This window comes from Melitaea cinxia, chromosome 2 (assembly GCF_905220565.1).
Source record: "Melitaea cinxia chromosome 2, ilMelCinx1.1, whole genome shotgun sequence".
In the NCBI taxonomy this organism is placed as follows: domain Eukaryota; kingdom Metazoa; phylum Arthropoda; class Insecta; order Lepidoptera; family Nymphalidae; genus Melitaea; species Melitaea cinxia.
The window spans coordinates 9557526-9845883 of NC_059395.1; the positions used below are offsets into that span (position 1 = coordinate 9557526).

Consider the following 288358-nt stretch of genomic DNA (forward strand, 5'->3'; position numbering starts at 1 on the left):
ACAAATTATAATTATATCAGACATTCATAAATTGTATTATTTACAAGATTAACCATTATATCTGATTAAAAACCAGTTGTAAGCTTATGAACAAAATGAAGAATTTTTATTCAAGAACGTAACGATAACGATGTGACTACATTACTAAGATCATTATATATAACTACTAGCTGACCAAGCAAACGTTGCCTTACCGCTAAACGCTATTAAGAAATAGGGTTGGTGGTAGAAGGTGAAAATTTAGAGTAATATCATTATATGTATTTATAACGCCAAATCACAACAAAATAAAAAGTAAATAATTTATTTAAAAATTAAAAAAAATAGGGGTGGACTACCCTTAACATTTAGGGGATGAAAAATAGACGTTGTTCGATTCTCAGACCTACCCAATATGCACATAAAATTTCATGAGAATTGGTCAAGCCGTTTCGGAGGAGTTTAACTACAAACACCGCGACACGAGAATTTTATATATTAGATATACACGCTGGTGCTACAGTAGTGATTACAAGTGGATTTTGAGTACTGGTACTAACTTTCGTGGTTTCAATCCCCGCTCGTAGGTAACATGTTTATATAGACCGTACAGATGTTTATTCTATTCTAGAAGGAAATCTGTAAATAAAATTTAAATTTCATTTCATGAGCCGTGAACAGTAGTAATACAGCCGAGCTAAATCCAAGCGGTGGAGTAACTCAGACTTCATTTTACAAAGAACTAGACGAACCGCTTCCTAATCCTCTCTATCATGCGCGTGTTGAATATGATTCGTCTGAATTTCTTCCACTTCTTGCTCTCAAATTTCCACCGCACCCCGCTGCCAGCTGGCTTATTCTCCGCAGCGTGAAATCAAGCTAATTTAAAGTAAATTGGTTCACGAAAATAAAGTTACTCGACGAAGTACGAAAAATAATATGATGTTCATTTAACGAAGAAATTAGGGTGCGAAATCTCTTTTTAAAGGCATCTATCATGAAATAATTAACATATAATTTGTACTAACTTATTACGTGTAGGTATGTAAATATACGATTATGATGACAATATATGACGTAGTTCACTAATGGATCCTGTTTAAAAAATGTTAGAACGGAAAAAATCTTTTTTTTTTGCAGTAAAACAAAACATACCCTATGTCTTTTGTAAATAAAGTATGAAATATAAGTGGATATTTTTAGGTTGCAGATAATATTTTACGTTAATTCCTGCCTAAACACGTCGGGGACCGAATTAAACAGGCTCCCTAACGTAATGACGTAGGGTGACCCTTATATTATTACGATTACTGCACACATAATTATAGCCATCTATCATGTGCAAAGGGACATTAATTAATAGGCGGTTTTGAATTTTTTTTTCGAAATCTATTCAGTTTTTACCTCATTTCATGTACCTAATCAAGTAATCTATGACAATATATCAAGAATTTTAAGCTTTGAGATTAGCTCATATCAGTTTAAGTAGAGTATTCTATTAAAGTCATATGTATAAATGTCCAATAATAATAATGTGTAATATGTAAAATATAAAACATTTTTGTGATATTAGGCATAAAATAAAAGGAAAAAGTGTCTTCGTTGTTACCATGAAACACGAAGTTTCGGCAAGTGGGCTCTTTTATGGCAGACTGTTGACAGGGACGAGTTTTATGCGAGTGAGTAACATCGCGTCTAGGGGAAAATTCAATGATGGAAAAAATGTTTTCGCTTGCCAAAGTCTAATGAAACCTCTGGTCATCCCGAGCGTCCCGAACGAGCTTACAGTTAATTGGATTTATATGGAAAACTCATTTAAAACTTTTTTCTTCGATGTTAAAAATATTCATTTATTTATCAATCTCATTGGTCCACACCATTTAGACTATCACTTGATTTTCGTTTATATGGAATGTTTGAAGTAAATTAAAATTTAACTCGCTTATTTTCGCCGCTTACTATTTTTAAAAGTGCACGGCTCGACACCGGCAAATTGAAGTGTCAATATGAACGAGTTGGTTTTTGATTATTTTAATCATTTATTTTTGCGGTTATTACGTTGACGTTTTGTGTAAATTTTGTAAATACTTTCTAAGAGGAATTTATTTCAAGTGAAAAAATAAATAATATGAATTTTAAAAATGTATTTTCTTCAATATTTATGTGTAAATACTTACTTACAAATAAATATTATCAAAAGAAAATATGTAGGAAATGAATCTTATCGATCTTTTTAACTATTATTTTAAAAGTTATCGCAAATTCATTGCAGACAACATCGTGATGCTTAAAATGGATACCCTTCTTTTACTTTATCGCGAATGAACATTCCATTGCCAATGATGACGGCAGAACGTAAATTACAAAAAGGAGTAGCGATTAATTTCCTACATCTTCTTTGAGCTTTTAGAAACAAAAATTTAAGAGAAATAAATAACTATCTTAAAATATATTTACTACCTCGTTTACCAAATATAAAAATCATATTATTGTAGATCCAAATGTAAAACTTTTTATATATCAGCTTACTTTATTTAATCTGAAACTTAACCAAATGTAGGGTACAGTATTTGTAGTTTATACAACTTTATATAAGCCTTAAAGCAAAATTCTAAAACTGCTGTTTAAATTCGCAGTTCGAAACCCAGGAATCACCTCAAAGTAGACGAACTACAACAAAAAAGCCCGACTAGTTTCACTTCTATTTTTAGACTTGCAGTTTTAGCGCTGTAGGTTGAATGCTCACGTAACGTCCGCCATTGTTGATGTACATATACATATATTATGTCTATAGTCTGCGTACCTTTTCTATTTAAAAAATAAAAGACATTTTATACTTATAGGTATTTTATACTTATAAGTCTGCAATATTATCTTTGATATTAAAATATTATAATAGGTATATATTATATACCTATATATTATTTATTAATTGATAATATTTATCTATTATATAATATATTATATAATAAATAAATATTATCTACAAGCATACAAGCGACGTTATAATAAAGAATAAAACTGTTTCTCCCTTACTATCAATCTAAGATTGCATTCAGAGCTTACTTGAAAAATAGGAGGGCATAGCCTTTGGGCTGTATGCCAAGGAAGTAATCTATCAAAGAGAGTTATGAAAATACTGCCCAATCCGTACATGAACTTATGCGCAACATTTCATATTATGACTGTAAATTAGAACACAGAGTTAAAAGTATAATATTTATTGCCTGGTTAGTAACATTGTTTTTTTTAAAGATTATTAAAGAGATAGATAAGTATTAGAAATACGTTTTTATAAAATCCCAAATTAATTATTTATTGCATTATTTATTATGCTTACAGACAAATAGGTATATAATAAAATACAAGTGTAAAGGTCCTCTTATTCCTAGAGGTGGTTTTTTTTTAATACAAACGGTGAAGATTACTTATGGACATTATAAAACATAGATTTATAGTTGTAAAAAAGAGCTTTAAAGTTCAATTCTTTTTAGAAATAATAATTGTGTTTGCTCGCAAACGAAAAAAAAACCGACTTCAATTACATCGACGAGTAATACAACGTAGATCGACGAAAAAATAGTCAAGTAACTACGCGTTATCAAAGATTACTCAAAAAGTAGTTAACAGATCTAAATAAAATTTATATGTGACCACATGACAAACACCAGCTTTCGATTAAATTAAAAATTATTAAAATCGGTACACCCAGTAAAAAGTTATTGCGGATTTTCAAGAAGTTCTCTCGATTTCTCTAGGATCTCATCATCAGATCCTAGTTTCCTTATCATGGTACTAAACTAGGGACATCTTCTTTCCAACAAAAAAAGAATTATCAAAATCGGTACATCCAGTAGAAAGTTATGCGGTATAATACAACGTAGGTCGACGAAAAAAGCGTCAAGTAAAAACGCATTATTAGATATAGCTCGAAAAGCAGTTGTTAGATCTCAAATAAATTTAAATGGGACCAATTGACACACACAACCTTTCGATTAAAAGAAAATTTGTCGAAATCGCTCCACCCAGTCAAAAGTTCTGATGTAACATACATAAAAAAAAAAAAAAAGTCGAATTGAGAACCTCCTCCTTTTTTGGAAGTCGGTTAAAAATTAAAAGTAGGAGGTACGGAATATGTTACTTTTATTAACGGATTTCATCTGATCAACGGATGAGAAAAATGTTAGCTTAACTATACTTTACCCATTAACTATGTAAAATATTGGCATCTGCTGCATCCATAACAAAGTGAATCTGTTTTCTTTTTTTTTGTTGTTTTTCGAGATTAACGCTAAACCCTAATTCTTTGAGAGTATTTTTATATCATTGTAACTTATATTTTCCAAACTGAATTGATTGATTGATGTCTAAAAATAGAGTCATAAAGAAAATTGTCGTTTTGAATCGTTGACGACGCTGACAAAATATTGAGCCCATCAAAAAATGAGAGTAAAATTTCTTGAAGTGAAATAGAATTGACTAATGCTGTTAGTTTTGGATTTTATATTATATTATTTTTATGTTATATACCTACTCGATGGTGAGATTTAAATTAGATTTTCACTTCTTATTATATGATATTAAAACAAAGGTTAAAATTCATTCTTATTATATACTTACGCTTATCGTATATAATTTAAAAATAAAATATTTATAGGATACCGTTGTTTTCTACCACATTAAATCCTGGAATACATACGTCATTGTGACGCAGGCTTCCCTAACCAGAGTTGGCAAGAGCCACATCAGTTTATCAAGTTTCCTTGGAACGGCAAAAAGTATTTACATAAGAAAATACAAAGCTAAACTAATGTTTTATCCATCCTGTATGCCAGGAAAACCCTCAGTGCGACTTGTATAATTTTGTGCCTTTTTAATAATATTACCGTATTTCGTGTATTACGTTTATAATTCGGATACTACACGTGAGTTTTTGTTTTTGTAATCTGTTCATAAATATTAATGTCACGCATTCGTATTCAGACGCGGTCTATACACACAATCTGTTTCAAATCCACTTGATTTAAATTTATATTTAAAAAAATAAAAATCCACTCACATTACGGCATAATTTTATTACAACGAAAAATTCGTAACAACCAAATATGGCCAATAAATCGTGTTATTTTTTTTAATGTCATAGATTTTCATTACAAAAAAAAGTTGAAATAAATTAATTTTAAAAATAAATTTTGTTTCGTTTTTACGATAGTAAACATTAAGCAAAAAACGGGAATACGTTCTTGTGTAAGCGTACTCGTATGCATCATTAGTGTGGAAGTCCAGACGCAAGTGGGCATGGACAAATTGACAAGATTTAGATAGCGGTCAGCCGAATCACGGCATGCGGCTAATGGAGGTTCATATCAAATTGCCGGATAGACACCATTCGCAAACAATAAACACTCAATGCTTTACATCAAACAAAGTCAATCAATATCTATTGAAGTCCGAGTCCATTATGAATTTGGTTACTGTTCTTTCAATTAAAGTTAAAGATAATAAAATTTCGATTTAAGTTATAAAATCAAATGTTGATTATTCGTCTTCAGTAACTGTGTCAACCAATGCTCTTGACTAGTGATTAACTATATATATAAAAATGAATGTTTGTCTGTATGTCCTCTATAGAATAAAACTAAACTTAATTCGGAATCTTTATTTGAAATTTGGAATTTATAAAATACTAAAAAAATACAATATTTTGCTAAGAGCTCTTGTTATTAGTAGTAAAATGATAACATTTACAAATGCTACGAGGCACGTTGGCTTGATCCCGGTATAGCCCTAGACCATTATCTATAAATAAAAACACTCAGAGTAGTTTTCGAACCTATGGTTGTTTCTGATAAAAGATTATTTGTCCCATGACACCAAAAATGGTCGTTAGGCACGTGATTTCTAGTCATATAAGGAATTTGGCTCTTGCTGATAAAACATTATTTATTTGGTAGATTATGGGTTGGTAGAGAGACGTTTTAAGTTTATGGTCTTTTGCACTAAAATACCGAACATTGTTGATGATTATTTCGTACCAGTATGGTCAACGTAAACACAAATTCAATTCAATGACGATATGCGTTCAATTTACCGCATCTCATAATGAGAGGTCAACAAGAGAACATTTTTCTAGAGTCAGAGTAAATATTTATATTTATATTTAATACACGGACTACTAATTCAATTATTTCATTTATTTTTTTAATTCATTGCTTACAAATAAGTAATTTTTAATAAAGTAATGTAAGTAATGTAAGTAAATAAGTAATTTCATCACTTCAGCCCATCGCAGTTCACTGCTGGACATAGGCCTCCACAAGTTTACGCTAGAAATGGCCTGAACTCATGTGTTTTGCCCACGCTGGGCAGGCGGGTTGGTGACCGCAGGGCTGGCTTTGTCGCACCGAAGACGCTGCTGCCCGTTTTTGGTCTGTGTATTTCAAAGCCAGCAGTTGGATCACCGCCATCGGTCGGCTTTTTAAGTTCCAAGGTGGTAGTGGAACTGTATTATCCCTTAGACGCCTCTTACGACACCCACGGGAAGAAAGGGGGTGGCTATATTCTTTAATGCCGTAACCACTAAGTCAATTTGTAATTTGCAACTGTTTAATTATTTGATTGGTTGCATTTACAAGGTTTGTATTATGCTACCATAAATGTCCCACTGCTTAAAGGCCACCCCTTCTATGGAGAAGGAAGGTTAGAACATAATCGTTATCAGGTGTTTATGATAACAATTGAGACCGATATTTTCGCGCAGTGGGGTGTAGGGAGATTCTAAAGGAAAAACTCCAGTAAATTTATTTTATGAAACAGGTTAGATAAAAATAAATCACAAAGTAACGGAAAAAATAAATATTATTTTGCTATCAAATTCGAGCACAAGCTCTACTGGCATTTACATGTTAGAGTGCGCACAAAATGTATATATATTTTTTATCTGGCCAAAACTAACTAGTATTTAGCAAACATGCACCTAAATAATTGTTGTTTATATACTCATAGGTACTTGTGAAGTAGTACTTTTGACGATATGTTTCAAAAAGCGCTCGGTTGCATTTTATTTTATATATTTGTTTTTGAAAACGGTAAAAAGTGAAAAAAATTATAGTATGATGTAACCCATTGGAAAAGAAAGAGAATACAATGAAAATGAAAGGTAAAATAAATTACGGGTGATCTGAAGTCGGGAAGTTGTAGGGAGGGGGAGTTTAAAGGTAAAAAATGGTTTATCTCGATTTCCAGCTAAACTACAAGTCCTGAGGAAAAAATTTAATGGCAAAGTTGTAGGTGCTAAAAAGAGCAGTTATAGTAGAGTTGTGTTCTCCTCGGACGGGATCTCTCAGTGCCGAGCGTCGTAAAAGCCATGTTCGACAATGAGATATCCTGGCAGGCGACGGTCTCCTTCTGCGAAGAGGTAATGACTTAGAAGGAGGCCACGGAGCGGGCCAGGGAGAGTGACGTCTCCGCTGACCCGCTCCGGCGCAGACGTACGGGGGCAAGGAGGAGGCGGTTTGCCCACCTTTTCTCCCCCTCATAATGGTGGGGTCACTGGTCGAAAGTCGGGGGACTTCGGCTGGCAACACGACCCCACACGTCTGCGGGGTGGCCTTGTTGTGAGCGAGGCCACCCCAACTTTGTACCGGGGCGCTGACGATTTGCCATCCGGGCCCTACCGCCGGGGCGAGGTGGCGAATGCTAGCGCAACCCCATCTCGCCCCACTCAGGCGGAGGTCTCATCACACGTGATGGTTTTTAGTCAGTAAGAGTCTGACACACTCTTCGGTGCCCCCGGGCCGTAGGGTGTCCATAAGGATTTTCCCCACGTTACAAAAAAGAGTTGTATTCTCGTTTCATCCTGCATAATTATTTTTTTGGTTTCAAAAGCTAAAAGCAATGGTCTATACTGACTGATATTTAAAAATTATAAATAGTTACAATGCACTTTGAATAAAGTATCATATTATGATCACCATAAGTTGTTAATTTTTCGTACCTTTTGGTTTATCTTTGTTTCTTTTTATTCATTGTGCTGTAAGTACCAAGCTCAAACATTTGTCGAATCTCCGCAATATCACTACTAAAACTATCATCAGCACACGGTCCGATATCACACATCTTTACTGAGCATGGGGAATTGCCAACCATTTCGACACAACCTGGGCATCATCACTCAATAGGACCCTGGAAGTAAAATTCTAAAAAAAATTAATATGCTCTTCAAACTATTTTTTTTAATAAAATACGTAAGCGTTTTTGTTATATACTAGCTTATGATTTATTTATTTTTTAAACGAAGGTTGCTAACAGAACATACAATAAATAATTATCCAATATAGATTCAAATTTTTACTAAATAAAATAAAATTAATTAAACTTAAAACGTGTAGTGTGTACATTTACATATTTCATCCGCTGGTTAGTATCATCGTCTATAGTTATAATCGTTAAATTGCGGTTACGAAAATATATCTTATCAAAGTTTATCTAGACCTATTACTCTAAAGAGGCACATCTGCGTGCACAAATTAGATGTAAAGCTTCAAAAAGGAGTAAATAAAGGATTCAGTGATGATTGAATGAACCCATATCAATGTAGCATTATAAATAATAATAAAAGAAATCAATATGTATATATAAGACAATGGAAACGTGATTAATTTTTTAGTTATCGTAATAATTTGTGATTTATAAACAACCCATTTTCATTTATAGAGATCGCAGCTGAATATGGAAACATATATTTCTAAAGTAGGTTGTAGTCGTTATATTAATAAAATAATGCTCAAGAAGCGAAATATTATTGGACGGGTCACAAAAACTTTTCAAGTTGAATCCAGCGGAGCGCTTATTTTTAATTGCACGACTCGATGTTTTATCACAACTTACAGTTCCTCGCCTACAAACATCAAGTTTTAAATTTTTCACTAGTAACACTAATTGATTAAAATTAATCTGTTGACCTGCAAAGAGTTGTTTGCTATTAATAGAAAATTCAAATACAAGTTATAAAATTTGTTACATTTTTGTCTTCTTGTTGGTTTGACAGCTATCTTGTTTATAGAGTTTGATTATTACTATGTTATTTTTATTATGTCTAGGGGGTTAAGCAAGTACACAGTTGGAATATTGTGAGATCAAACATATTTATATTAACATTGTCAATATCTATTAAGGTAAATAGCAAAAGCTTAAACTTATTTTATTTTATTGAACCCTTGTTCAGACATATTTTTAAGTACAAAAATGTGCGAAATAATACATTCAAATGTGAAAAGAATTCACTACGCACTTGACAATCAAATGTAGGTTTAAAACGGTTTATACTGCTTCATGTCTCTACTAATCAATTTAGACACGACAGAAGCTCGCACATTATATACACCCTGTTAAATTATGTCAGAGTAAAATATTTGCAAGATCTATTTCGTTTTTGGCAATTTACTGTTGATATACGAATTCAAGAATTTGAGAAGGAACTATGACTATTTTTCATTGCGAAAATATATAATGTTTGCTAACATAATGTAATTTTTTGGTTTAAAATACTTTTTTTCTTTAAATAAGGAAAATGAAAAATAATGAGACATCATCTTATCATATAAAATCTTGTATATATTATATGTAAAAAAAAACTTAAAGTTTATAGTTGATTTATTACAACATTAACGACGCGTTGGCCCAGCGGTCACAGCTCAGTACTGTCAGTAAAGCTGGCGGTCGCGGCTTTGAAACCCGTTTACCGTAAACATTTGTATTGGCCATAGATGTGTGATGTTCTGGACATTTATTCGTGGGTATTGTGTTTTAATCCGGACCTCCGATATGTTACGATTTGGTTATTGCGTACACAACACAAAATTTCATATTATATTCGGCGAGATATAACACAAAATGTAAGCGATAGTTACTTTATTGGTACGTGAAAATATACGCATTTTTCAATTCCCACACGTCGTTAGTCATCCCTATTTTTATTTTACATGAGAGAAAAATACGGCAACCGTCAAGTAAATATGACAACACAATAAAGTTTTCATATTGATGTAGATGCTTATTAAAACTTAGGAAAGTATTAAAATAACCATTTTTCTTTACAATATACTGTCGCGCGTTAAAAAAAATAAGTAATAAATATATTTAAATGTAATTAAATTAAAAGAGCACAGAATAAGAAAAAATAATTCTTTCTTAACGCGACGAACTAAATCACAGAGAGGTAAATATATATTTAAAAAAAAGTTAGCAATCAGATTGGGTTGGAGAACAAAATTAAATTGGACTAATGTAGAAAGTAATTTAATACAAGGAAACACAATTTTAAGCTTAATACAAATTTGAATGAACAAACAACTTTATCTTCCTTTTATGGATTAAACGAACGAGTTAAACACTACTCGAAATTATTTTAAATTTACACTATAGACCGAAATACATTTTTGATTAATCCAATATTAATTTAAACTACACTGAGGGTTCGAATTACGGACCTTCTAATACACGGGCTTTCTAATACATATTTTGTTTTGATAAATGATACATTTTATGAAGAAAAAAAAAAAACTATTTACACTTTATTATCTGGTAGGTCTGGCTTTAGTCTATTCAAAAGGGGAAAAAGTATGATTGGGAACTTTTATTGTATCATTTAGCTGATCTACAATATAATTATTAAACATAGCGTTCAGTCATTCGAGTAACGAATATTTAGGTGTTTATTGAAACGGCGCTAATAAAAGTATAAATGTGTACAATTTTTAAACCAGTAAGGTCTCGTTGCTTGATCAGAATATCTATTTGACTGAGAAAGTTCTTTCTTGTTTATTCTCATTCTTAATTAATCTAAAACTATTAAACGAGCAATTCTTGTATATACTCTATAGAATCTGAATCCCGGAAACGGCTCCAATGATTTTCATGAAATTTAGTATGCGGGGAATTTTGGGAGAGATAAATAAATCCAGCTAGAATTCATTTTTAGAAAATGTCGTTTTATCCCAGTTTTTAGACACTGAAAAAATGGCTACAATATCGTTAGATACATACAGTTACACAGATACAGTTGTTACGTGTTAGGGTTCGAAGGATTTGGAGAGAAAGACCTGCTGACTCTTTTCAAGACTTTATTCACTAGCACTAGGTCTAACACAAAGCACTAGGTTCAAACACTAAGCACTAACAATGTCCTAAGTCGTAGCCAATGTCGTAGGTTTCGCTGGTACCACTCTTGATCACTAGTTTTCACTCTTGAAGTCGCCTCGAAGATCGCTCAAACTGAACTGAACTCGCTCGCCTACCTGCGGCTATTTATATCGGCCGACACGAGGCCCAGACCATTCTGGAAAGTTCGCGCATGTACCCGGCTTTCGAGACTATACTTCTATATAGTTCCACAGTAGTACCTCTAACGCCATCCAGTATTGAGTAGAGAGTTTCATGCGGTCTCTGTCTTTGCGTGGTTTCAATGGTTGCCGCTAGATGGCGCTAGTTTCTTTGTGTGTCCTTAACAATACGAAGGTAAATTTTGCACCTGTTGATGAAGTTGTAATAGCTCAGGTGGGAAATCGATCGGTCGCGACCGACCGTAAAGACCGCGGTTCAAAATCTCAAATTTTCAGATCGATTATTTTTTCTTTTTTTTTTTCTAATTGCACTCGTTATTTTTTATTTGAATAGCCAGTCTTTATTTTTTATTATTATATCGGTACAATCGAAAAATATTTTTCATATTTTATCTTTATTATTTTTAATTATTTTTATATTTGTTTATATTTTTTTATTCCATCGCTTCAACCTGTAATATCCCACAACTGGGCATAGGCCTCTTTCCCCATGTAGGAGAAGGATCAGAGCTTAATCCACCACGCTGCTCCAATGCGGGTTGGCGCATATATTCCCTACTATGAGTAACGATCGCTATCAGGTGTACATGATAACAACCGGGACCGACGGCTTAACGTGCTCTCCGAGGCACGGTGGGGGCATCTACTAGGACTGCACAAACACCCAGACCACGGCAAACACCTGTATGGCCAATACAAATGTTTGTCATGTGCGGGGACTGAACACGCAACCGCCAGCGCAACAGGTACGATCCATGGCCGTGACCGCTGCGTCAACGCGGCGTCACGAATATTTTTTTAATATTGTCGGTAAAAAAATAGTACTCATATTTTTTAAATATGTAATTTGTATATATGTATATGATTTTTAAACACGATTTACTTAAAATACCAAGCTAAGCTCTTTCTCCCAGGTAGGTTAAGTTGGACTTTATAATGAATAAGTTAAAAGTGAAGAAAAAGTGTACGTGTTTCTACTTTTGTAATTGATTTAAAACATACGAATGTAGTTAATCAAGGTATAAGTAATTGCAAGCAAGTCAGAGTTCATTAGAGTCCACGTAGATATAATTTATTGACCGGCAGTGCCAAGTCCTGCTTCTTGATTAATTACGGTTTGCAGAAACCGTTTTTTGCCATTACATAACAAAGGAGATTCATTAAATAGATAATTAATCAATAACATGGATACAACTTCACAAAAAGGAATAGATTCTGACTGATGATAATATGTGATTTCAATGAAGATATTTTTTTTTTTTTTTTTTAATATATATATGAAGATATTAATACATATTTCATGGTTTATACGAAACTCACAATGTGAATAAAAATAACATTAATTTCTTAATTTTTGTCGATCTGTTATCGATTATCAAAATATCGAAATGCTAGAAATATCGGTTATAATCGATTATAGGTACAGGTTAAAAAAATACCAATGTAGTCATAAACTGAATTATATCACAATCCATATACGGATTATTGAGTGAAATTGCGCGTGTTTGTGAATACAATAAGTTTTTTTTTTATTTGTACTGATTTCATTTTAATTTTCCCCATATAAGAAGTTTATGAAAGAAATAAAAAGCAATTTTAGTCTACAATACCAGAGTTGTATTTTAATGACTTTTTGAAAACAATTATCTATAAAATATTAACAGAAGGTGTCTCTGCCGTTCTCTCGGGAAATTGTTTATAGGCTTGCCGCACAAACTTCGGTCCGTTTACAGACTTAAGCTAAATTATTAAGAGTTTGTTCTTGGAATTTTTCCGGCAGAGAAATAAAGAAAATGGATTACATCGACCGAATATTCTACGAAAGCGCATTTGTCTACAACTGTTTTGGTAAATAAGATTTATTATTATAACGCAAAATTTTCAATTTAAGTTTATTTTTGATGAGCTTAAAATACTTATAAATTATTTAAATGCAAAATTTATATATGAAATGAGATGAGAGATGAGTCATTGTAATAAGTAATAACGGTATTTATTATATTAGGGCATATTAACGCAATAGAATGCTTTACGAGCAACTAAACTCAAAACAATTTTTTGATATAATAATAAAGCCATCTTGTTTGTATGATTGTACGAGTATAGTAACAAGATGTTTGCTAAGATAATGAAGACTTGAAGAAATTTACTGTCTTCCAAAAAGTTTGGCATTTCGCGGTGTCCCGGTGGACAGGGCGGATAGATTTAAGTTTTGTTAATATGGAAAGGTTTTCAGTGATTTTCTTTTGATTTCCCGCGAGAAACAAATAAACACTTTCACTACAATAAAACACACAGGTAATGTTTTCGATTATAGAAACACATTTATCAATAACAAGCCCGCTACTTCGTTCCCATAGAAATTTTATATTATTATGTTACGATGTCAAAAGGAATAAATTTTCCTGGTTTTTCGGATGCGATTTACGCTCGGGATGAATATTTGTAGTTGTACAAATATTTCTTCCCGGTTTGAATGGTTGTCCTTATGGTTCTCTCCCCTGTGCTTCGGTGAGCACACTGACGTGTTACAGGTTGAATCGTGAATTTTGCTATAAAATATTTTTAAGTTGTTGTTGATTTAAAAAAAAAAATTAACCAGCAGTATAAAATTGATTTTATTCGTCTTGAATTCTGAGTTATGATCAAGAAATGTGAGGTATTTATTATTAACTAGCTGTGCCCGCGACTTCATCCGCGTGAAATTTAATAAAAAAAGTTATTGTTCAGCTTTTAGAGTTATAAAATAAAGAAATTCGTAAAATAAATGTAGCCTAAGTTACTCCTTACTACATCAGCTATCTGCCAGTGAAATTCCCGTCAAAATCGGTCCAGCCATTTCAGAGATTAGCCGGAACAAACAGACAGACAGACAGACAAAAATTGTAAAAAGGTTATTTTGGTATATGTACCGTGTAAACATCCATATGCATTTAGCAAAAAGCGATTATTTTAATAATAAGTACAAACAGACACTCTAATTTTATTTATTTGTATCGATTTGTTTTTTATTATACCTATAAATAAACTATATTAAATCATATTAATATCTTATAACATACACACGGTCGCCTGTTCCTAAGGTGAGCAAGTTAGTGCTTGTGTTATAGGTAGCAGCCGACTGTTATATCTATTTTGTGTAAAAAACCTAATTTTTAGAGTTACAAGTTCTACATGAAAAAGGAGCAGCGATCGTTATCATTTATATAATATAACTAAGCTAGCAAAAGCTTCTTTAATTCAAACTTTAAATTTATCTGTTTGCACCTGTAAAATATTTTGCAGGATTTTATACAGCGTCTACGTCGCCTCAGAAGCGAAACGTTAACATTACGAACTCGAAAACTTTTCATTCTAACTTTATCTTACTTTCTCGTAAAAATGTATTTTTCTATAGTCTCTCTTTCTTCCAGAATCTATATAAATAAAATTCATTCGCTGAAATTCATGGGCATAACATCCGAACAACTGCAAATTCAAATTGTTTAATAATATTTTTTTTTGTGTTCGTTATTGGTGGATAAGGTTTGTATAATAAGAAATTAAAACAAACGATATAATCTCTAAACTAAAACTGAAATATGTCTTGGCTTAGACACTATAATATAAATGACATCAAAATATTTATATTATGCATCTATGTTTCTCTTGTACCATACAAAGAAAACATTTGCTTTTCGAAGAGAGAAATTTGGGAGTTATAATTTTCCTATTCCTTTTTCTGTTTATACAAAACTCGTTACCATTTTTGTTAAAATAATCAATGTTAAGATTGCACATTTTTTGGTATGTAAGTTATGTTTATAACGTTCGAAATATTGTCTCGAGTTCTAAAATTTGAAATATCACGAGTGGCTCTATTTTGTAGGAAGTATACGCCACTGTTACGATACTGTAGTGTTAAGCCGTAACACATAAATTTATAATAATAATAATAATAACAAATTCTTTATTTCAGCCAAACATTTTACACTCCAACTTACAGATATCAGAAACATATACATCACAGTTATCATTATACGTATCAGATATAGGCAAATCGATTAGAATACATTTATTACATTGACATAACTTATAGGAACATAGCAATAATCAATAACAAACAAACTTTATAAAAACTAAATAAATAATATATACAACAATTTGTGAACAGAGAGTAATCGCATCACCGTCATCGTAAACAATTTTTGTAAATTGCGGGTTTGTGACTATACGGTCGCAGCCCTATGACAAAACCTCAAGTATACAATAATTATATAATATAATCAGGGCGCATTAAAGTTGATTACTTGAATTTCTTTTCAATCCGTATTCATGTTGTAGTACAGAGTCTTCCTCTTCTGCTAAGGAATGATAAATAGGAATTTTACTGAAGTTTCGAATCTAAGAAAACTGAAGTGTCGCTTAACATAAGATTATTATTACGAGTTATATTATAGCGTTAAATGATTTACGACTATACGTCAAAAGTTTTTGTTTAACAAAACAATGACGTATTAATAACATTAGTTAGATGTGAATTCATCGACCTCACAATAATAATAATAATTATTAAAGTGAGTTTAAATTTAGATAAAAATTAAGTTTGTGATCTTAATTTTGTTTTGGTTTTTTTTTTGCAATTGCTTGTTCAAATTTTTGACGTATATTTTTTTATAACAGAAGCTGATTAAGTTTATCATAAATAATGATAAAAAAACTAAATGACCAGACTTTTTAAAAATCTTTAATATTAATGCAACTGATAAGAACACTGATAAAAGCCTCTTTTAGATTTTAGAACTACGAAAAATGTGTGATAAATTACCTTATTTTCTGTTAATAAATTTAACTTACTTCTGTTAATGACACAGTTAGCGGGTGCTTTAGAAGGTCTCAGATAATCTGTGCAAACGGTGCCATTACCTATAAGATTGCGTATCAGCTCGTTCTAACGAGCGGCTTACCAACCCCTCCCGTGATCATTGAACAATCTGAATAATACATGAAACACTTATCAAATGTCAGACTTGTCTAGAAAACAAGCAACAATTGAATGTAATCACAGTACGTAATTATGACTCAAAATTTATTAGACAAGTTTGAGTCGTGTATATAGTTATAATTTTTGGATTAATTAACTATTAAATACGTTTGTTCTAACTGAAATATATAAAACTGAATATTGAACCGGATATTTTTACATTTTTAAGCCTGAAGATTATATTTATTATAACATTAGTATTCTCTGAGAGAAAGTCTTGTCAAAATCAATCTGGCTATTGCGAACATAATATGTAGAAACAAATGACAAACAAAAATAAAAGAGTTTAAAAACATTTACGCATTTCGTAAAAAGTTTTATTTGGACACAAAAACGGACACTTTAATTTAATTTCTTCGTATTAGTATCGTTATGTCACAAGACCGCTGTAATATTGCAATTAAAACACAAATGAGAAACAAACCGGTTGTTACAGTCCACTCAGCATTTAAAAAGTTATTTCTATTAAAGTTTGAAAATAAGGATGTTGTCAGGCTGCGGTCGGTAGCGTCGCCGGCCACTTCGATGTAATTTGTGCAACGGTAATACTATTTGTACTAAAGCCATTAGGTACTTTTGCTAAACATTGAATTTCCTTCCTGTGCTAAAATGAAATGCAATCTGGAAACTTATGGCATAGTGCCATTATTATTGTATAAACGGTTTTCTGGTCCACAAGACTCTCACTAGTAACGTTGTAGAAATCAGCAGTACATACTGCTGACTACGACCTGGGTAGTGTACTTCGTACTTAAAGTCACTGACAGGTACTCTTTGAAAGTGATACAGATATATGCGCCAACCTCGTCACACTGTGACGATGAAGTCAAAGTTTTGTACGAGGATATACAAAAGCTATACATGGCACTACTTCGACCTTCTATAACGTGGCTTTGAGAGATTACAACGCTAAAGTAGGTACAAGACCGCGAAGAATCGAAAGTCGAATCACAGGGAACAGATTGCTTGTCAACTTCCTCGAGTCGGAGGGACTCTTTTTAATAAATTCCTTTTTCGAGAAGCAGCACTAAAAGCAGTGGACATGGCAGAGTCCTGGTACGGTAAAGAGGAAGAAGATAGATTTCGTCACAGCGGATAAAAGGCATATATTCAGAGATATCTCAGAGGTTAAGAGGCTTAACACCGGCAGTGACCGACAGTGAGATGTATGTACGACGCGGCGACAATGGCTGTCCGTGTCCAGACCTATTTTCTTTCTTTGCGGGGTAAATAATACAGCGGGATGTAATATCACCGAAACTGTTTACCACTGCGCTGGAGGATATCTTTAAGACCATGGATTTAATGTGTTCTCCCGACGAGTCAGTCTTGGTATTAATTGGGAGAAAATGAAAACTATGTTTAACATCGTAGTCATACCGAGACCGCTATCGGTCCATGGTACCCTTCTCGAAGTTATTCAGGATTTTGCCCATCTAGGCTCATTCAACTAGGCCAGTAGGATTAGTTAGTAGGAAATGAGACTATCCGCGAGAAGACGAAAGTAACTAACATAGCCTGCAGAATTAGCAAGTTGAAGTGGCAATGGGCTGGTTACTTGTTTCGTACGACCGATGGTCGTTGGAGCAGACATGTCCTAGAGTGGACTCCGCGTGTTGGTAAACGCTGTGTGGGATGTCCTTCGGGTCGCTGGACCGACGATCTACGTAAGATTGCCGGTGTAGGCTGAAGAATGAGGATTGCGAAAAACCGGGATGTTTGGCGTGATCTTGGGAAGGCCTATGCCAGCCAGCAATGGGCTGCGATATTGTGAACTGAGTGACTAACTGAGAACGTATCAAATTTAACTACTACGGATTTTAACAATGGTTTAGTTTCAAGTTATTCCTATTAAATCGTGAATATATTTATCTAGAAGCTTTGTGTTGTGGTCGGTGACACTGTCACCGACATAGACGATGCAATTTGTTACCATGTACTGGGACTGTATAGAAATTTGTTAAGCACTGAATTTATATTCAGTGTAATATTGATTTCGTTGTGGATTTATTATTTCCTTACGCTGTATTCTCCTCATTAAAAAGAATGTAAAACTTGAGAGGTACAAGAGTTTTTAGAATACGTTTAAAATGTGTCTCATTATATTTAATATGGAATATTTTTTTCAGAGCGTCCACTAAATTGGATTGAATAAAATTATATTATGACGGTTTCCCGCACCGACAACGCCTTCGAGTTTATGTTATAGAAATGTAAAAATATTTGTACTATAGAACATCTATAGCAATATTTAAGTAAAGACGACTTTTAAATATAAAGGTCACCAAGCCCTTGCAATACTTTTGGGATCTACATAATGCGCTACCTAAGAGCTACAAATATTTTTTCCTGAACAAATATTTTCGGTCCCTCTTAATCGACTTCCGAATTCAATTTCGAAATATTCTCTCAAAGTGGAACATTTTAATATTTTATACAAAGATGTCGCGTTAGATCTAAAACATGTCTCGATAACGAAAGTTTTAAATTTTAATCGACGATAATAATCTCTCTGACTTTAGTTTTTTTTAAAATTCATATTGTGCTCATAAGTAAAACAAATAAAAATGGCGCGTTTCATCACGTAGAAATGACGTTTAATTTTAGTTGGAAATTTTAATTGGAAGGTTTATGTGTGTATAGAATAATATATTCATGATATAGTAGAGAAACACTAATAATTTTAGAGGTTTCTTATGTAATGTCGTAAATAAACACATTTTTTTGAGTTTACATTGCAAACGCCGACTGAACCGTACGAAATAGATAAAAATAATGTACGACAGTATTTTACAGTCCGCAATGGTATAATTCTATCTGTTAGGGATAACCCACAATAACAATTTTTATCCTTTACTTTTTATAAGAAATAATTCCTTATTTACCAAAAGATTTTAAGCAATACAGCATTAATCCTTATCCAATTAAGTGCCTTTAATACATTGTGCATTTAATATAGATCAATATGGCTTTTTACAGCATGTAATTTAAATGAATATTTTCGAAGATATTACAGATTTAAAATGCAGGGACATAATGGTTGTTGCGGTACCGGCCGGGGGTCCGACGTGACAATTTTTTAAATTATATGTTCGTACTTTAGTCGGTATTAATTTTCAAACCGCATTTACAGTAAGTACATTAGGTTGGATAGGATTAGATTAAAACGATAATTTATCAATTCAAGAGTAGCCTCTAAAGAAACCATTATGTTTGTATTGTCTAATGACAAAAAACCTGTGAACGTTGTATATAAAGACGTTCTGCAGTATATTTAGTATCAGCATTTCAAATAAAGTTAAAAACAAAAGATTTGCGCCTGCATCTGTAATATAGAAAAAATGGTAAAAACTCTAAGTTAATGTGATTGTCAAAATCATTGTATACACGTGTTTTTGGTTTTGTCGAAACGATAAATGACCTACATATATATTGTGACTTTCTTAGCTACATTTTGAATATCACGGAAGTGAGTGAGGTCACTAAAATAACTAACATATTTTACAAATTATTACACTACTTATATATATCAAAGCGGTAAAAGGAAAACGGTCGGTAAAAATACAAACCGTTTATTATTATTTTTATATAAATATTATTTTCCTTTTACGTAGACATAGGTAAAAAAGCAATAGAAAAAAAGAAATAGCAAAACGTATATGTTTTAACATCATGTCAGTCCATGTATTTGCATAGTAAAATGGAGCATATTATAGAAATTGTTTCATGATCATGCACTAGCCAGACTTAAGCCTCTTGTTACAACAGTAATTCCCTCCTACGTATACACGTAATGGCATCGTTGCTAGTATTGTCTGACGGCTCTTTACGCGTTTGAAAACTACTTTACCGATGTACCGACTTCTTAGATAACAAACTTTGTAATTATGGATGTATACCATACCTTAATAATGTTGTTATTTCTATTTTTAATCACCGTAAGGTAAGTTAAAAATATAAATGTTGTGTATTTGATACAATATTCCCCCGTTACGTCTGTAACTAAAAGAAGTTAACAAAAACTATCCTTCCTATAATAGAATACTTTCATGATAGATAGGCTAGCGTCTGACGTACCTTCAACGAGACCACGCTTTATTCATATCTATCGTACTGGCATTGTTTAGAAGAAATTATTCTATTTCATGAATAAAAAAAATTATTAGAGAATATGTAACTGGTAAATTATTGTTTATTATTTAAAAAAAAAAAAAACTACTGCACATATAATAGTATTATACTAGTAATTTTGCTATAAAGGGTTAACTGATCAATTTTAATAGATGCGTATGTGTGCTCAATATATCTCAGTTAATATTTCTTTTCATTATAATCAAATGAATACCATTGTTGAAGTTCGTTCAAGCCTTGTTGTTATTGTTTAGGCCCTACGCACAAATACAATAAGATTCCCTGGAGCCTCGGGTGTGCTAGGAATATTATTCATGACTTATCTGATAAGCAATAATTCTCCAACATATTTAAAACAGTATGAAATACCTATATATTAATACGTGAAGCAAAAACTTTGTACCCCTTTTTACCGAAATTGCGCTGACGGAGGAGTATGAAATTTCGTTCACTTATAGTTTATATAGAGAAGGAGTGCAGAATGCTAATATATATTTTTTAAATTATGCATAAAAATATATTAAGTCAATAAAAAAACATTACACCACTACCATGTATTTGAACACACACGCATATTATACTCTTTTGTTAATTGTTATAGTCTTTAGTCAAATTAAATGAATAAATAAATATCTACAACATACATACACGGTCGTCTGTTCCTAAAGTAAGCAACTTAATGCTTGTGTTATGTATCAGCCGACTGGTATAGCTACATTTTTTTCGATAAACATACATATAAATACTACATATATAAATAAATATATGTATATATTACACCCAGACTCGGGGTTGGAATCAAACCCACAACCCCCGGAGCAAAAGGCAGAGTCACTACAAACTGCGCCAACGGGCTAGTAAAAAAATGATTTTTTATTGATTTAATTGGATATACAATATACAATTTAAATTTTTAGTTATGGTCGAATTTGGACTTCTGGGCGACCACTAGTTTTAATTATTATTTAATTTACATGAATACATAATAAATTGGGTGATTACTTCCAGTACAATTTGTGTCAATTTAAATAAAATAAAAAAAATGTTTATTTGCTATATCTTTACGCTTTACACTTTATATATGCAGTGTGGTTACTTATTAAAGAATATAGCCACTCCCTCTTTTACCGTGAGTGTCGTAAGAGGCGACTAAGGGATAACACAGTCCCACTACCACCTTGGAACTTAAAAAGCCGACCGATGGCGGTACAAACATTCAACTGCTGGTTTTGAAATACACAGGCCGAAGGCGGGCAGCAGCGTCTTCGGTGCGACAAAGGCAGCCCTGCGGTCACCAACCCGCCTGCCAAGCGTGGTGACTATGCCATTTTTGGCGCGAACTTGTGGAGGCCTATGTCTAGCAGTGAACTGCAATAGGCTGAAATGATGGATCTTTACACTTTATAGTAGGAATCACTAAATAATATTAAACTCGCTTAAAGTAGTATATTGTTTAATATTTTATGGACTGTACGATTTATAAGTTTGTTTTGTGATTGATAATAATTAATGAAATCTTTTTGACATTAACACTGTCTAATTATAGTCTTTTGTATTTGTCAAAATTTTTTTAAGAAATAGTCTCGTTATGATATATAATTATTATTTTTAAATAGGTTGCAGTATATAAAAGTGATGATATAAAAATCTCGCTTCAATGCGATGCGTGATTGCGTTTCTAAATCCGCTATTAACCTCGTTGCTAACACTTGTAGAAAATCAACGAATCACTTTTATTAAATTTATAAGAACACATTTTTAATATTATTTTTATAGTTTTATAAAAGTAATGTGAGTACTGGCAAGTATAATTCACCAGCCTATCTTTATTTGTCATACCTAGATGTAATATCTAATACAACAATTAAATATATATGATGATAGTATAGTATATTAAGAAATAGTACCTGGCTGACCGAGCTTGGCTCGCTATTTTTAGTAGATCGTGTTTTTTGGAAATCATATTTAAATACGAATTACACCTTTTTAATTAAAAATTATTTTCTACTTTTTAGTTCGATTAGCAACAAAAGCATGGTTTTTTTTTAGTTTTTTTAAACTATAATTTATTATTCATATAAAATAGATCACTGACATTATTATAACTTTTTCACAGTAGATTGCTTCATGACAAAAATCTATGATTTAATTTAAATATGATATTAGTAATTGTGAAAATAATTTTAATTACCAAAAATTTGATTTGTAAATATTTTATTGCGAATAATGTTATACAATAATTGCGTATGCTCGCAAACGAAAAAAAAAACCGACTTCAATTACATCGACGAGTAATAATACAACGTATATCGACGAAAAAATAGTCAAGTAACTACGCGTTATCAAAGATTACTCAAAAAGTAGTTATAGAAATTCCGATTACTTTCTGTATTCTCTTCCTGCAGACATCTGTCGCGCCGCTTGGTGTAGCACCTCGTTATTTATGTAATTCTATTTTTATTTTTATTTTACACGGAAGGTTCGTCAGTACGCAAATCTTTGACATCTCGCTGAAATTTTAAATGCAATAACGGTTATTTTAGTAAAATTTTATTACGTGTCATGTCATAAAATATGGCTATATTTCAAAGCTTTGAATTTTATTGCTAGTGAATAAAAATTCAATTACTATTTTAACATTAATTTTGAGTAACTAGTATTTTTAGGGTTCTAATGTTGAAGGTCCTTACTAAAAAGGTAGAGACGACTAATTCATATGAAATACACAACACACACTTCAGGGTGGTATTTGTCAATGAAATAAACTAAAATATAATTGAGTTTAATAGAGAGACAGCGAAGATTCCATTATGGAACCCTCAACATGATATTCACAGACGTGAGTACACGTCCAACAGGCGTGAGTGCATTGACAGCAGCTTTTGAATATCCTTAAAATTTATGTAAGAGGCACATGTAGAGCAGTGTAGAAACAAAAGCACCCAAACTTTCTCCTTAATAGACGAGTTACCTTTGCGCTAGCGAGGCTGAGGTTACAGTATCAGATTGTTAGAGCTTGTAGCAATCATTTGTGCAGTACACATAAAATATTTACAAATATGTACAAAAAAAAATGCAAGTTTATTTTCTGTTAACCACTAACTCTGAAATATAGCTCCGAATTAAGACCAATATAACTTAGAAAACTATCTACAACACTCTCTCGTTACAAACAGAAGTTTAATAAATCACACTAATACAAGCTGTGGAAAATGGACCAAGAATGTAAACGTGAGTGAAACTGGAGAGACTTGATTATAATATGTTACATTGACGAAAGATTACTACTTTTTCATTTATACCGTATTTCTAAAATTGTACAACATAATATTGGCTTCTGCTGCAATGGATAAGCTGTTATTGTAAGCTGTTGTTGTAATGTCGTTTAATATGCAGTGAAATTAGTGACGCACAGGATGAGGCATGATATCTGTAACAAGTGCATAAGCAGTATTGACTGCATTTGACATTGTTAATCTCTTGAAATAAACCTAAACCTAAAGCCAATTACGTATCTAACGATCACAATGGAATAATTAAAAAATTTGTCATAGCCATTGTTTAAAAAAAAATCTGTTTTACAATATTACGTAAGTACTACACGTTACATTGAAATTATCTAATTTTTAATTGTATTTTATTTTTATTGTTGTTTTTAAAAAGAAATATTCAATTTTTTATTCAGTTAGTTTTTTTTTAAATATTAGCTGACGCAACAGACGTTATCTTCCTAGCGAACTATCAAAAAGGTAAAGTTTTAGTAATTACTAAATTTTCTAAAATATTCTGATGCTTTGAGCAATTTTCTTAGTTATCATTTCATTAAGAAATTTCCAAAACGTAATATTTTTTATTATTATTTATGTAGGGATTGATTTTTATTTGTACATATTAAACCCTGATTTGGACCCCCGACTACAGTTGTGTTTATGCATTCTGATTTTAATCTCCCAAGTAAACCGTACTGAACAAAAATTATTAGAATCTTAGTTCGTAGTGAGTATATGTATTATACCAATTTTCATAAAAATTAATTTAGAAGTTTTGGTATAAACGAGATTCAGAAAGAGAAATTAAATAGTGAAATATACAAAAAATATATTTTTTTTTATTTCTAGAACGTTAGAAATTAGTCATCCTTTTATTGTGAGTATAAAACTAATACCGTTTGAGATTTTTTATTTACTCACAGGAATTTACAATGCACATATGGAGTAACTCGTACTAAGACATTTGTAAAAAATAAGTATGTGGTACTTGTGAAATCATTTCACAGAGTTTTTAGTCTGTACAATTGTTCACGCATAACTCGAGAATGGCTTGACCAATTCGGCTAATTTATTTTTTTGTATGTTCCTATAAGTCCACGGAAGGTTTTTATAACAAAAAATAAAATAAAATAAATAAAATAAAATAAAGTTCTCACTCGGAAAACGTTACATTTATTTTACCACTAGCTGTGCCCGCGACTTCGTCCGCGTGGAATTTAACAAAAGTTATTGTTCAGTTCGCAGAGTAATAAAATAAATAAATGTCTAAAATAAAATTAGCCTAAGCTACTTCTTATTACATCAGCTTTCTGCCAGTGGAAGTCTCGTCAAAATCCGTCCATCCGTTTCTGAGATTAACCGGAACAAACAGACAGACAGACAGACAGACATAAATTGTAAAAAGTGCTATTTTGGTATATATACCGTGTACTTTTACATTACAAACAGATACTCCAATTTTATTTATTTGCATAGATTAACTATTAACAGAACGAAGTCTGTCCGGGCAGTTAGTTGGTAAATACTCTTTTGATTTACAGATGTAGTTTAATATTGGCAAACCTGCGGTAGAGTTGCTAAATCTAAGCCACTAAAACTCTGTTGTTCTCGTTAGAGACCGCGGATGATTAATAGCTGGCAAGAGCTCTTTCCCTTGATTAATTACACCATACAGAACTATTTTACTCGAGCTTCAGTTTTATTAGATTATCGAATGGACAAAAATTGCTGAATCTATTTGACAAAAAATACATTAAACTTTAAGAAAACCTACCAACCATTGTGATTTCATTTGTAATCACAATGGTTGGTGGCACGTTACTTCTGGATTTTGGTAAAATGAATGAAGACAGAATAAACTCTATTTTTTTTTACTTTATACAATACCAACATATACCTTTATTCCTAAGTATTTTGGCTAAATACCTAGGGCCCCATTATAATGAAGCATTCTAGATCCTTCCAGATAAATATCCCATAAACCAAATCGCCGCGTGTGTAAAGGTATATTTCGGCATATACAACGGTAATTACTGTCGGTAATAATATTCATAAAGGCACCACTATGTTAGAGAGCCTTGGGCTCCTATTATTCAAAATACTCGATGATTAGCAAAGGGGGTCCCTAATTCCAAACAAACTTCTTATGGTAATAGCATAGATATAGATAACTGTCTATTTTTTCTAATCGCTACTAAGGTTAAAAAGACCAACTTTAAAAATATCTAAAAAGAAATAAAAAGGCCCATTTTGTACTAAACCGTTCTACGTCTCTTTTGATCCCGTGTAAAAAGTTTGGCAGATCGATGCAGACGTTTGACAGTTTTATTAAAACACTAAAAGAAAATCGTATATCAAAAAACAGCTTGCTAGGATTTAGTTCTAATCCAGAGTGTAATATAATTGCTCTGGTAAAATTATTTAGTAAATATTTTGATAAATATTGCATTAGGAATAAATTAAATACTTTTTAGGGATCTAGTTAGGATACTGTTTAGTCTGGTCTTAATAGCGAGCTATAATAATATGTTTTGCATAATAATATCTTTTGGTAGTTACTTAAAACACTTTTATTTTCATTTCCTTTGATTAAAGCGTTCACATCATCATCATCATCATCACATCAGCCTTTCGGAGTCCACTACTGGACATAGGCCTCCACGAGTTCACGCTAAAGATGGCGTGAACTCACGTGTGTTGCCCATACTCACCACGCTGGGGGGTGGCTTTGTCGCACCGAAGACGCCCGTCTTCGGCCTGTGTATTTCAAAGCCAGCAGATGATGGATGGTTATCCCACCATCGATCAGCTTTTTAAGTTCCAAAGTAGTAGTGGAACTGTGTTATCCCTTAGTCGCATCTTATGACGCCCACGGGAAGAGAGGGGGTGGCTATATTCTTTAATACTGTAACCACACAGCATTTAAAGCGTTATCAATTACTAAGTAATTCTTACTAGTCTGTTATACTGCAGATTTTTCCCAAAATTACTTATTACCAAATGTACCTTGTTTTATGTCAGTCCTGAAACCTTTTCTGTTAGGTAAATTTTTCTTGGATCATTCTTGGCAAATGCCCAATGTGCTACTGCCAATGTGCCAATGTGCTCTTAAAGTCTTACTTTGTATCCATCTTGGAAAGTTACTTAAAAACGCATAAGCTTTCGAAGAGCATAAATTTGCTAGTTCCCAAAGTTTTATTGAAACACTGCTTTTTTTAGATGTTACCATTAAGGTATATTGTTTTGTGGAAAATATCTTAACACTAAAATTAGTTTGATCTTTTTATTTGTCCGAAATATTGGTAAATCTCATTTTTTTATCCCTTAGTTACCGGGATCAACGGACGCAACCGTGACAGTACTGGTTTGTACTCGTAGCTGTTGCGATGGCGGTTGCGGGTTCGATCCCCACACATAACAAACATTTGTATTGGCTATACAGATGTTTGCCGTAGTTTGGCTGTTTGTGCAGTCTCTGTGGTTCTCCCCAACGTGCCTCAGGGAGCACGTTAAAATGTCGGTTCCGGTTATTATCATGTATACCTGATAGCGATCATTACTCATAGTAGGGAATATATTCGCCAACCCGCATTGGAGCAGCGTGATGGATTAAGCTCAGATCCCTATCCTACGTAGCAGTGGGACATTACAGGCTGAAAAATGGTTAAGAGAGAATAATTTTGTTTTTATATACGATAAGAAGTCAACAATATGGCGCAGTACCTATAGCTCAACGGAAGAATCAGTGGGTAAAACCAAAGCAATAGCTCGGCGCTAGTTAGACTTCGGTCTGGATGATTTATAGCCAGCGGTGCTCGCAACAACTCCTGCTTCTTGATTAATTACGTCGTTGGTGAGAATCTATCGCTTCGTCTTAGCCTTTTCATTTGTACGTTAATCGAACAAATATTTATCTTTTTCTAATATTATATTGCTAACCTGATTATTGTCAGCTGTGTTGTAACGACTTTTAAAGCATCTATTTTTTAAGAAAATGTGTAATATACTTTTTAAAATAAAAAAAAAGTTATTTTAAATGGAGGTATGATTTTTGCTATTCTATTTTATAATCAGGCGTCGAAGTGGCATTTAATTTTTTATTGCTTAATCGCGACACATCGCTGTAAAAGATAAATTTATTTCTATATCGAGGTTCGTCAAAACGTTCACAATAAAAAAGTCTTAGTCCACCTAAATGCTAGCATTATTACCTTAATGGTACTTACAAAGCAAATTATTCATATATTATAAAATAATTGCCTCAATTATGAAAATTGTCAGCACACGCTTTTCAAATGCATTAATCAATTCAATTATATATATTTAATTAGTACATTTTATATTAGATATATAAATCAAATATTGTTGAAAGGAAAACAGTTCGTCGTAAAATTAACTATTCTTAAAATTATAGCACAGTAATCGTACTCGACTATGAATTCACGGCGCTGATAATTTCGTGAGTTATCACCTCAGGTGTAATGTTTTGATATTTTGTAACAGTATTACTTTTTAAGCAATATTTGCACATATGAGATCAAAATGAGAACAATTTATTGATCAATAGTGGGTTTTTAAATACATTATAAAAATTGCAATGATAACATATATATAAACATACAGTAATAATAATAAACTATATTCCACACTAAACCAAAGAATAAATTTAAAAAAATACGAGAAATTATGATTATAGGTACTTCAACTACGCGATTTTATTGCAAAAAAGCAATTTTTTTTTCAGACGAGAATTTCTTAACCTAAAGGTGAAAATAATATTGCTTTAAAGACTGGCATCTTTAAAAAATAAAATAAAAATAAATAATGTTACCGCTGATAAGTGGTTATGTTGTAGTGCGTGAAAATCCATTTACATACATATAATTGCTTAGTGTAGTAAAATAGTTGGAAGTATGTACTTAGAACTTTTCATGATTCAAAGGATCATAGAAAATATGAAAATTGGTTTTAATAAATAAAATGACAAAAACTTGTTACAAACAATTTTGATATTTTAATTTTTTTTTTTCATAGTATGTTAATCTGTGTGTATTTGAAATGTTTTGATATGATATTTTTTTTCGTCGGCATTTACGATATTTTATTAGGTGTCTTATTTACAGTATGAATTGTATTGTATGAATTTACAGAATGTAGCTTAATCCAATATTTACAATTACATTTCTTTATTTTACATCATGACATCTAAACTAGGCATAGCCTATATCTTAGATGTCAGTCTCATTCGTTACATATTTATAGCTAAGGATCAAATAATATACACGTAAAATAAGCGAGACATTTTGTTGACAGTCTGTTATAACAATATTTTCTAAACTACCAATTAAATAAAGAAAAATTTAAGAAATAATTATATACTGAACAATAATGTATCTACATATACGCGCATAAAAGGAAATTGTAATACGTCATTCCATAGAGTACTATAAAATTAAGTACAAAGCGAAAACGTGATAGTTATTAAAAGTAGATGCAATATTTTTAAAATAGATATAATATAAATCAATACATATAATAAAAATGTAACGCATCGCTGTCTGTACATGAAAGATATATGAGAAAAATTATTATTGAGACCTTTATCAACGCAAATAGCACACATTGCAATGATTATTACAATTTTTGTGTTTGTCTGTGCATTTGTGCACTCCAATCTCAGAAATAGCTTATCCGATTGATATGTAGTTTTCAGTAATCTGTTTTGGTAATCTTCACTTAACATTTAGTATTTTTTTTATGTCAATCGGTTCATAAATAAAAAAGTTACGACAATTTAAAGAATCACGTCGAACATGTTAATACCCAAAACGCTGACGAAGTTGCGGGCACAGCTAGTATAAAATATGTATATTAGTGTCAAGAATAGTAACTTATCGCTATCGTTTAGCTTTACCACGTGCCTTGAAAAAACACTAAAAAGAGATCTCTACCAAAATTTTATAGTTTTCCTCTATGGTGACATGGAAGAGATCGCTGTTTTAATGATTTTTCTTTTTGTCGTCAATTTATTTCGGTATGCAACAAAGAGTATTCAAATAAATAAATATAAAAAGAAAAACGTGTAATTGACGCATAATTTAAAATGTTTTACGAATCTTAAATTTAGTATCAAAAATATCATATCATTAAACAGTTTCAAGTTATCCTAAAATAGATAAGTATACATATATAAATATGTATCCATATTTAAATTATTTGCATATTGGAGAGTTAACGTACTGTATATTGTTAATTTAGAAGTTACGTACATTACTATCTGAAACGAGCGACAAATAATTTAAAATGTTTCGAGGTTAATCAATAATAGCAAATATTCATTCTTACTAGCAATACTTTAGATTTAGCATTATTTTGTTACATAAAGCTACATTTATCTTATGTTAAATATCAATTGCACAGTACTCTCACATAATACACACCCGACGATATTTACGGAGTAAAAAGGGATATAAATGTACCTGTATTTAAATACTTATTAAATGTATTTTGATTATGGTTTTTGACAACGGTAATAGAAACTTAGTAAAGGTAGAAACCTTTAGTATGATAAGAATAATCGTTAAAATAATCCTGAAAATAGTAATAGCCCAACCATGATATTGTTTTGAAGGCTATTGGTGAAGTCCTTTATATTTTATTCAAGTATTTATTTTATCATATCACATTCTAGTGACTACGTCTATTCCAAACTCTTGGAAAAAGTTGCTAATAAGGAAGAATACAATCTAACACCTCTTGTAATAATGCTAAGTTCCTTTTTGAAAGATTCAGGAAGGAGCTATTATACTTGTAACTCCACTAATCTTGTAATGGAACTCGATTAGGTAAGTATCAATTCTTCGATTCTATTGAGTGTTAATATGGAAAGGAAATGAGTGAACTTTATGTCGAAACTGTATAAAATAAAATAACCAAAACATATTTACATACACATAACAGAATACCTATAAATACAAACAATACACTTTGATACCTACACATTTAAACAATCAATCAAAATATAACTGAGGTAGGGCACAGCAGAAGCTGTAAGGCTTCGGTAATCGCTTACTACCAGGTGAGTCGTATGCTCGTTTTCGACCTAGTTGTATAAAGAAAAATTATAATCATATATATTAAATTCTCGTGTCGCCGGGTTTGTAGTTAAACTTCTCCGAAACGGCTTGACCGCTTCTCATGAAATTTTGTGTGTAGATTGGGTAGGTCTGAGAATCGAACAACATCTATTTTTTATACCTCTAAGTTATAAGGGTGGTAGGGGGAAGATTAAGGGGCTTTATAACATATATGGCAAAACAACGTTTGCGGGGTCAGCTAGTCTAATATATAAAATTCTCGTGCCGCGGTGTTTGTATTTAAACTCCTCCGAAATGGCTTGACCGATTCTCATGAAATTTTGTATATATTTTTTTTATTTGGTAGGTCTGAGAATCGTACAAATCTATTTTTCATTTCCCTAAATATTAAGGGTAGTCCACCCCTAAATTTTTTATTTTTATTTTTAGATAATTTATCTATTTTTTATTTTATTATGATTTGGCGTTGAAAAATACATACAACCCTAAATTTTCACCCTTCTACCACCAACCCCTATTTTTAAATAGCGTTTAGCGGCAAGACAACGTTTGCCGACTCAGCTAGTACTAAACAGAATAAATACTATTACTGGTATGTTCTCTTTTAGTAAGTAAAGATCTACTTAAACTATTACTACTTTTTATATAGGTACACAGTAATTTCGTAGTGTGTTACATCAAACCGATGAAATGAAATGAGTAGGATATTATAAATTTCCCTATTGATGGAATGATTAGATCCGTGAAATATTTGGGTCGGCTGATTGCAAATGTGTATCTATTTTGTATTCCAAATTATTTCGTACCTATATTACAGTATTACTAATTCATAACAAGGCCAAATTGGTGTATTCTTTGAATATTTTCGTAGAAACGAGCTTTGAAATGCTTGAAAAGGTGAAAATGTAAATATTGTTTTTTAATTTGATCTAAATTTATTAGGATTTCATTTTTGCATTAATTATATTATCGACTAATCCGTAATCCGTAACAAATACTTACAAATACAAATCTCTGATTTTTTATCCAAATTTTTTATACAGATACTCGCATCTGCATCATACATTTGATTTTTAATCAATGCCCAAGCTCTTATAAAAATTTGATAAAAGTAAGTTATTTGGTGCTTCATAGAAATACCAGAATTCTGGATTTTGTAGGTAATTAGCCTTACTGTTCTCTTTCTTTCTTCTCTTATCTGTAGATACACAGGGCATAGAGCCAAAATCGCATATTCAAAGTTTTGCTACACCGCGTAATTTTAAAATAATAGAGGTGCGGCTACTACACATTTATTTTTTACGATTTTTTTTAATAGAAATAAGTTAAAAGTTTATCATCATCACCATCATCATTCCAGCCTATTGCAGTCCACTGTTGGACATAGGCCTCCACAATTTCGCGCCAAAAATGCGTGAACTCATGTGTGTTGCCCATAGTCACCACGCTGGGCAGGCGGGTTGGTGACCGCAGGGCTGGCTTTGTCGCACCTAACACGCTGCTGCCCGTCTTCGGCCTGTGTGTTTCAAAGCTAGCGGTTAGATAGTTATCCCGCCATCGGTCAGCTTCTTAAGTTCCAAGGTGGTAGTGGAACCTTGTTATCCCTTAGTCGCCTCTTACGACACCCACGGGAAGAGAGGGGGTGGCTATATTCTTTGGTGCCGTAGCCACACGGCACAAAAGTTTATAAGGTGTTCAAATGTTGTTTTGTCCATTGTATCATCTGTGGTCTGTAATAATTCATTTACAATCCTTTGGTGAAAATATTAAGGTAGATTGAATAATATCCTTTATTGTACACAATTTTATGAAGATATACATTAATTATAGTTCAAATAAGAAAACAGTAATGTACTAAGTCGGTCTTATCGCTAAGTAACGATCCCTTCCAGAAAAGCTTTAGAAAAAGGAAAACTACTTTTATAATTTATATATCAAAAAAAAATGAAAAAAAAGAAATATTAAGAAACAAATTCTTAAGGAGATCTTAACAAAATCTCGTCGTATTTAATATGAGAGTGTTTACGATTTTCAATTCTAATTTATATTTGGCATACAAGTGTAAAAGATTATTAAAGTTCAGCCTTCAGCCCACTTCAGCCTATCGCAGTCCCCTGCTAGACATAGGCCTCCACAAGTTCGCGCCAAAAATGGCGTGAACTCATGTGTGTTGCCCATAGTGACCACCCTGGGCAGGCAGGTTGGTGACCGCAGAGCTGGTTTTGTCGCATCGAAGACGCTGCTATACGTCTTCGGCCTGTGTATTTCAAAGCCAGCAGTTGGATGGTTATCCCGCCATCGGTCGCCTTTTTAAGTTCCAAGGTGGTAGCGGAACAGTGTTATCCCTTAGTCGCCTCTTATGACAACCACGGGAAAAGAGGGGGTGGCTATATTCTTTACTGCCGTAACCACACAGCTTATTCATCGTATTTTATTGAAATAAAGCTTATCTATTTAGTTTTTACTTACTTTACTAAAGCAAACGAACAAATTGTTAAACGAATCAGGAGAAAAAATTGGATGTCAAAACTTATTGTGTATGTGTGTGTGTGTGTGTGTGTGTTTTAAACAGCATTGTAACTTAATCCCTTAGATATATACTTAATTATTTATTATTTTAATGTTATTTATTTCAACTGTTTAAGGTATTTTGAAACGTTATATCAATAAAATTTCACGTGTACTGAAGAGTATTATCTAGTTTGATTTGTATTATTTTTATTTTTATTTTCTAATGTACAGGCTCTTCAGTAAATTGGTAAGCTCCGCAGCTAGGACTGGTTGAAATCTTGACGGATCACACAGTACAAAGACCGAACAATAATGTCATTGGTTGGGGTTGAAATATTATAAAGTAAAATAGCAAAGGACAATATTTGTTTACATTCATAACAATTAGAATATGACATAAATTTTGTTCCAAGTTGAATCAATCGATAAAATGTAATGACAATAAAAAATATTTTTTGATGTTTGATTTCGATCTTTCAGTGTTAGTCGGTATTGCCTGTGGGGATTTAGCGGTTGTTGAATTTCCCCAGGGTTGTATAGGGAGACAATAGGGTAGGTTTAATTAATCTCAATATTTAGATAGCCTACGCTCAGAATCAATACAATATTGAAATACCAACATTACAATTTTAGGTTGGTATGTGATTTGCGATCAAACAACAGGAAAATAATTACTTAAATATTATGTATGTATGTATTTATTTAACTATCCTATAATGTTGCTGTTAGGAAAGAATACTGTTATCTTTTCTGTCCTTGTAACACCACCAGATGGGTGGTAGGAGACGGGTAATTAGAATAGTAGCTCGTGTTAGACTATACGGACTAGACATTCCTGTTAAGTTATGGTGTATCTCTTAGTGAGGTCGAATCAGTGCTTGGAATATCGTTGGGATGGAGAAAAGTATTACTTACGTGGAATTCGTAATAACGCAATATCCAGTGATATACAGCGAGACATGCCCAGCCCTAATAGTCTTTCTCCGCTATTACTTATACTGACATGATATTTTCTTATCATTCTGCTGAAACCTAAGATCATGGGAACGAAAAAGGGAAATTGGGGACTTTTGTTGTATAGAGAAATTGATCACCTTTAAAAGTTAACTCAGTACAAACTTTTTTATGGTAATCAAATGTGTTCTCTCTACGCGTGTAAGGCGTCCGAATTGTGCAATAACGGCTTAAAAATATTATAGTACAGTTTTTCCCTAAAATGCTGGTGAAATCGCGGGGTACAGCTAGTAATTTTCATAAAACAATATATACTTACCCACCATTTTTAATTCGAACGTTTGCAAATTATAAATTTCACTTTTTTGTAAATAGATACATCTATTTCATATTCCTTCAACCATACACTGATGGATCACAACGATAGAAAAGATATACAACGACGACTTGAGGAATAACCATTAATCGCGTTATATATAGTGCTAAAACAAATCCAACTCCACTTTGTCCTTGTCTGTCACACCCCTAGGAAGTTTTGTTATAGTTAGAAGGCACAGAGAGGAATCTCCGTCTGGATACTTGCGTTTTCTTCCACTACGGTAAATATTATGTTCATCGTATAATTGGGAATGTCTGAAGTGTGTAATTTCTGAAGTAATTAACTAAGGATATTGAAATAATTACGGGACCACTTTAAAAGTACCACTATCGAATAAAAATCTTTAGTGAAATCGGACTAGCCGTTAATGAGTAATGAATAAGCAAGTATTTGGCATGGTTTGTGACTAAAATATAGACAAAAATGAAAAAAATATAAGTATGTATCTATGGCCTAATGTGTATCCCTTCAGTAACGATTATAGTCATTTAAATTTATAGAAATATTTTTCCATAATAATATAGAATTAAATAAATTTCTGTAGGTTTGCATTTTATGAAAAATCTGGACATTAACACCCATTTTTTCAATAATTTAAGGTCGTTGGATCTCTTGGTGCTACGAGCTGTCTCACTGATCCCTTCAAAATCAAATTTCCCGAAATTATCTTCTAAAGATAATTTGATACACTTGACGTGATTCTTTGTATTATAATAGTGATTTATTTAAAACATCATTTTACAAAACAATGTCTCTATTCGTGTATGTTGTAATTTTAACTTGTCGATTAATACATAGTTGCAAAGTGTTGGATATTTTCTCTAAACATTATACGCGTGTTAATAAACTATGTTAATCATGTCAAGTTATTTAAAAGCAATATTACGCTACCTTTGAAAGTACAGAAAATATTTCAGAATAGTTTTCTGTTCATAGATTCATCTTCGTGGAATAGGTACATGGTTTTGTTTGTTCCGTTTTTTATCGTTAAAATATAGCCCGTGTCCTCCAGGTGAAAGATTTTTTAAAATTGGTCGAGTAGTCCTTTTTGAAGTTTTTCCTACAAAAAAAAAAAAAAAAATCAAAGAAACAGGAAATAAAATCAAAAGAATTGCTATTGATATAGATATTTATAGTGCATTGCGATTTCACTAGACAAGCTCTTATCTTGTTGAATTTTGCGCATTAAAAATATCTTTTGTAGCTACATAGGAAGATTAATTTTGAACGATTGGGTAGTTTTTGTGTGGCAGAGTAGCTTTTAACAAGATATTTATGTTATTTCATTTAAAAAAATTAAAATAAGGTTATTAATAAAATAAAAATGATATATCCACGTGTTTTTTTTTTATAAATAGAACTATTTTTTTGCTTCATTTGTCACTGGTATACCTCTGAAAGGGTTACGAAGGTCAGGCTATCAATCTCTATAAAAACTCACGTACACCTTCAAATTATTCATAAGAATCAGATGTCATCTCTAAATATCGAATAAAATAATAATATTTAAACAAATTAAGATGAAGTCCTGAATTGTGTTAAGTAATTTTTTTTGTATTAATAGTAAAATTAATTACAACGTTAAAGACAAAAATTGGTGTTTATAACATGTACAATTTTATTTTTGTGTTACCCACACATTAGGAATTCTAAACATTTTTGAATATCATATCAAAAATTGACCGCTCCAGCGGGATTCGAACCCGCGTCTCCGACGTTTAAAGTTTTCAAGAACACGGTTCGCTTAAACCGAAAATAAAAATCATCATGTCAAAGATTTCGCTCTAGCGGGTACATCGTTCCATAGCTTAATTGGCTAGAGCGCCGACACGGTCAGTCGGAGACGCGGGTTCGAATCCCGCTGGAGCGGTCAATTTTTGATATGATATTCAAAAATGTTTAGAATTCCCAATGTGTGGGTAACACAAAAATAAAATTGTACATATTAAAAATAGCATGGTGTCGTCTCCTGTCAAAGATTTTCATTGTAATATGAAACTTTGAATAGTTACGGGTCTCTGTAAAGAACTCACTATAGACGGCGCCACGGTTCGCTTAAACCGAAAATAAAAATCATCATATCAAAGATTTCGCTCTAGCGGGTACATCGTTCCATAGCTTAATTGGCTAGAGCGCCGACACGGTCAGTCGGAGACGCGGGTTCGAATCCCGCTGGAGCGGTCAATTTTTGATATGATATTCAAAAATGTTTGGTGTTTAAAAATTTTTATATAACGCTCACAAACGGTCGTCTGTCTGTTCTTCAAAAATCAGGCGACAATCGAACCCACAGCCCACGGAGCATTAAGCGGGGCCACTACAAACTGCGCCAACGGGATACTCAATGTCTTTCTTATTACGTAAAGTAAGTATGTCAAAGAAAAATCACGGAAGAGTAGGCTAGAAAAAATACTGGCTAGGTTTTATTAGATTTTGCAACAGTCATTCAAACTGCTTTAACTTGGCCAGGAATTCTTAGTCAAGTCTTTCGAGATTATTTTGCTAATATACTAAAATAAATATAAAATTATTTTCATCCCTTAAACAGATGGATTAATTTCGTCGTAGAGTATTAATAAATTGTTTAAGTAAATTTATAAATAAATTAAATTAACCATAATTTGCCCATTTATGTATATATATATATACTAGCCATAACCAAGCAAATGAAAAACAATAATTAGATAATATGCTAAAAAGAATCGTAAATATAAATAAGTTTTATTTCATAAAACAACAAAATAATTAACGAGCTCGGTGTTTTATTCCATCAACGCAATTCTATATACTTCAAAAAGTTTCGTATGTACCTATACGTCAAAAGGCGCCATTAGGAGGTTGCGTATCAGCTCGCCGTCCTAACGAGAGGATTACCTCCGCCCGTGATCATCGAACAATCTGAATAATACATGAAACACTTACCCTCGTCTGCAACAAAGGAGACAGAACATTTGTTAAGAGGAAATAAGCATACTGCTTCTGTAATAAAAAGCTTTTATAATAGGCAAAAAATGCATAATGTATGTTATCACAATGGATTTTCAGGATTCCGTCAGTAACAATATTTAAATACAAAAAAAAATGTACGAGTATGTTCATCCCGAAAAGAAACTGTATAAGGTGTAGTTTTTTTACGCTTCAGCATGTAATATTCCACTGCCTTCCTCTTTCCACATGTAGGAAAAGGATCAGCGCTTAATCCACCACGCTGCTCCTATGCGGGTTGGCGGATATATTCCCTATTATGAGTAACGATCGCTATCAGGTGTACATGGTAATAACCGGGATCGACGGCCTAACGTGTTCTCTGAGGGACGGTGGGGAGACCCACAAGGACTGCATAAAAACCCAGACCACGGCAAACATCTATATAGCCAATACAGATGTTTGTAATGTGCCGGAATTGAACCCGCGACCGCCAGCGCAACAGCCACTAACCAGTGCTGTGTGTTGCGATAACGCATCGGTAGTAGTAGTTTGTTAGATACGTATGAAATAAGATGGCAATAACAGAAAACTAATTAAAGACTTGCTATTAAGTTATGTATTTGATCTACAAAAGAAAAATTTTAAAATATGTATAACTTTCATATATTTTTATATCCAATGCTTTAAAACTATTTTATTGCAACTATTTTTACACCAAAAAGTAAATTATTGTCATTAAGGCTACGTAAGCTTGTAATCAGTTGCCAATTAAATACAATAATAATTTTCAAGTTTACGATCTAGTTAATCTAAGGTATAGATATGTGCATATTATTACTTTATGAATGAATAAGCTTACAAATTAAGTGGCGAAGATGTGCCACATTTTCTCCCGTGTAAAGTAATTAATCAAGTGACATCGAGTTGTAGCCGGCTAGCGGCTGGCTATAAATCATCCGAGGTAGACTATAACGAGCAGTACGGTGCTATTCAGCCTTGGATTACTCGTTTTATGTGGATATTGAGAACATATTTCATTTACAGTACCGATTATAATTAGTTTAAAATATATTTTTAAAATGTCCTTCCCCTTGTTTATACTTTAGAAGTTCGGATTCTAACGATTTTTGTATTAAAAAGAAGAAAAATACAATGAAAAAAATATTAATAAATTCACTTGAGAAATAGTAATGAAACTTTTTGAATTGCTCGAAATTTGACGCGTGTATGACAAATACATGGTAAACTAAATGGTTTACTAATGGTCTTAGCTACTTATGTTTAAAATATTTGGCAAAAGTAAAATTCAATTGTATTATTTATTTTATTCAAACAGGGTGAAAAATAAAAAATTTGTGGATACAAAAACACACACTGATTACTCGTTATTTTAGTTGATTATATACTACACTAGCTGTGCTCGCGACTTCGTCCGCGTGGAATTTAATAAAAACTTATTGTTCAGTTTGCAGAATTGTAAAATAAATAAACTTCTAAAATATCTTAAATCATCATCAAAATATCTTCTTATTACATCAGCTATCTGCCAGTGAAAGTCCCGTCAAAATTGGTCCAGTCGTTTCAGAGATTAGCCGGGACAAACAAACAGACGACAGACATTATTATTTTGGTATAAGTATCGTGTATACATCCATATGCATTTAGTAAAAAGCGGTTATTTTAATATTGCAAACAGACACTACAGTTTTATTTATTTGTATAGATGTATACTACAGTTATAAATATAACACTAATACTCAAACATTTAATTAACTTCAGAATAACAAAATAAAATAATAATTAACAGTGTCGTATAGTATGTACCTACATTATTGAAATTTTTTGACATATGATAAAATGTACTTTTACATAGTAAAGGTAGGTTACAGTAGCGTAATTATCAATATTACTTATAAATTAAAACATTAATAGATCCTTAAAATATAAATTATAATAAAATAAATACATAAATACACATTAAATATGTATTTGTATGTACATAATATAGATATGTATAAATGTAGAAGTCGTAACAAGATGATAAAAGTTAAACAAATCACAGTTGACAATATTTAAGAAGAAAGAGAGAGGAGGAATTTAGAAGGTGATAAATAAGATAGTGGTAATATAAGATTACCTAACCATGGTGAGGTAGTGTTTTTTGACACGATCTTTAAAATATACAAGTATGAGCAGTAAGGTGCTCCACAGTCATACTGCTTGTACAGTTAAAGACGGTACATTTTATTTGGATTGAGAAAAAGACAAAAATATATATTTTTTTATTACTTTTTGTTGTACCTAATAGCACATACAATGTCACGTAAAATGAAAAAAAAAACCGAAAGAGATTGATGTTTTGTCGAGGTTGAAATAGCAGTTTCAATTAGTTTTTGTTCATCCAATTAGTAAGAAATGCAATGTTAGAATTTAACCTAGAACATTACAAACTTACAACATAAAAATAATAAAAATACCACCTGCTTTGAAAAGTATATTTAAGTGTCTATGCTGAAAAATAGTCAGACTAATTTACTATCTTATTAATAATTAAATAAATATAAGCAAAATAAAAATAAAATAAGATTATTTTATAAAATTATAATCATCTGTGCTAAGTTTAACTAAGTTTGTTACTTTTTAAGTTAAATTTTATGCTGAAATATATAGACAAACTTAATTGATGCTATTCGTATGGTAACACTTTATTTTTTTACCACTTTATACTAAACTTTATAAGTAAGTTGGCAGTTTTTAAAGTTTAAGGTGAAGTACAAAAACCCAACTTCAACATAAACCCTAAAGCCGAAACACTTGTTTTAAGCTGGCTTCTGATCGGTAGATCATGAGATAAGCACGTTCTAACGAATAAACAAACAAACCCTTACTTTTTTAATTATACTCTAGATTCTATTCAATTTATATCTACTTATTTCGTTCAGAAATAAAAGACGAGTCGTGACGATTTTGGAAATGCTTTGCAAATTTGCCCTTTAAGATAAAACTTCATTAAGAAGGGTCACAGACTTCAAAAAGATTCAATTTACTTAGTTCTTAGGGCAGGTCTTAATATATTGGTTACAGGTCTCCTTATATTCATTAAGGCCTGTTTTAGTTGTAAAAGTAAGAACCTTTACATTACGTAAATTAAAAGATGACGAATTTACGACCAAATAACGTTTAATAACAATAATTGCGTTATGAATATTATTATTAAAATAGGGCACAGCAAGAAATATCTAGAATCTGGAGCAACCCGACTTAGTAAGTACCTAGGAGCTCCCAAGGAGTATTGTGTTCCAGTAGTTAGTGAGGTAAGGTAGAATTCCTGGTATTTCTGCTGTTGCGAACTTTACGTTTGTTTGTACCCTTGTGTTTGACAAAAAACGTTAAGCTTTTGTTTTTCGAAAACAAATGAAAAGTCTTAGTTAATAACGAATTATACTTATTGAATCCATTAGTTTTATAAAATATTGTTATAAAATAAACAGATTTTTAAAATAAAAGTAGCCTAAGTTACTCCTTACTACATCAGCTATCTGCCAATGAAAGTGCTGTCAAAATCGGTCAAGCTGTTTCAAAGATTAGCCGGAAGAAACAGACAGACAGACAGACTGACAGAATGACAAATTTTTTAAAAAAATGTCATTTTGGTGTATGTACCGTGTATACATCCATATGCATTTAGTAAAAAGTGGTTTTTTTAATATTACAAACAGACACTCCAATTTTATTTATTTGTATAGATAGTACTAATGGTCATCCATCATCTGCAAATAAAACACATTTACGTTTGGTGCAATTAGGGAGGTCATTAATACATATTTTTTATATATTAAATTATTTTACTTATTTTGTTTTACCTACAAATAAAAAAAAATGTTATTTTTAATGATAAAGTTTTATAGAGTTTTCTTAAATAAAAGGGGGTTTGTATTATGACATAAAGGGATGTCATTAAAGGTCCGTGTAAATAGTTAGAAGTCGTGTTTAGCAGCTAACATGAACATAATTTTTATAAGAAAGTATCTAAAAATACTATCTATCGATATGTCTAAAAATAATATAAACAGACACTGGATCAGTTACAAATCCCATTCCTAATAAAATACATTTGTAAAGTGACAGAGGATGTGAACGTGACAGGAACACATCTTTCAATAGATTTAGTCGAGATACTGGTATTTACTTTTATCATTTTCACATCTTAAAGACGTAAACATTTAGAATAGTCATTCGTGTCTATTTTTATATATTTGTTTCAGAATTACCAACAGATGATAAAAAATACACAAAAACATTCGCTCGCCGTGCTCGTCGAGTTAGAAACAACTACAGTTAGCATATTGTCACTACTACATGAAAAGTTGTATCATTGGATTAATAAATGTTCTTTTTTTACATAACTTCTAAATAAATTAAATTCCGGAATATAATGATTAGAATAATCGAAGCCCATTACTCAATTTGAATTACGTCTACGATACGACATTTCTGAGATGTTATAAAGTATAAGATAAATCTATACAAATACTGCAACTTAAGTACCTGAATGTGCGGAAAATGGTTTAAAAATTGCTATGACAGCAATGAAAAGTGTATCAATAAGTAAGGCAGTAAATGGCGCAGCAGGGAAACGCGCCCACTACCGTCGCCGCTTTGTATCCCGGATAAGCCGTCAAGGTATTTTAAACTCCTCTGTACAGGTTGCTGCACTTTGTGTTCGTTCGATAAAATTCTAAGAATTTAAGAAGTTGTAACTTGTTAAATTCTTTTAGCTGCATTAAACCGAATTCTTACATGTTTTATGTTTGATTTTCTTATTTATAGCTGTGATATTTATAATTTATACAAATACGTAGATTCTGTTTTACCAATAAATTATACGGTCAAACTTACTGCCTTTAATACTATTGTGACGTCGTAATTTTAGTCGTAGAAAAGAGAATATTCTGTAGCTAATTTTCTATTATGAGTGGTGAATTAGTTGCCAATTTGTACCCAATTTCTTTCTAATCTTCTTGAATTTTAGTAACCAACGTATAAGTAGATTTTATGTAACCAACGTGTGAAGTTTTAGTTTACCTATAGGAACTTTAGAACCCACACATAGCTTATAAAACATTGTAACAATTTCATTATAGAAAATTACGAACTAAATATGTTCACTTTCTTTATGATGACTTTGATGAACATAAAAGAAAACGCCAAAACGCCACGAACAATATGACAACTTCAAGAGAAATTCCAATTTTTTTAGATATTTTTAAAAATAGTGCATATAAAGCAAGTTTCATGTTTCGACTTCAGAGATATTTAAAGGAAAAATATATTTTTCCTCCATAAACTTGGAAATTTCCTCTCCAGCTAAATTTGATTAAAATTGTTTTGACAGTAAAAAGAATTTCTTAAAAATTGATTTAAAAAAATTAAAACAGCCAATTACATCATTGTTTTTTAACCGACTTCAAAAAAAGGAGGAGGTTACTCAATTCGACCTATATATATATTTATGTATGTTCGGGGATAACTTCGTCGTTTATGAACTGATTTTGATGATTCTTTTTTTGTTGGAAAGGAGATATTCTTGGTTTGGTACTGTGATAAGGAAACCAGGATCTGATTCAGGGTGTACCGATTTTGATAGTTTTTAATTTAATCGAAAGCCGATGTTTATCATGTTGTCACATTTAAATTTCATTGAGATCTGATTACAAATTTTGGAGTATTCTTTGATAATGCGTATTTACTTGACTAATTTTTCATCTACTACGTTGTATTACTTGTCGATATAATTGAAGTCTGTTTCTGTTCGTTTGCCTGCAAACACAATTATGTTATTTATATACAAACTACTTCGAAGTTGAATCGATTACGCTCCTCTAATAGTGTAAACACATCCAATTATTGAATAATATTTTTTAAAACTACCGATACCAGCAATTAGAAGGTTAAGGAACTTATATCTGTTTGTGGTTTACATATTTGAATTTTTTTTAATTAATTACCCGCGAGAAGATTAAAATGTACTCTTCCATAAATTTTACCAAAATCAATAACAAGTAAAAAGTACATTTAAATTTGAACTTAAGTTCTCGTGTTAACAAGGTACAAATTCGATAATAAAAGCTTTATCAACTAATGCCTAACAATAAGTTTAATGATGTTTTGTAGGGAATGACTAAACTCCTTGGATCCTCTATTTACTACTATAACAATGTTTAATAGTGAAGAGGTCAATTTTGTAGAATTCATCATAAGATATATATATATATATATATATAACTAACAATGTACTTTATTATTTTTACAAAATATACTCAGTTTTCTCTCAGAAGGAATGTCTGAAATTTACCATTTTAATGAGTCAAAATTACGCTAAAAAATACATACACATCGGTTAAAAAAGAAAAAAAAAAAACTTTTATTCTCTTAATATCTCTTATTACTTAATTTTGTTGTGCTTTCGTGTTTTTTTATTTGGTTATTGGAAATAATTCGTGAATGAATAAACAACACTCTCACTGTAAAGAAGATTTCCCATCGCGGCGATAAATCTGTAAGTTGTAAAAGTAATTTATTTTTCTGTCTTTTTTTCTGAATTTCGTTGAGTTTTGCGTTCGAACATTCATATTTGCCAACAAGTGTCCTTGTTTTTTGAAAGTCTTATGTTATTAATTGTGTAATTTCTTAAACCAGGAGCGACGCAATCACCCAGAGCTGGGTGCTTACAAGGTTCCTTACGTACAAGCGCGAAAAATTAAAATATACATTATATTTTTTGTATCCATTTACTTACTTATTATCAACTTGATTAATTCGTAGAAAATGCATGTAACACTATATATTTAGCACGTGGTTCAATAAGTCCCGAGACTAAGTACTAAAAAAAGGTCTTTTTTATAAAATTAATTTTTATTCATCAACATAGTCTCCTCCAAGAGCGATACAGTCCCTCCAACGCTTTTCTAACTTTTCTATCCCATGTGTGTAGAACGATTTGTCTTTGGCTTCAAAATAAGCCTCCGTTGCTGCGATAACTTCACTATTTGAGACAAATTTCTTACCCTGAAGCATTTTTTTGAGGTCTGCAAACAGCCAGTAATCGCTGGGGGCCAAGTCTGGCGAATAAGGGGGATGAGGAAGCAATTCGAAGCCCAATTCGTTAATTTTGGCCATCGTTCTCACGGACTTGTGACAAGGCGCGTTGTCCTGGTGAAACACCACTTTCTTTTTGTTCATGTGAGGCCGTTTATCCGCAATTTCGTACTTCAATCGCTCCAATAAGCACATGTAATAGTCACTATTTATATTTTGTCCCTTTTCAAGGTAGTCGATGAAAAGTATTCCATGCGCATCCCAAAATATAGACGCCATAACCTTACCGGCCGATTTCTGAGTCTTTGGACGCTTCGGGCGGCTTTCACCAGCCGCTCTCCACTCCGCTGCCTGCCGATTGGATTCCGGAGTGAAATGGTATATCCAGGTTTCATCCATTGTTACATACCGACGTAAAAAATCCTTTTTATTATGATTCATCAGCGCCAAACATCGCTCTGAATCATTGATACGTTGTTCCTTTTGATTAGTTGTAAGCAAACGCGGCAGCCACTTAGAAAAAAGCTTTTTCATGGCCAAATTTTTATGTAAAATAGTGAAAACACTACCAGCTGAAATCTTCACTATCTCGGCTATCTCTTGCACTTTTACTTTCCGATCTTCCAATACGATTTTGAGGACTTGGTTAATATTTTGTTGAGTCACTGCTTCATTTGGACGACCTGAGCGTTTCCCATCATTGGTGTCCATGCGACCGCGTTTGAAGTTGGCATACCACCGACAAATGGTTGCTTTAGAGGGAGCTGATCCTGCATAATATTTTATAAGCCATTGCTGTGCTTCAACGGTATTTTTTCCCATTAAAAAACAATGTTTTATCAACACGCGAAACTCGTTTTTTTCCATTGTATCGAAATTACAACCGTAGCGTCACTTAAATGTTTCAAAATCAATAATTTTATTGTTCCATTTTTAAAAATTTGACACATATTCTTGTATTGATAGCCAGTACTTTTTAAAAATCAAAAGAGTTTTTAATATATGCGCCATTTCCAGGTTAGTCTCGGGACTTATTGAACGATCTAGTAAAATTTTAGAGTTTTGGTAGACTTAACCATATTGCCTGGTCAGAGCAATTTGTTATTGTGTTGCGGACCCTAACCCCGATCATCCCCAGGAGCTCTGGCAACCTTACTTACTATATGAACACAACACAACTTGGGAGCACTGTCATTTGACTGTGATCTTCTCTAAGGTTGAAATGCTGTGCCCTACCATAAAACACGAACATACTCTGAGAGCGAACAAAGATATGGTCAAGCTGGTGGTTCAAATTAGATGTGTGTGTATAAACTTAGATATTATAGAATTTTCTGTAATCTGAAGGAACAAGGATAGCTTTAATTATAATTCTTTGATCAGAATTTAAATCATTATGTGTGTTAATTTGAAAATATCACAACATCAAAAAACGTGTGAACTCCGACACGCGACTGGGGTTTACTCCTTAAAAACAATTACCGTGATGTTATAAATATATTGATCTTTGTTGCAAGGGACGTTGCGCGGTAAAAACCAACTCTAAGATTAGGCCTCAGCGTCACAGGCGATCGTCACTGTTTTGCACAATTTTTGAATTAAAACTTCTTCACGCACGCTTGACTTTGGGAGTAAGCTGGTAAATGCGTGACGAAAGCGTTACGAAGATTGTGATCGGGAGAGGCGAACGTTGTAAGAGAGAGATGTACGAGCACACAATATCTTTTTCTCTTTCTCTCATAGCCAGTTACGTTTCGTATATCTCAGACACAGTGCAGGCCTATTGTGCAGGCCTATTGCTAAAGAAATGTTACTTCATTTGTTTGGTCTAACGCACATTCATTCTTTATATATTAATTTTTTTGACTATATTTACTAATTACGCACTTACATTAAATTTTTATAAGTACTTTCTTCAAAGGACTAGGCCGAGTAAAAACTTCACTGCCCGAGGCTTCGCAATGAGGTTGTCATAACAACATAATATCACAAAAACACGAATTTTAATTGTGTAGATCTGTTCTAAAAAAAATATTTTGACTTTAATGTTATAATTGATTTGTACTTAATTGAATATGATATTCATTATCCTAAGTATTATTTAACTTACTTACTAAACTTAAAGCAAATTGCCACGCCGCGCAACTGCAAGCAATACACGACAGGCGCTAAAGGGATACCCCTTTGAGCGTCACAAACTAATTAAGTGTTTGAACAACTGGTTCAATTTACTGAGATACAAAATTTAAAAAGGTATTTTCTAAATCCTTTTTTAATCTTGTTAATCTTCTGAAATAAAAAGAAAATATAAATTTTCAGAAAAAATGACATAATTATTTAGTTAAACATTTCAACATCTTACAATTCACGTCGTCGGATAAGTACTTAAATATTTCTATCTATTTATCCTTGATGCACAAATCACACCACGCATGAAGGAAAATTAAAACATTTATATACTTAGTTAAATACTTATAATAAAATTATGGAAGGAAAAAAATCTTTTCCGTAAACATCACAAGTAAAATTTTAATTTCACATTTTAAAATATTTAAGCATTAAAATAATTTAAAACGTAGCATTAAAGTCAATTCAGTTAAATGTTGGAAACGCAAGCATTCTTCAAAAGCTTACCATTTTTAATTTTATTCTTTTTATCTGAACGCGAGTAAAAGAGATAAATGAAAAATTTAATATTAAAATAAAGTCATAATATTGTTCTTATCCACTTTAAGTCATTGAAGAACTGTTTTCGTAAGCCTGCAGTAGTTAGTAGTAAGTACGAGCTAGTCAGACGTCGATCTTATACAAAATCCATTACCTCGAACGACTTTGCGATTTTCGCATATCAAAGTAGCGATGGCTCTTAATTTTAAAATAATTATAAATCCATTAAGAAGACTAAAATATCATTTTCAGACAAATTACAAACAATTAACAATTCACTTTACGGAGAAGTAGGTTCTAAGAAAACTCAAACTTTTTATACAGTAAAAAATAGTAACTGAATAAAATAAACTTGTTATCATAATAGAAAAGATATCTAAGGGATAATACAATACCTTTATCTTTTTCGAGCCATTTTCATCCAAAAACATTTTATAGCCAACAGCCTTCGTCAAATACAAACATTTTAGACCCTTCCTACAACAATTTTAGATAATCGTAGAACATAATGGCAATGAAGAGATTAACGCGTTCAGACAAACACTCGAACTGTATAAAATTAATCATAACTCATCATCACTTCAGCCTATTGCGTTCCAGTGTTGACACCTCCACAAGTTCGCGCCAAAAATGGCATGAACTAATGTGTGTTGTCCGTAGTCACCACGCTGGGCAGGCGGGTTGGTGACCGCAGTACTGATGAAAGATCCATCATTTCAGCCTATTGCAGTTCACTGCTAGACATAGGCCTCCACAAGTTCGCGCCAAAAATGGTATAGTCACCAGGCTGGGCTGGGTTGGTGACGGCAGGGCTGGCTTTGTCGCACCGAAGACGCTGCTGTCCGTCTTCAGCCTGTGTACTTCAAAGCCAGCAGTTGGATGGCTATCCCGCCATCGGCCGGCTTTTTAAGTCCCAAGGTGGTAGTGGAACTGTGTTATCCCTTAATCGCCTCTTAATTTAATTTAATTTAATTTAATTTAATTTAATTAAATTAATCGCCTCTTACGACACCTACGGGAAGAGAGAGGGTGGCTATATTCTTTATTGCCGTAGCCACAAAGCTTAAAATAAAATTAATATATAGATATATAGTTATAGATTACTTTTAAATGATAAATAAGTAAATAACACACTGAGTTCATCTATATATTATTATATTATAAATGCGTGAAGCAAAAACTATTTACCACTCTTTTCGGAAATTGCGCGGACGGAGGAGTACGAAATTTCGCACACTTATAGTTTATATAGAGAAGGAGTGCAGAATGCTAATATTTTTTTTAAAGTTATATATAAAATATACATTAAATTAATTTAAAAAAAAAAAAAAAACATTACACACTACCATGTATTTGACACACATACGCGTATATTCTCTTTTGTTTATTGTTAACAAATTGAGAATTGATTATTCATTAATATTGTTTGTCTATACTAAATGTCAAACATAAGCATAGTAAATTCATCAAAACCTTAATAGCGTCCAAACTTATAATTTAAATTAATTATGGCCGAATTTCGGCCAAAAGGCGACTTCTAGTTTAAATGAAAAAGTAATCCATAAGCTCATTACGCCTTGGCATTTGTAAATATATACCTGTCTGGTATAATCTATATAGGCTATCGTATAGTATCTTACGCCGAGTTGCACGAAAAGAAATTAAAATTTAAGTAGTGATTAAACTAATTTAATCGCAAGAATTGTATGAAATTCTTATGATTAAATTAGTTTAATCTCTACTTAAATTTTAATTTTGTTTCGTGCAACTCGGCGTTACTGACTTAGACTTTGCCGAAGTGGTGCACCAGTTCCTCTTTGGTGGTTTTACATGTGGTATTGGTTACAATTTATACAAGTAGGTCGGCAAGCAACTTACAACATTTACCGTACATATACAAACATTACCATAGCTTATTAGACGCCTGCAACACCAGAAGCATCGCATGCGCGTTCCCAACTCTAACCTCACCAGGAGCTCTGGTCACATTATTTACCACAGAAACACAACACTGCAAGAAAGCAATATTACTTAGCTGTTATCTTCTGTTAGTTCGAGGTACTTTCCCAGTCAGGCTGAATCAGATTTTTGAGCAGGACATTTCCTTCAGTACCCTCCTCAGTTATTACTTGATACGTTTGTTTAATTTTGTAAATGTGTACCTATGTATAATGTTTGTATTTGTAGGTATTCTATACATATTTGTATGTAAATATGTGTTGATGTATTTTATATAACATACAATTTCGGCCTAAAGTTCACTTCTTTCCTTTTCGAATTAAAACTCAACAAAATTGACACTTACCAAATCGAGTTCCATTACAACATTAGTGCAGTTACAAATGTAATAGCTCCTTCCCGAATCTCTTCTTCTGTGTGGTAGGCCTCAGATTCCCGATATCACTTTATTGTTGTCTTTCTATTGCTGAACACATCGTTCGTGATTAATAATTTAAGATACTTTATCTTTCACCTTGAGTATTATGTAAATCGGTACTAGTTTTGTACACTTGGCTAATACAATTAATGGTTTCTATAAAACGATTTTTTTATAATTTAAATATATGTTAATCATGTCATGGATATGAAGTCGTTACGCGGTTGCAATTTCTTGGTTTTTTCTTCTCGTATCTGGATGGAATCAGGGATGCTTTCTTGAAAAATCTATCTTCCGTGGAATGCAGCCACTAGAACTCTATATACCTCCCCTTTTCCGGAATTTTAGTTTCTTTGATAACAGAATTATTATTTTTTTAACTTATTTTTGTTCTTGTAAATTATAAAATAGTTTTTTGAACGAAACTTCATTTCGATCTATGGCTATGGAGTTCATTCGTAAAACACGACGAGCTTAATAATAATCAGTGGGTGTGTGTAACTTTGCTGTTTCTTCCTTAAGACTCAAATTTTATTTCTTTACACTTGTAATTTCATTCTTTAATTTAAAATCTTTGATTTTAGAATTCTATGGACATTTCGAAATCTAGTTAACATGATTTTTACGCGGAAGTCTTATAAGAGCTTTGACTTAACTATCGTCAAATTCGAAGCGAATTTTAATTTCTAATGAGCAAACAATTCGGGTATACTAAAAGGTATCTAAGGTACCACAAGCTGAACTCTGTAACCCATCATTGATGATTCGAAAAAACGTGAACAACGAAGCTTTAGCTACAACAGACTAAATATTCTTCGGAAAACGTTTTCTTATTCCCTCTGGAGTGTATCGTATTTTCCTTTATTAACTGGGGAGCCCTTTCCCTATACTACGAAAAGCAAAATAAAGTGACACCCAACAAATCCTTTGCAAGTTCGTGCAAGGGTTCGATAAGAGTACAATTTTTTTTATTCGTGTATATTTTAGTCACAAATTCTAGCGAAAGGGATTGACTGATTGAATTATAAATTATTAGATAGGTATCTGTCATTTTAATGTATAATTTTACACTGTGGTGATTTGTGTTTGATAGTAACAAATACTAATAACGTTAAATTATCACGGAATTAGAGTTTCGTTGACAATGTTCGATAAATATAACAAAAACAAAAATTTTAGAAAACGTACAAATCAATACCCACCTTGTTTGTGTTTACGGAATAAGTTTTCAACAAAACTCTTAAATATCGGACTTTTAGAGCCTGTTATAAGATCATGAACAATAATTTCAAAAGCGCACCGGAGCGTCAAGTTTTCTTTAGTGCTGTCTAATGACCAGAGCTTATGCCATTTAGTACTGAACCATAAAAATGGTAATGCCGAGCCAAGTAATGGGGAGAAACGAAAACATGAATGCTTTCTCGGTAGCGTCATTTTGACTTGTTTTGAAATGATTAAACTTTTGATATTCATTGTTTCTCGATTTAAACCAGAAATAAAATATTTTAATTAAATGCAGCAATTTTTATATATATTTCTAATATTTAGTTTCATAATATTAACTTTTAATAATAAAATTCTAGATTCAAATTTGAGTAACCAAGTATAAATAATATAAAGATAACTAATAACTTACTTTTTGTTGCACGTGTATCTAATAATATCAGAAAATAGATTAAGACTATTTTGCTTAAATACTCCTGTATATACCATGTACATATATTCAGTTGTATAAGACATGAATACTTCTTCTTACGAAATTTTTTAACAGAAAATTTGTATGCATAAAAGGATTTAAAGGTATTCAAATATAATACATACATAAAAAGATAAGCGTAAAAAAATCAAAACGATTCCTTAAAGCGAATCCTTATCCATCACAATTATATAAGGGAACGTACAAAGTTTGATGAAAGTCATAAATTCGATCAGAGCTCTTTGAATTTTGTACTTATAATGCTATTTAGATACTAACATTTATAACTCGAGCTCTAGGGTGTCAAAACAAATCAATAGAAGTACTACCTACACTTTAAAGGCGATTCAATGTATTTTTCCATAACGACAATGGTCTCCCCATCATTATAGTTTACGAAACGGTTCTTTAAGCGAATCACGTATCTTCAAGTGGACGACAACGTGTCCGTAGAATGTCTAAGAAGTCAAAGAAAAGAGTCCTTGCTACGTGAGCCACTCGTAAAGAAACGTAATCGAAGAGAACTCTAACGATAAGTAAATGCAAGGTACGGTATTTTCGCGAAATATGTACTTTTAATAATACAATATGTCTTAATCTATGTAAATAAAAATATCTCGGTAAACGTGTTTCTAAGCTCTAAACTCGAACGACTGCACCAATTCTAGCCTGGTTTTTTAATTCTCTAACTTTGTTGAAGATTCTTATCAATTGAGAAATTAAGAAAATAGCGCTGACAATTATAAAATGTCAAAAATAATTACAATCATTTCATCTTGACGCGTTTGATAGTTCGCAGAACATGACAAATTCTGCCAGATCAGGTAGTTTAAAATAAACTAGTGGCCGCCGAGGTTGAAATTCGACCATAATTAAAAATTTACATTAAAGAAAACCAATAAATAATGAAAATAAAGAACATTTTTTTTTAATTTTTAATTTGAATACAGACTTAGACAATCAACAAAAGAGTGTAGAATATGCGTGTGTGTGTCAAATACATGGTAGTGTGTGTAAGGTTTTTTTTATTGATTTAATATTATTTTATGCATAATTTAAAAAAATCATTCATGCATTCTGCACTCTTCTTCTATATAAACTATAAGTGTACGAAATTTCATACTCCTCCGTCCGCGCAATTTTCGTAAAAAGTGGTACAAAGTTTTTGCTTCACGTATTAATATACTAGCTGTGCCCGCAATTTCGTCCGCGTGCAATTTAACAAAAAAGTTATTGTTCAGTTTGCAGAGTTATAAAATAAACAAATTTCTAAAATAAAAGTAGCCTAAGTTACTCCTATTACATCAGCTATCTATCAGTGCAAGTACCGTCAAAATCGGTCCAGCCGTTTCAGAGTTTAGCCGGAACAAACAGATAGATAGACAAAAATTTTTAAAAATGTCCTCTGGTATATGTACCGGTATACATCCATATGCATTTAGTAAAAAGCGGTTATTTTAATATTACAAACAGACACTCCGATTTTATTTATTTGTATAGATAGATTATCTACTACGTCTTCTATGTGAATCGTATACATAATATAAAGACACTTAGCTTACAATTAAACATGAGTTTTTAAGGTCGCTATAAATCAAGCTTATTTAAAATTTATAAAGGGCTTGTGACGGCTCCGGCTCTGCTTATCGTATAAATTATGAAAAACAACGAGAAAGCTATAAATTGCAATTCAGTCACCCGACACGGGTGTAGTAATGAGTCGCCTACGTTTGTCCGTAAGCAAATTATCTTTTTATATTTTAACAACAAGATTTCGAAACGTTTTCAAAGTAATATACAGCACTAAAACGTTTTTATTAATGATAAAAACATTCAAAAGCGAAATTTTAATGAAAAATAAAGTTTTAAAATAAATATTCCATTCATATAGCTGAGAGCATGATGACCTAATAAATAAATAATAATTTTGAGTGGACTTATATGTACATCGCTGAAATAAATTACTCTTTATAGAATATACCAGAACGGTATAAAAACTGCAGAGGCGTTGTTCATTTTTAAACATAACAGTTGGTACGACCGGCAGACCATTCGTTGGTTTGGACGTTCCCAATGTAGCATTGTTAGCTTTAACATGATATGAAATAAAATAAAAAAAATACGTTTAAAGCATAGTTTATTAAAGAAAAAAGATTTTTTTTTTTTGTAAACTACTTAAAATTCATTTATTTACGTTATTTTTTTAATGAGTTCTTGTCCAATAATATTATAATAATATTTTTATTAAGTAGAACCTCATTATAAAATTTTCTAACGTATAAAATAATTATCAAAATATAATTAAACATGTATAATATTTACAAATAAAATTTCTTCAATATAAATATATTAAAAAAATAAATAAATATAGTTTTACAAATCGAAAGACAAACTCTGTGAAATACAATAGCAGTGTAAAACTAAAACTAAAAAAAACGAGTGTGCTTTAGACCACACGACTGAAGAAAAACTTCTTTTTTTCCTATAGTAATATAACGTAAACGTAACTCAACTTCCGTTCGTCTCTCCCAATCATACTTTTCATAACGCGTCACACATTCACCAGCTTATTCGTAAGAAGCTTTACTTCAATTAGATAATGCAATTTGTGCGCAAGTGAAGCTCATTAGAAAATATTGTATAGAAATAGAATACACAGCATAAAACCTACATAATTGTGTTTGGTCGCAAACGAAAAAAAAAACCGACTTCAATTACATCGACAAGTAATACAACGTAGATCGACGAAAAAATAGTCAAGCAACTACGCGTTATCAAACATTACTCAACAAAATGTAGTTATCAGATCTCAATAAAATTTATATGTGACCACATGACAAACATCAGCTTTCGATTAAATTAAAAATTATTAAAATCGGTACACCCAGTAAAAAGTTATTGCGGATTTTCGAGAGTTTCCCTCGATTTCTCTGGGATCCCATCATCAGATCCTGGTTTCCTTATCACGGTACCAAACTAAGGATATCCCCTTTCTAACAAAAAAACAATTATCAAAATTGGTACATCCAGTAGAAAGTTATGCGGTATAATACAACGTAGGTCGACGAAAAAAGCGTCAAGTAAAAACGCATTATTAGATATAACTCGAAAAGTAGTTGTTAGATCTCAAATAAATTTAAATGGGACCAATTGGCACACACCACCTTTCGATTAAAACAAAATTTGTCGAAATCGGTCTACCCGGTCAAAAGTTCTGATGTAACATACATTAAAAAAAAAAAAAAAATACAGTCGAATTGAGAACCTCCTCCTTTTTTGGAAGTCGGTTAAAAATTAGATCGTGTGTCTATATATACAGATTGAATGGATCTCATAACTATGATTCCGGATTCCTAATGATTTATTTCAATGGTTTATTTTTTTTACTATTTAATTTTTTTTTCCCGGGGGAGCCTTTAACCCCTATGGGAACGCGTCCCCAAGGTGGCGGATAGGGGAGTGCTCGTCTGGTGCTGCGTGAGCAGTACCAGAAGGGTAGGAGCGAAATAAAATAGCTCCCGCGGACCAAAAGGCCGCAGAAGGACACTGCGATTTTAAACCCCTGTTGCGAGCTTCTCCGACATTTTCGGAGCAAAGGCCGTAGCAGTGCTGTGAGTCTGGGCTAGGGTTCACAGAAGAGATGGCGGCGGAAGAACCCCTCGGGGCCAACGGCGGCGCTCACACTCCGCAGCGGGTGATAGTCTTGGCGTCAGGTGGCAACCGGCCGTAAAAACAAAGCCAATCATTACAACTCCAATCATGAAAGGCACAGATAAGAAAAGGGCAATCAATGCTAGGGCGTCCCCCTCAAGCGACTAATGTCAATTGAGCTTGCCCTGGACGATCAACCGGGCATGAACATCATAAGCGCATACGCTCCCCAGTCCGGAACCCCAAGCTGGGAAAAGGAAGCTTTCTGGGACGAAATTGGCAATCTACTTCAGTCTTTACCGAACTGTGAACCGAAGTTCATTGGCGGCGACTTGAATGGTCACGTTGGTGAGAAAACTACCACTTACCAGAGAATACATGGCAACTTCGGTTATGGCAAAATCAACCAAGAAGGTGAAAGCATCCTTCAAATGGCACTGGCACACGACCTTGCGATTGTTAACACTTTCTTCACTAAACCTGCAGAACATCTGATAACCTATAAAAGTGGCGGAGTATGCACTCAGATAGACTACATTCTAACTGATAGAAAAAAACTAAAGACTTGCAAAGACTGCAAAGTCATACCCGGGGAACCTCTTACTACGCAGCATAGAATACTAGTAGCAGAGTTTAAAATACCAAAACCACATAGGGTGAAGAAGGTGAAAATCATAAGAACGCGGTAGCATAAACTGGAGGGTGAAGAAGGTTTCAGACTATGTGAAGACATCGCACAACATCTTCAGGAGCAGAAGGATGGTACAGCTGACGCAATGTGGAGAGATTTTCAATCATACTGCAATGAAAAAGCTAAACAATATTTAGGAGTATCTAAAGGTGCCAACAATAATAACAAGGATACTAGCTGGTGGAATGATGAAATAAGAGAAAAATTAGAGACTAAGAAAACACTCTTCAAATTATGGCAACAGACAACAGACGTTGCTGATCACCAGGCTTATAAAATTGCTAAGAAAATCGCAAAACGAGCTGTCGCACAGGCCAAGGCAACCACCAGGGATGATTTCTACGCCAAACTTGAAACTGCCTTAAATGATAAAGAAATTTTTAAGTTGGCAAAACGCAAACACCAAAGTAGTAGGGATATTACCACAAACAGATTTATCAAAAATAAACAAGGTAAACTACTAACATCAAATAAAGACATCAGAGACCGCTGGACAGAATACTACACGGAGTTGCTAAATGAGGTATCCCCCAGCGAGGCACCACAAGATATTCCTGCTACAGAAGGCCCTATCCCTTGTATAAAGCCGGAAGAGATAACTCTGGCAATCAAACGAATGACAAATAATAAAGCCTGTGGTCCTGACGATATCCCTGTTGAATTCTGGAAGCGAATGGGAGATACTGGCGTACTGTTTCTGACTAAACTTTTCAACAAGTTCCTAGCTGGTGAAATTCCCGACGAATGGCGGAAAAGCTTTCTCATCCCTTTTTATAAACATAAAGGTGATATAAGACTCTGCGACAACTACAGAGCTATAAAGCTGATCTCACATTCCTTCAAAATATGGGAAAGAGTCATCAATCAAAGGCTACTTGAAATAACTAGCGTCACTGAAAACCAATGCGGATTCGCTCCCGGTAAGTCCACAATTGATGCTATACACTCGGTCAGAACCCTGATGGAAAAGTACAGAGACAACAAAACGGACTTGCACATGATATTCATCGACCTAGAAAAAGCTTTCGATCGGGTACCGAGAGAACTAATTTGGCGTGCTTTAAGGGCTCAGAGTGTGCCCGAGCATTACATAATGCTTATCAAAGATATGTACCACCAAGTATCAGCCAAAGTGCGAACTCCAGCGGGAACAGGCGATGAGTTTGGTGTGAGGGTTGGTGTGCATCAGGGTTCCGCACTCAGCCCTCTGCTATTTAATATTATAATGGACCATCTCACCTCACATCTGCAACGAGCGCCACCATGGGACATTCTGTATGCGGACGACGTTGTCCTCATCAGTGAAAATGCAAATAGCCTGCAGCAGATTTTGGAAAAGTGGAGGGAAGCTCTGAAAACATCAGGCCTGCGAATAAGCAGAGAGAAGACCGAGTACATGCATTGTAACTTTAGCGGCGTCAACAGCAAACACACCATCTTTCTTCAGAATACCCAGCTAAAAGAAGTGGACCATTTCAAGTACCTAGGATCAATCATCAGTAGGGATGGGTCAATAGACACCGATGTCACCCACCGTATAAATACTGGGTGGATGAAATGGAGAGAACTGTCCGGCGTGCTATGTGACAGCCGAATGCCCGTTCGCATAAAGGGACGAGTATACAAAACAGCCGTCAGACCAGCCATGACATACGGAGCTGAATGCTGGCCTCTCAAAAAGCAGCACGAAAACCAACTGCACTGCGCGGAGATGAAGATGCTCAGGTGGGCAGGCGGTGTGACTAGGCTGGACCATGTCAGAAACACACATATACGAGGAACCTTCAAAGTAAGACCTATCCCAGAAAAACTACAGGAGAGCCGCCTGCGGTGGTACGGACACATTATGAGGCGACCATCTGACCACATGACCAGAAAAGTGCTGGATATTAAAACTAAGCCCCGAGGACGAGGAAGACCCCGAATCACATGGATCGCTATAGTAAATAAGAACCTCAAACAAGCCCAAGTCACCAAAGAGAAGACCCAGGATCGTGTTGTCTGGAGGCACATGATACGGAGGGCCGACCCCAAATGAAATGGGAAAGAGTCAGGCAAAGAAGAAGACTATTTAATTTCTTTTAAGTTTTAAGTTCAAAAATCAAAATCTAATTTTTATTTTATTGTAAAATATTTAATTTCAAAATATTTAAATTTTAAATTACTTTATTCGGGCTTCCCAACCACGGTAATCGTTCTTAACGAATAAACTTCAGTTGCGTTCCGATGGGACACAAACACTTTATTCAAATAGACATTTATATGTCACCCCTACTTCTATTACGGCTACACTGGCGTATTTAATTAAACAAGTAAATTATGTCTTTGTTATGTAAAAATATATCATGTGGTATAATTAAATGTTATATAACGCGCCGGTCATTTGAATAATGTAACTTGTTTGCAGTCTCCATTCTTTATCGAAATGCGTCGACGATCAATCGACTTAAATGATTTGTCGCTTGTTACATCACTGGTAAATAAACAGCATAGGCTTATTTTAAACAGATTGATGATTAATTTTACTAATTGACATATTTTACTAATTGACAATAATTCTCAGTATGTATTTATTTTATCGGAGCGGATTAATTTTACTTTTTCGAAAGATAAATAAATTGTTAATTAAACAGAAAAATTCGTATTTTGAAAAAAGATTGTAAAATATTTACATACATATATATCTATACTTATATATACATTTTAAAAACATCTAAACTACATTACTTTATTCTAAAAAGATTGCTCCTTAAAAGACTTAGCCTTAGGCATTCAATAGGTTATAGATAGCGATCGTTACTCATAGTAGGGAATATATCCGCCAACTAAAATTGGAGCAGCGCGAGCGTGGTGGATAAAGCTCGATTCTTCTCCTACACGGGGAAAGAGGCCTATGCCAGCAGTTGGATATTAGAGGCTGAAGCGAAGCGAAGGTATTACTTTTGTGTTAAAGTATAATTTATCAGTAAACATAAACAGTATGCGACGTGATGCCAGAGTCGATATTTCCAACTGGAAAGACTTACATTAAAGTACGCTAACTTCATTTATCTGTCGTGCAACGATTCCATTTTTCGTATAGGTATTGAAAATTTTATTTCAAATGTCTCACCTGCGCCCTCTAAGATGGAAATCTAATTTCATATGAAACTTTTCTATATTCTGCATTTCAAACTGAAAGCTAACTTTTGCCAATTTCTACCGGAATTCCTGTTTTGGGTTTCTTAAAAAAAGTTTTCATAAATAAACAACTATTTGCCAAATTGAATGTTTCGAAATCAAACAATCTTATAGATAGGAAATTTCAAAAAATTTACAGATTAAAATTGTAACAAAAACAGCAAAAAATTAACCCCATTGATTATTCACATTTTTATTAAATCTCCTCTTCTTAATCTCTTAATACTATATATATAGTAACTACATATATATATATATATATATATATATATATATATATATATATATATATATATATATATATATAAAATTAGTTCTATGGAACATGATAGAGTCATATATATCTAAAATTCACAAAAAGAAAATCACAGTATCAATAAAACAGGATCCATTTCAGAGTGCTACTTGAAAATTACTCGAAATTTCCCGGAAAGCTTCATTTTTTATAGCTACGGACAACCAGCACCTGTGTCCGTAGGCCAAATGTCATCGTGGTCTGCTCAACCATTCAAATTTATTCACGAGTTAGGGCACTCTCACAATTCTCTGCACCCGGCCGTTGTGTCGCTTGACTTGAATCACTTTAACCCATATGAAATATCAAAGCGGAAGATTAAGTCGAAACACAAAGCTGAATTTACGACACGGATGTCCGTAAGAGATTTAAATAAATTATATGTAGTATTTATAGAATGAAAATATAAAGTAATATCTTAAGATTCGTCTATTAAAGCAGTGTTGCTTGAAACTAGCGCAGTAATTGGTTATAAAACAATTGTACAGTTTTGAACGATTGTTCTTATTTTACGTTTTTTAGCAACCTTTATTGTAATAAATAAATAAAAGTAACAACAAATATTTTCATAGGTAATGCTGTCATAGAATCCTTATACCAAGACTCCGCTCTCAGTACGTCATCACCTTTGGAACGTTATAAGTAGGTACACACTTAAAAAAATTCATAGAAAATGTATGATTGTTATATATATTAATATTATTATTTATATTATTTTGTATTATTGTAATTTTTTTTTTGCGTTTTTGTGGATATTTTAAGGAGACAGAAATATATTAGCTTGGTTTTGTAATTATATTTTTAATAATTTAGCCTTGTTAAATATCGTAACCAGTGATAAATTAATGTCACATACATGCATTTTGAGATGTACCCAAGTATTATCATAAATATATGGTGAAATGTAATTTAATCGGAATTTTGTTTAAGCATTTAATAAATAACTGTCTCTATATTCTCACCTTCTTAGTATCACAGGACTAAATACTTATCAAATAAAGCCTTAGGCGACCTTTGAATACAATTTAACTTTTCCATAAATAGCAGAACACATTTGCGAAGGGTTGTATTATTAATTAATGACGACGTTAATTACGAATACATTTGCCTGTTTTTAAATCTGTCCAAACTAAATAATAAAATTGTTTGTCAAACAAAAAAAAATCCAACAAGGGAGCAGAGATTATTTAAGCTTTAGTTCAATAAGTGTAATTATTTTAATTTTCGTAATTATGATGTAAAATTATAACAAGTATATATAATTTCTTATTTTTATTAAAATTAAAATCGTACTTAATGTTGTATTCTCTGATTATTTATTATTTATATATGTATATATAAAGGCGATGATTAGAGTTAGCGTCACTGCAGGAAGCCTTGCAACGAGCCCATCTAGCGTCATTATCCCACACCTTGAAGCAATTTACCACCATTACAGATTCCCATTGAAAAACGTAATCGCACCGAATGCAAGACACCATATGGCCGCTGTGGCCGTCAACCATATCCAAAGACTTAAATGGGCACGTTGTCGTCACAGATGGAATGCCATTGCGTTGGGGCAGCCTTGTCAGTGCGGTGGGGGGACCTTCCGCCGCAACCTGCGCCTCCGTCACTCCTCAGATAGTGCCTCGCCTGCGCATACCGTGCGATCGTACGCGCATAGCTCTACGGACTGTTTATAAAATATCGATTCAAAGTTATTTGTATGTTATAACAGTGACACTACGATGAAGTGATTGAAATGACTGTTGTGATATTTCTATTAGAATAAGGTAAACAGTGCTATTATTTAATTTAAACATTTAACACGAGTATATAATTTACAAGGGCATTTACGAGTCAGTCCGTGCAACAGTCATAACAGTTATAATAGTTATGTGTGTATTATTTTTAACAAAATAACGAAGAATAATAGTGTGGTTTATTTAATGATTATGAATGGACAGGATAGTAAGTATGGACGACCGGTTGCGAGCATTCCTTCGCTTGCATAACGAAACAAAAATAGAGCAGTGTGTCAATAGTCTTTGTAGTGTTGAAAGCCTTTTCGAGTAATAAGGGTGACAAAGATTGTACAGTGTAGAGTTAATGACATCACCTGTGATATGTTCGCACTCCGCCTACAGTACACGTGTCTAAGGTTGCGAGAATTGTTTAAACTTTATAAATTTAAAGCTATACGTAGAATTATTGTAATCATAAAAACCACTATTTATCTCAATAGTTATTTTATTATGGCTTTTAGTAATTATTAAACACACTTTTATTTTCTTTGTAGATAAATTAACAAACTAAAATGAAATAATAGTGTTTATGGTCAAAAGCAATCTACCTAATACAATTACCCATTTTATTTAATAATATATAATTTTTTTCGCATTGTTTCGAAATTTATCATACATATTTATACTCCATAAATTAAAAACTACTTATTTATAGATAAAAAATTAAAAAAAACAAATCATAATAATAATAATAAAACATATTTTATGACCAAAGTAATTAAATATTGATAATTATCCAATATTAATATACGTATGTACATACTCGTATGTATGTCTAATAAAATAAATAACAAATCTTGGAAGTTTACATACTTTGTATTAAACTAACAAAACGATGGTCTCATTGACCATACAAAACGATTTAAACTAGGTACGAAATATTTTCAAACTTTTAAAAATTGTTTGGCAACGCATGGGTTATATGTATGTGTATTGGGGTCTTTGTTGACACTCAAATTGTTTAAATATTCACTAAGATCTGAAATCTGAAAATAAACCAAAGAGTCACTACTCCCGTGTGTGCGTGCGTGCGTGCGTACATCCGAGCGTGCGTATGTGTGTGTGTGTGTGTGTGTTTTTCACACCATTCTGTGTTGGATTAAGTTGGCGACTTAATCTCTTCTCCTTGGATTAGTTTAATGGTACCTCTAAATCTTATCTTTTCCCTTAAAGTGAGGAAGAGATTTCAGTTAGCAATTGGAAAACTTACAGTTTGTTAAAATTCAGTACCCTTCAACATCATTTCAGCCTATCGCAGTCCACTGGTGAACATAGACATAGAAAAATGGTACCAACCCTTCAACATATGTCTATTTGTTACCTACGTTTTGTACGGTTTTTACACGTAAATTGGAATTCACCCGCTCCTAATTCCTTTATAAAACCCTCGCGAGAAAACGGTGTTTCTAAAACGATTCCGTAAAAAAAATCAAGTTACGAAAATCTTTTCGACTAAGTTTTAGATGATTTGTTGATTATTTATTTCACAAAATCTCTCATTAATGTAAATAAATAAAATAAAAAATAAAAATAAAAATAAAAATAAAAATAAAAAAGCCTTTTATTTCTTCCAGAAAATGTTAGTTTACAAGTTAAGTTGGTTTGTTAGTATCGAGTATTTTTTTAAAATAATTATATTATAAATAAAACACTTTTTTCTTTATATTGGATATATCAACTGATCGTGATCGTGGTCGATTTAAATACTTACTATATCAATATAAGGCTATGTTGTCACTGACTTACATAGGCTATATTTTAACGAGAGTTATTCACGCAGACGAGCCCACGGACAGAAAGTTAGTATGTTAAGTATGGCGAGGATTACATAACACTTTAAGAAGTATTTATTTGACATATAATTTGTTGTCGAATTCGACCTACAATTCTACAACTGTGTAAAAAATTGTTTACGTTGCTCGTTTTCGTTTCTTATTATTATATGAATAAAATTGACATATAAAAGCAAATAAGATGATTTCATTTATATCACGTGGAATGAAGAAGACACGAAAGAGATTGTTCGGTATAGTTGAGATTATAATGTATTTTAAAATTAACCCTTAGACAACCCTAAAACAACAAAAGTATTTAAAATACCATACCCAAACATACCTCAATATTGTTAGTAAACTATTTACCTACTAAGTTATAAGGTAGCTAAATTAAGCTTTCGTTCTGAATACCTTTTGTTCTTGTTTTACCTTTTATTTAAACGACAAGTTTGAAAATGTCGAAGCGTTGGACGAAAATAAAAGGCTATCAAAACGTTAATTGGGATTAGGTGTTAAATACATCAATATTATCGCGATGCTTTTAGACATCCAACTATTTATTGATTGGTCACATGCCTGTAACGTTTAACATACTATGAATTTAATGTAAGATTTTCCTTTTAAGAGGATTTTAAATTTGTCTTAAAACTTTAATTCAAAATCCGAACTATTATAACCCTTCTAATTATAACGTCTAAATGAAATCGAACAAATTGAATAAATAATTGCTTAAAAACTTTATTTATATAAGAATTATAAATTCAACAAAAATATGTTGGCCAAATCGTTTGAGCAGTACTTTCGTAATATATTCACACAGATTAATCGTTCATATAATTATTATCATCTTCGTAGGTTTTTATTAATGTAAAAATTCCTAGAGTATTGATTTCACTGATTTGCAAGAGTATAAGTTTTCTTTTATTTTATTGTTTAACTGGGATTACATCTATTCTATGCTTAAAAATAATGTTTAAAAAAAAAGTTGAAAATAGATGATCGTTCAACGATCTTACAATAGGTAAGCCTCTTTTTTACGAGAGTTTAAAATTTATAAATCCTTCTTCAAAAGGTTCCTTTAAGTATTTTTTATAAATAAACATATTATAATCTTCATTTTCGACCAAAAAGAAAGCATTCGAAAACACAATTCGTAATTTCCTAATAGTTGAAATAAGATCGCTTAGTAACAGATCGGTATTTATCACGCGTAGATAAAAATCTTTTACTTAGGGGTAACATTGTGACTCAAACGTGTGAAATTTTTGAATATTTCTTAAAATATTTTCAAAGGCACTTTAATATTGCCTACAATATGTTTCAAATAGACTGGTATCGGAGTCCTAGTTGTAAATATGGCATTGAATGGCCCTAAAATTTTTTGAGATTTAATACTTCGTGACGATTCAAAAATTTAAATTTGCACTACTATGAATGAATGAACTAAGAAATCCCTCCACTTTATCGTATTAGTGTAGATGATATTAGCTGTGTAGTGGCTGTGTGCGAATAAAAAATATTGTTATTAATAAATTAATATAAAAACTAATAAGGCTTCTGCGTTACTATAATTTTTTGTTCGTTGTATTGTCTGAAGTAACGCTCGAACGCTTATGTATAGTCAAGTTACAAATTAGTGTTTTAATCGTAATAACGTCGTATCTAAAAAATAATAACTTGATGAATCATTGAGATATGCCATTAGCTTCGCTTTACACATGTAGGCAATAATAATACGCAGTAGTTCATATATACATACATGCTATTAATTAGACATAATTTAATCTATATCTATAGTTCTATACTAAAATTGTAAGGAGGAAAGACTTGATTTTCTGTTTGATTGTGATAGATAAATTTAACAACTGCTGGATCAATTTTAAAACTTATTTCAATACAAGAATTCCACTTTATCACTGAGTGACCTGTGTGGAAATATAGACTATTTTAATGGACAACGGAACAGTTAAAATCGTGTAATCAGTGTAAAAACTAAAAATGATGCATTATAAAAAGCATGTATATATATATATATATATATATATATATATATATATATATATATATTATTTAGTAATAAAATATTTTGAAGCAATCCACAAAGTCATTCACAATCATTGCGTTTGCTTGATCATTACACAGCATGTTACTTTAACAAAGTCAGTTCCCGCTGTATTGCTTAGATCTTTAAAACTACGCAACGGCTTTTGATGCGGTTTTCTTTAGTAAATAGAATGATTGCAGACGAACGTTAATATGTATAATACATTCATAACATAGTAGAGGAACACTGATAGTTTTTGGAACCGTGCGAAGTCGGGGCGGGTCGCTAGTATTTAATAAAATTATAAAGGTTTGTTAATCGAAACAAGCATTTGCTTGCTTTGAAATGTATCGCTGAAATGTTATTAATGAATTATAAATAAAATAAAAATCAATATATATATATATATATCATAAAATGCATCATATCTTCTCTTTTAAACGATTTCTTTAAAACGGGAAACCTGTTTTGAATATTACTTAATATCTCGCCATCACAAATCAACAACATCATACTTTGTAGTAATAAAATAAAAACATCATACTTTGTAGTAAGTCATAAACATGTAACCACGCAATATGAAGAACATACTTTGAACAAATAATGCTCGAACAAGTATCATTCACCCACACAATTTTACAAAGTTAATAGCTACGACTGTCAATAGGAAATCAATAATAATAGTCATATTAATGTTCAATAATAAGTGGTTGCAAAAATATTTACTTCGAGCGTATGAAAATGTGTAGTCTATATCTTGTACGAACATAGATATATCTTTCTGCGCCGACGGTTTCACACATTATTGGAGGCAGCGAAGCACGAAGCACGTCGCGTCGTTACGGACCCTCGTTAAAAATAAAAATTATACAATAAATTTAGCGGTGGTTCACCATAATTCATATTCTTATTAATTCTAAACGTGTATCTCCATTATCTATAATGTGCGTTTAATTAGTTTTGCTTCGTTCCTCTTCCGAATTGCGGGAAAAAGTTTATAAGAGACCGCTTTACGGTATACACATCAGTCAACCAGCTCAGCCTATTGCAGGCCACTGCTAGACAAAGGCCTCCCCAAGTTCGCGCCAGACATCCTGAATCCTCATCCAGCCTACACCGGCAATCTTATGTAGATCGTCGGTCCAATGGGCCGGAGGACGTATACACATAAATTTCGTGAAATACTTTAAAATAATAATGACAAAGTAAAAAAAAAATGTACTAAAATTCAGTTATCACTAACATTTCTTCAACCTCATTGTATCTTACATAACAAATTTAATTTTTTTGTATTATTTTATTTTATTTTTTGTGTAATACCTACACCTGAAGAAATTATAAACGTTTTTAATGTCATGTCGGAGGTGCGGGGTCGATCCCAGCTGGAACGGTCGGTATTTTTGATATGATATTTATAATGTTTGTAACAAATTTAGTCCGAAAGTCTCAGATATAATGATAAATTTTTACGAACTTTAGAATTAATAAAATTATAAAACGGTTATATTTTTCAGGTAGTATGAGCATATTTCAACAGGTATTTAATTTAATTACATAGTTAATCTTATTGAATATTGTTATTGAGCTTCAAAAATAGTTAGCATTAAATATACAACTGTAACGCCTATTTTAGGCCCAGAAATAGTGATATAATGCGTTATAGAAATCTGAGACTGAGCAAGTTGATTTATTAAAAATATTGAGTATACCAAAATATTTTAAACTAATCTACGATTGTATCACACTAGATAACAATGACTAGGTTAAGTTCACGTTATAAAGCAAATAGGTATTGTAACCTTATTTTATTTTTTAATATTGTATTGTTATAAAACTAATTCCAGAAGTAGTTAGATTATTAATATCATGTTATAATTAGTGTTCTAAGAGTTCAACAACTAAGCCTCTTAGATGTTTTTTTTTTTTTTAATATAGTAGCCAATACATAAAAATATTTTCAAATTTTAAGTACCACGGAAACGTCACGGTTTTATCATACCTAGTACATTGAGTATAAGTAAAACTTTTACAAGAAATAAATTCATTATTATCATGAAAGGAAACAAACATTGCATTTAAAACGCAGTTGAGGAGACGCAATTATCGCCATGTAATTAATATACATGATCGCAGTCGACAGATCACTTCCTTCCTCCAAGTTTGAAATTACTGTTTAGATGAATAATTTTATTTAAAATTTTAGTCCTTTAGATATACTAGATGCAAGTTCACGGCGTTAAATACAATCAAAATATTACAATTGTAATTGTATTTAGCACTGTCAAATTGAATTTATAATATTCAATAAATATATTTTATATATTACTAACTGACCCCACAAACGTTGTTTTGCCATAAAACATTAACCTTCTCAATCCCCCCTCCCCCTTCTAACTTAGGGGAATGAAAAATAGATGTTGGCCGATTCTCAGACCTACCCGATATGCATACAAAATTTCATAAGAATCGGTCCAGCCGTTTCAGAGGAGTTTAACTACAAACACCGCGACACGAGAATTTTATATATTAGATTTAGTTATTTTGTAAAATATAAATTTTATTACACAAGTTTTTTTTATTGTTAATGTTATAAACAATGCTTTTGAAAGCAAATATTCTTAAAAACATTAAAATATATCTATTATAAATATCCTTTTACCTGGGGTTGTCTGGAAGAGATTGCTTAAAGCAATAAGACCGCCTTTGCATGCTGTCATTGTAACTACCTTTTGTGTAATTTCATTTCTGTTCTGTTGTTTTTTTTTTCTTTTTTTTTTTACTACGTAACAGTGTTTGATTATAATTATGTATGCAAGAAGTAATAAATAAATAAATAAATAAATAAATAAAATATTATAAACAAAATATTTACCGCAAAATATATGTAAACGGACTTTGGATTCAAACTATAGTTTAAACCTTGGTTTCAAAAATTAGTAAATACAAACTTCAGCCTGGACTCGTTTACAACTGGTTTTCGAGGAACTGGTCAATAAGACCCAAAGGTCTGCTCGATCAGCGAAAAAAGAACAATATACTCGTTTACTTTTAAGCGACTGATGAATCATCGAAATTTTGTATACTGAGAATTGCATTTCTTCGCATACTTAACTCACACGGCAATAAAATAATAAAATAAAGTGGTTTTGGTCAGTTAGCCAACTTTAACCTAATAATGAATCGACAGTTATTAAGTCGGTACACCCAAAAAAAAATCCTTTATTCGAGTAGTTTTTTTTACGCTCCATTTAATAATATTTGTGTAAGTTATTAACTTAATAAAAATGATTATTATTATAGTTTTAAACGATCGCTGTCTCGAAATGTAGATTTAACTGCGAGGAGACGAAGCGCTACTACCGCTTCCGTTTTAAAGCGACCTTCAGTAAATCTGTTTATTCACTATAAAAATCGTAGTGTACTCTGAGATTGTACTTATATCATTTTAAATAATTTTCTTAAAAATAATAGAAATAGAAGTACTAGAATAGCAACTTTTCTATTTTTAAAAAGCAGTAAAGATAATTTTTTTGTTCTCGAAACTTTAGTAAAGTACAAGCTCTCTTATAGAACCTCTTTCGGCTTAATAATTTACGATTCAGCCTGTAACATGCCATTATTGGGCATAGACTTCTTTATGTAGGACAAGGATTGGAGCTTAATCCACTACGTTTGTCCACTGTGAATTGGTGGATATATTCCCTACGTACGAGTAACGATCGCTATCGAGTATTTATGATGTCAACCGGGACTGATAGCTTAACGTGCTTTCCGAGGCACGATAGGGAAATCCATAAGGACAGACATCCAAACTGGAAATAAATATTTGTACAAATATAAATATTCATCCCGAGCAGGAATCGAATCCGCAAACCGCCACATTTTTCAATTTTTTTTTCAATTTTTTTTTTTTTTGTATATTTAATCTACGTGAAATTGTGGTAAAAAGGTTGACTATCAAAAGCTCATAAAATTAAAAATCCTATCTAGTTGTAAACGAACTGAAAGTAAACAAACTGACCGGCTGAAGTTTGTATTTACTAACTTTATTAAATTGTACCTTAATAACGATGGATAAAAATTATAATACATTTTTTGGACTGGACACTTAGAAAACAGGAACAATTAAAAATCTTTTTTTTTTGTTTGTTTCAATAAACTTCTATATTTTTATTTTTATTTTGAAAGCTTACGTTTTCAGAGTTCCGAAATAGTGGTAAAAACGAAACTCGTACAGAGTTCTTCAATACTTAATTACAGCTGTGGTAGACGAACAGTCATTTAAATAGTTTTAGATTTTTGAGAAACACCAGATGCATCTCTTAAATGTAGTTTCTCGTCTTTTGAAGTTAAGTTGTGGTCCTTATCTTCGAAACCAAAATTTAACCTCAACTATGTAAAATATGTAACATAGAAAATACGGAAAATAGTTTATTACTTATGCATTATTGTGAAATCAATGAAAAATTAGTTTTCTTAAATTCATAGTGGGCATGTAAACTAATGTTTATAGTTCAATGTATCCGGAGAATGTAAATGATCTCGTTATAAAAACCAAAATACATCAATTCTTAATCAAGAGTTATAGTAGTGTTACTTGTTCACAGAGTGCGTATACTGTACTGTATGTGGCAGCAAAGTGAGTACAGAGGAATGAATTAACTAAATAACTGCTGGCTAGGTGTGAGTTTAACGAGTAGAGAGTAATAAACACTATATATATATATATATATATATATATATATATATGTGTGTGTGTGTGTGTGTGTGTGTGTGTGTGTTTGTGTGTGTGTGTGTGTCTCTGTGTATATGTATATGTATATGTATATATATTTAAATCACATATTTAAAAACGATGGTGTTGGCGTGATTATTTTTTAAATTGTGGTTGCCATTATCCTCTTTATTTATTTCAATTAGCGAGACGAAAGGAAGTTACAAATTTCATGATTAAAGTTACTTAGTAGAAGTGAAACTATCTAAAATATCTTACAGCGAAGACCTCTCCTTTTAAATGGAAGAAGATTTAAGATTAATCAGTTATACGTCTCTGCTGTTGTATAGGAGATGGATTTCGCACTCTATATATATATATATATATATATTGTTCCTACTCTTGTAACATTTTATGATAGTAACCAAAGCCTTGCGGACCTTTCGAGGCTGAACTAGAAAAGATCTTGGAGATCTATATACCAAGACCAGAAAAAAGAATTTGTGCAAATACAAATAGGTATATCCTTCAGCCGGCATCAATGAAACACTGTTCTAGATCAGGTAGAGGTGAAAATAACTTACTATAATTAAGATTTCTTTACATACAGCTATAACCCTAACTCTATAAAATATATATCACAAGCTGAACCCTGCGCGCGTTGCTAGAATTTTTTTTTGGCCGTACCGACTCAGAAACCTTTGTAGGCTCTTGCACAACACTTTGCTGAAGATCATGACATGATCAAATACATAGTTTACGATTCTATAAAGGATATACAGACAAACATTCATTTTTATATATAGATGACATTACTCGGTTAGCGTTATTTTAATACTTAAAATGCGTATAAAAATAAGTAGGCATCCAGTTATACTATTGATTTACCAATTATGACAATATTTAGTTATTCACTTATAACATTAATAGTATTTCAATGCGTTGTAGTTTAAAGTCTCACAGACAATTTATCAATATAACTCTTTAAAAAAGATGCTCAACTAATTAATTAAAATCTAAATAGATTAAGAGACTACTTAGTTACGTAGACAATTTTCTAATTACACCATGATCGTTCAAAAAGTGTTTTTTCTGACATTATTTAGTTATATGCAAAATGATTTTAAGTTAAACACGTTATATAGTATGGTTAACTTTAAAAAATTCGATTTTCTAAAATCCAAAACTTAAAAAACACTAAATAGGTATATATTAAGTTGGGATTCGTGTTATTACGTAATAGTATTATTAATCGAATCGCGAATGTCTACAATATTAATTAAATTCTTATACTTAAGTCTAATAAAATTTACGATAAAAGAAAATAATTCGAAGGATAAGACTATATATTTCAATCACTATTCTCAGATTGCTCGCATCAAAACAGCGTCGCGCTAAAGCTTACTCGTTCCCCTTAACAGGAAAGATACACTTTCATTTACATATATGCCACACTGGGTATCTTTGTTAATTTTATATACATTAATTTAAAAGTCACATGTAAAATAAAGAAAATAGCCAATCAAAATACTTTTTTAAACATATATGTAGCTTATATGTTTATAGCAGACTAAAATACTCTAAATATCTACACAATACACACACGGTCGTCTGTTCCTAAAGTGAGCAACTTAATGCTTGTGTTTAGGTAACAGCCGACTGGTAGCTACATATTTTTTTTTCGATAAACTTACTTATAAATAATACATATATAAAAACACAAACAAATATTTATATTGCACTCGGGGTGGGAACCGAACCCACAAACCTCGTGCAGAAAGCAGGGTCACTACAAACTGCGCCAACGGGCTAGTCATAACTATAATTGCTTAATATAACTATTCGTTTACATTTTTCTTTTCCTTTTATATTTTACCTCCTTTAATAGATAACATAATAATAAAGCATACATATTCGTATAATGAACTTCGTTTCATTGCATCATACTTAAAATCCTCCTCTACCAAGTCGCGTACGTCGAGAAATGAATTCATTTCAGCGTCAAAAGTAATAATAATATAAACAATAAATATATTTAAAAAATAATATAATTATTATCTGACTAGCTTTGACATGTGAATGCTGTGTCACCTACAAAGGTGCACACATCCGAATTAATTTGCATTTTCTATTACAAAAATGTTATCATGCATGTACTGCTGGTGTCCTATTTAAATAAATAAAATATAAAAATAAAATAAAACGAAGACAAATGGAATGTTTGTATATTGTTTTTTAGTAGAATAAATGCCTTACTAAAGCCGTAAATTTACATCTTCTAATATTGTAAAGAGGAACGGTTAAATTTTTGTGTTTGTACAGACTGATTTTAAGAATCCTTTAACCTGTTTCAGCGACATAGGTTATATTTTAACGGGATAAAACTGAACAGTTAAAATCGAATAGTTTAAAAGCTAGTACAAAACAAGACAATAATAGACAGGCCACTATAGGTATCTAGTATATTATACACACCCACCTAATTACATAAATAATTAAGAATCACACAGGGCAGCAGGCTTCTAAACACTACCGCTTTGGTACTGCGTAGAAGACGTGTTTAAGTACATACTAATATATTCATAACTAACTATTGCTCACAACTATGTTTGTAACCGTAACGCTTTGTGGATTTTACCGCGTATGAAGTAATGTATTATTCATTATTTATATTCGTAGTTTTCAAATTATTTCCTTTGTTATTTTAGGTTGTAATTTCGCAGTAAATATTACTATTAATGATCTAATCTCTATTAATATTATAAATGTGAATGTAAGTTTGCTTGTTACGCTTTAACGCGAAAACCACTTAACCGATCATCACGAAACTTGGTATACATATTCTGTGAGGTATTAGAAGTAGCATAGGATCACTACTTCAGCGTATCGCAGTCCACTGCTGGACATAGGCCTCAACTCATTTGTTTTACCCATAGTCACCACGCTGGGCAGGCGGGTAGGTTGGGCCAACATAGAATACTTTTTAATAAAAAATTCAGTGCGAGCAAAGCCGCGGGTAAAAGCTAGATTTAAATAAATTTGTAATCAAAACACTTAAAAAACTGCGGCGCTTTTTGCCGATTCTTCTATGCAGTCTACATTCCGAATCGGTGGTAGCTTTACTTTAAAAAAAATAATAACCACCTTAAAATTTCAATTTGTAAAATGAAGATTCTGAAGTGTTCTTGGGGCCTATTTAAATAAAGTTATTATTGATTTTGATTTTGATTAATTAACTTTGCTTTTATATAAAAAGCACTATTATTAAGATGTATCTACATTGTTACCAAGTAATTCAAATCGATATTACTTATAAAAGCTTGAAACATACATATCCTTTTTGTAAATCCCTTACATTCCTGTTATTTTCATATTATTCTAATTTTAAAAAAAATCTTCTACGGTAGGTAATAAATTTCTAGATACATTATTTTTGGTTTAAAAAAAATTATTCTGGTCTAACCAACTTTGTAAATATTATTTGTGTTTATACTTTTAAAGTTAAAGAAAAACAATATATAAATTAAAATTTTATCAAAATAAATCAAGGGTAAGCCTGTGTTTGCATTTCGATTTATGTCTAGACTCAGAGCAATATAACAGGGAAACCTAATTTAAATCCACGTGATAAGATTCTACGTGACACGAATATAAACAACGTTCGTAGAATAACTCCAGAAATAGAAGTCAATTTCTTATCTATTACTGATCTAAGAACGGTACATAAACGCGATTTCCAAATGACCTTTACCGAAAGTTAAAACCGTACTAAACTTTTAATACCGAACAATTACTTCAAATTAGGTTTATCTTGCTTTAATTTATTGTATTTGGGAATTTGTTTTTAATTTAATTGGGTTTCAGGGGACACAAAAGTGTCAGACTTTTTTACACGGACCCTTTTTAAAACCTTTTCGGACGGCCTCGAACGTCCCACGTACTGGACATCCAGAGAAACCCGGACGGGTGACAGCTTTACCCTTATCCATCTTAGAAAAAGGAGGCTTTTTAAAATTTTCTTAAATGTTTTGTCAATTACCGCGACGATAAAATTGTTTTAATTTTAGTGAAATATCATATAATTACAAAATAAAAATTGAACATCCTAATGCTGTTTTTATTGTAATTTAACATGTACATCCACATCCTGTAAATTTTGTTAAAGGAACAGTGAGTGATTCACATCGTGATATTTCGGCCAAATAAATCAAATAAATAAATCAAAAAAATAAATAATCTTTAATAGCTAAATAATATTGCTTTGTAAAAGATAACATAAATAATCAAGTTATACGTGGGTTTAGTTTTGTTACTTTCATGCACGACATGTCACTGTTTGGACCTAATTTATAATATTTTTTTTTATATTTAATGTTTCTAAAGTAAGCAACTTAATGCTTGTGTTAAAGGTAACAGTCGACTGCTATAGCTACATTTCTTTTCTTTTATAAACATACATATAAATAATAACAGTTTTATATATATATTACACCTAGACTCGGGGTAGGAATCAAACCCACAATCCCCGGAGCAGAAAGCAGGGTCACCACAAACTGCGCCGGGCTAGTCATAATTATTGCGAAACGTCGAGAACGTTTCGCAATTATAAATTCGCAATATTATTGGGATTTAAAAGAGCATGGAGTATTTTGCCAGTTCCTTACTGTAGAATCTACTCTCTGAATCAGTGGTTCACAATAGTAATGTCAAATTACCGTTCAAATATACTTTTTAATTATATTTGAATGAAGAAGTTGATCTTTTTCTCTATCAGCATCAGTTCATAAGCAGACAATTTTTCTAATCGTACGTACCGCATATATGTAATTTATTATTATTCTTGTTTATTAAAAAAACGTCTTTGCTAAAAAATCTCCTCCGTTTCAGCCATAAATTCCTGTCTTTTGCTGTAACGCGCCATTCATCTTCTTTTATTTCTTTGTTGTCATCGAATCATCTTTTTGTTAGCCTTCCACTTTTTTTTCCCTTGGGATGGAAGGGAATCCATACTAAGAGTTTCTTTTAACCACAATACACATTTAAACCTTTCTTTTTTCTTCTAATTTTTACCAGGAACTTCTAATTTTTAACAGCACTAAAAACTATAAAAACCAAATAAAGCTGTCGATAGGATAACTATGCCTGTTTGCCAAAAATTATGCATGTGTATAATTTTTAATTAAATATTCGTCAATAAATTATAAAAGTTTGAAAGCGGAGCTACGTTTACGTTAGGCTTCAGCCTGTATACCCCACTGCTGGGCATAGGCCTCTTTCCCCATGTAGGTGAAGGATCAGAGCTTAATTCACCACGCTTGTCCAATGCAGGTTGGCGGATATATTCCCTACTATGAGTATCGCTGTCAGGTGTGCATGGTAACAACCGGGACCGATAGCTCAACGTGCTTGAAAGCGGAGGCTACTTTATTGTTTATAATTAAAAGCTAATAATGTTAATTTATTTTAAATAATGTCGTAACTTTTAATTATTTATCATTAACATAAAATCCTTTTTTAATTGGTCACTGAAACATATTTATAATAATTTTGCTGTAAACTAAATTAATTTATAAAGTCTACCTCTTTGGTTTAATTACACGTATTAAATTAATAATTAGTTTGGCATTTTACAGTCGAATAATATCATAGCTTTTTATATGTTTATCTAATTAACATAAATTATGGAAATTCAATTTGATTATCTTTAATTATAATTATATTAGGTAAGTAAGAACTTTTATTCAAAAATTAACAGAAAGTAAACAGATAACTAAAGCACTAAAGCTTTACGTATACGTGTAAGGTAATATAATTAAGTAAACAGCCTAAATAAATATGTACAAGACGATAAAACACGAAAATTGCGAGATGAAGAATGATGGAACTATGTGTCGAATATTAGAGGGGTCTCTGTCTATATTGAAGTTCTAAGACAATTACCTAAACTAGTGGTCGCCCAGCGGTCGAAATTTGACCATAATAAAAATTTTAAATTAAAAAACCAAAAAATAATGAAAGTAACAAACCTTTAAAAATAATAATTTGACTACAGACTTTGACAATCAACAAAATAATATGCGCGTGTGTGTCAAATACATGATGGTGTGTGTAATGGTTTTTTATTGATTTAATATATTTTTATGCATATTTAAAAAAAAGGTATTAGCATTCTGGCACTCCTTCTCTATATAAACTATACACTTCAGCCTATCGCAGTCCACTGCTGGACATAGGCCTCCCCAAGTTCGCGCCACACATCCCGGTCTTCCGCAATCCTCATCCAGCCTACACCGGCAATCTTACGTAGATCGTCGGTCCAACGGGCCGGAGGACGTCCCACACTGCGTTTGCCAAGTCGCGGTCTCCACTCTAGGACCCGTCTACTCCAACGGCCATCGGTCCAGCGACACAGATGACCAGCCCACTGCCACTTCAACTTGCTAATTCTGTGGGCTATGTCGGTTACTTTCGTTCTCTCGCGGATAGTCTCATTTCTAATCCTGTCTTTGAGAGAGACCCCAAGCATAGCCCGTTCCATTGCACGTTGAGCGACTTTAAACTTGTGGACCAGTCCCTTCGTCAGTGTCCACGTCTCGGCTCCGTATGTTAACACAGGCAGGACGCATTGCTCGAAAACTTTTGTCTTCAAGCATTGCGGAATCTTCGAAGTGAAGTGAAAACTATAAGTAAACGAAAAGTTATAAACTATAAGTAAACGAAATTTCATACTCTTCCATCCGCACAATTTTCGTACAAAGGTACCTTCGTAAATCAACCTATATATAGGTTATTGCAATATAATAAATATATTTTTTTATGCGCAAATTATGTGGATTTGTATCTACTGAACAGATTAAAAAAATATTATACGGTTTTATTTTTTTGGACAGTTTTAAGTAGAAATTAAGATTATCACTATTAGAATTACTCCATTTATCATAAAGATAAAATAAATATAAATTATATTTTAAATGCAAGTCTTGTCTCATGAGTCGGGATGTTCGTTTGCTGTACAAAGACCAGTTAACCATATAAGATGATTAATTGCCATTTTAAATAAATACCTTCATTTAAATGCGCTAGCCTTATAAGGTTAAATTATATGAGATTACGTATATGGGTCCCAGAGTCGGGTGTGCAAGTTAACAAATACGTGTATCAGTTGTTGGTCGCGGTTTCAAATTTCTTTATCCAAGAAAAATTGTTAAAAGGTATGCTAAGAATGTCGAAAAAATATTGTTACACGTACTATATAAATCACATCATAGATTTTGTCCAAAAATAATTATATTAAATTTGTCAAATTTACTGCTTTGACGAAATAAAGTATAAATTAATCGAGATTTAATATAAATTGTTTCAACCAAAATATAATAATTAAAAATATCTATAATTATAACTTACACATAAAGTTTTCTACGCTCCATTATCTCTCGAATCATAACCAGGCCGTCTAAGGCAAAGACATTGTCAATTGATAATCATTACGAGTATTAACTAAAATAGAAATGACGTCGATACAAATACTCTGCCCACAGTGATTCGCTTTAATAGAATATTCACATTAATATTTATCGGTAGTCTGATTTGAACTCAGTTATACCCACGCGGACATAAACACATTTTTAACCGACTTCCAAAAAGGAGGAGGTTACTCAATTCGACCGTGTATATATATATATATATATATATATATATATATATATATACTGTATAGAGTTAGCACGTATATAATATATAAGAGAAATGTTTATCTTAATTAGTCCTACAAAAAAGTCCGCGACAACATATAGTAAGTCATGTTCGCAAAAACAGTGAACCATAAATATAATAAAAATTGATAATATATTTCTAATACACATTTGGTAGTGATAAATTGATTTTTATGTCGCAGAAACAATTTTGATGAATTTTATTATAAACTAGCTGTGCCCGCGGCTTCGCCCGCGTAGAAATCAGTGTGTCACAAAGTTTTCCCGGCAAACTTCCAGTGAAACTATTATCGAAATCGGCTTAGCCATTCCGTAAACCTACCTTTTTCTCCAAGCCCTCTCTCCATTGGTGAAATCGCATGAAAATCCGTTCAGTACATTTTGAAGGAATCTTTCACATATACTTTTGGGGACTTTATTTTATAATACACTAACTGTCGCCTGCGACTACGTCCGCGTGGTTATGAAGATATTATGCATTACTATTAAGATGTTTAACGCAAATTATTTTTTTATTTCAGTCACTTGAAATGCTTATCAAACTGAGTAACTTTTTAAAAGGCACAATTTAGTATAATTTAATAGTTATTTTTATAAAACCTCTCTATACACCACTTTTTAGTTTTATTTTCAGGCTGTATATGTTGCATGCAAACTATCAACCCTAATTAAACCCTCTTAGCGGTGGAATATCGCAAAATCCGTTCTTAGCGGACGTCAACTAACTATAATCTACCTCCCTGCCTCATCTCTGTCCATCCTGGATGGATGGACCGTCCAGCGGTTATTAAGTTCTCGTGATGAGTGAGTCAGTGACCTTTCTCTTTTATATATATAGATTACGATGCATTATTTGGACACCTTCTCGCTGTCTATAGAGCATGCATTTTAAATTTCTTTTACTCCTAAAACATAGGACTTTCATACAAACTTCCAACCCCCCGTTTTACCCCCTTAGGGGTCGAGTTTCGTAAAATCCGTTCTTAGCGGATCTCTACGCCCTATAAGGAGCTTTCGTGCCAAATTTCAAGTTTGTAGGTGTTATAGTTTCAGAGATTTCGTGATCAGTGAGTCAACGTACCATCCCCCGTTTTAACCCCAAAAAGGGGTTGATTTCTAAAGATACATTATTTGGACACTTTCTCACCATGTATAGAGCATACATTTTAAATTTCAAGTCTCTTACTTCAAAAACATAGGACTTTCATACAAACTTCCAACCCCCGTTTTACCCCCTTAGGGGTCGAGTTTCGTAAAATCCGTTCTTAGCGAATGTCTACGTCCTATAAGAAGCCTACCTGCCAAATTTCAAGTTTGTAGGTGTTATAGTTTCGGAGATTTCGTGATCAGTGAGTCAACCTACCATCCCCGTTTTAACCCCAAAAAGGGGTTGATTTCTAAAGATACATTATTTGGACGCTTTCTCATCATCTATAGAGCATACATTTTAAATTTCAAGTTTTTTACTTCTAAAATATAGGACTTTCATACAAACTTCCAACCCCCCGTTTTACCCCCTTAGGGGTCGAGTTTCGTAAAATCCGTTCTTAACGGATGTCTACGTTTTATAAAGAGCCCTTCTGCCAAATTTCAAGTTTTTGGTGTTATAGTTTCAGAGATTTCGTGATCAGTGAGTCAACCTACTATCCCCCATTTTAACCCCAAAAAGGGGTTGATTTCTAAAGATACATTATTTGGACGCCTTTTCATCATCTATAGAGCATACATTTTAAATTTCAGGTCTCTTACTTCAAAAACATAGGACTTTCATACAAACTTCCAACCCCCGTTTTACCCCCTTAGGGGTCGATTTTCGTAAAATTCGTTCTTAGCGGATGTTTACGTCCTATAAGGAGCTTTCCTGCCAAATTTCAAGTTTGTAGGTGTTATAGTTTCGGAGATTTCGTGATCAGTGAGTCAACGTACCATCCCCCGTTTCAACCCCAAAAAGGAGTTGATTTCTAAAGATACATTATTTGGACACTTTCTCACCATCTATAGAGCATACATTTTAAATTTCAGGTCTCTTACTTCAAAAACATAGGACTTTCATACAAACTTCCAACCCCCGTTTTACCCCTTTAGGGGTCGAGTTTCATAAAATCCGTTCTTAGCGGATGTCTACGTCCTATAAGGAGCCTACCTGCCAAATTTCAAGTTTGTAGGTGTTATAGTTTCGGAGATTTCGTGATGAGTGAGTGACCTTTCGCTTTTATATATATTATTATTATAGATATGGATATTGAGAAGATAATAAGCTACTCGAAGTACTTACTAATCCTGCGCAGACGAAGTCGCGGGTACCAGCTAGTCTTCTATAACGTAGTGAGCTGTATTATGAATTAGGGTAGCAGTTTATTCTTTATAAATAATTTTGATGATTATTGTTTTAATCGAAAGCGCCTGCTCGTCTTGTTGTCCCATTTGATGGCGTTCTGATGACTACTTTTTGAGTAATCTTTGATAGCACGTATTTGCTTGACTATTTCTACTTATGTTATATTACTTGTCATCGGTTTTTTTTTTCATTTGCGGGCAAACACGATTATAATAATGCGAAAAAATCTGGAGAACAGTCTTCGAAGCGTAAAATTTAATTGTACTTAAGAGGCAATTTCATATTTCTACGAAGAGAATTGTTTAATTATAAACGCTTAAGTATTTCAAACGTAATGATAATTATTTACTTGAATTTTAGATAAAACGAGAGACAAACTATCGCTCTGGAGTAATGGTGCATATGCTATGTACATGCCTAAAACATCGGTGGTTGGCGGGATAGATTCCCGCTCGGGATAGATTTTTACAAATACTGTATTTGTAATAATAGTTTTTTCCGGTTTGGATGTTCATCCTTGTGGATTCTATCGCCGTGCCGAGGAGCACGTTAAGCTGTCGGTCCTGTTTGTTATCACATGTATCTGATAGCGATCGTTACAGTAGCGCGGTGGATTAAGCTCCTATCCATCTCATACTTGGAGAAAGAGGCTTATGCCCAGAAATTCATGTTCCAGGCTGAATCGTAAATTATTAAGCCAAAAGCGGTTCTATATGAGGTCTTGTATTTTTTACTCATTTTTAAAAATAGAAAAATTGCTATTCTAGTAGTCATATTTCTATTATTCTTAAGAAAATTATTTAAAAGAATATAAGTTGTAATTCTTGTGAGTGGGATGGTATCTGCAAGCTGAATTGTGATCTTGATTGAGTGAAAATTAGTAAACGAACACGTATACTGTTTAATTATCCCCAGATTTTGAATATTTAGTAAAAAATCAAAATGTTGACTTAATTTAAATAGTCTAGATGTTTCGTTATTAGATGATCACAGAGTTAAGTTAATAGCATCTATCACTTATGATTATCTTTCAGTATACCTATTATGACTCATCTTATATGTGCCGTTGAGGGAATATTAGAATGAAATATGTACATTATTGAAATAGTCCTTCGACCGCATCGAACCGTGGTCCAATCCGATTTTATATAAGGGCGAACCTTTACCCACTAGTAACAGACCAACTAGCTAAATCAACTGCAGGAGACATTGTGGCCAAGACGATTTAAGAACAATGAACCTTTACAAGTTAGTAGATCTTATTTTATACATTAAAAAAATGTATATAATAAATATATTTCACGAATTAAAAAGATTCCTTGCTACATTCATTTTAAAAGTAATTAGATCTCTCAAATGAAATCTGCAAGATAATGAATTCTCTTAAAAGGCACCTCGTATATACATAATTTTATTTTAAGTGGATATTTTCACGGCTTCGCAATAAGGAGGGGAAGTTTTTAGAAGGGCAATATTGATTTCGACAAGAAGTCCTAAAAGAGGCAATCCAAAGAGTACGGACCCACCTGTTTTAAGTCTATGGGAGTTTTATGTTACATTTTATATCTTTTGCCTTATTTACTATTCTAAAATTTATTGGACCACTTTTATCTGTTTTATTATGGCTCTGTATTTTCTATCGAAGAGTTTCAGATTTTCGTTGTAAATGGTTTAACAGACACTAAAATATTGAAAGTGTTTATTGATTTAATTTTCATTTTAGTTCTCATCTATACACATAAAATGTGTCGTTACGCTTTTTTAATAAATACTGTTGCCACTTTCATGGTACACTACAAAATTTGTCTCAATAGTCCGTCATAATAAGGTTTTTACGCCAGGAACTAATAATGAGAATCTAAAAATTATTAATATGAAGCACATAAGTGCATTGACTTGCAGTGACTTTCTTTATAACGATTCAAATCCTAAGAAGATGACGAGATGTACTGTATAAAACAAATTCCATTCAAAGAATTTCAAACTGTTCACACTACATTAAAAATGGCGTCATCAATCATGACGTAAGTGACAATATGTCATAAATCTGCTGAAAACTCTTAGCACCCACGTCGCTGGCATTGACGAGCAGCACGATTCACACATTACCGCAGAGGTCGTTTAAAGTATCGAATTATCGAACTATTAACAATAAAAATGGTGCCTGTATCTGTAATTCTCTAAAATCTAATATCTTTAAACGAGCAATCCTTGTATATATCTTAGACTGGGCCAAAAAAACTTTTTTTTTGATGAATATACTGTGAAAATATCATTCATGATGATAAAAAAGATTGTCGTGAAAGTTTGCGCCCTTAATAATATATCGTTACGACCATAGGTTTTTTTTAAATTAATAGCATTTTTTTACTCAAAACTTGTCAATTATGAATCTGAAAAAATTTGAACGATGCATATTCTTTAAGGAAATTTAATTTCCTAGAAAAAAGGTTTCTTAGTAAATTAATGTAAAACAAGCCGCTTCCTTGAAATCGTGCCTTAAACATTGATTTATTTTTAAAAATTTTCGTTTTGATTTTGGATTTATACTACCAGATATATCAATATTTTTAACATTTTAATGGAAATTTTCCATATTTTTATGGTTCAAAATGTTTTTTTTCAAGCGAAATTTAATACTATACAAAAAAAGTTTATCAACATTTTTAATTAAAGGCACTCCTTCCAAAGTGATTCGACGTTGAGGATAAATTCAAAAGTAATTTATCGTTTTTTATACCATTAGAATACGAAGGCAAATTTTACCACTACCTATAAGATTATAATAGCTCAGGTCGTCCCGAAAAGAGAACATTCAGAGAAAAATCGAAATATCTCCAGTTTGATTTTTTACCTTTTTATTCAAGTTCTTTCTTTTGTGTGAAAAAAACTATTGTTGGGAGCCCTTTATCAACGCATCTAATTCCTGTCTATATATATTAAAAAAAGAATAGTTCATATTTTTGTGTTATAATGTCGGTAAGATATATGTAAATCGTATTTAAATATGATTTCCTTAAAACACGATTTACTAAAAAAATACCGAGCTAAGCTCGGTCATCTAGGTAACAATAATTTAAATAAATAAAGAGTGTGTGTAATACACACAGCACAAGTGAAACTTATGAAAAGTCGTAGGAAGGTAGGTCGTTGCGATTTTTCTGTCGACGATAATTGTTGCTCGTGAAAAAGGTCGTAAGCGCCATGCAAAGCACGTCGCATACGCGTTTTGAGCAGTAATGTATTCTATCTCATTCTCTTCTATACATTTATGTCTTTGTTTCTTTATCGTGGCGTATTTTCGTTTCATCGAGTTTCAAATCACAAGGATTCTAAGAATTTTCACTTCAAAGAAATATATATTTTAAGCCACCGCTGTTTTTTTTTTAATTTTAAAGATCTGTACATTTTTTGCTACTTAAACTATGACTATTTATAAATAAAATAACTTCAGTATTTAGTTTATAATATTGGTTGTTTATTTTTTTAATAATGTTCCTAAAAGTTTTCTAATCGTTTATTCTGTAATCATGAAAAGTTTTAATTGTAGATTATTACTAAATGATATTTCCACCAAAGCAATACAAAGGGTACGCAACATATTGCGTGCCCTTTGCTATGTATTGCTCAAAAGCAACGTTGTCTTTTGATATTGCACGATCTTAGACGAAAATCGGCAAAAATGAATTGAAAGATATAAGAAGCAATCTGAATCTCATCTGAGTTAGTATAAATAATGATATAAAACGTACATTTTTTTATACGATAAAATATACAAAGTAATACATACAGTGTGATTTCACTCATTAACTTCTAATAAGGAGGATAAGAACAAGAAATATGAAAATAGCCCCGATTAAATACTCTAAGGTGTCTTTTACTAAGGCAAAAGGTTTAAATTTAATTTAATATGCCGCTCCACTACGTTTTATTTTATTGGTAAATATATATTTTTCTGAATTTCTCTAAAGGCGTGTAGGTTTTCTTATGACTTCTTTAGTGCGGGACATGAAATGAATTTGAACAACTTTTGTACCATAGAATTGAACGCTACTATCCCGGTTTAGAAACCTCGAATTTATTGTTGAGATCTATGCTTTGTAGGCAGATCTATAGGAATTCATCGATATTATTATATTACGGTTTACCGCCAATGAACTGTCACGCAGTTCGATGGTTTATGTAATTGTAAAGTATTTGGTCTAATAAAGAATTTATTATTATTATTATGGCTACCTCCATATACTACAAACTACACGGAGTTAATTGGCTTTAAATAAATTCAATTAACTCCTCTCTCTAGCTTCATAAGCTTAAAAACTTTATCCTTATTAACAAACACTAAACACATGAACCTCTAGTAATTTTCAGTTCAGTTAACCGTTTTCTATAAATTTCTATTTTCTATTTTATATAGCGTTCTTTTTGTATAATTTTAGAACTAATTTTGCCTCTAAACATATATAGAATAACACATATTTTTATGCAGTAATTAATGGTACCTTCACATTTATTAAAGTTCTTATTATATGTTTTGTTCATTAGGCATCCAAAATGTATAATAACGACTATGTCATTAAACATACAAAATTATTAAATTTAATTACGTAATCATTTATTTCAGATGCTGCAGATTAGCAGTTTAATAATGACTGAAGTAATGAAAAAGGGCTTGGATAGCATTTTTGGCAACTAACATAACAACATGGATGGTGTTAGAGTCACACACCAGGGTGTGAAAGCCCACACTCCTGAAGGGTCTGCAGGTCGGATCACACAAGCTGGTCTAGCAGCAAGGAGTCCAGAGGGTACCGCGGCGAAAGCCATGGCAATTAAGGGCCACGAAGACCTTTGGGTTGAAATCCAAGCGAACACATTCCGAAATTGGGTCAACGAAAACTTAAAGCCTATGAATATAAAGGTAACAGTAATTGATTTATCGAAAACTATTTCAAAATAAACTGTTTATATAACACAAAAAAAAGGTTGGATTAGTCTTTGATTTTCAATAACGAGACTAATGTACATTTAATTGTATTAAAAAAAATTAAAGCAGTGAACTGTTGGTATTTACACTATGAATAACAATAATGTCACAATATTTCTTATTTGTTTAGGTAATTGACTTAGTAGAAGACTTACGAGATGGAACGGTGTTGTGTTCTTTGGTAGAAGCGCTACAGGGAAGAAGGTTGAAAGGTTGGAGTTCAAATCCTACCAATCAGCATCATAAACTGGAAAACGTTACCACCGCTTTACAGGCCATCGAAGACGATGGCGTTAAGCTTGTTAATATAGGTACAAAAACATTTTTTTTATTTGATAAAAACGATTAGTGAAAATTTTGACACTTTTAATTTTATGGGGACTTACGTGACCATGACGTCTGCAACGTCGCCGATATCGGTAATTATCGAGAGTTTATAATGTTTATACTTTGAAAGTTTAACATAGAAAAATTTACTTAATTTAAATATATATTTTAACCTTTATTTCATTTCCTTATATTTTTTATTTTTAGGAAACGTGGATATCGTAAATGGAAACTTAAAACTCATTTTGGGACTTATTTGGTCACTAATCGTTCGCTACCAAATCGGCAGGAGCAAATTCCCACCCAGGTAAAATTAAAATATTTTACTAACAATTTTTTGAATGCCGTAACTTTGTGCCCCAACGGAAACATCACACTGTCCGTCCATTTGTTCCGTTCATGCACTCTTCTTTCCATGTATATCTCACGAGCTTTGGTTCCGTATAGCTTAACTCGAACTTTTGAAGATTGTCTTGTGTTGACATATCAGTTCAATTATACCGTACATAGTAAAACAAATTATAAAAAAATGTAAATTATGTGATTAACAAATTATTTTATGTAATAAACTAGAGATGCCACGAATAGTAATTTGGCCGAATATCGAATACCGAATGTTCGGCGAGGCTCTTGGCCGAAGCGCCGAACATTCGGCAGCCGAATATTCGGCCACACTTAGTACTTTTCGCGGGCGACAAGACACAACTCGTCACCGTACGAGTTTAAACTTGCATCACTGAAGTAATACGTACTTCGCGGTCGTGTTACAACCTGCTTTATTTGTTGGTCGTTGATGCGTCGTACTTACCGTAGACTAAAATATAACATTTAATGTGATTGATTACCATAAGAAATATCACCGTTTTTTCGAGAAAAGCAAAATGAATCAATTTAATAAGAAATCGCCTATTTGGAACTATTATGAAATTTATAGTGATGACAATAAACTGGCAGTTTGTTTGTTGTGTTTGTTTCTTACCATTGGTAGATTTTAAATATTAATTTGTTAGTTCTTTTTTGGTTAAATAAATATCTTTGTGAGTAATATTTCGAGATTTTTCTTAATTTATTTGGTAATCCTTACTGTATTTTATCATAAATAAGGAAGTAAATCTGTTTATCACGATTTCGCGCCCAAACTGCTGAACCGATTTAAATGAAATTTGGTACACAGATACTCTAGAGCCTTAGAAAGGACATGGGCTATAATTTACGCGAAGTCGCAGAAAAACAGTTAGTAGGAATTAAAAAAATTGCTATTCGGTATTTGGCCAAAAAGTTAACCATATTCGGCCGAATACCGAATAGCGAAAAAAAGAGGCCGAATAGCCGAATACCGAATAATTGCCGAATATTCGTGGCATCTCTATAATAAACTATATATAACAAATTAAAGAATCGTATTTCAACGAATTACAACAATTCGTCATTTTCAACTCGATCCTTAGAAATGTGTATTGTTTAGTATTACAATAGTGTAAATATTTTTATGTGGGAGGTTGATTTGTTTTTATAATACAAATGTATCGAGAATTGAACTATTAAAAATACTATAAATCTACTCGTATATAAAGAAAAATGAGTTTTAAATATTTATGCAACAGTCGGATTCTACTAGATTTTCATTTAAAATCAGGCTTTACCTAAATGGACGCTTAAAATGTAGACAACAAGTCCTTTAGATATACTAATGAATCACTAAATAATTTACTGAATAATTTATTCAAAATTAAATTATGTTTGACGAAATACATTTTTAATACTTCAGAAATATTTATTGCTAATACTTTTTCTTATTTTGCTAGTAAAGTCACCCACCGTTTTAAAATAATCTGCTATAAAACAAGATTGTAAAACTAAAAAGCGGCTATAACTACTCGTAGATAACTGTTAACAGCCTCACACTACAGCGCCGGCGCATTGCGATACCGGGCATTCAGCGAGGCGCGCCCGCGCTGACGCCAAAACCTACGATTGCAATATTTATTACATCCTAATATGTCTTATAAGGAAACTTTCATCACACATTGCTGTTACAAAACCAATCGAAACCAATTAAACAGTTGGGCGCTCATATTCGGGGATCATGTACTTAGTGTAAATGCAAAAGACAATTTTTGTCAAATGAATTTTTTCTTAAAATTCCATGCTCTTGAGATTAATTTATTCAAAAACCAAAATTCTAATATTTTATCTCTTTTTAAGTATGAATAAAGTAAATATTTCTCGTAATATAGCAGAAAATAATATACAAATATTATTAAAATTACTCACTATTAATATAAATTTAATATTTTGACTAGCCCGTTGTCTCAGTTTGTAGTGCTTTCTACTCCGGGGGTTGTGTGTTCGATTCCCACCCCGAGTCTGGGTGTAATATATATATTTATTTATTTATGTATTATTTATGAGTATGTTTATCGAAAAAAAATGTAGTATTTGTTATTTATTTATTTACAGATACAAAAAAAATAGTTTCAAATAAGTTATTTTATCCTCATCGCTTAAAAGTTATTTGAAGAAACTTTCTGTGACTTCCCTCTTTATTGAAATAACTAATTGATTTTTTTTACATCAGCTGGGCTAACAATTATCTTAGATATTGTTTTATTTCAGAAAACTCATGCTCTCATGGCTCCAGGCCGCGCTACCAGAATGTCGTGTCGGGAACCTCACTACTGACTGGAATAGCGGTGTACTTCTATCTGCTCTCATCGACTACTGCAAGCCTGGAATCTTCCCTAATTGGAAGGAACTTAGTTAGTATTCATTTATTCTTAAATTGACCCACAAAACTCACCTTTCGGTTTTAAGTTAAACTGAAATTATTTTCAAGTGGTGCTCCACTTACATAGACAGTATTGTTTTTCTTACACAAAAGTCACTTGTGATAATGAAAATATTTAAATTGTGTATATTTTCTTCGAGACGATATTATAGCATTAATATTTTATTTAAACAAATTAACCCTCCTTCTACAGACGGGTGATAATACAGACAGAGCCTCCTTTAGGGAATTAATTATTCTCTACATAAATGCTTTTCAATCTCACGTCAAACGATGATTGATTAATTTTCTATTTTATCGCGGTATCTCTTCCTTATTCTGTTTATGCCTTTTGTGAGCATACCTAATTGATTATTGAATAGAGATGCTTAAAGTACCTCACATTTAATACGTTTCATATACCTACATATAATGTATCATCTTACTGAATATTTGGTTACACCTCCGATCTTAGATTGATTATGTTTATCTTTTTTATGGATATTTGTAAGCCACTTTGTTTACTATTATCATTGTTTGAGATACTTCTGTAAAAAGAGAAATATACCAACCCAACGGAAACCAACGGAAACACAAATTGAAAGTTATACAAAGAATTACGAATCAGCTGGTTTTTTTAAGTTGGGTTTCTTAGATTATCTTGCCTATTTTGTTGAGTTGAGGGAACAAAAATATAATTGTATGTGAAAAAAGAAATAATTTTCATTAGTTTTATATAATATACAAATTTAATATTATTTTCAGATCGACACGAAGCAATCGAAAACTGTAGAAGAGCAATGAAACTAGCACATAGAGAACTGGATGTGCCCATGGTCTTAGAGCCCGATTATTTGGCATCACCTTGGCTTGACGAGCTATCCGGCATGACGTATTTATCCTACTTTATGAAACCAGATGCTGCTGGCGTTAAATCAACTTTAGAATGGGTTAACTCTCGTCTTGAAAGGCCTATTACAAATTTTACGGTGAGAAATAATTATGTCTTTTTTAGGATATTTCACTTTTGTTGTTATTTATATGTACCTACTCTATTTTAACCGACTTCAAAAAAGGACGAGGTTACTCAATTCAACCGTATATATATATTTTATGTATTTTCGCGGATAACTTCTTCGTTTATAAACCGATTTTGATAATTTTTATTTTGTTGGAAAGGAGATATCCCAAGTGTATGGTATCCCAAGTATGATAAGGAAACCAGGATCTGATGATGGAATCCCAGAGAAATCGAGGGGATTCCCCGAAAATCGTAGTGACGACTAGTACGTTTGTTAATCTTTTTCGTCTACTTACATTGACTTTTCGATGTAATTGAACTCGGTTTTTTTCGTTTGCTAACAAACACAATTATATTAGACAGAATAAATATATATTATTTAATACGATATATATTTATAACAATGTTAATATTGTATAGTATCAGTAGACAAAATCTTGCAAAATGTATTCGCGATTTCCTAAATACAATTGCCACAATCACGATTCAGCCTGTAATATCCTACTGCCAGGCATATGCCTGATATTCTCCACCTAGGAGAGGAATCGTAGCTTAATCCACCATGCTACTCCACTGCGAGATTACGGATGTTACGGATTGCCACAATCAATATTTAGTAACTATGATCTGATAAAATTTAACCAAAAAATCAAAATACTTAAATTAGTGCATTCGTGAACACAATTAGCATTCATCTAATTAAAGCGTTATTGAACGCATAATTTGAATTGCACACGAATATAAATGTACATAATTTTTTTAACAGTTAATTAATTTTTGAAGGCTATTATTATTATTTAATACTATAATAAAGTTATTAGCATTATATAAAATAGTTACACATGCAAATATCTTTTTTATAATTACTTAAATTGAACGATGTTTTTTCACACGTGAATAAAAAATTTGAAAACACAGTTTTAAAAAATTTAAACTTAAACTGACTCATAATCCGTTATGAATCATTACAAATCATACTTACGAAGAATTATTTAAAACTGTATTCGTAATGCGACTTGATTCACACACAAACGAAACCATATAAAGCCATTCTTAACGCCAAAAATGGCGTGAACTCATGTGTTTTGCCCATAGTCACCACGCTGGACAGGCGGGTTGGTGACCTATCAGGTGTACATGATAACAACTGGGACCGACGGCTTAACGTGCTCTGCGAGACACGGTGGGGAGACCCACAAGGACTGCACAAACACTCAGACCACGGCAAACATCTGTATAGCCAATACAAATGTTTGTCATGTGCGGGGATCGAACCCGCCACCGCCAGCGCAACATGCACAATCTATGGCTGTGACCGTTGTGCCAACGCGGCATACAAATATATGTAATGTCAAAAAAATTTAATGATTAGCGAATTCCTTTATAAAATGTAATTAAAATGTATGAAAATATTACAAACAGGCTGTTGTAATATGATGTCTCTTAGATTAATTATTTTAGGTTTCCAAACATTTTCACACATTTACATCGAGTATATAACATTTTATTTAGTTATTATTCCTTAATTATTATTATCTACAGATTAGTACGTATACGTTTATATGTATCTAACATTTACATATGTAGAACTAAATATTTTATTATAAAATATATAGACTGTTTGTTTTTTTTTCAAACGATAATATATTAACTATCTCTTTTTATTTGTAGACCAAAAGCTCTATTCCGGGATAAGCAACACACATCGTAAATAATAACGGACTTATAAACTTTTGGCGAACCTAATTCTGTTGGTAGTAGCTAATTGTTTTGTTTCGCTTGCTGAGAGGCATAAATTTATTAGCTACTTTTAGTTAGCTAGCAATATTTCGTCAAAATGCCTATAAAACATTAGGTCAAATTAGTGTAAGAGTAGGCAATGTAATAATGGGAGGCAAATAGATTGGCAATGCCAACGTTGACAAAAATAAACGATAGTATAAACTAGTAGCTATTTTTTACGTTTTATTAAAATACAGTAATAATTATACTTTAGGTATAAAAAACAGTTCTTTTCACATCCTTTCTACTTTTGCGTCTTCGGAAACCAACAAGAAATAAGCTCAATTATTGATAATCGTCTTGTTTTTATGAAGATACGAGTATATACAGAACCTTTACTTTTTTTAGACGGATTGGAACGACGGTCGGGTGGCTAACGAGCTGGTGAGATCGATGGGTGGCCCCGCACCGCCACCGAGCAGACTTCGCCGTGATCCAGCAAAATGGGAAGAAAACTGTCAAATGGCTATCGATGCTGGGAAGAAATTAGGTAATTCTATGTGATAATAGCAAAATAGCCTATGCCAAAATGATACAAGTAAAAGCACAAATAAAAAAGAAATATACCTAATATTATATATATACTTATATAGTACAAAAACTATTACGACACACAGAAATTTGAATTTTAAACGACATAATTGTGAAAATTTAATAGACAGCGAAAATCACTTACGAATTTATAAAATAACATGGTGCATACATTATAGCACGAGTTTAATTAATTTGATCAAAAACGGCACCAAACTTAAGGAGAATTCAAAATTCATCCAGTGGCCTGATTATATACATAATGGATCATTTATTAGTTCAGGTATAAACTATGATCAAAGTCCTAAATAAGTAGGTATAAGTACAATTTTCATACTTCATTAAAATGTTTTTGACTATATAGATGATGTATTTGACAGCCCGTTGGATCAGTTTATAGTAGCCCTGCTTTCTGTTCCGCGGGTTGCGGGTTCGATTCCCGCAATGTCTAGGTGTAATATGTGTATTTACATATCTCTTATTTGTATGTATATTTATCAAAAAAAAATTAGCTATAACAGTCGGCTGTTACCTGTAACGAGCATTAAGTTGCTTAAAATGGGAACAGACGGCTGTTTGTGTATGCTGTAAGATATTTATTATATATTAATTATATATTTATTATATGTTTATTAAAAACTTGCTAATTAGTTTTGTACAACAGTAACTTAAATAGACAAACAGAGAGACAATCATTTTGTTTAACAAAACCAATAATATAATCAATTTATATTAATAGAATAATATTTAGAAATTCATTGAAATATTGTTAGTACAAACAGAAACATGGCAGAAATGTTCCGAAATGAACATTTACTCGTTTATTTTCCCAAGTGAGCAGTTTATATTTAGATCAAAGGGGCGTAATAACAAACCGCAGTGTTGTGTTTTGTACCGCAGTGTTAAATTATTTTTAATACAATACATTATATTTGTCATAATAACAACTGGAATATTTATCGTTGACCAAGTTAATGTAAAATTGGTGATGATAAATTATTATAGAATATTCATATAACCTAAATACCTACATAGGAGTAATGAAAATTACCGTTCCAAATAAAGCGTAAAATAGAAAACAAAGAAACTAATAATAATTAATTATCTTCACAGGTGTTCAACCAGTACTATCTGCAAAGGATATGAGTCAAAGCGACGTCGAACATTTGGGGGTAATGGCCTGGGTCACTCAGTTCCGGAACGTACCACCACGGCCGCCCGTTCACGACATGTTACGAGTCGCTCTTGATTCCACCTCAGGAAGAGTCGGAGAACCAGTCAGTTATATTCATTATACCATATATCAATATAATATTATTCTAATAAAAAAAAAAACAGAAAGAAACACGCTAAAAGCGATTAGATACTAGTATCGCTCGCGTGAGTTAAGTTCATAAATAATCATGGTACACAAATATGTCTCGTTATAGTTAATAGAACGCGTAAATCGAATCTGGCGATTAAAGGCCTGAATTCGGGCTATTACTGAAGAACTTTCAAGTGCTTTTCTTTAAAAGTTTTTTTTGTCATCTAAGTATATAAGAATATTATATGATATTAGAAGACAAAACTATTCGCTAAAATGTAGCGGAGCCTAATGACTAATTTACGTTCTAATTCTTTTCGCAATTAGAAGTAAAGCTTATATCTCAATAGTTGAATTAACAGAATCAAAGAGAGCTCCTGCGGTAAATTGGGGATGGGTTCGGCAAAGCGCTTGCGATGTTTCTGATGTTGCAGATGTCTATAAGCTACGGTAACGCTTGTTTGCCGACCTAGATATATATATTAAAGAAAGTGTAATACAGTATTAAGTGGTATTGAGTAATTAACTGTAAATTTACTACAGGATTTAGTGGTAAATCGATAATCTATTAGATACATTTAGATACAGCCCAACTGGCATAGGCCTCTTTCTCTAGGTAGGAGAAGGGTATGAGCTGAATCCGCCACGCTATTCTACTGTGGGCTGGCCTATATTATTAGCTACATAGTAGTTTAATTCTATTATATCTTTTGTCTAATAGTCGTATTCGTTTCCAGACCTACATCAAAGTGGAAAGTATAACGAATGAATTATCAATATCAGATGTAAAAGTATCAATTGGCAATCCACTGGAACAAGAATCAAGATTAAAATTAGATTCAAAAGGCGCTGGGGAATTTATTCCTGAACATGCAGGAATGCATGAAATTATTCTTACTGTGGATGACATCAGGTAATCAGTCTCCTTAAATGGTTACACGTCGTTCTTAATTGATGTCACCGTTGATTTAATTCGATCAATAATAATTATTATTTTTCCATTATTAGTTTATATTGTTTTGACCTAATATTATGCCGATTGATATTTGTAGAAAAAAATATGTTTTAGACATTTATTTATTTTATTTATTCTTATTTTATTTTATTAGGAAAGTATACGGTGATAAATTTTAACAATTGCTAAAAAAAGGAAATAACTAAGCACCATTTAGTTGCTTTCGCAAGTACAATTATTTCGCAATTACAACTGAAAAAAATATATGTAAAAATCAATAGGGTAGGCAAAGAGCAGTAATAATTATTTCACGTTCTTTCATACCAAATGTAACAATTTTGATAACAACATTTTATTAAACGTTAAAATTTCAGAGTGGACGGAAGATATTTCTTTAGAGTTCTACCTAGATTGGTATCGGTCCCACCACCAGGCATGGCTCCTTGTGCAGCTGGAAGCATTGTTGAAGTACTAGTCAGCGCCACAGGTTACTCTTGCACTACTTAGCACTAACTAATTGCGAAGTATTGAAATATATTATAATACCTATTACTATTTATGTATGATTTTGTCATATTCATTATTTGTGATAAATATTGTTTTGTCTTAAAAATAGCTTATTGTTAAAAGTAACCGTATTGAATGGTATGATTATAGTATAACTATTGTATTATTATACTAGCGATCCGCCCCGGCTTTGCACGGTTGCAAAAACTATCAGTGTTTCTCTACTATATTATGCACGTATTATACATGCACAATATAGTAGTACCTTCCTCTGCAATCACTCTATTTACTAAAGAAAACCGCATCAAAATCCGTTGTGTAAGTTTTAAAGATCTAAGCATACAGACAGCGGGAAGCGACTTGTTTTATACTATGTAATTATTTGCTTTGAACTATGAACGATTAAAAGACAATATTATTTCTGTAATCTATCTTTTTTTGTTTAAAATAGGTGCTCCACGAAGGGAAGACGTAGATGTTACAGCCCATTCACCAAGTGGTCGCGCTGTGCCATTGAGGGCGCGACATCCTCCACCGTCAGCTCCAGGTACAACTGCCTCGAGTGCTACATTTCAGCCAGATGAACCGGGTGTTTGGACTATAGCTATAACTTATAAGGGAGAACATATTCAGGCAAGTATATCTTTGTTTTTATTTACTGAGTTTTCCTCAAAAAAAATACAAACAGTTGTCATTCTTAATCAACATTTCTTTGAATTGCATTTTAGTAATTTCAAACAACATATTCTTTTAATTAAAAAAAAATCTAACTTTACAGGGTGGACCATTCACATGTGAAGTGTTCGATCCTGCTGGTGTTCGTCTTAGTTCAGGTGCATTGGAAGGTGCTGAACCTCTAAAGCCACATTCCTTTGAACTGGATACAACAGGTTGTGGAGTTAAGGGTGATCTGCAGTTAGACATTGTTCATGATAAAAGAAGCGTTATGTGTGCATTAGAAAAACTGTCTCCAACAAAGTATCGCGCCACATTTATGCCCAAAGCGGCTGGAAAACATAGAGTAAGTTATTAATAGTTAACACTATTGCTTACATGAAAAATATCATATTTAGATTGATATTATGTATTATTTTACAGTTATACATTTACTTTAACGGCTATGATGTTCACGGGTCTCCCCACGTGTTCAGAGTTGGAGCACGATCTAAAAAACATCGCGAAAGTGCTAGCCCTTCACCAGCTTTTGCAAGAATATCTAGTCCGGGTAAGAAAATATTCTTTAATATTCAAAATTCGATTCAAATATTTTTACAGTTTTTAATAAAACATTTCTTACTCTTATCAATTACTTCTAGTGACTAGATTGAGATCCGAAAGTCCTCACAATAATTTCAATTTATACGAAACGAATACAAAGCATAGTACGAGCTCAATAGATCGCCGTGAGGAGAGGCGGAATTCAACGGACTATTACAAATCTTCTTTCGGTTCGGATATAAAAGAAAAATCCTACGATGTCACCGATTCGTATTCCAACGCCAGGTTGAACAAACGAGATAATTACAGTACAACATACGATTCAGAGAGTTCACGGAATAGAACGGCGAGTCCAATAACTTCAAAACATTTGGGCAACGGATCACGGCTCGATTTTACTAGATCAAGCAGCCCATATAGAGCTAGCAGCCCATACCGGGCTACAAGCCCGATCGGTCGGACGAGCCCGCTAACGAGGAAAGATAGTCCTTTGAACAGAACGGCCAGTCCAATTAATCGGTAGGTGATATACGAACACTATACACAACACTTCGAAAAGACAATTGGCGTTAATAATTAAGTTGACATGAACTCACGTATAATGGTTTAATAGACCCGTCCGTGCTAAAATATTCATTAGCAATTGTCACCAATTAACATCTGACAACTTCAGTATAGTAAATGAAACCATAATTATGCTCCTTAAATTACGTATATTTTATAGTTTGCTTAATTGATACAGAGTCGGTAGTCCCATCGATCGATACAGTCCCGTGACAACGACAAAGAGGGTGGTAGAAAAGCGGTCGAACTATAAAATGTACAGCTCATACAGCGGGTCTCAAGACAATCTTGACCAAAGTAGCCCACTGTCCTCGTTAGAAACTGATAGAGTCAAAAGATATGGAAGTCCAAGTAAGTATAAGTATTTAATATTGTAAGTATAAATATGTAATTTTATTTCGCCGTGGGGCATCGGCAGGATAGAATAGTGCCCCCCTCAAGTACCAGATGTCGTAAGAAGCAACTAAGGTACTCGGAGCGGATCCCCGTAAGACACGAGTCAGGTCCTGCCACCGAACAAGCTCCACACATAGCGACTTGTTGTTCCTGTGGTTCCGCTGGCAAGGTCGAGAGGGTGGTGTAGGCAATGGATAAACCTGCGTTTCCTAAATTCAAACCCAGGTAAAGCAGTTAACATCTCTAGAGGGGACACTCCGCAATCGCAATAATTTTGTAGCTTAAGGTGTAAGTATAATATGTTTTGGTATAATTAGATTGTTTTTATCGAAGGCACAGCAGACACGGGAGATCCGGGAGGAAAACCATATCGTTCAAGAAACGACTCTTGGGATACTGTTGAGACGACTAGAAAAATGTTTAGCAATAATAGGTAAGTAAAGTGACATTGACGTTTGAAATATAAAAGTAACTGAATATATAAAAATTAGAATATTTATTTTAGTCTAGATTCAACTGGCGATCGGTACGGACAAAGCACACTGGACCGCGAAACGCAACGCAACACGCAACTAAACAAGTTCAGCGACTTCTCTCGCGACTCTTTCAACCGTCACCTCGATCGGTTGGTCGACGAGCGTGATTCAGATACCTACACAAGTCGTGTATGTATTCTGTATTTTATCGAAATTATACCCTATATTAAAACTTTTATGATCAGTTGTAAATTACACAACAATAGTTCACAGTATTGAACTTTATGCGTGTTTGTGCATAAACTTCGAAAAATAATTTATAGACATCTTAGTTCGCCTAGTTTGGATGATAATATGCAACCGTACCTATTTTGATATTAAAAAAAAATAAAAAATGTTTTATTTGTCATAAATATAGCAAGAAATTACAAAACGCGAAGTTCGAGAAAGCTCTTACGTGGTCCGAGACTCGTCATACAGCAGCGTGGAGGAGAAGCACCAACAACAGCAGTCTTTTTTATCCAATAGGCCCCCCCGCGACCCGAACGGGGGGGCCCGCACTGAGACGGACGCCGCACACGCCCGTTTCAGGTAACATATATGACTCTGGTAATCTTTAATTGCTTTTCAAATAAGTAAGCAACTGACACGCGGCCCGCTTTTGTATAAACACTTTTTTTTTTTAGTTTTCCATAAAGGAAAAGGAAATAAATATGGCTACAAATTTATTATGAAATAATAGTTCAAAAAATTTCAACCTATACTAATAATAAGTATTTGGGCTAATACTAAAGTTCTTCTTTAAAAGTGTCAAAATTAACAAGGGAGCGGCAACAACCACAAACTTTTACAAAAATGTATACTAAAGTTAAAATTTACGACTGAGTGATGTTCATAACGACTGTGTTTTTAGATGAAGTAGGAAGTTGAAAAACAAAAATGAATCGTGTTTTTATACCAGTCAAGATAAAACTTTTTTTAATATTTATTATTTCTTGTTTAGAAATTTGTGAGGAATAAAATAAATCTTGGTGCCTATATACTTACGAAATTATAATGCAATGAAAATTAATACAAAACACAATTATCTAAAAGGTTTGTTGAAAGATAGTACAAACTCTGGTAGATTTTGTTTTCGAACTAATTTGTTCAGTTTCCCAAAGGGGTATGATCGTGGTCTAGTTATGTTATTTGCTTTGTCCTTATAAATAAATAAATGGAAACTGATGTAGGATTGAAACGAAAGCTAGAAATAAAATAAGATGTCCATAAAGAAAATATAAATCACTTGAGCGGAGCAACGGGATGTCTGCGTTATAAATTCTACATTCCTTACCTGTTATTGGCATTCGATATCCCCTATTGGTCTGCTGTGAAATATGTGATATTTATTTATTTATGTCGTTATTCTAATTAAAATAAGATTGATATATATTTAATTACAATACTTACATACCAAAAAATTATGTTTATTAATTAATTGAAATTGTATAACCAAAATATATTAAATTAAAAAAAAAAGTGAATCGTTATTTTTTCGTATGCATGTGAAGTTAGAAAATTTTCATTGCCACGATATCGGGCTAGCTTTGAACAAATATACCAACCAAAAATGGTTTAACATAAATTCTTTAAAACGTAAGTAAAGTAAAAGAACTAACTTTATCGATATATAAAATAATGAACTGGTAATCCAATCTTTCAACAAAATTCGCACAAAACTGATACAAAGAGGCAGACTATAACAAACACTTGTACGGCCCATAAAACATTTCACATGTGCGAATATCAAACTCGTAACCGCTAGTGCAACAGCCAACCCAATTGCGTTATATATAATTTCTCATTTTATGTATTACGTATATATAAAGATGTATTAGTCTAACACTTTGTTGAATTGGTTGGTTAGAATTGTCTCAAAATTAATTTAAAATTTTTATTAAAAAAAAATTAATAGATAAAGCTTATTATTCGGTGCAGGATTACATAGTTGATAAAGATGTGTGGACTTAGTGACGCTATATTTCATACAACTTGTTACTAGTTTCGTACTAAAACACAGTATAATATATAAATATTATTTTTCAAAAAAGTAACTGTGGAGTTTCTAGCCTATTTTCTTCTCTGCAGAATCTACATTCCGAATCGGCGGTAGCTTTACTTTTACAAAAATAATAATTTATTTTTAAAGTTTTAATTTGTAAAATGACGATTCGAATATGCTTTATGGGCCTATTTGAATAAAGCTGTTTTTGATTTTGATTTTAAATCGAAAATCGCCAAGAAAATCTCTTCTCCTTCACGGTTATCTACTACCAAAATTCCCTTGATATTGTTACGGGACTTATATACTAAGAACGTCTTATTCTATCTATGAAGTTCGTATATAATTAGTGCTGTTAAAACTATAACACAACTCAAATTAAAATATTCAGAATTTCTGTATTTACTGACTCGATTGTATATATATATTTTTTACCTTAATCTGCTTACCGATTTGACGATACGTTGAATACAAATATTTCAACAAAAAAAAAATGAAACTTAATCCCCGATCGAAACGTATGCCGAGTTGAGCACAGAGAGCTGAAAACAGTCGATCTTTCAATTTACGGTGCATAAATGATGTTGATTTCAATCGGAATAAAGTATTGGAAAACTAAAATACTTTTCTAAATCAACATGTCTTAAACTTTATGTACTAAATAGTTTTCGTCTAACATTAATGTATTTTTATGTTTTTGGCTTTTTGCAATATTTGTTTTTGCTTTTGTTTTAGACAAATTCAAAGGGATAACATTAAAAGTGCAAGAGGAGTAGTTATAAAGCCTACTTACAAAGGAAATATCGGCCAGCCTGTCGAATTTATAGGTAAGTAATTTTATTAAAATGTAATATTTTTATTTCATGATGATTATTATAAATTAGATTGTAGTATTTTAGAAATTGCAACTCTATATTATTATTTATAAAATTGAAATTTGAAAAAAAAATATCAAGACGTATTTCTAACCTACCTACTATAAAAAAAATCTTAAGTTTGCAGTTAAAAGTATTTTAAACCGACTTCAAAAAGGAGGAGGTTACTCAATTCAACCGTATATATATATATATATATGTATATATATATATATATATATATATATATATATATATATATATATATATATATATATATATATATAATGTTATATTATGTTGTATGTTGTATTTACGAGCGATAATTACTCTGAACTACATAACTTGTTTTAATAGTGCTTCCAACATTAGAAAACTATATTTATTACTGAAATAATATCAAGTAAAATATTACACTGTGGTTGAGAGGGATAGTAATTTTCATAGTGAGGTTAATATTAACGCAAAAGTCCTCTAGATTATATACGATAGACTATGTCGGGTAGATAGAAGAACGTAAGTCCTAAGTGGAGAAATCTGAAATGACTAAACAGACAAATATTCGTCATGCGTTCCAAGTTATATTTTTGTGCTAATTGCAGTCAAAACACTTGAATCTTGTAATAGCAGTCAAAACAAAAAATAAAAGAACTGACACTGCCTTGACTGAGGTGATACGAGGACTGGTGCATTTATTTCCGAGATAATCGGTATTGGGATTCAGCTGGGAAATGTCATTAACATTTTTTACAACTATCACGTAGACAAAAAAGTAGTTAATACTGCTATTCATTTATTTTTTGCGTGAACATGAATTTTTTTATTTAATAGAAATCTTGTCTTAACAGTAACGAAATGAAAACAAAATGGAATTATTGACTTTAGTGCCGTCGTTCGGAAGTATGCGCATACATTTAGCAACTCATTTAGATATTGTAAAATTTTGTTAAACTTCAGTTTAAATATTATTCTATAGTGGACGCGAGTTCTGCCGGTCCCGGTCAACTCGAGCTCGAAGTATCCGGCGGTAATGGAACCCTAGTGGCCAGTTCGGTTCGACCGCTCGGCGGCCACAAGTACATCGCTGCCTTCACGCCTCGCGTGCTCCGGCCGCACTCTGTCCGTGTCACTTTTAATGACCAACATGTACCTGGTGAGTTAAATTGGAAAAAATGCACGTGAAAATATTTATTATATTTGTTCAAATTGAACAAGCAAACTTTGTGTATTTATTTTAATTAATAATTGTGTGGCTACGGTACTAAAGAATATAGCCACCCCCTCTCTTCCCGTGGGTGTCGTAAGAGGCGACTAAGGGATAACACAGTTCCGCTACCACCTTGGAACTTAAAAAGCCGACCGGTGGCGGGATAACCATCCAACTGCTGGCTTTTAAATACACAGGCAGAAGACGGGCAGCAGCGTCTTCGGTGCGACAAAGCCAGTACTGCGGTCACCAACCCGCCTGCCCAGCGTGGTGACTATGGGCAAAACACATGAGTTCACGTTATTTTTGGCGTAAACTTGTGGAGGCCTATGTCCAGCAGTGGACTGTATAGGCTGTAATGATGAATAATATTGTAAATAGTGAATGCCTTTAGTCATGAAGGTGGGTTATAGTTCGTACCCAAGTGTTAGCTTAAACCTTTTATTAAGACTACAAAAGAAGACTATATCTTTAGGCTTAAAGGGCTTAAATATTAGGTATGGAACACTGTATGCGAATTCAACTTTCACTTAACCGACTTTTGTATTAGTACAGCTCAAGGAAAATATACCTATGAAATGAATTTTGGTGATAAACTACCAATGTCTAAAAATAATAGTTTTAACTTACATACCTCTTAACTTAAAATTTAAATAGCAGATCCTACATTATGTACGAAAAATCTTATATATATACGCCTCTTTATCGTTAATCTGTGAGAGTTCGCTGGTATGAGTACTTCATTTTCACAACGATAAATTTCCGGTAGTCATTTTGATAAAATGTGGCTAAAAAACACCTTTCTTTAGCACTTGGTTCGTCGGCTGTGTAACTTTACGCTTCGCAAACCGCACATCGTTCAAGCAAATGTTAACAATCAGAATTTGCGTACATATATATTCTTCAAGTCGAATATATTTTATTTATTTCCCACAGTTAAAACAATTTATTATCGTTAAAATTATGTAAATTTATTTTAATTACACGACATAAAACCGAGCTTGATGAGTTGACGTCAAAGGTGAAAATTTTAGATAATAAGTTGCCTTGATGATAACGATACATAACAAACTTTCAAAGCTTTAATAAAAAATATTTATTGTCATAATTTGTAAAGCACTTCGCCTCATTCTGTTTTAAATACGAAATAAATACAATCCGTTGACATTATATGAGATATTCTCATTTCTTACTATATCTTAATATGTTTGTCCGTCGTGGACTCCTAAACTACTTAACTAATTTTAATCTAATTTGCATACCGTGTGCAATTTGATCCAAGTTGAAAGATAGGCTATATTTTATTTTGATATATGTAATTATTATATTTAAGAAAAAAAATAAGGTGGTACGAAGTTCGCCAGGTCGGCTAGTATATATATAATTTAAGATTCATAAATTGGTAAAATTAAAAACTGAGTATCCTCAAAATATCTCAAACAAAACTTCTAAAACTCTAAAAACTTTTTGTTTAAACTACATTTGTAATTAGATTATCTCAAGAACGAACTAGAAAGTTGAACTACAGTAGTTGATACTTCAATACATCTCTTTATATAATGATACTTGTAACGTTTACACCCGATAATTCAAACAACATGCACTGGAATCTGATAATTTATGCTAATATGTCTTACACGAAACATTTTATACATATTTCATATACGTGAAGCATAAAGTTTGTACACCTTTTTACGAATATTGCACTGATGAAGTAATATGAAATTTCGTACACTTATACTTTATATAGAGAAGGAATGGCATGGGCATTTGTAGTAGATGAGATTCAGAAAGTTCTAGTTTTAAATAATAAAATATTTTACTTTAAGCTGCCACCACAGCTTTTTCTTGGTTATGCTCCAGCTAACACAAATAAGTTGCAACGTTCAAGAAACGCTTGGCCCGTCTTTCCTTGTTTTCTTTGTCGGTCAAATAAATTTAATATGATAAAATTTCACTATTCTATTTTTATTAAAATTACTTTACGTGAGTGTAAGTCGATCATAATTTTTGATTGATTTTTTTTAATTCTTTTATTTTTTTAAACGTTCTATTTAAAACTGTAACAAGATTGGCAAACCATTAACAGACTTTATTGTTTCCAGAAGTATTGATTTTAAAAAATAAGAAAAGAGTAAGGGTATTTTTTATATGCTTTTTTATTATTTTTAACCTTTTTGTTTAGTTTTTTTTTTTTACTTTATCACTCTTGCGCTTACGAGTCCCGCGAAAACATCATTTTTTACCACCGTGGGTAGACTGGTAGAGATCTGTTAGAGATAAGTTCGCTCTTGCCAACATCCTTTGTAAAAATGACCTGTAATTAGTTATTTATTTAAAAAGAGGCTTATAATTTCATCAGTTGAATAAAAATTCTGTTTATTTTACCGTCGTGATTTGGCTCCACACTTTATAAAACGCTATAACTAAATATGTTTGCCCTTTAGCCTTCGGTAAATAGCTCATGTAGAAAATACACTAACTAACTACTAAGTCGGTAAAATATTTGGGACTACATTTTCTAATATTTCAAAAATATGCCAAGGAAAATACCATGTTGTGTATATTTTACGGATGCCAGTTTCTTTCTGTATTTTGTTAGAATTTTGTTTTTTATATATGAGTTTACTATTTAAAAAAAAAACAACGGAATTTTTCTAACGTTTCTTTGCTTCTTATTTCATATAACATGACATTGCAACCAACGAAATTCTTAAAATGGGATTGATGTACACTATTCAAACATATTTTTAATTTAATAGTATAGAAAATAATATAGTTCACTTATATTGTTAAATTAATTAATGATAAACAATCACTATACCATGTTCAGAATTAAGCTAAAGGGCAAGGTAGCATTATGATTTTAATGAATCTCCAGAAACGTGGCGTAAGGATCAACAGAATATCAAGTATCAGCTAATAAATTGGTGATCGAAACAAAATTAGTTGTTTTAACGACTTTTTAACATTTAACGTTTAAAATTGAAAAGGTTAATTAATTTAAAACCTAGTAACTTAGTATAAAAGAGGCGTAGTGGAATAGTTATTTACATGTTTATAGCCCATTTTCCAAGGAAGGCTTATAAGGCTATATAATATTTTAGTACTCTAATTTACGTAACTTTTAACGTACGTAAATTTAAATTTAATTAATTTCTGATAATATTTTGAAGAAAAATTTATTTTATTTAGATGAATAAAACTAAGTTATGTAGGTATAGGACTTTAGTAGTTCTCAGGGCACATAATACGATGGAATCAACAATGAATCTGTATTTGTACACATACGTAAGTACATAAATTAGTAGATTTGTTTCTTTTAATTTACAACAAGACAAAAACATCTTAATTTGACTCCTTTTAAATACACCGATTTTCTCCAGAATCATATAATCAAAGCATTCAACACTGCGCCATTTAATAAGGTAGTTGTTATTTTATTTAACGGAAATATTCTATAGATTATAAAGCAAAAATTATATGTCTGTGATACTGTCTGTGATATTGGAAATATAAACATCGTCCTTGTTATTTCATCTTATTCCTCAAATGTCTTGCTAACTTAGAGAAAATATCTTGCTCAAAGGAGTTTTTATACTTGTAATATATTTTATTAAAAGGTATGTAGATAAATATTTTTTGAATTATCTGCTACACTGACGAAAATGTGCAAAAAAGTTTTGTTATTTTTGAAGAAAATGGTTTAGTAGTTAGTAATAAACTTTTGGAAATTTCAATCCTACAGAGTGAAATAAAATTTTCTACTACAGCTCTGCCATTTTATAGTTAAATGTTAGAGAGTTTGTGAAATGTTTTGAATAGAAATTTATAAACAGGTGTGCAAACATTTTTGAAATTACCGCCTTTAAAAGCGTGAATTTCTTAGCGTCTTCATGAAACTTTGAATACTCCCTCTGTTAGTAAAGTTAAAAAATTTAAAAGTTAGTATTAAAATTTTTGATAATTAAATAGTCAGTAAATAATTGCATTCAGTTTGTAACCTCTCATTCTTGGGCATAGGCCTTTTTGGAGCTTAATCCTCCACGCTGCTCCACTGCAGGTTGGCTGATATGTTCCCTAGTATGAGTAGTAACGATCGCTATCAGGTATTTATTATAACAACCGGGACCTACGGCTTAACGTGCTCTCTGAGGCACGGTAGAGAGACCCACAAGGACAGACATCCAAACCGGAAAGAAGTATTTATGCAAATACAAATATCCATCCCAAGCGGGAATCGAACACGCAAACCGTCGGTGTTTTAGGCGACTACTCGCACCACAACACTAGAACGGTTTTCGAGTGGTTTTGAGCGGTAAATAACTTACGATATTAAATTATACTTGTTTTTATTATATCCTCATTGGCCTTAACCTAAATTTAAGTACCTATGAATTATGACCCAATTTGCTAAAATTGACTTAGAATAGTTGCTCGATACTTTAATCTTTCCGCAGTCGCCTGCCACTGAGAACGCAACGACTTTTTGTTTAATAATAACAAATTAATATTGTTAAAATTAAAGACGTATTTAAGGTTTTTGATATTTTGATAGAAGTTATAAATAGTTGGGTTTCTTTAAATTAACCTTTAATTAGGCGCGCCAAATACCTAACGTAATAGTGCGGGGATATCAGTTACCCCAAAATGATGGCAGTAAATAAAAACTAACTAATAAAAATATCAACAACGATAATTACTCCTTATTTACTTATCAGCTATACTTTGAAATGAATATTTAAAAAGAACTAAACGTAAAACTTTTAAAAGAACTAACTTTTAGAAGTAGAAAATTTATAAAGATTTACCATAAATTTTCTTAGTGTGTGAAATGTGAAAATTCTATGTGTAGTGGTAATCACATAGAATAGTCCATCGATCGATCGATAACGAACCTCTGAGCCTGAGCCCTTATTCCATGTATTTGGTACGCACTCGAGATTTGTCTTCGAGCTCAGAGGCTGGACCAGTACCGATACACTTTCGCGAGATGTTCAACAGCTTACATTAACTTACGTACAGACATAGTCATAACAGAGATTAGTCATTTACGTAACCGATAACATAAGATGAAGATTATTATAACGTTAGAAAGCTTTATAAAAAATAGGCTTTCTCTATTCGGAGCATAATGTTGTCACACAGATTAGTTGTAGTACATCACCGTAATCTTTCTAAGTTATTACGTTTAGTGTTGCCCAAATGCAAGAACAAGACGAGACTTAGCCAGTCTTGGTCTTGGTCTTGCGCCAATACACCTGGTCTTGGTCTTGGTCTTGTTTCTTGCGCTCCCAGTCTTGGTCTTGGTCTTGGTCTTGCAGCAAGAGTCTTGCAAGTCTTGCAATTACCTATTAGTCTATTACTATTTATTAAAGTTTACTTTAAATCTTAGAAAAACGTATTAGAATTGGAACATTGTGAGCTTGAATTAACATAGCCATAGTAAAGATCAAGCAGATTAATAAATAACTGAAGATTTGATAAGAAATTCGAAAAATCAACTGACCTATATGTCGTTTTCCATGGAAGTAACTGTTTCTTAATTCATCATAATCATTTCATTTATGATTTATAAGCTTACATTTGCTAAAACATGTAAAAAAACAAATTAATTACAATAACTTGACTGTATTTTAAAGAACAATACTTATCTGTCTAGAAAGAGATTGAACCCTCAACTTATAAGAAATTTAATAAAAGAGTTTTACGATTTATCATTTATTTGAATAAAAAATAAAATACAACACAAATCAACAGCTTTATCATTAGGTTATGATACTTTATATCAATTTTTTTGACCAAGAATTAATACAAAGTAACCATCTGGCTGACTCATCACTTAACCTATTTCTATGTTTTCTAATTACTAATGATGCTTTAGAAAATAACCTCTCAGCAGGTACTGAAGTTGCAGGTATTGAGAGAAAATCACGGGCCATTTTCGATAAAATCAGATACTCTGTCTCATGCGTCCTCCACCAATCTAAAATGTCTTCCGAGCTGGCAGTTCTTGGTTTTCTCAGGTACTCCTCCAACTCGTCTATCACTAAGCCTTGAAGACAAGATCCAGATGACGTCGAGGGACATTCATAGAGTTTATCAAAGTCTATTACGTCTTCATCTTCATCACATACTTTATTTTCTTTTTCTGGTAATTCCAGAGATTTGTTCAGTGAGTGTAGACTTTTATATTCTTCATAAAGTTCATTGAACTTGCGCAGACTTTCTGTTTTAAGTTGCTTCCCCCACATTGTCAGGTCAAAAGTCTGAGCCTTATGCCTTGGGTCTAAAATTAAAGAAGTACAATAAATCCAGTTGCTCTTCTTGTAATGTTTAAGCATTTTGTCTCGAGCTGCTTGGAAAGCCAGAATGAGCCTTTCATCCACTTAAGATCGATTAGGTTTCTCATCTAACTGTTTTACCATGGATTCAATTTTATCTAGCAAGAGATTGAATGATACAATGACTAGCGGTAATGTAACATATTTGTCTCCACCAAGTTTTGTACTTAAAAGTTTAAAGTTTATTAGAAATTTATGTAATTTTTCGAGTACCTGCCATTCATTAGCTGTGATTTGAAAATCATTTAATTCGGTGACAGAACTGCACAATATGTCAATGCCCGCTCTCACTTTTAAACCAAATCCAATCATATCATGTGTGGAATTCCATCTCGTTGGACAGTCAAGAATGGCATTTAGATTTGATGGCACGCCAGCTGCTTCACAAGCAGACTGAAACTTCTTCTTCACTATCTCACTTCTTTTTATTTTACTGGAAATACTGCGTAACTTTGTTACAGATGTACGCGAGTCAGCAATATTTGGTGCAGATTCTTCATCTTCCTCATCCTCAGTTTCGTCTGCATAGTCTTCGTACTGCTGATCTTGCGCGTTAGTGTCAGACTCACAGTGTAATGCTAAGGTCTTTAATAAATCTTGTACACCAAGGTTTAAAATGTGAGCAAAGCACCGGAAATGTTGATTGTCTGAATCAAAGTGTGGCGGCAGCTGTTTGCCCAGTTCATACATAAATTTGGTATTTGCAGTTGCGTTGTCGACCGTGATACCTTGTATTTTATCAATTATGCCATATTCCAATAAACATTCATGGAAAATCGTTGCAATATCTTCCCCAGTATGTCGACCGCGTGATGGTATAAAATCAAGAACTACACAGATTGATACTTCCATTCGTTGTCTATATAATGAATAGTAACCCCGTAGTAACTCCTACCAGCAATTGACGATTGATTGAATTGATCAATGGTAAAAGACATTTTAGATGATAATTGTTGAAGTCGTTCCTTGAGATTCAATTGGAGCTCTTCAAATCGCTCTTTGACTTTCCTTCTAAGTGTAGACCTTTTAGGAAACACCATATTAGGGCAAATACATCGAAAATATACTTGTGTAGCTTCGTCATCGAAAAATGAGAAGGGAAGATATTTTTTCACCGTTTCAGTTTGATTTTAATAGATATTTTTTTATTCGCTATGTTTATGGTATTAGTCGTAATGCGCATAGGTCCAGTTTTTCATATTCTTTGATACATTTTTTTGCGTCTCATAGAATTCCTAAGCGTACCTACCTATACACCGAACTGTTACACCTAACTACTCAGTGAAATAGCGCTAAATCCTAGCTGCAAGACGCAAGAGTCTTGCAGGCTATGTCTTGTTCTTGCTCAAGTCTTGCACGGTCAGTCTTGGTCTTGGTCTTGCTAAAAATACGCGGTCTTGTTCTTGGTCTTGGTCTTGCAAAAACGCAAGAACAAGACCAAGACTGCAAGACCAAGACTGAATTTGGGCAACACTAATTACGTTGCGTTCATATTGTTGTTTCGATAACAAAGAAGGCGACAAATGCATAATAATTGTTTTTGTTTGTCTTAAAAACATAAATAACAAATAGGTGGGCATTTCCATTGCACATTGGCTTTCAAAAAAACTGTCTAGGATTTCGCATCTAAACAATAATAAGGGGAAAATATTACTGACACAACGCTGTGCTTCAGAGTTTTTTATTTGAACCTTTTTATCTAATATATAAAATTCTCGTGTCGCGGTGTTTGTAGTTAAACTCCTCCGAAACGACTAGACCGATTCTCATGAAATTTTGTGTGCATATTGGGTAGGTCTGAGAATCGAACAACATCTATTTTTCATCTCCCTACATGTTAAGGGTAATCCAACCCTAATTTTTTTTTAATTTTTAAATAAATTATTTATTTTTTATTTTATTATGATTTTGCGTTGAAAAATACATACAACCCTAAATTTTCACCCTTCCACCACCAACCCCTATTTTTAAATAGCGTTTAGCGGCAAGACAACGTTTGCCGAGTCAGCTAGTAGATTCCTAAAAGTGCTGGAAGCCTATGTCGCGCTTTATGATTATAATTCTATATATCTTTCTTTATTATCTCGTGCCCAAAGTTTATAAAGTAACAAAATTATGAATATTCATAATACTAGTACAATAAAAAATATGTTAATAAAAAACGTAGATATGTTACGAGTATTCACAAAACTCTGTGTTCACAAACTTCATACAAGGACGGAGAGACAGCTTACGTTTAATTTATTCCATAGTTTCTGCTTCAGATATCTCACTCACAACATATTATGAAAGCGTTTTATAATTATTATATCCACATTAAATAAGTTATTCATACGACCTAGACGGAATTTAATTTTACTGCTACGTTTTTACTTTCCTTTGATTTTATAAATTTTATTACGAAATGTCGAAATTATAAAAAAAAAAAACATAAAGAAGGCAAGATTTTGTCATAAAATAAAAAAAGAATTTTGTTAAAAAATTCAGTTTTTATAAAATAATGATTATGAATTTGGACATGTTTTAGTAATTTTGTATTGACCGTAATTTTTATTCAAATAATCTATACAAATAAATAAAATTGGAGTGTCTGTTTATAATATTAAAATAACCGCTTTTAACTAAATGTATATGGACGTATACACGGTACATATACCAAAATAACATTTTTTACCATTTTTGTCTGTCTGTCTGTCTGTCTGCTTGTTCCGGCTAATCTCTGAAACGGCTGGACCGATTTTGACGGGACTTTCACTGGCAGCTGGCTGATATAGTAATGACTAACTTAGGCTACTTTTATTTTAGAATTTTATTTATTTTTTAACTCTGCGAACTGAATAATAACTTTTTTGTTAAATTCCACGCGGACGAAGTCGCGGGCACAACTACTCATTATATAAAACTACACAGTGACCTTACATATGACAAAACAATAACGCACCCACATTTTTTATATGGTAGAGTTTCAATAATACTGTATAGCGTCATGGTTTAACTAGTGACATATCAATGGTTTTTTTATAAGTATAACAAATTGAACTACATTCTCATGAGTCTAGACAGAACAAAAGTTATCGTTTTAATGTCTAGTCCATGAGCGTTGGCCTAGTTTAAAATATCTCACAGTTGTTTACATTAGAATAAGTTATTTGTATTTGTTTCTATAGTTTACTTTAAAATGGGTATTTATTCTTGTTTTGTAATCAAAATATTAATGCGTAAGACGAAGGTAAATAATCCTTTTGCTTTAAATTATTTAATTTAGTTAATGTTTATAATAAAAGCATAAAATTAAAGTTATTTGAATGATTATTGAAAATAATCTTCTATATTATCTAACACACACACACACACACACACACACGCGAAAAATAAGGCAAATAAATAATGTCAGCATTTTTTTTTTAATTTTTAGACGTAAATAATATATTACAAGCATCTTAATTTTATTGCATTATCGATTTTTTTAAATTACTTTTTAACTTTTTTTTTCTACTTCTTCTGATTTCTGATTAAATAATTTTATACATGTAGAAACTACAAGTCTGTGTACCGTTTTATTGTTACTTATTACAACTCATTCAACTTATTTCCTTATTAAACATTAAATAAATATAAATTATGCTGTTGTATGGCTTACTTTGGGATTTTAATAGAAGTTTGATATATCTATCTTATGAAATATACCTGTTAAATACTACTACAATTCAAAGGCATTACATTAGCCGATATAATACACAACTATATACATACACAGTTCGACCTTCGATCCATTTATATGTATATGCGGGTATATACCCGAACGCATTAATACTTAACAATAACCAATTAATTTCGAACCCAACAAACATTAACATATAGAATTATAGATGTAATTATATTTAGTTCTAACTAGCTATCATCAATTTTAGTAGATATATGTATGTTTTCTTCATATTACTTGTCTGATATTTGAGTTTTAATCTTTTAGTGATTTAAGTAAAAATGAATCACGTAGTAGGTATTTAATGAATATATATTTTTTTATTTTTATGATTAAATATATTTTATAAAATGATGTTCAATAATTACATATATATATATATTACATTATAGTTGGACAAATTTAATTCTTTTTTTGTTTCTCTTATACATTGACAAAAAGATAAACAGTAGTCCGTAATATCTTAGGGATTTTTTAGAAACGTCTATAACATTGATCTGATTCTTTTCCGTTTGAAAAGTTGAAAAGTTGAAATAAATTGATTTGAAGGCTGTCCACATAATCCTATCGTCCATCCCTTTCTGTCGCTAGCCATTCATTCATCGGAACGAACAAACATCTGTCTCATTCGTGTCAGTGAAAGGGCCTTTACCGATTGTATTCTATAAATAATATTATAAACATGGCAGTTGTATAGGTTATGGTAAGTTCATTGAACTCAGCTCATATGCTGTTTCAGCTGATTAGTTTCGTTTCTTGTATAAAAGAATTGTGATTATCAAACTTAATGTAATTTAAACAAAACTTAATAAATTCATTAGTATCGCGTTTAGAAGGAAAGCAAATAATATTATCTTTCCATCATCTTTCCATTACCTACACCGTTTTTATTATTTTATTTATAAACATATTTGTTTGTGTCAACCATCTATTACTTTACATTTACCAATAAAATAAACAGTAAATGAGTCTCCATATTTAATTCCAAAATGCGGATGCTGACGGTATGTGGGCTCTCGAATTCCACGCCGCCATTTTGAATACCTGGATGACGTCACGAGGCTGGGCGCGGGCGACTCGGCGCCTGCGCACCTCGGCTGACATTCGGGCCGCAGTCGCTAAGAACGAGGCGACGCCTCTCAATATTCAAAATGCAGTTCCGCCGTTTATTCCTCCGCATACGGGTTAACACTTATTCGTATTAAACTTTTAACAGTGTCTCTCTGCTCTTTAATTATAAGAACAGTTGAGCGTGTGATTTAAGTAGTAATTAGTGCTAACTTTATAGTGTAGTGAGTGTATGAAAGTGTTATTGTTGTGATTTCTTTCCGGCGTACGTCATTAAACTGCCCCAGATAGCTCTCGTCGAGGGAGCGTTTCCGTGTTTTAAAGGTCTGCTACTCGAAGTAATTTTATTTGCATATATACTAAAATATCGCCGGCTATGTATATGTCTGTGGGTTGTGGTGTAGGCGAGACACGTCACTGCGTTTGTAAAATATTTTTCAACATACAACTCTTAAAACTGCCTTATGGTAGATGACATTCATCTATTGGTTTCATCATTTATTTATTAATTAAATTGGAGCTATACTTGTTCTTGTGTTATTGCAATGCATTTAAAATATCTCTTAATATTATTGTTATGTCTTATTGTAATACAAACATAATAATTAAATATCTAAAAAGCCGTCTAGTATGTTCTAAAAATATCTATTGGATAGTACATATTGAATCAATGATAATATAAATATGAAATGTATAAATAATATTCGACCTACTTTTAACAAGTTTAACTCGAAACAGGTATGCATTCGTGTGACATTAGTTACGTGGCGAGGTTATATTTTCTATGTCAGTTATTGTTATAAATGATCTTTGGTAAAAACTAATTAAACCGATGCAGTCAAGGGGATATCCTGCGAGCTGCGCCTCGCCGCGTAAAGACAATACGGAAACGAGCGTTGAACTCTTTTGTAGGGACTTCTCACGCACCCTTACCTATATTATCAGGAAAAAAAACTTTATGTGTATATGGGTTAGTGGTCAATATTGATTATTTCTATCGGGTGCAATGAATTATTGGTAATATCATACGATCGTTCGTTCCGATGTTGCGTGACTGGTATGTGACGAGCTAAAACTATACCAACGATATTGAATTATATATGGGACCAATTCAATTACATTCAATAAACAAGCTTAAAAAATAGGACATGATAAGGGTTTGATAAGTATTTTATTCAATTATTTATAGCATCATACATAATTCACTAAACTATTTCTATTAGAAAAGGAAATATTGTACAGAAACAATTTACCTATGCCAATTTACCTATGTTACCACTGCCAAAAAAAGTGTTTTAAAAGTTTTTTCTGTGGTCCTTAATGGCCACTAGGTCCTAGATAAGATCTATCTCATAATTGAACTGAAATATTTAGGAATTGTGGGTCAGAAAAATCTGATCATTAAAAGGCAATGGCGTTAAACTAACTACTAAAAGTTCATGTTTTTCGAATATTATAAAGGACATTCATATAAATTAGAGTCGTGGTTCTTATAAGTCTTAGGAAACCTATATATCAGCCTCTCGCAGTCTACTGCTGGATACCGAAAATCAATCGAATTTTATTACTAAACGACGTAAATAATTTTACTTGTGTTGGCATATTTTATAAATTTAGTAACGTTGATCGCCCCGAGGTTATGCACAGAGGCACTGTCAAAATGGCCAGCACGAAAGCAATAAATAGTAGCCCACTTTTATAATTGGTAACTAGGGAGAGCGCAAGCAATGTCTGTTTTGGCTTAAGTATTAACGATGGGAAGTTTGAAGAGATGGACCTTATTTATAACCGGCTCTTTTTAGGCGAAACCACCTATATTATAATTCCATTAAAAATTCCGTAAATGGCACAGTTAGTCAAAGAGTTCTTTCCTTTTAAAGATAGAAGGTAAATAACATATTTTGTAAAAAGAATTATTTAAATGACTTCGTTACTGATTTACTGTATATGTTTAAGCCCAACCGACATTTTAGAGCAATAAGAACACGAATTGATTAATAGTAATTATATTGAGGCAATAAATAAAATTCATCCATATTAAACATTAAAATTTACACAAATTTACCTAAATACTTACAGAGCTATACATTAATATTCATTTCTAATACTGTAATATAATTATATTTTTTAGAAAGTCGCTTTCATGTGATTGATTATTTAAAATCGCGTAACATAATGTCATATGACGATACTATTGTCATTTTAATAATCTTCAAATGCTGGAAGCGCATATGCTTACTGTTCAATAAAGCAAGAATAATCTCATTCAATTCTGAAGCATATTGTCTGTCTTCAATGCAACACTTATCTATTCCGAAGGTTGACAGCAATCTCACAATAAGAATCGGCTCGTGAAATTTCATACTGTGGCTGCGTATTTTCTCGGAACTGTTGACAATATTGTATTCTTTATTATTTTTAGTTACAATAGAGCATTTGAAAATTAAAAATCGTACTCAGTATGCTTAATAAGTTTTCAATCGGCTTGAGTAAAATCACATTGTACCTACTCTTAATTAATTTACTAATCATTAACCTTTGTTTAGTTATTAGTAGTATTATTATTTTGTTTTCCCTTAATATACTTATATATTGTGTAATTAATATATTTGATACTAATTTTTATTTAATCTAATTTTAATATACAATTTTTGTATTTTTTTATTTCTTAAGCCTATAATCATAAACTAGTAATTATTCTGCATTATGAATTTCTTAAAGATACATACATCTGTTCTGTTGTAAGAACGATTGATTTAAACGCAAGAACATAAATAAACCTCACAATACTTTGACAATTCACCGACAGTGTGATAAACTTGCATAAGCGAAATATTCTAACCGCACGCGGTGACTATCACTTTCTTCTTACGTAACTAATGCACGAGTATTATTTAGACGATTAAGTCTATAACTTTTTTACATATCAGCACTTTTAACTAAACTCAAATTGCAAACTTCAAAATTGCATCGTTTCCTCGCTACGAATTTTAATGAAATTAGCATTTATTAATATACTTCGCTTTCGAAAATATCATGCATGTAAAACTATTTTGTAAAAAACCTTGAAAGTAACGGTGAGGCTAACGAGTTCTAGTATCTTAATTTAATAATTTCGTTTTTTTTAAAATCAATCAAATTTATATATTTTCTTAAATAAAATAACGGGAGGTGCAGAAAAATTACACTTATGTCACAAAATATCTAATATATTATAAAATTCTCGTGTCGCGATGTTTGTAGTTAAACTCCTCCGAAACGGCCTGACCGATTCTCATGAAATTTTGTCTGCATATTAGGTAGTTCTGAGAATCGAACAACATCTATTTTTTATCCCCCTTAATGTTATGTAATGTCCCCCCTAATGCTAGTCCACCCCTAATTTTTTTTTTTTTTTTTTAGATAATTTTTTTTTTTTTTATTATGATTTGGCATTGAAAAATACATACAACCCTAAATTTTCACCTTTCTACCACCAACCCCTATTTTTAAATCGCGTTTAGCGGCAAGACAACGTTTGTCGAGTCAGCTAGTATTACTTATAATATGTTTCATACAAAGTAGACAACTACCCTCGTAAACTTGGTTCGGTTCTTATGGTCATTCTTATGCTTAACATCAAAGAATACACAAGAAAAAAATATTAATAAAAATCCCACATAATACGTAAAACAATGAATCGGTTTAATTTATTCTTCACTTCTCGCGGATCTCGGATATCAAGATGTGTAGAATTTCAACCACAGTTCGCTTACTTAACCTTGACTGTTAAAATGATTATAATTGTCATAATTTATTATATAAAACATATTCATAGTCAATTTATATTTTTTATAAAACCATACTAAAAAGTAACTTGAAGCTTTTGCTAAGAATACGTTGTTTAAAAAGTTTCAAATACCAAGTAGTCTCAGTTATGCATATATTTGTATTCAATATTTTAACCAAATTCTCCTCGACTTTTTCTTTAAATGCGGGGAAACAAACGAAAGCTTGTTTATTTAACAAATTAAACAAAGGTGCACACAAAGTAAATACAAGTACTTAGGCGTGCCTATTGGGGTTGTGAATGATATTTACATTAACATTTAGAACTCGTGTTTACATGTGGGAGAGAGGATGCCTATGTCTTAAGATTATGTTTTCCTCTTCGTTGAGACCATTGAAATACCAACTGACAGTATTATAATTATGGTAAATGTCTTACTAGTAATCAAATATCTCAACTAATATTAGCGACAAGGATAGTTTTATTCGCACTGCTTTTCCATTCTTAATAGGATGATATTCATGCCAGTTTTTGATATGCGCAAATTACAAGTTTCGTACTTTTCATCTTCATTGACACACGAGGTGTATTTTATAACTCTGAATAGAAAAAAATACGTTTTATTTAAGGTAGACGTGTACATTATCCTAAACGATCTCAAACTTATGATGATAAACTAAAATAAATAGTCGGTTTAATGTAATTGTTTCATTATTCATTATTCATTCATTTAAGTTAAATTTTTATAACATTTTACTTAATTAATTAATGAGACTATTACGAACGACATATTTATAAAGATTTCGATTCCTTTTAAGGCTCGTAATAGTTTTCGTGGGAAAATTGTCAGTTTCCGTCAAATCTACAGCTTGAGCAATCACAGGCAACTAGTTTGGAAAAGTTAAACACAACCGGTGTTTACTCGTAATAGAAAACATACCTAAAATAACACTGTGACCGATACATATACAGAAACAAGATGTCACGTAAAAGTTACTTACACAAGTACGGCACCTGCAAGAAACAAGTTAAAAACTGCATTGCGTCGGCTTTCGAAACAGCTCGACCGCAGAAAAACAAGTTTTTAAACAACCATTTGTAACAGTGTTTAATTTGTCTCCTGCACACGTAGATTAATCATTCTTTGAATTCATCTTGTACTCTATTTATTTAACTGCCGCATCTGCACTTTCATTTGAGTTTGTTGTTTGTGTTTTAAGTTATTTTCGATTTTGCTTTTCCCTTTAGATAATTCAAAGTTATTGCAAATATGTTTATATTTTGGAAAAATAACAAGTATATACAGAATTGCTTTCTATTAATTACAAAAATTTAACGAATCAAACTCACACTCAAGTTTTCTGTAATTGTATCGAAAAACTTAGAGTATCATATAACATTCTTATGTTTGATGCTAACAATGCCAAAAAATACGTTGTTTACATGGAAAGCCACTCTAGTTTTACCCCTATTTTATATTTAATTCGTATCCGCTTTAGCGACCATTCAAATTTCCAATGTCCAACTATTACTGCTTCAAAAGCACGTCCCTTAGATATAGAACTTAGGTTGGCCCCTCGATTGATTTGATTGATTGATTTTCCACGGGCTATTCTCCGCAACTCGACGTCTAGGTTGGCCCCTTATGAAAATAGGATAAAAGATATCTCGAGGCACGATTGAAGTTTTCACACTAAATTAAAAATCATATTTTTATTTAATAGTTTATAAAATTCAAAGAAAAATAATCTGTATTCTGGTAATTAACATTTACGCAGTCTTTTCACGTAATAAGTTAACAAATTAGAGCAAAAGAACGATGTAAGTTACTAGATTATCCTGTTCTGTGTTGTTTATGATAATAGATATTCAGTACTTGTTGTGCATAGTGCTTACTTACTACTATTATTATTTGAAAATAATGTATGTTATCTTCATTACAAGTCAATTGCTTAGTAAACAGAGGTTCGTCCTGAATTCCCAAACGCTTTGATAAATATTAGTTACTCATACTCCGTTAAATTATTCTGTTCAAGACTAGTTAGTTACGTGATAAAGGTGCGTAGATTAAATATATGTACGTCTAAATAATAAATGTTTAAAACTAAGACTTTAAAGTGCAAATTTACATACACAAATATTTTATATCTTAATAGTAGCTTCTGAATTTCCCAGCCAGCCAGAATGGACAGCCATATGGATTTCTTCTCGGTATGGTAGCCTCTAATTAATTAGGGTGCTATAATAAATATCTACTTCAATAGAGTGGTCAAGTAAAAATATAAATATCACCTTTAAATCATGAATGTTTAAGGGACATCATACAAAATATTTGGTTAAATAATGGTTATATTTGGGAAGATAACTTTAACATAAGCGGAAACTTGGTTTGTTAAGTTGACAGGGGCTAGCAAGTGGTTAGCCTGTAATAAGTGTCTAAGCACCAAAATGTCACTATTTACCATTTGACCACTACCGGTGTGTCACTTTGAATATTGGATAAGTTTAAAGTTGTTAGCTCTATGAACGCTATGAGAATCATAAAATGCCAAACCACGTTTGAAAATTTTTCATACGTTTATAGTTCCCATTATATAGAAACCACGTCTCTTTTCTTCACACATTTTTTTATTAAATAATTTGTTTGCCTAACATTCATAAGTATTGAATCATGTAAATATGTACCTATTACATCTACAAGTTGTATATTATATAATTATGCTTATTTATAGCAGAAACTAATATGGACGTCACTAGTTTTACAAGTTTAGTTATATATATACTAACTTTTTTTATTTTACATTACATTAAATGTTTTTTTTTTTTTTATTTATTTGATTCCGTTGTAATCAGATTAACATATTTATATTACAGCCCTAGTATATAAATAGCCGCAAAAAAGTTTGTAAAATTGCAAACAGATTATCAATTCTACGGTATCCGTTGAAACTGTGGAGGAAATTGCTAAACACAAATCAGTGAGTTACTTACTCGTAAAGCTATCACTTACATGCTGATAAGGTAAAGAACCGTTCGTTACGCACGGAAGGAGGTCGCACAGCACATGCCGATTGCTGAGCACTGTACTGAGCACTCTAGTAGGAAACGACGTTTTGACTTATATTATACATATATACGTTGTAAAAGTCCAGCTTGCACCTTGAACTAAATTTAAAACTAAACTTAAAAAATCGAAATAAAAGTACAATTCAAATATTTATCTCATCCAAATAATACATATTTACGGACACGAATTTTTAGTAACTTTTATAATGTAATACAGATATGTATCCAATACAATCATTGAAAAACGAAATCCACTAATCGAAAAAAAAAAAAAAAAATACGAGATTACGCAAATGTATAAACTTTCTGTCTGTCAACTCGTAAAGACCTTGTTTTACGCGTGAAGAAATCAAATTTAAATCTGTGCCTCTTGTAATATATATTATCATCATTTAACAGGAGAGCAAAAACATAATTAATAATTTTTGTTCGTGAACTAATTGGACTAAGTTCAATTTGAGTATCTGCTTTTTTAAAGTAAAATATTATCTTTCCAATGTTATTCCATTTTATTTTTATTTTTTTGGAAAATATTCGTTTTGAAGGTAATTGGTTGAAAAAACTTTCGAAATATATCTTTTTTCACAAGCATTAAGTGCTAAAGTTATGTGAAAAATGATTCTTGTACAACAAAAAATATAGACTAAATGATCCTAGCGTAACAAAATATAAAGATATTAGACTGGTAATGTTTTTTTATTTCGTGTGATGGTTTAAGACTTGTCACAGGTGGCACAGAAATTAACATTGTTTCAGACACTAGTAAATGCTCTCACTATGAATTTAGAGTTAAATATCATTTGGTTTACATTTTGTTTTATCGCTTTTTCTGACGTACGTACCGAAAAATTTTATAAGAGTAATTGTTAAGTTTTAATTATTGAATCAAAGACTAGTATATAGATAGATTTGACAGAAAGAACGTGCTTATGAATATAGAAACTTTTTATTTTGTGCATATATTATATTATTGTATATTGATCTTCTTTATCTTTATTTATAAATTCTAAGTGTAATTACAAAATAAAATAATAAAATTATATTAAAACTCTGTTTAAATCAAATAGGGTAACTCTCAAGTTAATTTCAACCAAGTACACATCCTCACGTCCAATTAACGTCATACTGGACTCCATTAATTTTAACGCTACAAATTTCATATTACGGAATTTAATTATCGTCAAACTGATAATCTGGACGAGGGAACTTTAATAAAATTATTGCTATGAAATTTAATTATGAACAACTTGTCAAGCTAGTTGTAATAATAACAAATTATTAGCAGTACTAAAATATAATCACTAAAATTATTCTTTTCTAAAGCTTACGTAAATTTTACTTATTCACAAGGACTCCCTCCCGAAACGTTGAATGTTCTTAAGATAATAAAATTAATTAACATTACAACTTATTTCTATCCATATATAAAAATAATGTCCACTGTACTTTGAACAATAGATAACGATTTAGAAAAAAACAACTAAAGGCAGTATTTGTTTTTCTCTTCTCGACCATTAGCTATATTTGTTTTTCCATAATTGTGTTTGCTCGCAAACGAAAAAAAACCGACTTCAATTACATCGACAAGTAATACAACGTAGATCGACGAAAAAATAGTCAAGCAACTACGTGTTATCAAAGATTACTCAAAAAGTAGTTATCAGATCTCGATAAAATTTATACGTGACCATATGATAAACATCAGCTTTCGATTAAATTAAAAATCATCATAATCGGTACACCCAGTAAAAAGTTATTACGGATTTTCGAGAGTTTCCCTCGATTTCTCTGAGATCCCATCATCAGATCCTGGTTTCCTTATCACGGTACCAAACTAGGGATATCCCCTTTCCAACAAAAAAAGAATTATCAAAATCGGTACATCCAGTAGAAAGTTATGCGGTATAATACAACGTAGGTCGACGAAAAAAGCGTCAAGTAAAAACGCATTATTAGATATAACTCGAAAAGTAGTTGTTAGATCTCAAATAAATTTAAATGGGACCAATTGGCACACACCACCTTTCGATTAAAACAAAATTTGTTGAAATCGGTCAACCCGGTCAAAAGTTCTGATGTAACATACATAAAAAAAAAAAAAAAAAAAAAAAAAAAAAAAAAAAAATACAGTCGAATTGAGAACCTCCTCCTTTTTTGGAAGTCGGTTAAAAAGTCCTTTATCTTTAGATAATCTTTTAAGGCCATATCTCGTCTTTTTTCTAAATCCGAGCTAAGAAAGTGCTAAAAGGCATTATTTTTTACCTTATTTATGGAGAAAAGTAATGTTTTTGGCATCAGTAGTATAATAAACAAAGTATTAGGATGTCTAAGAATTTCTTTGTTCAATCGCGTTCACCGAAAAAAGGGTTACGAGTAAAATATCATTGTAGCTATTTTTTATATATATTTTTTTATGTGACTAGGTCGGCAAACAAGTGTACGGCTTACCTAATGGTAAGCGATTACCGTAGCTTATAGACGCCTGCAACGCCAGAAGCATCGCAAACGCGTTGCCGACCCTATCCCTAATTCCCCCCAGGTGCTCTGGTTACTCACCAACAGGAACACAACACTGCTTGAAAACAGCATTATTTAGCTGTGATCTTCTGTAAGGTCCAGGTACTACCCCAGTCGGCCTGCTCCATATTTTGAGCAGAATTACATTACTGAGGCGCTAATAAACAAAACAGTAATAATAAACACGACAGAAACCATGCGAGATATTTAGTGTATGTACATAAAATTCATATTCATTTACCACGTTTAAAACTGTACATTTCTTCACATTTATTTATTTTTTAAATATGACATGGCAGATATAAAAAAAAAAATTCTTGCTTTATATTTGCCTTTTTTATATTTCATATATTACTTAATATTTTTATTACATTATGTATGTGAAATCTACCCATTATTTTATACATTAGTAAAAGTAACGCAATACGATCATAAATTACAAAACAATCGTAACATCCGTATTGAGACATAGGAAGCCGTTAGATATGGTATTGAGAAATTTGTATTATCTGTGAAATAGCCATTATGTTCAATCGCATTTAAATCAGTAGATGTAGAAAAATACGATAAACTCAGACACAATAAGACTTAAGTCTCGTTGAGATTAAAACGCTTTAGTAAAACCAACTTGAAGACTAAAAGAGTTCTTAAAAATGAAAGTAAGATTTTAATTCAATGTTTTTTTTTTCTTGACCTTCTGACTGATTATGATTTAAAAAAAATGTTTCTTATTAACATAACTCATCATAAAATGATTTTACCATATTCAATTTCATAATTATGGTCGTAATCAACGGTACCTATATAAGCTCAAATTGAGCGAATTTTATATTGAAAAAAAAACATGTATAATAAATAAAATTATAATCGATATAACTATAATTTATGATCTTGGTAACGGGTTATCTAACGCAAAATTTATTTTATTACCAAATATAATCACTAATGGGTTTAAGATAACGGTTTGTATATTGAAAATCATTGAGAACCTTCTTAATTACAAAAACTTTTTGTTCGTAACGAATTAAACATTTTTGGTAAGTTATTCGTTTCGTTGATTATATATCTTATTTATAAAATTCTCTTGTCACAGTGTTAGTTAACATACTCCTCCGAAACGGCTGGACCGATTTTTATGAAATTTTGTGTGCATATCGGGTAGGTCTGAGAATCGGCCAACATCTAGTTTTCATACCCCTAAGTAATAAGGGGGGGGGGATTAAGGGGGTTTATAACATATATGGCAAAACAACGTTTGCAGGGTCAGCTAGTACCTAGTACCTACATATTTTGTACATATTAAAAAGAAATGGACACATCGTGTAATCCTACACGCAACTACAAATTCTTAATATTGATTGTCATAAACCTTGTTGCAAAGGAATTTTAGAAATAAGAAAAATTGTAATTAAAATTACATGGAAATTTTAAATTTTTAATAATTTTTATACTAACATTTTACTAATAAATAATTAAAATATCGTTGAACATGAACGAGATTCTTTCCAATATTTTTTATTTAACGGTAAAAACATTTTCATTTAATTAATTTTATAAATATTTATACTACAAAGGAAAATACAAGACTTTTAGTTTTATGATCTAATCTTATATTATTTTTTTTAGTATTTTGATCCTATAGCGAATTATTAAAAACTATCAGAAGCTTTCAATTTTTTAAAGGTTTCTTAAATTCCAAAGAATGTCAATCGAACAACACACTACTTTCAACAACATACCATTCGGTTCTCATTTGAAGGTCAACCAGATGGGCGGATGCAATTATGTTAAAGAGTTGATACATCTGGCAAAACTGTTCATATATTTATAAGCAAACATTTATCTTTGGTTTTAAAACGTGACTGTCTGCTAATATGGTAGTACATAGGGATTAAAAAATGCATTTTTAATCCCTTTGCACTAACCATTTGGATTAAAAACCAAACGTAAATAAACTTACTTTACATGGAAGATACATTACTAGCCAAAATACTGGTTTCAGGGCAATGCCTACATGACAAAATTTTCTGATTCTAAATTTCCTTGGAAAGCCGCCGTATACACAGTCAAAGAAAGTTTCAGGTTGCGTTGCTCTGCTTCATAGTAAAATTACAATAAATAGTGTAATTCTGAAATAGGTATAGGTATACTCGTATGTACTACGTACATACTCAACCACGATAGTCCACAGTTGACAATGAAACTTATTCTAGTCTAACCCTCCCAATAGGCTATAAAGCATCATATTATTTTGATATATAAATTATTGTAATAAAAAAATATGAAAAACGATTACATTTACCTACTTAAACCTAAATCTATTGTTAAGTGAGCTATTAATATTGTTTTTGCTAGTTATAAACTTATAACAAACAGACAATTTACTCACCTTCGAAAAGAATAAATCTATGTACATTTTTGTTATTACTCAAAATTCAGAAAAATACAGATTAGATTTTTCTCAAACAAAAACAGTTAATGTCGCCCCGCAGCACTTTCACTGTCTACAACAAAAATACAAAAAAAAAGAATAAATAATGAGACAGAACTTTTATTTTCAATGATTATTTTAATTTATGTGCATATTTATTCAAAATGAAATAAAGATAACAAAACGCTAAGCTGTAGTTTTTACTTAAAGAGCAAAACTTTTCTTCATTAATTAAGATTCACATATGCAGGTGTTACTATTTTATTTTGTTAAGATAACTTATGCATTTTAATGTGATAAAGCAGAAAAGTTTTTTCATTTAATTCTCTTTTATGTCTTATAATATATTGTTCAGTAAGGTACGGGCTTTGAAAACACACGCCCATTGTACTAGATCGTTCAATAAGTCCCGAGACTAACCTGGAAATGGCGCATATATTAAAAACTCTTTTGATTTTTAAAAAGTACTGGCTATCAATACAAGAATATGTGTCAAATTTTTAAAAATGGAACAATAAAATTATTGATTTTGAAACATTTAAGTGACGCTACGGTTGTAATTTCGATACAATGGAAAAAAACGAGTTTCGCGTGTTGATAAAACATTGTTTTTTAATGGGAAAAAATACCGTTGAAGCACAGCAATGGCTTATAAAATGTTATGCAGGATCAGCTCCCTCTAAAGCAACCATTTGTCGGTGGTATGCCGACTTCAAACGCGGTTGCATGGACACCAATGATGGGGAACGCTCAGGTCGTCCAAATGAAGCAGGGACTCAACAAAATATTAACCAAGTCCTCAAAATCGTATTGGAAGATCGGAAGGTAAAAGTGCGAGAGATAGCCGAGATAGTGAAGATTTCAGCTGGTAGTGTTTTCACTATTTTACATAAAAATTTGGCCATGAAAAAGCTTTTTTCTAAGTGGGTGCCGCGTTTACTTACAACTAATCAAAAGGAACAACGTATCAATGATTCAGAGCGATGTTTGGCGCTGATGAATCATAATAAAAAGGATTTTTTACGTCGGTATGTAACAATGGATGAAACCTGGATATACCATTTCACTCCGGAATCTAATCGGCAGGCAGCGGAGTGGAGAGCGGCTGGTGAAAGCCGCCCGAAGCGTCCAAAGACTCAGAAATCGGCCGGTAAGGTTATGGCGTCTATATTTTGGGATGCGCATGGAATACTTTTCATCGACTACCTTGAAAAGGGGCAAAATAGAAATAGTGACTATTACATGTGCTTATTGGAGCGATTGAAGTACGAAATTGCGGATAAACGGCCTCACATGAACAAAAAGAAAGTGGTGTTTCACCAGGACAACGCGCCTTGTCACAAGTCCGTGAGAACGATGGCCAAAATTAACGAATTGGGCTTCGAATTGCTTCCTCATCCCCCTTATTCGCCAGACTTGGCCCCCAGCGATTACTGGCTGTTTGCAGACCTCAAAAAAATGCTTCAGGGTAAGAAATTTGACTCAAATAGTGAAGTTATCGCAGTAACGGAGGCTTATTTTGAAGCCAAAGACAAATCGTTCTACACACATGGGATAGAAAAGTTAGAAAAGCGTTGGAGGGACTGTATCGCTCTTGGAGGAGACTATGTTGATGAATAAAAATTAATTTTATAAAAAAGACCTTTTTTTAGTACTTAGTCTCGGGACTTATTGAACCACGTGTTAATTGATCGCGGACATAAGTAATATTATATTATAAAATTTTGAAAATTGTGTTTAAAATAACTTTTGTGAAATTATCTGTAGTAATAAGGCATAATAACAACACTGCAAACATTACTAATCCCTTTAAGAATACGCATCGCTCAAATTTTTCAGATTGATGATAATTGACGAGTTTTGAGTAAAAAAATGCGATTACTTTTAAAAAACCTAAAGTCGTAACGATGCACCCCTTAATATTATTATTAAGGGCACAAACTTTCACGATAATTTTTTTTATCATCATGAATGATATTTTAAAAGTATTATTGAAAAAGAAAAAGTTTTTTTGGCCCAGTCTAATACCTATACCTATATCTACATATTTCTAGTATAGAAACAAAAAAAAGGAAACCATTCAATTTCGTTTTTTTTTTTAGTTTTTTTCGCCGATGTTTGTAATAAATCATTAAACTCGCATTGGTATCTATCTTTATTTGTATTCAACTATCAATATCATTTTTTACTTTATGTCAGTGACGCGACAGTCGTCGTTTGAGCAGTTCGTGTTAATATCACGTTGTTTCACGAGTCAAATAAAAAATCTGGGTAGCAATAAATACTCTTTATTGTACACTGTTAAAAAATATTATTATACAAAGAAAAATGTTTCAACTATGGCGGTCCTGTCGATGAAAAGACTTTTTATGTGTTAAAATAAGAAAAAACCTAAAATTAACGTACCCAACATCCACTTCTTCATAATAGGTATATAGAAGCGCTTGGCTACATATCTTTAAGCACACGTAGTTACTTAATGTATTTGTACGAACTTGATTTGAGCCAAGATGTGGAAAACTTTCTTTTTACTTGAAGAATAATAAAGTTATCATACAGTTTTTCGTTGAAGTTTCATCGAAACATTTGCTTTAATAAGTTTTTTTAGGTACTTATACTTGTGTTAATGAAAAAACAAATACACATATATTATATTTCGTATTAGCATAGCCTTATGGAAAATTGTTTCTTACATTTTAGTTTAGTAACATGTGTTGAATTTCTCATCTTAATTTTTTTTGTTTTTTTTTTTTTTTTTGACTTTACCTTTTGTACTGATTTTTTTTATATTTAGGTATTATTATCATTACGAAGTCATAAGCGCTTCAGCCTAAACATTACACAGAAAAGAGACATTCTAACGTAATAAATATATTACAAATTGGTCCAACAGATAGTGAGATTTACGTGCTTAGGATAAAAAAACAATGAACAAACTTTTGTTCTATTATGTTAGAATAATGTCTCCCACCTTAATATACTTTTCACAGCATATAAATGTTTTAAAAAAGTTTTTGTATCTCGATTTCCCAATAGTAATCAATATAACCTAATTTAAAAATAAATGCAGCAAGTAATAACACTATTCTCTTCATTTTTTTTTATAATTGTTGATTTGTTTTGAATATCTTACCTCGGCATCTATAGAAAAAGAGTTTTGAATTTCTTCTAAATATTATGAGATGAAATTTATTTATTTTTAATTTTTTTCTACATTTGAGAAAAAATTATTTATTTTAATTTTTTTTTAATTATCTATAGTTTTAGGATATCTTTGCACAGAAGTTTTTTGAATAGATTTAGTTCTAAATTAAATATTTTAATAGAAGAGTGCTTATATTTTTAATGCCTCTAAAGAAATTATAATCAAAATTTTCACATGAAGTTTATTGCGGTCATTGACATGTTTAATTAATTATTAAAACTAGAATTTACCGTTATTATTCGTGACCCCGTGTCACGGTAAAACTTAAATAAATGTGCTCAATCGTGTAATTATATGTATTATACTCAATCATGTCTTAAATCTAATACACCAATTGTACGTGTCCGAGAATGTTAATTAAATTTGTAATTATTTATGGCGTATTAATATCTTCCTAAATTAACTGTATTGGTTGCGCGTTAATTAATTAGATTTTTGTAACAGGGTCTAGCAACTGACTTTAATTTAACAACAATAACGAGCAGACATTTCTGGTAATCATTAAACATATGTTAAAATAATATTTTTTCCTTTTAAACTATGAAGATAAATTTCTTAAAAGCGCAAATTACGAGAAAAAATAATGTAATGACAGATAAGAATTATTGTGTTCAATAACATTGTTTTGCTATAAATTTCTCCCAAATTTTGAGGGATTCTATTTTATAACATGGCCGTGACCAACGCGTGACAAAGTTACACTTGCTTATACTCGTATAGTTACGCACGCTGATGAGATCGATGATGTAGTAAGAAATTTGCAAGATATTCTGCGGGTATTTAGGATAGTCACTTTTTGAAGACTGTAAAGTATGTACTTCGTAAACTGTAGGATATCTAAACTGAGTTTTAAGCCTTTCGGTATTATAACCGCTGTCGATATGACTTGGTACTATATGTACCTACTGTGTCTGCTTTCAGATCGCGTTTAAGTGATGGCACTTAAATCAATTTGAAACCTAAATATATATAATATATATATATATATATATATATATAATATATATATATATATATATATATATATATATATATATATATATATATATATATATATATATATATATATAATATATATATATATATATATATATATATATATATATATATATATATAATATAGTCGTTAGTTAGTTAGTTTTTCAGTAATTGTTGATTGGATATTATGGGTGTTTATTATTATTATTATTATATTTCTTTTATATATTTTACTTGCGATTTTTTAAAACTGAGCAGAAATTACTATCCGAATTATAGAGGGTAGGAGTTAAATAGTTTATTACGAATTCTGAACGAGTGTCATTATACTTTGTGTTAGACCACTAATTAGTCCCCATGGTGCATTCAATAAAATGTACCGTTACTAGCTGGTAGGATCGTAACGGACTAAGCATGAACGAGCTTAGGCATCACCTGGTGCAATTTATTATTGAACCAATCTATGTTTCGAAACAAAACAAGTGATCGTTTATTTAAGCTTTACAATGTCGCAATATTGTTGTTTCACATTGAAAGACAAACAAAAATGTATATTGTATACATTTTAATTTTTCGCTTAATTTCTTTCCGTAAGTTTGCAACTTTGTAGGCGTCTTACGGCTGCGTAATTTTCTTGCATAGTTGCAAAAGAAAACTCTACAAATACCATTATAAGAATGGGTGATTAAGTTTCTGACAGCGTTTGTGTGTATCTATTTCTTGCATTTTTTTTTTATAAGAAATTAAAAATTTGTGACATCGTTTACTAAAATGTGTACAAAATTATTAAAAAAAAAAACGTAATAAATAGCGGTACTTTTATTTAGAATAAAGACTTAATTACTAACATGACTAAATTGGTTTACCAGTATTATATATTACGCTTCAGCCTGTAATATCCCACTGCTGGGCATAAGCCTCTTTCCCCATGTAGGAGAAGCATCAGAGATTAATTCACCACGCTTCTCCAATGCGGGTTGGCAGATAATATTCCCTACTATGAGTAACGATCGCTATCAGGTGTACATGATAACAACCGGGACCGACGGCTTAACGTGCTCTCCGAGGCACGGTGGGGAGACCCACAAGGACTGCACAAACACCCAGACCACGGCAAATACCTGTATGGCCAATACAAATGTTTGTCATGTGCGGGGATCGAACCCGCATCCGCCAGCGCAACAGCCACAAACCAGTGCTGTGACCGTTGCGCCAACGCGGCGTACATTTTATATTACACTAGCCTTATTTCTTATTAACCCCCTTAGATATTGGCCGATTCTCAGACCTACCCGATATGCACTCAAAATTTCATAAAAATTGGTCCAGCCGTTTCGGAGGAGTATTTTAAGACGCTACCCTGACCACAAAACCTTGAGCATTCGTTCCGTTTTTGCTATTATTAACATTGTGACACGAGAATTTTATATACAAGATTTTACTAATATCTGTCATTTTTTGAAATAAAAAAAAATATAATACTGTAAATATTTTAAACATTTAGCAACTTGTTCATTGCTCTCAATATTTGTTTTTAATTCATAGGAATTTTTAGTTTTACATACAAAGCGAATTAGAACATACATTCGTGTTCAATTACTTATAAACATGGGCCTAGAATTCCAATATGCGACTAGCCTTTATTCCATGGCCTTTGTTCTTTTATATCGTTTTTAGATGAATAGGAATCAATCTCCATAATAGGGTTTTGAAAAAGTCTTTCTGACTAACAATTCAATCTCGATGCAATCGGTTTTACGTTGTCTGCATTTTGATTTCAAAGGCGATCGATCACGCAACTGACGTAACACTCTATAAAATTAATATCTTGGTTTTAGTCAATAATATTGTAATATGTTATATAGGAATAGCAAGAACAAATCACTTCAGGTTTTTAAATTGAGAAATGTATTAAATTACAATTTTCATGTGACACACAATCTGAATCTTAACAAAGTAGATTTCACCAGTGAAATCAATAGTCAGACAATAACATTAAATAATCATAATGTAAGTGCATAAAAGAACATAACTCTTTTATTAGAAGCAAGTCTGACAATATGAGATAATTCTCGACGGTTATCATTGTGAGAGTAAAATTATAATTGGCGCTGGAACTTGAAACCTTAACGTTTTTATCGCTAATTAGTTCGAGTTTTCGTCAGTATTTCAACGACGAAAAGTAACGAAACGAGGCAGAGAATTAAAAAATGTAAATTACTTCGTGAACCACTTCTCGACGTGTTTTGATTAGGCTTCCTTTATCTCGACCTGTTTTGACGTGGTCAATATTAATTAGGTTAAAACAAAAATATACTTCAGATGACTCCTCACCACTAAGTTTTATTTATTTTATATCATAATTTATTGAATATGATTTTATTATAAATATAATTAATACTCGAATATTAATGAACAATAGCATAAGCTTAATAATTTTACGTAGTAGGTCACTAATTCATACTTCTATATAAAACCTTTGAAAAAAGCTTTTAGTTACTAATAAAGGATTATTTAGGAGGTACATTAATGTTTTAGTTTCCAGTTAATAAGTAAGTCACTAAGCATATGCAAATATTTCAATAATTTCATTTTACTAAAAAGAAAGTGATTCAATAAAGTTTTATAAATATTAGTAATGTTTGATATATCTTAATATACTTACATAAATTATTATGCGTTCCGTTGTTTGTCCGCGTTGGACTCCTAAAGTAATTAAACGATTTTAATGAAATTTGCACACCGTGTACAGTTTGATCTTACTTAAAAGATAGGATACATTTTACTTTGATATATGTAATTATTATACTTAAGAAAAAAAATAATAAGACGGTACGAAGTTTCCAGGTCAGCTAGTTTCAGAATAATTTTAGCAGTAAATGATAACATTAAAAATAACAGAAATGAAGCGAAAAGCATCAACCTAATTTCCCATTTGTATTTAAAATAAAACTTTTTGACAAAATGATTGATTGCTCTCTCATTTTTTGGTAACTACTTAACTAGTACTTCCATCAATTTTGATCCAGATCCGATTTAGTACCATTTCCTTAATGTGCTTTCGAAAACTTTTTGAAAACAAATATCTTTTATATATTAGAAACTAAAATATTTCCTAATTGACGCCACGGACTATCGTTTGATGTTATTCCAAGAAAGTTTTTCTTATTATAAATTTAACGATAACAAAGCCTCACATCGAGACAAGTATCTTATTAATATTTGACTAGCAATACCCGTGCGAATAATTCGCATTAACTAAGTTTTACCGACCGTCAATCATGTTGACGTTGTTATAAAGTTAAAGCCGTCATATACTCTGATATAATTTTAATAGTTAATTAATTTACAAAAACAAAAGTAGTAATAAATTTTTAGATATGGTAGAGCAAGCAATTATCTATAATATACATATCGGAAACGGTTGCAACGATTTTCATGAAATTTAGTATGCAGGGAATTTCGGGGGCGATAAATCGATATAGCTAGGATTAATTTTTTTAAAAATGTCGTTTTATCCCTGTTTTAGGCAATGGAAAAATGGCTGCAATATCGTTAGAATACAAAGGTAAATTTTGCAGACGTCATTAAAATTGGGCTAAGATCTAGATTAGGTAAAACCGAATTTCGGGACTGTAGGGGGATGGGGGAGGGGAGGGTGGGGAACACTACCCCTGGTACCACTATCACACCTCGGAACCCCATGGTTATGGAGATATCGATGGTTAAAGTTTTGAGGTTAGAAGAAGAATTAGTCATTCGTTAGTTAAGTGGCCTCCAATTTATGGGGTGAAATGGGGGTGGGAGGGTAAAGGGTGGTGGGGAGGGTGGGTTTTTTAGCCCCCCGTAGTGTGCGTTTCGCGTAAACCCCGTGGTTTCGAAGATATCGTGTTTGAAGTTTTGGGGTTAACTTTACGTGATTCAGAGATATTACAATACCTTAGAGCTCCGTGTCTGACTCCACCTTAACTCCGGTGCAGCGGGAAGTGCACTCATATGCTCCATTCACCAACTTTCACATTTTATTTTCAAACAAATTTACGTAAAAACGATCTCGATTGCAAGATCAACAAACGATACGAACTGACGCTTAACGACTGACAAATCGACATTTTTAAACAAAATAACGCGTCAGACATAATATTCTAATAAAATTAGTAACATTGCGTGCTAGAATATAGGTTTAGAAATTCGAAAAATACCCAAAACCGAATCGGAGCACCCCACTGTCCACGTGGTCTTGGTCTGTCCTACCCCTAGAGTGTTTTTTTTGTGCCGCGGAGGCGCGGAGGGAGGGCAGCCCTCGCCCGCCGTGCGAAAGCGCGCGAACGAATGCGTAGAGGAGCGGCTGAGGCTGGTCGCCAAAGGCGACCAGCCTCCGCTGCGGAACGGAGCATGAGTGAGCGTGCTTTCGCACGCAAGGGCGGAAGGGCTGCACTTCCCGCAGCGCCGGAGCCAAGCGTTCCCTCTAACTTTCGAAATTCTTCTTCTAACCTCAAAACTTTAACCATGGATATCTCCATAACCATGGGGTTCCGAGGTGTGACAGTGGTACCAGGGGTAGCGTTCCCCACCCTCTCCCCCCCCCATCCCCCCACGGTCCCGAAATTTGGTTTTACCTAATCTAAAGCTTTACCTAAAATTGTAATAGCTCAGGTGGGAAATCGACCGGTCGCGATCGACCGAAAAGACTAAAGTTCAAATCATCGTATTTCCAGATCAATTATTATTTTCTAATTGCACTTGTAAATTTTATTTAAATAGCCAGTTCTTATTTTTTATTATTATGTCGGTAAAATCGAAAAATCTTATACTTTATCTTTATTCTTTTTTAATTTTTTTTTTTGATTTTTTATATTTATTAATAAGTATTTTTTATTATTGTCGGTAAAAAAAATACTATTCATATTTTATAAATATGTAATTCCTATTTAAATATGATTTCCAAAAAATACGATTTAATAAAAATACCGAGCTAAACTCGGTCACCCAGGTACTATATATTAATTAGTACGCTGTTAGGTAGTATTAATATATTATTATGATATGATATGTTGGCGGTTGAATTTAATATTGGCAATTATAATCCTATTTAAAAATAACAGTATTAATAAAAAAACATCGCAATTCGAGAAAGAATACAATAATTTTTGTGTACAATAATATTTTATTATTGTAATACAATATGTTTTGTCAAAGTAAACTTTGAGAGACGTGGATGTCATGAAAAATAGTATTTCTGTAGAAAATGTTATGAATTATTATTTCCAGGATCTCCGTGGAAGGTCGAGGTGATGGCAGGGCCCGCGGGTGGTGGCGGTGGGGAGCCCACGAGGTTGATCCCTGCGCGGGTGCCCGCCGTGTTCGAAATTTCTACTTCACCTGGGGCTCCTACGTTTAGCAAAAACGAGGTAATTATTATTCATGAGTATTTTTGGCATGTTATTTTTAAGCTGATAAAGGGGTTGTTTCAAATTTATATGGAGCCTGGGCTAGGTATTTGTACAGTATTTTAAAATGTTCAGGTTCATGAAATAGTAATTATTTCTTCATTATTTCTCATTAAAAGGCCTTTTTTACGAGGTAGTTTTTATTTTAAGAATTAAAATCGCAACCACTTGGCATCCTTTTGACAATGACATGTACACAAATGTCATGATGACATTTTACATAATTATAAATAACTAAAACAATTGGTACCTACGCATCCAACAACAAGTCGATTCTGAGGAGACCTGTGTCTAGTAATGGGTTGTGAAAAGGGGCTGAGACGGCTATTTCAATGTCTTATTTATTTAAATAGTGACATTTCATCTAACATAGATAACAAAAATACATAGATAGATGGCGTGGATGCACTTCGAGAGTTACCATTCTACGTATGTACCCAATTATCAATTTTATAAACTACCTCTAAATCACTGTAAAACTACTTAAATGCATATTTTATTTTAATTTCTATGATTTTATACTATTTTTTCGAATACTGTACAAAGACCTGGCCCAAAATGAAACAACCCCTTTTAAAATAAAATAAAAAGGGCATATTTTTACACGCTTCTTTAAAAGTTTAAGTATGTTCCGATCAGACAATCTAATATACAGAAATAAAAAAAATTAAGGTCTTTTGATTTTGAGCTATAGGTACTTGAGTTTAGTTTTTATAAATCAATACAAAAGTGCGAGTATGAGAAAAAAATCTTATATGTAGTGTATGTCTAAAAAATCGATATCGTCCTCACGTTTACCTCGTCCTACCGTAACCTTCAATTTCAAAATATTATTTTCCGGTATTCGTTACAGTTGAAAACGATTGAAGTAAGGTAACATTAGAAAATCTTGAGCAGCTCGACTGGGAAAGTGCCTTGATCTTACATAGGATCACAGCTAAATAATACTGCTTTCAATCAGTGTTGTGTTCCCGTGGTGAGTGAGGCGACTAGAGCTCCTAGGGGGTGTTGAGGATTGGTCTGCAACAGGCTTACAATGCTTTTAGAGTTGCAAGCGTCTATAAGCTACGGTAATCGCTTACTATAATATGGGCCGTACGCTTGTTTACCGACCTAGTTGTATATAAAAAACTTCAGACATTTTAAGTTAACAGCGAGTGGACATCTGTTGTTATAGATTTCTAAAGTCCAACCATTTTTATAATTTTCGACCAGCTCAATAATATATATTCAAAATTAAATATGAGAGTCGATTTTGAACCTACTCTTCTACAGTTTACGCTTTGTTCCACTTACGAAACAAATCAATCGCGCATAATTGTTTATACGTCGAGTACGTAGAAGTAAAACACTGTAAATACCAACAGTAAGCGTGCCAGAAACATCTGTTAAGCGTCCGTTTTGTGTTGCAAATAAAAAGCGGGTAAGTACAACGCTTTGACCGAAATCTAGACTTGTAGAGCACTCATAAGCATACTGCTAGTACTGCCTCTGTGTGAAAACCCAATAGCCGTATAACTAGACGGTAGGCACGTACTTAGGTGTATCATAAAAAAGTGAGAACCTCAGATGCATGATTTATCTTCACTCAACGTAAAAGCGTTGGCATTTTGAAAGAGCGTTGACAATTTTAGATTTATTAGCGCTACAGTAAACCTTTTAGAAATATATCTTTCCCCGTTCATGTAAACTGGTGATAATAGAAAGAAAATATTTTTATTACATCTCGTCAGTGCATGATAAGCTTTTGATCTTTACGCGGAAAATTATTAACCATTCTTAAGAGTCTAGCTTGTGAAAGAATTTTTATGACCTATTTTAATTATAGCCTATTTTATACCACAAAAATATATATTGATTTTAAATTTAAGGTATACCAACATTTTGCAAATTTATGTAACTATACAGTTTTCTATATACCTTCGATCGAACTGCAAAAAAAAATCGTGAAAAGTGCCTTTACTAACATTATATAGAATAAAAGTATGATAAATAAATATAATAGCGTATCCAATGGAACTCGAGCCTTGTAAATACAGACATGATAAATGACTCTTCGAGTAGATACATACGTAGGTACATGAATATCCAATTTTCATTAAAAAATATTTGGAAGTGAATATACATTCTACAAATTTACATTCCTTCCATATGTCAAAAAAGCTTTTAAAAGCAGATTTTAGTTGGTATTTTTCGCAGTTGAGTTTTTTGATTTTTTTTTAATGTCTTCTTCATAGCTGACATTCCTTTAATATTTTAAAAACTAAACCAAAGAAGCAAAAACATAGGGAGCGCTAAGTGAGCTTGCCAAAACAAGGACATATTTTAGGTCAACTAGTCGCCTACTCCGAAAATATGAAGTGCAGCAAGCAGTTAATATTATCGTCTTTCTTTTTAAATAATTCAAAAAAAAAAAGAAAGACGTTCTCAATTCAACTTTTAGTTTATTCTTTTTTTTTTACTTATTATGGTACAAGAAAATGTTGACAGGGTGTTTATTGCGGACCGATTTTGATGATTTTTTTAATCGAAAGGTGGTGTGTGTCATGTCGTCTTATTTAAATTTAATTGAGTTGTAACAACGCTGTTGAGATGCCGCTTTAGCGCAACAGTCACAGCACTGGTTTGTTCCTGTTGCGCTGGCGGTTGCGGGTTCGATCCCCGCACAAGACAAACATTTATATTAGCCATCCAGATGTTTGCCGGGGTCTGGGTGTTTGTGCAGTCCTTATGAGTTTCCCCACCGTGCCTCGGAGGGCACGTTAAGCTGTCGTTCCCGTTTATTATCATGTACACCTGATAGCGATCGTTACTCATAGTAGGGTATATATATCCGCCAACCCGCATTGGAGCAGCGTGGTGGGTTGAGCTCTGACCCTTCTTATACTGGGAAAAACAGCCTATGCCTAGCAGTGGGATATTACAAGCTGAAGCGAGTTGTAACAAGTACTATTCGATTATTTTTTCGTCAATCTATATTGTATTATACCGCATAACTTTTCGCTGGGCTTACTAATTTAGATGATTCTTATTTTAATCCAGAGCTGATGATTGTCTTATAGTCTCATTTAAATTTGATCGACATTTGATGACTACTTTTTGAGTAATCTAACGCGTATTTACTTGACTATTCTTTCATCTACTTACGTTGTATTACTGTGTCGGTGTAATTGATGTCGGTTTTTAACCGACTCCCAAAAAAGGAGGAGGTTCTCTGTATTTTTTAACCGACTTCTAAAATAGGAGGAGGTTCTCAATTCGACTGTATTTTTTTTCCTTATGCTATCCTCAATTGTAATAAAATCAATATTCAAGCCAAAACTTATCACATTATTCTCTGTCTATCTGTATATTGGCCGAACGTCACGCTGAAACTACCTAATGAATTAGAATGAATATTGGCATATATTGAGTCCAAACGAACTAAGATATTGAATAAGTTATTTGGGATAGGGACTAAAAATTAAACAGTGAAGGAAGTCGCAGGTACAGCTAATAATAAAAAAATCTTTAAACATTAGAAAGCTCTTTTATTCTTTTAGAATAGAATAATAATAATCAAATCATGAATGAAATACACAAAGGACAGTTAGTAAAACAAAATTAAACAATTCAATTGACTACACATTGGCAACGTAACATTTTTTTTTTACATTTTTTGTTACTTGAATTGTTTTATTTGTTAAAGTTTAACAATTTTTAATAGAATCTGGCTTCGACAATATTGGAAAATGAAAATATCGTTTAAAATTACAAAGCTTTGTTCATTTGAAAGTTACAAAGCAAACAACTCTTTCACTAATAAAAATAAAAATTCAAAACGCTGACCTAATAAAGAACATACATTTGTTAACATTAATATGTTTAACTTGATATAAATCCACGTGTCGCAAATGTATCCACTGCATTAGCAACTCTTTGTTTTGTTTCTTTACTTTTTGTTCTCTCGTTCAGGTCGGTGTAACAGTGACGGCGCCATCGCGTCGCCCCGTGACAGCACGCGTTTTAGACGTAGTGGAACGTCCTGGCGTATACCGTATCGAGTTCACACCAGAGGAAGTCGGCACACATTTAATCGATGTACGTACACATATAAACATGCATACATAGCTGCTATACATGCATTATAGTGCTTGGGTGTGTAATGGTAACAATTTTTTTTTTAATAATAAGCAATTAATATCAACCTGACAATATACTATTTAGTATTCAATAGCGAATACCTATTTATATGTTTAGCTTTAAATCATAAATTACAGTACAAACTTAGTTTTGTTGCTAAAGCGAGAGAATCACTCTACAAAGAATTGTACACTGTACGTGTGTTTTAACATTTAAAGAACCGGTGGTAAGAATAATCAAAACACAAATTCATTTTTCCTGGATTGATATATTATCATATAAATTCGCGGTAAAAGGTTACCTTTACTTACAATTTACCTTGTTAGGTAAAATAGGAAACCTTTTATGAAAACTAAAGATAAAGATAATCCTTGTCTAAGAATTTCTCAGCGAATGAAAAAAATAAGGCGAATTTCTTTTCAGTAGAAAACTTGTTTAAATTAATGTTTTCTTATGTTATTTTAATAATAACTTAAAGTGTTACAAAGAAAAGGTATTAGAAGGAAATACTTCAATTTAAATTTACAATAATTGCATAACAATATTAAAGCAAATTATATGAAGATAAAATAGGTTTATAATGAAAGACATCTAAAAAACAATGACTGACACATATAGCTTACAGTTTATGTCAATCGTTATTAATCGTTAAGAAACTAGTATGATATTGTATAAAAAATAATTAGCTATTTCAATTTCTTAAAAACGGCAGTCTTTGTAACATTAAACTGACGAAATCCAAAGTTACAAATACAAAGGTTACAAACTACAAAGTTCTATCACAAACTCAAATCTTTGTAAAACAAAGAACCTTTTTTTGTGTTTACATTTCTGTCTGATGTTGATAAGAAATTATTAATAATAACGTATACTTTGTCCAAATATTGAAGATCCTCTCCTTGTCTACTAAAAATATATTTATTATTTGAAATTTTTTTGTTATTAATTTTGATTGGATGAAACCTCATAGATGTTATAAAAAATAGACGAAACTATAAATTTTCTCTGTGAAATATACATTTCTTGTTTCACTTTTTAAACATTCAGCACAAATTGTAAAATCTTATTAACGTTTATAGGTTTCCATTGGTGAAGACAAATTAGCGGCAGGTCCACTTGTCGCAAAAGTGTACGATGCAAGCCTTATCAAAGTAACGGATATCGGTAACGCGCTCGTGGGACAGCAGTGTCAGTTTAGAGGTAAATATTACTTACTACCAAATGCTTCTACCGTTTGTATATCCGATTATTTAATCACATTTTGCATAGTATGCAAATGGGTACTCCAATTTCGTAAATATAAACTTTTTTTCTAATTCATATTTGAAGGAATGTATTATCGTAGCTTTATTAAAATAATTAATATGTGCTAATAAGAAAGGGTATTGGACGATAACAAATAATTACCCAATAGATAAGAATTTTCATCGGTAATACACATGATGACACACATGATCTTCATACTACTACACACATCAGGTACTTTATTAAATTTAAATATTAACAGAAGAATTCATAAATCCAAGTAGATTCAAACAATATAAAATTCAAAACAAACATAAACTTATAAAGGCTTTGTAAAAATTACAACAGAGATATTAAATGAACCCTAAATTTGTCCGATATTTGGTTATTATTCAAGTTTTTGTTCCGACTAAGTCTTATAAATTGTTTTGCCAACTGGAGTAACCATTGATTTATAAAGGTTTTTTTTTTAATAAATCAATGAGACTCCTGGCCAATCCAAACTACCCACTAAAACCTAGCGGTGCCCTCATCACCATAGCGGTGTGCCACGCAATCACTTCCCCCCCCCCCCCCAAGCGACAAAGTCCTCAAGAGTGTGACGCGCCGTAGCACTTGGCTCACTACACGCATGACAGGCAGAGGTGGCTTCCCTACTGGCGATCTGATGCAGGTACTTACTGAAGCATCCGTGCCCGGTAAGTACCTGTGTCAGTCTAAAGGATCCACCGTCGCTAGACCCGCCACTGGAGACCCCAGATCCTCCATCCACCAATCGATCAGGGCTCTCTGAGCTTGAGTCCTAATCCTACGAATCTGTTTCGCAATCAGAATTTCTCCTCGAGTTCGGAGGCTCGACCGGTACCGGTAAACTTCCGCAAGCACCTGCGACTGGAATTCCCAAGGCGGATCGCTCGCAAGAAGTGTCGCCGCCGTCCATGACACTGTTACGGTACACACGTATGGCTCTCACCGCTAAGACCCTTTGCGGTCTCCTCAAGAGGATTCTATTATTAATGTTTTTTTTTTAAATATAAATCAATGGGAGTAACTTAATGTTGTTTAAGGATTTACAATTCTAAGTAACCAGTTGGTATATTCTTGTGTTTGATAAGTACACTATCTAGTAACTAACTAAAATTGAATCAGGTTTTAAATTGTTTTAAAAATCAATAAACTCGTGTAATGCAGTCACGTGCCCTTTTATTAACGAAATAAAAAGTACTAAAGTAGGTCAAATGCAAGATGAAATGACAGGATTTCTGTACATGTAATTCTCTAGCATTTATTATTAACATGTTGATGCGAATAACATATTAGGTATATATTTACCAATACGTCACATATTGGTGGATGTTCTAATTCATCAAGTATACTCGATATACGAATGTGTGCCAAAGCCATACAAGAAATAATTGAATTGAAAGATTAAACATAAATACGATGTCTGATTTTCATATACCTATGTAGGTGTGGGAGTAGGATTTCAATAAATGATGTACGAATTTCCATAATTTTAGTCGTATGTTGTACCTTTATGACATCAAACTCAATGAATTCAAACTTTATGACACCGGTCAGAACGTATGTACAATAAATACACTGCGGCGAAGTAAATAAAGAAGTGAAAGAGAGAAGTATGTATTTCTAACTAATAACATTCCAGTCATGCGTCATTGTCTATGTAGTTCGTAAGTTCATAGTAGAGCGTGTAAATGATATTTTCCTATTACTTTCTAACCGCCGTTTTCAATAATCTGTCTGTCTCTGTTTTTCCCTACTAGCGATAAATTTTTGACACAATTTGTATGAAACTTACATCAAAATTCTATACCTATCTAAAAAGGAATTTAAAGATAGATAGAATATTGAAACTGGCTATTAATAGACTTTTAAATAAAGGAAAAATAAGTTTCGCACAAATATGCATTTTGTGTTACATAATTTTCAAAGCTAAGGAATGTTAAATTAATTTTATGACCACGAAAAAGTTTTGGTAATAAGTATGATTTTATAATTGAGTAAAAAAATTCAAAATAATTTGAAAAGTATAAATTTATGTCATGTTATAAAAATTTTATAAAAAAAAAAATGTGTCCAACCAGGCCGTAAGTTTGAATTGTGTTCTATTTAAAAAGGTCATCATGATTACGTCATTCGATCAGAGTGCGACCACCCCTTTAGAGAAGGATAAAAGGAAACGTAACATTAAAGGTAAAATGGACTCCAAAGAAAGGGTAGACGAGGAGATGGGTGGTCCGAAAAACACTGTTTGATTTGTTATTAATAAAAATTGAGTCTAATTACAATTTTGTAAAGTATCTTAAACCTCTCTAAATTTTCAAATTGTTGTGGTGATATAAAAATTTAAAGAGATTTATTTGTTTAAGTCATGTCTATAACAATATAATAAAAGTTTTAAAATTAATGTGACATTTATTTAAAATTCCTACGTCATTTTCATTATCTGTACTTTTATTCTTATTTGAATGATTATGATTTTATTTTATATTCTTACAAATAATATCTAATGTTTCATGTGTTACCTATATTTTATATTCTTTGGGGAATATACTCAATGCTATGAGGCGTCGGTAGCTATTTGTCTTGGGGGCCTGTATCACCCACCGGCTGTGGATAACGCAATTTTGACGGATGATAGTCTAATATATAAAATTCTCGTGTCAAAGTTTTCGTTGCCATACTCCTCCGAAACGGCTTGACCGATTTTGATGAATTTTTTTGTGCTTATCCGGTATCTATGAGAATCGGCCAACGTCTATTTTTCATCCCCCTAAATGTTAGGGGTAGTCCACCCCTAAATTTTTATTTTTTTATTTTTTAGACAAAATTTTTAATTTTTATTTTTTATGATACAACATTAAAAAATACATACAACCCTAAATTTTCACCCTTCTACCACCAACCCCTATTTCTTAATAGCGTTTAGCGGCAAGACAACGTTTGCCGGGTCAGCTAGTAACCATATATAAAATTTTAAACACTTGTAGTTTATTAACTGTGGTGACTAGGTAGATCCTAATGGCCTAATTTATCAAAAGAAATTGTTCAGTATGAAATTTTATATTTATGTGGACTTGACTTCACACAAATATCTTGTAAATAAATATAATTGGAATAATAACAAACAAATACTTAAAACACAACACAATAACTTAAAACTCATTTTACTACTATCTATACAAATAAATAAAATTGAAGTGTCTGTTTGTAATTAAAATAACCGCTTTTTACTAAATGCATATGGATGTATACACGGCACATTTACCAAAATATTTTTTACAATTGTTGTCTGTCTGTCTATCTGTCTGTTTGTTCCGGCTACTCTCTGAAACAGCTGGACCGATTTTAGCGGGACTTCCACTGGTAGATAGCTGATATAATAATGAGCAACTTAGGCTAATGCCTACTTTTATTTTATAACTCTATGAACTGAACAATAACTTTTTTGTTAAATTCCACGCGGACGAAGTCGCGGGCACAGTTACTACTAGGATACATTAACGACGAAGGATAAAAAACACTTGCGTGATTATTGATTGTAATATCTATTAAAATTAAAATGTAGAAAAATTCCTCAGTTAACCTTCTTTCATTTTACCTACGTAAATATAATAATTTTATTTACGTTTTTTTTTTTCAGTTTAACACTTTTGTTTTTTTCTTCATCTTAAGCTCCATTTAGAAAAAAATTGCTTTTGCTAATTAGAAACTAACGAACCAAAGGAAAATTCTCTTGAAGGAATTCCTTTGTGTTCCATATTTTAATCATAATCTTATTTAGAATGTTATATCGCTATTCACACCTCTATTTTTGAGTTTATCATAAAGGAAATTCTTTGAAAATTATCAAAGTAAATTGCGTCTGTTTACAATTTTATATAATTTGCATTTTCATTCACAGTGGACGCCAGTGCTGCGGGTGAAGGGCAATTAGAAATTTCAATCAATGAGGGAGAAGTCCCCAATCATGTACAAGTAAGTACATTGTAAACCTAAACAAACTTTAACTTAGTAAACCTTGTAAGTTGCTGCCATTGACAGTACCTAGACTTGAATTATTAATAGGGTATTGACTAAAGTGCTAAATTAAACGTTGAGGAGATTTTTTGAGGAAACGAGGAGGAGAAAGTTTAGAATCAATTACATTGCTGCGATCTCAAACTCATGTTTTCTGCTAGTTGTTTCCTTGATGTCGTATTACGCAAATACACTAGCCCAAATCAATCGTTAATAATATAATTTTATTTTATTTAGTTATCAACAATTGTTATGTGTTTACATGTGATGATACTACAATTATAATCTTGAAGATTAAGCTCTTATCATTGAATTGCCTTGATACCTAGTAATTTTTTGCTCAGAAATACACTCCTATAAAAGCATTCGCAACATTGTTGCTTTCTACATTATCACTGTTGAACATTTTAAGAGGTAGACGATGATCGCGCCTTGAATCCCCATTCTTCATATTTTATATCCAAACTATTCCTATTCTTAGACTTAGACGAACTTAAATGTTTAAATCATTAACATACCATGTAATATTACAGAGGACACGAATCCCTGTACTCTAGCCGTGACAAACAATTGTAATAAAAATAGGACTTCGGTTGATCTTTTTAAAAATCTTGTTTAAGTTCTTTCGATTTTTTGTACTTAGTTACGTTTTATTTTGTTATGAAAATCTATTTGTTATTATTATTATTTAGGTAATTTTTACTATTACTAATATGGAATTCGGAAGTATTAAAAAAGGCTGATAAGGTATAAAAAATAATATCAAATTGGAAGTAAATAATTGTGTTTGCTCGCAAACGAAAAAAAAACTGACTTCAATTACATCGACAAGTAATACAACGTAGATCGACGAAAAAATTATTTAAATAAATAAATAAATAACGCATTATGTACTTTTAGGTAGTGGGTGGTGGTCGCTGTTTAGTTTTCTGGAGGCCTGAAACACCGACGCCTCATCGAGTTGACATTAAATTCAACGGAGAACCAGTGCCATTGTCACCTTTTGTCTTTCACGTAGCTCCGGCTCAAAGAGTTATCATTGACACTTCACAAATCGGTGCGTAAACATAACGCTTTGTCTTATGTTTATCAATATTACAGACACAAAAAAACTACTAACTACTGTCAAAATATTACTTTAGGTTTCAAGCTAAATTTATTAGGACTAAATTTATTATTATTGAATCAATTTCTTTATATTATGTAAACAAGTAAGAGTAAGTTTTATGATTATAGAGTGTAGAAATTATCCAAATAGTTCTAACGTAACATTGACATGCTTACTATTTTGAATTGTCACTTTTAGTGTTTTAATAAATATATTGCAACTTTCAGAACTAATTCAGGTTGGAGAAGTGGCATCATGTTCTGTACGAGTAGAAGGGTCTGGTGGTGGCGAGCTTACAGTTACTGTTCGAGGACCCCGCGGCGAAGTGCCAGTGCGCCTCACAGGAGAAGCTGTTTCCGGGCTAGTGGCGAGCTTTACTCCAAAGCACGTTGGCCCTCATACACTCACAGCCAATTATAATAACCAGCCTGTGCCGGTGGGTGTAAATATATTGTATAAATAGAACTGAATTATGTAATAAAATTTATATGATCTACGAAAAATTGTAAACAAAACAGAATATTGAATGATTAAGATAGGCATAGACTAGACAGTAGAATACAAATTAAATAGACATTTTTAAATTTAAATTCAATAAAAAGTTTAAACAATAATTGGTTAGGTTAGTTTAGTACATATTATTTTTAATGCTTTCATTTTAGTTTCAAATCTGTACATCTATATCTGTACAAATAAATAAAATTGGAGTGTCTGTCTGTAACATTAAAAAAAAACGCTTTTGACTAAATGCATATTAATTTATACACGGTACATATACCAAAATAACATTTTTTACAATTTTTGTCTGTCTGTTTGTTCCGTTTAATCTCTGAAACAACTGGACCTATTTTGACGGGACTTTCACTGGCAGATAGCTGATGTAATAAGAAGTATCTTAGGCTACTTTTATTTTAGAAATTTATTCATTTTATAACTCTGCAAACTAAATAATAACTTTTTGTTAAATTCCATACGGACGAATTCGCTGACACAGCTAGTGCAAATATAAAATTTAATTCATTTGTATTCTAGGGTACCCCATTTGTATGCAAGGCATATGACAGCAAACTTGTAAGTGTCAGTAGTGGTGCTTCTGCTCGCATAGGAGTACCTGTGCAGCTTGGTGTTGATGCAGCACAAGCTGGAGAGGGAAACCTCGAAATCACAGTTGCCGCAAGAGGTCTAAATATTCCAACTCAAGTTCATCCACAAGTAAGTTGATAAAGCTATATAGGTATTAACTTGTAAAGAGTTATATAACACTAATACTATTAATATTAGGCTCAATGCCTAAATATTATACTTGACTTATTTATCATTGTTTTCTTTACTACAGGGTAATGCTAGATTCACCGTGTCATTTACTCCAACTGAGGCCTGTGAGCACATTGTGAATGTGTCCTTTAATAAAGTAAGATTTTATATTTTAACTTAGCATCTCCATATACAAAGTTACAGAATCATTTATTTTGATATATATTTTAGATATTCTTATAGAGATGTTAGCAACTTATGATTTTTCTACGACAAATTTTTCTTCTAATAATATTTATATTGTTTGTAACAATTTTATTTTAAAGGGAATAAATTTTAATAAATATTTATTTTGTCGTAATTACATTGAATATTTATTGATGAGAATTATCATATAAATAATAATAAAAAAACTATATAAACTTTCATCAGATGCGTGTCCCTGGTTGCCCACTTATAATTGACGTATCAGAAGGTGGAGGTAGCGGTGCAAGAGTAACTTTACCAGGACCTGTACCTCTTCACCAACCTGCATCATTAACACTCCACCACCCATCTGCCACACTGGATCAAATAGAAGTCAACGTTGAAGGTATGTTCTTGATAATCATTTAGGTATATACATCTATTTTGCCCTGTATTTTATTTAATCAGTATTCACTAGTACTAACAGTTCAATTTCACTTTCTTGCCACATATTAGTTTTGCTTTACATAGTTTGTAATTGAGATATTTATAAGAAATATTTTAAAGTTAAGAAGCTAGTCATTTTTTCATAAAAACTTTGGTTCTTTTACAGGCTGGCATAAATGAGAGAATTAAAATTCATTTTAAATGATGAAATGAAAATTTTAAATAATAGGACAAAAAATCCATTTTGGACAAACACAGTTTTGAAGGAATGACTGAGTGTCACAATTTAGTAATAGAAAAGAATAGTAGAATCAAAGAAAATAATTTTAAAAAATGCTTTGCAATACTAACCACATTCACCGACTAACTTAAGCTTATTATTATAATATATCATTTACTTAATATATTATAAGTAGATTAAGTACTATCGCTCACAGAACCAAAAGAAATTTTTATTTTTTATAATTTGATAGATTATTTTATGAAAAAAAAAAAAATATTAAATTAAAATCAGCCATAATTTTATTGAAGTTATATAACATACATTTTTACAAAGCTCATCCGCTTCGCCCTAACTCCCTAACATTAAAAAAACATAGTTAGATGTGGGTGGGTTAGTCACAAAGATAGGGTTATGAATGGGGGGGCAGTAAGGGCGAAGCGGTGAGCTGAGTCATGGTGGGGCGTAGGTCCGAACGGAGCCTCAGTGCCGGCAGCGGTTGCGGCAGCCGGTGCGGGCACCTTTCGGGCTGAGTTCGTGCCCCGCGCTGTTGGAGAGCACCGACTAAACGTGCTCATCGACTCCTTACCTATACCTGCTAGTCCGTTTCATTTGAAGGTAAGTTTTATATATAATTTTAATGGTAATAGCCCATCTAATAATTATTTCCTAATATGTCAATAAAAAAATTATATTATTTTAATTATATTCCATCATTATTATTCAATTTTTATACACAACTGTTTCTGTGACCCCCTTCAGTATCTTAATATTACTATGTGATAGAAGGGGGAATAAAAAAAGGCAGAATTTAATGTTTCTTTATATACGTAAAAATGACTAGCTTTCTCTGACTTGAATTATGATTATGATTTTCTTAAATTTTCAATAAATAAATCACACAGGTATATGATGTGACGGCTATAAGAGTCAAGGATGTCGCACATGGTACAGTTGGAAAGCCAGTCACCTTTCTAGGTATGTCATTATAATTATCACATCGTAATAATATTTCTTAAATACAAACTAAATTTTTTTATCATCATAGTATGTTACGGTTCCAAAGCACATTAATATAATATGTACATTATTTTGGTCAAACATTTCCTCAGATCCTTTTTCTACCAATACAGACTGGTCTGGCGACAGATCTACAGTAATATACAAATATATGAATTCTTAATAAAATATAAAGCAATAACAAAAACTAAAAATTAAATTTTTGTTAGTGGAAACAATGGCGGCTGGGCCTGGCAACCTTGAAGTCACAGTGAACGGTGGTCGCGTTCCCACCGCCGCGGCAGCTCAAGGAGCTCACACGTACGCCATAAGCTTCACACCGAGAGATCCTCGACCCCACACTGTGGAACTGCGATTTAACGGCGATCATGTACCCGGTAAGAGCTAAATTTTTAAACGCTTGTAAAAGTCGTACAAAATAACTAATATATATAACTATCTCTCGATCAAAATTTTAATGTATTTTAAAAATAATTAATTAAATATATAACAAAGGGGTGTGTGGGCAGTTCTGTATTCATACTCTGGGACATATATATTATTCTTGAAAAGTGCAAAAATATCAAATAAATATAAATATTAATTTCACTTTAAACCATTAACTCAACAGAAGGTAGTTGATCATTCACCGATGTCTTATTTTATAAGACAAGACAGATATTTCAAGGCATATATGATTATTCCAGGCAGCCCGTTTGTATGTCACGTGTCAGCGCCTGCACGGGTGATTGGCGCCGGGTCTGGGGAATCCCCCGACAAAGTGTCAGTGGGCGATGCGTACACATTCAGCGTTGACTCTCCGACGTCACCGCACGTCGAAGTATTAGGTCCAGCTCGACGACCTGTCTCCGTTCAGGTATTTACTTCTATATTAATAATGTCTTATAAACATCTATCTTTCGATTGATGTAATAGCTATGTACTGTGGTAAATTGATTAAATTATTAATTATTTTACAGGTTTCGGCTGAAGAGACAGTTGGTGAAAACGAACCGAGTAAAAGATACACAATATCTTTCGTACCAGTTGACGTAGGTGATCATAGCATCGAAGTAAGTTTTTAAGAGATAATAAAAAATTATATAATTTCAATTCAATATAAAACCTGTTTCTAAATTCTTTCTATTTGTAGGTTCGCGCTGGGGCAATGGGTGGTCATGTCGAAGGTAGTCCCTTCTTAGTGAAGGCTTATAGTGCATCTCGAGTGTCTGTTACGGATATATCTCCTGGAGTCGTGGGCAGACCAGTTTCTTTTACCATCAATGCTTCCCACGCAGGTAAAGCATATTTATAAGTTACGCAATAATTATATATTTTATGCATTACAAATTTTTCAAGAAATGTAATATAACGGTGGTGAATTTCAGGCGCTGGCAACTTAGAAATCATAGTTGCAGTGAATGGAAGAAATGTGCCAAACTATGTCCAAAGTGAAGGAAATGCTAGATTCAAGGTAAGTTCATCAGTCATCCTACACCCTTGAAAGTTAATATATAGCTTGAATACTATGTGATATATGGAAGAGAAAAGTCTGAGAAATCAGTTAACTTGGTATTATTTAAGTACTGCTAAAGTTCACACCTCATGGCGAAGTTGAGAAATATTAAGCTGTTAAACCTATTGTTTATTAATAGCATTGTTGATTATTTAACACATAGCTTTTTCACAATGTGAAATAGACATTTATATGAAAGTAATAGCGTTAATTTTAGCACTGGAGAGTGTTTGTTAAAATTTGTAATATATTGTTATTTACTTTACAAATTAACAAAATCAAAAGCAAGTGAACAGTTTGACATAATAGTAACGCTTTTACAGGGATTTCATACCACATTATAGTGACCAAAATGTCAACGCTACTTTATTTAAAATTGCCGTGAATATTATTACTACGTTTTAATTTTTATTATTGTAACCTATTTTTTGTATAAAAACGATAACAGTTTCAGTTTGTCCAAACTATGACTTATTTTATATAAACACTCAGTACACCATACAAAACCATGATTGTGATACAATTAAAATTTTCAAGCTCCAATCAATTTAAGGTTGCAGAAATATAAATAAATAAATATACATAACATACACTCACGGTCATCTGTTCCTACAGTAAGGGTAAGCAACTTAATGCTCGTATGATAGGTAACAGCCGACTAATAAGCTACTAATTTCTTTAAAATAAATAATATTAATGATATATATAAATAAATACATATTTTACACCAGACTCAAGACGAGAATAGGAGTAGAAAGTACTGCTGCAAACTGCAAACTGTACCAACGGGCTGGTCACAAAAAATCAAACATAACGTAAAACACAACATATAAAAAAAAAAAAAAAAAAACTTAAAATATTTTCAGATATTTGATTCCCCAAACAAAAGAACTTTGCGAGAACTTGCAATTAGTCCTATGTTTAGTAGTAAATAAAATAAATAACAATCGTTAATATTGGTTCCAGGTGAACTTCAAGCCGACGGAAGCGGCCCCGCACACGCTGTCGGTGCGCTTCAACGGGCACGCGGTCCCCGGCTCGCCCTTCACGTGCGCCGTGTCCGCGCCCGCGGCGGCGGCCGACGCGCGCGCCGCCGGCCCCGGGCTCGCGTCCGCGCCGCGCGGCCAGCCCGCCGACATACACCTCACTGGCTTCCATAGTGGGTGATGCTTCATTACAGTGCCGGTTACAATCTTTCCCCAAACGAATTCAGCCTGTAACATCCCACCGCTGGGCATAGGCCGCTCTCGTGTTAGAGAAGGATTGGAGCTTAATCCACCACGCTACTCTACTGCGGGTTCGTGGATATGTTCCCCACTATGAGTAACGATCGCTATCAGGTGTTTATGATGACATCTGGGAATGACGGCTCTCAGAGGCGCGGCCGGAAGACCCGCAAGGACAAACATCCAAACTGGAAATAAATATTTGTACAAATACAAATATCCAACCCGAGCGGGAATCGAATTCGCAAACCGTCTGTGTTTTAGGCGACTACTCATACCACTGCATAGCAATTGAAGCAAAACTATGTTATAAAAATAAATTGCCGAAATGTATGTACATACACGTATAACTTTTAAACGATAATACCAAAATACGATAAGTTCTTTTGTGTTCGTTATTGTCACCCCAAGTTTTATACAAAAGAAAATCTGAAAAATTCGATAAATTCACAAAAAAAGGGTGTGTGTACTTATGTGCGCACGTTAGAAGTTATACTCCATTGGCTAGCTAACAACTTTAGGGTCTTCAGTTTTTTGTGACAAAATGTGTAATGTGTATGTAAAAATTTACTCTCATCATTTTTCCGGAAGCGGAAGAAGTATAACTTCATAAAGGCCGATACAAAGTTTGCCGAGTCAGCTAGTAATTAATAAATAATACTTCATACAATATAGAATATAGATGCTGTTAAACTAAATACGAATATGCATAACACACTTTGTATATGTTTCTAGACTATTATATACTATTTGCTTACAAACACATCATTGTCTATTCGAAAAGTATTTGTAAACTACCTGTATCTGACTCTAAAATATTAACTTTCATTTTAGTCATATAATTTTACCTCTTAAACGAGCACGTATGTATTTTTTTATCACATCTAAAGTACATCTTAAACTCTATTATTGTTAGGGAATAAATTACAATAAAATATATAAACACCGTTCCTCTTTATCTTAGAAACGCTTCATCTAGACGTTTAAAACTATAAATAAAAGCGAAGCAGTTAAATATTTTATCTATCCTAAATATTACTAAGTGACTTTATTATTTTAGCTGGAGAACCAACAATATACGTGACCGGTCCAGGCGATAGTAGCATGCTAAATAACTTTATTATATTTTAGCTGGAGAACCAACAATATACGTGACCGGTCCAGGCGGTAGTAGCGTCCGTACCCGAGTCACTCCATCGGGGGAAGGCCGGTATACAGGAACATACACACCTGAAGCAGTAGGACGTCATAGCGTCCAAGTACAATGTGCCGGAAGACCTGTGCCAGGCTCGCCCTTCACTTGCAACGTGTATGACGTACGGAGGGTTAGGGTTACGGGACTTGGGCCTGGAGGTAAGAGGGTTTTTCTTTTAACAGATAATATTTACCTAATATCAAAAGATCAGTACTAACAGTTCACATTGATAATGTAGTTTAACTTAATATTACCTAAGTGAAACTTAAATTTAATATATACTTGGTTGGCAATTTCCTTAACATACCTTCTACAGTAAAAAAGAATGAAAACAAAGTGTCAATCTCATGGCCTTAATAAAAGAAACCTGATTCTCAAAATCTTGAAAAAGATTAACTATATCTCCCACAGATTTAGAAGGAACTGTTGAAGGTCTAAACCTGGATGAGAGCGCCGATGAGGAGCGCGGTGTGGAAGTGGGCAAGCCTGTCACATTCAGTGTAGATGCCGCTGGAGCTGGGGAAGGTACACTTGAGCTGGTGGTGTCTACGCCGTCCACTACTGTTAAAGCTGAAGTAAGTCCCTTATCCACAAATAATCGTTAGTAAAATACAAAATTTCGGAACCAAATGCAGAACAGAACAATGTTTCAAATTAACACTTGATTCATCATTGATCATTGTCTAGATGCTCTTGTTTGCTGTGTGTATCAATTGAACATATAAAATTGGCTGTATACTTTTCCTTTTTTTATTGACGATAAATCGTTTCATTGTGACATCTACGTTTCAAAAAATTTATTGCATTAAACATTTTATGATTTGAATGAAAAAAAAAAACATTACAATACATTTTAATATAAAGTACCACTTTACGAATTACTTATTGTGAGACTAGCATCTATGTCAATAAGAGATATAAGTGATTAGTAATAAGCGATTAGTTAATTGTGTTTGTTTTAGTTAATGGTGGTGTAGATTACCTTACTACCACTTGTATATCTTTATTTTGGTTTTTCAGGTGGTAGCAGTAGCCCGCGGTCTGTATGACGTCACGTTCATCCCGGTGTCACGCGAACCGCACCGAGTCTCTGTCACGTTTAACGAACAACCAGTTCCCGGCAGTCCCTTCGTGTGTCGTGTCAGTGAACCTCACACATACGTACAAATAGGTTAGACTTGATATCATACCAAATGTAGTATATACGACGATATTTTAGATTTTAGAAGATGTAATACCCCCATGATCATTGGCTGCATTGTTAGCGGTCGCGTTTTCGATTTACCCACATGAAGGATATTTGTATAGGCCATATATATATATGGCACTATTGGCTTAAAATTTTATTGTCAAAATAATCACAATTAACGGTTTAGTAATTTCAGAACAAAGATAACACAAATTAAATTCTTTATTAATGTCGATATTGGTCTATAATTTAAAGTTTCTCAAATTATAATAACACACTTGTACATATTTATAAAATTGTAAACTTTTTGTAGGTGGAATGGCATCAATAGAAATAGACGAAAGCCTGTCTGATGTCGAAGTCATATCTCCTGCCGGTTCACGTATATTCGAAGCGCACCTCGAAGACACAGGTCTCCTGACGTTCCCCGCTAACCGCGTGGGGAGATACCTCGTGAGGGGCTCTAGAGGACCCATAGCTGAGGTGGAAGCCCTGGACGCGACGGCGGTTAAAGTGCTGTCTATAGGAGATGCGGTAGCTCATCGACCGGCGATTTTAACTGGTAAGATTTTTATTTTTATTTTTTTTTTTTATGTCATTAGGTCGGCAAACAAGCGTACGGCTCACCTGATGGCAAGCGATTACCGCAGCTTATAGACGCCTGCAACACCAGAAGCATCGCAAGCGCGTTGCCGACCCAATCCCCAATCCCCCCAGGAGCTCTGGTCACCTTACTCACCAACAGGAACACAATACTGCTTGAAAACAGTATTATTTTGCTGTGATCTTCTGTAAGGTCGAGGTACTACCCCAGTCGGGCTGCTCCATATTTTGAGCAGGAAATTCCTGCTGTGCCCTACCTCAGTTTATTATTCATTTGTAACTAACTGGTAGCCGTGACTTGGCCTGCCCTGCATACCATAAATATTTTAAGTTGCAAGATATTCCGAAAATCCTATTAAGGCTATCCTGTTATTAGCCTTAAACATAATTTGTTACCCGGCGTAAATATTAATTTTCTAATCTATATCCCCAATAAACCATCAGTTTTACATAAAAACTTTCGACCTTCACTTCGTCTTTATTAATTGCACGCCTCCGGCTGTGCTTTATTCGTACAAAATGAAAAATATGGGAGCGCGTACTCTTAAACCTCTATATTTTTATAAAAATGCATTAATATGCTATAAAATGCATACTTTTACACAGAATACACATCAACTACAAATTAAATATTATTTGAAGTCGTTTTGAATACTATTATAGTAAAAAAACCAATTAAAATAATATTTTGTTCGATGTCTACGGTTTGGATATACTGATGATAGCATAATAACGCAAGAAACTCTTGACAAAATAAGCTGTTTTTTATTATCATCTCAGGAAACTATTAAAGAAGAAGCCTACTGAATATAAAGGCTGAAAAATTACAACTTTTTTTACAATATTTTTTTTTACGTTTCTTTCATAATATTTTAGTATCAGACGCCTCTTTGATTATCTGCAGGAACCAAATCAACTAATCGAACTAACAAACGCTGTAGAGTCGATCATTAAGTTCCTAAGCAAGTTACTAGAGGGCGCTGTTAACTATAAGCTGCAAACAATAATTTCACGCACTCCTTGTGCGTGCACCTGTGCGCCCGTGCACTTTTGAATTTTCCAAATTTTTTCATTTTCTAAGATTGAAAGTACTAAGACAAAAGTTAATCCTTATTTCCAAATAGCACTAAACGTGTGTGTTATATCTATATAAATAAAAATGAATGTTGCTAAGCGCATAACTCGAGAATGGCTCGACCAATTCGGCTTTTTTTTGTATGTTCTTTAAGGCCCACGGAAGGTTTTAATACTTAAAAAAAGGAGGAAAAAAATTGAATATTTACTATCAACTTTTGACAGAAGGAAGTCTGTCCGAGCAGCTAGTATAAAAATAAAATACGACCGTGTGTTTGAAACGTCCGTGTGTCGGTAGTGAGCACGGCGGGCGCGGGCGCGGGGCGTCTGTCGGCGCGCGTGTGGTGCGGCGGCGCGGCCGTGGCGCACTCGGTGCGGCGGCGCGGCGGGGCGCGCATGGAGCTGGTGTGGCACCCGTCGCGCGCCGCCGCGCACCGCCTGGCGCTGCTGTGGAGCGGCGTGCCCGTGGCGCGCGAGCCGCTGCTCGTGGACGTGCTGCCGGCGCACCACGGACAGGAGGTACTGCCTGTAGTCTATTGGTCTACTCGCGCACGGAGCCGGTGTGGCACCCGTCGCGCGCCGCCGCGCACCGCCTGGCGCTGCTGTGGAGCGGCGTGCCCGTGGCGCACGAGCCGCTGCTCGTGGACGTGCTGCCGGCGCACCACGGACAGGAGGTACTGCCTGTAGTCTATTGGTCTACTCGCGCACGGAGCCGGTGTGGCACCCGTCGCGCGCCGCCGCGCACCGCCTGGCGCTGCTGTGGAGCGGCGTGCCCGTGGCGCGCGAGCCGCTGCTCGTGGACGTGCTGCCGGCGCACCACGGACAGGAGGTACTGCCTGTAGTCTATTGGTCTACTCGCGCACGGAGCCGGTGTGGCACCCGTCGCGCGCCGCCGCGCACCGCCTGGCGCTGCTGTGGAGCGGCGTGCCCGTGGCGCGCGAGCCGCTGCTCGTGGACGTGCTGCCGGCGCACCACGGACAGGAGGTACTGCCTGTAGTCTATTGGTCTACTCGCGCACGGAGCCGGTGTGGCACCCGTCGCGCGCCGCCGCGCACCGCCTGGCGCTGCTGTGGAGCGGCGTGCCCGTGGCGCGCGAGCCGCTGCTCGTGGACGTGCTGCCGGCGCACCACGGACAGGAGGTACTGCCTGTAGTCTATTGGTCTACTCGCGCACGGAGCCGGTGTGGCACCCGTCGCGCGCCGCCGCGCACCGCCTGGCGCTGCTGTGGAGCGGCGTGCCCGTGGCGCGCGAGCCGCTGCTCGTGGACGTGCTGCCGGCGCACCACGGACAGGAGGTACTGCCTGTAGTCTATTGGTCTACTCGCGCACGGAGCCGGTGTGGCACCCGTCGCGCGCCGCCGCGCACCGCCTGGCGCTGCTGTGGAGCGGCGTGCCCGTGGCGCGCGAGCCGCTGCTCGTGGACGTGCTGCCGGCGCACCACGGACAGGAGGTACTGCCTGTAGTCTATTGGTCTACTCGCGCACGGAGCCGGTGTGGCACCCGTCGCGCGCCGCCGCGCACCGCCTGGCGCTGCTGTGGAGCGGCGTGCCCGTGGCGCGCGAGCCGCTGCTCGTGGACGTGCTGCCGGCGCACCACGGACAGGAGGTACTGCCTGTAGTCTATTGGTCTACTCGCGCACGGAGCCGGTGTGGCACCCGTCGCGCGCCGCCGCGCACCGCCTGGCGCTGCTGTGGAGCGGCGTGCCCGTGGCGCGCGAGCCGCTGCTCGTGGACGTGCTGCCGGCGCACCACGGACAGGAGGTACTGCCTGTAGTCTATTGGTCTACTCGCGCACGGAGCCGGTGTGGCACCCGTCGCGCGCCGCCGCGCACCGCCTGGCGCTGCTGTGGAGCGGCGTGCCCGTGGCGCGCGAGCCGCTGCTCGTGGACGTGCTGCCGGCGCACCACGGACAGGAGGTACTCCTCCTATGATCTATTCTCGTTAATAAAATAGTAGAGTTAAAACTTAATTGTCCATTGACTTAAATTGCATGGGCGTGTTCAAATAAACCAGTTGAAGTAAGCCGTTCAAACAGACTCGATACTAGCTCCATGGATATACTTAAAAGATTTTTTTTTCAATTAATTACTGACTGACTCGGCAAAGGTTGTCTTGCCGCTAAACGTTATTTAAAAATAGGGGTTGGTGGTAGAAGGGTGACAATTTAGGGTTGTATGTATTTTTTTACGCCAAATCACAATAAAATTAAAAATAAATAATTTATCTAAAAATTAAAAAAAAATAGTGGTGTACTACCCTTAACATTTAGGGCGATGGAAAATAGATGTTGTTCAATTCTCAAACCTACCCAATATGCACACAAAATTTCATGAGAATCGGTCAAGCCGTTTCGGAGGAGTTTAACTACAAACACCGCGACACGAGAATTTTATATATTAGATGAACTTAAATAATAGAATAACAGGTAATAAATAAAACGTTAGTTCTCGTAGTTTTCACAAAAAAAAAAGAAACTTTTTAGTTTGTTACTGGAGTAGTGACTAAAACTTACCGATTATATGTTTATTTTGTAGGTAGCAGCATCTGGACTAGGACTGTACCAGGCACAAGTAGGAAAAGTTGCATCGTTCAGCATAGACACGCTAGGTCGGCCTGCGAGGGAATTCGATGTTGTCGTATCTGGACCGGGATCTAGAGCTCTACCAGTTAGGTGTTACCAGACAAAATCTGGTTTATTGCAAGCAGAATACTCTATTAACGAAGTTGGACAAAGCACAATAGGTGAGCTAGAACAATTTATCATTTTTTATTAATTCCTTTTCGAATATATTGCGTGTATAACTTTTTTTTATTATTTTAAACTTGTCCATAAAAAAATTTATTTCAAAAGAAATAAATATACTTAACGCTTTATTTGAATTATAATAGGTCAAGGCTTCAAAACAAGGTCTCCTTACATACGATATTACATTATGTTTTGAAGCCTTGGCTCGACTTATCTTCACCAAGCATGTAAAGATCCATCTATTTACATGCGTTGTGAGGCCTCGACAGTTAATTTTTGTCTATACCACTGCTCCTGATATAAAAAATATATACCCTCTTCTTCAAGAATAATCATCTAGTAATGTATCTTGAAAAAAAAATTTTTTTTTTCTTGGGTACCATATATTATTAATTATGAACATTACACAAATATTTGTCTTTTATTTTGTAGAAGTACTACACCTTTCGAAACCAGTCACCGGCAGCCCATTTACTTGCGAATCGTTCGATCCAAACAAAGTTATTATATCTGGTCTACCAACTGGTAATATCATTGTCCAAACTCCCATCAATTTTACAGGTAATCTGTATTTATTTTTATTTATTTATTATTATTATTATTTTTATTTTATATAATAAGTTGTTATTTTGTTACTTTGTTATTCAATCTTTACATATTTTCTTCTCTAGTTGACACGAAAGACGCCGGTGTTGGTGAATTGGAAGTCATTTGTGAAGCGATGGGCGAAAAGCGCGTTCGGTTACCAATTGACATAAGAGAAGATGGACACACGCATAAAGTTCGCTTAAGACCCACAGTGCCTGCACACTATCGCATTTATATAACTTATGGAGGTAAGTTGTTTGCCTTCAATTCACATTTATTTCTTTAAGCTGATAAGTTTGTTATCAATTAATGTTTGCTTTTGAATAATTCGATATTACTCGTACACGTTTAATACTTTGTAAAGATGGCTTAAAGTGAGAAGCATTAAAATGAACCATTACTATATACCATTTCTAAGTAATATACAAAAATTTAGACAAATAGAAGCTGTAGCCTAAGTCTAAAATAACTAATAAATAGACATCAAAACCCTGTATATTTTATCTTAGTATGTCTGTGTGTTACACCTTACTTGCTGCTTCTGATTATTTTAAATAAAATATATAAAAATAAAAGTTACAATGTAAATACATTTTGTAATTTTTAATTGCTATGAGTAAGGTCACGAACGTGCTGTATGATGATTATACGTGAACTAATGTATGTAGCTAATAAATTGTGCAACTAGAGTGAAATGCGATATGTATGTGCGGATGAACCGTACGGTGTTTTTTTAACAAAATACTGGCAAACCAAAACCAAATAAAAAATAACTTACTAAGATATGTGCACATTCAAATAACAGAATTACCTTTATAAAAATTGTCCAGAAATGCCTTTACTGTATCGTTTTTAAATAGCTGTGGTCCTTTGAGCCTGATTGATTTTATTAAATTATAAATTAATTTTCAGGAGCTCCGGTAGTAGGCAGTCCGATTTCTCTCGGTGTTCTTAGCGGAAAAGCAAGTATCGCAGCGCGTTGTTCCGGTACAGGGCTCGCGCATGCGCACGTTGGGAAAGAGGCTGCTTTCACAATACATTGTGTGGAAGACGCAGCTCCCACTGTACAGGTAAATACAAAATTGTATGACAGATTCTTGTACTATTAAATAAATTTGAGAGTTTTCTATTAGAAATTAAATCTATGCAATATTCCCCCAAGTTGTAGTTAATGTTTGTTACTTCGTATATATGAATTTTATTGTATAGCCTAACTTGATCAAGTATGTAAGAAATGTTTAAACAGACCAATAGACCTGTATTTTAGAAAACATTATTCTGGCCACAGTTATAAATACGTGATAATAATTGTTTGAAAAAAAAATCAATGTACACAACTCTTCGCTTTGATTTTATCACATAGACGTATAGTTTTATTAGTCATTAATTAACAAGAAATTAGCTACCCAATAATATCCACCAATACATAATTATCTAATTCCATTTTTTATACAAAAAAAGGATAATTTATTATTCTTGATTGTAAATATTTTACTTGATTTCAAATTCTGTTCTAGGTTGAAAAGTTAACAGATAGCAAGGAAGAAAATACAGATTCTGGATTGCTGGAATGCCGTGTGATAGCAGGCGCGCCGAAGGAATGGCTCTGCGCATACATCCCTCTAGTTGTGGGCTTGTATGAAGTTCGGATATTCTCATCATCGGGACCTTTACCTGGAAGTCCATTTTCTGTAAAGGTATGTGGTTACGATAAAAAAAATATCTACGCTATTAGCGAACGTTTTATACGAATTTATTTATGTATAGGTAAATAATATATTCATATATTAGTGATTTTGACGCCTAGTATTATCCTACAGTTTAGCAAAGGTCACATTTTATAGAAGCAAAGGTTTAAAGGGCAAATCATCTACCTTTCTTTATCCGGTTAAGCAATATCAGCTCACAATTTCTTCTTAAGCAAGTAGGTTTCGTAGTATTTTAATTTACCGCAATAGTTCGAAATAAAATTAAAGATAAATGTGGAATGATTATTGAATGTAAATGATTTAAATAGTTAATCTGTGAACTGTGAATGAAAGGAAGAATGAGTGAAAGGGATATAGTGTGTTCGGCCATTATAGATTTGAATTGGAAGAGAGACGGTTAACGAGCGAGCGGGTGCACGGTGAATTAGGTATAACTTTATTTAAATAAACGTGTTAAGGTGATATTTCGTTTCATTGCTGGTACTCTGACATCCTCAATGCCACATTTTGGGGGCTCGTCCGGGATAAGGAGGATAAGGAGGATAAGGAGGATATATACCAGCAAACGAAGAAACAAAATTTATAATTTAAAGACGTTAAGCGGCAACGTGGTCGGCGGCGAGTATTTTTGGTTGTAGTTGGCGAGGAACTATTTGCAAACGTGGAACTTGTGAAGCCCTGTAGTGTTTCAAAAGATGTCGAAACCATACGATGGACAGGACTTGACAACGCAAAGTAGGATGCCTCGAGCACACAATTCTATGTTGCACATGGCGGAGGAGCTTATACCTAAATTTACCGGTCAAGACGATTGCTACCCGATAACAAAGTGGATTCAAGAAATTGAAGATAACGGTGAAATATGTTCTTGGACAGAAATTCAAAAATTACTTGTGGCTAAACGTGCATTAGCTGGTACTGCGGCACTATGGTTACGAGCTGAAAAAACACATAAGTCATGGTCTGAATTTCAAGCAGCTATTATCAAAGAATTTCCCGATATAATCGATCAAAAAAAGATACATGAAATGATGTCTACCCGCAAACAAAAAAGAAATGAAAGCTGTTTAGATTATGTATTCACAATGAAAGAAATGGGTAAAAGAGGTAAAATGGCTGATTATATTGCTATTAAATATATTATTGAAGGTATTCAAGACTTAGAGATTAATAAAATTATGCTTTATGGTGCATCGACGTACGCTGAACTTAAAGAAAAAATTAAAATATATGAAACTTATAAGAAAAAAGCAACATTTCAAAATAACTTAATAATAAATTCGCATAAGGCACATAAAAATCGTCGTAGTGTACATTGTTATAGCTGTGGGGAGAAAAATCATATTTCAGAAGAATGTCCAAATAGAACTCAAGGTAAAAAATGTTTCAATTGTAATGAGTACGGCCATATTTCATCAAATTGTGCGGCGTCATCGTTTCGGAAGCGCTCGGATATCGTCGGAGATCCCGCGCTTAGGCAAGTACAAAAACCAGCCACTCATACAACGAAGAAAGACATAGCGTCATCGTTTCGGAAGCGTTCGGATATCGTCGGAGATCCCGCGCTTAGGCAAGTACAAGCATTGGCCACTCATACGACGAATAACGCTTGTTATAATTTAACGAAAGAGATGGAAGATGAACAGGAATGCAACATTGGCATTGTAAATGACGAAAACGTAATCGAAATTTTAAGTAATAAATCATATCGTGAAAAGCCTTTAAAAACTGTAACTTTGTGCGATAAAACGACAAGTGCATTGATAGATTCCGGTTGTGACGTGTGCTTAATATCTAATGATTTTTTCAACGAACTGAGTGCTCCCATAAATCAAAATACGAACATTACTTTAACTGGTATAGGTTATGCTAAAGTTTATTCTTGTGGTGCGACTACCTTGGATATAGTAATAGATAATCATAAATATAAAAATGTTAATTTTTACATTGTTCCTAAAGATTCAATTCCTTGGAAAGTCATTCTAGGTAACACTTTTTTGCGTAATGTATTTACATGTATGAAAGATTGTGAAGTGTGGTTTACCCCAACAGATGATAATTTTATGAGTTGTATGATGAGTAGTTATGATGAGTTGTGTGATTTCCCTGACATTAATCATATTCTAGATGAACGTGTAAAAAATGAAGTGCAAAATTTAGTAACCAATTACCAACCTCAACAAATCAAAGAAGCGCCTATCCAAATGAAAATTATATTAAAAGATGACATCCCCATAAGGTCAAGTCCACGTCGTATATCACAAACAGAGCAAGGTGAGGTAGAAAAGCAGATAAAAGAATGGTTAGACAGAGGAATTATTCAAGTAAGTTATTCTGATTATTCAAGTCCCTTAGTTCTTGTAAGAAAGAAAGACTTATCACTTAGAATATGCATTGATTACCGCAGATTAAATCAGAAAATAATTAAAGACGAATTTCCTATTCCCTTAATTGAAGACTACATAGATAAATTATATGATGCACAGATATTCAGTACCTTGGATCTTAAAGACGGATTCTTTCATTTAAAAATATCAGAAGAGTCGGTTAAATACACAAGTTTTGTTTGTCACCTTGGACAATTTGAATTTCTTAGAGCTCCATTTGGTATGAGCATATGTCCGAATTACTTTATGAGATTTATTACTATTATTTTTCGTGACCTGATGTTAAGGGGTTGGGTGTTAATATACTTGGATGACATTTTAATTCCAGCAAAAGATGAAATAGAAGCTTTAATAAGATTAAAAGAAGTTTTAAAAGTAGCGTCACAATATGGATTAATAATAAACTGGAAGAAAGCCAATTTGATAACAAAAAGTATTACATTCTTAGGACATGAGATTTGTAATGGTAAGGTGAGTCCCTCTGTTGATAAAATAGAAGCCATAACAAAGTTCCCAGAACCAAGCTCAACTAAACAAGTACAAAGTTTTGTTGGCCTAGCCTCATACTTTAGAAAATATATTCAAAATTTTGCAGAGATAGCAAGTCCTTTAACAAACCTTTTGAAAAAAGATGTAAAGTTTAGTTTTAATCAAAAAGAAAGACAGGCATTTTATACATTGAAGGAAAAATTAACTAGTAGTCCCGTTTTAAAGATTTTTAATCCAAAATTACAAACTGAATTACATACAGATGCATCATGTTTTGCTATGGCAGCGATACTTATGCAACGTGATGAAAATAATGAACTACATCCTGTTTATTACATGAGTCGTAAAAATAGTCCACAGGAAGAAAAATATTCAAGTTATGAATTAGAAGCTATGGCAGTTGTCGAAGGGGTAAAAAAATTTAGATGTTATTTATTTGGAGTTAAATTTAAAATAGTAACAGATTGCAAAGCATTTACAATGACAATTAAGAAAAGAGATTTAACACCTAAAGTAGCACGGTGGGCAATGTTTTTACAGGAATTTGATTTTACAGTGGAACATCGGTCCGGAAGTTTAATGAGACACGTTGATGCATTAAGTCGCAATCCCTATGTAGGTGTGGTATCAACATTGCATGAAAACTTACGGCAAGCACAGAAGGATGATGAAGGTCTGAGGGCCATTGCGACCATATTAAAGGATAATAAACCCTATGATGACTATTATTTGGATAATGGATTACTTTATAAAGGAAATGAAAAATTATTAGTTGTTCCAAAAAGTATGGAATTAGCTATTATTGGGAATGCTCATTCCAATGGCCATTTTTCTATAAAGAAAACTACAGAATTGATAAATAAGAATTATTTCATTAAAAATATAAATAAAAAGGTTCAAGAGTTCATAGCTGCATGTATTCCTTGCCTCTTAGCGGTTAATAAAGCAGGTAAAAAAGAAGGATTTTTACATACTATAGATAAAGGAGAAAGGCCTCTACATACAATTCATCTAGATCATGTAGGACCTATGACAGAGACTAAGAAACAATATAACTATATTCTTACAGTTATCGATGGTTTTACAAAGTTTGTTTGGTTGTTTCCAACTAAAGGTCTCACTGCGAATGAAGTAATAGACAAAATTAGAATTCATCAACAAACGTTTGGTAACCCATTAAGATTTATAACTGACAGAGGTACGGCATTCACTAGTCATTTGTTTCAGGATTATTGTACAGAACAAGGTATTGAGCACGTGAAAATTACAACAGGAGTTCCCCGAGCAAATGGTCAAGTTGAAAGGATACATCACATTATTATAGCGGTACTTACCAAGATGTGCATAGAATCACCTGCCCTGTGGTATCGACATGTTAGCTCGGTACAAAGAGCACTTAATAGTACATACCAAAGAAGTGTAAGTTCTACACCATTTGAGCTTTTAATAGGAGTAAAAATTAAAAATAAACAAGATATAGAAATTTACGATTTAATTAAGCAAGCAGATATAGATAATTTTACACAGCAAAGAGAAGAATTGAGAATACAAGCAAAGGAACAAATATTAAAAACACAAGAAGAAAATATTAAAAATTTTAACAAAAATAGGAAAGAAAGTTTTAAATACAATGTTGGTGATAAGGTTGCTATCAAACGCACTCAATATGGAAGTTGTATGAAATTGAAACCAAAATTTTTAGGTCCATATATTGTAACTAATGTAAAAAACAATGATAGGTATGATGTTGAAAAAGTAGACTCTAATGTTGAAGGTCCTAGTAGAACCTCCACTTCATGTGACTTCATGAAGCCATGGCCTGATTTATGATTAAGCAATTACTTTTTTCTTTATAAGTTGTTTGATTTATTATATTTTCAAAGATTTTATAGGATGTATGATGAGTGTATAAATTAAGATGTTATAAGAGTGTATAAAGTTATAAAAGTGTTCCCTACTTTATAATAATTAAGTATATAATGTAAGATGTTACTTTATAATGTTTTTGTTTTTCTCAATATAAGATGCTATTTAAGTTGTCAGGTAATAAAGTATTGATTAAGTTTTTCTTGCAAGTTGTAGTTCTGTATTCCTTTTATTTATTGTTTAAAAAGTTTAGTATATAATGTTTAAAAGGCTTAGTATATCATGTTTAAAATGTTTAGTATATAATGTTTAAAATGTTTAGTATATAATGGTTAAAGATGTATCTCAAGAGTGTCTGTAATATTTTTTTTTTATTGTTGTTTATTTGAACCTTAAGATTTTTTTTATTACATTGGATGACTGAGGACAGCCATGTTGTCAGGAAGGGCCGAATGTGGAATGATTATTGAATGTAAATGATTTAAATAGTTAATCTGTGAACTGTGAATGAAAGGAAGAATGAGTGAAAGGGATATAGTGTGTTCGGCCATTATAGATTTGAATTGGAAGAGAGACGGTTAACGAGCGAGCGGGTGCACGGTGAATTAGGTATAACTTTATTTAAATAAACGTGTTAAGGTGATATTTCGTTTCATTGCTGGTACTCTGACATCCTCAATCCCACATAAATTTGAAGCTTATCTTAGCGATAGTATTTGTTAGTTACTTCATATCACTGTATATTGTATGTTGAACTGTAACAGCTAGTTTTCATAACTAAAGGATTTTCAAAAAAAGTTTTGAACTAGTATATTATTTTAATGAAATGACCTCTTACAGGTAATCGACACATCAGCAATAGTTGCTGTGGGAGGATGGGGCACTGACAACTCCGGCCGTGTGAGGGCGCCTTCTAAACTAGTCCTGGACACTAGTAATGCGGGCCCTGGAACACTAGAGTGCTTACTAGCTGGCAGGCATCAGCGTGAGTTCATTTTCTTATATTTTCTGGAAACCTTAAAAATATAAATAGCTCCAAAGTTATCGATGCGAAAGTTCCAGTCCCTTGAGTAGAAGGAAAAAATTAATCTGTGTTTTTCCTTGAAGAACATAGAAAATTCTTGCGCTTAAATTATATGAACCCTTTTTTATAGGTGATCAATTAATATTTATTGAAAAAACCGGGATGTTTGGCGCCAACTTGGGAGGTCTATGTCCATCCAGCAGTGGGCTGCGATACTCTGAAGTGTGCGCGTGCGTGTGCGTGTGCGTGTGCGTGTGCGTCTGCGTGTGCATGTGCGTGTGCGTGTGTGTGTGTTTGTGTTTGTGTTGTTTATCCCCAGGAATCGTTTACTATTACGTAATGAACTGAACCGGGAGTATGTTACTTGATAACTGAATCTTGATGACTGGTAAAACTTGAATATTTGTCATTACCATAAAAAACAATTATCCTAATCAAACCTATTTTTTAATATAATATAAATACAAACGAACATAAATTCCAACAGGCGTCGAGACGGTGTCAGGACGAGCAGTAGTCACACTAACAGCACCCGAAGGAGTTAGTGGGGAACAAGAACTGGAACTGACATACAATGGCGCGCTGGTAGCGGGGGCCCCAAGAAGAGCCCTCGTAGCGTCCGGGAACACCGCGGACAGAGTTACACTAGCTGGAAGGGGCTTGGCTCATGCCGCTCCACATACACCAGCTGTTTTTACTATTGGTGAGTTACTGTATTTGAAACATGCTTAAAAATTATCAAAATAACTAAAAATCTGGACATTTGAAAATTAGTCTTCTTCGCTCGAGATGTCTTTAATTGTCGAGATGTGTTATACGCGGTAGAAGTAGGAGCGAGAGGTATACCAGCAAAATCTCTATAATCTTCTGAAAGACCTTGGCCTGTCGAGAGCTGCAGTAAGTTCTATTTTAGAACGAGTGTCTAAGGCTGGACTAACAGGTTCCTACCAGATTTGGCTAGGTGGGGCGGGAAACTCGAGCAGTGAAGGTGAGCACTAATGCGCATCTCAAAGAGGGCCTCCTTAAACCTACACCTAGGTCGCAAGTCCTGGGAACTGCTCTGAGTTTCTCCTTCTGCCGCACGATGGACTCGGCACCTGCACGATGAATCCATTGAATGCTAAGAAGTTTGTCTCTCTCTTGATAGGAATATTTGTTTATTAAAATTTTATTACAAATGTCGAAAGAAAAAGTTTACGTGTTTTGGGTTTTCATAGTCCATTGTCTTTTTTGTGTTTTTTATTTTATGTTGCTATAGCGGCTATATGCTAAATTAAATATTCTGTGAAAATTGACGTAAACTTCTCAGGTTCTTAACTATAACGGTCCTAAGATGATGATGTCTATGATAGACTGACGGATAGCAGGATCTTAGTAATAGTGTTGTGTGGAACCGTCTTGGGTAAAAACCATTAAAATCTCATTTAATTATGCTCTAGAGGAACAATTTACAAGTACTAAAGATAATGCAGATAAGAAACAAAAGCAAGCAGCATATAAAGGGTTCAATGATTAAAAATAATTAATAATTAATAGATAATTTTATCTGATATAGATAACATTACCTTCGATATAGATTAATTTCATACCGCGTGACTAGATTACAACGTAATAATTTTTTACTATATTCTTACTTCGTCTTATCAATAAAATTTTACTAACTACGTTTAAAAAGTATAATAAATATGTCACATATGTAGTGTCACAAACGGGAATTAGCGCGTGCCTGGGAGTATCCATAGCATCATTAACATTATTTCTTGTTATACAATAACGTCGCAAGTCGACAAATAAGCGTACGGTTTACCAGATGGTAAGCGATTACCGTTGCTTATTAGACGCTTGTAATATGTGAAGCATCGCAAACGGGTTGCTGACCTTACCCCCTAGGAGCTCTAGTAACCTTACTCACCACAGGAACACAACTGATTGAAAGCAGTATTATTTAGCTGCTATCTGCTCCAGATGCTGCTCAAAGCAGGATAATTCCTACTGTGCCCTACCTCAATCATAACATTAGCAAAAATTTTAAAAGTAAAGAAAATAAATATATATTATTTAAACCTGGTTCCTTTAAAAAAAAACAGTTCGTCATTTTTTGATATATATAGAAACTAGTCTTTATATTATGTCGCGTCTCAGTCAGAAAATCAGCGCGCACAAATTCATAGCTGGCAACACTGATTGATTTATTGTTTGGTTCCGTCGTGACAGACGGGAGTGCGGCGGGCCCGGGCGCGCCCGAGGCGACGCTGATGGCGGCGGAGGGCGAGGCGGTGCCGGTGGCGCTGGCGGCGGCCGGGCCGGGCCTGTGGCGCGCCTCCTACACGCCGCGCCGCGCCGGCGACCACCAGCTGCGCGTGCTGTGGGCCGGCCGGCTCGTCAAAGGTACCATAATAGCCTTAAAATTGATTTTTTTTGCACATTGATTCATAATATCAGTGCAATATAAAATAAATAATAAATAATATTACGCAAATATTTATTATCAACTTTAATCTTCCCTAATCCTTAAAAAAATTCACGTTTTTTTTTTTCATCTTTCCTTATATATGTACGATTTTATTTTTGTGTTACCCACACATTAGGAATTCTAAACATTTTTGAATATCATATCAAAAATTGACCGCTCCAGCGGGATTCGAACCCGCGTCTCCGACTGACCGTGTCGGCGCTCTAGCCAATTAAGCTATGGAACGATGTACCCGCTAGAGCGAAATTTTTGATATGATGATTTTTATTTTCGGTTTAAGCGAACCGTGGCGCCGTCTATAGTGAGTTCTTTACAGAGACCCGTAACTATTCAAAGTTCCATATTACTATGAAAATCTTTGACAGGAGACGACACCATGCTATTTTTAATATGTACGATTTTATTTTTGTGTTACCCACACATTAGGAATTCTAAACATTTTTGAATATCATATCAAAAATTGACCGCTCCAGCGGGATTCGAACCCGCGTCTCCGACTGACCGTGTCGGCGCTCTAGCCAATTAATCTTTCCTTAGTCCACCTTTCAGTTATAACTGTCATCACTTATATAGTTTTTAATCTATATTTACTTTTTTTTTAAATGCTAGAAAAAATTATGTAAAATTACTCATCAAAAATGATATCTCTAAACATGACAGATAATAATATTATACATTTTCCAGGCTGTCCTTTGACAGTCAAAGTAGTTGCCGGCTCAGAGAGCGGAGACGCGTCACGTGTGGTGTGCTCCGGGGCCGGACTGGCGGGCGGGGTCGTGGGCAGAGAGATACGCTCCTGGATAGACACCCGGCGAGCTGGGCCCGGGGAACTGACGGCGCACTGCACGGGACCCAACAAGGTTTAATGCTCTGACTTTTGTAGTAAAATGTAGCTATAATATACAGGTGATTTTGAAAGCGTTTTGGAAACGAAAATTTTGAATTATTTATCAATAACAGAATCTATATATAACGTTAATTTAATAATATATGTATTTTTTTTTCATCAAAGTCGATATTCATATCGTTTACAGATAAAAAGTGAAAACCAGTAGTAGCGCTTCACGGTAGGTACATTCTAAAAATAGAAATACTATACGTTTTAATAGCCAGTCACAAAATCGTATTAGCCAATAAAAACAAAGCTACCGAGTTGCGCCGGAGTCGACCAATGACGGCATCGCTCACTTGTCCTTGTAATCGTCGGCGTCCCGCGTCCCTGGCTTTCAGTCGGTCAGTAATACCATAACGGTTCATGCGTACACAAGGTCAAGGACGTTTAAATTATTATTCGCCGGAGTTTGAAGATGTTCTTGAGTACTTCGAGCGCGATCCCTGGCGGAGGACAAGGGTGGCAGCAAGAGAATTCGATGTTAGCCAAAACTTCGTATGGAAGATATTACGTACACAAGGATTACACCCGTATCATTTTCGTAAGGCTCACGTAATAAACAACGCACCGGAAAGAATCGCCTTTTGCCAGTGGTTGTTAAATAATACAAACGACAACATACTCTGGACGGACGAGTCACTGTTTACTCGAGTGGGACTATACAATGTGCACAATGAGCATTACTGGGCTCTAATTAACCCCCACTTGATACGAGAAAACCATCACCAGGTTCGTTTCAGTGTGAACGTGTAGGCCGGTATTATTAACGACCAACTAATAGGGCCTATTTTTATTGAAGGTCATCTAACCGGCAATTCGTACTTAGAGATGTTAAGGAGAGTAATATCCGAGTTAGTAGACGATGTACCTGGACAGTGAGTTTAGTAATAGGTGGATAGGTCGAGGAGGGCCTGTGTCTTGGCCACCTGGAAGTCCTGACTTAACGCTCCTGAATTTTTTCTTGTGGTCGGAAATAAAAAGTTATACACGTCAGTCAATATGAAAGCTGTGATGATTTACGCATTGCGATAGTGGACGCTTTTGATAAAGTGAAAAGTGATCAAGACCCATTAAGAAAATTAAAAGACAATTGTATTAAACGCGTACGTTTGTGTATTGAACGCAGTGGACTCCATTTTGAGCAGTTGCTTCGATACAGAGAAGTGTAAATAGTGTAAATAAACTGTTAATAGGTATGTAAGTTAATTATTCTGTAGAAAACTCCGATTTTTTAAATACGCCTGAAGTTTATACCTACAGTCCGTTTATAAATTGATTTGTTGTGAAAAGAACAATCGTGGTTAATAATCGAAAAGAAGTTTAAATAAAATAGGTATTTCTGACGGTCCTAAGCCCGTGTAAAGTATGAAGGACAAACGAGTCTATCTACGTAATGTTATGCCTAGGTTTAATTCGCGGATAGTGCTGACGCCGCTATTTTAATTACTTTAAATATTTCATTTTCCATACGGTCGAGTCAGTTGCCGTTTACCATCCAGCGCGTCACACAATATATTTTATTCACCCAGAAAAGGAAAGTGAGGTGTTTCTAGGGACAGTTACTGTAAGTGTTTGGACTATTTAATAAACTTTATCAATATTTAACCAGTTGTGTGTCTATTCAAAAAGACTACCTGGAGGTGCCGCGTAACAAATTGGTGTCAGAAGCGGGATGTCGTAAGTGGTTTTCTGTATAAAACCCTGACATCCGAACCCTGGCACCCAGGTACGTCATTAGACATTACACAAGGTCACAGGCCCCACGTCGCCGTGCCTACATCAGGTATACGTCTCAGGCCCCACGAGCCGAGGCAGGTCCACCAAACACACGGAACTTCTAGCAGATCTACAGCCCCACGCTGCTGAGACTGCGTCCCAGCAGAAGAACCCTCACCAGGCAACCATACCATCATCTACATTTTACATACACGTCGCTATATTGCAACGTGACGCGTTAGCTGCAATACGACTCACAGAGCCACCACGTGTCCGAGTTCCGGCCCCGCAACGTCATCAACACGTGTCACGCTTCCCAGCAGATATGATCGCGCTTGCTGTTTCATTGTGAGTTTTCTATTTTACTAAAAGCCTAAAAGTGAATAAGTGCTAGTGATCAGTGATTCTTTCCCAGAAGATTAATATCTCTTAACCTTTTTTTTTAATAAACCTTAAATTCAGTAACAAGCTTAATATATTTATAGAGTCACGTATATACAACTTCTACAAAAATCTATTTACATTTTTGCTAAAATTACTGTTATTTTTAATTGAATGCCTCCTAAAAAGGAAAAGACTGTAATTGAAGAAGCTCGCTCTGATTCCGACAGCAATTATTCAGATCCATCTTTAAAGTTCTCAAAACCGAAAATGGCTGAGAAGATAACTCTATCTGTTCTTACCAAATTCATAAAACCTTATAATGGTGATCGCGAATCTTTGCCAGCTTTTCTCACAAACTGCGAAAATGCTATTTCTCTCGCAACCGCTGACCAACAGAATGTGCTTTGTAAATACATTATATCACAGCTTGAAGGCAAGGCACAAATGGCTTGCTGTCTTAAAACATTTAATAAATGGTCCGAAATAAAATCATTTTTAAAAGTCACGTTTGGTGAGAAAAAGCATTCCACGCATCTTTTAATTGATCTACAGAATTGTAAGCAAAATGATAACTTATACTACGTAACGCGAATAAATAGTCTTATCAATCTAATTGAAAGCTCCCTGATAACAATTTCTAATTCCTTAGACGTAATCCTTAATTCCATTTTATTTTCAAAAGCAAATATTTTACACCCTTCAGTTTTGAGCCCTTTTTACTTGTATAATGAATTAAAGATTCATAGTAATTTTATTGATAAGCGTACAGTTTTTCCTGTAGCTCTATCACTTGAAAACATTAACACAATAATCGATGTATCAAAGCTAACATGTTTCTATTATAACAAAAAGATTATTTTTATATTAGAAATACCATTAATATACCCAGAGAAATACATTGTTTACAAAAATATTCCTTTACCGATTCCACATGATAAAAATGCTAACACCTTTTTTTTTAATGCAACCGACTAAAGCTTATATTGCAGTAACAGATGATAAGCTCAGTTACGTCTTCTTAGATAACTTAAACAATTGTAAGTTGATAAACGATGAGTATTCTATATGCCCTATGCTCAGCATTTATTCGAGTATAAATAATCCTTGTTGTGAAAGTAAATTGTTAACAGAAGTAGTCCTATCAATGTCACCTGAATGTAATCATAAACTTTTGTTTAGTAATGTCGATATTTGGCAAACGCTTAGTAATAATAAGTGGATCTTTGTTCAATCTAAACCATGCAAATTAACTGTTAAATGTAATGAAACTCTCAAATCGTAATGTATCCAATTTCTAAATAAATGTTTTTTATACTAATTCTAAATATTAAACTAATGTCTTAAGATTATCAATGTACTATCTCTTACACTATTCATTATACTAACTATTATACTAACTATTATACTCATTCTTATAATAAATAATAATCTTAACTCTAAGATAAACACACTTAGATACTTATAAAAGTTTGTTATGATTTTTTATTTATGAATTTTGGCAATTTTTGACAATTTTATAAATTTTATGATTTTTGTGAATTTTATTAAATTTATATTTTCTTTGAGAATTGTTTGTGTTTAGAATAGACTAACATTAGTCATATAAGTTAAAATGTTACTAACACATATGGATGAATTTTCTAAATCAAACTTATTATTATAATTATCTTATTATTATAATTTTATGATAAAATGTCAAATTCTTAATTATTGATGATAATATTAACATTGTTAAATTTTAGCTAAGCAGCTCTCTTATTGTTTAATGATAAATTTTATTTTTTTTAATTCCAATTAATTAATATTTTGGTAAAAATTGTAAAACGCTCATTTTCCTTTCTGACCTTTTCGATTTTAGTCGCGTCTCAATTCCGCTTCATCTTTAAAGATAAAGCTCCATCAAAAGGGGGGAGATGTTATGCCTAGGTTTAATTCGCGGATAGTGCTGACGCCGCTATTTTAATTACTTTAAATATTTCATTTTCCATACGGTCGAGTCAGTTGCCGTTTACCATCCAGCGCGTCACTATATATATTTTTATTACAGAAAAGGAAAGTGAGGTGTTTCTAGGGACAGTTACTGTAAGTGTTTGGACTATTAAATAAACTTTATCAATATTTAACCAGTTGTGTGTCTATTCAAAAAGACTACCTGGAGGTGCCGCGTAACAGTAAGTACTCGCTAGCTCGCGCTTATAGGTATACTTTTATCAACCGAAACGCGCACGGACGTGTTTCATTCATATAAAATAATGAATGAATGATCAGTGCCTTACTACTTTCCAAGTCGATCGAATAAAAATGAATATTAAAATTGAAACTTTTTTTTAGTCAACATTACAATTGATTTATCCATTTTTATATGTACTATAGATGATTCCAAAGTAAAATATTTCGTTTCCAAAACGGTTATAAAATCACCGTGTATAGCTTATATGGTAATGAATTATCCTTGAAATGGTTATTTATTTAAGTCAATACAAATGACCCTCTTATAACTTGAATTCTGTTACACTAAAAACAACCAGGTGTAGCAATACGCTTCCATGTGACAATGTGATAACGACTCGTTAGCGCAGCAGTTTGGGCATTGGTTTATGACTGTTACGCGGGCGGTAGCGGGTTCGATGGCTCTTCCCCGCTCATGGCAAACATTTGTATAAGCCATACAGATGTTTGCCGTGGTCTGGCCGTTTGTGTTTGTGTACTGTGTGTATTTTCGTACGCCTAATATAAATAAGCCTTCGTGAAGACCGTTGAGTGTTAGGCGTTTATTTATTTAATTAAGTTATAATACCAATATTGCTTATTTTCTAGGTACTCTACATCGATTTATATTTATTCGTGTCCTTGTTATCATTGAGTAACCTTGAGTATGGGACGTTAATCTAATATATAAAATTCTCGTGTTGCGATGTTTGTAGTTAAACTCCTCCGAAACGGCTTGACCGATTCTCACGAAACTTTGTGTGCTATTATATTGGGTAGGTCTAAGAACCGAACAATGTCTATTTTTCATACCCCGAAGTTATAAGGGGGGGGGGATTAAGGGGGTTAATAACATATCATCATCATCACATCATTACTACAGCCTATGACAGTCCACTGCTGGACATAGGCCTCCCCAAGTTCGCGCCAGATATCCCGGTTTTCCGCAATCCTCATCCAGCCTACATCGGCAATCTTACGTAGATCGTAATAACATATATAGCAAAACAACGTTTGCGGGGTCAGGTAGTAAACCTATAAACTATATTCGTTATGTATACGTCAGGTGGCGTACTGCGAGCTGTACGAGCACGGCGACGGCACGTTCACGCTGAACGTGAAGCCGGCGGAGGCGGGCCGCCACGTGCTCAGCGTGCAGTTCGCGGGCGACCACGTGCCCGGCTCGCCCTTCGTGCTCAAGGTCGCCGGCGCGCCGGACCCTTCTAAAGTGAGTTCGTTACTCTGTCTTGTATTTTACTATTTGTTAGACATTATTTAGTACGGGTTTCCGAACGAGTAGCGCAAGGGCGCCTCTGGTGGACTTTTTTAGAAACGAACCTCGTCTTACGTCAATTTCTCTTATATGTCTGTATCGTTGTACTATTTAATTACTATTACATGTATTGCACTAATAAACTAATTTATTATTTGTACGTCCAATAAGATTACTTTTTTTGTCATCGATTTGTTAGTTTATCAATTACCTCTAGTTCATCTAATTGTAATTTAAATTACATTATAAACTACATACTCGATGGGCCTTGTTTTGTCTCGCGAACTGTATATAATAAGAAACTTCTACAAATTATTAGAAAACAAAAAAAAACGTTGTCCATGGTTGAGTTTTACACTTGGCAACACACTTAGCATTTCATTTTTATTGATATAGATTAATTATTGTTTAAACTAGGTTCGAGTGTACGGTCCAGGAGTCGAACCGGGTGTACTAGCAACATTCCAGTCCCGATTCCTCTGCGACACGCGCGGCGCGGGCGCCGGCCAGCTGACCGTGCGCGTCCGCGGGCCCAAGGGAGCCTTCCGCGTTGAAATGCGACGCGAGAGCCAAAAGGACCGCACTATATTATGCAAGGTTAGTTTTTCTGGCTGATTTCAATGTTAAATAATTTATCATTGTTATGTTTACGAGTTAGTATTGAGTTTTGTGTAACAAAAATACATAGTGATTTTTTCTTCCAATAATAAAATATTAGAAAATATTGCAAATTGCTTTAAAAAGCCAAGTAGCTAGGTGGCCTTGAAAATATTATAATATTTAATTTTGATGTATTACCTAAGCGTGATTAATTTGTTGTTAGAATCAGATTTGTACTTTTTTTATTTAAATGTTTATTGACATTTGTAATTAATACCTTTTACAACAATTGTAATGTAGTAATCAAATGTAGTGGTAGGTGCACCGCGAGGGTCCTCACACACTGGCGATTGTGGCTTCGATTCCCGCTCGGTATTGATATTTATAATTGTATCATTCCGGTCTGGTTGTCTGTCCTTGTGGGTCCCCCCACTGTGCCTCGCAGAGCACATTAAGCAGTCAATCCCGGTTGTTATCATCAGACACCTGATAGCGATTGTTACTCGTAGAAAATATATCTGCCAAAACGCAGTGGAGCTTTGTGGTGGATTAAGCTCTGAACTTCTACATGGAGAAATAGGTCTATGCCCAGCAGTGGCATGTTACAGACTAAATCCTGATCGGTGTAAACAAATCAATGTGAAAATCAATTATTTTATTTGCGATTTTCTCATAGAATTGGAAATTCACTGAAATTATAATTTCTTAATGATAGAATAGCATATTACATATGCACACAAAACTTAATTCGAAAACGTTTCAGTTTTCACCCACCGAGCCAGGCGATTACCGAGTGGAGGTGAGATGGGCGGGGCGACACGTCCCCGGCTCCCCCTTCCCCGTCATGATCTTCGACACCCAAGAAGAACTACGTCGTTACCTACAAGCCACCGCGACCCCCTAACAACCCACATAACCCATAATGCACAAAACTTAGTGTTACCAACATAAAAACTAAAAGCATTTCCTTAACAAAGTGACGTTCATAAAATAATTGGTGAAAAAAAAGTAATTTTTGTAATTATTTAGTCATATTTTTGTTAATCATTTGTCTCATTTATGGTTTTTATTTCCTTTTATGTTTATTCAGTGATTCAATTCGTGTACGAGTCATGAAGAACTTTACGTCATAGGTAATTAGGTCTACGGTAATACGAAAAAATACTAACATTTTGTATTTTCATATTTATGTCAAGTCAAAGACTATTTAACTTTACATTATATTATTATAAATATATTCTACATTAATACAAGTGCCTTAAACTATCGATATAAACTAGGTTAAACTTCATTCCAAGTATTCAAATTTAAAGCTCGAAACTGAATCTCATAAAAAAAGAATCCGTCCATTTGTAATTTGATATTAAATATAATAATGCGCTAATGTATCCATTCCGTAAAAAATAATAGGAAGCATAATAAAATTGTTTATTTGTTAATATTTATTAATAACTACTTAGAGTTAATCGCCATTAAATTTTGTAACTAACGCATCTTGTTTCTTGTTATAAATACCTGGTGTTTATTATGTAAGATTTGAAATACACTTTAAAACGTAAATCCATGTATAGCGCTGTCTCTTTTACTCACATAGTATTTTATAATGTAAGAATGAGAGAAATATCAATTTTTTTTACATAATATGTAATAATTGAAGTGTAATTCAAATGTTACTGATAGTGACTAGGTAATCGCTAAGGGTAACTAATTGTTAATAAATTGAACACTATTATTTCATTTGTTTTATTTTATCGTCTCCAATTTCTAGATCTAGGCCAAAGATAGTACATTAGAGGTCGTCCATTATTAACGTGATGTTTTTAACCCCTACTCTCCCGCCATACCCAAAAATCACTGATATTTTGGACAAAGTGTATTGAGATTTGCAGAATATTATTTTTAGGTATTATTGGAAAAATTAACATCGTGATGCAAATTTCCAGACAGATATCAAGGTTGCAACGTGATTTTTGGTTGACTTTTTGGTTTAGAAATCCCAAGTTCAACGATAAATAAATAAAATAAATACTATAAGTGATATCTTATTACAGCTACCCCCACCCCCCTTTCCAATATTTCGTAATTTGTACCCCCCCCCCCCTGGAAACGTGAATAATCAACGACAACGCATTTATACTTAGGAAAGAATATTAGGAATTTAAGAATATCACATTCCATTAATGTATGTGTTTCTCTTTCAATACATTGCAATTGTGCATATAATTGTTTGCTCGCAAACGAAAAAAAGAACCGACTTCAATTACATTGACAACTTCAACAACTTAAGTAGACGAAAAATGTATAATTTGTTTTTGAATATAACTCGGAAAAGTACTTGTCAGATCTCAATTAAATTTAAATGGGACTACATGACACGCAACACTTTTCGATTGAAAAATTTTTGATGAAAAAATCATCGAAATCAGTGCACCTAATCAAAAGTTCTGAGGTAACATACATTAAAAAAAAAAACACAATTGATGACTGTCTCTCAATACTTTGCAATGATGGGATAGCGAGTTCAATGAATATGTATTAATTTTATAAATTATGTGTACTTATACATGTACCTGTAACCTCGCTGAATCTTTGTATTTTAGATTTTATCATCACAGCTCGTAATTTCCTCCCTTTCGGTCATTTTAGATTATTTTGTATCTTTAAAACAGGTACACTTTTTGTTAGCTATTTTGGTTTTGACGTTAGGAGCCTCCATAAAGTACATCACGCGAAATTTTACCTTTTTGGACCCCTTTGTCACGCTAAATCACACTTTCAGCGACCCCCTAACAAATATTACGTGCCCCATTTAAAAAAATATTTATTTATATATGTAAATATATAATTTTATGTATTTAACAGTAAATGTGCCTTTTTGTACGTGATGACGTACTTTCTATCGTCATGAAAACAAATTTAAAAATAGAAAATGAAAAAAATTAATAAATTGCGAAAATCAAATTTCATTAGACCCCTTCCTCTCCCGTGTAATATCTCGTGAAGCTAAACAAAGGAACCCCTTTTCCTTATATAAAAACGTATTTTAAGGGCCAATTCCATAAGTTAATTAAATAAAAAATATTGCCAACTTGTATTTTTTTTTTTTTTTCTATGAAAAGAACGTAAAATCACAAATATTTTAAAGATAAAATAAATAAACGTCAAATTGAAACTTTTTAATTTAAAATGGAGTATAAAATACAAATAAAAAATGTAAAAGTTTATACACCAGTATAAAAAAGATAAATAACTGGTACATCAAAATCATAGATATAGTAAAAAAAAGTAGATAATGCGCGGCCTTTGTTGTTAGTGAAGCCACAAAACTCGGCTCCTTCAAGTAAATACACGCGCTCACGCACACATATGCATCAAACTACGCTCATTTTCGTTAGTATGTCACGAGGCTTCATACAGTAACTTTGCTTATAAAATGCCGTCTTGTGTGATTAAATGGTGCAAAAACAATACCAAAGTAAACAAAAAATCTGAAGGAATATCGTTTCACACGTAAGTACATATAAAACTTTAAATTTATTGTTATTCCAAAATAATATTGAGGTTATTCGGAACTTATAATTTCAACGTCACGAAATGACGTACCACGGGAGTGTTGCCAGTAGTTCTTTTTTTCAATACCCCAAAATGTGGGTAAGTAAATTGTACGCAATCAGAAAAATAATTAAGTAAAAAGTAGACGAAAGAAAAGTTATTTTACGTTACATAAATTAAAAATAAAAAATCAAAATATATTTATGAATTATTAACTCGTTTGTTTTATGTTTTAACTTTTTACAATTTTTGAGTAAACTAGGTACCCATATTTTACTATCAAATTTCATGGTTTTAGGTTTCCAACGAATATTTTAATAAGAGGTGAATGGGTAGCGGCTGTAAGACTGAGAAAATGACCACGATTATGCTGGCCATGCGCATAAAGTCAATTTAATACGATTAGTGATTGAAAAATATTTGAACATAAGACTACATCATATTAGTAAAATGCAAACAATGACGATGACTCTGAGTTCTAGGCGACAAAAATTTAAAAAACTTATACAACATAAAGGATTCTAGGTTTAAGAAAAATATTTAAAAAAAACCGACTGCAAACTTAAAAGAGATAAACAGAGGGGATAGGAAGTGTCCATTCATACGATTATCTTACGAATATATTTTTTTTATTATTCTACCGATTTTTTGTTTTATTTTTAGTAAATTTATTTAAAACTATAAACAGGTTTTTATTTTCACATACCCATTTTACCTATATTAAATTAATTGTTTAATAAAAATTTTAGGGACTTTTTTTAAAAGGTGTCAACACTTCTCTCACTCACACATCTTTAAAAAAGTGGCTTCACTTTTCTGTTCTAGGTGCGTTATCTACCTTTTTTTACTTGATCTATGATCAAAATGCAACTACTCACTTAAACTAAGTAAATCTTAATTATTTATTTCAGTCACGTTTATATGGGATAAATTTAAAATCATTTCACGTTTCCGGTAAGTCATGTTCTCGCTTTTTTGCATGAATTAGTGTTAATACGCATATAAATACATTTTCGAACAAAGGATTACAATAAATTAATGTGAGATAAAAATTGTCGCAGAAAAAAAAGAACATTTTATCCTAATTTAAATTTTTGCAATGTTTTGTTTAGTTATTCGACTTAATTTTTGTTTAAGAGTACTTAGTTGCAGTATCGCCTTCCTTAAATGATGTCATCTCAGAACATCTTTCAGATGATGTGAAAAAATTTAACGTCGTTTATCTTTAACGCTCTATTTTTCTGTTTATTAAATAATACTCGAATCTTAGTATATTTACTTCTAACATTTTGATTTATCCTTAAATCGATTATTATTTTGAGATTCACAGTATTCCTAGAAAACTAGTCAATATAGTGTCTGAAAATAGCCGAAATATTGGGAATCTCAAAAAATAAATAACAGTATTTCCCGTTTAAATGTTAGTAGTGTCCGTGAAAGCTTAAAAACTTTGCATACTAATACAATACAAAGAGCAATTAAATAACATTAGGTCTGTATCTAAAAGAAATACTTCGTCGATCCGGAAAGGATAATTGTGAGTTAGTGTTTAATTGTGTACGCAACGCGTCTAAGCTCTGCCACAATTGCTGCATCTGCCCGAATATTATCACCTCTAGACGCTGAATCGAGCTGTGAAGTTCTCCTGAAACATCAGAAATATTTAATTTTTAATGGTATTACATAACATTAGTGGTTTGCCGTTCATTTCAAAGAATATTTGCTAAGATAAGGCCTCACATTTATAATTATGTATGTGTACACATTAAATAAAAACAATAGATCTATTTTGAAATATGTATATATACTGTAAAAAAATAGAAATAAAAGCTAAAATAAGAATAGATCTAAATAATATTACGAGTAAGAAAATATTTCGATGATCATTACAAAAGAATCATTATTACATAAATATGTTTTAGTTATTTTTCACTAGCTATAGGACAAATTTAGGATAATCTAATAAGGTGAAAGCTAACTGGACATTTAACATTAATCAGGAGCGGATCCACCATTGTGGACACGGTAGGCAAGCACACAAATTTCGGTCGAAATATTTACCCATTATTTTTCTGACCTACATTCTTTTATTATTATATGATTATTGAATGGAATGGGTGGGCTAAAAAAAAAAACAAAGATCATCCGAAAATATTCTATCCTTTTTCCCTACCTTCAATGGGCGGCAAATTAAAATGGCCCTTGTCTGCCCACAACCCTAAATCAGATCTGACTCCCTCCTATGATTTATATATAAGATGCGTAGTAAAAAGGAAATAATCAAATTCAAAAGTCGTTTATAAGTCATGAATGTTTATGAGTAAGTTTATTTTCGGGTAGCTGTGGCCACCTTTTTTGAGGGCTGGATCCGCCCCTGGTTTTAGTCAACTAAATTAATAAATATAGATTTTACTTGAAGTAACAACTCCGTGTAAACGCCTTGTAATCGTTGCATTAGCCGTTGCATTCACCTCTTGCGTCTTGACAGAGCACATTGCGCGGGCTTCTTCACGTGGCCCAATCCCGTGGTATGTGGCGTTACGAACTTCTAGGAATGGTTTGTGGCGATTTGGCTCTGTACTAATAGTATATTGCGGGCCGCGAGCTGTGAAATACATAGATATTTATATTACACATTAATTTAATAAAAAAAGTTTTTTTCAGATACTTATATATTTTTTCAAAATTATTTTTTTTAGCAAAATAGCACGGATGTTTTGGCCTATGTTTCAACAATTTCATTACTATGGTGATTTATTAAAATTTGAATGAAAATGTGTAATAGTTTGATCACGGTCTACGATATACTTTCATTTAGTAGGTACAAAAATATAATAAACATGAGACAAATATAAACTGCCTTGTCTTACAACGGTACAAAATATTTTTAAATAAATGACGATCATAGTAATGATTTTTTAATAGTTTTGTCCGATTGACACTTGTAAGTCTATTTACAACGAGATTTATTGAAGCATCTTCGCAGCCATAAAAAAATTAGCACATTTATTCAACAAGACCATGAACGTGTATTATTGAATAGGTTTCTTAATAACCCAGTGTCGAAATGGTTAGAGTCGTCATCTCGCCTTTGTTTTTACGCGATAAAATTAAATATTTATAAACAAAAACCTATGCCGTAAAGCATTTAGGATTTTAAAGGATTAACAACAATATCAACCTTGTGCTCTAAGTATATTGATATGATTACTTAATTACTTCCAACTTTTCTTAGTTTTTTTTTACGTAAAAATAATTATATGTGTATAAAGGAGGAAGACAGGTAAGTATTAACATTTTGCTTTTAAGTTAACATTTTCGAAGGATATTTCACTGTGGGGCTTAACTTTAAGAAATAGAAAATACTATCTGTGTCCCGCGTTTCCACACGCTTTTATTTGAAAAAAAAATAGCCTAATGCCTTCCTTGATAAATGGGTGGCTATCTAACACTGAAAGAATTTTTTAAATCAGACCAGTAAGTTACTGAGATTAGCGCGTTCAAACAAACAAACAAACTCGTCAGCTTTATAATATTATTACAGATTATTAAACTGTTTAAAAGTATGCATTGATAATTAAAATTTAAATAAAAGCCAACGACTTCATTTCCAAACGTTATATTTATATACTCAGCACAATAAATAAAAGTTGATCGACACCATAATATCCCTATGTCAAAAAGAAGGGGCACCATTTTGCTTGAGTACATACATAACTTATTTTATATGTTAACGTAACTATTATATTGTATTTGTTTTTTTTTATACTCAACAAAATTTTAACGGCTTTAAATATGTTTATCACAGTGTTTAATTGACAAATTCCTCATTACCCTACTACTACTATCTATACTATTATTTAGCTAACCATGATACATGTACTTAAATGTATCTCAAACATGCTCTCAAAAGTACTAAACGATTTTATTACACACTCGAATAAGGCCAATGTAAAATAAAAAAAATAATCAATACTTACTATAAACATTTGCAGGTGCAGTTATTACAGAAGCCGTCACTAAAAATATTACAAAAAAGACCGATCGCCACATCTTATTAAATATTTATAATGTATTAACTACAAAATTTATAAAAATATTAGTATTGTAATTTATTTCTAAGCCTACAAAATTTAACATAAGTTAAACAATTTTTAGTATTTTTCAAAACGAATTTTTTAAACGGTTAATTTAAAATTTGAGTGTTATAGTGCGCAAGCGTCTGATTCTGTGCCAAAACTAATTTACCTGTACCGATCGAGTCTACGACTCCACATGGGACGTAGCTCCTTCTACGATTCGTAACCAATACCTCTAGCGAATCTACATAATAAGTATACACTTATGATTCTAAACGTGTATGTATAGTAACGAATAAAATTCTGCAAAATAATAATTCCAAGATATCTTAATATAACATCTAATAGTATTCATATTCAGTCTTAAGGTCTCTCTGTTTATCTTATGATTTGTTTAGACCGGAGTGACGAAAAGAAATAATATACTAGAACTAAATACGTTTTGTCATATATGTTATTAACCCCCTTAATTCCCCCCTTATAACTTAGGGGTATGGAAAATAGATGTTGGCCGATACTCAGACCTACCCGATATGCACACAAAATTTCATTTGTCTTTGAAGAGTATAACAAAGATGAAAGCCTGCTCTTACTAAAGGCTCTTACTTTCTTTTGATTTACTTTACATTTCAGTAAATCTTAATACAACTTATTCTTGTTTTATAAAATCGTTATACATTTACATCATTATTATTTTTATAGATCTACATATGTATTGTATTATATTTAACATTAACAATTGTGTTTGCTCGCAAACGAAAAAAACCGACTTCAATTACATCGATAAGTAATACAACATAAGTAGACGAAAAAAATTAACAAACGCACGAGTTGTCACTACGATTTTCGAGGGTTTTCCTCGATTTCTCTGGGATTCCATCATCAAATCCTGATTTTCTTATCACAATATATACATATATGTGTGTGTGTGTGTGTGTATATATATATATATATATATATACATACATATATATATATATGATCGAATGGAATAACCTCCTCCTTTTTTGAAGTCAGTAAAAAATATAAAATTTATTTTTCAGTAATCCCCTCACACCTAAAAATTAATGAGTTATTTATCAAAATAAAACTACATTATTTTTAAAAACGATTGAGTATATAACCAACTAAATCTACCTTACATGAAAAAAAGATCGAAAAATAATATAAAAACAATAGTGCTATCTTCAAAAAGTAAATAAAAGCTAAAACTAATTTTTACTCATAAAGCTATCACGTAAAATTTTATAGAGATCTGTAAATTGTATCTAAAAATAAATTATTTAGGAAGTAACAGAAAACAGGCATGCCGCGAATGAGTACCTACCAGACACTAATTGAACTCAATCAATAATTAAACGACTTGTTGATCTGATTCGCACACATTACACAGTCATCAAAAAGTTTGTATTTAAGTAGACATAAAAATAAATGTATCTACTATACATACTTACTGTAACCGTCTATATTTATATTTTTCATATCTTATTAATAAACACTGGTATACTCATTTATTGTTCTTGAGAACAAAATCACAAAAAAAAACTACAGAAATATATAATATAATCTTTTCATACTTAAAGAACTTTTATAGAAGTAGTCGCTTAATAATGATTCCTGAGGCTTCCATTCGTCACGCTCTATTTGAGTGATCAGACCAGACGTTGACCTATTTCAAGCGTAAAAATCAATCTGTTTTGATAATCAAATACAGATGTCGTTTGTATAAATTAAAGCAGTTTATTTAAACAGTTTTAATTTATTTTTTTTTGTATTTGTACTAAACACAAAAAAAATTATTATATTTTATTACTTTGTTAATGTTAACAATCTGAATTACATCTGAAAAGATTATGTTTAAATGAACTCGACTTTATTGTAATCTATACTAATATTATAAAGAGGAGAGATTTGATTGTTTGTTTGCATTTAATAGGCTACGAAACTACTGAACCGATTTGAATAATTCTTTGACTGTTGGGAACTTTCACTATCCACGGGTGACAAAGGCTATATTATAGTTTAAATAATTGTTTGCTCGCAAACGAGAAAAAACCGACTTCAATTACATCGAAGATAATACAACGTAGATCGACGAAAAAGTAGTCAAGTAACTACGCGTTATCAAAGATTACTCAAAAAGTAATTATCAGATCTCGATAAAATTTATATGTGACCACATGATAAATATCAGCATTTGATTAAATTAAAAATTATCAAAATCGGTACATCCAGTAAAAAGTTATTGCGGATTTTCGAGAGTTTCCCTCGATTTCTCTGGGATCCCATCATCAGTGCCTAGTTTCGTTATCATGGTACAAAACTAGGGATATCCCCTTTTCAACGAAAATTTTTTTATCAAAATCGGTACATCCAGTAGAAAGTTATGCGGTATAATACAACGTAGGTCGACGAAAAAAGCGTCAAGTAAAAACGCATTATTAGATATAACTCGAAAAGTAGTTGTTAGATCTCAAATAAATTTAAATGGGACCAATTGACACACACCACCTTTCGATTTAAAAAAAATTGTCGAAATCGGTCCCCCCGGTCAAAAGTTCTGATGTAACATACATTAAAAAAAAATACAGTCGAATTGAGAACCTCCTCCTTTTTTGGAAGTCGGTTAAAAAATTAGGGGTCCTTATTGAAATTCCAATAATGTAACACGTAATATATAATGTAATGTACAATAATGTAATGTATATGTTATGTGTAAAAAATACCTAAAATATTTTTAACAAAAAATCTAAAAATCACTAGTAGGTATAACTCGTAACAAACACGTGGATGTGTGAGTGACATCTGATAACATGTCCATTATTCACTTTTTATTTCATAACGCACTACATCATTAAGGAAATTTCAGTACAATGAGATCTCGTCTTTGACACAGCATGTAAGGACCATGCACGGTCGTAAAACGTCAAGATGGGAGCGTCGATATGCCAACAACTTGAATTATTTAATCCGTTGCTCGGCGAAATGGTGTCAAGGATTTGAATACCATAGAGTTCATGGTAGCTATTGTGAACCCGCTTCTTTTATCATCATGGGAAATTAATTCAATTAAAATACATTGCACAATAAGTTTCATGGAGCTTAACCAGGATTTATTGAAACTACACCACAAAAACTTTGACAATTCATACAAAACATTTTATTTCGTTGGATGTTAAAATTGCAAAGTCGATTATAATCGAGTGAATGCGCATTTTACCTACATTTGAATTATCATATTCACAGCATCAATGCACGAACTACCTTATTCTACCACAAGACTCTAGAATAGTCGAGAATACAATAGATAATCATCACCCGCTAATTTGAAAAATACATTTTAGCTGTTAGATAATCGCTAATAATCGACTGGCTCGCACTATCTTAATATATAGAAATTACACGTCACGTTGTTTGTCCGCGATGGACTCCTAAACTACTTGACAGATTTTAATCAAATTTCACACCGTGTACAGTTTGATCCAACTTGAAAGATGGGCTATATTTTATTTTGATGTATGTAAATATTATGTTTAAGAAAAAAAATAGGGCGATACGAAGTTCGCCAGGTCAGCTAGTAAGAATTTTATAATCTGGAATTAAAGTTAAATCGGAACAACAATATGACCTTATGTACAATATTCAAAAATATATAGCAACAGTAGCATAGTATACATATTACATACATAGCTTTGTTTCTGTTACAGAAATTAAAACTACTTTTATTTCGATGGATTTTTTTACTGTCATGATGAGGTATTTGACGAAACTGGACAAGGTTAATAGTATATATCATCATCATCATCATTTCAGCCTATCACAGTCCACTGCTGGACATAGGCCTCCATAAGTTCATGCCAAAAATGGTGTGAACTCATGTGTGTTGCCCATAGTGACCACGCTAGGCGGGCGGGTTGGTGACCGCAGGGCTGGCTTTGTTACACCGAAGACGCTGCTGCCCGTCTACGGCCTGTGTATTTCATTGCCATTAGTTGGATGGTTATCCCGCCATCGGTCGGCTTTTTAAGATCCAAGGTGGTAGTGGACCTGTGTTATACCTTAGTCGCCTCTTACGACACCCACGGGAAGAGAGGGGGTATATATATCTTGTATGTATTTGTATCTTAGTTGAACAGAGGCAATAATTTTTGGTTTATTAAAATGTCAGCTTTCAACAATGAATATTTACAAAAATAAAGACAATATACGTACAAAAACTTGTTGAGAACGAAGTTACAGGAAAACACTACTGACCAAGTCCCATCCAAATTAGACCAGATAAGAAAATCCCGCTTTCGTAACCGCATGGTGATAACACTAACTGGTAGTTAATCAATTGATTCAAGGTTAAACTTACTTCATAGTTTATATATAATCCTAAGACTAAAGAGTTAAATACAGTTCAAACAGTTTACTAATACACTGCTACTAATAGCAGTCATGAAAACCATTTTCATCGTTCTTACTGTAATCGCATTTGCAAAAACATATGGTACGTACCTTATAATTCTGGAATACTTATAGCTAATACTTTTAACATTTATTATTTGCTCTAACATAAAGCAGACTGAGTTCATTAAACTTTATACTATAAACGTATGTAGGTACTGGCATGGATATGTGAAATCTGAAAAAAATAACACTTTTCATTATAGTCATTCGACGTAGGTACTGATTCTTCTAATAATAACATTCTCCTTGTGACCCATGACTTTACTCGTATAAAGTTTTGATGTGTATATATGAGATTTAAATATACGAATCCTTAGTGGTTGGTCAGTTCCTATTAAGTAAAAGAGACTATAAATTGTTTTCGGCCTAAAAAGTTGTCTATATCATTTTCTGCAACAAATCTAGCGCTTACCGTATATTTCTCAAAGAAACAAAAAGCCTTGTGATATTTTAAAGTAAAAACATTTAGTGAAAACACTGTGCCAAATTTTATCTAGGTCTATTCAACCGTTTTGCGTAATTAATTAGCAGATGTCTATCTCTTTAAACTGTTGTATTCATTAATTTTATTTTATTAGCAAAAGTCGAAATCTAACAGTATTCAAATTACAAACTTACTTTTATAGCATCCTATCACTATTTATTTATTTAATATACCTGATACAAAAAGAAAAATAATGTATAAATAGGTACATCGAAAAAGTACAACATGGCGATATAGTGGAGGAACTTCTAATTTTAATGACATGATGTTATCATCTCTCGAATAATAAATCTATAAATAGTTATTTTAATAAAAATTATATTACAGATCTAGTTGAAAATAGGAAACATATAAACAGCAATGCCATTATACGCCAACTCTTGGAGATGCTGAAATATTTTATCAAAAATGGTTCTGACAAGGACGGCTTTCCTAAGATGGACCCATTCGAATTTGATTATAAATATTATGATTTTTATTTACCAAACAAACTGTTAAGGTATGTATTAAAACGCGATTAATCAACGAGGTTTGTATTATGTTAAATTTAGAAGAATAGTTACTTAGATTTTACTACATTAATTTCCAATAAAATTGTTAAATATCTTGTTACTATTTTATGCGGGCATCATTTATGCCACAATTATCAGTAAATAAATAAGATTTTAAGTTGTAACTTTTAAATAGTAAGTCGGGGAAAAAGCTTCTTAGTATTTTATATAGAAATACAAGGTAACATTTTACAAAAATTATTTACATTATTTATAATGTAAATGTACCATTTTATTAGATAACTTACCACTATCTCGTAGGAAGTGACAGGTTTAACCGTGACAAGTAGTTTTGGCAGTCAAAACAAACAAAACAAATAGCAATCTGAGGGTACATGATCGGGACTAAATGGTAGATACAATAAAACTTCCTCGTCAAACTCTCTCAAATTTCGTTAAGTGGCTAAAGACGTATGTGGTGGAGCGTTGTCGTGATGACAAACCAAACATTTTCTGTTGGTCACTTCTGGCCGCTTATTCTCGTTTACTCGTTTAAGTCTAATCGGCTATTGACAGTAAAAATCCGGATCCTTGTTGGATTGATTGACCTTTAAAGACAATCTCTTCCCTCTATTCTTATCGTAGATGGTCCAATTTTCGTCACCAGTGTTCAGTCTCTTCAAAAATAGTTTGAAATCATTACTTCTTAAGAGAGTATCGCAAACGAGTACATGTTCCATTGGGTTTCTTTCACAGAGTTCGTGTGGTACTCAAATGTATATTGAACTCTTGTATAGCTTCACTTTTTCCAAAATATCGTCAAGTTTATCCATAACTGGGCGAACAGAGCGAAATGCACCTTTGACATCAAAATTTCTTGCCTGCCTCTTTACTAGAAAATACGAAGATTTTTTCTCCGACCATTGTATATTGTTGTTTTTCAAAACCGTACGTATTATCTATTTAGAATGCTTATGTATTTATCTTTATATATATTTATGTATTATTTTATATAATTGGATGTGCCATTTATTCAAACTTAAATAAGGGATTAAAATTATTTTTCTGTTTTCAGCCTACACGCTGCTTTTACAAACGGCGTAGTAACTGGTTTAAGCCATTTTGAGGTGCTACACACACAGTTTATTAAGAATGAAGTTGCTATTGATTTTTGCATTAATTTTCCACTTGTGTCCTTTCATTCAGGTATATTACATCAAAATACAATTTAATATTATTGTTTAACGTACTATCAATTTATTATATTGTATTTGAAAACTTCTTGAAAGAAGTTCAATAACCTATATAGGTATAGTCACTAACGCCAGACTATAATTACACACTAGAGTAATAGACGCCGCGTTGGCGCAACGGTCACAGCCATGGATTGTACCTGTTGCGCTGGCGTTTGCCGTGGTCTGGGTGTTTGTGTAGTCCTTGTGGGTCTCCCCACCATGCCTCGGAGAGCACGATAAGCCGTCGGTCCCGGTTGTTATCATGTACACCTGATAGCGATCGTTACATATAGCATAGTAGGGAATATATCCGCCAACCCGCATTGGAGCAGCGTGGTGGATTAAGCTCTGATCCTTCTCCTACATGGGGAAAGAGGCCTATGCCCAGTATATCACTAATCGATAGAACACCACACGAGGGCATTTACCTAAAGTAAAAATCGCGTGTTCATGGCAGGGTTGATACCTCTGAATTTTAATGTTTTAGAGCTTGTAGTTCAGTTGAGTGTACTTCGTATTCCAGTGAAGAAAAACATCGTGTGGCTATGCTTTAATGAAATAACATATCTCGAGAGTAATTCTAAGGCATATACGACAAAACGGTAAGCAGGAGCTTGGCTGGTTCATAGAAGAAAAAACTCTCTCCCAGCAGTAGAATATAATATAATTACATAAGTTGTTCCTCATGGCAAAGTAGCGATGATACAATCGATAAAACGAACATAAAGTAAAAATTGTTAATAGCATTATATTTTGCAGAAAACTACGAAATTAATGGAGACATTTACGAGATTATACCATTACTTGGAAAAGGAAATTTTGAGTAAGGATATATTCTTATTTAATACTTTACAAAATATATTAATATGTAAAAATATAAATTCATATGATATGTTCGCTAATAATATCTTATCTATATATTACTGTATATTCCCTTTATATATAAATAATTAATTAAATGATATATAGTAATTTAAAAGCGTCATAATACAAGACGGGTTATATTTGCAAGAAACAAAGATAACCGTTAAAATATACCCATTTAATAATGCGTAATAACTTCACCGTCAGTCAAAAATAAAACATTTCGGTCGATGATAGTATTATCATCGATCGAAATCTTTTATTCATATCATATCATGCATGCTTTTATCTTTTAGGCCACTATTATTCTTTATGTAATGATCGCATGAGGCTATTAAATCTAGGAAAATCAAAATACTTATATTTAGAATAGCTTGGACAAGTAATTTGACCTTTTTCAGGCAATTATAGAAATAATTACGTGATAAAGGTTAGGTTAGGTTTTTATGTCGATAAAAAAAAATTAGATCTTAAGAATACGTTACATATTTAAATTGGAAAGTTCACCAATTTTAAAATATATTTTCCCACACAGGTTCGAAATACATAACCTCACACTATCTGGAAAAATGTTCTTAAAAAAGTCAGACGATGAAAGATCTATTTTGATCGAAAATATTTTTTATCCTAGATTCAGTATTCGAGAAATTGTTGTAAGTATCATTATTTTACTAAGCGTATTTATACAGTCATCATTGTAGCCCTAATTAATTGTGATATGTTGCTAGAATGATATCGTATTTATTCGACACATGCTTATTATAACGAAGTTTAAAGTCCAAACGATTGACATTTTAAAGTCTGTTCTATCTGAACAACATTATCTTAAATTTTTATCTTATAACACTCATAGCATAGCTGAGAGAGGGCACAGCAGTAAAGACACAAACATCACAGCTAAACAATAGGTACTGCTTTCAAGCAGAGTTGTGTTCCTGTGGTAAGGTGACCAGAACTCCTGTGGGGGATTGGGGGTAGATCAGCAACGCGTTTGCGATGCTTCTGGTGTTATAAGAGTCTAAAATAAGCTACGGTAAACGCATATACCATCAGTTGAGCCGTAAGCTTGTTTTAATAAGCACTTTTCCATTCCACAATCAAGTCCACATTATGCTAGTAATGTAGTCAAGCAGTAAGAAATGGATTGATCCAAGTTTCAAAATTGTCAAAAGATTTTATTGTTTACGTTAGCCATGTTGAATAATCACAACGTGCTTAATAAATTTGGTTTATAAAATTAGCTATTACTGGAATAAAATTCAAGTGTTTACAAATTATTAACCTAAAATGACCGAACCTTAAATGGAAACCAGCTTTAATAACAGTTATAATAGAAACATGTTCGAATATTACTGAAATGTTTGTTACGTTATATGTATAAAGCATGTGTTGTGGACATAATTCAGTTCATTCATTCTTTACGCTCTGTCTCCCACACTTTATCAGCCACAGCTTACTTAAGATGTGGAATCTATTCATACTACATACTTTGACATAATTTTTAAAGACTGACGAATGAATCAGAACTTGGATTTTTTTATTCGAACGAATATTTTAACCTAATATACTATGTGTTTACTATGTGTTTGTATATGTGTATGTGTTTCTATGTATGTATTTATGTACCCGTGTTACTACTATGTGTTTGTATATGTGTATGTGTTTCTATGTATGTATTTATGTACCCGTGTTACTACTATGTGTTTGTATATGTGTATCTGTTTGTATGTATGTATTTATGTACCCGTGTTTATGTATATGTATGAATGTGTGTATATAAATATATATAAATTTATATGATTTATTTATTTATTTATTGTATTTTAGTTGCATGTGTATTATATATCTCCGAAATTATAACACCTATAAACTTGAAATTTGGCAGGTAGGCTCCTTATAAGACGTAGGCATCCGCTAAGAACGGATTTTACAAAACTCGACCCCTAAAGGGGTAAAACGGGGGTTGGAAGTTTGTATGAAAGTCCTATGTTTTTGAAGTAAGAGACTTGAAATTTAAAATGTATGCTCTATAGATGGTAAGAAGGTGTCTAAATAATGTATTTTTAGAAATAAGCTCCCTTTTGGAGTTAAAACGGGGTATGGTAGGTGGACTCACTCATCACGAAATCTCCGAAACTATAAAAGCTATAAACTTGAAATTTGGCTGGTAGGTTTCTTATAGCAGCTCTTCATATACAGCAGCTATAAGTTCGCCTGATAGGTTATTTATACTGTAGCCTGAAAATAAAACTAAAAATGTGGTGTACAGAGAGGTTTTATAAAAATAACTATTAAATTATACTAAATTGTTCCTTTTAAAAAGTTACTCAGTGTGATAAGCATTTCAAGTGACTGAAATAAAAAAATAATTTGCGTTAAACATCTTGATAGTAATGCATATCTTCATAACCACGCGGACGTAGTCGCGGGCAACAGTTAGTGTATTATGAACAAAGTCCCCAAAAGTGTATGTGATCGATTCCCTCAAAATCTACTGAACGAATTTTCATGCGGTTTCACCAATGGGGAGAGGGCTTTAAGAGGAAGGTTTACGGATTTTGCTGAGAGTTTCACTGGAAGTTTGCCGGGAAAACTTTGTGACACACTGATTACAACGCGGGCGAAGCCGCGGGCACAGCTAGTGTATTTATAAATGACGTCCTTAAAAAATGTTATTGTTATTTCCGTTCCATTTTTTTTTCTTTTGATGTTATGGGTTATTATATAAAGAGTAAAAGGGGGATATACATATATGTATGTTCGGGGATAACTTCGTCGTTTATGAACCGATTGTGATAATTCTTTTTTTTTTTTTTTTTGAAAGGCGATATCTTAAGTGTGATACCGTGATAAGGAAACTAGGATTTGATAATGGGATCCCAGAGAAATTGAGGAAAACCCTCGAAAATCCGCATAACTTTTTACTGGGTGTAGCGATTTTGATGATTTTTAATTTAATCGAAAGCCGATGTTTATCGTGTGTTCGCATTTAAATTTCATCGAGATCTGATAACAACTTTAGAAGTAATCTTTGATAATGCGTATTTATTTGACTAATTTTTTGTCTATTACTTGTCGATTTAATTGAAGTCGGTTTTTTTTCTTTAGCTGGCAACATTGATGTAATATAGGATTTTTTATACATCAATGGCTGGCAAACACAATTACAGAACTTTCTACTTGTAAGCAAAACAAGAGAAAAGTCAAAATGTTAAGTCTTGCCTACAATTATTACAAGATATTATATATAATCAATTAACAATTTTCTTTTCTTTAATAATTAAATAATCTACATATTGATAATAATAATTTATAAACTTTTTTTCAGTCTCGTGTGGAGTTCGACAAGAACATAGACGATATAGCAAATTTAATTGTGAAAGATCTTCTAGCACAATATCTTACTCGATTTAATCAATTCATTGCTAAAAACTACATCCAAGTTTTCATTGATGTCATTAACCCATTTCTTAGGATCTTTGACTCTTGGCGACTATTGGCATCTGTACTTTATGATTAAGATGAATAAATAAGTTAATTAAATGTACTCTTTTATTACTCCTATTTTTACATCGGCAAAATCCTCATAGACACCCTACGGCGAGGGGGCACCGGAGGGGAGTCAGACTCTTACTGAATAAAAACCATCCACGCGTGAGCGGACCTCCGCCTAAGTGGGGCGACGCTAGGGTAGTGCTAGCATGCACCACCTCGCCCCGGCGGCCGGCCCGAATGAGAACATCCAGGCCCCGGCACCCAGAGAGGGGCGGCACCCACAAGACCACCCCTCTCGACGACGCGTGGGGCTCGAGCCAGCCGAAGGTCCCCCGACCCCCCAGCCGGCCACCCCACGTAAGGGACGATCAACCGTACCAGTCTACCGTCTGCAGAATTGGGACACATGTCCAGGAGCGTCCCCCCTCCAAGCAAGGCAAGCCAGGCCTGCCCTATCCATTTCATTATAATCTTCAAGGTCCTTGAACTAAACCAATTTTGAAAAATAAGCAGCAAAGAATAGTCTAGTATCTGTTGTAATATGTTCGGCATTACCCTTAAATATTAGCAGAACCTGTAACTCTACAAATTACAGGCTTGCAGAATAAATATAAGTAAGAGCCACCTAATAGTAGAAATTATAACAAATATCCGACTCTTATACATAACACGAAGAGCAGATTAGCTACTGCACGGCAATTCTCTATAGTAATGCAATTTTTACCCGCCGAGTCGACTGTATATTGCAGATATATCTTCCACAGTAAATAAATAAATAAATTTTAGTAAAATTTTGTAAAGTTTTATTATACTTATTTAGTGTGCATTATTTGCACGGGTATAGCTAGTATATATGTAACCGAGTCTAAAAATAAAAGGTAAATAATATTAAAAGTCAATGATTTTGATGTGAGTGATTTTCTTTCAATTTCAGAAACGCTGATCAAACGTCTGTGGAACAAATTTAAAACTTCTAACTCAAGAAATAACAACTTCCACAGAAATTTCATCCCCCGTTTCACCCATTTAAACATTAGAATTTTCACAAAAACTGAAGCACATTTTTACCCATTTTTAATATATTCTTAGTCTAGAGCTAAAATTTGACGTTTTCAGCTACAAAAGTGACGAAATTCTCATTAGACTTTCAATCCCTATTTCACCCCTATAAGGGTAGCTGTGTGGCTACGGCAGTAAAGAATATAGCCACCCCCTCTCTTGTCGTGTCTGTCGTAAGAGGCGACTAAGGGATAACGCAGTTCCACTACCACCTTGAAACATAAAAAGCCGACCGATGGGGGGATAACCATCCAACGGCTGGTTTTGAAATATACAGGTCGAAGACGGGCAGCAGTGTCTTAGGTGCGACAAAGTCAGTTCTGCGGTCACCAGCCCGCATGCCCAGCGTGGTGACTATGGGCAACACACATGAGTTCACGCCATTTTTGACGCGAACTTGTGGAAGTCTATGTCCAGCAGTGGACTGCGATAGGCTGAAGTGATGAAGGGTAGATGTCCTTTGAAGGGTATAAGGCGTAGATGATTAATTCGTTTTTAATCAATAGTGCATATAATAAATTTCATGCTGCTAATTAAAAAAGGAATCTTCTCTAATATATAAAATTCTCGTGTCATGGTGTTAAACATTGAACTCCTCCGAAACGGCTCGATCGATTTTAATAAAATTTTGTGGGCATATCGGGTAGGTCTGAGAATCGGCCAACATCTATTTTTCATACCCCTTAGTTATAAGGGGGGGGGGGGGTTTAAGCGGGTTAATAACATATATGGCAAAGAAACGTTTGCGGGGTCAGCTAGTGATTATATAAAAAATTAAACAGATATTTTCAATATGAAAATATATAATTAATAGCGGGAAATAGCTGTGGCAATATAATGACCTCACGATTAACAAGAGCTTGGAGTGTAGAAAGGGTGGTCACATCAGCGAGCATCGTCATCAATGTCAAACCCGCGATTGAATACCTAATATTTTCATTTGTATTTTTTGATTTGTCGATAACTCATATTCGATCCTCATAATAGGTATGGAATGCTTAAGGTAACTAAAGTATTTAAATTGATAAATACTAATACTGTATCTGTCTCAATTAATTCTTACAAACACATTACCTATTTCAATTTCCACATTGTACTTAAACAGATTTTGAGAAGTTAATGTGAGTCTACTAAGCTATTCTTAAAAACTAGACATATGCCGCCAGGAACATTTTAGTAATCCTCTAAAGGAGCAATAATTACATTAGACACGCTATATAGATATATACATTTTTTATATTATAAATAGTTTAGGCAGAGTATGTAATGAAAGCGCTCTTCTTTTCTAGCTTGCTTTTTTCTCTTCTTTAAGCTAATAGACGCCTGAAACACCAGAAGCATCGAAAGCGCCTTTCTGACCCTGCCCCCAATCTCCTTAGGAGCTCTGGTCACCTTACTTACCACTGTAACACAACTGTACTTGAAAGCAATATTATTTAGTTGGGATCTTCTGTAAGGCCGCGGTACTTCCCCCATCGGGCTGCTCCAAATTTTGAAATGAAAATTTCCTGCTGTGCCCTGCCTCAGTAACTTTTATTTCTTTAATAATTATCGTCATATTTCAAACAATTTACAAATTATACATCTTAACATAAAACTGATCACTCTGCCTATTGGCGAAAACCGAATGAAAATCCTTTCAGTAATTTTGGAGTTTATCGAGAACAGACAGACTGAGGTGACGGAAGTTTTTATTATAAACTATGGTAAGATAATAAAAATATACGTATATTTAAGGATAATAAAAAATTTCCGATTTAAAATCTAATAAACAATCAATAGCGCTGATATCCATATTTGCTATCGTATGTGATAAATCGGACAACAAAAAAACAATACAATTTAGGTATACATTTAGTATAAATACGCTAATTACGCGATAATAGTATAATTTTGATTTAAGTAGTTGTGATATTAATTCAAGCTCCAGGTAAGCAGTGCCCGAACAATATTTGTGAGACTCATCCCCATTAAAATAATTAATTAATTTCCATTACGTTTATTCTAAGTCTATGGTTTTTTGATATTATATATAATTATTTGGTCAGTGCGTGAAAACAACTGTATTTTTTGCAACTTTGTTAATTAACAAAATCACCTTTTTGTGGAAAATAGAACTATGGGTTTAAAAAAAAAAAAAAAAAAAAAAAAAAAACATTATAGATATTTACAATTCACAACTTAAGAACTAAATATTTACAGATAGTTTTGGTATAAATCATGTCTTTCATGTATCAATCATGTATTTCCCCGTTGAATCGCTATGCCGATTCTCTGGGCAAAAAATGCACCAGCCCTCTGTCACCAGTGGAGGCAATAAAGCGATGAGTAATCTCATCATTTATCTCATTCATGGGGTTAAATAAAATATAATTCAAAAATTATACCCGGATTAATCGGAAAAAATACATCTGTGATATAATCATTTATCTATCTTCGACGAAAATTCCCGCTTAAAACCATTCATTAATGAATATTCAGTATCTCCGACATTGCCTAGCAATTGAAAGATATTTATAATCTCAGATTTATTAAATACCTTTTATTAAATGTATTTTATATTTAAGTTTTGGGATTTCTTCTTCTTGAATCTGGAATAAATATTTATCGTTTTGATTCAGCCATAATAATTATGTACATGTATTTTTAGCTTTTTCTTTTTGAGAAGTTCCTAATAAATTCATTTAAATCACAAAATATAGGAATGTTGTAATTATAAAATTTCGTAGGCATGTGGAGACGGACATTTGAATCTTATATTGGTTTCGGTTACGGTTGCTAATAGTACATTATTTTGACTAATGCGTTGTTTTAAAGAATTCCAATTCCAATTATTTATGGTTATGAATATGATTATTTACGATATATGAAATTATATTATATTTCATTTTTATCATTTAATACTGCTATGAACCATGTAAATAATTATACCTAATAGTTACTGTTAGTTACCCTTAGTTCATTATTCAAAATTGCGTAGAAATCCTACAAGGATTTTCACTGCAATTTTTACTAAGGAATTGTGATTAAGGACGTATAAAGTAGGCGCACGGCATGTGTGTTGGTTAACTGAACTAACATAAAAACACAGTACCATAAAATATACCGTAGATAACATGGTTTATTCAGATTACTATAAAATATAGGCAATAGGATGAAACTTAAGATGAAAAAGACTTTTGGAGTTTAACTTTTACAAAAACAATTTTAATTAATAACAATTAGGTAACTTCCGTAGAAACAATTAATGCGATCGACCCTGATTATTATCACAAGATATATACTGCTTATTATTTTTCCTATGATTTAATCAGGAAATTAATTGATAACTACTTTTTTGTAAGTAAGCACTGATAATTATTGTGGTTTCTCGCAAACGAAAAAAAAAAAGACTTCAATTACATCGATCAGTAACACAACGTAGGTCGACGAAAAAATAGTTAAGTAAATACGCATTAAAATAGATAACTCTAAAGGCAATTGTCAGATCTCAATCAAATTTAAATGGGGACATGTGACACATGTGTACTCGCTATCGATTTAAAAAAAAAAAAACATCAAAATTATTTTACTCACTCACTAGAAAAGTACTAAGTTGACACAAAAAAAAAACAGACGAATTGAGAATCTCCTCCTTTTTAACTTGGTTAAAAACTCGGAAATGGGAAAATGTCAATTTGATAAAAATCTTCCATGATTTATTAACCTAACCTAACGTCAAAAAACATGTTTTATTACATCAGATATTGGTATACACTTCAGCCTGTAATATCCCACTGCTGGGCAAAAGCCTCATTCCCCATGTAGCAGAAGGATCAGAGCTTAATCCACCAGGCTGTGCCAACGCGGGTTGGCGAATATATTTTCTACTATGAGTAACGATCGCAATCAGATATACATGATAACAATCGGGACCGACGGCTTAACGTGCTCTCCGAGGTACGGTGGGGAGGCCCAAAAAGACTGCACAAACACCCAAACCATTGTAAACATCTGTGTGGCCAATGCAAATGTTTTTCATGTGCGAGGATGGAACCCGCAACCGCCAGCGCAACAGCACAAAACGGTGCTGTGACCGTTGCGCCAACGCGTCGTTTTTTTGGTATAATTATCAGCAGTCTATAGTCTGATATGTAAATGTGGATAGGTGTTGAAAAAGTATACTAAGTACAACTAAAATTCATCCACAGCATCTAATGTCATTAACTTCTAATAGCAACTATGATTTTCAACTTTTATCTCTCAAATTTCATATGTTAAAACTGATAAAATCTGCCTACAACTTTCAAGGTCAATTGGAGTAAATTTTATCAAAGATATGGAGCCATCAAAATAACGAGGCTCATATTTTATCAGCAATCAAATCATTTCTACAATATATCAAATATAATCTCATTATTTATTTTACACCTGTTCAACATCGAAAATAAGTGATTACAATTTATTTCAATTAAGAACAAAAGTAACAAAACTATTCGCGAAAATTATTGTATTTCTAGTCAGTCTGTGCATGCTAATGAATATTATTATTTTTTGGATTTTATTTTAATTTTTCTTTAAATTCACTGGTAGCTCATTAGGGTAAAGAAAAAAAATAGGCAAACTATTGTAAAATAATTAATTATCATATTTTTTTTAAATAGTCACAATTATTTCATAATAATAGTTTGCTTAGTCAATTTTTGTGTAAAAGTTCTACTAAGTATGAAAAAAAGTTGTTATTGAGAAAAAAATAGATCGGATGAAATGGAGCATGAAATGTGAATATTTTTTAGGATTTTATTTAAAAAATAAATAAATGTGCCAAGTGTTTCAAAATATCCATACCTACTTTTGCGCGAGTCTACGTATAACAGACCATAATAATCTTTTTTCATTTCATACTTAGAATCTTTTTTCCATTTATCCTCATTTCCAAATAAATTGTATGTGACATAATATACCATACTGGGGTATTATTTGTATAGTTATTATGCTATAATATTATTAAATTATAATGACAGTAAAATATTCGTTTCAGAATGAAACTACTGTTAGTACTCGCGATATGCGGCTTCGTAGCAGCCGCCCCGAACGTAGAGAATCATGATGTTATTGTAGTAGGTATGTAATGTGATGCAAATAAAATAATGATTGGTGGAAGAAGAGCCTAATCCACAAAAATTCAAAAATCAATTAGAACTAACGAAACCCAACATTTTAATAACTAATTAATTGTTTTTAGTTTGTAACGAAATACAAGAAAATGTCTTTGTAATATTACGTCTATACTTAAATTGGGTTCCTCTTCGATACCAAAAATATTTAACTATTAAAAAAAAGTTGCACATAATTTAAAATGTATATCAATAATTTTTACCCAGAAAACATGGCCATCGAAGATCGAAATTGGTTGCTCGATAGGCTAGTAAATATGATGATTTCTACGATTCGTAATATTATTAAGAATGGCTTCGCTATAGTTGGGATCCCACCCCTAGATCCCTTGAAGATAGACAATTTGCACCTTGATATTCCTGTGGAACTTATTAAGTAAGTATGAACAAAACAATATTTGGTTACATTTTCAAAGTTTAGTTATTTGTTATCTTTACTAATTTATAAAACGTAAGATATTTATAATAATGGCAGCCGTATCTGGTCACAAAAAATAAATGATTTTTCGACTTAGGTTCGGATCTTAGACCATATCTGATAAACATTTTTTACTAGGATTGACTTTTTTCATTTTATTTATAAGTACAAAATAAAATACTTTTTGATGTCATTCTATATCAAAAGATTAGGAAAGGTAGCGCATTTTGACATAGGTACCTACACATTCATAATTAATTACGTCTGAAGTCCCTAATTTTTTCGCGCGTAGATATATAAATAATATGTGGTCTTTATTATTTATATATCTTGCTGTTATCTCTACATTTTTTCACGTATTGAAAAACATTATATGCAAACTTAAACATGAAGTTGTACTGTGATATCGCTGAATCTGCGTCCAAGGTGTTTTATCGTCAATTAAAAAACGTTCATAATATCCTATCATAAATTATATGCATCATATCCTATTTAGAAACGATTATCCTAATACTCTAACAACAACAATATGAATGCGGATATAATATAAGTTCAGATAAATAACTACATAATGACATTTTAATAGATTTAAATGAGAGTTTGGCTAAACTCAATTTTTTGGCTTGGCACGAATAGAGTTCTACTCAATAAATAGTTTTACGTATTGGAAAAAAGGCATTATGTTATTAAACTATTGTTATTAAACTATTGTTATTAAACTATTTGTCCTTTTACCATTAAATAACAATTCACTTAACATGCGTTAAGTTTTGCTGTTAATTACAATAGTTATAGTTTTTCGTTATATAGTAAGATATATAAAAAAACATAGATTAAGTTTGGCTACTGTTTCATTACAGCCTATACAGTCCACTGCTGGACATAGGCCTCCACAAGTTCGCGCCAAAAATGCGTGAACTCATGTGTATTGCCCATAGTCACCACGCTGGGCAGGCGGGTTGGTGACCGCAGGGCTGGCTTTGTCGCACCGAAGACGCTACTGCCCGTCTTCGGCATGTGCATTTTAAAGCCAGCAGTTGGATGGTTATCCCGCCACCGGTCGGCTTTTTAAGTTCTAAGGTGGTAGCGAAACTGTGTTATCCCTTAGTCGCCTCTTACGACACCCACGGGAAGAGAGGGGGTGGCTATATTCTTTAGTACCGTAGCCACACAGTACACTGGTGGCTACTGTTTAACATTTTAAAATGTGTGACACAAGCAAGTGTAAAGCATGATAATGAACAAACATTTATTTGTAAAAATTTATTAAAGTGCCATTTAATCTTTAAACTTTTTAACAGCCTAAATTTGAAACTAGAAAAGATCGTCGTAGTTGGTTTCGGTGAATTCGTGGTACATTCAAGCAAACTGGATGTCCACGAGCTCTCATTCGATCTTGACATCTCTATACCTCGTCTCGACATCAATTGTGGTCAGTATATTTTATTGTAATTTTATCTATCTGTTTTCACGACATTTATGCAACTAGGTTGGCAAACAAGCATATATCTACGGCTCATCTGATGGTAAGCGACTACCGTAGCTTATAGACGCCCACAACACCACAAGCATCGTAAGCGCGCTGCCGACCCTAAACCCAATCCCAATCAGGAATTCTAGTTACCTTACCCACCTCACCCTACTTGTAAGTATTACTATTTAGCTGTGATCTTCTGTAAAGTAGAGGTACTTCCCCAGTTAGGCTGTTCGAAATTTCGAGCAGGATATTTCTCGCTGTGTCAATGCCCCAGGTAATACGATATTGTTCGGGTTTTGTATTATCTCAGATTTTCTATCAATCTTAGGTGTACGGCACAGCACAGTATTATTGAATAAAGAGAAAGAGAGAGAGAGTCACATTAGGAATTTAAACTTGCCCAGAAAACGTTTTTTGGCAACACTGTTTATTCGAGATAACCTTTACAAATGTTTCAATTACACATTTGTTTACAATCGGAGCGTTTTATTTTATACTAGCTGTGCCCGCAATTTCGTCCGCGTGGAATTTTACAAAATAGTTATTTTTGATTTCGCAATTATTAAAAAAAAACTAAAATAAAAGTAGCGTAAGTTAGCCAGTGAAAGTCCCGTCAAAATCGGTTCAGCCGTTACAGAGATTAACTGGAACAAACAGACAGACAGACCAACAGACAAAAATTATAAAAAATATTATTTTGGTATATGTACCGTGTATACATACATATTAATTTAGTAAAAAGCGGTTAATTTAATATTACAAACAGACACTCCAATTTTATTTATTTTTATAGATAGATTTTATTTGAGATTATTAAAAAAGGTTAATTTCATTGTTGTTATTTATTAAATTTAAATATTAATTAGTATTTATGTGCTTATATTACAGAATTATACGACCTAACAGGGGATTTGTTAACCGCTATTCCAATTTACGGAAGAGGGAAAGCTGAGTAAGTATAATAAAACTAATATTAATAAATTGTAACCAATGCCATTGCTTGATGTTAAAACCGGACAACAGGCGTCTAAGATTTTAAGGAAATATAGTTTTCTAAGAACGCCATTGAAAAAACAAATGAATATATTTTATGTGATAGTAAGTATATTTCGTGAAAGAAAAAAGTTATAAACGATTTACCCGTACATTTTTTTGATACGTACTGCGGACGCCCTTCATAATAGGACAAGCCCGGATAAACCCTGGATTTTAGCTAGTCTTAAATCAATAAATTAAACATTATTAAAAACTCTTTACTGATCACGATATATTTTTTACAGATTTGTAGTCGAAGACTTAAAAATAAAGGCTAAACTTTTCTTAAAACAATCCGACAACGAAAAGGCTGTTATTATTGATCGGATTGAAGGAGCGGCATTTGAACTTCCTTACTTTAAGGTACTGAACATTAATATATATATTTAGTATTAAGAGTAAAAATGTTAGCTTACAAAAAAAATTATTAACATAGAGCATAATATAAATATACCTTTATATGTAATCCAAAGCATCAATTTACGTAACATAGCACTCGCTGTATTTTATTATCCCCTTATCTATTGTGGGTCAATTCCCAATAATGGCAAACATTGCTGTTTTAGTCAGTATTTTAATATTGTTTGTTCTTGCTAACACCGATATATTATACCCTGAACTTAATAAACCTGTAAGCACCACTGCCGGCCGAAGGCATCTTACGCCGTATAGTAGAAAGTATCAGAGCTTAGTCTATCATGCTGCTTCATAGGGGGCTGACAGATAATTTCCTTACTACGAGTAACGATATTTGTCAATTGTCTATGATAACATCCGAGATCAGATGTATTTGCTCTTCAAGGCACCTCCACCCCGAACCAAGTTGGATAGACCCCCAAGAGTATAGGCCCTGAGTCCTGACTTATCACTACATAGTATAAAACAAAGTCGCTTTCTCTGTCCCTGCACATGTATGTACGCTTAAATCTTTAAAACTACGCAACGGATTTTGATGCAGTTCTTTTTAATAGATAGATTGATTCAAGAGGAAGATTTATGTGTATAATAACATCCATTAAATAGTGGAGAAATACTGTTATTTTTGAGTTTTCTAATGTTATGTCGTAAATAATAATTATTTTTTTTCGCTTAAATTGCAAACGCAGGCTGAACCCTACGAGATTTATCAAAATAATGTACTAAGTATTGTACACATTGAAAAGGTCTACAGAAAACTCCGCGATGGTTTATACGTATCTCTTATGGATATCCCACAATAACATTTTTTTGTCATTTACTTTTTACGACAAATAATGGCTAATTTTCGAAGCGATTTTAAGCAATACAGCATTAATCCTTATCCAATTAAATACCTTAAATATATTTTTTATTTATTATAGATCTATATGGCCCTTTACAGCATATGATTTAAATGAATATTTTCGAAGATATTACAGATTTAAAAATCGCGGTACGTAGCGTTTGCGGCGGTTCCGGCCGGCTTTTACTCTAAGTTAACGCGTGCGGGCCACAGGCAGTAATGAATAAATCATAATTGTGTTTGCTCGCAAACGAAAAAAAACCGACTTCAATTACATCGACGAGTAGTAAAACGTAGATCAACGAAAAAATAGTCAAGTAACTGCGCGTTATCAAAGATTACTCAAAAAGTAGTTATCAGATCTCAATAAAATTTATATGTGACCACATGACAAACATCAGCTTTCGATTAAATTATTATAATTATTAAAATCGGTACACCCAGTAAAAAGTTATTGCGGATTTTCAAGAAGTTCCCTCGATTTCTCTGGGATCCCATCATCAGATCCTGGTTTCCTCATCATGGTACCAAACTAGGAATATCTCCTTTCCAACAAAAAAAGAATTATCAAAATCGGTACACCCAGTAAAAAGTTATTGCGGATTTTCAAGAATTTCCATCAATTTCTCTGGGATACCATCATCAGATCCTGGTTTCCTTATCATGGTACTAAACTTGGGATATCTCCTTTCCAACAAAAAAAGAATTATCAAAATCAGTACATCCAGTAGAAAGTTATGTGGTATAATACAACGTAGGACAACGAAAAAAGCGTCAAGTAAAAACGCATTATTAGATATAGCTCGAAAAGTAGTTGTTAAATCTCAAATAAATTTAAATGGGACCAATTGGCACACACCACCTTTCAATAAAAAAAAAAAAAAAAAAAAACAGTCGAATTGAGAACCTCCTCCTTTTTTGGAAGTCGGTTAAAAACTACTGGATCGATTTTAATCATTTTTTCAGTGAATGACATAGGCTATAATTATATTTTATACCCGTGCGAAGCCGGAGCGGGTCGCTAGTACAATATATATAAATCTGCTCCGAATAGTAATCGACTCGGGATCGAATCTGTGTTTAAGCGAGTAATATTGCAATAGATCGGGTGGCGTTCACAAGAACGACACTAGCTACAGAATTTAAGAAGGAGACGTTAATTGAAACTGAAATTAAATTTTTATTATAATCTTAATGTAGAGTACGATTTCAAGACATTAGTACATTTTGTTGTAATTAGTTTTTTCCTCAATAACTTTAAATTACGTTTACTATTTCATTTAATACAAAATTATGTCTGATTTTAGTCTAATCTGGATGGAGCGATCGGTGGTGGAGATATCGACGCAATTGTTAACGCAATTATAGAAGAAGTGCTTGTGGGCTATGTCAACCGCTTCCGTGGTGCCATCTCCATGTTTGCATCAGAACTTATCCTCAACATCGCAAACCCTATTTTGGAACAATTAGATACCTGGGCCATCCTTGCTCCTTTCTTACCTAGAGTTTCTTTGTAAATATTATAAACACAAATTTGTAAACACTCTTAGGTATTATTTTAGTTATAACCATTTTCTTGTTGATTACAATTTAAAAACTTTGTGGTTATATACATGTAAAACATTAAAGATTTTTGAACTCGGCTTAAAAAATAATCATAAATGTCTTAAGTATAGTTATTTATTTGAAACACAAATCAGTACCTAATATATTGTCACTTTAGGGACAATTATGGTTTAAAAATAAAAACAGTACAGCAACTTAATTTTTGTTTTTTTATAAACTAAAAATTCTTTTTTAATAATTACATAAAGATTATGAAAATTGTACTTATACAGCTACAGCATTGAATCACCACACTTCCCGACACACTTTTGAAAAGTCCAATTTATATCCTTCTGAACACAAGTTCTCTTCAACAGGAGAATCTTCATATTCTACATTTTTTATTATCACATCGTATTCTTGTACTGGTTCATTAAATATATCATTACGAATAATTGCCGCCGTAGCGATACTAATTAGTATGATGAAAACCGTAATAAAATATATTTTCGTCCACATTTTAGTTTAGTTACACACAAATTGCCCTGATGAGATGCAGATTACCAAATGAATGCTAACGTTGTTGAATGCACGAAGGTCAAATGTTAACTTCCGTTGATACCGCCCACGCGAGTGTCGTACACAACTTGATATATGATTTCGCATTTCATTACAATAATCCTTTGATAATAAATAATACAGCGTAATAAAATTATTTCTAACAAAAATTAAAAAGATCTGTTTAAATCGACTCCAAACATTACCTTATCTACTTTAGTGAGTTTTATTATAACCGCACTGATTGCTTCGCGCTATGACCATTGAATATCGTTGGGTTCCAAATTAGTACTTATGAACAGTCGATAAATTATAATCATTTTTTGTCTTTATAAATTTATCGAATTTGACCATTTCTGCAAGTCGGCAACTTACGCGTAATTGTTACAAGGATGAAATCAAAAGGTATATATGGATGAAATAAACTATTATACATAATTTATATACATTGAATTTTATCATTTACTAGCTTCTGCGTGCGACTTCGTCCGCGTGGAACAGAGGCGTGCGCAATACTTGATCATCATTATTTTACTGCGATATTATTTTAAAACTGCGATATCTCCTAAGATACTCATTGAAATCGAATTATGTAAAAGGCTATTTTGTTTTAAATTAAATACTTGTGACGTAACGTATTCATTTTTGAATATCATATCAAAAATTGACTGCTCCAGCGGGGTTCGAACCCGCGTCTCCGACTTGCCGTGTCGGCGCTCTAGCCAATTAAGCTATGGAACGATGCACCCGCTCGAGCGAAATTTTCGATATGATAATTTTTAATTTTCGGTTTAAGCGAACCGTGGCGCCGTCTATAGTGAGCTCTTTACAGAAACCCATAACTATTCAAAGTTTCATATTACAATGAAAATCTTTGACAGGAGACGACACCATGCTATTTTTAATATCTAAGATTTTTATTTTTTGTGTTACCCACATTAGGAATTCTAAACATTTTTGAATATCATATCAAAAATTGACCGCTCCAGCGGGGTTCGAACCCGCACGGCAAGTCGGAGACGCGGGAATTCCTAATGTGGGTAACACAAAAAATAAAAATCTTAGATATTAAAAATAGCATGGTGTCGTCTCCTGTCAAAGATTTTCATTGTAATATGAAACTTTGAATAGTTACGGGTTTCTGTAAAGAGCTCACTATAGACGGCGCCACGGTTCGCTTAAACCGAAAATTAAAAATTATCATATCGAAAATTTCGCTCGAGCGGGTGCATCGTTCCATAGCTTAATTGGCTAGAGCGCCGACACGGCAAGTCGGAGACGCGGGTTCGAACCCCGCTGGAGCGGTCAATTTTTGATATGATATTCAAAAATGTTTAGAATTCCTAATGTGGGTAACACAAAAAATAAAAATCTTAGATATTAAAAATAGCATGGTGTCGTCTCCTGTCAAAGATTTTCATTGTAATATGAAACTTTGAATAGTTACGGGTTTCTGTAAAGAGCTCACTATAGACGGCGCCACGGTTCGCTTAAACCGAAAATTAAAAATTATCATATCGAAAATTTCGCTCGAGCGGGTGCATCGTTCCATAGCTTAATTGGCTAGAGCGCCGACACGGCAAGTCGGAGACGCGGGTTCGAACCCCGCTGGAGCGGTCAATTTTTGATATGATATCCAAAAATGTTTAGAATTCCTAATGTGGGTAACACAAAAAATAAAAATCTTAGATAGTAACGTATTCATTTGGATAAGGGTTAATATCATGTTTATAAAAACGTCTTCGCAAATAATATAATATTTCAGAACTAACTTGGTTAGCATAAAAAAGGTTATAGTGAGCCAACCTTAAAAGATAGATATATGCTGCCGCAGACTTTTTTTTTGAACTTCATCATTACAGCCTATACAGTCCACTGCTGGACATCGGCCTCCACAAGTTAACGCCAAAAATAACGTGAACTCATGTGTTTTGCCCATAGTCACCACGCTGGGCAGGCGGGTTGGTGACCGCAGTACTGGCTTTGTCGCACCGAAGACGCTGTTGCCCGTCTTCGGCCTGTGTATTTCAAAGCCAGCAGTTGGATGGTTATCCCGCCACCGGTCGGCTTTTAAAGTTCCAAGGTGGTAGTGGAACTGTGTTATCCCTTAGTCGCCTTTTACGACACCCACGGGAAAAGAAGGGGTGGCTATATTCTTTAGTACCGTAGCCACACAGTACTTTTTGAACTTAAAGAGGATAAATTCTGTCATACATGATTTTTGCGAAACTTTAACTGTTTTCGCAGCGCACGCAGCGGAAGCTCTCAATAGGAAAAAAGAACCCCTGATTTTAAAACATTCTTCATTGGTGCTCCGCTCCTTTTGGTCTCAGCGTGAAGATATATAACCTATAACCTTCCTCGATAAATGGGCTATCTAACACAAAAACAATTTTTCAAACCGGACCAGGCGTTTCTGAGATAAGCGCGATCAAACAAACAGACAAACAAACTTCAGCTTTATAACATTAGTATAGATGATAAAATTTTTGTAGTTTTTGCGTAAAAGAGGAACAAACATCCATACATCCATACATACAAACTTTCGCGTTTATAATATTAATAAGATTTGTCAGATTAAAAATCAAATAAATAGTATGCGATTATGAATTAAAAAAACCAATTCAAAACTAAAAATCAAAGCGAAAGTTCCTTTAAGCTTTCAAGGTAAGGAATTAGGAAACCTGATACAAATTTTCAGTAAAATTAAACGTTTTATTATAATAAAAATGAAATTATGAGCAACCCAACAAAATTACAACCTTATTGTCTCAAAAACTATTTAAAATATAAATCAAATTAAAAAAAAAATGGCATAAATATCCACTACTAATCTAAGTAAAATAAAAACACCCAGTACATTTTTCCTTTGTAAATATTTATTTTATTTATTTATTTACACTTTCGCACACCAATACAAGGTTTTAACAGTATTACAAATGATATATAAAAATAGAATTTGCATCAGTTGCAACTGGCGGCTTTATCGCTAATACAGCGATCGCTATAAGCGATAAGGCCGCCTTTGCATACTTATTTGTTTTTTTTTTATCTAATACTTCTGAATCGTATCTTCTTTTTTGAGTGCAATAAATTTTTAATAAATAAACAAAATAAATAAATACTTCATTTAACTAGAATAAAAATAAATTACTAACATTGAACATTAAGAGACTACGTTGTGGTCTCAAAAACTGAAATATAAAACAAATCTCTCGTTAATTTTTACGTTTAAATTTTTTTTTTGGAAATTAAAAATAATTATTGTAACAAATGTCCAGTCCTATTTTATATGATTAGTTACTACACACGACTGCAGTAGAACTTACGAAACGTAAATCTCTCTCTTTCAATCTTCACTAACTTATATTTCCCTCTTAACTTCCATTCGCCTCACTCGATCACATTTTTCGTAACGCTCTCATCACGCATTCACCAGCTTACTTCCTAAGCCAAGCGGGCGTAAAGAAGTTTTACTTAAAAAGTTTAATAAATTCTTAATAGCTCTTCTGGCAGAGTCCCAAGTCTTCCAATTACTCTAGACTTATTAAATCATATAAAACGTTTCTTTGACTCAGATACTTTATCAGTTTTTGTTAGAAAATAAAAATTTCAGAATTATTATTCACACTAAGTAAAAAAAAAATATAGTTTTTTTCAAGATAAATTTTTCCACAAGGAAAGCCATTTTTTTTAACCAGCTATTGTTTAAGTATGTTTAAATAAACTCCAGTACTTTATGAAATTTATATAAAAGCATAAAAATGTTTACTGGGTTAGATTATTATAGCAACCATTATAAACTCAATAGTTGGGTGTTCAACAAGTAATAAGCGTTGTAAACAAGTAATAGCTGTAGTAGTTTATTATAAAATTTTAATCATAAATAACAGCTGCATTTCTTAGATGTATTGTTTGTTAGCTGTATACCCAACACTGAGCATAGTAATACTTATACCCAATTACATTTTCGAAAATCTTAGCATAAACAAAATTATTGTCAACATATATTTATGTTATAATAACACAAAATTAAATGAAAACAAAACAATAATTTTTATTTTATTATTAATACAAATTAGCATTCATTACCTATGTAAGAATAGAAATTAAATTAATAATTTCTAACATCTTTTTTTCTATTCATGACACATCATCAGTCGTACAGGATAAAATATATGTCGACACATACATAATTATGTTACTTTGTAAAAGAAAGTAATAAAAACTTTAATAATAAGTAAGTAAAAGTAGTTTAGTAATAATAATTTTTTCGTAAATAAAAAAATTTTTTTTCTTTTATTCTACATGCAGAATTAAAACAAATTTAGGTATAATTAATTATTACAATATGATATAAAATTGGAACTAAATATAAAATAATTTATTAATTAGCACAGTTAATGATGAGAAAAACTGAATTAATACTATATTTCCGAACTTATGATTAAAAAGCATAATTAAAGGAACGATTTATATAAAATATGAATACTTCACTTATACTTAATCAACAATCTAAATCATTCATAGTAAAATTTTCAATTTTTTTCATTTCTTTTTTTTTTTAATATTTAATTGTTAAATATCACACATCAAAAATAAAGATTTATAACATTTTTTTTTTATATCTTAAAACAGGTAAAAAATATATATTATTATTATTGTGGTTTTGGAGGCATTTGTCTTTCCTTAGGTTGTGGAGGTTTTTGCCTTTCCCTTGGTTGTGGTGGTGGAATTGCTGTAGACCTTTTCGGCTCTGGAGGAGGTTGTCTGGGACGTGGTTCAGGTGGAGGTTGTCGCTCCCTTGGTACAGTGACTGGTTTTGTGCTTTCCATTTCTTAGAAAACTGAAACACGTAAAAACATAAACATATTATTAGCTGTGTTGTAGTGTATGTGAAAATCAAAATAACTACTAAATAACTAACTATAATAAGTTTCTGTGACATGTATAACACTGATAGAGAGAGGATAGCATATTAAACTGAACTTTGATATTCACTAACACATATATGTCAACAAAGGAATTGATAATTTTATAATTTTGTGACAAATTACTTTCTTCATAAACGTTTCTGAGTAGACGTTTTCAACATACAAACAATATACATACATTTTTAAGTAATGTTTAATCTATTCGGCTTTCTGGTTCTGTGCATTCTATACCTGAGACACTATCTATATAAATAAAAATGAATGTTGCTAAGCGAATAGTTCGACCGATTCGGCTAATTTATTTTTTTGTATGTTCCTTAAGGCCCACGGAAGGTTTTAATACAAAAAAAAAAATAATTAAAAATTTACTATTACCTAATAATTGACAGAACGAAGTCGGGATACTCTTTGTGTCCGGGCAGCTAGTAGTTAAATAAATTTTAAAATGAATGTTCATCAACAGTCAACAAAACAACAAAGTGCGCATTTTACATAAATTACGAAGAAAATAGTGACCACATATAAGTAAAAAAAACTAACCTAATATAGACGTATCTTGAATAATATTTCTATTCAGATTTAGTATTACTTTTTGTTTAAAATAAAGTTGAAACTGTTTATCAACTTGAAAATTCACAACGGAATAGAAAGAACAGTCAAGTCAAGCCACAGAGTATAGTAATACTTATTACTTACTGACCATGGAGCATAGCTATGCTCCTCTTATATGTCTGTGGAAATATATACACAGCCACAGACTACTTATATTTGCAAAATTAGTATTGCAACAATCTAGTGCAACAATGCAACTTTGTAAGTGAACTTACGAAGTGAATGGTAAGAGCGACTGGAATAAAATGTACAAACTTGCAAAGTATTTGTGTGTCTATTGTAAAAAAAGTTATTACTTATTAACTACTTCAATATCATTCTAATTCAAATTATAGTTGCTTTTGTCATATTTAAATATAATTGAAATAATTTATATGCAAGTAAATATTTTTACGTCGTACGATGCTGGGATACGAATACGATTTAGCCTGTAATATCCTACTGCCGGGCATAGGCGTCTTTCTCCATGGAGGAGAAGGATCAGAGCTTAATCCACACCGCTGCTCCACTGCGGGCTGGTGGATATAGTAAGGATTACAGGTATTAATTCAAAAACATGGATACAGAAAATTAATATTTTTTTTTAATACTTTGTATATAAATGACTAGAACAGTAAAAACTATTTGCACTGTCGTACTGTTTCGTTGTATTTTAATATATTTATTAGTTTTATTATATTTATCGTCTCTGAAGTTAGCTAGGCGACGAAGAAGAAGATAGCAACGTGAAGATAGCTACCTAACCAATGAAGTATAAGTAGTAAGTAACTTTTTATGAGCGTACATGAGTACACACACACTTTTTTAATATATTATTTTAAGATTTTAATATTTAATTTAATTACTTAAGTTCTTACTCTTGGTTAATTTACTCTTATCCCTTGTTCCTATCATTCAATTTCGAATGATATTGAGTGAATGATTGAATGATCAAAGACAAAGTCACCATCCATAAAGATGAAGAACAAAATCTGCGAATGAAAAGTGATTTCGAAGAGAAAAATTGAAGTCTTTTCATGTGATTTTTGTGAATTTGTGTTAGTGCAAAATTCATTGTAGACTGTGTTTTTATAATATTTTTGGAGCAAAGTTCCCAAAAAAACGTACCGCTTGGTAGTAATATGAGTAATGTTACCAACCAAAATGGAACAGGTCTAGAGCAGCAGGTCAGTACCTCATGTACATGTACTTTGTATTGATTTTTAATTTAATGTATGAAGTTACTATAAACCTTTACATTACATAATATTCTTACTATAATCATGGAAAAATTATGACCAAATGACTCATCTTTTCAATAATAACTAGAAATTAATCCTTACGTGTCTTGGTATAACCAACATGGCGACCTGGCTCATCTAAGGTGCCTGATTGATTTTATGGGTTAGCTGAATTTCCGATCAAGATTATTAAATATGTGCAAACGAGATAAGAAATAAGTCTATCAAAGAAAATTCAGTTACTGTTGATGCTTTATATTGCATTTTAATAGCATCGTCAGATTTTTTTTTTTTTTCTTTAATATATAAAATTACTATTCATATTCTATAAAGTAATTATTAATTGCGATATTCACTGAAACCAGCTAATTCTCCAATTTGAAATAATTTTATGTTAGATATTTATAATAATCGATTAATCTTATAATTATTTAAGGGCAATTATATTTAATTTTCCAACTATAAATTTTTTTCATTGTTACAATGCAAAGTATTGTATAAATGTATAGTTTGCAATTTAATGAAAACGTTAGGTAATGTAACTATGAAATAAAAGAGCTTAAGGAGTAACTGTTCTATATAACTGTATTAGTATGCTTTGAAAGGTTTGAATTTTTATCATGTAATCTGAAAACTTGTTTTGATTTCATATATTAAATTAATAAAAAAAACAACTACAATAGTATCACTACACTTAAGAACCGTGTATTGGCAAACGCAGTGTGGGATGTCCTCTGGCCCGCTGGACCGATGATTTAAGTAAGATTGCCAGTGTAGGCTGGATGAGGATTGCGGAAAACCAGGATGTCTGGAGCGAACTTGGGGAGGCCTATGTCCAGCTGTGGACTGCAATAGGCTGAAGTGACTTAAAGAAAATCTTGTCTTAGTATTCCTAATATTTTTTCTCACATTATAATTATATCAGTCCTAAATCAATATAAATAAAATGTATCTTGACTTCTTTAAGTCATAAAGTATACTATATTATGAATTTGATATAAATTCAGTGACACACTTAAAAAGTTCATATATGTATCTGTATATGAACTTTCATAAATATGGAGCTGTTCTCCTATGTTCAAATATAACTTGTTTTGTATTGCATTAAAAAAATCGGTTGTGTTAAAAACACTACAATAGGGTACTTTAATAGAATAATCAATCTTTTATTAGTCCCTCTGGTCCTAGCATTAAGATGTTTGTTTGCAATGTATTAGTTTTGTTCCAACAAAACAATTGTAGTATTGTATCAAATAAAAAACATAAGTAAAAATAAACACCTCAGACTCAACAGCTTACACTAGGATTAGAAACAAACGTAATATACAAGTACAAATGCCCAGACCATGGGAAAATACTTATAAGTCCTATACAAATGTTTGCCATAAGCAGGGATTGAACCTGGACCCTCCAAATCCTCTAATATACTAAAAGTCTTACACTATAAAGCTCAGTCAGTTCATAAAAATATGATGGAAATTTAATAATGAGTTTTATCATTAAAGACTTCATAAAAATCTTTAATACATCAATCTTTAAAGCATTATTAGAAATACTTATATAGGGAAGTATAATACAATAATAAGTACTTAAATTTTTTTATGTATAATAATTCTCATGATATTTTATTCATGTAATAAAAATTCAACAATTTAATTTTCTTTGGTTTTACAGCTTGCTGGTCTGGACTTGCAGCCTCAGGCTCCTAAGAGTACTGGCCGCTATATTCCTCCGCATCTGCGTAGGCAGTTGGAGGCCAAAGGTAAAATATGAAAATATGCAATTAACTTAGTCGATTATTTATTTTCAATATAACATGAATCACGTTTTTAAAGTAGGCAGAGATAAGAAAGCAGTTTTAAATCAGTATTTCATTGATGAAAATTTACTCTTGTTCAGTAATGTCAGTGACCTGACCATCTGGGTCAAAAATGTATTTATACATGAATCAATAATTGTTACAACATGTCACTAATCTCTGATGTCTATGCCACAATACCATATGATTACTTTATACTTTCTTTAATAAGCCTAACATAATTATTGTTTTTAGTAGTGTTTCTATAATATATTTATTTCACATTTTTTTTTTTTTTTTCATATAACTTGAAGTAAAAATAAGTTTAAAAGTTTTTCTAGTATTATTTGTAATACGGCCTAATAGTTTTTTTTTTGCTCTAAATGGAGTTTGACATTTAAGAATTCTTGGAAGTAATTATTTTTTTGTTCTAAGTAACCTCTCTGTATATTGCTAAGTGAAATATTGCACAATGTTCTAGGAAGTCTGTATCTTGTTTCATGCTCATTTAAATTGTCATTAAAATTTTATCAGTAGCTTATGATATATATACATCCATCCTATATTACTTCGCAAATATTTCTTAATTACTTACCAAAACAGTTCCCAAGATCCCAATGTAATTTTAGGTTTTTGTGTAGGTCTAGAAACTGATCTTTTAGTTTTAATCGATTAGTATGTGATGTGTACTTTTTAGTAAAGGTAATTTTTTTTTTATGGTAGATTGCTGATGCTATAAATAGGTATACATCTTACAAGACCGGATTATCTTGAGTTTTAAGAACCATATTTGGCAAAAAAATAATTTTAGACTTTCTTCTTAGACAAAGTAAAATAAACGCAAGAAGGATTTGGTAGTATAATATTTTTTATTTCTCGATTAAAGTACATGTGACATGTTATATGTGATACTGTTATCGAGATTTTCATAATAATTGCTAATGATCAAAATAATGTAATTTTGACTCTGTCAATAATAATGGAAAACAGCAATGTCTGTTGGTTATTATATGTTCAAATATTTTTCGATACAAGATTAACTATTAAATTATAACTTTGTGTGACATTTAATCTATACATCTATACTCTACAAATAAATAAAATTGGAGTGTCTGTTTGTAATATTAAAATAACCGCTTATTTACTAAATGCATATGAATGTATACTCGGTACATTACCAAAACAACAAATTTTACAATTTTTGTCTGTCTGTCCGTTTGTTCCAGCTAATCTCTAAAACAGCTGGACCGATTTTGACAGGACTCACTGGCAGATAGCAGATGCAATAAGGAGTAACTTGGACTATTTTTATTTTAGAAATTTATTTATTTTATAACTTTGAACTGAATAATAACTTTTTTGTTAAATTCCACCTGGACGAAGACGTGGGTAAAGCTAGTTGTGCTATAATTCATCAGCTTCTGTACAGCATTTTATTTTGCTGCAATCCTTCAACCAAACATTTGATAATGAATTAGGTTAAAAAAAAGTATGATGACATTTGTTAAAGCTAGTTGTGCTATAATTCATCAGCTTCTGTACAGCATTTTATTTTGCTGCAATCCTTCAACCAAACATTTGATAATGAATTAGGTTAAAAAAAAGTATGATGACATTTGTTAAGAAACATGCTATAAAAAGTACTTACTATTTGGCATTTTTTCACATAAGTATGATACGTGAAAATTAAATGGAGTTGTAAAAATTTTGTCATATTTATGTAAATGATATTGGCACATACTGTAGATTTTTTTTTAAATTAAAGTAATTCAAGTACAATTAAATTTAGCAATTTTATAAAAATATGCGATCTTCAACGGACAATTTTGTTATTTATTTTTTTTTTTCTTAATTTTAAAACTGGTTTACAAAATTGATCGTATAAAGTAATTGAAATAGCAGTAGATATTTTACATTTTTACTACTTTTGACTACTTTTGACTACTTTTACTACTTTTGAAAGTATTGTACTTTTTTATTATAATTCTTTTATGATTAAATTTTGTAAAATATATGATCAAACCAATTACGTTTATATTATACATTATTATTATAACATTTATTTAGTTGACACAAATCAAAATTTTTAACTCAATTTTCACAGATTTCTAATGTCCTTTATCGAAGCACGGCAATCTAGTGGTATAATCTGTGGTATCTTTTATACTTTGGGGTTTCTGCAGTGAAACAATTACGTATATGTCTGATGCGATATGTTACTTTCACAGTGAAAGTAAAATTCAGAATCTAAATTTAGCGATTAAAAATAAAGCTTGTCAGCTTTGTGTGGCATTTAGTACAACTAAACTTTAAATAAAATTATGTTTACAATTTTATGAATTTTAATTTTAGTTACTACAAATATAATTGTCACCCTCCTTGAGTGGTGGTTCTGTTATAATTATGTATATTGTTTTTTTGTTTATCACGTTACGTTACGTTTCGTTTCTTTTATTAGGTGACGAATCTAAGCGTCCCAGCTTAGATTCTCGTCCTAGCGACGCTCGGGACAACCGTTCATCATACGGAGGCAACTCTAGGACCTACGACCGTGGTGGTCGGCGCGACGACCGCGACCGTGACCGCGACCGTGACTACGATCGCGGCTACGACTCGCGATTCCCGCGCAGAGACCGCGGTAAGTGAGACGCTAACGTTGTGTTATCTCATCATTGTGTTATATTATCTCCAACTCTAGTAATGTTTTTTTAATAAATTTTTTGTTACAATTTACTTGAAAACTTCTATCTAAAAATTTTTAAATACATAGATAAACGTATATAGGCATTCTAAACGGCGGATGAATCTTCATAAAATTAGGTCGCTTTATGATAAATATATCAAACAAAAGCTATTCATAATTTTTACACGCCTACACAAATCATATTAATGAAGATATCTGAATTATTTGAAAATGTTTTTATAAAAGGATCTTTTTGTATTTACTCATCAGAACTGGTTTAGATTTTTACAAAATAAAAATTATTTAATTGTAACTAGGTCGTGATTCCGGATATCAAAATGGAGACTCCGAGCGGTGGGTGGAGCCGGAGCGCGGGGGCGGGGGCGGGGGTGGTGGTACCAGGGAGGCTCCGAGCGGGGGCCGCAACATGCCGTCTCGCGACGTGCGACGCGACGAGGATTACAACGAACCGCCGCAGCCGCGCAACGATCGCTGGAAGGAGCCGGAGCCGCGCGAGGAGCGACCGCACTCCCGCTGGTCCGACGACGTGCGACGTTCCTCGTCGCGCCGGGACGAGGTTATTGCGCGGTTTTATAAATAAATCATTTATTTCTCTCAGTCGAACATCCTAAAAATTAAAAAAAAATGATTGAAACTAAATAAAAAAAGTAGAAAACAAAAGCAAGCTGCAAATGGATTAGTACTTAGTAGCAGGACAGACTAGCCTAAGCAGAATATTTGGTTCGCATTTTGTATCGATCGGCGTTCCCTCTCTCGCGAATTGATTTTGGGAGTGCGAAGTGACTTGCCAAAATTAAAAAGCTTAACAAAGTAGGACAAGCCGGAGCGTTTAATTTGGGCGGTCACTCATTCAAAAAACCTAACTGCCCGGGTTTATTATTCGAACGCCCCGTAACGCTACAGGTGGTTATGTACGAAGGCGGTTTTAAATAGACAATAAACCAAAATGTTTAATGTAATTCAAAAACATTCTCTATAGAACGATTGGACAATCCCGCTACCTCGCGACGAGCGGCAGGAGCTGGAGCTGTTTGGCACTGGAAATACGGGCATCAACTTCTCGAAATACGAGGATATACCGGTTGAGGCCAGCGGCGAGAACGTCCCGGACTTCATTACAAGTGTAAGTAAATGTAGTCGACATATAATGTATCATTTGTAATATGAAACTAGCCGACTTGACAGACGTTTTCCTGTCTAGGGACTACGTGAAATCGAAACAATCGTTACAACTTTTCAGCCTGTAACATCCCACTGCTGGGCTTAGGCCCCTTTCTCCTTGTAGGAGAAGGATTGGAGCTTATCCACCACACTATTCCACCTCGAGTTGGTGGATATGATCCCTATTATCGAAATAACGATCGCTATCAGGTATTTATAATAACAACCGGGACCGACGACTTGACGTGCCCGAGGCACGGTGGGGAGATCTACAAGGACAGACATCCAAATCCGAAATAAATAATCATTACTATTTTCAGTTCGAGGATGTTAACCTGACAGAAATAATGCGTTCGAACATAGCGCTAGCCCGCTACGACAAGCCGACACCGGTGCAGAAGTACGCGATACCGATCGTTCTGGGGCGTAGGGACGTGATGGCGTGCGCGCAGACCGGCTCCGGCAAGACCGCGGCCTTCCTTGTACCCATCCTCAACCAGATGTATGAAGCGGGACCCGTTAAGCATATGGGGTAATATTCACTATAATATAACTTTTTTTTAAATTTACGACTAAGTCGCCAAAAAAGCGACATATCTGATGCTAATCGAATACCGTAGTCTATAGACGCCTTCAACACCAGAAGCATCGCAAGCACGTTGCCATCCCTCCATTCAACTCTGCCCCAGGAGCCCCGGTGACCTTACAACAAGATCAAAAGACAAATTGAGATCAGTTTTGAGGTACTTTCCCTTGTTTGGTTTTTCTGCTCCAGATTTCAAGCAGGGTGTATCCTGTTAGCGCAATGGTAGTAGCACTGGTTTGTGGTTGTTGTGCTGGCACTTGCGGGTTCAATCCCCGCACATGGCATTGGCGATACAGATGTTTACTTTGGTCTGGGTGTTTGTGCTTATGAATTATGTTCTTCTGGACCCTTAACATAGGAAGTAAATCCTAGTGGACGTTGTTAAGTTTGAGGCGATTATTTATTTTTTTTATTTATTATTTTCAGAGGTGTCAAACGCAAACAGTACCCACTCGGCCTCGTGCTAGCCCCGACACGCGAGCTCGCCACACAGATTTACGACGAGGCAAGAAAATTCGCGTACCGCTCGCGCGTGCGACCCTGCGTGGTGTGAGTATACATTCTACTCTTTTTTTTTACATACACCAAGGGTCAGCAAACAAGCGGCAAACAAGCAAAAAAGTCTTATTATTGCTTTTGTTTTTGTAAATTAATTAATAAATTATATATATGGCGGCTTTCATTTTGAAACAACATCAATATGATTGACGGTCGGTAAATTGTTTACTTATTTAGTGCAAATTATTTGCATGGGTATTGCTAGTATAATAAACTAGTGGACACGTCGGACGTATATCCTTCTTTGGGGTGGGGACTCAGTGAATATAAGTATATTAAGACTAGCTGACCACGCAAACGTTGTTTTGCCATATATGTTACTAGCCGGAATAAACTCTTCATATTAACAACTAGCTGGAACCCGCGACTTCGTCTGCGCAGGATTAGTAAGTACTTCGAGTGGCTTATTATCTTCTCAATATCTATCTTTATACCAAAATTCATCGAAATTGGTTCTGTGACATAAAAATCAATTTGTTACTACCAAATGTGCATTAGAAATATATTATCAATTTTTATTGTATTTATGGTTCACTGTTTTTGCGATAATGGCTTACTTATAAAAGATAAATATATGCTGTCATGGATTTTTTTGTAGGACTAATTAAGATAAACATTTCTCTTATACATTATTATTTATATCCAAAAAGGGATTGATGATGTTTTTGAAATCTCATAGATAGCACTACTTATATTCATTTCATTATGTTTATCGGCTTAAGTTACTTCTATTGCGTGATTTTTATAGTGTGAAGCTAGCTTATAGTATGGTTATTAACATAATAATAACAACAAACATGCGTCATTAAATTACACGTTGTTACAGATTGCGTTGAAGATAGTAGGTGATAGCGTGATAATATGTTGTCTATATGTTGACCCGACTTCTTAATAATGTTCGTGCCAAATTTGAAGTAAATCCATGCAGTACTTTTTGAGTTTATCCCGGACATACATACAGACAAACAGACAAAAATTCTAAAAACTATATTTTTTGGCTTTGGTATCGATTGTAGATTATACCCCAAGTATTCTTTTAAAAAAATATTCAATGTACAGTTTTGACTTTCCTATCATTTTATTATATTATGTAAAGATGTAAAGATATGTAAAGATAAAACATCTTAATCCCCCCCTCCCCCTAATAACTTAGGGGTATGAAAAATAGATGTTGACCGATTCTCAGACCTACCTGATATGCACACAAAATTTCATAAAAATCGGTCCAGCTGTATCGGAGGAGTATTTTAACTAACATTGTGACACGAGAAGTTTTTATATAAGATGTATCGAATGTGCGTCACAGATACGGCGGTTCCCCGATCCAAGACCAGTTCCGCGAGCTGGACCGTGGCTGCCACCTGCTGGTCGCGACGCCGGGCCGCCTCGTGGACATGCTGCATCGCGGACGCGTGGCACTTGACCACTGCCGACATCTCGTTCTCGATGAAGCTGACCGCATGCTGGACATGGGCTTCGAGCCCCAGATACGAAAGATCGTCGAGGGCCACACGATGCCCAAGACCGGCGAACGGCAGACTCTCATGTTCTCGGCGACGTTCCCCAAGCAGATTCAAGAGTTAGCCCAGGCTTTTCTCTATAATTACGTGTTTCTCGCCGTCGGTCGCGTCGGTTCGACCTCTGAAAATATTACCCAAAAGGTTATATTTGTAATATTTTTATAAGCACAAGTGAAATATAATATTTTATTAAATTTTTTAAATTTTTTTGTATTGTTATAATTACAATAAATTATTTTGTTTAGGTGGTATGGGTAGAAGAAGCAGATAAAAGGTCCTTCCTTTTGGATTTACTCAACGCGTCCAACTTGCTTAATCCGTCACGGCCAGAAGAAGATCAACTTACCCTTGTCTTCGTTGAGACAAAAAAAGGTTTGTGTGCAAGTTACAAGGAACACTTTATTTTCACTGGCTTTGTTTTTAAGGATTTTTCCATCACAATGAAGGATCATCATCTATCATATGAATCAAGGATGCCTTTATTTATAGTCACCAAATGTTTTCATTTTTGAATATTATTTCTGCAGGTGCTGATCAACTCGAGGACTTCCTAGACGCAGATGGGTACCCAGTGACGTCCATTCATGGTGACCGCTCGCAGCGCGAGAGAGAGGAAGCCCTCCGTCGCTTCAGATCGGGACAGACACCGATTCTTGTTGCCACTGCCGTTGCTGCTAGAGGTCATTTCATTTGCATATTATATTTTAAATTAAAACAGCTATTAAGGGCCTGTTTCATTGGTTGCCGTTAACAATATTTGAGTGATGACATTATCCAACGGAAACAAATTTATGATATATTATTTTTTTTGACCATCAAATTCCACTATATTTATGGCATGTTTTTATTTAATATTGTGAATCTAAAAGCTGTAGTTGTATTTTCTTAATTGAAGCAAAACAGGTCCTAATGGCCTATTCTAACTCCTTCCGTTTAACTTTATTTAAAACTTATGGGCAGGATAAACTTTGTCCATAATGAGCGAAATAGGCCTTAATGAAATTTATATAAGAATTTCGAAAAAGTTTATGTGCTTTCAGTCAAAAAACATTTGTTTGCATTGTATGTTGTTTTTTTAAGAATTTCAAAAATTTTGTAACAGTCGTTTCCTTTTTTTTTTAATGACATTGCTTTCGCTTGGGTAAAAGGTGGGTAATTTTCTTATTAAAAATTACTTTTAACGAAATTTAATACATAATTATTTTAATATTTGGTTTACACTTATTTATAACATGTAGTTATTAGCTTGTCGCAATTCTGTTTTTATTAAAATAGTTAATTTTAAATATAAAATAAAATTAGTACAAACCTATTTTAATCATAATAAAATTTAAATACCTAACTTATAAAAGCGAAACGAAACTTATACTTTTAAAATTCTCAACAAAGATGGTGTAATAGTGTATCTATCAATAAATTGTTATAAGTGATATATGTACATATATAGAAACGGGTATTTAATACAATAATGTTTAGGCTTGGATATACCACACGTACGTCACGTAATCAACTTCGACCTGCCGTCGGACGTCGAGGAATACGTGCATCGTATCGGTCGTACGGGCCGCATGGGTAATCTCGGGGTCGCCACATCGTTCTTCAACGACTCCAACCGCGGCCTGGCGAGGGAACTCGTTGAGTTACTTATTGAAGCGAAGCAGGATGTGCCTAAGTGAGTAGTTTCGGAACCTATTCAATGCAAACAAACAATAATCTAATCTTTTCTCTTTATAATATTAGTATAGACTAGATGTCCCATGAGTCTCCTCTATCCTTCGGGTCAAGTTTTGATGTTGTTTTTGCATATTTATAGATAATCATAAACTAAAGTTAATTATTTATTAATTTAAATAGGCACCCAAATTAATGCGTTTCAAAATTATTTAAACTGTAACTGTTAAAACAAGTCCTATCGTGCTATAATTAATGATGACTATTAAAATTAAAAACGAATTCTGATTCCTGTGAAGTCTTTACTAAACGAGATTCATATGTCCGTACGGTCGAAGCTAAATCGACAGCACGAGTTAATCCTTAATGTTTAAAATGTAAAAAAAAAGAAATATTTCAATTGCCATGTTCTGTATAGTTGGCTAACGAGCGCAGCAGTGGAGGGTCGGCTGGGTGGTGGTGGACGGCGCGCGGGCAGTCGCTCGGGCGGCGGTCGCTTCGGTTCCAGCAGCTTCGGCGCTCGAGACTTCCGGACACAGTCGCGGCAGGCTCCGCGCTCTGCTGGCCCCTCCAGCATCAACTCTGGTAACTATTGTCTCTTAACCGTATTTTCTACTCAGTGTTCTCTGAGCTTAGATAAACTTTGGGTTAATTATTTTTTGTTATGGATAATGTACGGAGTTTTTCTATAAGTAAAAAAAAAAAATTAATTTATATTGAGCAAGCCTATTGTGTTTTAAATGATTGCTTATGTTTTTTTTTTCTACCAACAGTCTAAATTATTTTAATATCTGAAACAGGCTTCGCCTACGGTGGTGGCGGTTCATACGGCGGGAACTACGGCGGGTCTTACGGCGGCGGTGGAGGGGGCAACAGCGGAGGCACTGACTGGTGGGGCGACTCTTAAGCGCCTCGCCTCGCACCGCCCGCCTGCTTTACTGCATCTACCTTCCGTACCTCGGTACTTAGGCAGAGTCCCCCTTACAATATGTTATCATTCCTGAACTACCCAGTCACGAAACCGAGTCACAACATTCTTGTTTCTGTATTTGACATAATTTATTACTTGAGGCTCTGCTCTAAATATCATCCCAAAATGTGCCACCTTCGTGTTATTTTGCACTCTAAACATGCGTCTAGATTAATGTGTTGTATTCGGAGAGTAGGGATAAAATATATCGGTGATCACGCTTATATGGAGAGAGCGGTGCGATTAATATGTGTTTGTGTGACGCGCCGTAAGCGCTGAATCTCAGGTGCGCGGCTCGCGGCAGCGTCCATTTCTTAAAATCGTTTATATAAATTCATCAGGCATATTTGCCTATATTTTAGACACGCAAGGCAGTTGCGATCAATTACGGACTCTCGATTAGCGTGTTATGATACACGTTTCGTTTGCATTGCGTCGGATTGGTCGTGGCTCGCACGCGTTTTATCATTTCTCAGTAATGATGTGAGTAGTCGATTAATATAGAAATATTTTTGATGTTTGATCTGTATCGTGAATCCGTTCGAATGATGTATCTATGTATTTCAATTTTTCTATTTTCTTACTGTCTCGTTGCTGATTCACTACTTCCGATTATAAAATTTTGAAGCATTTATGCACCCTAATGTCGATGTGTAGCTATTTATTGCAGTAGATAATGTCGAAAATACCGATACAGTATCATAATAATGTACTAAATTTTATCTGTAGAAATCCCATTATGTAACATCTGTCAACATCGTGGTATAATAATTTGAATGTGAATTTACCAATAAAAATTAAGAAACAAGATAAACTGTTCGTTTTATTAAAAAAAAAAAAAAAAAAAAAATTAAATTCTTATTTCTGTGTCTCAAATGTTTATTATGCACTATGTGCTGATAAAGTGACATCTTATGCTGGTAAAAGATTCGAACCAAGTCGATCTACCGGGCTGATTGATAATAGAATGATACCGTAAAACGGGGTGAATAGCAGTGATTTTCAACCTTGTCTTAAGAATTCATTGTCTGTTACATGTTTTTATTATTCTCAGGTTATTTTATATCATGTCCGGTACCTTATAGAAAATGCTCAAAGAATACTTTTTTAACTATAAGCAAAGTTTTTGCAGACTTTTAAAAAAATATGCACTGTTTCTATTCACCCGACGATTGGGGTCAATAGAAATGCGTAAAGGGGTGAATGGAAAAACTGTTGGGGCTACCACAGATGACTTGTCCAACAATGAAAAAATGTAAGGTTGTGTATTTAAAAGTTGTTTTGGTTTGTAAATTTTAAATGAAATTCAAAATTTGTGATTTAAACTATTTATGCGTATAAACAAATAATAAAGTATGTTTCTTTTTTAACCAATTCTATTTTTATGGAATGTTATTTCTTTTCAATAAATCATACAAGATACTTCTTATTCGTATTTTTATTTGAATTATTATAAATAAAATAACAAAATAAGAACAACCTTCTGAATTAAAAGTTTAGTTTTTCTGAATTTAAAGCTTATACATATATGACGAAAGGCTAGGCATAGACATATATGGCGTTAGGCTGTAATGATGATGATGATGATATGACGAAAAATAAACAACTATAAATTTTCGGAACTTAACAATTATCATATCAAAGTTATCACAGGTCTTCAGCCTACGTTATGACTTTGTAGAATCAGTAAGACTTACGTAATAATAATCATAACTCTATTTAAAAAACTGAACTGGTCAATATTATCATAACAAAGATATAGCTTTGTAGAACCAGAGTGCTTAGCGTGAGTTTTCTTAATCAATGAGAGCGACAAACACGGTTGAACGTTACTATGGCGTCAACGTAAAAAAACTCGCACTAAGCACACTATACTAATATGTAAAAGTAATCAAAATTTTTAAAAAACAAACAAATTCTAAATATTTCCAACTTAAGAATTATTATAACAAAGTTCTCTCTGACTCACTCACTCACTCAAAGTCACTCTCATCTAAATAATACGGACTTACTATTCATAAATACAGAAAGTATGAAAGTAGGTAGTTATTTAGTTCTGTTAACAGTTTTTGACAACCCTATTTATTTATTTCTATTAACCCGTCATCAGTTGCTATTCACACATTAATCGTTTCTATTATTCCCAAAGAGCAACACGGAGGAGAGTAGCCATGTACAGGCGTTCCCCTCTGTCAAGGTATAAGGCCAAATGGCCATATGCAAACAATAAAACTAGTTGCAGCCGCACTGATCACTAGACTAAATCTAGTTGCGCGATTGAATCAACGTCCTTCAAAAAATGCCAAATTGTTCTGTCTTTTGCTGCAAAAAAAGATCTGCCACGTCAAATTTACTAAAACATGGCGTTACCTATCATACGTAAGTATTTTTTAATCTTTTTTAAACTTAAAAATTACAAATATTATCGTTCGTGTTGACTCGATTTGTTTACCAACACAGGCGCTCGCCCGCATACAATATGCGGATCGGTCGAGCGACTGATCGGAGTCTATTTCCGAGAAGTCACTGTCGCCGAGCGATAGTGTTGTTATCGGTTTGTTTGTAGATGGTCGATAGAGAGGATGGTAGACATTTTTGAGATTTTGATTTATTTAAAATATTATATTGCTAGCTTTTTTTAATAAACACAGTTATATAATAAAATTGCATTAAATTTAATATAATACACGTATTATGAGTATTAATATATTTTACTAGAATTACTTAATGTGAACTTCCACCATAATGTTTTATATAAAAATTTGGCAGGTTTTCTGAAAATCCAAATTTAAGGGATACATGGGAAAAAAATGGTAATAACAGATTAACCTGGACGCCCACAAAAAATAGTGTAATTTGTTCAGATCATATCAATACCACTAACTTTCAAGTGTTGGCGAACAATAGAAGGATTAGTCGAGGGCACCAAACCAACACTAACGCCACACTGTTTTTGTCCCGTAAGTTTTTTTTGTCTCATGTAAAAGGTAATTAAGATATGGTTCACCTTAGTCATAGTAGTGAAATGAAGCTTAGATTTATCAACTTTGAAAATTAACAATGTCCATCCTTTCAGAGTCATCAATAAATCATTCAATCTAGCAGATGACAAGCTATCATCTTATGATGCCATTAGTGTTACGCTCCTTACTCCCGATTCGTTGACATCACCGTGTACATCATCAACTCCTCAAAATACATATGTTAACTTTAAATCGTTTATTGTAGCCTAGCATTGTTTGGCACAACAACTTTGCACCAAACGTATTGTGACATAATTATAATAGTTAGACATAGGCTGTCGCGACACTTTTTAATTGATTTCCAAAAAGGGGAGGTTCTCAATTCGACTGTATTTTTTTATGTATGTTACTTCAGAACTTTTGACTGGGTGGACCGATTTTGATGATTTTTAATTTAATAGAAAGCTGATGTTTATCATGTGGTCGCGTTCAAATTTCATCGAGATCTGATAACAACTTTTTGAGTAACCTTTGATAACGCGTATATATTGCGTATATTGTATTACTTGTCGATGTAATTGAAATCGTTTTTTTTTTTCGTTTGCGAGTAAATACAATTATTGTAGATAATCATGTGTTCTACAAAGTCTTACTACATTATATATTTCTATTATCATTAGTTTTTGCAGCGCACGCAATGTAAGGAATTTTTTAGGTTATTTTTTTATCCCTTGGGTTACATTATTGGAGTTTTAGTAAGGATCCCTAATATTTTTGAAAATATAGTATAACCTATGTCGCTCAGCGATAGTGTAGCTTCTCAACGCTGAAATAATTTTTTGAATCGGTCCAGTAGTTTCGGAGCCTATTCAATGCTAACAAACAAACAAACAATCAAATCTTTACTCTTTATAATCGTTTATTTTACATGAAGACGTTTGATTTGTAGTATATAATAAATTAAGTCTATTTTTATAATAACATCTTACCTTTGTATCACTTTAAAAACCTTATTTCCCTAACCGAGTACTTGAATTTATCGATAATGGATATCGACAGTTGTTACAACCACGGCTGTAAGCAACTTGTCAGTGTAGTTGCGGTGTGTCATTATACTGTAATGACACAGAATGTATCTATGTGTGTGTGAAAAATGTAAGTGTGATTTTAATTTAGTATGTGTGAGTTTCGTAGTGACAGACGATTATTTTTGTGTGGGAATTAGATAAAGTGTGTATGTGTGTAATTTCCCCCCGCAAAAAATGACAGACAGTTTTGTATCGGTAGCAGACGCAATGGCTACTCCCCTCCGTGTTGCTCTATGATTATTCCATACTAGGCTTCCATTAAACCCATACTATAGTTCTATTCACCCTTCAATGGATTCTATTGACCCCATTTAGACAGTAAATTTACACTAACTGTGATTTTAATATATTTTTTACCCCTCCGTGTTGCTCTATGACCTGGAAGCATTTCATAATTAAAAAAACGTCATCCACCGGCAAGCATGAATTTAGGAGAATTCCCCAACTACCTAACGCGTGCCTAGATCTTTTACTTGAATAAAGTCTCTTTGAATAATCATATAAGAGCTGTATTTGTTTGCTTTCTAACGAAACTTATAATTTCTCTTTCGGTAATAATTGCGAATTGAAAAAACAAACACTTTTTGAAATAAAAAACAATTTGAAAATTAGAAAACACTGGCTCAATTTGCTTTAAATTTTTTATGTTTTCCCCATTACAGTGCAGATTGTGAACGAGCATTCAGCGAAGTTTATTTAATCAAAACAAAACTTAGAAACAGTTTATCCAATGATACACGTAAGGGCAACATTATTAGCAATTAGTTAAGAAACGAAAATTATACGAAGTTTAACCCAACGAATTCTTTTATTAAAAAATATGACCACAGAAAATTTTGTATGGGTGTAACAAACAGTAATATTGCATTTATTTTCTAAAACTAAACGAATTTTGATAATTTATAATAAAAAATTAGTATACTACTCTACTTCTAGACTTCTAGTTCTACCTAGTCTTAAAGGGCTGTACGATCTTTTTATTTGAAAATTTCCTTGGCATACGATTTTTTTTTTGTAGTTGGCGTACGATCACACTTTTTGTGCACGTGGCAGCCCTGCCGTGTACTGACCATTGCCGAATAAGCACGAAACTATATGAAGTAACCAAAAAGGGATGTCCTGTACGCGTGCCTGAGGGTTTTGATTAATCGATTTTTATTCAATTCGATTAAAACTAAGTCATAAATATATATTTATTTTTAATTTTATAGGGAGGTTTTAAAACTCAAACAGTCTACTCAAGTAGTCGTTAATAAATAACTGATATGCAAGTAAATCGTGTGCTGTGTGGCTACGGCACTAAAGAATTTAGCCACTCCCTCTCTTCCCGTGGGTGTCGTAAGAGGCGACTAAGGGATAACAAGGTTCCACAACCACCTCGGAACTTAAGAAACCGACCGATGGCGGGATAACCATCCAACTGCTGGCTTTGAAATACACAGGCCGAAGACGGGCAGCAGCGTCTTCGGTGCGACAAAGCCAGTACTGCGGTCACCAACCCGCCTGCCCAGCGTGGTGACTATGGGCAAAACACATGAGTTCACGTTATTTTTGGCGTAAACTTGTGGAGGCCTATGTCCAGCAGTGGACTGTATAGGCTGTAATGATGAAGTAAATCGTGTGTTTCAACCGAGATTTTTTTTATTAAAGTCGAAATCTTATTTATTTATGACAAAATTCACTATATTTGTAAATCTAATTCGTTTAATATCTTATTTAAAATCAATAAATCCTAAATAAAACTAATCGATTGCGATATTTGGTTGAATAAAGGTCGATTGTGTTTACATATGGCCCATCTCTAGCCTAGACCGCCCTCTCCCGCCTGCGTCTCATGCTACCATTTGGTTCCTAAAATAATTGTGTTTGCAAACGAAAATAAACCGACTTCAATTACATCGAAGAGTAATACAACGTAGATCGACGAAAAAATAGTCAAGTAACTACGCGTTACCAAAGATGACTCAAAAAGTAGTTATCAGATTTCGATAAAATTTATATGTGACCACATGATAAACATCAGCTTTCGATTAAATTAAAAATTATCAAAATCGGTACACCCAGTAAAAAGTAATTGCGGATTTTCGAGAGTTTCCCTCGATTTCTCTAGGATCCCATCATCAGATCCTGGTTTCCTTATCATGGTACCAAACTAGGGATATCCCTAAGGATATCCTTTCGATTAAAAAAAATTGTCTAAATTGGTCCACCTGGTCAAAAGTTCTGATGTAACATTTATAAAAAAAAAATACAGCCGAATTGAGAACCTCCTCCTTTTTGGAAGTCGGTTAAAAAGTTAAAACGCAACCTTTTGCGCGAAGTTCGGATTCGCCAAGATAGGTCGGCCGCAGTTTACTTACGTTTCGTACTATCAAGTCAGTCCAGTATTTTTTAGGCAACCCATTTTTTATATACTTATTATCTAATACTAGCTTCTGCGCGCGACTTCATCCGCGTGGAACAGAGGCGCGCGCAATACTTGATCATTATTTTGCTGCGATGTTATTTTAAAACTGCGATATCTCCTGAGATACTCATTGAAATCGAATTATGTAAAAGGCTATTTTGTTTTAAATTAAATACTTGTAATGAATAACGTATTTATTTAGATAAGGATTAATATCATGTTTATAAAAACATCTTCGCAAATAATGCATTATTTTAAAATGAACTTGGTTAGCATAAAAAAGGTTATAGTAAGCCAACCTTAAAAGATGAAGAACTTTTAAAGAAGATCAATTCTGTCATGCATGATTTTTGCGAAATTTGAACTGTTTTCACAGCGCACGCAGCGAAAGCTCTCAAGAGGAAAAAAGAACCCCTAATTTTGAAACATTGTTCATTGGTCCTCCGCTCCTTTTGGTCTTATCATGATGAAATATAGCCTATAACCTTCTTCGATAAATGGGATATCTAACAGTAAAAGAATTTTTCAAATCGGACCAGTAGTTTCTGAGATTAGCACGTTCAAACAAACAAACAAACTCTTCAGCTTTATAATATTAGTATAGATACTAAATCTATACAATTACATAAAATTGGAGTTTCTGTTTGAAATATTGAAATAACTGCTTTTTACTAGATGCATATGGACGGATACACGGTAAATATACCAAAACAACATTTTTTATAATTTTTGCCTGTCTGTCTGTCCGTCTGTCCGTCTGTTTGTTCCGACTAATCTCTGAAACGGCTGGACCGATTTCGACGAGACTTTCAGTGGCAGATTGCTGATGTAATAAGGAGTAATTGAGGCTACTTTTATTTTAGTTTTTTTTCTATGACTAGATCGGCAAACAAGCGTACGCCTCACCTGATGGTAAGCGATTACCGTAGCTTATAGACACTTGTAACACCAGAAACATCGCAATCGCATTACCAACCCAATCCCCAGTCCCCCCAGGAGTTCTCGTCATCTTACTCACCAACAGGAACACCACACTGCTTGAAAACAGTGTTATTTAGCGGTGATCTTCTGTAAGGTCGACCCCAGTCGGGCCGCTCCACATTTTGAGCAGGAAATCTCCCGCTGTGCCCTACCTCAGTTATTATTTTATAAATGCGAACTGAACAAAAGCTTTTTTGTTAAATACCACGCGGACGAAGTCGCGGGCACAGCTAGTTTATTATAAAGTATGCTTCATTTTATTCCTGGTTTCATTGTGTTTATGTTTATTTTTTGTAACATTTGGTCATCTCTGTGATTCGACGCTTTGCGAGGAGGGCGTTAATGACTGCGACACAGTTTTATACTAATGTAGTTATTATCGTTACAAATAGTTTTTGTTATGTACCAAATATTTGAAATAAATAAATATTATTATTATTATTATTATTATTATTTTACTATCAGCTTGGTGAAGGTCGACTTAAGTTCGGATTTTAGGCCACATACTTAATAGTCATACTCATTTCAACGTATGCGTACCAATTAAGGATGATATGTTTTTCTTTTATGTGACTAGGTTGGCAAACAAGCATACATGATGGTAGCCCGTTATCGTAGCCTATAGACGCTTACAACATCAGAAGTATCGCAAGCGCATTACCGACCAAACACCTGACTCTCTCCAGGAGTTATGGCCACCTTATTCAACACAGGAACACAACGCTACTTGAGAATAGTATCATTTAGCTATGATCTTCTGTAAGTCGATGTACATCCCCAGTCAGTCAGCTCAAGATTTTGAGCAGAATATATCCCGCAGTGCACTACTTAAATAAAATAAGAAGGATAGAAGGAAGCAAGCACCTTTTCAGCAATTTTCAAGGAATATTACAAGTACAAGCATATCTAGTTACTAATTTTCCCATTCGCTTGCATTGCTCTTTATGTACCTACATATATAAAATAATTAGGTACATTATATTTTAAAAACGTGCTTAGATTATTTGACATTTATAAATATTTCCTGTATATAATATTTATACATAATTATATTGTTTCACAATGAAGTTCATATCATACATGCATAAAAGAAGCATCTTTTGTGGAAGTACACCATGATATTATTTTGTTTCCGTTTATTGAAATCATACCTTTTTTTCGTTTTACTGGCTGTAATAACGGTAATTAAGGGCAATCTTACTGAAATTGAACTATGGCTAAACTTTTAAGGCTCAATGGTTACAGTACTGGTTTGTGGCTATTGCGCTTGCGCTGGCGGTTGCGGGTTCGATCCCCGCACATGACAAACATTTGTCAATACCAATGTCATGCGGATGCTTTCGTGGTCTGGGTGTTTGTGCAGTCCTTGTGGGTCCCCACCGTGCCTCGGAGAGCACATTAAGCCGTCGGTCCCGGTTGTTATCATGTACGCCTGAAAGCGATCGTTACTCATAGTAAGGAATATATCCGCCAACCCGCATTGGAGCAGCGTGGTGGATTAAGCTCTGATCCTTCTCCTACATGGGGAAAGAGGCCTATGCCCATGAGTGGGATATTACAGGTGAAGCGTAGCGATATATACGCTAAGGTTAAGATGTTTGCCTCCCTTTTTAGAAAAAAACCGCCATCAACAAGTAAAAAAATTATTATTGATATTGTTTTTGTAAATTAGTTAATTATTAAAATTATATGTATGACCTCAGATGTATGACTTTAATTTTGAAACTACGTCAACATGATTGACGGTCGTTAAATTTTTTGGTCAATTTCAAATCAACTCACGTATAAATAATTTTTTGTAATTTTGTAATGTGATAATTATTATACTTATTTAGTGCGAATTATTCGCACGGGTATAACTAGTTTTACATAAATAGAACAACATATTATGCATTACATAAGTTAAAATAGGTAGTAGAAGAAACTGGAGTCGATACTTTTTTGTAAATTAATGTTTAAATATATAATCTATTATCTTTACATTTGTAACATAGCAACAGAATCTGCATTGTATACAAATGTTTTTATAGAACACATATTAAATATTCATTAAATAGCACTAACAACCAGTGGCGTGCCGAGGGGGGGCAAAGAGGGCATCATGCTCCAGGCGCTACTCACAAAGGGGTGCCAAATGGTCCGCAAAACAAAAAATGCTGGACATTATATTGGTTTCCAATTGTTGGAGGGGGGGGGGGGGGCTAAAAAGGTATTTTGGGGCGAGTTAAGCTCGCTACGTCACTGCCAACAACCGGCCATCGTGGATAAAATAAATATTCCAATTTTATAAAAAAATTATGAAGCCGCCAATCGTAAACTAAAAGTTGAATAGATCGTCAGTTCATTGTATTATGTATAATTCTTTTAAAATACAATAGGATTTTAAAAGAAAAAAATTAGCATTTCAAACGAATAAAACGTCTAGTACCTACAATGTACGTTACGTCGTAGACATGTTAAAACATTTCAAAGTATGTCTTCGAAATTTCATTATTATTAATTTACCTCATCGATTACATCCGTAATGGCCAATGGCTTATTGAATACGTCTTTTTGTGGCGCCTTTTTATTTTGAGATCGCGACTGGAGCGGGAGAGACCCCGCCGTGAAGGCATCTACGGAATGCCTAAAAGGTGACTCGTGGATAAATTACGGACATTTTTACTATTTTAACGATTCCTTTTATTATTTAATTTATTTTTATTGTATGTTACACATTTGCCTTGTAACAATGTTTGTTTTTGGGTCTCATTAGCATAAGGCCCACGCTGGGGTCCGAAAAGTAGACGAAGCAGCCATTTTGATTTTTCATAAAATCGTATAACGGCTGGTATTCGTAAAAGCTCTACGTGTCTAATAAAAGAGATAGCGGGATGTCTCAATTCAATAGTAATTTGTAGGCTTTTTTTATCGCATCTTGCTTGTGACATAATAAAACAATTAATTTATTATGACTATGTGAGATGATTTCGATTAGTTTATCGGCGGCGCTCACGGTTGGACGTTAATAGTTTTATGTAAGTGGTAATTTTTATTAATTGGCCGTTGATGGAGTGTACGGATGGATCATTAAATTGGCTCTCATGCGGGATGCGTCAATATACCTTAATAGATATCAACGTATCTAAAAAGCTGGTTATTTTAGTTTCATTTAGCAATAATTCATAAATTTTTAACGTTATCAGAAATTATCAAATGAGAAATAGAAACATTTTTATGATATTAGGTACAATTTTAGCTAGTTATAGTAAAAGGTTTGTTTGGTGAAATAATTATTTGTATTTTATCGAATTCTGCGAGTCGTATATAAATTATTAAAAAGAAATAATTAGATACCAAATAATAATAGAATATTTAATAAAAACATGTCATGACGCTTACGTATGAAAGACGGACTGAACTATTTCTTAAGTCGTTTAATCGCTACGATTAGAAACAAGATAAAATCAAGTGAGTTGATTTATGATGAGCACGCTGCACGCCGACGATGCCTTAGAATTATTAGATAGTACCTACACATATTGGAGGTATGGCACGACGATTTACTTTTAGATGACTAATAATAATATAAATTAAAAGTACATCGACAATATCAATAAAGTTTTCACTGATATAAGTACAAAATTTTGCAATACTGCGGTCAGTCAGTCAGTCAGTTCAGCCTATTGCAGTCCACTGCTGAACATAGGCCTCCCCAAGTTCGCGCCTACACCGGCAATCTTACGTAGATCATCAGCCCAACGGGCTGGAGGATGTCCCACACTGCGTTTGCCAAGCACGGTCTCCACTCCAGGACCCGTCTGCTCCAACGGCCATCGGTCCTGCGACACAGATGACCAGCCCACTGCAACTTGAACTTGCTAATTCTGTGAGCTCTGTAGGTTACTTTCGAAATCGAATCCTATCTTTGAAAGGAACCCCAAGCATAGCCCGTTCCATAGCACGTTGAGTGACTTTAAACTTGTGGACCAGTCCCTTCGTCAGTGTCCACGTCTCGACTCCGTATGTTACATAGACAGAACGCATTGCTCGAAGACTTTTGTCTTCAAGCATTGCGGAATCTTCGAAGTGAAGACTCGAAGAAGCCTGCCGTCCAAGTTTAAAGTCGCTCAACGTGCAATACTGCGGTAAGTATACTTAAGGGTCAACAAGTCGACGGCGCGAACTCGTTGGTAGGCGAGGCCTAAATGAATGCTATTTCACCTGACATAGTGTGCGAACGGGAAAGACTCCGAGAAGAGCAGTGAGAAAATATCGCGCGCGTGCATGTGACAAGCTAGCAAATGCGTTTACGATCTCATTGACGACCTCCGTAGGGCGGTGGCTAAACCGCCACCACTATGAGTCTTATGAGTTCCGAGTCTGGGAATCCCATCCGGGATCCATCTGGGAGTTAATATGTAGATTTTTTATTATTATTAGTATATGACTGAAAAAAAAATTGCGTGTACATACATTTTGGCATTTCATTTTTATTTATATAAAGATATCATAATATAAATAAATGAAATGAAATAAATTAGTACGTATTATCATAGAGAAATAAATAATCATTACCTAATAATAACATTACTGAAATAATCTCAATTCAATCTCAAAAAACATCAAACAACCAGTCACATTATTAGCATTAAATCGCTACATGGTAACCCATAACAAGACTGCTTACTTTAGATGTTTTTTTTATTTTATTTTATTTTTTGAACACCAATGACAATAAAATAAAAAACATAAAATAAATAATTTGGGGCGCAACGGTAGGTAGATGCGCGCGTCGGCATCGGCGCGGCTCATTTTTTAGATTACTTACCTACTTACCTATTTCTTTTCAAGATATTTTTGAGATATGAGCTATCACTTTCACAGTAGGTATACAACAATGTCGCTTCGCGCTCTCTGTTTGTCCCTATGTATACTTAGATCTTTAAAACTACGCAACGGATTTTGATGCGATTTTTTTTACTACATAGGGTGATTCAAGAGGATGGTTTATATGTATAATACATGCATAATATAGTAGAGAAACACTGATAATTTTAGAGGTTTCTAATATGATGTCGTTAATAAACATATTTTTTTGCGCTTACATTGCAAACGCTCGCGCTGGCTGAAGAACCCTACGAGATGGATCAAAATATTGTACTACAGTATTGTAGATCTTAAAAAGATCTACAAAAAAGTCCGCGATGGTATATGTCTATCTCTTAGGGATAACCCACAATAAACCATTTTTTATCCTTTACTTTTTACGAGAAATAATGTCTTATTTACGAAGCAATTTTAAGCAATACAGCATTAATTCTTGTCCCATTAAGTATCTTCAATACACTGTGCATTTAATATAGATCAATATAGCTCTTTGCAGCATTTAATTTAAATGAATAATTTCGAAGATATTACAAATTTAAATTGCAAGGACATAACGGTTGCGGCGGTACTACGGCCGGACAGCCGGCGGCGCGTGCCTAAATAAGTAATAATAAAAACAATAGGAAAGACATTCTGTAGTACATTTAGTATCAGCATTGCACCCGTGCGAAGCCGGGGCGGGTCGCTAGTAATGTATAAAATATTACTTACCTATTAATTGGTGATAGTTGAAGTTGATTTATATAGGAAGGAAATAATTTTTGTACAACGTAATCTGTATTAGTATTATTTATCTTTATTGGTCTTATCCTGTCCTGTGAATTATCTGTTTTACTTAGTTTGCAATAAAGATTAATTGTGTTGTAGGTATTGTATTTGTCAGATCTGATAGGTAGATTTCGAGATTTCAGTTCCAGCCGAACTACTGATATTATGCAATACTTGTACCAAGTATAGTATAATATTATGAAGATATTCCTGTGCTTCATTTAGTCTCAAAGCGTCAAAATTTTCGGAAGTAGTGAGACTACTAACTATACTAAAATAAAGAATAACCTCCCCAAACAATCACACTAACTAAAAGCAAAGGCTTGTGTTAGGTATGTTACCATGTACCTAGTGAACTAGGGGTGATCCTAGAATATTCATACATAAATACATACACACCTAGACTCGGAATATACATACTGGTTAAACTTTAGATTATGCTCACAAATCCCCATAAATCGACGGTCCATAATCTAAAGTTTTTAGCCTAAATTTTTTTTTGTTGCGCCGTGCGGGATCGAACCTGTGGCTTCACGAGTACCTCAGCTGGCGACTTAGCCACCGCGCTACGGAGGTTGTCAGATGTATGTAGCTAGTAAATAAATTAAAGCTACATAGGTACGCTGCGGTAGGTACGCATTGTCTCATGGAGGAGAAGTCTGGTCTTTTCGCCGAGGCCAGCCTGTCGCTGGAGGGATCCTGTTGCCTGCAGATCCGGGACCCTCCAATTAAAGCGGCTGAAGGCTCCCGCAGGGGTTTTGGTCGGTAGTGCACCCCCAAGTGCTAAGCCGACATACGGTCTAGGAATGCCTACCCGGGCATTCTGGATATCACCCGTAAATGGGTTACCCTGCGATATCAAAAAAAAAAAAAAAAAAAAAAAAAAAAAAAAAAAAAAAAAAAAGGTACGCATTGTCTACAGGATCCTACAAGGATTACAAATTAGGTACAACTAAAGGGAAAGGGAATTTACCGCAATTGTAAACTATTTTCTATAAATTATGATAAAAACAAAATTTCGATTAAATTGTTTTTTTTTTCGTAGTATTAGGGAAAGCGATGATTTATATAAAACCCTAAATCTCTTTTTCCCAAGTGCCCCAAAGATATCATTTAGGTAAATAGTATAACTAATAAATATAGTTTTTAGAATAATTAACTTCAGATTACTTTCTAGTTTATTTCCTTGTAGAACGCAATAATAAAAAAAAAACACAAAATATTTTTCACACCACTTATAAATTTCGCGCTAACACGAACAATCAACCGCTGCAATGAATAAGAGCATTCATGTTTACGTAAATACGTCTGTCTACCTTTGATGTACCTACTGCCGCGACACGCGACAACGACGCGACTGTTGCCTATTTCTTGTCAAAAAAATATTGTGAACGGTTTAGCAAGGACCACCAGTTGTCAGCATATACCTATATCAGATTCGCATTCGAGGCTGTGTTCACAGAATTCATAAAAATTTGCGAGTCTTTTAAACCTATTTAGTTATTGTGTAAAATGTTGCTGGCAGGTTACTAAGAACTTAGTAAGCGACTAGAAAAGGTACTTTACTTATTGACAACATTGATATGTAAATAATTGTGTTTGCTCGCAAACGAAAAAAAAAACCGACTTCAATTACATCGACGAGTAATAAATACAACGTAGATCGACGAAAAAATAGTCAAGTAACTACGCGTTATCAAAGATTACTCAAAAAGTTGTTATCAGATCTCGATAAAATTTATATGTGACCACATGATAAACATCAGCTTTCGATTAAATTAAAAATTATCAAAATCGGTACACCCAGTAAAAAGTTATGCGGATTTTTGAGAGTTTCCCTCGGTTTCTCTGGGATCCCATCATCAGATCCTGGTTTCCTTACCATGGTACCAAACTAAGGATATCCCCTTTCCAACAAAAAAAGAATTATCAAAATCGGTACATTCAGTAGAAAGTTATGCGGTATAATACAACGTAGGTCGACGAAAAAAGCGTCAAGTAAAAACGCATTATTAGATATAACTCGAAAAGTAGTTGTTAGATCTCAAATAAATTTAAATGGGACCAATTGACACACACCACCTTTCGATTAAAAAAAAATTGTCGAAATCGGTCCACCCGGTCAAAAGTTCTGATGTAAAATACATAAAAAAAATACAGTCGAATTGAGAACCTCCTCTTTTTTGGAAGTCGGTTAAAAACTATAGATCAATGATTGACAAGCATTAATTCCGCCGATACTCTGTCACGCAGTTTGGTGGATTATAAAATTGTACAGTATTTGGTCAAATAAAGAATTTATAATAATAATAATAATAATTATTATTATTATTGATTGTTTTATAGAGAAACAATATACAAGTCACTTCCCTTCACTGTACTAATAATAGCGATTAGCGAGACAAAGTCAAAATTCAAACGCAACGTATGTTTCACTCAAAATGGGAATTCAAAGTAATAATAAGACAGGCAGCAGAACAAGACATTGTTTAATAATAATGTAAAGCCGCGCGCGCGGATGGCGCGGCGCCTGCCTTCCCTCCCACTCCCCGCGCGTAGGTTGAAAGGCACATAGATTCATAACTAAAACGACCGCGTAAAAAAATGTGAATAGACTTTTAGCATAACAGTTATTATAGAAAAACTACTAAATGTATCTTTTCGAAATAAATTTATTTCCGCTTTTGAATAACTAAACTATATCGGTATGGGCTTTATTTTAGAGTTTTCTTTCTCCGTATACTATTTATTTTCGCCCAAAGTTGGGCTAAAATCAGTGTTGAAATACGAAAGTTTAGAAGCTTGTATTTTTTAAATGTACACTTTTTTTACGGTTTTGAGTACATACATACATAGATAATGACGAGATCAATTGATATTATCCTTGATTTTGAATGGTCAACGTCGAACATTGTAGTAGTTACTGTTATACGTTTGTATGGAAAGACGAGCGACTTGTTTAACCTTAAGCTTTAACTACCGTCATGCGGTCACACAGACGGTTTCGAACCTGATAGATTGTACTGTTCCCGGCGTCTCCCCATCCTGAGCATCTCAGTACCTTCGAGTTCAGTAGTACCTACATCATAACGGGTAGTAATCGTTATTTAGAGTGTAGTTTACATTAATGATTTCGGCTTAAAGTCGAACAGCGGTATAATATATAATAATTTGATAATTTCTTTTATATGTTTGAATATTTATAAAAATCCTGGTTAATTGTGGAGAAAAAAATGATAAAGCAAAAGATTTTACTTTAAAATGTAGATATTAAGATATTTTATGTATTAGATCCTCTAACCAGGTGAATAAGAAGAATTTAAAATTTCAGTGTTAAAACAAAGATAATGTTTTGACTTTTGTGCTCTAAAATTGAAAAAGAAAAGAAAATCATCCTCAAAAGCACATGCGAACGTGCTAAAATATAATGTCAAATTTTTATTTTTGTATCAAACATGTATTATTTTTTTCCTTATGTTTATTCAACCCCCTATTATAGGTAAAACTATTATTTTTTTATTTGATAGTAAGTTTAGCTTATATTTTAACTATCTATATTGATCACAAGTGTATGTTCCCAAAATGTACAGGAGCGAGACGTTATTGATGTTTTAAAAATGTAAGTAAATGTTGATTTATATTTCTTTTACTTATTTTTTTAAATATACATATTTATATACAAAAAGATTAAAAACAGTGTTATATAAACAGTATTATTAAATAAATTAAGAAAATAATATAGCGGTCTCTGAACAACACGTCGGTAAATACTTGACAAAAAAGGTGTGAAGCCTATGACGGTGGTCAAAGGTTAAAAATGTCGCAATAGCAGCGCAGGTACAGCATGCCACAATATTATGCAGAATGTTTTGGGAGCCTTAATAAATTAATTATTTTTTAACACATGACATGTAAGGTAATCGTACAACATAACTTACAAAGTAATACATTCGATTAACTATTAGTCGTAAAAACTCAGCTGTTTTTTATTATTATTTAATTGAATACTCTATTAGCGATATTCTAGCAGAATGGCAAGGGATCTGTATTTTATTTATTTAAATTAACTAGTTATAGATTCCTTGCCATGCTACCAATGTGCGCAGGCCCTAAAGATGCTTGTTCTGCATCCGCACCGTCTATTTGTTATGAGCTTAAAAATATTTTTTCGTTTTCCTAAAATAAATTAAAATGTAAACTAGTTTAGCGGTAATTTCTTCAAGCAAATTTAAAGGTAAACAATCTGAGTATCAATATCATATACAAATTATACGAGTATACTTATAATACTAACTTTGTCGTAACTGGGTGTAAGCTTACGTACGCGTTCCTCAAAAATAAAGTGCAATGCGTTTTGTAGTAAAACTTTTTTATTTGTTTTACAAAATTATTTTTCTGAGAAGTCTCTTATGTAAAGATATCAACAGTTTACGGTTTAATTAAATACAATATTATATGTTGTAACAATATATAATTTGTAGTTGTAACAATATATAATTCACACGAATATATGGTGTATAAAGTTGTTATTAGATTTTTAACCGACTTCGAAAAAGGAGGAGGTTACTCAATTCGACCCTATATATTATACATATTTTTTATGTATGTTCGGGGATAACTTCGTCGTTTATGAACCGATTTGATATTTTTTTTTGTTGGAAAGGAGATATCCCAAGTATGGTACCATAATAAGGAAACCAGGATCTGATGAAGGAATTCCAGAGAAATCGAGGGAAACCCTCGAAAATCGTAGTGGCGACTAGTGCGTGTGTTAATTTTATTCGTCTACTTACGTTGTATTACTTGTCGGTGTAATTGAAGTCGGTTTTTTAACCGAATTCCAAAAAAGGAGGAGGTTCTCAATTCGACTGTATTTTTTTTTTAATGTATGTTACATCAGAACTTTTGACTGGATGGAGCGATTTCGACAAATTTTCTTTTAATCGAAAGATGGTGTGTGCCAATTGGTCCCATTTAAATTTATTTGAGATCTAATAACCACTTTTCGAGCTATATCTAATAATGCGTTTTTACTTGACGCTTTTTTCGTCGACCTACGTTGTATTATACCGCATAACTTTCTACTGGATGTACCGATTTTGATAATTCTTTTTTTGTTGGAAAGGAGATATCCCTAGTTTAGTACCATGGTAAGGAAACCAGGATTTGATGATGGGATCCTAGAGAAATCGAGGGAAACTCTTGAAAATTCGCAATAACTTTTTACTGGGTGTACCGATTTTGATAATTCTTTTTTTATTGGAAAGAAGATATCCCAACTTTAGTACCATGATAAGGAAACCAGGATCTGATGATGGAATCTCAGAGAAATCGAGGGAAACTCTTGAAAATCTGCAATAACTTTTTACTGGGTGTACCGATTTTGATAATTTTTAATTTAATCGAAAGCTGATGTTTATCATGTGGTCACATATAAATTTTTTTGAGATCTGATTACTACTTTTTGAGTAATCTTTGATAACGCGTAGTTACTTGACTATTTTTTCGTCGATCTACGTTGTATTACTCGTCGATGTAATTGAAGTCGGTTTTTTTTCGTTTGCGAGCAAACACAATTATTTCGTTTGCGAGCAAACACAATTATATTAATCCTTTTTAAATTTTTAATATCATGAAATTACTTATGATTTTGTCATTTATTTGTCTGATTTCAGAACTTGTGATCAGTGTGGTGAAGCACACACACTCATAAAGGTATATCTATAATCTATAATATATATAAAAGCGAAAGGTCACTCACTCATCACGAAATCTCCGAAACTATAACACCTATAAACGTGAAATTTGACAAGTAGGCTCCTTATAGGACGTAGACATCCGCTAAGAACGGATTTTACGAAATTCGACCCCTAAAGGGGTAAAACGGGGGTTAGAAGTTTGTATGAAAGTCCTATGTTTTTGAAGTAAGAAACTTGAAATTTAAAATATATGCTCTATAGATGGTGAGGAGGTGTCGTAATCTATATATATAGGTCACTAACTCAGTCATCACGAGAACTCAAAATCCATCCAGGTTGGCCAAAGATAAAATTTGGCAGGGAGGTAGATTATAGTTAGCAGACGTGCGCTAAGAACGGATTTTACGATATTTCACCGCTAATTGGGGTTGATAGTTTGTATGAAACATACACATTTTATAAAAATAACTATTAAATTATACTATATTGTGCCTTTTAAAAAGTTACTCACTGTAATAAGCATTTCAAGTGACTGAAATAAAACAATAGTTTGCGTTAAATATCTTAATAGTAATGCATATCTTCATAACCACGCGGACGTAGTCGCGGGCAACAGTTAGTGTATTATAAAACAAAGTTCCCAAAAGTGCATGTGATCGATTCGCTCAAAATCTACTGAACGGATTTTCATGCTCTTCAAGAGGAATGTTTACGGAACGGCTAAGCCGATTATGATGAGAGCTTCACTGGAAGTTTGCCGGGAAAACTTTGTGACACACTAGTTTCAACGCGGGCGAAGCCGCGGGCACAGCTAGTATACATATATTTATGTAAAATATTGAAATAACTGGTATTTTAAATATGTACATGCAAAATATTGCTATTTTTTTTACACTTATGTGTCGATATCAAATGTGTCGTGTGATGTCGGCCGAGTAAAATAGCAACACCCCCTCTATTTCCATGGGGGTCGTAAAAGGCGACCGAGGGATAAATGTGGATAAAAATCATCAGGGTCCCGGAGAAGGAAAACTTCATTTGAAACCCGGAATGGGTTTCGCAACATTCGCAGCATAGCTCTAAAATGTAAAAGACTCCTGCAGCCGAACTGGCTCCACTGTATCGACTCGCCGTTCCTGTGGACCTAGCCAGTGATGTCGAGAGGGTGGCGCAGAGCTTAGGCAACTCTGCGTTTTCCTGAAGAGTGTCGTAGGCGAAACAGTGTCTGTCTGACATCGGACTAAGGCTAATGATGATGCAGTATCATCCGGACATACGAGGAAGTTTTACGCCATATGCTGACAAAACAATGAAACAAAAACAGGCTATTGTATCTCAAAAAGCAGAATTTTTTTATTACAGCTAAACAATTTGGAGGTTTTGAGGGGTATCCATTGTGCAATTGGAGGTTCATAAATTATCTACCATAAAACACGTTAAAACACCATGAAGTAATTTATTACATTTTAGACGCAAATAATGCTTTGGTAAGTTATTTCATTCATTATTACTTAACACGGTAGGTATAACAATAAGTTTTATTTTTTATTTCTAAGAGAAATTGTTAAAGTTGTACCTACTTATTCCATAACTGACATTATTAAACACCAATTCTAAACATATCATTCTTATAAGTTATAACATTTGTAAACGAAACTTGAAAATCACCTTTTATTATTTTTTACTAGCTGTGTTCGCACTAAATAAGTCGCAGACTTCGCTCGCGTATTATTTAAAAAAATATGGTTCAGTTCACAGAGATACAAAATAAATAGGTTTCTAAAATAAGTTGTAGGCTAAGTTACTCCTTATTACATCAGCTATCTGTCAGTGAAACTCCCGTCAAAATCGCCAATTCAGAGATTAGCCGGAACAAGCAGATAGACAGAGAGACAGACAAACAGACAAAAAATGTTAAAAAAATTATTTTGATTTTTGGTATGTGTACCGTGAATACAACCCATATGCATTTAGTAAGAAGTAATTATTTTAATATTACAAACAGACACTCCAATTTTATTTATTTGTATAGATTATTTGTTTGCATTCAAAAACTCTCAGACTATTTTAAAGTGTTTAATTATAATTAATATATATATTAATTGATGAAAGAGGCATTTGTCTAACTGTGGAAGATAACCAACAAAAGAACACAATAGATTACTTTTGTAGTAGGTGAGTGACTAATAGTGACACAAAACTATTATGCGGCTATTCGCAAGCGAATAACGAATGCATGATTATATAACATTACCACGATGGTTTATAACTGCCTACCTCTCAAAATAAGTGGCTAGTCTTTAGATTAAGACCCGTCGAAATAATTTTGTAACGAAATTATGCCGATAAACTGTCAAATTTTGAGTTTAGATAAGTTAGGTTTTTTTTTATTCGACGGGTCTTAATCTAAAGACTTACCAAATAAATTAATAATCTAACATAAATAAATTCCTAAATTAAACCAGCAGTCCAAAATTGGCGCATATAAACACCTTTAGCCTTTAATATTAATGTTGATATAATAGCATTTTTTATTTCATACTAATTATTTCATATTCTTGAACAACACCGTAGTAAGTACTCGTAGCAATAAATTGAAATGGTTATGAATGTACCTAAGATAATATTTTGAGTTACAATAATAATGGGTATTATTTGTAACTTTAATTCATCATTCGAGGACATTTTTTCTTCAAGTAAAAAATAAATAAATAAAGTGTGTGTGTGTATCAGCTCCCACGCACGACTGGAGTTTATTCCTTCAGATCGACTGTAAATAAGGCTTACTAGTCTATCAAAAATATTAATACCACATGGTAAATAAACAAATCCAGTAAGCCAATATCAGTCAGTTTTTTCATACCGCGGGCCTTATATGAAAATGGATTGTTAAGGATACAATATACAATAAAATGAAATAATCTCCAATAAACTCCACTAATTTGTTTAAAACGAAAGTGAATCGAACATCTTATAGATCCAGAAAAGAGGGAGTTTTACTTTTCAGTTTGTAACTATGGAATTGTTTGCTAGATTATAGCGTTCTAATAAAAGACATTGAAGTACGACTATTTTTTTGGTTATTAATCAACACGAACTGCACAAGATATAATTAGGTAAATCTACATTTGTTTGTTTAATTCGAGCTTTCTAGCGATTTCATTTAAATAAAGCTAAGCTCTATAAGCTAATAAAGCTATGCTGTGGTTACGGCATTAAAGAATATAGCCACATTCCCGTGGGTGTCGTAAGAGGCGACTAAGGAATAACACAGGCCGAAGACGGGCAGCAGCGTCTTCGGCGCGATAAAGCCAGCCCTGCGGTCACCAACCCGCCTGCCCAGCGTGGTGACTATGGGCAAAACACATGAGCTCACGCCATTTTTGACTCGAACTTGTGGAGGCCTATGTCCACTAGTGGACTGCGATAGGCTGATGTGATGAAGCTCTACCTATCTCTTGTATGCAACGATGTTCTTAAAAAAAATAATTTACAATGTGCATTGTACATTTACAATGTGCAATTACAATGTGCATATACAATGTGCATGGTGGTTAGTTTGACACGCTTGGGACATTATGTAAGCGTGATTTATAGTTGCATTTTAGTGACGTATCTTATCCCGATGGGCTTGTGAGGTCCATTTGAATGTCTTAAATACGAACTGTTTCCTAAACAAGATGTTAGATGCTGACATTGTTCCGGTTGCATTGTTCGGATCATACTGTCCACAGGGAATACAAGTTTGTTTTTATCAATGGTGTCATACTGGGTTAAGTGACATTTCTGATTGTATTCCATAAATTCTGATATTTATCTTTTTCTTTATTATTTTTTTCTTTATTGATTTTTTAGGTACCTCAAAAGGAGAAAACGGAACCTAATACGATCACTTTGTTGTCCGTCTGACTATCAAGATCCTTTTCCTCAGGAGTAAGTGAAGATATCAAGCTGAAATTTATATCAAATACTCAAATCTACTGTCTCTTGGGGATGTGAAAAAATCAACCTTCTAAGTTATTGCAATCAAAATATACAGCCGTTTATGCTGCAAAAGGGAAAGCCCATTTCGGGCCCACAATGGACAACTATCTTAAGGAGACTTACTTTGTCCAGAAATCTACCATAAAGAGACTTGATTTTTGATAACATTTAAATAAGCGCTATTTCAATCAGTAATGTTTCAATAAAAAAGGGAATTTTATTGATAAATATAACAAAGTTGAGGTGAAATATTGCCCGAAGATAAAATATCTTTACTATGGTCAATCGATCCGAATATCGATTTATAAACAAATAAAATAAACTCAGATTAAATAAAAATAACGGGCCGCTGTTGGTAATTATATATAGAATTAACCAAAAGAAAACATTTATAATAGAACCAATGTGTAAGTTTGTTATTTTATTCATTAAAGATATTAAAACAATCGTCTATCGATTATTTTTATTTATGTAACCGATTTATCGATTTAATTTTTTTTGACAAGTGGCAACACTGATGACTGATATGACATTTTTCAAACTAATGAAATACTATATTACATTACTTGGTCTATGTCAAATTGACACAACTAAAAGCCATTAAGCAAAGAACTGAACTGTACTTGGTCTATGATTCTGTTGATTGTTCACTTGTTCAGTGTTCGCTTGTTGCTTGTGCTCAGTGAGGATGCGTTTTGTATATTAAAGTAAAAGAAATAATTTTGTTATAAGAGATGCAATTGAATTACCTATATTATTGCAATTGCATAGTAGGGAAACGCACGGTATATAAGATAATAATTATTAATGCTCTTAAGATTTTAGAACACTCAATTTTTATACGATTTTTTGATGTCCACATTGGGCCTGAGACACTATGGAGAGTGGGCATTCCCCTTTTCGACACTCGCAAGGGAATCAAAACCTACAGGGTGCTTCCCTTAAACTCAGAATCTTGAAATTTGGTACGAAGCAACGTCTTATAGCACAGATAAAGGAAAATGGAAAGAAGAGGAAAATATTTAGCTACATCATATAATAAAAATATTTTTAATAATTATGGTTTGTCGGGAACCTTCGGTGCAAGAGTCATACACAACACATATCATTCTTTTGTTTTGATGCTAATATACCCGATTATCTTGTATATATATAGAATTTATATTGATAGTTTTGTTTATTTGAGTATAGTAAATAATTTCATTTGAAATATAATAATAATAATAGGTACTCTTTATTGTACACCATTATAAGAAACAACAAAATAATAATATAAAAAAGTGTCAATGTTTAACTCTTTTCTGTTAGTTAATTTAAATATTTTCAACAGAAGCATTGTTTACTTTTTCTTTTGTTTCTTGCATTGAATTACATCACCTAAGCACGTGTAAACAATAGTATTCATTTCTTTCATGATTTGTCATTGCGTCCATTCGTTATATATATATATTATTGGAGTTATCAGGGAACTGGACATAAGGTGCCAATCAAAATACCAATTGTAAATTAATGCGACGTTTCAATCTTATATTAGATCTTCTTCAGGCATCTTTACATGTAGTGTTTAATTGACATCTTCACAATTCTATTGATACTATGCATAATCATATAATACTTTCTAAATTAAAAAAAAAAATTCAACAATTGACACTTACAATACAACTTAAATTTATCAAGGTAACAATATGTGCATTTTTATATGTTATAAATCCATTTGATTCTTAAACTTTAACTTTGTTCCAGAATCTGCACACACACCTATTAATCTTTTAGCCATAATAAATAACATTATCAAAGCCATTTTTGATGAAAAAATGTCCACTACCCTGATAGCTCCAATAATAAGTATTCATTACATTTATTCCCCGTACGAATTTTTCGAGTCCTTGTGTTCTTATGAAACTCGAACAGTTCTAGGATTTTTTAAAATCTTTTCTCATACTTTGTAGAAAGTAGCCGTATATCTAAATATTCTGTGAATTACTAATGCTTGTGAAAAAATACTAGATATATATTTATAGTACCTGGGTGACCGAGCTAAGCTCTGTATTTTTAGTAAATCATGTTTTTTGGAAATCATATTTAAATACGGATTACATATTGATAAAATATGATAAATATTTTTCGATGTTACCGACATAATAATGAATACGAACTGGTTATTGAAAATTATTATTTATTTAATTTAAAATAATTTAGAAAAAAAAAATCGGCCTGTAGACAGGGGTGTTGAACCGTGGTCTTTTCAGTCGTTTCCGGCTGGCCGATTTTCCACCTGAGCTATTAATACTTTATTGACAATTGCGAAATTTACCTTTATATTCTAACGATATTTTAGCAATTTTTTCATTGCCTAAAAACAGGGATAAAACGACATTTTCTAAAAATGAATCATAGCTAGATGGATTTACCGCCTCCGAAACCACCTTTATTTTTTTTATTTTATTCGAAAATTACCGGATTCGGATTTACCGCCTCCGAAACCACCTATATACTAAATTTCATGAAAATTGTTGGAGCCGTTTCCGAGACTCCGATTATATATATAATATTATTTAAGATATGTCGGCGCGAGACACTCCGATGTAAAAACACGTTTCTACGAGTTTCTTCTCCTTATATATCAACGCGATATTACATTCCATTCATAAATAAACCTGTTTGTTACACCATATAAAACCTATTTTTTTGATATACGAAAATAGATGAAATATAAGACGAAATGTTCTTATGTCGTTCGATTTTACGAAAAAAGGAACGATGCTTTTATGTTTGGGGCGGTGTGATTGATTATTCTTATTCGAGTCGCCTGACTATTAACATTAATATTGTTTCAGTTAGGATTTGTATGCATAGAAATATTGTTATCGAGTGTAACGTAAAGTTATTGTCAAAAGTGTTGTAAAATTAAAGTGATTATTTTGCATGCAAAATATTTTCATTATGATACGAATTATCACAACGTAGGTATAGCACGAACATCACTTTATTAAGAAACCTACTCTAGAAGACAATTCTCCCTTATATATAAATAAATCATATATAACGAGTAGTTATTTCATATTGATTGGTTCTTCATCTTCAAATACAATTTACTTTTATTTTTTATTTTTTAAATACCCTGCTTTTTTACCCTGATTTAGCTGTACCCTGCGCGCCTTGTTACGCTCTTTTATTATTATTTTTTTGTTAGTCGCACATCACTTTTCTGCAGATCATGACCTAATCAAATGCATAGTTTACGATATCTATAAAGGACATACAGAAAAACATTCATTTTTATATAAGTATATACAATTCAACGTTTTTTCATTACCATCTTCTATAAAATTAATGAAAATCGGGTAGACTTTAGGTACATTTCTGTTTTATTATACACATATATTAAGATTTCTAAAAACAGTATGAGCAGGGAGATATGTTCAATTCTAAATGGTATTAACAAAACAAGACAAAAATGCCACCAATAGTCGTAGAAAAAGTAAATACTGGAACTAATTTTTTTTTACACATTTTGCTATTAAAGATGTATCTTATTCCATTTCAATATAGTTAATTTTATCGTTTGTCTTTGTTTTGATTTATTACACAAACATTTTCATTTTTCGAATGAGACCTCAGTCCGCACTCGGCCGCTGTTGTGAGTGGACGCTATGTCGCCTGTGAGCAGCATAAAAAGCATCGCTGCTCAAACACAAAATATTCGATAAACCAATTTTGATACTTGACAAGGTAAGATAATTTTATAATCGCAGTTCTTATTACATTATTTTATTTCTCCGAAAGTACATAGGTAAGAAGTTTCTATATGCCTTATCTTCTCGGACTTGAGTAAGGCTTAACTAGGTGTGCCAAATTTGGATTCGTTTTGTTAGTTTGTAACACTTTTTGATGTTCGAGAAGGTCTTTTAGAAATGTTTTTTTAGTGTCTTTGGGAGAAGTTCTGAGCCTTGCCTTCATTGCCATTAATGACTTGTTTACCGCGGAGTTGAATTCAACCCCAGATTATTTATCTACGCATATGTCACGATCTCATAAGTTTTGTTCTCTGTAGTCTGCCGCGGAATTGAATTCACACCACAAATTTTGCCTCCGCAGTTTACAGAGGATTTGAATTCAACCCCAGATGACTAAATCGTTTCGAAACCATATTTAGCGTTATAGTTTACAGCCGTATTTTAATACATTTAGTATGAAATTGGACACCAATTGGAACAAACATTCATTCGCTCTTCATAGAAATTTAGTAAGATTCAACCGGGCAAAGTCAAAGTCTCTATGTTTGGATCGAGTTTTCTTATTTTGTTTATTAGACTATTGTGTACATATTATACACCGATGCAAAATGTATTTTGTGCACTTTATGCAAAGTATATTGTGTATTTTATAATGCTATTTGTCGAGGATACATAAAATACTAAAATATGTATAGTTTACTTTCAAAAAAATATCCTACTTTTTCGCCCTCTTTGGATATTATCGCCTAAAAAATATTGTTTTTAGTTTTATCGTTGCTTTGTTTATCTTCAATACAAATTTTGATTAGTTTTAGTCTAAGTGAACTATGAAATACAAACCCCGCACCTACGGTAATTGCTTTACAAGGTGTTATTGAAATGTCGTGATTCGAGCGCTCGCAATCTAGACCACCTATTTTCAAGTATAAAAAATAAACTTTGCTGTATCAGAATATATTTCTTTTGCTGTTAGAGCTAAATAGATACTATTGTAAAAGTAGAATAATCGACAAATGTATCATAATATTATACGACATGTTTTTGTACCAAGACCACTCCCCCCCCCCCATGAAACAAGCGCGATTTTATAATTGATATACGCACATATACAACACTTTTTATAGATCAAACTAAAGCTTAGCTCAAAAATAATATAAGCATTTTTGTTCTAAGTACTGGAAAATCTCAGGACTCCTGGGGATCCTACGAAGGCTTATTGAAGAGAAACTACGTTCATCCGGTTACAGCTTTATTGAGAGACTGACTTACACAAGATTTGTCTTACCCTCAAAAACTAATTAATTAAATATAATACACTACCTACATTACACCTCCACACTTAAACTACTGCACCCTAAACTACGACATTTACCAATATACAAATATTTAAAAAGAAACTATCTATAACAAACTTATATCTAACTTATCTCTAACTTACATCTATTACAATCACACTATGCACTTAAACACTATGACGCTAAATTAAACAATAAATAAATAAAAACAACTATGTCTACTTAATGATTGCGTATTCTCAAATAACTAACCTAATCAAACTCAAACCCATATCTAACGGGCTTCTTACAATTACGGGTGGAACGCTTCACGGGACTCGCGGTAGGTGCGGTCGGTGATCCCTTATTAACAAACGGCGAGTGTGGCGCGCTCACGTTGCGGGTTGGCGAATCCTTTGTTACAGATGCATCAGTCACCAGCGGTGGTTCCTGACCTCCTACTTCACCACTACCCGCCCCCTCACTATTCCTCGGCGTCGCTACTGTCGGTGGCTGCTGTTGCTCGACGACATCCTCACTGGCCTCCTCGGGCGTGTTATTAGGATACATTAGACTAGAGCGTCGAAGTCTGCGTCTAATTTGATCGTTATGTCTCGTTAGAAGTCGACCGTCCTCACTATTTACTAAATACCTACGCGAACCTTCTTGACTTATAACGGTTCCCTTTAACCATTTGTCCTGACTTCCGTAGTTCCTAGCCCACACCGCATCGATCTTTCCAACCGCCATATTTTGTGCTCACTGTTCGCAACGCAATAATAAACACCGCACAGTTCCGGCACTTTTACACATATTACAGTCAAACACTGAGTTTATTTAATGTGCACGCGTGATAATCGCTATATCGTCGCCACTGGAAAATCTCAGGACTCCTGGGGATCCTACGAAGGCTTATTGAAGAGAAACTACGTTCATCCGGTTACAGCTTTATTGAGAGACTGACTTACACAAGATTTGTCTTACCCTCAAAAACTAATTAATTAAATATAATACACTACCTACATTACATAAGTGAAGAAAACTTGTGAGCTATGAGCAGAAAACTAGTCTCAAGCAGCGTGCGCTTATCGAATCATATTACGCGGGAGATGCGAGTTCAGAACCGTGCGGGGCGGTGCGGCAGATTGAGTGCTAGGGTTGAATTCAACCCCGCGGTAGACTACGGGATCTCGCGCTCGGGGAAGTCCGGTCTACCAGAGGTTAATTACATTTTTCATATTTTTTTATTTAAAATTAATTAGGTTTGGCAACAAAGATCTTCATGCGTTGTATCGCACGCGCAGTGTGGTCTTATTACACAGGTCGGGAAACTACAGTGGTGGGGGAACGCTGGCTTAATGGTTAACAGCCGCCAGAAGCTTGAGTGTTATGAAGATCGTTTAGTGCATAAGACCGTGGTGCTGTGCAACGAAGATAGAATAGCATTCTGTCTCTTTTTCTATCACACGTCACGCATTTATGTTTTAAAATATAACCAATTACAATGAAGAACGTCACTCAATATAACCATTTACAATGAAGGTCATCACCGCACTACGTGACGGCATTAAGCGATAGTAGTGACATGGTAGTGACGTACAGAAGTTGAAGCGACCGAAAAGTTAAGTGAAATTGGACTTTGTGTTCTGACCTGTGCAATAAGACCGTGACGCGCAGTCTGTGATCTGTCAAACCTCAAAAGATATGTCATGATGTCATAAATTTTCTGTAATCTACTGAAGATGTGATCACCTAAAATTAATTTCTCTGTTTCGAATTTAGGTTCGGTCGGGTGAGTTTATTTTAGATAATTTTCCAAATGCTTTAAACGATAATTGTTTATACTTGATGCTTTCTTTCTTTTGTTTTTAGGCGTGAGCCCAGATTTTTTAAAATTTAACTTCATAATGGCGTCTCAATAAATATAATAGTACCATACTAATGCAAAATGTATTCCTCTTTATCAGGAGATGTTTTTGTATTGGTTATTTCCTACATAATATTGATTATTTTTCGTTCCTCAGCTATTCTAAGATTATTTTACCGGTAACAAGGGAGTGCTTACCCTCATCTACACCCACATGCCTATGCTGTGGTAAGTTTCATGTTTTTTTCTGCGGAAAATATTTTAGACAGTTTTTTTTTTAAATAAATATCATAAATCTTATAATATTGATTATTTTTCGTTCCTCAGCTATTCTAAGATTATTTTACCGGTAACAAGGGAGTGCTTACCCTCATCTACACCCACATGCCTATGCTGTGGTAAGTTTCATGTTTTTTTCTGCGGAAAATATTTTGGAAAGTTTTTTTTTTTAAATAAATATCATAAATCTTATAATATTGATTATTTTTCGTTCCTCAGCTATTCTAAGATTATTTTACCGGTAACAAGGGAGTGCTTACCCTCATCTACACCCACATGCCTATGCTGTGGTAAGTTTCATGTTTTTTTCTGCGGAATATATTTTAGAAAGTTTTTTTTTTTTAATAAATATCATAAATCTTGAATTCCAATAGAACTAATACTGTGAAATCTTTTCACATAGTTTTATTTTAGGTTTGATTTTTTTAACTACACTAGAAGTATATTTTTTTTATATGATATACTCGTATCTATTGATTCATGCCATCATATTGTAATACTGCTTAAGGGGGTATCAGTTGAGTACATTATGATCACAGTGATGTAATCATCGTGACGCTGGCAAACAAACGGACTCTCATCGACTATCACCGTTCACTGCAGGTGATATCCAGAGCATATCCGGTATTGTGAAATTTCCGTTCTAAACTATATTAATTTAAAGACTACAACCTCATAGTGCATTTACTCTAGTGTATTAATTTTGAATGTGTCAGGTATAATAAGAATTTCTTTTCTAAATTATATGATTAATTAAGACTAAAATCTCATTGCAAACTATTTGTTAAATACTAATTTTTAATACGATTTAATTATATTGTTTAATAATTTTTCTAAATTGAATTATTGTAAGACTGCCTTCTTACTGTATATTATTTTTATTTCATCTTTTGTTGTTATAATATATAATTAGTGAAACTGTTTCTTGTATTTTATTCTAAATGCATCATTCGATTGTTGTAGGAATATCTTTGCGCCCTAATTAAAATAAATTTTTAGATATTTATTCCGCTCCAGGGTTTACAAGAATTGAAATTGAAATTGTGATATTATGTAAGTCTCGTAGCTAGTCCGGTCAAACTTTAGTGATCCAACTGGAAGCGCTACAACGCCCAACCTTGAGTCATTATAAGTTATGATGAGACCGGAGACGTGATGTAATGACCCAAAGATATACTTCGGAGATTATTACTGGTATACCTCGACGATTGAACTAGGTGTGCCAAGTTTGGTTTCGTTTTGTTAGTTCTGATTAGACTTTACCACCGGACTTGACGTAATGACCTAAAGGTATACTTTGGAGACTGCTACTGGTACTCCTCGACGAGTAGAAATAGGAGTGGCAAGTTTGGGCTCTTTTTGTTAGCTCTGATGAGACCTTACCGTCAAAGTTGGTGTAATGACCTGAAGGTGTACTTCGGAGACTGCTACTGGTACTCCTCGACCGGTAGAAATAGGTGTGCCAAATTTAGTGTCGTTTTGTTATACGAGGGTCATATGAAAAGTTCTTAGCCTTACATACTTAATGAAACCACACGATTTTGAGTTTATTTTTATTTTTCAACATACTCTCCTTCGAGCTCAAAACACTTTTTCCATTGTCCCGGTAAGGCTTCGATACCCAAGGAGGGTAAGGATACGACTGTTCTTTTGTCTCGGTTGTATTGTGGTGAACCCAGAATTCATCCATGGTTAGAAATCTTTCAACAAATTCTATTCGGTCAGCTTCATATAACTCTAAATAGTCGCGAGAAGTTGTAAGTTGGTTGCGTTTTTGTTCCACTGAAAGCAGTCGCGGTACCCACCGCGCAGACACCTTAGAGAATCCAACAGTGAATTTTCGATCAGATAAAATTAAATCACAGATTTTTTCTTTGTTTTGATCAGTGGAAGCTGTCGAAGGCCGGGCACTACGGGGCTCATCTTGAATAGTCTCACGACCACGTTTAATCTCTGCCACCCAATTTTGAACAGTCGCATACGAAGGAGCTGACTCACCCAAAGTAGCAAACATGTCTCCATGTACGTATAGCTTTTGAGTTAAACCTTTCAAATTCAGGTATTTTATCACTGCACGATGTTCAATTTTATCCATTTTCAAAAATAGCTCTTATTTGACTTACGGTATCACGTGTAAACGAATGAGTTACTGTGAATAAACTAAACTGTGCATACTTGTTGCCAAATAATGTAACTACAAAATGAGGGTAGTTATAAAAAAAAACCAATGACTTTAACCATGTTAAGCTAAGAACTTTTCAAATGACCCTCGTATGATGAGACCTTACCGTAAAACTTTATGTAATGAGTTGAAGGTGTACTTCGGAGACTGCAACTGGTATTTCTCGACTAGTTGAACTAGTTGTGCCAAGTTTAGGTTTCTATTATTAGTTATGAGACCTTGCCTCCGGAATCGATGAAGTGATCTGAACTTTTTTCATACGATTGACAGTGAAGAATTTTAACATGGAAAGAGTGCGTGCTGCTATTAATAACTGGCCTCAACCTTTAAAGGACTATATACTAATACTATACAAAATAAACATATATATAGATAAATTTTGAAAAAATTTAATAGTGACAAAAAAAATGCATTTCTTATACGTTAGAATAAGAACCGGTCGGTGGACTCACGTCTCCGTTAGAGACATTAACATAGTCTATCTAAGTTAAGCAATGATGTTGTTGAAAAGTATAGCTATATAAATATTGATAAATTATTCGAAAAAATGTCCATAGAAACATCAGAATCGGGTTGTTTTCCTTTCTTTTCAATGTTTTTTCCGCACTTCAACTTGTAATATGAATTAAAATTCATCATCGGCCTATTAATTGGTGATTGGCGTCCCTGACGAGTTCGTGTAAATTTTTCTACTAATGGAATAAATGAAGATGGACTTGCTGCCCTTGAAGGGGTGTGGAAGTTTAATTTGTTTAATAAGTAAGAACTGTCAATGACACCATTCACCAACTTGTGCAGAAACACAAGATCGTCTCTCTCTCGAACTTCGATTCACCAGTAGTGGAAGTTTGAGATGCTTTAGTTTTTTCTCGTACTTAGCTATCAAGATGACTTAGAAGGGTGAAATCTTTTTAAAACTTTAAAAATTTCGTCCACATAAAAAGATACTAAATCGGGAAAATGATTACCTCACGATGGTATACCATTTTTGCTATTGAAAGTTTTGTTTTCGTATCTTTACCGTAAACCAACGAAAAGTGTCTGGCGAACAAATTACAAATATCCGTTCCGTTGACAGTGACTATATTACCCAGTTTCATTTTTGAAGGATAAAAACTCTTAGCCCTCTTATGTTTTAAAAATGACGACATTAGTTTTGGATTAGATTTTAAGGATGCTTCAAGTCCCTCCAAGTCTTATATGTAGCGGATGACAACAGCTTTTCGCATCTTTTTTTTTTTTTTAATAGGTCGAAAGTCAGTTTATCACGAGGATTATCATATTTATGTAACCTCAATTTGCATTTATACTTTTTTCTGATACAGTTAATAAGAACATGGAGTGAAACAGACCGGGCAGCGACGGGTGAGAGATTTAGACTAAGGCACATATTTTTTAATTAATATTCGAATCTGTTCGTAGCATTTATCAACCATTTTGTCGACAAAAGGGCAACTGCTTAAGATCTCTTTTCAGTTGACCTCATTGAGGGCAATTTTTATATTTTCGTAGTCAGCCTTATGAAAACAAAATTATATGACAGTTAAATGGCAAAGCCGAAGATTTATAAAAATTCATTGAAAAAATTAATAGGGGATTTTTTTATATACATAACTAGGTCAGCAAACAAGCGTACGGCTCACCTGATGGTAGGTGATTACCGAAGCTTATGGACGCCTGCAACACCAGAAGCATCGCAAGCCTGTTCCAGACCCAATTCCCAATCCCCTCTAGGAACTCTGGTCACCTTACACACCAACAGGAACACATTACTGCTTGAAAGCTGTGGTATTCTGTAAGGTCGTGGTACTACCCCAGTTGGGCTGCTCCATATTTTGAGCAGGAAATTCCTGCTGTGCCCTAGCTTAGTCTTCAGAGATGAAGGGGGTAGGGAGAACTCAATGGATCAAGACAGAAAGAAACATCGCGAATTATATTATAAAGAAAAAAAAAGTAAATAGGAGTACTTACTTTTACATCATGTAATTTGTGTAATGACGTTATATGCTGATAGTAAAGTTTTAAGTGAAAAGTTAATTTTATTTTTTTTAGCGCATTTAAAATTAAAATTAATTTTTTTAATTACTTAATTTATTAGTTAATTCATTTTTATCCATATTAAACCTACTTATATTGATTTTAATATTTAGCAAGTGTCATCACTTAGCTCAATTTTTACAATAGAAAAATCTAATCCAATGATCACGATTTTTGTAGTAAATTTACACGAAATGGTATAAATTTGTTTTTTAGAGACTCATTCATGCAATACAGCTGTCCTTCAGTACATAGTTGGAGGATCGTTGATCTCCGCGGTGGTCTGCACGGCCTCCTGCCGTCGCACGAGCTATTTTGCTTAGGGTACACTGAGTACCATTGCAAGTACCATTCACTTACAGTACATTAAGTTCACAAGCTTTATTGAATACTATTTAACTGCTATGATTTCTTACGGTTGAAGCTTTTATTTATGCGTCGCTATTGGTTTAAATTTAGCAGATTAGTTCGTCACGTAGCTATTTATCGTCATCAAAATCCCTTTTTAACCGACTTCAAAAAAGGAACTATCAATTGAACTGTTTTTTTTTAAAATTAAGAACAAACAAGATTTTAGCGCAAGTTTGATCACAAATAACATTTCAAAATTAAATTATTTAAAGCTATACATACAAATGTCTATATATATTCCTTATTAAGACGTTTTTTAGAGTTCCGTAGGTACATCAAAAGGAAAAAACGGGACCATAATACGATCACTTTGTTGTCCGTCTGTCTGTCATGATCCTTTTCTCAGGAGCAAGTGGAGATATCAAGCTGAAATTCATATCAAATACTCAAATCTACTGTTTCTTGGGGCTGTGAAAAATCAAACTTCTAAGCTAACGCAATCAAAATATACAGCCGTTTATGTTGCAAATGCAAATTTGGTACGAAGCAATGTCTTATAAGCACAGATAATGGAAAAATTGCGAAAAGCATAGCAATATTTTGTTACAACAAATATTCAAATTATTTTACTAATTTTGTTTGTACGGAACTCTCGGTTAGCGAGTCCGACTCGCATTTAGCCGGTTTTTTTTTTAATGTAGTAATTGAAATCATTTTACCAGAAAAATTTCTGAGGTAACATAATTTAAAAAAAATACAGTCGAATTGACGGTCTTGTTTTTTAAGGGAGTTTAACAAAATAGTAATAATATGTAGATTACACAATCCTTTGCTGAGCTATGTACGATGTTTTTGAGTTTTATAAGAGGTTAAGTACATACACATTAACATTTTCGTTCTTACATTTTACAGTCACTTCGATAATTTATTTATTGATGATGTGCTTTAAATAACTGTATATAGATGCCCATTTTAAAGGTGATGAGAATAAGTAAAAATTAAATGAACTTTCGGAATATTTAATGAGAATTAAAGGTTTTTAATGGCGCATACTTAATATTACATAGATTTTTACTAAATATATGCCGCATCTAAGTAACTTTTTTTGTTAATGTTTCACGTTTTACTCGCGTTTTATGTAAATTCGTTGTGACTTGATCTTATAGTTTTAAATGCTTTCCGTGATATGTGAATTTATCCCAACAAAAACACATGTTTTGTCGGAAAACTAATTTTGTTTTATTTAAAATTAAAGCTGGTTCCTGCACTACTCAGCTATTTTTAAGTGATTAAATACTTTCGTTTCATAAAAACAAGATGTTTGACAATAGATTTTTGTTGGACCTATAAATCAATGAATCAAAGTGCGTTACAACAAAGAAGTTTCTCAAACAATGCTAATGTTTCACAGCCTAAGTACCGAAGAAAATGATTACAATGGTTTATTTGATAGATACTTTTATGACATATTGTAAATTAGATCCATACAGTGTTAAATCACAACATGACAGATTTTTAAGTAGTCAGAATTATCTTTCAAAAGACTGCTTAAGGTAACCACTAATTTTTTATTGTAGATTTTTTATTAATGACATAACATTCGTAAGTAATAAACATCGTCGTATTATTAAACCAAAAAAATTACGTAACAATAAACAATGACAAAAAGTGAGAATTTAAAAATAGGCACAAATGTTCACCACTCGAAGCGTATAAAATACGTAGGAATAACCATAATAATAATACGATCTTAAGGCTTCAAGTGCTTAAACATACATACTTACAGTTATCTAATTAAGTTGTACCAAAAGATTTAATTTAGCATTATGTATATCCTACTCGTAATACCACATAATAATTATGGTTCTTAATTGCCGTGAAATGACGATCGAAGAGATAAACTTTTTTACACCGAGTGTCACAAGAACGATAAATGTACCTATATTTTTTTCGTGTGATGTCACATTATCATATAGTACACCTGCTCTCTGTTTAGCATATTTTTGGAATTTTAAAACATTTTATAAACATCTTATAAAAGATATTAGGTACATGTCAAGCTTAAATCAGTAATCGTAAAAAATATCGTTCATAATTGCAAACCAGTTGAGGCGGTCACGGTAGGGAGGGGCCTTCTGAGCCACGCCTAACCCGCCGCCCACCTAAAGAAGTATATAAATTGCATATATTAATGTACTCACTACCCTTTGTACCAATACTCATGTTCTAGTATATACGCTTAGGTATATACGTAGAAAAGTACAACTTGATTGTTCATATTCATTTTTTCATACATTTATCTAGGTAAATTAGATGGTATGCCATTGTATCTAATTACATAATTTCATTTTTTATATGTACCTAATAGTTATATGAGTTAATTAATACTCTCCGTTTTTTTTTCTAATCAATTCAAATTGAAGACAAGTGTCGACCCGGGTAGCGTACCTTGTACTTAAGCTCACTGATAGGTACCTACTCCCTGAAAGTGATACCGTATATGCGCCGACCTCGACACACCTTGACGATGAAGCCGAAGCCTTGTATGAAGATATTTCAAGGGCCATACTACGTCGACCTTCTACGTTGTTATGGGAGACTGCAACGCTAAAGTAGGAGTACAAAGCCGCAACAAGATTGGGGCACAGGAATCGCAGGGGGCAGATGCTTGTCAACTTCCTTTAATCGGAGGGGCTCTTCTTGATGAACTCATTTTTTGAGAAGAAGCCCCAAAGGAGGTGGACATGGCAAAGCCCCGATACTGTGACGAGGAACGAGATAGATTTCATCATAGCGGATAAAAGGCATATATTCAGAGATGTCTCAGTGGTTAATAGGTTTAACACCGGCAGCGACCACCGGCTAGTACGGGGCACTCTGAATATATGTCTCCAAAAGGAGCGGGCCCGCATGATGAAATCTACTCTCCGACCTATGCTGCCCCAAATACTATGCGCCTCCGAGCAGTTCCAATTGAAACTCCAAAACCGATTCGATTCGCTGGAAACTAGTAGCGACGTGGACGAGATAACTGACAACGTGGTGAAGACGGTGTATACTCTGGGTCACAGGCACTTTCCACCAACAAAGCCAACAAAGCAGAACTTTCTCCCGAAGCCTTGGATCTGATGCGGCAGAGGCGCGAGTTGCCGGCTGCTTCGCCAGAACAGAGAGCTCTTTCCAAGACGATACGGAAACTTGTACGCCGAGACCTCCGCTGCTCAAATACGAGAGAAATTACTACTCTGATTGAGCAGAATAGGGGGTCCAAAGTTTTCCAAAGACCATTGGGGAGAAACCTTCTTGCGAAGCTCAAAACAGTGGATGGCAGGACCGTCTGCTCTCGCCCTCAGATCCGATCAGAGGTTGAGAATTTTTATGGACAGCTGTACTCGTCGAGCGCACGCAAGCCTGTGACTTGGGACACCGAAGATCCACAGGCACCACTGTTGCGCCATTATTCGGACTGAAATAGGCTGAGCTGACTGACTGACTGTTTTTTTTCTAAATACTTGGAGACGAATAGATAAAAAGTTTTTTGGTGCAACAATCAGAGCTCAGAATGATAAAAAAGCAAACACAAAATATACACTAGTTAAGTACGAAACGACGGCCTCTTAAAGTAAACGCAATAGCAACTGATCAGTATAGATAACGATATTATATGTATTCGAACGCTTAATGCGTTTAATCCTTAAAACATCTACTTCCTTGTAAAATCATTTACATATTTGTTTTACAAGTTAGTAAGAGTAGATAACTAGTAAATATTATGAGAAAAAGACGAAAATCGTAATATTTGATTTAAGTAAAATTTGATTTATACATTATATAACTTTGCCACCGTCTCGTAGGTAGGGGCAGGATTCCGTTGTTGCAGAAATTTTGGGACTTCACACTACCTAAAGAACACACCTAAACTAACTTAACACTACCTAAAGAATTCTGAAGAGACCGAAACCGATGAAAATCTGAGGGTAATTGCAAGATCGTGGCTATATGATGGATGCATTAAGACTTACCAGTCACACTTGCTCAATTTTTGTTGATTTTTGTTAAGACGTATGTGGTTGGGTGATGTCATAATAGAAGATCACATTTATTCTGTTGATCTTTTCTGGCTGCTTATTCTTAATTTCTTGCATATGTCTCATCAGATGTTGACAGTAGATATCCGAATCGATGATTTTGCACTGCGGTAAAAGCTTATAATGAATAATGCTCTTTCAATCCCACCATACACTCAATATCACCTTGTTGAATGTCAACCGTTTCGCTATAGTCTGTGCTGCTTGACCGACTTTTGACTACAACCTCTTTCGTATATTCTTATCGTAGGTAATCCACTTTTCGTCACCAGCGATCAATCTCTTCAAAAATGGTTCGATATCATTGAATCCCAAATGAGTACCTGCACGGTCCTTTAGGTTTCTTTCAGTGACTTCATGTGGTATCCATATATTAATTAACGTTCGTTTTACTTCAAAAGCTATCGTGCTTTTGAAAACAAATGTTTCGAAAAGTGTGATTAGGCAAGGCGAACGGAAGTTGAGATGGAGCTAAAGAAGTTTTATTTCAGTCGTGTGGTCCAAAGCAACTCGTTTTGTTTTTGGAACGAAGTTCCTTACGGCAGGCTTGACGTTTGGCTGGGCGACTGAACTGAAAAAAATGTGATACAAAAACCGTAAGAAAAATATATAACGGAAGTGACGTAATATCACATACACGACTGTATAATATGCGTTTATAAAACTAAAATATTACTCGTAAACTTTTTAAAATTATTTATGTAATTTTATACTGTCGACAAAAATAAATAAAGACGTTTTTTTTTATTTCACTTAATAGTTTGAATTATTATTATTATTATTATTATTATTATTATTTTGTTTGATTTATTTATTTTACGGTATTTGTTATTTTCAAAATACTAAATTTCCTAAATACTTTTATGTACTGAATTAAAAACCAATCAACAAAATTAAAAAAAAATCAAGAACTAGAAAATATATACAAAATTCAACATTTTTTTTCAAATTGTGTTGCTTCTATACTATCCGAAGGAAATTCGTTCCTACCTGTAGTGCTATTCTGTAAGAAGCGCACTACAGGTGCTAAGCGCTGTCACTCAGGTGAAGCTCGATATCGAAATGGATATTTACAGAATAGCCCTGCTGTTGTCCCATGACACCACATTTTTTTGTTTTTTGTTTTTGGGGGGTAGAAACTGTTTTATGTTTAATTATCAGATCTTCAATAAAATATGTGTGCAGTGGGCCGAAAGAAGTGTTGCTGTTCGACATCCAACAAATGAATTTTACGATCCCAGGGGCTAAACAGTATAGGACACAACTAGCACTAAGGACTCGTACTCGCAACTACTAAACACCTGTAGTGCTATTCTGTAAGAACATTTTCGTGTCTCGACAGTGGAATCCGCGGTGAGATATCGAATTCGTATTCATTAAAACTCGACAGTCTCGTAGCGCCACACATGTGAGTGCGGCGACGAGTCGAACCCTGTTGCGTGAGAACGTTGGCATTAATAATATGAATTCGGTATTCTGTAAGGGGATTTACCGCTTCACTCATCACAATTCGACACTTGATTCGACACGACTTCATGTACATATTCTAAAATAAAGCTATAAGAAAAGAATATCGATAAAACAAACAGAGCTCTAGATTGCCGCTCTTCGATTCGACACTCACTTCACTTGTGCGTACCGAATGTTTACAGAATTCCAAACCAAGGTCAAGTGGGTTCGCTTTCGAAGTGAGCGCTGTCACTCAGGTGAAACTCGATATCGAAATGGATATTTACAGAATAGCCCTGCTGCACTCGCACTAATCAAAGTGTAAACTAACCTTAACGCTACAATAGGTCATCCTCTTTCGTGCATGTAGTCGGCGTTATATAATAAGATCTATTCAACGATTGTAATCTTATATCAGATCTTTATTTATTTATAATAAAACATCTAATAACATCACATAGCTGAAACGATACTTACATAACAGGTGTATGTCTCCCTTCGCTCCCACGCCCACAATTTAATATTGAATAATGTGTATACGAAAATAGGATACCGACATCTCATCTAATGGATCGCCCTTTGTGGATTATAAATTGCCAAGGTGCAATATTTATGATTGCAATTACTTTTCATCGCGGCCTGCGTAAATAGGGTTCTATTTACCGTTTATCGCGGTGTCCTGTGAAATGTACAATTATAGATGGGATCAAAATTTCAGATTGAGGAAAATTGACGTAAAACTATTTGTCAAATCAATAAATATTACCTAATTATAACAATATTAGGTGTACCAGTGCGAATAATTCGCACTATATATCATCTTACAAAATTTCAAAAAAATATTTACACGTGAGTTGATTTGAAATTGAACAAAAATTTACTGACCGTCAATCATGTTGACGTTGTTTCAAAATAAAAGCATAATTATACGAAAACAACTTATATATATTTTTTAGTTTTTGTTGCCGGTAGAGCAAACAATTATATATAAAATGATATATAATTTATGTGAAATAATTGTGAGGCTTTTTCTAAAAAGGGAGGCAAATATCTTAACCTTAGCGTACTAATATATATAATGATGTATTTCATTGAGGCAATCATTTTTAAGTTAACGATTTTTATAAGTAGTTCTTGTAGAACAATCTAAATTGATCGAACACGTGTAGCGCGTTAAAAAAAATATGTAATAAATATATGTAAATGTAATTAAATTAAAAGAGCATAGAATAAGAGAATATGAATTCATTCTTTCTTAACGCGACGAACTAAATCTCAGAGAGGTAAATATATATTAAAAAAAATGTTAGTGATCAGATTGGATTGGAGAACAAAATTAAATTAGACTAACATAGAAAGTAGTTTAATACAAGGAAACACAATTTTAAGCTTAATACAAATTTGAATGAACAAACAACTTTATCTTCCTTTTATGGATTAATCGTACGAGGTTAACACAACCCGAAATTATTTTAAATCTACACTATGGACCGAAATACATTTTTGATTAATCTAATATTAATTTAAACTACACTGCGGGTTCGAATTATTCTGACACGTGGGTGGAGGTTAAACTGCGGTCACTTATCATAGCGGTCTCCGTGACTCGTAGCTTCGCAGAAACTCCCTGGGTGATCATCCGCCAGTCTCTGGAGTTCAGTTGTCCAAACTCCGCGACACCATCGCCATCACGATGTCAGCCGGGGTTGAAAAAATTCTGCTCGGCCAGAGGGAAGAATCCCGATGTTGATCAGAAGAGGTTGAGCAGTTCTTTATCGTAATTGTGGGGTCCTAGCAGCCAACCCACATAATCCTGCCACGTGGTATCACCGGCAACAACGGCACTGCACGTGTCCGCCACGCCAAGCACCCTGGAAGGTCACACCAGAAAGTGAGTCCCTCCGAAGTCAACTCTCAACGTCTCTGGGTTAACACGGAAATGGCCCACAAAGACGAGCGCACCTAACCTAACCTTACCTTCCTAACATTTTACAATAATTTAATTTAATAAAACAATAAACTTTAGAGCAAATAAAATTAATCTAACACTCACAATCTACACACATATTCGCAATTAAAACAAAAGTAAGAAAGTAAGTAATTAAAATTAAATCGCTTCAGCCTGTAATATCCCACTACTGGGCATAGGCCTCTTTCCCAATGTAGGAGAAGGATCAGAGCTTAATCCATCACGCTGCTCCAATGCGGGTTGGCGGATATATTCCCTACTATGAGTAACGATCGCTATCAAGTGTACATGATAACAACCGGGACCGATGGCTTAATGTGCTCCAATAGTCCAGAGGGTGGGGCCACTAGATATCTGTCCGATAACTGGTTGGAACCGCTACGGGTAAGCGACCCCGGACTGCTCTAGCTGCTAGTGTCACACACCCCTCCCCGTGATCCGTGGCACTGGTATCCGTAACCCCAGATCCTTCTCTCCCATAAATCCTTCTCACCTATCCTTCTTCTTAGCTTGAATTCCCAAGGAGGGTTGATGTCAGGCAGGCGGCCGGTCGTAAAATATACATGCCAAATCATTATGTGACAACATGAGTTTGGGAATTAAAGTATGCGATAATGTTAGGGCGTACCCCGCAGGCGACGCGCAGATGCAGCACCCGGCGTCTGTGGGAAATGGACAAGGGTTGCTGCACCAGGGACGGGGGCAGCGTAAGAGGCGAGTCCAGGAGGTGAACTTGAGGATTGCGAGTTGGAATGTGGGTACGATGACTGGGAGAGGACGAGAGCTAGCAGATGTTTTGAAAAGACGGATAAATATAGCATGCTTGCAGGAGACGAAGTGGAAGGGACAGAGAGCAAGAGAAATTGGGGCGGGTTATAAGTTTTATTATTGCGGCTGCGATGGGAAAAGAAATGGCGTAGGTATAGTGTTAGATAGAGAGCTCAAGAACAAGGTGACGGATGTGAAAAGAGTGAATGATAGAGTTATTGTAGTAAGACTGTTGATGGAAGACTCGGTTTTAAATGTAGTTAGTGTGTATGCGCCGCAAACTGGATGCGATGACAGTATGAAAGAAAGGTTTTGGGAGGATTTTGATGCGGTTGTAATGAGAATACCAGAATGTGAGGAAATATACATTGGAGGAGATTTTAATGGACATGTAGGAAGGATGAATGACGGGTATGAAAGAGTGCATGGGGGCCGAGGTCACGGAGTCAGGAACCGAGACGGTGAAGCTCTACTGGAAGCAGCCTTGGCCTTTGACTTAGCAATAGCCAACACATTCTACCAAAAACGGGAACAACACCTTGTCACATACCGTAGTGGTCTACACTCTACCCAAATTGACTACATTCTTTTAAGAAGAAACAGGCTAAAATCGGCCAAGGACTGCAAGATAATACCGAGTGAGAGTCTTGTCTCCCAGCATAGACTACTGCTCCTGGATTTAACTCTGAGAGTTCAGAGTTTAAATAAGAGCCCGAAGCCCCCAGTTAGAACGAAATGGTACAGACTGGATGATAGGAAGATGGCTGCAGAATTCCGGGAAAGAGTGATTGGTAAACTGATAGAGATGGGAGATATGGTGGGGATGGGAGTAAACGAGTGCTGGAGTGAGATGGCAACGTGGGTGCGAAGTGTAGCAAGGGATGTCCTAGGGGAAACGAAAGGGAAAAGAAAGATAGAGAGGGATACATGGTGGTGGAATGAGGAAGTACAGACGATTTTGAAAGAAAAGAAGAATGCTTTCAAAGAATGGAAAAGAGTGGAAGATGGAAATGACAGAGAAAAGAAAATAAAAAGATTAGAATATCAAAATAGTAAAAAGAAGGCTAAGAAAGCAGTCGCAATCGCAAGGGCCAAGGTTCAAGATAAGTTGTATGATTTTTTAGAGAGCCCACAAGGTCAAAAAAATCTTTTTAGAATAGCGAGAGAGAGAGAGAGATGAATGCAGGAGATGTAAACCATATGAAATGTATAAAAGACGAAGCGGGGAAGATCTTGACGGACAATGAGGAAATAAAAGAACGCTGGAAGAGATACTTTAATAACTTGATGAACGAAGAAAATGAATGGAGCGGAGTGTTAGAAAATGTACGAAGTAATGAAGGAATGGTGAAAGAGGTAAGTATAGAGGAAGTGAAGATGGCAGTGCAGAGTATGAAGAATGGAAAAGCAGTTGGGCCAGATGGTATACCAGCGGAAGTGTGGAAGTTTTTGAATGCGGATGGATGGAAGTGGCTGACTTTATTTTTCAATAAGTTGCTGCAAGAAGAGGTTATACCCGAGGAATGGTGCTACAGTTCACTGGTGCCCATTTTTAAAAATAAAGGTGACATACAGGACTGCAGCAGCTATCGGGGAATAAAGCTCATGTCACATAGCATGAAGATATGGGAGAAAGTGATAGCGCGACGAATGAGAGAAGAATGTGAGGTCACACAGAACCAATTTGGATTTATGCCGGGCCGGGGAACTACGGACGCCATATTTGCACTCCGCCAACTCTGCGAAAAATATCGACTCGCACAAAAAGACTTGCATATGGTGTTCGTGGATCTGGAAAAGGCATATGATAGGGTCCCCCGTAAGGTTCTGTGGTGGGCTATGAAAAGGAAAGGAGTGCCAGAGAAGTATGTACGACTTGTTCAGGCGATGTATGATAGAGCTAGCACCCACGTCCGGTCCGAAGCCGGGGTAACTGACAAGTTCAGTGTGGCTGTAGGTTTGCACCAGGGGTCGGCTTTAAGCCCGTATCTCTTCCTCCTGGTAATGGATGTTCTAACATCAGACATACAGGAGGAAGCACCCTGGTGTATGCTGTTTGCTGACGACGTTGTTCTTGTCGGAGATAATGTCCTTGAGGTACAGAGCAGACTGGGAAAATGGCAGGAAAGACTGGAGGGCGCGGGATTGAGGATAAGTAGGTCTAAAACCGAGCACTTGTTCTGCGATTTCAGCGGTTCGTCCGGTTTTTCCCATATTGCCTTGGATGGTTTATCCCTACCAGTCTGCTCAGACTTCCGCTACCTTGGGTCATTAATACAAAATGACGGCAACATAGACCGTGACGTGAAAAATAGAATAAATGCGGGATGGATGAAATGGCGACAGGTCTCTGGAACAGCTTGTGATCCACGAATGCCCCTTAAACTTAAGGGGAAAATCTATAAAACGATCATAAGACCTGTCGTAATGTATGGATCAGAATGTTGGGCAACAAAAGTGACGGATGAAAGAAGAGTGCACGCAGCCGAGATGAGAATGCTAAGATGGATGTGTGGAGTAACGAGGAAAGATCGGATTAGAAATGAGTATATAAGGGGAAGTTTGAAAGTAGCACCTGTGACAGAGAAAATAAGGAGCAATAGGTTAGCGTGGTATGGGCATGTAATGAGGAGGGATGACCGCTATGTCGGTAAAAGAATGTTAGGGATGAATGTCGAAGGACGAAGAGCGATCGGCAGACCGAAAAAGCGATGGATGGATTGTGTGAGTGAGGATATGAGAAAGAAAGGAGTAAGCACTGAAGTGACGAATAATAGAGAGGAATGGAAGAGAAAAACATGTTGTGCCGACCCTACATAAGTGGGATAAGGGCAGGAAGATGATGACCGATGGCTTAATGTGCTCTCCGAGGCACGGTGGGGAGACCCAAAAGGACTGCACAAACACCCAGACCACGGCAAACACCTGCATGGCCAATACAAATGTTTGTCATGTGCGGGTATCGAACCAGCAACCGCCAGCGCAACAGGTACAGTCTATGACTGTGACCGCTGCGCCAACGCGGCACAAATTAAACAAAAATGTTTAATATTACAACAACTCACCCAAAAAATCGCACCCTGAACCTGACCGAGGCTGAAGACAAAGGAAGGAGCGGCACAGCACCAGCGCTTTTATAGTGTTGAGCCTAGTCTACACCGTGAACCCCACCAACGGCTGCTTACGCAGCCCTACGTCACACAAAACACGCTAATAGCGAAACGCTTAGCAATGAAGAATAATAATTCGACGAAACGAAATAATTGTTAAGAGAATGAACGCGGAATAAAAATATACGTTACACACGTGTTTAAGTTTCGTCTGACTTTTTTATATACGAAAAGTGCGACAAACAATAAGCGTACAGCCGGCCTGATGTTTAGCGGTTATCGTAGCCTATAGACGCCTGCAACACCAGAAGCATTGTAATCGTGTTTCTGACCCCACACCGACCCTCCCTCAAAAGCTCTGGCCACTTTAAACAACACTACTTGAGAGCAATATCATTTAGCTGTGGTCTTCTGTAAGGTTGAGATATTTCCCCAGACGGCCTGCTCTAGATTTTGAGCAGAACATTTCCTACTGTGTCCTACTTCAATAACTAACTCTGGCTTTAGACAGTCTTCAAATGCAAAATTCATTTACATAAATATGTATAAAGAAGGGGGTTCATGGGGGTTTTTGCCAATAGTCACCACGCTGGGCAGGCGGGTTGGTGACGCAGTGTGGGACGTCCGCCGGCCCGTTGGACCGACAATCTACGTAAGATTGTCGGTGTAGGCTGGATGAGGATTGCGGAAAACCGGGATGTCTGGCGCGAACTTGGGGAGGCCTTGTCCGGCAGTGGACTGCCATAGGCTGAAGTGATGATGATGATGATGAGTGATGTATAAAGAAGCACATTCTGAGGCAACCTACACTTACGCAGTGAAGAAGCGTACAGTATAATCCGCCACCATTGTTTTTCAATCCTAACATTGGTCAGTTACCAAAATTAAGCAAAATAAATTGTAGCAACAAAATTATCTGAGATGGTAATTTTTAAAATCTATTGGGGAATATATTTTTACCAATATTGATGGGAATTTCCCCTCCTAGTTTTATTTAGTTAACTGTCTGTGGTTTTAGCAATCGTCAAAAGCTGTCCAGGTTAGAAGTTTTTTGATAATTTTTTATAACTTTGTTTTATTTATTTCTTACGCTCCTTTCTCAATTTTTTTTTTGGGTCACTCGAGACCCCTTGTGACTAAATGGGTGATTTTCTTAATACACCTAATTAAAGGTTAAATTCAAAAAGCAGCCAAAGATGGCGAATTATACGGTAGGTCATTAAATTAGTTCTGTTTAATCGATTTTTTACTGTGCACAACAATACACTTTCTGCTAAATGACAGTGTGATTAATGGTTTATCATTGTAATCTGGAGACGTATTTAGCTGAGTTCCACAGAGAGTGTATTTAAGAGCAAGTCTAATAGTTTCAACATTATATCGTAGGAATACTTATTACTACAACCTATTTCAAATACGCTACGAGATAATAAAGGCAAGTTGTTTGTACATACTTATTTTTATTTTTTTGATATAGTCACACTACGCCTATTTAACCAAAGAATAGCACTATATGTTTAAAAGCAAACAATGAAAAATTCTGGCCATTTATCATTTTTTTTTTATTTTAACTTTTATGTGATTTCTTAAGTCAATTTCGTAGGTGGCATGAGTCATGCTAGTTGAAAACAAATTCTTAAATTCATCACTACGTTAACGTGACTAATTGTTTTGAATGTGTCTCTGGCGGTTCCATTTTTAAAAAATAGCGTGTTTTCAAAATGGATCCCGCAGAGACAGCTGTGAACAGACGTACGTACGCCAGAGCGACTGCGGTCACAGCCCTAAAATACTATCTTGTCGCTTGCTGTTACGTACCCATACCTAGTTATAGCCTAAAAGGTTATTTCTTTTGACGAGTAATAAAATGTTTCTTTTTTATTTAGGTATAAGCAAAATAAATACTTAGTAATTAAATATGCGAAATAGGCCTAATGCTTCCTTAAATTTTATAATTTTGAATATTTAATACAATAATGAAGGATCTAATATATTACATAGGTACCTATGCCATAATAAAATCAAATTTATAATATCTTATTTACTGGTTTATTATTCTATAAACACGTAATCACATATCAAATTATTTTATCGTTTAAATAAGTTAAATAAAGTTTGGATTTGTAAGTAAAAATGTTTGGTGAATATAATTTTGTCGCATAACAAAAAGTAAAAATGTAGGTCGACAACGTCAAAACGCAATGATGACAGCGGGAGGGCCAAACGGTCCCCGGTCATTGCATTATAATAATTATTCAAAACATAGTTTTTGTTGGTAACAACGAAGAATTTTATAATTAATTCATTATGTTAGCTTACATTTCGATACCTGCATAAATATTTTCATTTAATTTCGATGCATTGAATCCATTAAAATCCGTCCAAAGCAAAACTTAAGTGCATTTGAAATAAATGTGTTAAAATAAAATCTATCAATACTTTATTGTGGTATATAATATGGAACATTCGGTAGAACTAGAGTACAACAAAACTCTAGCTGAATATCGGCTAATTCGGTAACTACAGTAGCTAAATTTATATATTTCGTGATAACAACGCGTTGGCTCAATAGATGTGCTAGCGAAAGCGACGAGTTCCATTCCGAGCATAACAAATATTTTATATTCTACTAGCTGTGCTCGCGACTTCGTCCGCGTGTAATTTAATACAATAGTTTTTGTTCAGTTCGCAGAGTTATAAAAAAAAATCTAAAATAAAAGTAGCCTAAGTTACTCCTTACTACATCAGCTATCTGCCAGTGAAAGTCCCGTCAAAATCGATCCAGCTGTTTCAGAGACTAGCCGGAACAAACAGACAGACAGACAGTAAGAAAACAATTTAAAAAAATCTTTTTGTTATATGAACCGTGTGAACAGACACTCAAATTTTATTTATTTGTATAGATATAGAGTACCTGGGTGACCGAGCTTAGCTCGGTATTTTTAGGAATTCGTGTTTTTTGGAAATCATATTAAAATAGGAATTACATATTATTTATAAAATATGAATAATATTATTTTAACCGACAGTAATAAAAAATATAAATAAATATAAAAAATTAAATGTAAAAAGATAATTAAAAAAAAAATAATAATTATAAAATATGAATAATATTTTTAGATTTTACCGACATAATAATAAAAAATAAGAACTGGCTATTTAAATAAAAAATAACGAGTGCAATTAAAAAAAATAAATAATAATCGATCTGGAAAGAGGATTGGTACTAAACTAAAACCTGGGATAAAACGACATTTTCTAAAAATGAATCCTATCTAGATTTATTCATCTCCCCCGAAATCCTCTGCATACTAAATTTCATGAAAATCGTTGGAGCCGTTTCCGAGATTCAGATTCTATATATATACAAGAATTGCTCGTTTATGTAAAGATATAGATAAAGATGTCTCTCTTCATCCTCTAACACAGGATTTACATTTTCGGGAGTTGTTGAGTATTAAGCGTTTATTAATATTTTATCGGCCTTAAAAAAAAGGTGGAGGTTCACCATTAGACTGTAAATAAATAAATATCTTATAACATTCACACACGGTTGTTTGCTCCTATGGTAAGCAACTTAATGCTTGTGTACAGGTAACAACCGACTGTTATGACTATTTTTTTTTATAAATATACATAGGAATAATACTTTAAAAAATACATATAATTTGTATGATTTTATTTTTGTGTTACCCACACATTAGGAAATTCTATAAAAAATGTTTCAATACACATAAATAAATACAACAGTAAGTACGAAAGTAACCAACATAGCCCACAGAATCAGCAAGTTGAAGTGGCAGTGGGCTGGTCATCTGTGTCGCAGGACCGATGGCCGTTGGAGTAGACGGGTCCTGGAGTGGAAACCGCGTCTTGGCAAACGCAGTGTCGGACGTCCTCCGGCCCGTTGGACCGACGATCTACGTAAGATTGCCGGTGTAGGCTGGATGAAGATTGCGGAAAACCGGGATGTCTGGCGCGAATTGGGGAGGCCTATGTCCAGCAGTGGACTGCCATAGGTTGAAGTGATGATGATGATGATGAAATAAATACAAATACTACACCCAGACTCAGGCGGGAATCGAACCCGCAACCAGCTGAGCAGAAAACAGGGCCACTAAAAATTGGAACAAAGGGCTATTCAAAGTCTGTATTTTTGTGTAGAAGAAGAAGAATAAGAAGTTTTGACTGGGTGGGCCGATTTTGATATATTTTTTTGATTGTATCGTGTATTGTGGTGCATGTCATATGTACTGATACTGTATTGTAGTCCCATTTAAAATTGATCAAGATCGGATGAGTACTCGTAGGTACTTTTTGAATAATATTTGATAACGCGCGTTACTATTTTTTCGTCTACTTAGATTGTGTTACTTGTCGATGTAATTGAAGTCGGTTTTTTTCGTCTGCTAGCAAAAACAATTATTCATTACATAAGAAAAAAGCTTACGTTCTTTTCTTTATTCACATCCTTAGTTGCTTCCGAATTTCCAGCAACCGCTATAGAATAGGTTCCTACCAAGTACTTATCTAATCTGATTTTCCACTAAGTAAAAAGGCTCAAAATGTTCTTGTGCTCCATGTAGCTAATAGCTTGTAGGCTAATGGTGATTAGTTCTCGCATACTACGAGTATATATGTTCTTTAAATTTAGTCGTTGAAACGCATTTGGATCATTTGATCAGCAATTGTTTATCGGTTCCGATTTTCACTTTACATCTTTACTGAGTATTGTCGTTAAAAGACATAATTATATTACCGTCCATTTGATCCTTTTATTATATTTTATTCTTTTTTTTTTAATTTCAAGATAATTATGTATTTGCTTCAAGCTTTTTTTCCAACAAATGTTATTCGAAATCGATGAAATCAACTTAACAATTTTTTCCAGAGTTACTAATACGTTGTATAATTTATGATCACAGTAATGTTTAAGTTTCCGCCGTAGTCGACACGGGCTAAGACAAAGTGTACGATTAATCAACGTTTATTGTCCTGAATATCGTCGCTGGGTACTTTGAAAACACATTTACTTCGTGTAATGTTTCTGCAACGACTAATATATAGCAATTTACTTCTTATCCTGAAATAAATAGTGCTTATACAGAGGAAATCGATAGTTATTGTCATTACAAAAGAAACCAATTAGAAAATTATGGAAAATTTGTATGGTTCATACAAATAAATGAAGTGAACCGCGAACCATCACTCTTATTGAGCAGAATAGGGGGTCCAAAGTTTTCCAAAGACCATTGGGGAGAAACCTTCTTGCAAAACTCAAAACAGCTGATGGCAGACCGTTTGCTCTCGCCCTCAGATCCGAGAAGAGGTCGAGAATTTTTATGGACAACTGAACTCGTCAAGGGCACGCAAGTCTGAGACTTGAGTCACCTAAGATCCACGTGCACCATTGTTCCACCATTATTCGCAGGACATACCGTACATCGAAGTAGATGAGATTAGTGCAGCGCTCGGGCAGTTTAAAGACGGAAGGGCCCCGGGAATGACGGAGTTACGACTGATCTACTTAAAGCCGCTGGTTAATCTGCTCCAAAAAGCCTTGACTCTTTAATGCCGACATCCACCGAAGTACCACGCTAAAGTCGGTGTCCAGGAGTGTGTTGGTGCTGTTCTTTAAGAGAAGTACACTTCTCCGAATTGTTCAGGATTATGTTTATCTAGGCTATACCATCCAGCTAGGCCGCAACAACTTCGAGAAGGAGACCGATAGGAAATTTGGACTGGGCAGCGTTTGGCAGGCTTCCTCGAGTCTTCACTTCGAAGATTCCGCAATGGTTGAAGAAAAACGTCTTCGAGCCTTGTGTGTCCTACCTGTGTAAACATACGGAGCCGAGACGTGGACACTGACGAAGGGACTGCTCCACAAGCTTAAAGTCACTCAAAATGAAATGGAACGGGCTATGCTTGGAGCTTCTCTCAAAGATAGGATAAGAAATGAGACTATCCGCAAGAAAACGAAAGTAACCGACATAGCCCACAGAATTAGCAAGTAATATAGCAATTAGTTAAAGTAGCAGTGGGCTGGTCATCTGTGTCAGAGGAACGATGGCTGTTGGAGCAGACATGTCCTGGAGTGGAGACCGTGTCTTAGCAAACGCAATGTGGAACGCCCTCCGGCCCGCTGGAATGACGATCTATGTAAAATTGTTCGTGTAGGCTGGATGAGGTGATGGTCCAGCAGTGGACTGCAATAGGCCAAACTGATTAACTGACTGACTGACTCGTGTTCTGTTTTTCACTGGTTTTGGCCTAAAGACTGTAAATTACAACACCATTAGCCTTCTTATTAACTCTTCTTAATGTCCACTTTTATAGTTACAAAATAATTTTGTCGCTATAAAAGTGGATATTTAAGTTTTACACGTAGTCATAAGTACATATATATATTATATAGGTCAAGAGTTCCCAACCAGAGGGGCACGCCTCCCAAGGGTAACCACCCTAGTAGAGAGATGTCAAGGGGGCGAAAAGCGTTTGTAATTTCTTTTTTTATACCACTGAGGTGGCAAACAAGCAAAAAAAAACAAAAACCATGTGTGCAGTTCACACGTGGTAGAAGTGACCTTCAAAAATAGATAATGAGACGAATGTAAAATTTCGGGAAGAAGATAATTGTTGTAGTAATGATCATAGTGAGACAACGTTTGATGATTATTTTACATTTTATTCGTTTATATTACATACATTTATTCAGACTCAGAGCCTAGATATATACCAACTAGCCAACCACCAATATGCTACATGACAAGAAATCCATTTGTTGTCGATATGTTACAATTACCAGAAGAAGTTCAGGAAGAATTTCTAGAAATGAACGCTGATTCGTCCATGAAAGATGACTTCCATCTTTTGACATTGAAACAATTTCGGATGAAAAGAGGATGCCTGTTAATTCGAAACTTGCCTCTCTTGCTTTACGAGTACTAGTTCCCTTTTCTTACTTACTTTTAACTTACTTGTGTGTGACAGGCTTTTCTGCTCTAGTATTAATTATAATTGTGTTTGCAGACAAACGAAGAAAAACCGACTTCAATTATATCGACAAGTAATACAACGTAGGTAGAGAAAAAATAGTTAAGTAAATACGCATTATCAAAGATTACTCCAAAAGTTGTGATAAGATCTCGATGAAATTTAAATGTGACCACATGATAAACATTGGCTTTCGATTAAATTAAAAATCATTAAAATCGGTACTCCCAGTAAAAAGCTATGCGGATTTTCGAGAGTTTCCCTCGATTTCTCTGGGATCTCATCATCGAATCCTGGGTTCCTTATCATGGTACCAAACTAGGGATATCTCCTTTCCAACAAAAAAGAATTATCAAAATCGGTTCATAAATGACGGAGTTATCCCCAAAAATACATAAAAGTATATATATACGGTCGAATTAAGGTTTCCTTTGAAGTCGGTTAATAAATAAAATTGGAGTGTCTCTTAATTATATGAAAATAACCGCTTTTTACTAAATGCATATGGGATGTGTACATGGTACATATACCAAAATATATTTTTTTACAAATTTTGTCTGTCCGTCTGTCTATTTGTTTCGGCAAATCTCTGAAACGGCTAGACCAATTTTGACAGGACTTCCACTGGCAGATAGCGGATGTAATAAGGCGTAACTTAGGCTACTTTTATTTTAGAAATTTATTTATTTAGTATTTTCGCGAACTAAAAAATTTTTTTTTTTTTAAATTCCACGCGGACGAAGTCGTAGGAACAGCTAGTATTAAATAAATCAGTTATTTTATATTTTCAATAGTAATAAAACTTTGAAAACAATAAAATCCAGGGTCTTTACATGTGTTCAACGGGCATTTGGTGACTTCTAAATTAACATGGGTTGGTCTTTAGCGGAACCCTGTGGGGAAAATGGCAGGGTTCCTGGGACTCCCGCGAAGACCAAACAATGATTCGCGCCGCGAGCCAGAGACCGGCTGCTGAGCTGCCGACCATTCAATCTTTACAAATACAATCAAACAAATTATATTTGTCGAAAAAACGTTCAGTTGAAACTCATTCAACTCTGTGATTGTTGGGTTATACATACAAGACAAAGCACCTTTATGTATACGGATTACTTTCAAATTGATCACAACGAAGAAGAAAATGTTATCGAATTGTGCAATAAAATGGTTTTATGTCTTACTAGCTACTGCCCGCGACTTCGTCCGCGTTGAATAGTTACTTGAAAAGAAAACCCCGATTTTGAAACAATATTCATTAGTGCTCCGCTCCTATTGATCTTAGCGGGATGATATATAACTTATAGCCTTCCTCGATAAATGGGCTATCTAAAACTGAAAAATATCATCAAATCGGACCAGTAGTTCTTGAGATTAGCGCGTTCAAACAAACAAACAAACTCTTCAGCTTTATAATGTTAGTATAGATTGAGATAAATTCAATGACTGAAGTAAATTTGAAAGGCATTGGTGAAAATTAAATATGTACGATGCTTTATGCATATTAACAGTAAGTTAAAGTTTTTGTGACATATCTGGGGGCACGGTAGTGCCCCCGCCAAGACAAGCAAAAAAAAAAAACGAAAAGCACTACCTATCTTTTCTCGAAGTGCTTCGTCGTTTTCTTGAACCATCATAACTTGGGTTATGATGGTTCTTCTATTCGGTTCGGCTATTATACTTTTCTGTTATACAATAGTTCTATTAAAGAAAAAATAAACACTTTTCTGTTATACAATAGTTCTATTAAAGAAAAAATAAACAGAAGAATATAATATAAACAGAAATAAACAGTGAATAAATTTTTCACCTTACGTGACGGTAGCGAAACGGCCAAGCCACATATTTTGACTAAGGTGTAGAGTTTGTGAAGTTAGGGCTTGTAGAGTTAGGGCGTGTAGAGTTAGAAGCTTGGCTCTACATGAGATCTGATAACTTTTTGACAGTGCGAGCCATATGATCTCGTCTTGGCAAGATTTTACATGAAAATGTTTTTGGTGGGATTACACTTATAATGTCACAAAAACTTCGAGTTCATTTATAGTTATTTTTCAGTAATAAATTTAAAAAACCTAGTTTTCAGTTGCAAGAAATTACATTGATTTCAATGTTTTGAATTGATTACTAACTTTTTTCTCTGAGGTAGGGCACAGCAGGAATTTCCTGCTCAAAATATGGAGCAGCCCGACTGGGGTAGTACCTCGACCTTACAGAAGATCACAGCTAAATAATACTGTTTTCAAGCAGTATTGTGTTCCTGTTGGTGAATAAGGTGACCAGAGCTCCTGGGGGGATTGGGGATTGGGTCGGCAACGCGCTCGCGATGCTTCTGGTGTTGCAGGCGTCTATAAGCTACGGTAATCGCTTACCATCAGGTGAGCCGTACGCTTGTTTACCGACCTTGTGACATAAAAAAAAATAAAAAAAAAATAATAAAACGGAAAATAAACAAAATGAAAAAAAGCTATACCATTCGGCAATGATTGACATAATTTCCTGAACATTATGATGCCATGAAACATGAGTAATTTAAAGGAGTTGAAGATAGCAAGAAAATACTTATTGATTCATATATATAATAGATTCTAGTCATTATTTTATATTCAGGTGCAAGAGCACGCGACAATAGAATTAAATACAAGAGCATTCCAAGTGTCATTAAAGCACACGATCATGCAACGTTCTGGAAGTAAAAGGCGCAAATCAATGAGCCCATGAAAAGGCTATATAATAGCACTCATGTGCACGCGACGTGTACTTACGAAAGCCCTTGAGGACAATATGGTATTTAGTATTTATAACATTTTCTTTTTGTAGACCATGACCTTTTTAAATAATAATAAGGCACGGAACAACTACATTTGAGTACCTACGAGCACAAAAATTTTAGAAACTGTAGTATCTTCTCAGAAATCCTGTTAAAATGTATACCGATTATTAAAACATTATATTATATAACTAAGTCCGATAGTCTTTTTTGACACGATCTAGACGATTAAATTTTGTATTTTTCTTTTGTAAAATAAAGTAAAAATTTATTATAAGTCAATACTGACCTGAAAAATGTAATACGACTAAAACACTTTGAGCTACATCATGCATCTACATATTCGATAGAAATGATAACGAAGCCTCTTTTTACCACGCTTTTAATAGCTTGGGTTGTATGTATGTATGTATGTATGTATATAGGTATGTATGTATTTATGTATGTAATGGAATCTTTGAGCATAATTTTTCACCAACTTCCAGAAGTTTGATTAATTTGAAACTTTGAACACGTATCAAAGACCGATGACAATGCTATAATTCAATAATAGTTTCCCAATATCCTACGTTTTTTACTCTGAATTCAATTATTCTCTTAATAACTTAAATTTTATTATAATTTTATTTTGAAGTAATTAATTATAATAGATTGTTCGATCTTCTACTACTGTAATATAAACTCTTTGTAATTAAAATTATTTTCTACTTTTTAGTGTGATTAGCTATAAAAGCGTGGTTTTTTAGTTTTTAAACTATAATTTATTAAGCCGTATTTAATCGCCAAGCGGATGATACAGGCTAAATGCATGCATGAATGCAGTCGCTACTACATATGGTTAAATTTAAGATACTACTTTGTTTTCAGGCATGGGGCGTATCTATCGCTAATATTTAAAAATAATAAATAATAATAATAAGTTAATCTCGCTTTTATTTAAGTGGATACACTAAGATAAGGTGAAACAAACGTATAGTTATCGGCACGGATCTTGACCATTCAGTGATAGAAGGGATCGCTTTTCTCATCCTAGTGTCGCCATCATGCCCACACCAAACCATGTTTGTGATTCATGCAGAATCAACAACCGAGGTTTATTCGTTTTATATATGAAAGCAAAATTATTTTATTAAAGACTAAAAATATTCAAATAAAAAAAAAAAAAAAAAAAAAATTAAAGACATTTATTTCGTTTAGTGGGTACATAAAATAGATTCAATACCCACTTACATTTTATATCTACTCAAAAAAAGAAAATAAATCTTGACGCGAATTTCTAGACAAACACTAAACTTGCGGGGTGTTTGTTGCTGTTTAGAAATCGCGCGTTCAACGAAAAATAAATACACGTAAATACATTAATAGTATTGGTATATATATTTTACAAGAAAAAACATTTCTTTTGGACGGTTTTTTCAGTCCCGAGAGAACATAAAATTAAAAATATTAATTTATAATCGAAAATTTTTTACTCGAAAGATTAATATAAACTCGAAAGATAATAAAAAAAATATAATCACCGCTCTGTTCTCCGGTTCGCATTCTGGACGTCTAATTTTAGACCTTAGGTAATGAGACTTTTTCGAGTATTATTGGTAGTAGTAGGTTGGTTTTTGGATACTGCTCTGCTACTTCTCTAACGCCAAATCGGCGTAAGGACGTTATTTTCTACGTAAGCTAGATCTTAAACGAGTAGGATTAGGATTTAAGGTCTTTGCGCAAAATTTCTACGTGGTAGACTGACATGGCAACAATTCCTGGCATTAACGGTAAATCGATTAATTTTTACCTTCTCCACAATTCCATTTACAGCGCTGATGTTCTATTCAGCACGGTAATTACTTCGAAGTTTTGGTGTCATTTCAATTCGATGGATGGCTTATTCAGATGGACAATAATCAGCCCTTACAAACCACGAAGACGTCTATGAATAATACGAATAGGTCACTGCTTTTTAAAGTAAATCTGAAGATATAAGTAATCATGAGATAAAAATAAGAAGTATTTAAAAAAATTACAATTTGAACATCACTGATCACATGTGATGTGGAAGTGCTTCAACCTTACAGAAAATCACAGCTTAATAACACTGCTCTTAAGCAGTGTTGCTTTACTGTGGTGAGTAAGCAGAGCTCCTGGGGAGGGTCTGTAACGCATTGGCTACGCTGTGTTTAGCTCAGCCTATTGCAGTCCACTGCTGGACATAGAGGCTTATCCAACTTTGCGCCAGACATCCCGGTTTTCCGCAGTCCTCATCCAGCCTACATCGGCAATATTACGTACGATATTACGTTAGATCGTCGGTCCAACGTGCCGTAGGGCGTCCCACGCTGCATTTGCCAAGACGCGGTCTCCACTCCAGAAACCGTCTGCTCCAACAGCCATTGGTCCTACGACACAGATGACCAGCCCACTGCCACTTCAACTTGCTAATTTTGTGGGCTATGTCGGTTACTTTCTTTCTTTCGCGGTTAGTACATACATATAATCACGCCTCTTTCCCGTAGGGGTAGGCAGAGACCACTTCTTTCCGCTTGCTACGATCCTTAAATACTTCTTTCGCTTCGTCCACTTTCGCGGATAGTCTCATTTCTAATCCTATCTTTGAGAGAAACCCCAAGCATAGCCCGTTCCATTGCACATTGAGCGACTTTAAACTTGTGGACTAGTCCCTTCGTCAGTGTCCACGTCTCGATCCCGTATGTTAACACAGGCAGGAGGCATTGCTCGAAGACTTTTGTCTTCAAACATTGCGGAATATTCGAAGTACTCGACGAATGCTGTGTTGTAAGCATTCAATTGCTACGGTAACCGCTTTCTATAATACAGACCTTAAGCTTGTTACGTTTGTAATAAAACATAAAATAATTTTCGTAGTAAAACTGAAAAACGCACCCGTTTTTTCAGTTTTACCTAAAAGCGGAATACTCATCACAGATAACGTGCTAATAATAAGTAAAATGCCAATCAATTGTAGACGTATGGATAGATTACTAGACAGTAAACACTACATACGTCAAGCTAGCCTTTATTTTATGGTTTTTGTAGAAACCTACTTTTATGTTATTACAAGTTATTCTTAAATAACAACCTCTATATAAATTTAATCTGATACCGTTTCTATTTATGGCTACTTTTCAATTTTAAATACCTTCTTATGTAAAGATTGTAGATATTTTAAGGTTATTAAAAGGTAATTTATACATATTTCTATGAATATTAAAATTAACGTGTTATGCTATTCATTACGCAATTAACATATAACCCTTATCTATGTAATAAGAGAATAATTCAAATAAAAATTAAGCTTTAAAGTTATTCATCACAGCAGCCTTTCGCAGTCCACTACTGGATATAGGCCTCCACAAGTTCACGCCAAAAATGGCGTGAACTCATGTATTTTGCCCATAGTCACCACGCTGGGCAGGCGGGTTGGTGACCGCAGGGCTGACTTTGTCGCACCGAAGACGCTGCTGCTCGTCTTCAGCCTGTGTATTTCAAAGCCAGCAGTTGGATGGTTATCCTGCCATCGGTCGGCTTCTTAAGTTCCAAGGTAGTAGTGGAACTGTGTTATCCCTTAGTCGCCTCTTACGACACCCACGGGAAGAGAGAAGGTGGCTATATTCTTTGATGCCGTAACCACACAGCATTAGTTAAAGTTATTAGTACATTTTATTCCACAAAAGCTTCTTAACTTTAAAATCTTAGAACATATGTTTTATGCTTTATTGTTAATTTAGGAAAACTTTTAATTGTACAAAAGTATTTGAATACCCATTAAAAACGCAACAGCTCGTGAGAAGATTTAACCGTCCGCCATTGAGTTCGCTCAATACGGTCCGAGTCAAAAGTCAGGGGAAAATGAATATAACATATTCTCTGATTTTATGCGCAACAATAAAAGAATCAAATAATTATACGCTTGAACAATGAACGTCGCGGAGTTTACTTCAATGAAATAACAAGGACTGAGCATTAGCCCTCTTCGAAAAGCGTTGTTTGAGCGAAGTGAGTACAAGAAAATAACCTCATCACGGGGGTCCGTGCACTTCCGTTCGGTTTCATATTACGTGGCGCATTGTCGCGGGGCAAGGGTGGCGCCGCGCGCGACGAAGCTGTCACGAGCTTTTTTGTGTCCTTCTAGATGTATTGATGATTTTCGACAGATTTCGTAATTTAGTTATCACTAAATGACGATTAAAGTTTTAGAGAAAAAGATTTTCCTGTGATTTTGTGAACATTAAAAAATTGAAATGTATGTTTTAACCATTTCAAAAATGAGCTTTTCATATGAGCTTTTTTACCTATATATGCCTACACAATTCAATATATAATTTGTTAAGTTTAGTTGTTTGCAAAGTCGATTTTTATCACTGTCTTAAAAAGGAGGTAATCGTTATGTTTGTATAAAATCAAACAGGTATAGGTAATTTACTATGCCATTAGGTATCCAGGCTATGTTACTACTAGGCCAAAATGAATCGATTTTTGTAAGAAAACAAACACTGCTTTTATAAAACTTATTTCGGCGATCGCTTGATTATCAAAGCCATTGTGTCGCGTAATAACTGTGATTTGGAGAATAATCGCCTTTCTCTTTAAGCTGGGGGTCGTGGAAACAGCATGCATTCAACGCGATACCTGTGAGAAAAGACGTTAACACAATTCTGTATTATATTCACTTGTTGTTTTAAGTGCAAATGTTTATAACGATTTTGTTTTTTATTTAACCTTACTCTTTGTAAATATATTTTAAAAAATTTCATAATCCGCTACTACTAATAATCTTACTGGACCTCTAACTTTTAAGATTGTCTGGTTCTACATATTTTATAACGTGTTTTCTAAATTATTGAAAGCACCGACAGATACCCAAAATAAAATTATAAGGATTTTACTAGGGCAAAATTCTTTTATTTCAAAATAAAATTGTTGTATTGTTACGACACCTATAAAATAAACAACAGAATTAAATTTACTTCAAAGACTATAAATATTATAAATCCGAAATGGTGTACCCACACATTACAAATCTGTTGACAATTATCTTAGCCAAAGCATTTGTTCTTTATTCCAAGCCATCTTATTAATTCATCGCGATCTCGTCCGGGGAGGCGAGAGGGTTTTATTAAATTACAGCTTTCACAAATTATGTAGAAATAATAATTCTAGCGGGCGAGGAGGCGTCGCAGTGGGGTGCTGCACTTTTAATTAAACCCTAAATTATTGTTCACCTTCATTAATTCTTGTGCTCCTGGTCGGTCGTACTAATGAGTTTGTGGTTTTTGTACTATCACTGCCTTTCTACTTATAAATAAGCAAACAAACTATATATGTCGCTTCAGCCTGTAATAACCCACTACTGGGCATAGACTTTTTTCCCCATGTAGGAAAAGGGTCAGAGCTTAATCCACCACACTGTTCCAATGCGGGTTGGCGGATATATTCCCTACTATGAGTAACGATCGCTATCAGGTGTACATGATAACAACCGGGACCGACGGCTTAACGTGCTCTCCGAGGCACGGTGAGGAGACCCACAAGGGCTGTACAAACACGCAGACCACGGCAAACACCTATATGGCCAATACAAATGTTTGTCATGTGCGGGGATCGAACCCGCAACCGCCAGCGCAACAGGTACATGGCAAGAAGCCGCGTTGGCGCAACGGTCACTATATATACTGTCAAACGCAGGAAATTATTAATCGGGTAGCAGCTTATAAAATAATTCGGTAAGTTTTACATTTCAATTCCAACGACATATAGTAGGATTAGCTATAAGTTTTGTAAAAAATATTAATAATATTCAACTGGATCTGAAAACACAGCAATAGAAATAGAATTATGTATTGTAAGTAGCAAAGTTTAGCAATAATATTATATTTGTTACGTACAATAATATCATTGTAAACAAGAAACTCGCGGCTAGGTTCTGTTTTATCGAATTTTCCATGGTTATTTATTTATTAAAGGTTCTTGCAATAAATTGCGTTAAGTGGGGGCGGCCGGAGTCCCGCGGAGCGCGGTAGGGGCGCCCATAACGTCGGGAAAAACGCGCGCGGGCCATAAGTGCCTTTCTACGACGTCGACGAGGCTATATTACACCGATGTCTAGGGGTTAAAGCGATACAAGCGTAATTCACGTCAACGAGGTCAATTGTTTTTGTAGTGGCAATTTTACACAATATTTCTATAATGCTATGTACATATTTATTGCGATGGAAATTAATAGAAGATGCGTCACTTTTCTACTTAAGTGAAAATTCTAGCGACTCAATTTAGCTTCGAAATGATTAATTTACGAGTAAAATTGAAGAAATTACCCGATGAGTAAGAGTGTATGCTTTGTCTATCGGTTATCGTGATAATAATAGAATAAAATTCATTTGCTATTAGTGATAACCAAATTTGTAATCTGATCAGAAAATCTTTTCGTGTCACATAAGCTGTTTATTAAGGAATGTAAGCGAAGCAGATGACGACAACCATGTATCACGATTGGATAGGGGTTTCTTCTTTTATATAGAAGAAAGATAGTTTCCAAAAAAAGTCTCATCCTTTTAAGGGTAATCTTGCATATCAAGACTAATAAGTCTACTTTGCTAAGCAGTGTAATAATAAGCAGTCTCTATCGGGTGCTTACGATAATAATCTAGATCGACGACGTTAGGTGCATTTCAGTACAAGTTCAATGAGGAATAACAAACAGATCATAGTTACTTTAAACGAAAAAATTATAAGCAGTTTATAATACTTTGTAACTTGTAGTACAACACAACGTGAAACAATACAAAAGTCGAAAAATCAATACGATATAATAATTTGTTTAGGTTCGATGCGCGTGGGCGTGTGGGGGCGTGGACAGGCGGGGCAGACTGTAACTCATTACTGCTTGAAATATTGAATAAACACCAAATTATGTTTTAACGTATTAAAGTTGGATAAGAAATGTTAGTCTTATCAATGTGTCAACATACTCGTTTTTATGTCGTAACGCCTAAAATAAGTAATTACCTATATTTTCGTCGGTTTTTATCATAATTATATTTTTAAGCATCGACAAAGAAAAAAGGTTATGAGGTCAGTTATTCCTTAAAAGAAAACAATTCACATTATACACTAGAAATTACACACACTAAAGTTAAACAAAAATTTATATGTTGGGTACATCGCAATACAATGTAAGGAAACTGAAAGCCAAAATTGAGATGATCTAACAATATTGTTGAAATATATACGTTTTTTTAGGTAATACAGAATAAAACTAGTAATATTTTTATAATTTAAAAATTAACGCCTCGCACTAAATGGCCCCCAGTAGGATAAGAATCGTCTGTTATAGGTCCAGAAAACTATCACAGCTTTTCAAAAGATCATGACAAAAATTGCATGTCCTTTATGGTACTTGTGTCCAGTGTTCATATCTGGGAATCGAAGACGCAAATCCGATATTTGACCCGATATAAAAACGATAAAAACTGATATGATAACTAACAAAATATCTCAAGACATGAAGTAAACATATTAAGTTATTTCCCAACGAATAAGAATAATTGAGCTAAATGACATCTTCTATTTAGTTCCACGAATTTGAAAAGTCAATAGAGTTTGATTAACTAAATCTTGATAAGGTACCCCTCTAGCGACGAGTGAGTGCTATGACTCGCAAAGATCTTCAGATTAACTACGCGACTCATTAGTTTACTTGTATTCGGATATCATTACTGAGATTACGTATACACAATATTGTGGATAATAAAATCATTGTACTTTCGTTTATAGAAATAGCAGAGATATTTCGTCTCATTTATTCTTTTTTTTTTTGTAAATATATGTTTTATTTTAAAGTTTGTTTTATACAAACCTTGCCCTGACAGTAACAAGAATAATAATAAAAATAAGAATTATCCAATTCGGGTGTATTCGTTTGGCAGTTATGGGCACACATACATATTTCGATGTCAATTTAATATTTTTAAAACAGGGTCTTATTTGTTAAGATTAAAAAACTAGACACTTAAAATTGTTTGATATTTTGTCAGATTTTTTATGTTTCTCGTATTGTTTGCTTTCATCACGTATTGTTACCTATCATCTTTTGAGTTATAAAGAAATTTAAAGTCCAAAACCTTCCTCGATATTATCTATCATAAGACCTTTTCAATACGCGCGATATAACATGAGATAAGCACTTTTAAAGAAACAATCTCATCATTTTTAAATATTGTTGTTACTATAATTATTGTTACGATTATGAAGTCTATCTGTAATGATAAACACTTTTAATTATTCAAAGAAATTAATTGATAACACATTTAAACAGTTTTTCACAGATATTATTTAGAATTTAAACCTTGTAATAAATTATTTAGTTACTAATTTATTCCATACATGTAAATTCTAATATTATAAAGCCATTTCGGATTTCGTAGAATATTTTATTTATAAAAATGTACATTATATTAACATTATATTCGTAAATAAACTAAAATATACATACACATAAAAAGTGCAGTATTCAGGTACCACATTTTGTATATCATGAAATCATCATTACAATCGCGACTTCGTATGCGTGGTATTTAACAATTTTTTTTATTATTCACACACACAGACACCCCCCCCCCCCACACACACACACACACACTTTAGCTTAATACAGTCTACTGCTGGACATAGGCCTCTACTATTTCGCACCAAAAATGGCGTAAGCTCGTGAGTTGGGCCCATAGTCACCACGCTGGGCAGGCGGGTTGGTGACCGCAGGGCTGACTTTGTCGCACCGAAGACGCTGCCCGTCTTCGCCTTTGTATTTCAAATCCAGCAGTTGGATGGTTATCCCGGTCGGCTTTGTAAGTTTCAAGGTGGTAGTGGAACTGTGTTATCCCTTAGTCGCCTCTTACGACACCCACAGGAAGAGAGGGGGTGGCAATATTTATTTATTTATTATTTAACACTTTATTGTACACCATACAAATAAAATAAGCAAGCAACATTAGCAATAATTTGTAGAAAAAAAATGTACAAAAGGCGGCCTTATCGCTTTAGAGCAATCTCTTCCAGGCAAAATAGGCAATTAGCAGGTAAGATATGCAAATCCACTGCTTTGACAACAGAATTAAGACGGGAGGACCGGTGGTCATTTTTTAACAAGCAGGCGTTAAAATCGCCCATGATCACTGTGTGGCTGTATGAAGGAGTAATGTTTTGTAACAATATTTCAAAGGACGTGAAATAGTCAACAGAAACACATGGACTATAAAAAACACCGAGAAGCAGTTTGGTAGGTGAAAAACCTACCTCAACAAAAAGATGTTCAGCTCCACCATCAGTCTGAGGTTGCGAAAAGTCAATAATATTGTAAGGAATGTATGACCGAAGGTAGATCTCAACGCCTCCGCCTGACCGACCAACGCGGTCATTGCGGATTAGGTGAAAACCCGCTAGAGAAAAAGAAATAGAAGACAGACAAGGCCTAAGCCAAGATTCAGAAATTAAAATAGCCTGAATATTACTATTGTTGCTAAAGGTAGACAAGAAATTTGGAAAGTGAGCAGGAATACTCTGTGCGCTGATATGTACTACATTAAAATTATTTTGGCAATCTGAAAAAATAGAATTTAGATTGTCACTTAGGCTAGGAATACTATAGTAACTATCGTCACTACTATCTTCTGAATTCGATGATAATGATACAAAACCATCGATATTGTTTATAAAAGACATACTTTATATAAATGTGATGTGCAGTTATAATACGTGTGAATGAACAATATAAAGTCGTAATTAATATAAATATTAACTAAATAAAGATCAAAATTTATTAAAGCAGAAACAGTAAACTTAAAATATATGTATAATGTAATAATAATAACAATAATATAATAATATGTGTTATTACAATATACCATACAACTCACCCGCCAGCTGCAAGAATATGAAAA

At 33.5% G+C, this 288358-nt stretch overlaps 6 protein-coding genes and 2 long non-coding RNA genes across 10 annotated transcripts; 6 read left to right on the top strand and 2 right to left on the bottom strand.

The window, feature by feature from the left end:
- Positions 1-60816: 60816 nt before the first annotated feature.
- On the top strand, positions 60817-175152 carry LOC123664436 (filamin-A). The gene is made up of 54 exons (XM_045598981.1): positions 60817-61043; positions 84263-84559; positions 84756-84936; positions 85160-85259; positions 87569-87711; positions 88485-88708; positions 90871-91012; positions 92167-92330; positions 93097-93272; positions 93689-93801; positions 94273-94454; positions 94600-94842; positions 94920-95046; positions 95138-95558; positions 95782-95954; positions 96342-96432; positions 96505-96664; positions 96894-97066; positions 99255-99346; positions 100350-100526; positions 132933-133072; positions 137066-137191; positions 138313-138433; positions 142404-142477; positions 143420-143576; positions 143855-144063; positions 144660-144839; positions 144964-145038; positions 145314-145473; positions 146204-146352; positions 146640-146712; positions 146964-147131; positions 147441-147610; positions 147714-147806; positions 147887-148031; positions 148122-148207; positions 149216-149408; positions 150607-150828; positions 151082-151245; positions 151691-151841; positions 152173-152421; positions 153835-154055; positions 156069-156276; positions 156713-156841; positions 156952-157116; positions 157781-157938; positions 158386-158565; positions 164160-164304; positions 164831-165046; positions 166558-166731; positions 167501-167676; positions 173083-173244; positions 173707-173886; positions 174653-175152. Exons 2-54 carry the CDS (start codon positions 84344-84346, stop codon positions 174791-174793), a joined length of 8658 nt encoding a protein of 2885 aa, XP_045454937.1. The 5' UTR covers positions 60817-61043; positions 84263-84343; the 3' UTR covers positions 174794-175152.
- Positions 160166-161421, top strand: LOC123664418. Of its 2 annotated transcripts, none has more exons than XR_006744820.1 (3): positions 160166-160256; positions 160705-160901; positions 161293-161421. XR_006744820.1 is itself a non-coding variant. In XM_045598964.1 (3 exons), the coding sequence occupies exons 1-3, from the start codon at positions 160209-160211 to the stop codon at positions 161305-161307; spliced, it is 567 nt and encodes a 188-aa protein (XP_045454920.1). In that variant the 5' UTR covers positions 160166-160208; the 3' UTR covers positions 161308-161421. The 2 variants fall into 2 exon arrangements, 1 of the variants encoding a protein (XP_045454920.1); XM_045598964.1 differs by having other exon boundaries at positions 160166-160563.
- A 3230-nt stretch (positions 175153-178382) lies between the features above and the next one.
- On the bottom strand, positions 178383-181506 carry LOC123664427. The gene is made up of 3 exons (XM_045598973.1): positions 181422-181506; positions 179855-180046; positions 178383-179086 (listed from the first exon to the last, which is right to left on the bottom strand). The coding sequence occupies exons 1-3, from the start codon at positions 181492-181494 to the stop codon at positions 178920-178922; spliced, it is 432 nt and encodes a 143-aa protein (XP_045454929.1). The 5' UTR covers positions 181495-181506; the 3' UTR covers positions 178383-178919.
- A 5366-nt stretch (positions 181507-186872) lies between these two features.
- LOC123664413 lies at positions 186873-192589 on the top strand. Its single transcript, XM_045598957.1, has 5 exons — positions 186873-186955; positions 188023-188153; positions 188942-189005; positions 189582-189699; positions 192375-192589. The coding sequence occupies exons 1-5, from the start codon at positions 186894-186896 to the stop codon at positions 192564-192566; spliced, it is 567 nt and encodes a 188-aa protein (XP_045454913.1). The 5' UTR covers positions 186873-186893; the 3' UTR covers positions 192567-192589.
- A 6032-nt stretch (positions 192590-198621) lies between these two features.
- On the top strand, positions 198622-205060 carry LOC123664444. Its single transcript, XM_045598989.1, has 6 exons — positions 198622-198703; positions 198964-199132; positions 200476-200606; positions 201540-201603; positions 201932-202049; positions 204255-205060. Exons 1-6 carry the CDS (start codon positions 198622-198624, stop codon positions 204462-204464), a joined length of 774 nt encoding a protein of 257 aa, XP_045454945.1. The 3' UTR covers positions 204465-205060.
- A 4589-nt stretch (positions 205061-209649) lies between these two features.
- Positions 209650-210724, bottom strand: LOC123660345. Of its 2 annotated transcripts, XR_006744175.1 has the most exons (3): positions 210525-210693; positions 210360-210406; positions 209650-209896 (listed from the first exon to the last, which is right to left on the bottom strand). It is a non-coding gene; the product is annotated as an uncharacterized LOC123660345 (long non-coding RNA). The 2 variants fall into 2 exon arrangements; XR_006744173.1 differs by lacking the exon at positions 210360-210406 and having other exon boundaries at positions 210525-210724.
- Positions 210725-211717: 993 nt separating this feature from the next.
- On the top strand, positions 211718-223598 carry LOC123664449 (ATP-dependent RNA helicase DDX3Y). The gene is made up of 14 exons (XM_045598994.1): positions 211718-211762; positions 213491-213578; positions 216073-216252; positions 216615-216874; positions 217298-217441; positions 217800-218011; positions 218172-218176; positions 218494-218614; positions 219930-220284; positions 220389-220515; positions 220671-220823; positions 221620-221815; positions 222233-222399; positions 222615-223598. The coding sequence occupies exons 1-14, from the start codon at positions 211718-211720 to the stop codon at positions 222719-222721; spliced, it is 2160 nt and encodes a 719-aa protein (XP_045454950.1). The 3' UTR covers positions 222722-223598.
- Positions 223599-265589: 41991 nt separating this feature from the next.
- On the top strand, positions 265590-284518 carry LOC123660357. The gene is made up of 4 exons (XR_006744176.1): positions 265590-265728; positions 269994-269998; positions 282629-282636; positions 284508-284518. It is a non-coding gene; the product is annotated as an uncharacterized LOC123660357 (long non-coding RNA).
- Positions 284519-288358: the final 3840 nt, after the last annotated feature.

What these genes read in the sequence shown, in the direction of transcription:
- LOC123664436 (XM_045598981.1), top strand. Translation starts at nt 84,344, where the DNA reads ATGGATGGTGTTAGAGTCACACACCAGGGTGTGAAAGCCCACACTCCT. An exon ending in CAGGAAGAGTCGGAGAACCA is followed by an intron (nt 92,331 to 93,096) that starts GTCAGTTATATT and finishes ATTCGTTTCCAG; the next exon opens with ACCTACATCAAAGTGGAAAG. An exon ending in ACCGCACTATATTATGCAAG is followed by an intron (nt 173,887 to 174,652) that starts GTTAGTTTTTCT and finishes AAAACGTTTCAG; the next exon opens with TTTTCACCCACCGAGCCAGG.
- LOC123664418 (XM_045598964.1), top strand. Translation starts at nt 160,209, where the DNA reads ATGGAAGATGAACAGGAATGCAACATTGGCATTGTAAATGACGAAAAC. An exon ending in TCCTTGGAAAGTCATTCTAG is followed by an intron (nt 160,564 to 160,704) that starts GTAACACTTTTT and finishes ATCATATTCTAG; the next exon opens with ATGAACGTGTAAAAAATGAA.
- LOC123664449 (XM_045598994.1), top strand. Translation starts at nt 211,718, where the DNA reads ATGAGTAATGTTACCAACCAAAATGGAACAGGTCTAGAGCAGCAG. An exon ending in CTTCGTTGAGACAAAAAAAG is followed by an intron (nt 220,516 to 220,670) that starts GTTTGTGTGCAA and finishes TTATTTCTGCAG; the next exon opens with GTGCTGATCAACTCGAGGAC. An exon ending in CACTGCCGTTGCTGCTAGAG is followed by an intron (nt 220,824 to 221,619) that starts GTCATTTCATTT and finishes AATAATGTTTAG; the next exon opens with GCTTGGATATACCACACGTA.
- LOC123664444 (XM_045598989.1), top strand. Translation starts at nt 198,622, where the DNA reads ATGAAACTACTGTTAGTACTCGCGATATGCGGCTTCGTAGCAGCCGCC. An exon ending in TCGTCTCGACATCAATTGTG is followed by an intron (nt 200,607 to 201,539) that starts GTCAGTATATTT and finishes CTTATATTACAG; the next exon opens with AATTATACGACCTAACAGGG. An exon ending in TTGAACTTCCTTACTTTAAG is followed by an intron (nt 202,050 to 204,254) that starts GTACTGAACATT and finishes GTCTGATTTTAG; the next exon opens with TCTAATCTGGATGGAGCGAT.
- LOC123664413 (XM_045598957.1), top strand. Translation starts at nt 186,894, where the DNA reads ATGGACCCATTCGAATTTGATTATAAATATTATGATTTTTATTTACCA. An exon ending in ACTTGTGTCCTTTCATTCAG is followed by an intron (nt 188,154 to 188,941) that starts GTATATTACATC and finishes TATATTTTGCAG; the next exon opens with AAAACTACGAAATTAATGGA. An exon ending in TCAGTATTCGAGAAATTGTT is followed by an intron (nt 189,700 to 192,374) that starts GTAAGTATCATT and finishes ACTTTTTTTCAG; the next exon opens with TCTCGTGTGGAGTTCGACAA.
- LOC123664427 (XM_045598973.1), bottom strand. Translation starts at nt 181,494, where the DNA reads ATGTGGCGATCGGTCTTTTTTGTAATATTTTTAGTGACGGCTTCTGTA. An exon ending in TGCACCTGCAAATGTTTATA is followed by an intron (nt 180,047 to 181,421) that starts GTAAGTATTGAT and finishes TGTATTTCACAG; the next exon opens with CTCGCGGCCCGCAATATACT. An exon ending in ACACGGAGTTGTTACTTCAA is followed by an intron (nt 179,087 to 179,854) that starts GTAAAATCTATA and finishes CTGATGTTTCAG; the next exon opens with GAGAACTTCACAGCTCGATT.